General features: G+C 37.4%; 4 protein-coding genes across 19 annotated transcripts; 1 reads left to right on the top strand and 3 right to left on the bottom strand.

Annotated features, from left to right (window-relative positions):
* Window positions 1-55,855: 55,855 nt before the first annotated feature.
* On the bottom strand, window positions 55,856-64,116 carry MACIR (macrophage immunometabolism regulator). Of its 2 annotated transcripts, none has more exons than XM_032206482.1 (2): window positions 64,031-64,116; window positions 55,856-56,782 (listed from the first exon to the last, which is right to left on the bottom strand). In XM_032206482.1, exon 2 carries the CDS (start codon window positions 56,759-56,761, stop codon window positions 56,138-56,140), a length of 624 nt encoding a protein of 207 aa, XP_032062373.1. In that variant the 5' UTR covers window positions 56,762-56,782; window positions 64,031-64,116; the 3' UTR covers window positions 55,856-56,137. The 2 variants fall into 2 exon arrangements, with proteins under 2 accessions (XP_032062373.1, XP_032062374.1); XM_032206483.1 differs by lacking the exon at window positions 64,031-64,116 and adding an exon at window positions 59,433-59,447.
* Window positions 64,117-68,387: 4,271 nt separating this feature from the next.
* Window positions 68,388-119,871, bottom strand: PPIP5K2 (diphosphoinositol pentakisphosphate kinase 2). Of its 11 annotated transcripts, none has more exons than XM_032206730.1 (31): window positions 119,812-119,871; window positions 111,112-111,510; window positions 109,662-109,857; window positions 108,852-108,942; window positions 107,866-107,951; window positions 103,638-103,792; window positions 103,045-103,146; window positions 100,524-100,685; window positions 99,279-99,400; window positions 98,098-98,199; window positions 97,457-97,543; window positions 96,490-96,565; window positions 96,294-96,403; window positions 95,165-95,250; window positions 94,364-94,489; window positions 94,141-94,262; window positions 90,949-91,131; window positions 88,890-89,031; window positions 87,692-87,915; window positions 86,734-86,861; window positions 86,423-86,537; window positions 85,019-85,126; window positions 84,818-84,934; window positions 83,949-84,122; window positions 81,384-81,557; window positions 80,065-80,134; window positions 77,944-78,063; window positions 77,008-77,070; window positions 73,263-73,394; window positions 71,578-71,706; window positions 68,388-70,174 (listed from the first exon to the last, which is right to left on the bottom strand). In XM_032206730.1, the coding sequence occupies exons 2-31, from the start codon at window positions 111,253-111,255 to the stop codon at window positions 70,077-70,079; spliced, it is 3,744 nt and encodes a 1,247-aa protein (XP_032062621.1). In that variant the 5' UTR covers window positions 111,256-111,510; window positions 119,812-119,871; the 3' UTR covers window positions 68,388-70,076. The 11 variants fall into 11 exon arrangements, with proteins under 11 accessions (XP_032062621.1, XP_032062620.1, XP_032062622.1 ...); XM_032206729.1 differs by lacking the exon at window positions 119,812-119,871 and adding an exon at window positions 119,540-119,596; XM_032206731.1 differs by lacking the exon at window positions 119,812-119,871 and adding an exon at window positions 119,288-119,349.
* GIN1 (gypsy retrotransposon integrase 1) lies at window positions 119,741-131,991 on the top strand. 2 transcript variants are annotated; one of them, XM_032206741.1, is made up of 8 exons: window positions 119,741-119,825; window positions 122,938-123,083; window positions 124,019-124,212; window positions 125,311-125,616; window positions 126,293-126,481; window positions 126,578-126,742; window positions 127,180-127,468; window positions 129,941-131,991. In XM_032206741.1, exons 2-8 carry the CDS (start codon window positions 122,945-122,947, stop codon window positions 130,237-130,239), a joined length of 1,581 nt encoding a protein of 526 aa, XP_032062632.1. In that variant the 5' UTR covers window positions 119,741-119,825; window positions 122,938-122,944; the 3' UTR covers window positions 130,240-131,991. The 2 variants fall into 2 exon arrangements, with proteins under 2 accessions (XP_032062632.1, XP_032062633.1); XM_032206742.1 differs by lacking the exons at window positions 119,741-119,825; window positions 122,938-123,083 and having other exon boundaries at window positions 124,090-124,138.
* Window positions 131,992-140,423: 8,432 nt separating this feature from the next.
* PAM (peptidylglycine alpha-amidating monooxygenase) lies at window positions 140,424-284,040 on the bottom strand. Of its 4 annotated transcripts, none has more exons than XM_032205407.1 (26): window positions 283,942-284,040; window positions 225,949-226,460; window positions 224,780-224,900; window positions 215,110-215,167; window positions 207,697-207,784; window positions 201,126-201,211; window positions 199,647-199,730; window positions 188,298-188,346; window positions 187,752-187,819; window positions 186,047-186,127; window positions 185,854-185,930; window positions 185,450-185,553; window positions 179,612-179,799; window positions 178,330-178,398; window positions 166,024-166,329; window positions 160,701-160,830; window positions 152,408-152,524; window positions 151,816-151,888; window positions 151,037-151,244; window positions 150,205-150,399; window positions 149,044-149,162; window positions 146,442-146,541; window positions 145,036-145,089; window positions 143,100-143,303; window positions 141,610-141,666; window positions 140,424-141,082 (listed from the first exon to the last, which is right to left on the bottom strand). In XM_032205407.1, the coding sequence occupies exons 2-26, from the start codon at window positions 226,038-226,040 to the stop codon at window positions 140,901-140,903; spliced, it is 2,910 nt and encodes a 969-aa protein (XP_032061298.1). In that variant the 5' UTR covers window positions 226,041-226,460; window positions 283,942-284,040; the 3' UTR covers window positions 140,424-140,900. The 4 variants fall into 4 exon arrangements, with proteins under 4 accessions (XP_032061298.1, XP_032061297.1, XP_032061299.1 ...); XM_032205406.1 differs by having other exon boundaries at window positions 283,954-284,040; XM_032205408.1 differs by lacking the exon at window positions 145,036-145,089 and having other exon boundaries at window positions 283,954-284,040.
* Window positions 284,041-288,358: the final 4,318 nt, after the last annotated feature.

Genomic DNA, 288,358 nt, shown 5'->3' with positions numbered 1-288,358 from the left:
AGGAAGGAAGGAAGGAAGGAAGGAAGGAAGGAAGGAAGGAAGGAAGGAAGGAAGGAAGGAAGGAAGGAAGGAAGGAAGGAAGGAAGGAAGGAAGGAAGGAAGGAAGGAAGGAAGGAAGGAAGAGCACAGAGAAAGAGAAAGAGAGAAAGAGAGAGAAAGAGAGAAGAGTGAGAGTGAAGTAAGGAAGGAAGATAAATGCAAAAGAAAAGCTCTGTGGAAACATTCAGGATGCTATTGATACTGCACACATTCTCCCCCTAAATTTCAAATAACAATGGTACTGTTTGATGCATAATTTTAAATATCTGTTGCAGACAAGCAAAAAAATGTAGAATTTGCTGGAGAGACTGAGTTCCTAGCATCTTTCAGATTTAAAGTAACAGAAGAAATATTGCAATCTCACATTAGGCAGCTTGCTCTTATGTAGCAACAGACTTTTTTCTTTTTTTTCTGACTCTTTTTCTGGATTCATATAAATAAACTATATAATGTCTGTATTTTATGGATGGGGTTTTTTCACCCCAGAAATGACAATGAGATCATATTAGTAATGGAGAAGACCCTGCTACCAAGAAAGGGCTGGAAAAGCCGTCCGTAAGCACTCAGTTTGTGGTAATGCTGCCATCCAAGTCTGAGTGCTGTATTCTGACCTCAGACACCACCACACTTCCTCTGTAATGCAGAGGTTAGGAGGTGTACTTTATCTTGCCAGATTACGTAAAATAAAGACTGCTGAATTCAAGCAAAAATTTTCTCAATGCAGATTTGAAATATGCCTGTTTCTACTGGCAAAAATCTCTACTAAAAAAAAAAAAAAAAAAAAAAGAAAAAGAAAAAGAATAGATACAGAAAAGACAAGTAATTATTTTAACAGAGAAGAAGAAGTGAATCACTATTTGACATCAAATACAGGCTTTTCAATTACGTATTCAGAGTTGACTTCACAAATTGTTTTCACAACTAAAGCTTATTTCCTAAAAGAGGACCAGAGACAGTGTCTTTTCATACTAGCAGGCCTTCCTTAATTTCTTACCACAACTGTTAATGTCATGCTTTCTTTACAGAACCATGTGTGGGTAGATGTCACACTGCATAACACTACACTGCCACCCTTGGCCATCAAAAACCCAGAGTGCCTGGGGCTCCTCCACCAGCTGGACAGAAGCAAAGATGTCTGGATTCAGCACTACTGCATTCTGAAGGATGGCTGCTTGTACTTCTATGCCACTCTCCGGTCCACACCCGCCCAAGGTAGGGGTAACCCTGAGAGATTTCAAATAATCCTGAAAGCAGAGATGTTTCATTGCATCTTTCCAAGCAGAACTTTAACCATTATTGAAAGTTTCCTAACAGCAAACTGACACTGTTCTATGAAGACAAGCATAGGAAAACTAAACTCAACTTCTCTTCAATAAAACAGTCTCCTCATTCCCCCCCATCTTTTCTTTTTGTCCAAAGATCTGAAGTTTTCTTTCTGGAACAGAGCTGACCAAGATCTGTGTATATTTCAGTGACAAGCAGAACTTCCCTCCTGCAGCAGAGGCTGGTGCTGCAGGGTTTGGCATGTCTCTTTGCAGCTAAGCCGAAAAGCTGTGGAGCTGTCTAGCAGCTCTCATAACAGAGGAGGAAGGTGTCTGGCCACTCCATGAAAGCAGCAACATGACGAGATTACCACGCATCAGTCACGAGCAGCCCTGAACCTGATTTTCAGGCAGCTGAGTTTCAGGCACTCAAGAGAGCCTGCAGGCACAACATTGTGAAAATGTATTAAAATAAAATAAAATAAAATAAAATAAAATAAAATAAAATAAAATAAAATAAAATAAAATAAAATAAAATAAAATAAAATAAAATAAAATAAAATAAAATAAAATAAAATAAAATATAAAAACTTTCCAACAGAAAAGGATATTAGTCAGGACCTGTAAATGCACTCTCTGTGTCCTAAGGAAGCTGGCAGACAAAGAATCGGAAAGGAAATGCTGTTGTACTTTTGCTTACTAGACAGCTACAGGGAAATTTTTTATTGGGGTTTATGCTCTTCTCCAAACAATCAAACATGAGGCTTTTGACTTTATATCACTTACATAGCACCTTTCATCTGCAAAAGGCCATACATGTGAAAGGACCAGTAATTTCCACAGGACACTGATGCTATGCCCAGAGCTAAGCAATGAATTAGTGGAATGGCAAAAATTAAGGATTACGTATTTATGACATCCAAGCCTATGCTCCTACTGCTAACTGTGTCATTTTGGTGTTTAAATATTCTACAACATATAATTTCTTCTGTACAGTAGTGTTTTCTGTCTTGTTATTGCCACTCTTGTTTTTTTCTAATTTCACTGCAGATTCTCACTCCTCCATACCATTTTCAATGCTGTAGCATTAATTTGTTGCTCTTGTCATTAAATGTGAGAACTTAAAAAAAAAAAAAACAAAAAACAAAAAACTGACCTTGAAGTCAGGAGCAGGAACTGCAGGTAATCAGCTCCATGTATCTTTTGGCTATTCACCATACGTGGACAAAGGGAATATATGCACCATTGTGCATATATTTTAGGCATTGGAATTTAGGCATTTAGGTATTGGAATGGGCTGCCCAGGGAAGTGGTTGAGTCACCATCCCTGGAGGCCTTTAAAAGACATTTCGATGTAGAGCTTAGTGATATGGCTTAGTATTAGTGACTGGTCAGTGTTAAGTCAGAGGTTGGACTAGGTGATCTTGGAGGTCTCTTCCAGCCTAGACAATTCTGTGATTCTGTGATTGTTGTTGAGTGACATCTGAAAAACAAAGTAGCAGCTAAAATGAAAATGTGTCAAATTCTGTATAACGCCTTTCCTTCACAGCTGGCTAGCGTGGCCTATAATGGCATTCCAGCTACTCAGGTTAAATAAGGGGAACCAGTGCTGACTCCAGGATTCTTTTAAATTTTGAAATTTATATCCTTTTAATTTTTAAAGAAAGAGAAAAGCCCATCAAAAGCTAGAAGAAATATATTGCCACTTCATAATCAAAGACAAGCTAAATAAAACTATACTGCTGATTGTATGCTGGACAAAATGGATGACTGCAAGTTAGGAAGATTGTACTAAATACAGTCACTGTGCTGGAATTACACACGGAAACAAAATTATACTATACTGACAGAAAGTATACAGACATCATTCTATGATGTTAATACTGCTTCTATTTATGTCTTTAGCTCACATTTCACTGATTTCAATGAACTAAAATATAGATCATTTTAATTTCAGTGTGTATAAAATGTCTAAAGTACCTGACAGATAAAACAAAATTTTCAAGTTTAACTTGAAACAGTTGCTGTAATTAACCAACACAAATCAAACCTCTGAATCTTGGGTGTTCATACAGTTCTGAGGACAAGAGTTTAGCACAGAAGAAACTCAGTGCAGCACAAATGTAACTATTCTCAAAATTCACATCCATAATCCTTTTCAGTCTTAACTTTTAGTATGAAATAACTTCACTACAACTGAAGTATGTCCATACTTCAGAACAGGTCACTTTCTCACTAAACCAACATCCTTTTTTTGTAGTCATATTCATACTTGCTGATTTTAGGGATGTGAATGGACTTTTATGGCTTTATCTCTCAAGTTGGCACTGGCAAAACAGAACAAGGTGGAGTAAGTTTTCATAATGCAGAATTGTTTCTTAAGTTCCAGTAACTAGACAGACACATTTGTGCCAAAACATCTGGGAGCAGAAGTATTAACCAAGAGAAAATTCAGTATGCAATAACAAAAACGTTTACCTCTGTACTCCGCTTTTATCATCCAAGGAAGTGTAGACCTTTCCTGATGCAGACCAGGGACAGAACTGAAAACTGAACTTACTGAACTCCCATTAAATTCTACACCAAGCAGCTGAGGGGGGAAAAAAAAAAAAAAAAAAAAAAAAAAAAAAAAAAAAAAAAAAAAAAAACCCACATATATATATATATATAGAGAGAGAGAGAGGTACGTTTAAAAAAGGGGTTCTGATTTTGAACAGGAATTTGGTCTTGTAGAAAGATCAAGCATGGAGCTCCATAGTATTTACAAATCAATTTTCAGAATAAAACCAAACAGTTGTATTTTTCATATTTTACTTGTAAATTCTACATAATTCCATGGAAACACCCAATACAATTCTTCTGAAAATTAATTTTTCAAAAATCATCAGTATGCATGTAATGGGCAGCAGTTTCATTAATGGTATGTTTAATATATATGATGCATATTATTTTTTTCTGACCAGGTGGCCTCTACCTCCAGGGATATATTGTGAGTGAACAGTCTCTAGGCTCCAAAAGATCTGTAATTGAACTCAAACCTCCATCTGAAGAGTTTAAAACTTTCTACTTATGTGCAGAGAACGTTAATGAAAACAAAAGGTAAACCAAGTTTTTTGTTTGTTTGTTTGTTTGTTGTTTGTTGTTGTTGTTGTTGTTTTTTGCCAGACTGCAGGAAAGCGAGAACACTGTAGCCTGGGAAGATCTGTTGACAACTTTTAATTCTGTTTTCACTTTTTCCCTCAGATTTCCCTTTAATTCTAGCTTTAGTCACACTGCAGTACAACATGCTGGCACATGTGAGTCATCGGTTCTGTTACTGTCAATGCTGAAACTACAGCAGAGCTGGATTGCAGAGGTTCAGAAAGAAATCTGAATAAGGTGCCTTTCACAATGTTGTGGGGGTGATTACACTAAACAGAAAAGCTATGGCACCTTCTCATTAGAGAAGCTCAAACTAATGGAATGTATATTCTCTTCATTCCCAAGGATGATTTACTTCCAACAATGATCATTAGAATTAAAACTGAAAATTGGCCTGTGAAATCATGTTCTGAAGGTGAATACTGTCATCACAATACAGCCAAATTCTGCAGCTGTCAGTGGGAGTTCTGCTTGTGTAAAGCCTTCTAATTACAGGATTGGAGTTTAATTTAATGAACAGAGGACAAAGCTATTCAGTATGCTGGAAACTGGTGTTAAGATGCACTGCTGTTATAGTCAACTCCTTTGTCTCCTGCTTCTCTACAATCAATATGCACAGTAACGTCTGCACAAACAATTTATAAAGACATGTTTCACAGGATATAAAAGTGAGTGCATAACACTGATCACAGACAATTGATCTTTCCTTTCTTCTAGGTGGATTACAGCTTTGAAAGCATCTATTAATAAATGGTTACCCCTACACCAGGCAATCCAAGATTTCATGAACAGACCACTGGAGGAGACAAGGATGTGAGAAGAAAGCTCATTTTCCCCCTCAATTTCTGTCTTCTGTTAAAAACTTCATGTTATGTCTTTTGTCCCATCTCAAAAGATGTTCTAGCAGCAGGTAATCTTTAGCATTGCTATACATTCATATATTTTGCAAGCTTTAGTAAATAAAATCAAAGCAATATTGCCTTCTTTGTGGCTATCTTTATTTTGTGCTTCTTTTCAGTTTTAGGGTTCATAAGTCATGCATAACACTACTTTGGCTTTGAAGCCATGAAGTGACATTGAATTTATCTGATTCAACCAAAAGAGAAAGCACTATATTTCAATTATTCCATATTAGCTGATGTCTTGTATCTGCATCACTTTTTAATTGCAAATGCATCCTTTGCAAAGACTTCTGCTTTTTCCATCCCAAAGCTTCATATGTGGGTTTGCCTTTAGGTTTATAGATGCTGTGAGGCCCAAGGTTGGAATAGGACAGGCTGACTGATTTGTTAAGAATTACATACCACTACAGTATGCCTGGAGGAATGGAATAAATTTTTATGATATGGATGAATACCTTTGTTCTTGTGCATTCTATATTAACATAAATTTTAATTTAAAAGTGGTTTGGATTTGGCCATCTGGCAGCACAGCGCTGCAAATTTATGGAGAGAAATCAAGAATCAAAGACACTGTTTCCTCTAGAATTATCAGAAAGAAACAGTAGCATAAATCTTACAAGGATATCGGAGTTAGACATATATGGTCATTACAGCTGGTCATATACACTGTGTTCTACATTATTTTCTAACATTAAAATAATTCTTCCCATGAAAAAAATCTGTGTGTTGTTTCCAAGCTTTCCAAAATACTAACTCAAATAAAATAGTAAAAGGTTAGTTCAATTTATTTGTTGAAACTATGTACAAAATAAATATCTCATCCTAAGAAATTTGCTATTTAATGCTGCAGCAAAGTACAGAAAGGAAAAAAGTATGTACAAAATACAGACAAAATAATAATAACACTAATTAATAATAATAGTAATAGCAACAACGGCGACAATACCAGTTAATGAGATTTTATTACAAAGGCTTATGCTTAGTTTTCTTGTGAGAGTCCTTAGACCCTGAGATCACCAGAACACACCAAACCTTGAACACAGCAGTACTTCAGCTACGTGCTAGCCCTTGTTGTCTTTCTGTGAAATACCAATTGCCGTGCTATAAAAAGTGAAAAAGTGAGTGATGCTCCCTCACCTACCACAAGTGTATTTTTTCAGGCCTCTTCACATTTAAGCTTATCTTAAGGAGACCTCAGAGCTTTACATGCTTTAGATACTTAAAGATGCCACTTCAAAGAAAGCACTTACACAGTCAAAATGGCTTTCTAGTGATTTCAGTGAATTAATAAATAAATAAATAAAGTAAAGTAATAGAAACAATTTTCTGAAAACAGGCAGCCAACCCCAAATAGATCTGAGATAAAAATGTATAACTATATTTGAAAGAGAACAAGTCTGGTCAACATGATCACATCCTACACTTACTGCTAGCATTTTGAAATTTTCATGTTCAGAAGTCAAACGCACATTTCCACTACAACTGTGAGAACAAGTAATGAAGTAGGTATTAGTGATTTATTTTTCTTATTCTTTTTGACATTGGAGAAGGCAACATACAGATCAAGTACAAATGCTGTTAATTTGAAACTAATAACTGTTAACATTTCCTAAGTAGCAGTTATCAAATCTAAAGTGGCTGTTCACAGATAGGAAGAAGAAAAGAATCAGTAGGTAAAATTCTTGCATGCAAAAAGAAACAGAACCAATGCGCTTCCCTTCCCTTTAAAAAATAAAAATAAAATAAAAATAAAAAGCTTAAACAAAGAAGCTGAGAGGATTGGTTACCCTACGATAATCTTCTTATGTGAGCTCTGAACTGATATTCCTCTTCAAATGTTGCTAGCTTACTAAGCCTGTTTTTCCCCTTTAACAAGTGTTACTTGCAGCCAACCTCAGTCACAGCATAGCAAAGTGTCTTTGTTTGTATAAAGTTTTGAAGACATATATTATAATTTATGTGGTGCAAAGAATGAGTGTTGATGAAAGATTTAGTAACCACAATGGCAAGTTGCAAAAAGAAATGAGCTCTTCAGTCTGAATGAATGTTACAGCAAAGGGTCTTTTTTTCTTAATATCTCACCAAATTTTCATCATTATAAAGTGCTCTATAAATTAAAGTGCTTTCCCCCGTAATTTCAATAATTTTCACAAACAGAGAGGGACTGGTATAAGGTGTGGTGGTTGGGTGTCTTGGGCAGAGTGACCACGACACGGTAGAGTTCTCTATTCTTGGTGAAGTCAGGAGAGGGGTCAGTAAAACTGTTGTCTTGGACTTCTGGAAGGCAGACTTTGAACTGTTCAGGACACTGGTAGGGATGGTTTCTTGGGAGTCAGTCCTGAAGAGCAGAGGGGTCCAGGAAGGCTTGGATGCTCCTCAAGAAGGAAATCTTAAATGCACAGGAGCAGACTGTCCCCATAGTCAGCAGGACCAGGGAGATGAATATCCCCCTGTACTCTGCTCTGGTGAGGCCGCACCTCAAATAATGTGCCCCTCTATAGTGGGTTTACGTGGCCAGGTTTTGGTAGCAGGGGGCCATAGGGGTGGTTTCTGTGAGAAGGATCTAGAAGCTGCCCCATGTTTGGTAAGAGCCCCACTGTTTTCCAGAGCTGAGCCAATAAGCGATGTTGTTTTGTGCCTCTGTGAGAGCATATTTAAGACAGGGAAAGAAAGCGCTGCACCACACAGCAGCTGGGAGAGAGAGAGGAGTGAGGAACAGCCTTGCAGGTGCCAAGGTCAGTGTAGAAGGAGGGGGAGAGGTGCTCCAGGCGCCGGAGCAAAAGTCCCCTGCGGCCTGTGGTGAGGACCATGGTGAAGCAGGATGTCCCCCTGCAGCCCATGGAGTACCACGGTGGAACAGGGTTCCACGCTGCAGCCCGTGGAGGAGACCACGGTAGAGCAGGTGGCCCTGCACCGATGGAAGCTGCCGCCTGTGGAAGACCCCTGCCGGAGCAGATTCCAGGCCAGACCTGTAGCCCGTGGAGAGGAGCCCACGCAGGAGCAGGTGACCTGGCAGGAGCTGCTGCCCGTGGAGCAGTTTTCTCCTGAGGGATGGACTCCATGGTACAGACCCATATCTGGAGCAGTTCTGGAAGAACTGCTGCCTGTGGGAAGCCCATGCCGGATCAGTTCATCAAGGGCTGTATCCAGTGGGTGGGACCCCACAGCACAGGGGATGAGAGTGACCGAGAAGGAGCGGCAGAGAAGAAGTGCTGTAGACTGACCATAACCTCCATTCCCCCATTCACCTGCGCTGCTCGGGGGGAGGAGGTGTAAGAGGGTGGATGGGGGGGAAGGTGCTTTTGTTTTTTTTTTTTCTTTGTTTTCTCACTTCTCTCGCTTGTTAGTAATAGGCAATAAATCTTACTATCTCCTTATGCTGAGTCTGTTTTCCCCATTACAATAATTACTGCATGATCTTCTCGTCCTTATCTCAACCCTTGAGCCCTTTTCATTGTATTTTCTCCCCATTCCTCTTTGAGGAGGGGAAGTGAGAGAGCGCCTGTGGTGGAGCTCAGCTGCCCACTCGAGCAGAACCACAACACCCTCACTACAAGAAGGACATCAAGGCCCTGGAGCATGTCCAGAGACAGGCTACGGAGGTGGTGAATGACATAGAACACAAGTTCTGTGAGAAGTGGCTGAGGGAACTGGGGTTGTTTAGTATGGGGAAAAGGAGGCTCAGGGGAGACAATATGCTCTCTATAACTACCTGAAAGGAGGTTGAGACAAGGTGAAGCTCAGCCTGTTCTTGCAGTTAACAAGTGATATGACTGGAGGGAATGGCTTCAAGCTGCACCAGGGGAGGTTCAGGTTGGAAATTAGTAGACATTTCTTCTCAGAAAGAGTGGTTAAGTATTGGAAAGTGTTGCTCAGGGAAGTGTTGGATTCACTGTCCAGGAGGTGTTTAAGGAAAGGTTGGAGGTAGACATGGTTTAGTGGATGATATTGATGGTAGGGTGATAGTTGGACCAGATGATCTTGGAGGTCTTTTCCAACTCTAATTATTCTATGATTCTGTGAATTTGTGCTTTATCTGGTGCCATTTGCAACAAATCTGAAAACTTAAAATGAATTTCTTTACATTGGTGCATATCAAAAAAGTCTGAAAAACAACTCTGGTGAAGTCAGTACAATTTCAGTGCAATATAACTCTACAAAAGAGAACCATCTTACTTGTATTGAAAAGCTATCCATTCACACAGTAGATTTCTTGGAGCTGTTTAATTAAATGTAAAGTAAATCAGCAATTTATTGGAAGTTTTCCATTTGAAGGAGTTAAGGTTTATATCTCTCCTCTATGATTTTAGACTTCCAAAATCTAATAAAATGCCAAGCTATATAGTAAGCTTACCATTTCACAAATGACCATAAATTCTGGAAAAAAGAAAGAAAGAAAGAAAGAAAGAAAGAAAGAAAGAAAGAAAGAAAGAAAGAAAGAAAGAAAGAAAGAAAGAAAGAAAGAAAGAAAGAAAGAAAGAAAGAAAGAAAGAAAGAAAGAAAGAAAGAAAGAAAGAAAGAAACTCTGTATATTATTTATAAATAATAATAAAAAAAAAACTACCTATAATTTCATATTTGTTTGTTTTTGTTTAACCTATCTATTTTTAACCCAGGAAAACTGAGGAGGAACCAAGCAAAAGCCTGTTAAATTTCTGAATTAAGGTGCATTTCTCTGTACGACTGAGAACAGATAAGTGTAGTCTATGGGCTGTTCTCCTTTATGAAGTAACCATGGTCCTGAGAAAGAATCTATGTATTTATGTTACTTAAGGAAGTAAGCTGCCATCCATAAGCTGCCATTTTCATAAAACACTCTCCCAATCTCTTCCCATTATTACCAGCACCAAAAACATTCTGAAAAATATACAGAGTTTTTTGTTCCATATATATCAATAGCATGAAAATTGTCAGTGGAGGGATTAGTAATGTCCTAGTTACTTCAGCTGATTTTGTTTTTATTCTTACCAGCATTAACACTGCTTGTCTGGCAATGTTTTTTCTCCTGCTTTGTCCTGGGATTTCTTCTGATCCAAATGCATTATCAGAAGAATTTTTCTGAAGATTTCCAATGATTTTTTTCCCCTGTGCTGTTTTGCTCTCCTATGCAGTTTTGATTACATATGAGATTTTTTTTTTTTTTCACATTGTTGTCAGCTTCGAAGTTTTCATTACATTTGAACATTATTGGCAGTTTGGGAAAAAAAAAAAAATCCATTTCAAGACTATGAGCTTTCTCTGGGTATTCAGTACTTTCAGTACTACTGCAGCTCAAATGATTTAACTTCCATTTAGTTACCACAGGATTTGCCATGCTATGTCAGATCTTCACTTCTCAAATTGAGAACTCCACATCCTGAGATGTGCCAAAGGCAAAACAAAGAAGAAAGAAGGTAATAAACAAACAATTAAATAAATAAAGCTATGCACAGCAAATTGTCCATTCCAACACACACAAGATAAAAATCCTCTATGAAACCTATAGCAATCAGCTTATACCTTCCAGAACGAGATATAGTACTTAGCTTGACATTTGGCTACAGAACAAATGCTAGTCATGGTCATCAAGTCAGGCAGGCCTTTTTTTTAAAAAAAAAAAAATAAATCAAAATGGGGTTGTTAACACCACACGTCCTTTCCATAAAACAGAGAGATATATGTTTTTTGTTATAGGTGTTTGTTTTGTTGTGTTTTATAATGAAGTACTATAGAGATAGTACTCTATTTATAATGAAGTATTATAGAGAAATATAATGAATATTTCTCTTTTTTCTAGTGCATGGCCATTTCTTTACTCACACAATAATGTCTCCTCATAGTAGAAGAAAGAATAACATAGTAGGAAAGAGAGAGACAGATTAGTCGCTTCATCCTTCACTATCCTGAACAACTAATCCAATTACCTGCTTTTACCCTTTATACCAGAGGAAACATAATTAACATGCACTAAGTACAGAGAAAGGCAATGAAGATGTTTTAGGTAAGGCTTTGGTAGAAAAAAAATACATAAAGAACAGAAAGAAAAAAAATAATAATCTCCTGAGAAGGGAAAGAATAAGGCACTTGGTAAGGTGAAAAATACAGAAAGATTACAGGTGTCCAATATTAATAATAACGATGATAATGATAGGAAAACTTTCATTTATCCTAAGGAAAACTTGGCATCCGCAATGTGTGCTTATGGAATAGTAGATAGTGTCAAGTGCAGTTAAAAATTGAAGAAATTTTCCAATTTTTCTGACAGGTAGAAATTTTTGGTACATGTAACCTTACACTATGCACTATTTTAGGTGCATGTGGATATTCAAATAGTGATCTTTAAGCAGGCATGTTTTTAAGGCCAAATAGATAAATAAAATATCTTGACAAGGTAGGGTAAAACCATAAGTATAGTTGTTCTTCCTGGGTGACTGCACCACCACAAAAAGCACAATGGAATGTCAAATTCTTACATATGTTCTTCAATTTTCTTAATATATTGCATAATGTGGTCTGCAGGATGAAATGTGAAATCTGCAGAATGCTCCAAATCCAATACCACTAAATAAATGCTCACTCTTCTCTGTGTTTAAACATATGATTAGAAATTAGGATTATGCCTATTATTCTTAGCACTTTGCAGACTCATATTTGCAACAGGAGTGTAATCCGATTGATTACATTTGTAATTTTGAGACACAAAGCAAGAGGATGCTTTTCAAGATAGACTGGAGTACATGTAAGGAAAAAAAAAATCAAAAAGTTCCAGGTTTAAAATGTTTTAGAATGGAGTCTGGCTGCAAAGTAATGAAGGAACACAGCTTTCTCAATATCATCTGTAGTTTATAAAAGAAATATCTCAAAAAACTTCATGTTATGTAATTTTTCATTATAGACATATGACAGTTAAACTGTGGTATGTATATATAATATATATCTTATAAATTGTGTCTGTAACAGTAGAAGCATAAATAAAGATGCTTATTTGTTTTAATAATAGTAATAATAACAACAACATCTAAAATGACAACTACTTGGTGATACTCAAGGCATTGATAGAAAACATATAAACTTAAGGAGCCTTGATGTTAAGCTTGCTTTTTTTTTTAAAAAAAAAAAAAAAAAAAAAAAAAAAGTGTCTAAGGACACTTGCATCTCAGTATTGTAATTTACTATTAAAGCATCCTGCTTCCAGTTGCAGTGAAAAGCTGGAAAAAAAAAAATGTGGCAAAACTGTGGCAGCTTATCTGTTTTTACCTTCAGGTGTTTGTTGTCAACCTCACTTCAGGAGTAGACATATGTTAAACTGCAACGTTTTATGAGCCGAGAGAATAGACTGTGTGATAATTCCTCATTTTCTCTAATGCAAAACCAGTTGGCATAGTTTAAGTGACTGCTGACAGCTTTGCTTTTATCTTCATATGAAAAATATGTTGGGAGAACAGTGAGAAAAATATGAGCATAGGGAAAGCACTACCTCCATCCTGAGACACGCAGGTCTTTCTTGTTCTTCCCTTGGGACTAAAGAACGGCACTTCTGGCTTTAAAAAACAATAGGTAAAACACTATTCTTTTAAGTCTTCAAGTTACTCCAGTAATGCCAATCAAATGCTATTATCTTTATACTTACAACAATTCAAATGGGAATTCAGAAAGTAGTCTGAAAATATTACTGAAGAATCATGAGAAGAAAGTCCCCACAAATTAGACAAATCTTAGACAATATATATATATACATGAAAACAGAAGTACATACATGTATTTTGCTGTGAAATTGGACAGCATTTTTATTTAGACACCAAAGAAATCATATCCAAATGGACACCAAAGCAATGGCATCTGAAAATTCAGATTTCTCCAAAGGCTGAGGGAGTTCAGATTTTAAACTTTAGATGAAGTTCCCCTTCAGCATCTAACTTTTGTCCCATTTTATCTTTCGTTGCAATTTCTTCAAAGGAAAACACAGAAAGTGAAGCTGGGGTAACCTAGTTCGTTGCTGTCTCATGTCAGCAAGGGATTGGCACAGCTGTGCAATCTCTGTATATCTAGTATCTCACCATGGGTCATTTGTTTGCATTCAAGGCTCTATATTTATTGCTAGATACACCCGCATTCAAGGCTTTCCTTTCACTGCCAGGAAAAAGATAGCTATATTGAAACCAGAACACTTCCATTAGCAGAGTATGATATTCTGCTGAGAAGAAATGGGGTCATGTACTTGAAGCATGATTTATTCAGATGGTTAGCTGCACTCCAAATGGAGCTCGTTTTCTGTCCTGTTCAGCAGAAAATACACACAAAATTCTACAGAGGGAAAGCCACAGAAGGTCACCAACGCATTTTCCACAGAGGGCTGAGTTATTTAGCAGGAAACACTTTGGGGCCACGAAAATATTTTTGCGAAGTGCATAATTCCCTTTTGTAATGTGTTTCTGAAGGACACGGGTGTGTGGGTCTGTCTTGTTTTTTTCCCCTTTCTTTTTCCCAGACCCTCAAATCTCATTTACCAGAAACTGAAAGTCATTTTAGTGGAAAATATTTCTGAATTTTCCAGAGTTAACCCACCTTTCATCTACAGTAAGGATGAAATACACTTTAGCAAAAGCTGAAACACTGCAGCACTCTAGGACAGAAATCTGACTGCCTAACATCCAGACTTTTCTGACATGTGAGCATTTATGCCCATTCCCTCTGTTGGCATTATGCCCATTCACAAGATGACATACTAATTTTATCTGAGTGGAGGGGAAGGATTTCAGCAGTGAGTGGAATTTGACATTTTTATTCAGGATTATATTCTCTCGGGTGGTTTATGCCAGCCAAGCCAGATAGTGCACAACAAAAAAAATTCTGTGGTGTCAGAAGAAATGTTTTCTTTTTTGTGGAAAAAGAGAAATGTGGTTTTGACCTAAAGGCTTCACCATTTAAGAGAAAGCCTCATATTAACGGAAAAAAATAAATCAAAATGATTTCTTAATACTTTAGGACATCTAGAGGTTTTCTATTTGGTGGTTTCTTTTGTTTTGTTTTTGTTTTTGTTTTGTTTTGTTTTGTTTCATATTATTTTATATGATGTCAGCTGTAGCAATGTATAATGTCAAATCTATTTTCATACTTTACATTAGTAATTTACTAATTTTACATTGCTGATAACAGCTGTTATTTAGCATCAGCTGAAATTTGTCATTTTCATTACAACAGACTGGAGGTACTGTAATTTAGAAGAAATATTTGAAAACTTGATGTAGAAGAAAAGATTTTTCAATAACAAAATCAGTGGCACTCGTCCTTACTCTTAAAAAGAAAAAAAAAAAAAAAGTCATCTCTAAACTAAATTCTACATTTCTAAATGTGCTGAATGTGAATTATCTGAAACCAACATTTCAAAGAAGATATTATGTAAGAAATTTTAGATATATTTGTTCTTTTTAAAAATGGGAAAGAAAAACGAAATTTTAAATGTGAGCACTGAGAAGTAAGTTTCTGGATTTTGAATAGATACAGAAAGGATATGCAATCAATTATTGTTATTTTTAGTCTTGTGTTGGAATTAGGCTGGTTTGTTTTTGTTTGGTTTGCTTTGTTTTTTTCTATATAGTCTCATTGCTCCACATTCTGAAATAGGAAGACAGGAGATTTTTAAAGCAACATTTTGATGTTTTAGCTAAGTATTATTTCTTTAAAAGGTAAGCTCAAAAATATAAATTACAAAACCTGATAAGCCACTCTAATTCCACAAATAGAGGATAGCTGCTGGATTCATGGCTGCAGGTGTACTATTTAGATTCAACAAATTCAGTTCACTTCTCTGTTCACAGGTTTCATGGATAAAAAGTGAGTTCTCCTAGTGCAGTAAATGAACACATATTCACTGTTCTCCAGTTGCCACAGAAACGGGTTTTCTAAAGTAATATGAGGACAGATCATTGTAGTTAGGCCCAGGCTAACCAGATAGCTTACCACTTGTCAGTTGCCATGGGACCGTTCTTACAATTAAAATATTTTTCTCCATACTGACAGAAATAAGAAAATGAGCTGCTGGGGAGGACAATTTCGGAGGGAAGCCACCAAAGACTGCCAGTGATGTTCCCAGGAGTACACCCACCTGTCACCAAGGCGTGATCCCCCTCTGCACATAACCAGAGCCCTTCTGCAGACAGGCTGGTGGATGCTCCACACTGGAGGTCTCTGCCCTGAGATTCCTCACCAGACCAAGAGGCCAGGAGACACAAAATGCAATACAGGGAGAACAGCTGCTCAGCCTGCTCTAGGCTCTCTGCTGACACACAACAAATTAATTCTTTCCAATGGGAAGAAGTTATAACAACTGAGGCTCTGGGCCCTTCACTCTAGGCCCCATATCAAGTCAGAAGCCAGGTCTCCAATGCCTCTATACAACCAGCACTTTATAATGCAAACATTATTTGCCAGTGATCAGCAAACACAAGTAATGACATTTCTGTAAGGAAATTTAGCATCATACTTGTGTTAGTCTAATCAGGCAGAGCAAAAAGATGTAGGGAAAACTTGCTGGTGGCCCACTGAACTGGACAGTGGAAAACATACTCTTAAGTAAAATAATTAAATAAATGTCCTGAAGTTTCATCTCTAAATTAGCAATTGCCATTACTGCTGCAAAGATGGTTTTGACACACAACTGGAACCATTAATTGGAGATAAAGTAGAACATCCTTGAGAGGAAGAGCATGGCTCAGGGAGGGAATGTCTCTCAGTGAGTATCGATAGCACTCAAGGGAGCAAGCATCAGAGCCAATATCTCACTGCTGAAAAGCTAGTACAAGTCAGCTTCTACTCTGTGTTTCTGTGTAGGATACAAGTTGTGGTTCATAAACAAGTTGGGAAAACAGCCTAGATTTTGCTAGTGAAACAGATCTCACTCTAGGGAAATAGTAACACAACCTGATGAGGGAAAAGACCAAAGCAGTAAGAGTATCTGGAAGACTGCAAGCATCTAAGATCAGTCTGACCCCAAGGAGCTTCCCCAGCTGAAGCAGCATTCAACATAATCCAGTGTCAAGGAGACTGCATGAAAGTTGTAATTAAAAATATCTTGTCTACAAACTAAAGAGCAAAAGTATAAGAAAAAAAAATGTAGTCACCACTATCGCACTATCTAAATAAAGAGCAGCAGTACACATCGTTATGGTGGACATCCAACCAGAATGAGTATTCTCACAGTACAATTTTAACAGGTGTAGGAAAATCTGTCCTAGTTCAACTATAGGTATTGCCAGATACAAAACTAACTGGCATCCATCCCTGCACAGGCTGGAAATCAAAACAGATACTCATAATCCCTGCAAAATAGAATTCTAGCTGGATACTCCTCCATGGCTGTAAATACCTGTGCTAGGAACACTAAAGTTTACTTATGTATGCAACAGTCACTGTTTGCCATGCATTCAGAGTATGTTCACTGCTGCAAAGACTGTTTATTTGCAATTGCTCTATTAGATCAGCAAATGATTTTAACTGGTCTGCAAAGCCAAGGACAGCATAATCTCAACATTATTGACAACTAGTAATAACAGAGCAGAGAAATATGACCAGATGCTTTTAAAAAATCATTCTAGAGGCCATCTGTGGGAAGAAATGTAGGCTCTAAATAAAATGGGAAAGTGAAAGGAAACACTGTGGCTTTGAGCTGATGGCAATGGGTGGATGTGTAGGAGTTCCACCCACAACAGGGCAGTGCAAGCAAGGTAATACCACAGAACACATTAAATGGGGAAGAAGAGAGAGCAATCACCTCTCTCTGCCAAACAGAAAAAGGATTCAGATCGAGGATTTGGTCACAAAGAGAACAAGATGGAGCTAGTGACAGAGACCTTTACGTGCTGCTCACATAACAGAAACAAAAGCAAAACAACAACCAAGAAGAAATAATAATAATAACCAGGATCTCCAGAAAAGTCATTACATGCAAAGAAGTCTTGCAGAGAGCTTTCCAAGGATAGGGGATCATGGACCCTGGCTGGGGTGGATGAGCAGCTCACTCAGGGTGAGAGTCTGATAAAATGCAGATGCACACTGACCGAGCAACCCAAAGCAGAAGAGCCATTATTCACTGCAAATGGCTGGCAATGCACACCCATTTTATCAGAGGGAAAATGACTCATTGTTTCTGTTATTAAGAAAGGTCCTGATCTTTTGAGCTAGATAAACCAGTGCTGGCAGGGCTGCTGGGAACCAGCAGTGGTGTTGGAGCCTCACTACAGCCCCTGAGGGCTCTCTGATGCAACCCTCCAGTGGGAAAAGCACTAAGTAGCAAGCAACACATATCAGACCATAAAGACAAGCGTTTACTGCTGAACAGACTTTATGCAAAGCTGAGGAGAGCAGAATTCCTTATATTTAATGCACACTAGCTCTTGTGGGACTCCAGTGAGACCCTGAAAGCAGTTAAGCAAATAATCAAACCCAAGGTCATTAAAGGATCTCAGCAATTTATGGGGATAGCTGAGCATCTTTCTGGACTCTGTGTATTCCTATTGAAAACCTTGGTAGAATTCATATTCCACAATACAGAAATGGCTTCAGCAGAGCACTTTGAAAGTGAAGTAAATAAATCTGGTGCTGTCCCAACACCCTTACAAGCTGGAAAAGCAGTTAAACCGTTAAACCTGGTGTTAGAAGTACAGTTCTGGTAAATACAAGAAGCAGGACACAGCCAGTGGCTCATCCTTGAATAAAAAGTGCACAGGCAGCCATCAGTAAACAATGTGCAAAAGCCATCAAACAATATGTTCAGCGCATACAGCAATAGGGTGAAAATTCACTGATGGTATCAAATGCATGGGTCTCATATATTCTCCATTGTGCAAAATGAGACAGAGTTTCACAGCTACAGTTTACAAAAGCTTCCCATCCCTATGGAAGCCAAAAAATTTGGCAACAAGGAAAAACAACAAGTTATGAAAAAAGCAGGATGCCAAGACAGGGAAAAATCCACAATTGGACGCATGACAATAAAATAAATAAATAAATAAATAAATCTATAAAAGTTATTTCCTAGTAACAACAGATGAAGAACTGTACCAAAGGCAAGATTTTGCATAAAGAGGAACAAGAAATTCTCCTGGTACATTAAGAGCAGACATCTCAAGACATCTGTGCTTCCCACCAGGATACTGAATCCTGCTTACAGCAAGCAGAGGAGCATATCTACTAACCAAATCTGAAAGACCAGCTGAGAGTATGTAAATGTAGAGCATGTACAATGCACGGGTATTAGAAAGACTACAATAACTGGGGACAAAGTGTGTCAATCCAAGGAAATTTCAGGAAAAGTACAGGTATTCCCTCTTTTCCATCTTTCAAGCAGAGATAATTCCACCTTTCTTCTGTCTAATCTGTTTCTATTTTATGCTATTTGGAGCACTGAATCTACTTATTATTCATACAAAGAATCTATCACGAAAGATGGTATTACCACAACAAAAATATAGAAGGCAACAATGAGAAAAAGAGATAAATTGAAAATTAATATTTGTTAATATCACAGATAGCATCTCCACAAATTGACAATTATAACAACAACAAACAACAACAACAATAATAATAATAATAACAACAACAGTAGATTAAAGTATAATTAATGAAAATAGGTATTAATTCTGTCCATGGATCAAAAATGACCTATTTCCAATGATCTGGAACACAATGAGTAGCAAAAATAAAGGTTTCACACATTTGATAATCTAAATAGCCTACACTTTCAGGAAAATAAATAAATAAATAAATAAATAAATAAATAAATAAATAAATAAAAATACTCCACGTTCTCTTTTGATGAGATGGTGATTAGTAGCCAGAAGCAGTGAGGACAAAGGTTGTCTCCTGACTACATTTAAAAATACATTCTGTCATTCAGATAACAGCACTGTACTAATGAATAGCAGCTGTATTTCCTTTGTTACAGGATGCTAAGAAACCTCTATAAAAAACTTACTTTGACATCAGGTTAGGATGTGAGATTTCAACATTTGTTAATTTGTTGCCAGCTACTGAAATCTGCCAGGAGCACAGTTTTATAGACTTCAGGTCAGAGGTAAAGGACTGAAAACTGGAATTTAAAAAGTCATGTTTCCATTTGTTTAACTTTTTTTTTTTTCTGATTTTTTTTTTTTTCATCTGGTAGAATAAAAGTGCTTTTTATAAAATGAGTTTTATCCAGAATAACTGATCTTCAAGTACACATAACAACAACATAATATATTTTCCTATTGTCATCTGCCAGTTATTCTTGAGTTGTGAAGGATTTTTTTTTATTATATACTGTTACATGTATGTTACTACTAACTACAACACACTAATTCATTTCCAGCAATATAACAGCCTACAATTCCTACTCACAGTTGCCTCCACAGAGGTAAATGGACCATGATCCACGAGGAACATCCATGTAACAGCTCAGATACCCATAATATAGGTAGCTCAGATACCCAGAGTAGCACAGCCATGTTAGTGCAGTGCAGTGGGAGGGCTACTATATCGCAAACTCACTCACATACTTCTTAATGGTGTTGTGCAATATGTGGAGGCTTGCACCCAGTAAAAGTCTGAAACCTCTAATCCTTTGTTACAAACCTTTAAAGAGGATGCGCAAAAGAAAGATACAGAAACACCCACTGTTGAAAATCACTGTAAAGATTGAGAGAGAAATTAAGAGACAAGGGTTAAAATAAAATGAATATTTGCAAAAAAAAACTTTTTCCATGGGCAATAGACTACAGCCCACTGTAAACAGATGCAAATCATGCTTATTTTTATCAAAGAGAAAGGTGGTCTATTTTAGAAGAGATTTGAGATGCTGCATTTGGAAATGAAAAGAGAGAGAGAGATTCTTTCAAAAGAGAAAAATTGACATAACAAAAGTAGTAAACCTATTTCAGAAAGTTACAGCGATAAGTGATAGTAAAATGAGAACTTCTCAGTAAAAACAAATTGTTCATCAATCAAGAGGCAAATTAGCATAAGGCCACCCTAGGAAAAAGCAAGAGGGAGAGTAGATTGAACCGTAAATTCATACAATATAGGCAAAACCGTCCCCTTATCTGGCTCATAGGAGGAAGGAGAGATGAAGAACAACAGGCAACAGTGTATGTAAATGGAGAATTTAATCCTGGATACATAAAGCTATCTCATCACATTCATCATGGCAACACTGAGGCGATAACTGATCAGCTCTGTCCTGAATGAAATGGGTTAGCTGAAAATCCGGTGTCTATAAGTGTCTACACACACTGAGAGAACAGGCGAAGAGAATAAGTGGCATAAAAGCTTGGAATGAGTGATAAGGACATACTCTGACACACTGTAACATCATTTATTATTTTGCACAGACAAAAGTAAATGTTATCAAAAACATCCTGAATTTCATTGTCTTGTAAGTTGTTTTTCTTGAGGTTTGACCAAGGCTATTTAAAATATTCATGGTCAAAATTACACATGCACATGTGCACAGACAATCCACAAGCGTTGTACTGCTGTCACTACCTTTAGCTTGAACCTTATTCAGGTCAGCCTAGACCCTGTGGGACTGTGCTGTTGTTTACTGTCTGGTATCTCAGACATGATTTTCTCTGGAGATGGCTGCCCAGAAACAGCCTTTCAACAGAATGGAAACTCTCTACCAAGAAACCCCCAAGGGAACAGCTTGAAGATCTCTGCACTAGCTTCTGGGAGGATAAAAACGTTTAATAATAGAACACCAGACCTTTCCTAATTGAAAGTGTGAATTTGTTTGGTTTCAGTTTATTTGCTCATTTGTTTGCTTAGAATGCCAAACTAGCATTCTTACAAAAGCAGTGAACCCAGAAATTTCAGTTCAGAGATGTGCAGCTTGATAGAGGGAATTGCAGAGGGAGAGCTTTTCTTCTGCTTCTTTGCAGCCTCAGTCTAATTGCTGTATCGGAGGGGGGGAGGGGGTGGGGGTGGGGGGGAAGAACAAAGGCTCACCAGAAATATCTATACATATCCACAGTGTGCAGCTGCTTGCCCTTGACATCTTGTAAATGGTGCTGCAATGAAACATAAAGCTCTAGCATCGTAGGAGATAAGATTGCAATGTAAAATAAGGAAAGGTATTGCCTTTGGTCACTGAAGGAGTATTCAGTTGTGGTAAGTGATGTCGTATAATTAGCAAAGATCAGAGAAAATAAAATGTGAAAGCATTTTACATCAGGAAGAACCTGATGCTGCAACTTTGTATACACACTAGTGCTTATCTCGCCAAGTAACAAAAGCTGTCCTAAAAGCTGACTCCTAAACTGCAGTTACAGGCTGTCTTGGGGAGTCTTTTCTTTTCTAAACCTATTTGTTGCTGCTATTCATGATCAATAGAATTTATAATAATTTAAGCGTTTATTCAAGATTTGAAAGCTTTCAAAAATCTTTTTTTGCTAAGCACATTTAGAGTGGGAGCACACAATGTCATTTTACTTACTAGCTGTGAAACAATCTTACTGAAAGCCTGTGCTTGCAGGGATCTTTTTCTCAGGATCACCATTCACAACAGTGGTAACGAATATCTGATCCCATAATATTGAAAACATACCTTTTGTCTCCACTAGCATCTGGGCTAGATTTTTGTTTTTGCTGTGCAAAGAAACCTGCTATTTTTGCTGTTTCTTTCTCCTCCACATGACTGTGGACTTTTCTTCTTAGTTTCCCTCCTTCCTAGTATTCAAAGTGGTAACAACTACAAGGGAAAATCAGGATGTGTTAAGCACTAAATCACACCTCAAAATAATTTATTCCTATGCAAATAAGAGCATTCATGAGAATTTGTACAGGATTTTCTAACCAGTAGCAATTTAGCACTCTTCACTTAAGCATGCAGGAAAAGGATTCATGTTAGAGACTTTGAACTCAAATGTAGGGCACGTACAACAAATGTCAGAGAGAGCAAGTAGTTCATGAAAATGCTTATGCATTAGTAACCTGAACACATTCAGACTGCAGAACAGGAGCAAAGAACTAGATACAGCTAAAGTAGCTAAATTCAACTACATGCTTTCAGGAAAAGGAAGGAAGGAAGGAAGGAAGGAAGGAAGGAAGGAAGGAAGGAAGGAAGGAAGGAAGGAAGGAAGGAAGGAAGGAAGGAAGGAAGGAAGGAAGGAAGGAAGGAAGGAAGGAAGGAAGGAAGGAAGATAAGGTTTCTGCAGATTGAAGAGCTCTCAAGTGCCAGTCTAAAAAGGATCATTTATTGACTGAAAATATACTGTACATACATAGGACCTCACATACAGTTTTGACTGTGAAATCTAAAGGTAATATAAAGGCATCCTCACCATTAAGACAGACCATTGTATGTCAACTCCAAAGAGCACAAAGTACTTGCTAGGGGGTATGCAAAGAAGCAAGAGCACCTTACAGAATGGTAAGAAGCTCTTTAAGGAGTCACCCTCAGGTTTTTGGCCTTCTGGTCCCAGCACCACCCTGCAACCGCAACACTGTAGTGCAGGAACAGCAACCTGCTCAGTTAAATGCAGGTGTGGAGTGAGAGGAACTGCATGGAGCCTGTGCCAGACAGGCAGCCATGGCCCAGGGAGAGGGCCCCAGCCTGGCCATCAGAAATGTGTGGCTGCTAGGCCATGGAGAAACGCTGAGGAGCCTGGCCCTACAGACAGATGATGCTTTTCTCACCAATAATAGGCCCAGTATCAAATCCAGAGAAGGGCAAGCTTGAAAATAAAAATTAACAAACATACAGAAAAGCAGTCAATAGTGGGCTTTATGTAACAGCTCTTTTCAGAGCCAAGTTTAGACCTGTGAATTTCTCCCTGATCTCTTTATAAACAAATAGCTGCTGGTAACAGTGGAAGGTGTGCTGTAAATATTTGAGTGGCAGATGATGAGTTGGCCAAGTGTCTAAACACATAAGTGTCAGAATTAAAAGCCTGAAATATGGACTGGAGCTATAATGGCCCTGTGTCTGTGGTTGATCAAGGACAGAAAGTACTAACCTGCAACAAGAAGGAGACAAAGATGAAAGCAAAATGGAAGGAGCATTGGGAGCAGAAACAGAACAGGGAGGAGAAGCAAACTACATGTCAAGGGAGGATTGGGGGTACAAGGAAATGCAGTGCAAATGAAGAACAAGGTGGCCAGATCAGACAGCCAAGGAGGTGGTGAGGCCTCTAAGTCCTCTAGTAAAGCTGCAGTTTCGTGTGGACAGAGGCAGCAAGGCTGACAGTAATGCAACATGAGCAAATAACACAGGAAAATCATTACATTCATAACAGGGATAACTTTAAGAGTTCCATGCAGAGGTGGGAGAAGGGAACATTCTGTTTTGGCAGGTTCTCCTGGTTTGAGACACATTGTCATCTTTGTATAATGGTGGATGCCACAGGAACCTGAGGAAACTGGTAACCTAGAAAATCTCTTCAGACCTCCCCCTGCACAGCAGCTCCTGAAAACTAGCCATTGGAACTGTAACCTATTTAACTTAAGTAGGTTAACTTACTTAAATAGTGTGTCACAGAATAAATGCTTGAATTCTTATTTCAGCTTCAAGATGACCTTGGCATGTCAGCGTGAATATGTGCGGATGACAGCAGACTCCAGGCTGCAGAATGAACTGTTTTCTGCAGTGAGATGCTTATGAACAAGCCTAGCAAAATCAGATGACCTGCTCTTACAACATTATTCCTAGTCATTCATATCATTCAATCATGTCTGTGTATACTCTTCATTTCTTCATTTGCCTTCATTGCCATTAGTGATCATCAGGAAACACTTATCTGCTTTACCTCAGATCTACAGATCATCTCTGCTATTACATCATTCCCTTGAGGTCTCTCTGAAAACAAAGCATGTGTGTTTTGCAGCACTGAAGCTCTGTCCTTGAAGGTGAAACACAAGATTAATCTACTTTAAAAGAACAACGAGAAAGAGGTGAGAAATAGTAAAGGATTTATATATCTCTTAAGTCATAAGAAAGCTTTTCGTGCCCCCTGTAGAATTTTATACTAAATGCATTTTGGTAAAGAAGCAATGCAGTTGCTATACCAGATGCCTATTCTTAAAAGTAGCAGAAAGTGGTATTTCTGAACTTCTCCAGCGAGCCAAAAACAAGCTAGCAAAATTCAGAAAGAATGCTGTGCTATGTGCTGTAGTGATAGACAACATTTCACTTTCCATCTTGTAACCAGAAAAACTAGACTGCAATTAGGCACGACTCCTTACTCAACCTTCTTCAAAAGAAATCAGAGATAAAATCCTGAACTTCAAAAGGTGAAGACCTTGATGGGAGTTCTGCAGAGGTACCGTCAGAGACAAGAGAAGAGAAAAATAAAACTACATTGAAAGCCACCTGTTGTACATGTATGATTTAAAATACATTAGTATTCCTTAGATACTGCAAAAGTTTCTCCAACTTCATAACTCTTGCAGCTGATCTACATAATACAGGGCTGCACTGTCCTGTATGCTTTGCTGCAAGAAACTTGAGTGCAGATTTCACACTCTGGTTTGTCAACCAAGGTAGAGAACAATGGGAAACTCAAAAAAATCTATAATTACAGACCAGATGCACAAGGCAATGGGCCTCTTCTGCAGTCTGTTGAACTCATCCTTTTTTAATGTGCCCATTTCTAAAGCAACCCTCCTTCCCTGCAAAGTCTGACATTTAATGAGACAAAACTAGTTTAGCTGAAGTGTCTCACCTAAAATTTGAATTTATAACCATTACTAGAGATACCAGAGTCTACAGATTTTCCCGTTAATTTTTTTCTAATAGCAAAACCAAAGACTTCCTTTCTGCTGAAGCAAAGGGCAATTGAGTATATTTCAGGTAAGTTTACCTTGTATATATGATCCAGAAATATGTAATAGCTATTAATGGTCTTTAAAACAGACCCAATATAGATTTACACTGACGTGATTTTAATACATTTTTGATTAAAATTTTAAGACAATATTTCCTTTCAAACTTTCTTTTCCTTCCAATGATTTAAACGAGTTTATCATTTTCATTATTTTCATGTTAGATGCTTTTTCTTGGTGGGTGAGGTAAGCAGCATGGAAGGAAACAAAATTGAGAATGGGAGAAATTGAACACCTCTAGTGCTTAAAAAAGATATTTAATTTACATAGCTCCTTATCACACAAAAACACATTTGTGCAACAGAGTCATCAGTGATATCAGCATGGGTCTGGAAAGAACAGTGTTTGTTTATTAACAGTTCCTGCAGAATTATAGGAGGCGAATGCATAAAAAGTTGTGTTTTTTTTTTTTCTTTTCTTTTATTTGTTTGTTTTGTTTTGTTTTGTTGTTTTCTGAGAGCTATCAAGCTGATGGCCAATGCTTTTCTCATATTCATTCTCTAGTCAAATGAGCAACAGCTATTTTAAAAGATATCAATGAGAGACACTTATAGCCAGATTTTCAGAACTGCTGAATACCCATCCCAGCAGGAATCAATAGGAGCTGCAGGCACTTGGCCTCTAAAAATCAGAGCTATAAATTTCACTAGACTTTCTCAATGTGCTATTGTAATGAGCTAAAGTAGGTCAAAATTTCCACCTACATTGTCAGTGACCTTTTATTATGCATTTTTTCCAACCTTGACATAACATGCTTTTTTTTTTCCTAACAAGCTGAGTTTACTGCAATGGAAAATATATATACATATAGCACATTTGTATATCTATTTAATATATACATAAATACCTGAAAAAGAACGATGAATGTTAGCAATCCTTGCTAGAGTATAAATGTGCCTCACAGAAAGCTTAATTATCATATACCAAAGTTTTATTTTGTCTCAGGGAATACAGGAAACTGATACTGAAACTGATAATGATACCCTGACTGATGTTCACAAAGGACAGTGCTAGTTCTGGTAGTGGGAATTCTGAATAGTGACTGAGATATTGTATTGTTAGACAGTAGAGTCTGTTCATGAGAGCACTTAGAGTTGTGAAATGTTGCTATGTATAGTATGATATCAGTAAAAATGCCATGAACAAAATAAATCAAATGGTGCCACACTCATGACAGAGGAATCATAAATATTAAAACGCAATATGAATTTCTCATAAACATTGTCAATTCTTAGTACATTAGATGGATATCAGCTGCTTGTGCAGACAACAAGCAGCAGAATCTAAGCCAGAACCCTGAAGGTGGAAGAAGAGATTACATCCAATGTTAAATCTTCCTTCCATTTTTGGCCTACGGATAAAAGACTTCAGTTATGAAGACCACAATTTTGCACTAAGTAGCGCCTGACACTTACCTATTTGTCACATATTTGTGACAAACATATTGTAGAATAGACAAATTACATATTGTAGAATAGACAAAGCTCCATTCCTCTCTGTAGAAGCTGTTATTTTGTCCTTCCTTTTATGTTTAGCACTGTGATTAAAGGAGGAAAAATCCTGGTACGTGCAAGAGCATATGTTTGTGTGAAATATATCTAATTAATTGCTTGAATAGCTGTAGGCAGAATTGATGAGCACTGGTAGAATAGATAGGAATTAAATCCAGGGTAGAAGGGATTATGTTCTGAGGAAATCAATGTTTCGTATAGATATATCCTTAGGCTTCTCAGCTATTATTTGTGGAATGCATTTAAAATACATCATTCACAATATGTTCACACTCAATTCTCAAATAATTCATAAATGTATTCAAGTCAGAAGACTGGACATATTGTAAGTGTCCTCTATGTAGCTACTGTTTTTTATTTGACCTAAAAAGACAGTGACCTTTGCCAAAGCCTTCACTGTTGTTAGATCTTCCAACATCAAAGTTAAGTGAAATTGGTTTTTCAAATGGATGGTGTTCTCCTTTTCTTTCATGGCTTCTTTTGAAGATGCTTGTGGAATAGTGTGTAAAAAGACAGGCTGAATAGTACTGGCCCTAAAGGATTAGCATCTCCAGAATAAGGAGTTTTGAAATGAATATTGCTTTCTCAGACATATGTGGAGAAGAAAGAGATTATGTTAGTTTGTGGCTGGCCCATCCCAGCAGTAAATTAAAATTGTTTCTGTTCATCTGGTCAGCAATTGAGGAATGAAGCCCAGAATTTTCATGTTCCCAAAGCACATAATACAGAGGTCATGGTATGCCTGGCACTTCACAAAGGTAAACAAAAGTGTTCCTCTACTCCTTTAATATGACAACATGCAATACAAGAGCAGACTTGCACAGGCTGGGTACAAGTCTAATAGTTTCAACCAGGGAGTGTGACTTTTTCCTGATGAACAAAATTTTTCTTCCAATACCTTTATCTCACTGACCTGAACACATTATGTTGTGGGCAAATAAAGCAAAATATTTTAAGATTTTAATATCCATCTATTAGAAATACACATTTCAGAAAAAAATGTTTTGCCATGTGCTGCTTCTGTTTCTTTTATCTATGATGATTTATGAATTTCCTGTTAAAATTGACAATAATGCTACATTCTGAAATGGAGGGAATATACTACAAGTATTCTAGTAAATGCTCTGTATCAAATATGTATTTTTAAATATTATGGGGAATATTTTAAATTAAGAATCATAAGTGCTATACACAGCTCTCTAGGAGAGGTCATATCTCCAAATAGCTTCTCAGATACAGAAACGAAAAAGTCTTTAAAAATGCTAATAGTCTACTATGTTACAACTTTTAGTTAGATTTAGAATTAATTTGGCAGTGAAACAATACATGTAAGTGCTAGGGTTTTATGGACAATAATTTATTATTTAATGGTAGATCTTCCCATCCTGACAGTAAGAGTAACATCAAATAGACAAAGAACTCTAAAATGTCAATCAACACAGTAGAAAAAGAAAAATTCCAGAGATAGAGTTCTACATTTTTGGGGAAAAGAGCTCAATCTCCATCTTGCTACAACCTCCATTAATGTAACTGTAAAGTACAATCATACTCCCTGCCTCCCGAGAGCATCCTTTCCTCCAAGCTAAACAACCCCAGCTCCCTCAACCACTCCTCATAAGACCTGTTTTCTAGACTCTTCACCAGCTTCATTGTCCTTCTTTGGACCATACTTCAGCACTTCCATTCTTTTCTTGAAGTGAGGGGCCCAAAAATGAACACAGTATTTGAGGTCTGGCCTCACCAGAGCCAAGTACGGAGGGACAATCACTTAGTCCTAGTCCCTAGTCCTGCTGGCCACATCATTTCTGATATAAGTTAGGATGCTGTTGGCGTTCCTGGCCACCTGAACACACTGCTGTCTTATATTCAGTCAGTGATCAACCAATACCCCAAGGTCCCTTTCCTCACGGCAGCTTTCCAACCACTCATCTCCCAGCCTGTAGTTCTGCTTGGGTTTGTTGTGCCCCAGGTGCAGGACCCAGCACCTGGCTTTGCTGAACGTCATACAGTTGGCCTCCACCCATCGATCCAGCCTAGCCAGATACCCCTGCATAGCCCTCCTACGCCAGAGCAGATCAACACTTGTGCCTAACTTGGTGCTGTCTGTGAACTTTCTGAGTGTGCCACTCAATCCCCTTGTCCAGATCACTGATAAAGACATTGAAGAGAAGTGGCTGGCCACAGTATTGAGCCCTGGGGGACACCGCTCATGCCAGGCCTCCATCTGGATTTGACATGACTCTTTCAGCCCAGCCACTCAGCCAGTTTTTACCAAGTGAGGCATACACCCAACCAAGCCATGAGCAGTTTCTCCAGAATAATGCTGTGGGAAACAATGTCAAAGTCTTGTCTAAAGTCTAGGTAGACAACATCCACAGCCTTTCTCTCATCCACTAAGTGTGTCACCTAGCCACAGAAGGGGATCAGGTTTGTCAAGTAGGAGGTTATGTTTTTTTTATTGTCATACATTTAGAGACTTTTAGACGTAGTTTCACAATTATAAATAGGGAACTTATCAAAATAGAAAGAATAAGCCACCTAATTGCTTTAAAAGCATAAAGGAGATCAGTTTTTCTTTGATAAGGAGATCAGACATCTTTTTATATCATTGCTTATAAACCTAATAGAGAATTAAATGTCTTCTGATCATTTAGTTATATTTCAAGTCCATTTCTCCAAACATATAAACTGCAAGGTGTCTTCAGAGAGGATCCATGAATTTTGCACAGCATAAATTTCATGTTATATTCTACATCTATGTTATGAAATTTAGGGGAGGAAACAAGGTACCTTTATCCTTTTTTTATTATTTATTTGTTTATTCTCTCTTCAGAAGGAAAAGAATACTGTAATTTGTCCATCCAACATCAGACCACAAGATTTTAATGCATGTTATGAACTTGAACAAACCTCCAAAAGAAGTTGCCTGTAGGGCATCAGTATTTCCAACATTATCAGTATAAGGAAGGAGCTGTTCAGTACTTTCATCTATTACCTGGAAGTGAAAAACATACTGGGTGTGCATGTAATACAAAGACTGGCAGAGAGAAATGTACTCATGTACACAAACAATAGAAATTCAGAACAGCCAAATCTAGGGTAAACCAGAACTGTGACAACACCACTAGGATCACAGTGGACAAGAAATAGGACATGTACTTTCAGGCAGGAAAAAAAAAATAAAATTAAATTAAATTAAAAAATTGAATAGTTTAGAGAAAGGAAGACAAAGGCTTTTCCCTTTCCACAGTGCTTTGGTGATATCAATAACAGAGTAATGCATGCAGTCCTGGTCCTACTTAAAATTAAATATCACAAATTGAAGAGCTTGCAAAAATTGAGGCAGTACATGGGAAAATTGATGCCTTTGTAAGAGACTTCACTTGATCAAAAAATATGTTAGGAAAACATGTTGAAAAATGACTTGCTCCTTAATAATTGACCTGGAGAATGCGGTGGACAGCAGGATACCCCCAGTTCTTGGGGGTCTGGTCTGTGGGAGATACTGAATTCTTTGCAGTCAAATGTCATGCTGATGGTAACATAGTCCAGAAGGACTTTACAAAGTTAAATAAGCAAAAAGGTGAAATAAGAACTTCAGCAGAGATAAATTTACAGTGATGCCTGTAGGGAAAAATAATCTAGATCTTGCCTGAGAGATTCTGAGTTTTAATTTGACAGTTACAACTCAGGAATAGGATCTTGGAGCTGTCGTTGAGAGCTTTCTGAAAGCTTTGGCTCCATGTCCAGTGGCAAATAAGAAACTCAGGAAAGTGTTGGTCATCATCACAAGGGGCAAAAAGAGACATGTGGTTCTATCAATTCTGCTGCTGTCTAAGACTTTGGCATATTTGCATCTTGGGTACTATGGGCTGTTCTGGTCTCTGCATCTTAATAAGGTGCTAGTGTAGTCAGAAACAAGGTACTGAGGAATGTGACCTAGGGGATCAATGAAATGGAGCAACCACCCCCAAGAGTAGTTGTTTTGCCAGGGAAGGAGGTGGAAGAGTTTGAAACAATCAAAGTTTACAAAACAATAAAGGCAATAGATAAGGTGAATTCATAATAATTACTCAGCAAATCTGACAAACCCCAAATAGGGGACACCCAGTGAAACTGGGAGATCATAGAATCATAGAATGGATTGGAAGAGACCTTAAAGATCACCTATTTCAAATCCCCCTGCCATAGTCAGGGACACTACCACTAGATCAGGTTGCTCAGGGCCTCCTCCAACCTTGTCTTGAACACCTCCAGGGATGGGTCATCCACAACTTCTCTGGGCAACCTGTTCTAGTGTCTCACCACACTCTGAGTGAAGAATTTCCTCCTAACCTCTGATCTAAACTCTTTTAGTTTAAAACCATTTCCCATTTTCCTGTCATTATCTGATTGAGCAAAAATTCACTGTCCATCTTTTTTATAAGCCCCCTTTGAGTACTGAAAAGCCTCAATGAGGTCACCCTGGAGCCTTCTCTTCTTTATGCTGAACATCCCCAGCTCTCTCAACCTTTCTTCGTAGGAGAAGTTCTCCAGCCCCTCATGTATTCATCTTCACGGCCTTCTTCTGGACCCATCGTAACAGATCTATATCCTTGTGCTGGGGGCCCCACACAGTACTCCAAGTGGGGCCTCACAAGGGCAGAGTAGAGGGGGCCAATCACATCCCTTGACCTGCCAGCCACTGCAGCAATTTAATGCACAAATAAGTTATTTATTTATTTATTTATTTATTTATTTATTTATTTATTTATAAAAGGGGTAGTGAATATCTGGAACTTGTTTGCTGCAGATGGTCAGGGAGGTGAACAGCTTTTTTTCTATACTCTCAAAAGTTTCATATAATCACCAATAATAAAAACTCAGTCTGATATCTGTATGAAGCTGCCAAAATCAAAAATGAAAAACAAACAAACAAAACAAAACAAAATCATACCAAACAGAGAAAAAAAATAATCTTCAACATATACAGTAGCACTGAAAAAAGAGATCAAGGGATTTCTGCCTCCCACTGAGACTCCATATTTTATTCTCTACCAAATATGAAAGTAACACAACATTTAAAACATATGCTTATGATGATTTTCAGAGAACCTCAGAACTACTCAGAATTACTCTGATGTACTCTGATGATTCTTAACAGAATTACTCAGAGAATAGATGGCATGATATAGCTGGCCATACATAAAACCTGAAACATAATAATTCCAAACCCGGTGATAAAATTTTATAGCTGTAAAATTTTTTATCTATATACAGAAATATAGTAAGGCAGCATTAATGCCCATTTATCCACCTCCTTTACTTTTGTGGTCTGTTTCTTTAATTTAATCTCTGTAATTAGCAGCACCAAATATCTGGATGATACCAATCAGGTAGTACATTTCAGATAAAAGGCAGAAATCAACTTCCACACAATGACTCATTAAATCATGACTTAGTGGAAAGTCAAATAAAGGCAAATATCATTTGAAAAATAGTTTTAAAACTACTATAAGACATGTGCCACAAATGCAGAGATACATATGCTACTCCTTTTGTCAGTGTCAGCTCTATTAATCTTCTACATCAAGGAGATACTTTCATGAATATTCATGTTAATATACACAACATGTAAGTGCATTTTATCAGGCTGAGAGAGAAACCTATGGGCAATAGGGTTTACTTCTTCTGTGCACTGCTATCGTGATGTTAACTAAAAACCCAGTTTAACCAATTATAATACCAAACCAGAAACAAATATTTTCATATAGTGATTGAAATATATTTTCAAATGGTTCAGTAATGATTAACTTTCTAATATACTTTGAAAATGAACCTTTTTTTTTATATACACAATTGCAAAAGTCTTCTTTTAAAATATCAACAGTAGCTTTATTTGGTAATATATGATCTGTTCTGTGTTATAAGATGTTCCCACGTGGATGTAAGTTACAGTAAGGTAATGGATGTAAGTACAGTAATGGTACTTAGGCCCCAGTTTATATCTTCATGCTAGTCTTTCTCATTTAGAATGTTTCAGGGTACTTTGGCCTACTCTTTTTTTAAGAGAGAGGTGCTTACTCCTTTACATTTTCTATCTTAAATTCAATTGACAAAATTCATGTCACCTTTGTATGGATTCTTATATGACTGCATGCTGTCATGATTGATATCCCTCCTCTCAGCCATCAGGAGAGGTCTGTTTGTATGCCACATCTACATCCACTGTTGTTAATGTTGGTATGCTCCAGATCTCATGCCCTGGACTAGGTGACTAGATGGGTGATAATAAATTGCCTCAGGGATGATCCAGATTATCAGGCCAGGAAGGCACCATTTGGCAATAGCACAGCAATAAATTTCACACCCATTCACAATGAATCAATTGCTGAGCACAAGACAAAAGTCCTAGCTCTCCATCATGCTACACATGTAAAAGAGTGATAAAAGGATGGATACAACCTTCTGTGGTTTCCATGCTCTCATAAACTCTTCATGGAGGCATATCCCAGATGTTTTAACCTGGCTAATGGTTTGTTTGTGCATTTCTGTGTCAACAGGAAAAATAAACACATTTAAGGCAAAAGTAAATATACTTACATATTTTGATTTTCTAATTCTTTTTTACTTTTTTATTTTTAATATGTGTAACAGAAATAACACATGAAACAGTGATAATCTGAACACAGACAGGTTTATGGCATGATCACTTTGTTAGCAGATTAGTGAAGAGAATCCCATTTTGGGGATTTTTTTTTAATATATAATTGAACCAGAAAAGATTTTTCAACCTAACTTTTTATTTCCAAAGTATGTGGACCTAATGACTTAAGCACTGCAAAAATTAATGTGGATATCTGTTGTTTTATTCAAAAAAGACATTGAAAAGAATAAAACATTTTCATTTTTCAGTTTCAAAGAGATTTCCTTATGATAACTATTTCATTTATTTCACTTATACGTTATTAAAATTTTTAACCCAAATTGTCTGATGGGAACATTTAATTCAACCAAGACTTTTTTTTTTTTTTTTCCAGCCTGCAAATGGTAAAGAAAAATAAAATACAGCCATCTACTTTAATGCTAGAGGATGTGATTAATATCTAGAGAATTCAGTGCTCTTTGAACCTCATACTCATCTTTCTGTTTACTAAAATATGAAAACATGCCCTTAAGATTATACTTTAGCTCTTAATCTCATTAATTATTCCACTGGATTTTGATTTAAATCAGATAGAGAAACCTCTCTTCCAGGAATCCTCATGGAAATGGCAATCTCTACCTAAATACTTTCAGGCATGAAAAGAGTTTCTAATGAAAATCTCTCTGCTTTCTGTCCCTAGAGACATCTCTTTCTGATGTCTTTAACATCTAACTCCTAATTGTAAGACAAGTTTGAGTGTTTCTTTTTTTTTTTTTTAAACAACCATATAAACTTTCTGAAGATACAATTTTAAGCAACGTCTGGATCCTCCTGTAAATCCACTATATATCTTGCCCTAAACACACACAGTTTATCATTTATTTGCTATGTTCTGGCCACAGACCCCTACTTGCATGTACCACTTCTCCAGCAAGGTCATGAAAAAAGGACCTGAGCACTCTCTGCATGATGAAAGCTCAGGTCACTGCACATCTCCAAGGGATCTTTGTTTTTCTTTTCTCTTCCTCTCTTCTGGAATCTCCAGGCATGTCCTTCTGGTTTTGGAAATTTGCATTTCCCATGTTTCTAATTTTGTGCCAGGTTTCAGACTCAGGGCTCAAGATGCTCACTTGTCTCACTTTCTGCCATAAAATCGACGTAAGTCCTCTCTCAAAACCTTGCCTCCCTCCACCCCTACCTCCACCCCAATGCTCATGGGCCCTATACAGTTCTTCTTTATATTAAATATCATTTATTTTGGACCTGCTCACTTTTTATCCTGCTGTCAGGACTATACTAGCCACTCTCTTTCTAACTGTTCTAAATTGTGTTCATCTGGAAGTTCTCTGAGTGCTTGCATTATGTATTTGTTCCCATGCAAATGTACCATTTCCCATCTTGCCTCCCCTCTCACTGTTGCTACCTGTGTGGTTCCTGCCCCACCAAGTATTCCCTTGACACATGGGAAACACACTTTTTTCCTGTGACAGGTTTACCACATCCTGTTTTACACCTTATCTTTCTACTTGGAAAAAAAAAATTAAAATAAATCTTTGTGGTGACATTTCAGAATGATGTCAGCCACTATCTTCTGAGATACGGAGAACCGGAATAGGGAGAAGGTGTGCCATCCAGACACAGTCTTTCTCCCCAGTTTCATTTTCTGATTCCTGACAAAATTGACAGGATCACCCATTTTGCTACCACTTTGCACATACACAGAAACAGCCAAAAACTATTAGACTGCATTGCAGGTCCTCAGTCCTTGACTACTAAGGAGAACCCGGCAGTTAATATACAGTAACATATATTCTCAGCTAGTAGAGAAAGTAATCTAAATATCTTAATTGAGCATCTTAATAAGATGCTTTGCTATTATGATATTGGCCTGACTAATATTTTTTTTTTTTTTTTTTTTTTCAAATTGAACTCTTTCCTGTTTATCAGCAACAGTTACATCCTGAGCTAAAAACAAAATTGAGGCTGAGTCCTAAGGTGTTTTTTACCCAGGGATCATGCAATTATTAACAAGTTAACAGGAAATTCAAGTTATAATTATACAGAGAAGTCTAGTAATTACATCTTTGGAGGCATAATTGGCCTAAAAAATAATAGTGACGTTTTAGCTGTAAAAAAAAAAAAAAAAAGCTAAATGGAAGTGGTTAAATTAATTGTGGACCTACAGAAGATTAGTTGGGATCAAAGGACTCAATTTTAATGTACCATATAAAAGTACCCATAAAGCCACTGTAAAGCTGTGAGTGAATAATTTCACAGCAGTCTTAAACAATAATTGATTGGTGAGATCACATAAAAACTGACTGTGCCATGGAAAAAAAGACTGGCATCTTTTACAGTACAGTCATTCCTTTTGACTATTTTTATTTTAACTCACTTAATTTTTACTACAGAGAGGATATTAATTTTGTTCTTGCATGTTTCTTTTATTAGTTAAAAAGAGATCAAAGAGAAGTGTCACAACTGAAATGAGAAACCATTATTATGAAGTTGTGGAAAACAAAATTTCTTATTACTGAAATCCAAATCAAAATACATGTACTTTAGGTCTTTCTAGGGAGACATCTTCTGTTTGCATATAATCAACTGAAATAATCTTGATCTTATTATTGCAACACTTATATGATCACTTAATGCTACTGATATCTAGATAAAACAGGTGAAGGAGAAAGGTGGGTATCCACCTGTGATCATCCAGTTCAGGACAGCCAACTTCCTACTGGGCCACTGCTTTTCCAACCCCCTGCCCACCTCCCCACCAAAAAAAATATATATATAAATAAATAAAAAATCCATACATAGAATTCTCCAACCTTCAGCAAATAGGCTGTATTTAACCCCAGTTCCCAGAAAAACATTTCAACAAATGACTAGTCATTAACATAACTGTAAAGTAGAAAGAAAAGAAAAAAAAAAGCATATTCTGGATGATAATTTGTCAAGTAACTAAGAACAGTGTTTACATTCCAGGTTTCATTTTTAGGCTTTCATCAAGCAATTTTTCAGCAGGGTTCATAGGATTTTCCTCTGAAAAATTACTTTTTTTTTTTTTTTTTAATTTACATTTTAAAATCTCACTGTTTCACTGGCTTGAAAGAAAAGGTATTTCAATAACCTGAAAATTGACTGAAGTAGGTTGGAATTTTAGTTTGCTGAAGCACATAAGACATTCTGTTCTTCCTAGTGTCAATGTGTTCCTGCATACACCTGAGGCCTCACAGATGAAGGGGAAATGAGGCAGTTCAGCTAACCATGCCAGGAGGCACTGAGACATTCAGCTATGTGCACACACACACAAAATGTACAACCAAATCAACACCAGAGGTGCTTCCTGCTGTGTAGCACCTCCACACCATGAGGCAAGAGTGTCAGACTGGAGCATCTGTGCTCATTTCACCTCAAAGGTTCCTTCTCCTAAAAACACATTTCAGCTTTTGGTTCCAAACACAGGTGAAAAGTAAATATCCAAGAACAGAAACACTGATCTGTTTATTCCAGTTAATGTTTAAAAATGCTTCTCAGCAGTATTGAAACTAATAGATTATGCATGGGAGAACACAGGCCAGCCATAGAAAACTGATATTTGGTTATTAAAAATTAATAGGTATCAGTTCCCTTCCTCTTGCTTTATTTCAATTTTAGTGCAAGCAGTTTCCCCTTCTTACCTACCAAGCAAAAGAGCAACAGTAATAATTAGCATAAACTATATAAACTCACAGATCACATTAAGTAATTTACCTAGTTTATGGACTCATTTTCAGTCAACATCCTTACAAAACCATAGTGCTTATTTGATGAGGCAAATGACAACTGTATCAGCTTATTTCATTATATTAAAGTACCAAAAGGAAAATGTAATAATCATTATTGTTGCACTGTTTTAAGTTTCCACTGTAATCCTGATTGCCTAAGTCATAGGCTCATATACCAAGCTATTTTTCAATGTTTGCAAAAACCTAGTATCAGTTATTTGTTACTCATTATTGTTTGTGTTATCATAACATGATGAAGCAGTAGTAAGGCATCAGGACTGCACTGCTCCTCTCCAGATACTCTTAAGCTGAGATAAACATAACTTGCATCAATAACCTTTATTCATAAATTAGTGGTTCATTTTTTAAGTATTTTATTCTTAAACTTCTAACAGTAACAGTAACTCATGCAAAACCCAAGACAAAGATTATTTTGTTATCAGGATCACATCACATTCTTTTAACTAAACTATTAAGAAATAACTACTTTTTTTTTTTTTTTTTTTTTTTTTCCCCCCTGATAAACTCATATATTTGAATATGTAAGTTTGGTATTGTCCTGGCTTCAGCTAGGCTAATTTTCCTCCTAGTAGCTGATGTGGTTCTGTGTTTTGGATTTAAGATGAGAATAATGCTGATAGCGCACCGATGTTTCAGTTACTGAAGAGAAGTGCTCACACAGAGCCCTGAACTTTCTAGCTTCTGGTGCTGCCCTGCCACTAAGGAGGCTGGGAGGAGATGGAACCAAGACAGCTGGCACAGACTGGCCAGAGGGATGTCCCATGGCATATGGTGTCATGCTGAACAATTAATATTGGGTGGCTGGCTGAAGGAGGGTGGGAGGAGTGGAGAAGGGACAGGATGGGCATCAGGTAGTAATCAATTGCATTGTGAATCACTTGTTTCGTACACATTATTAGTATTACTATTATCATTATTATTATTTTCTCTCCTATTAAACTGTCTTAATCTCAACCCACAAGCTTTTGCCTTTTTTTTTTTTTTTCCTGATTCTCTCCATGATGCCGCTGTGAAGGGAAGTAAACTACTGTGTGGTACTTAGCTCCTGACTGCGTTAAACCACAACAAATATACAACCCATTTTTCTTCTTAAATGTGATTTCTGTGAAGGTCATTCCCCGAAGAGAGTCAACATGCACTGTTAGTAGAGTTTGAGAATGCAGAAGAGGACAGAGCCAGGCTCTTTTCAGTGGTGTTTGGTGACAGGACAAAAAGTAATAGAAACACACTGGAGCACAGGAGGCTCTCTCTGAACATCAGAAAGAATTTATTTGCTCTGCAGGTGACAGAGCACTGGCACAGGCTACCCGGAGTGGTTATGGGGTATCCCTTCTTGGAGATCTCCAAAAACTATCTGGACAAGGACCTGTGCAACCTGCTCTGCATGGCCCTGCTGGAGCAGGGGGTTGGACAAGATGACCTCCATAGGTCCCTGCCAATTCCTCAGCCATTCTGTGAGTCTGCAGAAGTAGACATCCACTGCAGTGGACGTTTCTGAGTTGTTTGTAGGCATAGATTCTGACCATTACCTTTTATTATTGTATTTAGATGTTGGATTTTTGAGCCCAAATACACAAGCCAAAATCCCTTTCCTACAGCAAATGTAGATGTGGAAAGTTGGGCCTTACCATAATTTTATGCCACCTCACTGTTATTGTAAGTGTGCTAATGATGCCTAAAACTGTTAATAGCTGCTCAATGAGAAATTGCTGGAGTGGAAAACCCAGCAATAATTTACTTTGGAAACATAAAGTTCATTTTTAAGGGGAAAGAGATTTTCTTATAAAGTTCTCTGAATTCTGTTTAAAAAATGATTACTCCTGGCATTAAAGCAATGAAACCTAAAAGTTGTTTTTTGTTTCTTTTTCTCCCTCTCCCTCCCCCTCTTCTCAACTGCTATAATTTCCTTCAAGTTGGTTTCACCATTGCACATGTCCTGTTTATAATTATTCTGCACTCTATCTTCATGAAATACTGTAGAGTTCAGGAATAAGTAGTAATCTTTCCATGTAAGTATTAAGTTATGTGAAAGAATGTTATTGAGGTGGAAAACAGGAGGCATGTAGGGAAAAAAAAAAAAAAAAAAAAAAAAAAGCTAGAATGAACACTGTGAGAACAGACCCTATAATTTTTGCCAAGTGAGTATAAAACAAATAATACAGATCAACTTTAGAGAATCTGGTCTTGCTGAAACATACATGAAACTCACACTGGCCAATAATCTTATAAAGCTCATTTATACTATTTTTGTCCTCAACAAACAGCAAATATTTTATAAGGAAGTCTAGTTTTGTGTAAAACCCCTAAGAGGTCAAAAGAACACTGAATTACCAAGATTTCTCCTGTATACTGCATGGTTTAGGTAATATTAAATAGATATAAAATAAAATAATAATTATCCTATTAAGAAAAAAAAAATCAGTTCTCTGTCCTCCAGACAAGAACCTTATTTCCTTCTACTAAAGAAAGAACAGCAATCAATTCTTCAGTGTGCATTCTGAGTTCAGTTCTGCTAGAAATTTCAAAGAAGGAATGATTTTACTTAATCCATTAGGCATAGGCTTTCTATACAAGTGAGATACTTCTTCCTCAGAAGTATATTCTCACCATCAAAAACGGGACTATACTTCTTACATAGAAAGAATGTTAAACGTTTCATGCAGATTAAGGGCAGGACATATATTACTGGATCTAGAGACAAGTTTATTACCCCTTGAGCTTAAAAACAACTAAATAATCACAGCCTAGTCATACCTTAGTCAAGCTGATCAAGAAATTACACCAGATAATAGAAGAAATGGTATAAAGCACAATTGTAATTACATTAACTGGGATGATATATTTTTACTGCTATTTAACTGCTATAAGGGCCACGATGTGTTGAAGCCTGGAACAGAAGAAATGCTGCACAAACATGTCAAAAGAGATGAGTCAAAAAAGAGCTTACAACCCAAGTGTAAAAAAAAAAAAAAACAAGTAAAGAGCAATACAGACATGACAAGAGATGTGAATTGTATCTCCCTACCCTTACGTGTACTAGATCTCTAAGAAATAATTAACTACATGTGAACCCACTCAAACCCAGAAAAACAGTTTAGCTGTGTTAACTGGTGATCTTAGCAGGACTTGTTATTTCAAGCACATGTTTAGGTTGCCCATACATTCAGTGCAGATGCCATATCAATCTCCCCATCATGCTTCAGTTTCACACCTCTTCTGTAAAGAAACAATATGATTTCTGCAAGACTACACAGGGGACAGGGCATAGATAGAAAAGAATGCAGCTCTGCAGGATGCCTTCCAAAGACATCACTGGTTAGCTCTAGAGATTCAGACACACATTTAAGCTGAGTGTACGTCTTTGGTAAAGTAAAAATGAGAAGCTGCGGTTACCTTTCTTCATTGTGAGTCTCTTTATCTCCTGTACTGACCCCTAACTTCTCTACATACACGATTTTGAAAATCATCTCAGCTTTCACAGTGATTTAAGACACATACAGAAATAACATGTAAGAGCAATACTTTTTGTTTGTTTGTTTTGTTTTGTTTTCTGCTAGAATGAACTTAAAAAATATTTTCAGTACTCTGATAAAGCAAAAGGAACTTTCACAGCAAGGTGTGCTTTGTCCTGCTTTACTGCACGCATCAGGGAGGGATGACAGCATCTAGCAGAAGCTGGGTTTTGTACTGCCAAAGCAGGTGAATTGTCCAAAAAAAAAAATAATAATAATCCAATAAACTAAAATCTTGCACACTTAGACCTGTATTTTTTGTAGTTACATGGAGGCATGACTTGTTCTTAATACCAACTTACTCTACAAATTTACTAGAACATCTGACACACAGTCTAAGATACAAAATGTAACATCACTTTGCCTCCCCATAAACTCTCTCATGCAAAAAAACCCTACGGTGCTTTATGTTAGTCATGATTCATTTCTGCTGGGTGCTGCATTAAGCATGGCAAGAGTTATTAAATTTATTTATTTTTTAGGATTACAAGTATCACTGAAATATGGCACTGTGAATCAATTTCCATCATGAAGGATGAAAATAAAAGGAAAGCAGTTATTTCACTAATTATTTAAAGAAACTGTTGTGACATTTACTTTTCACATAAGCAGAACTAATTGCAATATCTTCTGAAACCAAGTAGGTTGGTTGCTAAGGCTGCACTTAAAATAGTAGGCTTTTTCAAGTTCCCTCCAAATTTCTTTTCATCAAATGGCAAAAGAATGTTGCTCTGGCAATAAAATCATATCAAATCATTACTTCCACCAGTTTCACCATAAAAAATTTGTTATTATTCACAAAAATGCATCCTTTGCACAATTTTTGTGAAAAGGATCAGAAACAGATGTGCAATTTTAAACCAGAAGACTTAGGCAAATGTTTTTGAAAACTGGCAGTAACCTGCTTTCAGTAGAAGAAAGAAAACAAAGAAACTCATTGCATTGACCACGAGTCCCTTCTTACATCTCTGCTATGAGGTGAAATACTGTATTTTTTTTCCACAGCTGCTAATGTAAAAACCTATGAAAAGGTTACATTTTATTCTCTTTTTGTGCAAAGACTGTTCTTTTAGATTTGGATTACTCTGAAATCACACTGTGAATTATAGTAAGAAACAAGATGACAGAGCCCAACATTTTCCAGCCAATTTTATTCTGCTTAAGGCATTTCTGCTGTCAGGAGGAGTAAAATTTACTGCCACAGAAAAAGAATGGAAAATCAAATATGCTCTTCAAAAATTCAACACAACTTGCATATAAATGAGACCACACCCCAGAAGACATTTCTCTCTCTGTTTGTTGAAGTAGAGGTCAAACACCTGTCATACATCACCACAAAAAAAATGGGTGGCAAAGAGAGCTCCACTTATCATCCCTTTGCACAGCTAGGAAAAAAAAAAAAAAAAAAAAAAAGAGAGAGAGAGAAGAAAGAGAGGAGAAGAAAAACCCTCTGTCTTGATAAACAGAAATTGTTCCACTCAGCATCAGGAATAAAGCCAGTTACCCTGGCAACTGCCACATCACATGGGACTCCTTTTGCCTCCAGGCTCCGCATCCTGTTACAGAAACTTACCAGCTTCTGATCTTGAGAAATGGCTTACACTCACACAACACAGACACATGGATACACCAGAAGATGAATGTCTATGCAAGGAGCCCATTTATATTTCTGATTAATGTTTTGTGTGCTTTCCAGTGTTCCTACTTGGTTCTGATGGCCTGTTTGAAAGCTGACTGCAACATTTGTTAACTCTGAATTTGAGATGAAGTTAGTGCTATGTTGACGCAGAGAAAAACAGTACTAATTGAGACCATTAGGGTAATGGGAAAGCAAGAATGCAAAAGAATTACAGGAATAACACATGCAGAGATGCTTCAGAGTACAAGAACTACAGGAGTGTGCCACTCAGTCTAAAATAATTTGTCTCTAAACCCTTTTTCCCTGAGACAGCTCATTTTAATTACTGTAAGTAATAAAGAATTTGTGGTATAAAAATCAATGATAGGTTTTCCACTAAATTTTAAAAGCCACTCCCATTTTATTTACAATTTGGCTGCCATTAAATTTACTGTACAGTATCCTTCATTTATTTATGTAGCAACAGCTAAGGCTAGATAGATGTAACTTTATTGCTATTTCTTCCACCCCTGCCCAATAAAGCAAAATTTTTAAGATACTTAACTATATAAAACAAGTCATCTTGAAAAACCTGCCCTTAATAATTTCCTTTCAACCATTTCTACATTTCTCTGTTTTCATTTGCTAAAAATGTATTGAAAGTGATTTTTAAAAGTAACTTACATGTCATGTGATCCACCCAACAGCTTCTTAGCAGCCAGACATATGCCGTAAAAGTATTAAGAATCAGTCTCTCCCTTCATCTAGATATAATTTGCAAAATTAATGGAACCAAAACCAGAGCAATTAAAGAACCTCCAAAATTATCTTGCAGTTGTCACTAGACTTGAAACACTTATAAAATCTGCTAACAGTTTAATAGGGTACATCGCATGTCTAGAATCTACACAGAAACTAAAAGAAATGTAGACAAGCTTAGTTGAAATCACTTGTACAAAGTTTATAAAACAATAAATACTTAATGTAAATATCAGTTTGAACATATACAAAATCTATCTCAATTACATTTAGCTTTTTATTCAGTGCAATTACTTGTTTCTGCATTAATGCAATTTTTAATTTATGTGTTAATGCAAATTTTATGTGTGTGTTAAGGATAACAATTAATTTATTTCATGATACATTAAAAATGTACTGATTAATATTTACCAGTAGTCAAACTATTTACTAACAAAAATTCATTAACATCTTTGTTGTATGCTATGTGCTCTTTTTTTCACCTGCATCTGTTTTACATCATTCTAGCAAGATAAACCAGCACATAAGCAACTGAGCAGTGTGACAGCTAACACGAAGTGAGTAGCGGCAACATGTGACCAAGAGACTGAAGGGGCAGTGAGTTAAAGCCTGAATTTATGTGGCATACTGGCCCACAGTATTGACCTGCAAAATGGCAAAATGCAGCATTGTCATGGTTTTGGCAGCATAGAATACCACAACTTTTGTGACGTAACAACAATATTAAAACAGATTTATCATAAAAAATAAATAACTTTTTTTTTTTTTAATTATTACATTCAGTAAATCAGGTGTTGGCATTCACTTACAGGAGGTGTTCAGTCTGAACTTAAATTATTTAAGAATACACTACGAAACAATATCTCACACATGAAATATTCTTTATAATAAAGCTGCTTCCCACAGCAAGCAGAATGCAAGTCAGTGTGTAAGTATTACATAAGAATTAGCCAGAAGAGAGAATCTTGCATCAAACTTCATCCTTAGCTCTGTGATGTTGATGCAGTATTTAATAGGCACAGGGAGTTTTCATACATTTATGAGAGGGAAGCATGTTTCTAACTATGTAGTACGCAGACTGCACCACCATGTAGAAAGCTTTTTGCTACATCTTGCACTACTGAATGCCAGCACAACAATTGGAAGAAAACTATCTAAGTAAAACAAACTATGTTTAATCCTGTGTTCAGTCTATGGCTGCAGCTTGGCTCTTGAAAAGACAGGATACTTAAATATTGTCATACGTCTTGCTTAGGAAAAGCTAAACCCTAAAACTACACAATACCGTCTAAGTAAACCCTGGCAATTGTGTGTTTTAAAATTTTGGTTATAAAAAGCACATTCCCATTTTAATCAATAAAAACAGAGCTTCCAATTTAAAAAACAAAAAAGAAAAAGAAAAAGAAAAACTGATTTCAATATTATGTTTTAATATTGTTAGTGGCAGTGTAATGAAATGAAGGAGCAATGGCTGATGATGCAAGTTCATCTGAAAATGCCATTCAGTGAGAATTTATGAATTTCACACAAATATTACTGGATTATGTCCTAAAATTGGACTGGACACTATAGTGGTATCTCACAGCCTATAATCTTTCAGCCTTAGAACTGGGAAATGGCAAATGTGTTCCTGAGAGTGGGCTTCCTGGATTTTCTCAGAACAAGCCACTGTAATACCAGACTTCAATCTCACATCATTATATCACTCACATCACTTCATTCTCACATCATTATAAAAGCCTTCTTTTTAGGACGACCCAACCAATTTATATGTTTTGCTTATTCTTAACATATTGAGACAATCCGAAACAAAAAAATGACAACAAACAATATTAACTTTCCAAAACATAGCTATAACCTTTGCTTTCCATCAGATCTGGAAAAAGTTTATGTTTACACTTAGAAGCCAAGTCACATACTTCCTTCATGGACAGCTACCGAAAATGAAAGTTTTGTTTCTAATAAGTATACCTCATAATCATCAAATTTAGTTCAAATTTTCCAATCATATTTACCTCTGGACTGATAACAAAACAAAACAAATTGCAGTTCAAGAAAGATACAATCTGATTGGGAAAGCAAGAAAAAGAGAATGAATATAGAAATTCAATCTTCTATAAGGAAGTTTTACCAGCTCAAGGTTTTGGCCAATTAAAAATATATTTTGATCTGTAGACAAATCTTTAAAACAAGCAAGAATAATATAAACTATTTTAAATCATATATATATATATATATATATACATATATATATATATACACACACACTTTCAAGATGGCTGCTTGAGCTGCTTAATTTAATCCCATGTGTGTAATTACTAATTGCTTACTCTAAAATATTTCCTACACCTTCATCCATTATCAGTCAAGGCAGTAAGTCCAAATCAAACCTTAGGATGTTCAAAATACCTTGAGCTATTATGTTTGATATGCGGCAAATGGTACACAGTAAGGAATTTTATTTGCTATTTTCCACATCCAAGAGATTGCAGCTGACATTAATAATTTCTTCTTTTTCATAAATTGCCATCATGTTATCACAAACATACATAAGGGTAACCACCAGTTTCCTTGGTATTTGAGAACTAGACAAATCTTCTCTCACTGGTTACTTAAAGATGTCCTATACCTAAGCTTATGTTCAGTTTTAAAAATCTTCAAACAAATCAATATTTTTCTCACGTTTCACTATTAAGAAAAAAAGACTCTGTTTTTTCCTTTTTTTCTTTCATGAGGGCTCTCCCCAAAAAACAACAGACTTCCAAAACATTCCTCACTTTCCAAGATCCAGTTCTGCCTCCTGTACTGTGACCATCCAGCCCTGTGGCAACACATAGGCTTTAGTAACCTCAGCTGCACGTTCTCACAAAAGGCTTTCTGAAATCCCAGTGGACTGGATTATTGTATGCTTTCTGACCCACTCAGGGAACAATAAGATGGGATTTTCCTTCAGAGAGACCACCCTGTCCCAACTGACCACACTAAGACGTGTGCTCAAGACTCTCAAGCAAATCCACACAGTCCTGGTGGCTTATTTGTACTGCATTTCTGTGCAGTTCAGCATTTGAATGGGTTTCCTCCAAACAAAGCCAGCTCCGCTGACCTTGCCACTAAGAGGATGCTAGAAGTGGGGATGGCTTAGTCAAATGACAGTCAGGAGCCAGCTCCGCAAGGGAATGTTGCCTGGTATTACCTTAGCAGCTGCCCGTCCACAAATACTTGTTCTGACTACAGTAACTTATGAGTGGCTAGAACACTTTTCGAGAAGGGATTTTATCCCCACTTGAAAATGGGATAACTCCCTTCAGTAACCTGGTGTTTCAACCAATTAATTGATTCAGCAATTTAAAAATAAAAACCAGACTTTCAATCAAATTTCCTTGGGGTTAGCTTTCACGAAGTTTTGTCTCATGTTCCTAAATTAAAGACCCTGAATTCTCTAACATTTATAAGCAAATTATTCTTCAATGTTATGATAACTTTTTTTTTTTTTTTAATGACCTCTCTGCTACAAAAAACTTATTGTTTGTATGTGAGAATTTCCCCAATATCTCCAGCTGTAAAAACTGACACAAAGAGTTCATGAAGTTTGTCTGTCACGGTCTCATCACCAAAGTGACCTTTTGACACATTTCCTCATGTGGTTTCACTGATCCCACAGACAACATTCTACTGTTGATGTATTTACAGAACCTTCCACTACCAGTCTTTTTCCTTGGCAAAGCAGTTTTAAAATCTTATGCTCCTGTTTACATTTGACCAGTTTGTCATACATTGCCTTGTTCTTTGCCTTTAAGCTTTTCATTCCATATGCATCAGTCTTTCCCCTACAATCCACATGGAGTCTTCTAATGAGTTTTATTGGATCATGTTAGATCACTTTGTTTTCTTTTGAAATGTGGCACAGTTTATGTGGGCCAATAAACTCTTCTTAGTGATCTCCAGGTTGTTTGTAGGTTCTTGCTTGTTGGGTACATTACTTTTACACAATTAGAACATATGTTGGATTTATCTCATCTCTCTCCTATTACAATTGTAAACCTAATTAAATTTGTGTGTGTTGCTACAAAGTCTCCCTGTAGTATATCTTGAGGTAAGGTCCAAGCAGCACTGAAGGCTAAGTGCAGAAGCGTATCCTCGCTAAAATGGTCCAAGAACAGTTCTTGTACTAAATAGCTCATGTACTAAGTCTAAAAAAAAAAAAAATTTTTTTAATCACTATATTTAATGCACCCTCGAATAAAAGAATTTTCCTTCAGCTACAGTGTTTAGTTTAGCTATGGTTCATGTTAGTGGTGATCACAGAATTAAAAAAAGGTAGCCTTTTGTTTTTCCAACTTCAGGATTAAATTCACATCTGATAGTGGGCATTAATCTTTTCAACAGTTTATACCACCCTGGTGATGTCATTTTATCTGTGTGATTAAGGTCAGATTTAGCCTTCTAATCAGACAAAAAATTCAGTCTCAACAGGAGCTTTAATCAGAATGATTATTTGCTGTGTTGAAATTGCCCCAGTGAACAGTATTGCTGACCTTCTTTCTGCCGGAAATTTAAGCTTCTGTCAATTGACCAGTCAGGATTACTGCCATTTCACCCTGGATCAGGATTAAATATGGACTTCCCAGATCAGAGATACTAGGAAAGAAAATCAAACAAACAAAACCACACAGAATAGGAAGGGACATACAAAGATCTTTAAGTCCAACTGCCTGACCATCTCAGGGCTAACCAAAAATCTTATTTGTACAAGATTTTTACAAGAAATGTAAACTGAAGTATTTGGAATATTGCTGATACCTACTTCTTTTGGTTTGTTTTCCTAAGTAGTCTTCAAAAACCACATTGGATATGGCTCTGGTTATCATCTGAAGTCATCACTTTCTATCCTATGATTAATGACATATGTAATTACTGCTTTTTTTTTTTTTTTTTTTTTTTTTCCTTCTCCCCTGGCAGGACTATTCTCTAAATTACTAATAAACATTAACTGATATCATTCTAAGATTTCTGCCACCTTCCCATAGCTCACTGTCAAATAAAAATGAAAAGCTACCAAGTCTCAAAGAACAAATTTTCCTGAGATAGGCAAATATCAGCTAAGAACATTTTTCAAACAGGTAAGGCAAGCAATATTTTTCTTTCTGAAAATTGCCCACTTGAGAGAATCTCTGTTCCAAAAATATCCTGCCTTCTGGCTGAAGTTCTTCTAAATTAATCAGTGAAACCTCCACAAAACAGGAAATACTAAAACCAAAGCCAAAGCTTTGGTTTTCAAAGTCTAGATTCTGCATCATTAATGCCAGTGGTCACTTTCCTATTGGCTTAAATGTGTAAAGCTAAGTAATACAAGTAGGCAACATGATAACATTTAAAAAAATTTCTCTTTTTGAGACCAAATAAAGGTGTTACTGACAACTGCAATTACAGTTTTCATACCAGTTAACATCCTCGATTCAAGGCTACTTTAGAAGTATCAGTGTATTAATAACAACTTTGTATTTCTGAAGTCCACCATTTCCTTTAAATAAAAGGTGCTGTTGCAGTTTAAACAGCAAGACAAGCGGTACCAAACAAAAATGAAAAGAGCAACTTCATAAATACATTTAAATGTCAGATCTTATAATTTTATCAAAACTCTTGCATTACTCTGCAATTCATTATATTTAATATAAGAATATTGTATTTCAGAAATATATAAGAATATGGAAGATTTCTATGATTTTGAAAATATAAAGATGTAAGGTGACAGCAAAAAGAAGTGTATCAAGGGTATCATTGAGCTTCTAAAACTAGAAGATACCATTCAAATATAGTAAAATAAGACTTTTAAAAATGGGTTGAGCTGAATGCTCAGGTTTTTCCTCAGTTTCTAACTTAGCTAAATAATCAAACACAACATACATCATCTTGAAAAATACAGTACAATGACCTTATTGAACTAATTCCTTTAATTTATAGGTGTAGCTGATCTTAATACAAACAGCTCCTTAATTCACTATCAACACTTAAAAGACTGAGGCCTTCTCTAGAAGCCCAGACTGGAACAGGAGAATTTGGTTAAAATTATAACATAAGGAAGAAATTCAGGCCTTTGTCTTTTTTTCTTTTTTCTATCCCAAAACAATTTTAAGTATATATTCTGCAAAGTCACTTTCCAAGACCCTAAAATTCATACCTCTAAGCAGTTCTTATAAATCCTATAATTCACCATGAAAAATTCTCACTTGTTATGCTCTTTTCCTTTCATAGCCAGCCATTTATTCTTTGAAGATGCTTTAAAGAGGATTATTTTTAGTTCAGGCTTATGGCTGCTGCAATGCCAGACTACCCTGAGATGTTAGTGTGTGGAAATTGATCTAGTTGATGAGAACTGAGTAATCTGAACTTCTAAAAACCCTTATGAATGGTGAAGATCTGATTTTATGAAGCACTTGATCAACTCTAAAACATGACCATGTCTCTCAGAATTCATAAGTCACACTAGTCTCTTTCTTGAGGTGAAAAAAATATTTTTTGTACGTTCAGTTCTACTTCAGAATGAAGTCATCAGTGAGACTGCCACCATTTACTTGAAGTTTTTTGTATCATTTTAACTGACACCATCAGCATTTCTAATATCAAACAGCTTCTTTATAGTTATCTCTTTACTGAAACTAATTCCGAAATAGCATAAGCAGAATGTCAATATGCTGAAAAAAAAATTAAGAGAATTAAATTCCACTGAAGATGGAATATAATATGTACAGATAGGTAGAAATCTTGCATACAGTCAGATGCATGGAGCTGTAGCTGTTCTTGATACCTTTCAGTTCTCCTTCATTAAAAAAAAAAAAAAAAAAAAAAAAAAAAGGAAAAAACTATTAATAAAAAAAGTCCTAGTTAGAATCAAAACCATCATGGAACTAAGGCAGAAAAGAAATTGTACATTTACTTCTTTCTTCTCCCCACCCCATCGCATTCTCTCATTCATCTAGCTGAAAATCTTGGTGTTCTGCCAGTAAATATTCTAGCGCTCTGTGACATTCCCTCTCCCTCTGTTTACCCATTTGAAGACTGTAGTTCACACAGCAAAGCTCTGTACTGCAATGTTTCTGGCCTTAAATAGAATTCTAAATGTATCTCAGTACCTAACACATTTCTTGAACATTTTTTGAGTTTCTGAAAAATAGGTTAATGTAAAGCACTACAGAGAATCATGCCTTGCTCAGTTTTTCATAGAGTTCAAGCTGTTAACGCTGTTCTGAAAGTTCTTGCATATTTTAGCACTCAGGTCTCCTTCACCTTCACAGAAATAACAGGTCATCAAGAGTTTGAGGAGGCAAGAGTCTAGCAAAAAGGAAATAGGGCAATAATCCTACCAGACTTCATAGTTGGTACACAAAACCATAGTTGGTACTGGAATACAAAAAGAACCTTGAAGCCTTTTTTTGTTGTTGTTTACTGAAAATAATAACAAATAAACATTACAGATAAAACTTTTTTTTTTTTTCTTGCTCTGACAGCTTTCTACACTTAGCTTTGTCAAAGAACAGTGTGAAGTTGCCTATTGTCTCCATGTACAGCTGCAGGATACCATAGACACAGTGCATTTGAATTCAGATCATATCTGGATGGCCTAAAGTATTCAGCTTATTGTTTTATTCCTCCAGAAAACTAAACAAATCCTGTGAAGGTTCCTCTAAATTTCATCTAAGCATATGAGTATGACAGTTTACATGAAAGCTGCACAGCCCCAAGCTCCTCCTTTCAACCTTCACTGCAGCACAGCTCTGAACAACAGAATTTTGCTAAGATGTCCCATGCTGCTCCTCAATTCTCCAGATGCTTTCTACACTAAAAATGCCATCCAGACAGATTCGAGACCAGCACACTGCAACCCCTCTCCTTCCATATCTTTACTTGTTTTGACACTGAAACCATAAATTATTTCACTCTTCTTTTCTTGCAGTACTGCCCTAAGGTTTTGTTTTCACTTCTTCCTCCTCATATATTTTGATGAATTCTTTCTGCCCCTCCACTCGTTACAGAAACAAAAGCACGACAGAAAGCTCCATCCTTTCTCCTTCCCCTTTTTACTCCAGACTATTTCTTCGATAAAATAAAGCATTTATAAATTTAGACAGCTATTTCCTAAGAATCGATGAAATTGGATCAGTAGATATCTTCACCATTTGTTGTATCCTTTTGTTTTCAGTACAAGTAAGGTGATTTTGGATTTTTTCCTCCAGACTGACAGCTGTCTTCCCTCATCTCCTCGAATGCAATCTAGTTATTTCCTCTGTGGGTTTGCCTTGATGCCACTCTACCATCAAGCTATTAGAGCTTAAGGAGAAAACAACCAAGTTAAGGAGATGTAAAACAGACTGATTTTTGAAATATTAGGGCAATGTTCCCCTCCTTGAGCTATCCCACAAAAAATGCACAGAATTAGGTTTAGCACTTTCACTATCAGAGCAGCAGCTCTGAATCTTATCTATTGTCACTTGGAAGCAGCCAAACTCAGCGATCAAAGGCAGCTTCTGAGGAAGTAATGTCAAAGACCGATCCTTGCACTCCGGACAAAGGAAATAATGTTGCTTCTGATTGATTTAAGTCATCAGTCTGAAAAGGAAAAATTGACAAAGAATTGCGTATAGTGATTCCTGAGACACAAGATAGTTTGGGTTGCTTTGTAGGTGGGTTATCTGCATCTCATAACTCAGCCTACACTCCATGGTTAAAGTCAAACATCTATAAAAGCTCACAGAAAGATTTCTGCACAGAAGTACTTAAGTATTTAGCAACACCTAGATTTTGAGATAAGAAGCAGGTTCTGCATACAACTCAGGATTCCCCCTGCTGCTTCCCCTCCCTTCCCCCTCCCCCCCCCAAAAAAAAAATAAAAATAATATATAAATAACATATATATATATATATATATATATATATATATATATATATATATTTTTTTTTTTTTTTCCATATTCTAGTCCTGAAGATAGAGCTGGATCTTCCCTGGGTGTTTTTATGATGGACTAAAGAGGGAAAATGGGGAAAAAAAAAAAAAAAAAAAAAAAAAAAAAACCATTATAATCTAGGGGAAGCATATCTGAATGTTCTCAGTTACTCAGAAAATTGGAGTTAACTTCCAGATAAGAACTGCGATGTGATACAGACCTAAAAAAAAAAAAAAAAAAAGTTACAAATACATTCTTCTGACACTCGCTCAATCAGGCATGTTTTTGTTGCTCTATTGGAGTGTTCAGTGAACCACCCATCATGGAAACTGATGTCCCAGTTAACAGACCAAATCGCTGAAAACCACTCATGCAAATAATCCCCAGAAAAGATCATCAATAAAACTGTATTGGCCAACTCAGTCAACATACAAACATTGTGCACTTGTTCTGTTGGCTGCCAAGTTTTTTTTTTTGTTTTTCTTCTTTAAAGATATCATCATTGTAGCAGTTCTACTTTTCCTTCATTTTTAGATCTGCATTTTTTCCTACAGCTGAACTGAAGTACTTTGTTACACCTCTGCAATGTAGCTCCACTTTAAGATTAGTCTTCCTCCTAAACCAATTTTTTTTCTTGTAGGTTTATCGAAGCAAATTTTTGATATTCTTTCTTCTTAGCACACATCTCCTTAAAATGCAGTTTAACATTAATAATTGACTTCAGCTTGACCAAGCTCCCAAGCATCCATAATGTCAAGTTTTGTACAACTTCTGTTTTGTATTATTTGGTACCATTGAAAAGAGTTGGAAAACAATAATTATGTCATGTATCAACAATTATTTGCTTAGTCAATATTGTAGATAATTTTTCCCTTCCTATCACTACAAATATACAGTTGGTCCATAACACTTAATATTAGCTCAACTCAACATTAGCTTAAGTGACCTTAACACTTTAAAAACAAACAAACACCACTGAGTCCTCTGTTTTGCCAAATGAAATAACATTTTGAAACGCATTTAGAGATTTTACGCCCAGTTTTGTGCTCTGAATAGCTTTCTTATCTCTTCAGAAACAAATTATACAGTTTGACACCAAATAGCTTCTCCAATTAGATAATAATCCTGCAGATATTATGGATTTTTTTTTTTTTATGTATCTTTTTATTCAGCTTATGGACTTTCTACTCTTCTAATTCTTCTTAAAAATTATATTGGCCTCTTCTCTTCTATATTTCCCCCTCTAAATAATCATTTACACTCCAACCCCTGAACTACTCAGAATCTTTCTCCACATCCAGACACCAACATCTGCATTTTGAGCAGTGTAAAACACCTCTCTCCATAACTTTGGCCTTCCAAGAACTCCCTGCAGTAGAGCAGCTTTGGAAGGCTCTAAACCCTGTCTGCTACCCACTCTGCCATACAGCCCAGTAGCCCTATTCAGCAGTTAACTGTCCCCACTTACAGTAAATAAGCTCAGCAAGAAAATAGTCTCCCAGGAACACCGATGATAAGTCAGAGCATAATAGATGGATCAAGAGAAGGTAAGTTAACACTGCATTTCCTCTAAGTGTTGTGTACAGCTGTAAATATGAACCATAACACAGCAGGAGTACCTACAATTTTTTCTCCCTGAAAAGGGAGAAAACACTAAAAAAAAAAAAAAAAGGATTTCCTGCCAATCCTTCATAGTACAGTTAATAAAAATAACAGTGATGTGCCAGAACTTTAGATCTGACTCAACATCCCAGCTTATACATCTGTACTTGATACCAAATCTGCTTTGGTGATAATGGATGATTTGTGTTAGTATCCTGTATTGTTTCTGCCATCAGAATTTTGATCCTCTGAAAGATACCTTAAACTGACGATGAAATATTGTTTCTTTGAGTCTTTTTTTTTTTTTTTTTCTCTCTTAATTTGAAGAATACTGACAACTCTGTGCTCCTGACAGGTAGTGAAGATCTCACTTTGAAAAAGTCACGTTCATATTGTTCATATTAATTTTAATAGCCAGAAACAATCTAATCTATGATTTTAACAGACTAGTGGAAGATACTAGAAACAGCAAAATAAGACCAAGACTTGAGGCTCTCAAATGCTAACACCCTATGAAAACTGCACACATGTATCAGTCAAGCAAACAATATTTCCACGCGTGAGCACTCCGACAAACAAGTCATAGAGCAGATAAAAAAAATTACATTTTTTATGCTTGAACTTGGCAAAACAGACCAGCCACCATCCTATTAATTCAGCCAAACAATTATGACATAGGACTTCATTAGAAACATGATCAAATAATTAATAACTGCACGTCTTATTTCCTGAAACATAATACTAAAAATTAATTTCACAGAAATCCAAGCTTCCTGCTTTATACTTGTGTTTGCAAATTATTTGACTGAAGTTGTGTTTTTAAATGCCCTAATTCTCCTATACAGCAAAAGACTCCACAACAATAGGTATTTATTACACTTTTTATTTTTTTTCAGCCAGAAATACAGTTTTATATGGTATTTCAATAAATAGTGGTGTTTATTTCTTAAACAATATCCCCATCTCTTTGGCATCTGACCATATTCTGTTTTTCAAACTAAAGACTATATAGGAAGAGACCATTATTCAATACATTAAATTTGCAGAAGCATAGTTAATTTTTAAAAATACACATGAGTTGTTGCAAAAATTCTAGGAAGTCTAAAAAAGAAAACCCAAACTAGTAAAATGCAGATAACCAGGCTGCCTTCATTTACAGCCATGGAGTTAACTGTCAGAATGAGAAGAACTCCTCATTTTCCACAGCACATGCACCAACTAGTGCTTCCTATTCATTCTGAACAACAAACAAATTTTTTTTTAAAAAAAGGCATTGTATCAGAAAGAAGCGATCAAATAAGTTATGTTTCAAAATAACGTGATCTTAATTTTAATTTCTACAGAGGTAATCAACCAAAACCAAGTTACACACTGCTTCAGTAATAGACTGCACCTAAAAAAAGCCTAAAGACCATTTTCCATCTTCAAACATAAGTTACTAAAATGTTTTAAATACATCTAGGAATACAGCTGTCAAAACTGCTTTTGATGTCATGTTTGGATAAAAATTTCCTAAGCAACGAAGTAAGCCAGTGTATTCAATCTACTCTGAATAATCCAGGATCATCTCTTCAAGGCTGACATAGAAATACTTTACTTGCACTCCATCAGAAAAAAATAATCTGCTTTAAAAATCTCAGTAGAAGAGTTCAGTTCTTCAAATCAACTAAATTTTCAAAGCAATGACAGTCATTTCGCACCTTCCATTAACATACGTTATAGAAATCATGATTTAAAATTAAAACATTACTGACACACCAACGCAGACATTACAGTGTATCTACCGGAATCTAAAGTGAATCCTTCATTAGGTGTCCAGATGATGTAAAAAATAAGTTCCACTAACAAAAACTCCTCATCCCCAAAAAGATTTTTTTTTTTAAATATCCCACATATGTAACCTGAAAAATTTTATAGAACAGGGGAGGCAAAGCACTTACTTCCATGCAGGAACTAAAAAAATAATTTAATAGGATTAAAGTAGCAAATTAACTAAGGTTTATTTTATGAGTAGATCTCCCCCTCATTAGCAGTGCAAGCCCAGTTTCTAAACTAGACTGTTTAAATAACAAGTGATCCAATTTATCATATTCCTCTCAACGATGAAAAACCTAAATCATACCTACATTTTACTGTAGAATACAGTAACAAAAAGTAGAAACCAAAATGCCCCCAAAATTTCAGTACTTATCCAAGAGAAGTTTCTAACATCAAGCCAAAATTAGCAACAACCAAGCAGACATCACCAATTTTTCAGTGTTAAATTACTGTAAACACTAGATCTAACTGCACAAAAAAAAAATCCAAAAGCAAAAAAAAAAAAAAAAGCCTTTTTAAAATTTTTTGTTGTTAAAAGATGTCTAGAGAAATATCCAGCAGTTGCACTCAAGTTTGCATTAGAAGCTGCTTTCTCAGGAAAGATTTCTCCCTCCAAGTACTTCTAACACATTGCATTGTCAAGATTGCATTCAAATAAATCTTTCTGTTAACATTTAGCTGACACAACCACCTATAATATGGACAGTCGTGTACACAGTACAACAGTGGATTTTTGCAGCAACAGATCAATGATCAGAAATTGGCTCGAAGTTTGAGACAACAGCTCATGTGTTGTTTCTCGCAAACATACGGTCCCCTCTAAGGGTAAGGTGTTGGAGCTGGTATTGTAGCACTTCTGTGTCAGCAGGTTCCTTAATGCTCATTTTGTCTAAATTGAGGTAGTCCAGAGATTTTGAGTGAGCCCTTTTACCTTTTAAAAGGCAAAGAGGCAGAGGACCATGAAGTGCCTTGTAGGGTTCACACGGTAAAGCCTTAGTGCATTTATCCCCTGAGCTGGGCATCCGCCTCCTCCTCCTCCCGTTGACGGCTGGGATCTCGTATGGCTGATAGTACCTACTTCTGGCTTTGTACAAGCGGGAGGAACGCGTGAGTCCCGAATCAAGCTGTTTGGAGCGCAAGTTAGGCCCAGCTTCCCCTTTATTCTCTTCGTTTCCCGTACGCTTCTGGGCTAATTTCAGCAGCTCCTCTCCAGTGGTGAAGCCAACCAGGTAGTTTGAATCCATGTGGAGGATCTGGTACCCCGAAACCGTCCGTCGCATGGGTGAGCAGGGCGTACTGGAGCACCGGGGCTTCTCGGCTTCCATCCTGCCCGCAGCGCTCACCTCTGCCAGCGGCACCGGGAGGGCGGATATGGCACTTCTGGACTCTCCGTTTACGTCCACTTCCATTTTAAACGCAGTGCTACCCTCCTAAAAACGAAACAGAGCTTGATCAGAAACAGAGCCTTTAACAGTTCGAGGGGCTACGGGAGAACTGCAGAAATGAAATTTCACAGAGGCCAGGAGTCACGACCAGCACTTCTCCACTCAGTCGTCTTACACACTGAGGGTGGCCTTGTAATCAAGCTATCAACCAGCATCTGTCTGCCTTTTAAAGTTATCTCAGGAGTTTTTTCAATAACACATACCATAAATATATCCCTAAATATGTTACAGACATTCGTGAGCAGTGTTGTACACAAAACAGATATCTTTTCAATCATTTTAGTCCACTTGATTCCTTACATCCCCCTCCTTTTGGGCCACCTACACCATTAGCATGTCCACAGTAGCTTCTCCCATCCTCAGCTGCATATTTTTCCCATTTACAATAGCCTCAGCAAACAAAGCTTTCAAGAAGTCTGTCTGACAGCTATGACCTCAGGCACGACCATGAAACAGACCTCATCTCCAGGGCACTGCAACATTTCCTTCTTCCAGATGTGGAAACAGCTTGTCTTAGGTGGAAAGGATGGCATCCTGATGGTTCAACAGCTGTCTTTACAGGCTCTCAGGAATTCCCCTCCAAAAAACTGTCACCTTATCCACAGCTAACCAACACCACATTGTTTACTCTGACATATTTCTGACAAAGGAAATGGTATCCTAGTGTTTAATAAATACAGCATGAGAGTCTTAAAAGTATCTTAAGAACAAACGGTGTTCTGATTTCTACAGTACCTGGTTTTTCTATTTGCTTTGGAGATAAACTGTTTTGCCCTACTTCTCCCTTCACAGCTATTCCAAATACACAGCTTGGTGCCTTTCCAGCGCAACAACTTTCTGCCACAAGCCATTACCATCTTTAACTTGGAAAGGTAAGGTTGATATCACAGCAAGTACATGCATCAGATGCCCAAGCACAGAGAAAGCTCAACTCTTCTTTGTTTTCAATGTCATTCACACAATCTCTATGCCACAGCCGTCTTCACAAAATATAAAGGTCCCACATTTCTAAATCCATGCTTCCTTCATTGTCAGCTTCACCTTTACTCTCAGTGGTAGCTTAGTGACTCCCTCACCAATGGGTTTCAGAAAAAAAACACAACAGCATAAAAAAACACAACAGCATAGCTTTGTAGTGTTTATAGGCAATGAGACTCGAAGAAAAAAAAAATCCAGTATGCAAGTGTCAAGCAGAAACAAAATTCTAAGCTGCACTATACATGACTGTTAGCACAGTAAGGTTTTCACAAATGAGACTGACTTGTAAAGTGTGCCATCACAAGTAGCAGCTTTAAAAGTTCACAAACTAGTTGCCATACTGAGGGACTTAGGCCAAAGGCAAGTGAACAAGGGTGCAAGAAGCAAGGAAGAAAAGTATCCCCACTATCTGCACACTTTGTTGAACCTTTTGGAGATAGACACAGAAAATCCCATCAAGATAACTCTCCATTCACTTCTGTTAATATAGCAGGTGAAAGTTGCGTGCAAATCAAACTCACAAAAACAAAATATCTGTCCTCATGCAAAATGTAAGCCTTTTTCCTATTTGGGTACCAGAATACAGCCTAGTCTCAAATCAACCTGCTGCTCCAGTCCTCTTGCAATAAATGAGTAAAATTACTACAGTCTTTTTTCAGCGCTTCTTATAATCATGGCTTTACTTAGGATTCTTCACTACATGCTTTACACAGCATTGCTTTTACAGATACATACACACACTTCATCCAATAAGGGTATCCGATTTAAAAATACATGTACATGTATCACAGCAGAAGATAAATGAAAATTGAAAATATCGTCATAAACCAAACACCCGATATTTTTTACTACTATATAAAAAAATCAAGAATAGGGTCCATTGTCTCTAGCGGACATTCTGAAATATATTTATGTAGTCATAAAAACTCTCAGAATAGCAGAGGCAGTTGTTTGTCTCCTGCTGTAGTAGTGTACCTGCCAGAGAGACAATAACATGGTGAGATTTCGGCCATGGCGTTATATTCATGAGAATTCCTCACGCAGCAATAACATCAGGAACCAAGGTTACTAGAAGCAATAGCATAGAAAAGTCTTGCACTGAAACTTTTGGCTACCCCATGCTCTAGCCAAGAAACATAAATATTTCTTTTAATTCCTAATTTTTACCCTGCAGATCAAAAATCTTCCCAATAAACTTTAGAAACAAACAAAAACTGTTCTGTTAAAAAATACAAACAATACTAGAAAAAGTACAACTAAATTCTAGAAGTAGAACAGTCATACAGCAAAGTTAGAAATGCATAATTATCAAGACACTTGTAAACAGCAATAACCAAGAAAAAAAAGTAAACACCTGCAACAATAATGCAAGCCCAAAGGAATGAGAGAGAGGGAAGGATGCCCCCATGGATTTCTTGAGATGAAAAAAAAACACAAAAACAACTTGAGAACTGGAGATCCCTTTCCTAAGTACAGCTTTAAACATTAATTTGTGTCAGCCTGAAAGATGGGTGTGTGCCCGGTAACAAAAAGCAATCAACTTCAAAGAGCAACCAGAAGGTGGGGGAAGAACAACGAGCCTTTACTGGCCAAAAACAGCACAAGGGAGAACCCAGAGGAGAAAAAGCCTTCAAGTCAGCAAGCTTCAGCTTGGTACCTCAGTCTGAAACTGCAGAGCTTCCACGTGCAAGCAGAACAGAAATCCGACAGACATTTGACAACAAGAGTGGCATCAGCAGCCAAATTGCAGGATTTGCTGCCATCAACATCAGAAGCTTACGGGAACAGCACTGCTCGCTGGTGCGAGGCATGACTGGCCAGCTCCACAGGCAGAGGTCCAAAACCCAGCGTGTATGTGTTCAGCTGTTCTTCCCCAAGATTTAATGTGACTTACTCGAGCTGCCATATGGCTTCAATATGCTTTGCTTCCTTATCTGGTAAAAAAGATAGAGCAACATTACTTAGGACTTCTATAAAAGAAAATCATCTGAGAGATTCACAGTGTCTTGTGAATGTAGACACCAGTACCTACAAATGTTTTTAACACTTTCTGATTCAATTTTAGGCCATTTCCATGGTTATACGACCACTACTAAGGAGACGACTACTACCAGGTTTGTTGTTTTACAATAGTGTGAGCTCGTCAGTAATTTTCTGCATCAGTTACAACACTGAAAAACAGTCCTTCAGCTTAAAAAAGGATTGGGTTTTCAGATCACAGTTGCCTTTTCTTCTCGTTTCTCAGAGAATGACAAGAGCGATGCCATTTCAATATAATTTATAATTAAAGACTTAGTGTAGAATCAAAACAAGGGGAAGATGAACAAGATGGCACGCGCTTTTCTTTGCTGCTGCTTCAAATATTTGGGAAATGTGGGAAACAACTAAAAGTAACAGCCAAGAGGGCACACTTGACCAATTTCACCAAAAGTGCTTCCAGAATACACTTCACTCCAGTAAGGTTCTACAGAATGGTAATGATTCTCTTCAAACTACAAAGCAGGCTCTGCACATAAAGTAATCTGACCCAATCCAGCCGAAGAAAGCTGGCTAAACCAAAGAAAAATGAATAGAAATACTAGCTTAACTCTTATAAATCATTTTATTTCCTCAAAGAATGTATTTGCATGTTTAGGATAGAACTTTGAGGGCAAAAACATAAAAATAAATTAAAAAAAAAAAAAAAAAACATTAAAAAAACACACACACACACATTTTACATATATTGAAGCTTTCTGATTTTTGAGTATTTCACAAAGGTATCGGATGCCACTCAAGGATTAGCATGTTGCAAATAAAAACAAACAAATAAACGTGTATTGCTTACTAGCATCACACCACACTAGTTGATTGTTTGTTGTCTTGGATTAGAGCTCTGAAATGACTTGTAGCCATGTGCTCTTTCTGTACCCAAGGACACCTTTTGCCTTTTTTTCTGATCATGTTATTTTTTCTGTGAGATGTGTTACTTATATTTGTCTCCTCCTCGAAGAGACAGCGGCTCAAAAACAGAACAGCTTTAATTATTCAGTATCTAAGGAAAACAAAGAAAGAAGTGGGGTTTCCCCTGACAGTCCTAATCTTTATAAAAGCTTGCGTTATTTTGAAACCTCTACAATAAGTTGCTCTCAGAAAATGAGTCATTTCTCTGCAAGTTCCATTATTACCTATCCTCTCAACTAGAAGATGAACTAATTTGAGAAGATGCCTCGAGGACGCATTTTATTTGTTATTAGATGAGCATTAGATTTCTTCCCATCCAACTAGATTTAAAATATGAAATATATATATATATATATATTTTTTTTTCCTTTTTCTCTAGATGGCAAGCCTGCAGGTAATTCCATTTATTAAGAACCACAAAGATCTGTCTTACCGATAAAATACTCTTAACATGCAGTAAGCGAGCAGCAAAAGGGGAAGTGGCAATAAATGCAGCACATCCCAACCGTGTACAGGCATCAAACACACAGGACAGAGATGTCAACTAAAGTAGTATCATTTTCGATGTCTCCCCTTCTCTGTGCTTCTGTTACTTTTAAAATACACAAAGCAATTGAAAGATACTATGATCGTCTATCAAACATCGGGAAATAACACAGCAAGTAATGTCATCCATCGTGTGTGAAGCCAACACATTGTTGATCAAGTACTTCAATCATCTCTGTTTGTGAAGGAGGGAAGTAAAAGGTCTACAGCTTTGCCCTTACAGCCTGAAAGGAAAAAAAAATCCATATACACACAGTACGTATACCTTGGAATCCCATCTTGTTTTGCTGTCATTGATGGACATGCTGATGGAATTAGGTGCTTGTTGAGCAAAGGTTTCTGGAAATAGTTATTTCAAATCTGCAATTAAAACACCTGAACTATTTACTGGAGAGGGAAATGTCGAGCTAAAATGCATCTCTAGAAAAGTAACCACAAAAGTGCCAGGTTTTGGTACACAGAGCAGGGGCAGGCAGCCCACAGACTGAGCTGTGTGCAGCTTGCAGCCCCTCCAGTGCAAGCTGGTGATACCGCTGCAGGCAGGCACTGCTGCTGCTGGCCCACGGCTGCTCTTAAACTGGCTCTTAACCCTTCAGTGGAAGGCACTTAGAAAAACATTGCTTCACCTTGCTCTTCAAGGCTCCCTGAAAAACCTGCGGTGTATCTTACAGACCAATACCTTGTTTTGTAGAGACAGGAAAAGGGTGTGGGGGAAAAGAAATCTCAGAACAAGCCCATGAAAGGTATTGGTAAACTGTTCACATTCTTTGTCAACACTTTTTCATTCCTTAAGAAATACCAAACTTTTCTAAGCCAAAGAAAAAGCGACCGAAGCAACATTAAATTGCCGCATCCCATAAGACAACATTCAGACAGAGAATGAAAAAAATAATCTGTTAAGCTGTGTTCTAATATAAACATATGAAAATGAAATTATGCACGGGATGTATGTCACAACCCCACAAGCCTCAGGAAACTCAGAGGATCGGATACAACTGCAGCAGCAGAGCCAGCGTGGTGACTTCAGGATGAGATGCAGGACAGTCCCCTCTGCAGCTGCAAGAACAACGTGAGGGCAGCACCTGGCAGGCTGGTGGGAAGGAAGGGCGCTGCCCTGGTGGGCAGGCAATGGAGAAACCCCTGAGCCAGGTGGTACAACCATCGGGTACACCACGTGCTGTGAGCAGGACAACGGGCTGCTACGTGCTCTGCAAAAGAAGGTTGCTTCCACCTGCCTCCTGCAAGAGCCAGTTATCTATTTTGTTAGCTCTTGTTATTAATTCAGCCCTAAACAGACAACAAGTATGGCCATCCTTACAAGCACCCTTACAGACAGCAGAGGATGGTGAATGAGTTACTGAGGAAGGACGAGCGACTGGCTTGCCGTGACAGCCCACAGGCCAGGCCAGCCTGACACAGCTCGCGCCTGCACAGATGGGATTTCAGGAGCAGGTCCAGGCTGATGAATTTTGTATAAGCAGACTGAGCAAGCAGGAAAAGTAAATGAAACTGGAGGGAAAGAAGGCCATGTAATCCCTCCTCGCCAAGTAATACCAGATGAAGGTGTTTAACAGAGAGTGATGTTTCTTAAACTGGTACGGCCCTTGCAGCTGGCAATGCCCCTTCCTTGCTGGTTGGAGCCACAGACGAGTGCTGCCCCCTGACCCACCCTCGTTACAGGGATGCTCCCATCCAGCACGAAATGGCCGCTCCCTACCGCTGCTCAGCTAAAGCCTGAGCCCTGTGACACCTGTAAGGAAGCTGACACACGGTGTGACACAGATCACTTTGCTCTTCAGCTAGTAAGAACTGAAGTTAAGTTTAAGTACAACACTGCAATAACAAAGGCTATGTTTCCCTGTACCTTTGATTTTCACCTTCTCGCTAGCCAAAAATTCATTTTCAAAAAGTCATCTTCTCTCAAGTTTCAGGTGAGCTGACTTGGGGGTATAAAACAAAAAAAAAAGGCTCATCTAAAAATTAAACTGCCTTTTAAATAAGAAAAACAGACAACTTTTATTTATTTATTTATTTATTAATTAATTTTAAAGACAAGTTTTAGAAGCATGATGGATTTCGTCGAAGAGGCACCGACTTTTGCCTTTAAAAACCCCGAGCTGCTGGCGGCAGCGGGGTGCCCGCTGCTCCTCCGTCAGAGCGGGGCGGCAGCACCGCGCTGCCGTGCTGGGAGCGGGGCTCTGCATGCAGCGCCCTGGAGCCGCCGCCGTACACAAACACAGCGCGGTGCGTCCAGGTCCGAGTAGGCAAGGCAAAGCGATCTCTGCAGATCTCTGCGACTGCATTTGCCGGCCGGCGGTCAAACAACACGGCGCGCTCCGCAAGTTACGGGGGAAACGCCACGCGTAATCCACGCGGTGCGCTCTGTCGGATCTGCCCTGCGTGTGTGCTCAGCCCAAGCTCTGCCAGCGCCGGGCTCTTTGTCCCGAGGGGACACAGCCCGCAGCGGGCACCCAGGCGCCTGCAGGAGAGGTGCCATCCACCACCCCCGTACCCCGCAGGTCGCTTCCCCGCCCGCAGCCCCTCACCGGGCTCCTTGCAGCCGCACGACCCCGCGGGCCTCGCCTCCCTCCATCCCAACCCCTCCTCCATCTTCAGCGCCCTTCCCCGAGGAAGAGGAAAATCAGAAACAAAACCCGAGCGCCCCGCAAGCAGCGCGCTCCCGAGGGGCGGCAGGGGCACAGCCAGCGCGGCGGGGCCGCCCCCAGCCCCCAGCCCGCCGCCCCCCGGCCCGCGGCCGCCTCCTACCTGAGCTCCAGGGCGGCGCCAAGGCTGGCGGCGGAGCAGCCGGGGCCCCGCTCGGCTCCGCTCCGCTCCCTTCGGCTCGGCTCGGCCCGGCCCGGCCCGGCCCGGCGCGGCCCTGCCCCGCCCCGCTCTCGGCGCCGGGGGCGGGACGCGGCGGCAGCGTCGGGCCCGGCCCCCCCCCTAGCGGCCGCCCGCGCCCCGCCTCGCCTCGGACCCTGCCCGCGCCGCTCGCCCCTGAGGGAGCCGCGGGGCTCCGCGGGGCCGTCCCGGACAGGCGCAGGGCGGAGGGGGCCGTGGGGACCCCCCCGGCCGTGGCAGAGACGGGGGGAGCGGGAGGAAGCGCGGCGGCAGGGCCTGAGCGCCCCGGTGCGGGTTCCCCCTGCGGGTGACCCTGCGGAGCTGCAGGGCTGGGGCGGGAGCCGCCGGGGGAGCTCTGCTTACAGTCATCGAATGGTTGGGGTTGGAAAAGCCCTCCAGGATCATCTGGTACAACCACCACCCTACCACCAGGGTCACCCAGTAAACCATGTCCCCAAGCACCGCGTCCAACCTTTCCTTGAACATCCCCAGGGACGGTGACTCCACCACCGCCCTGGGCAACCCGTCCCAGTGCCTGACTGCTCTTTCTGAGAAGAAGTGTCTCCCCATTTCCAACCTGAACATCCAACGGCATGACTTGAGGTCATCCCCACTTATCCTATCACTAGTTATGTGCAAGAAGAGGTCGACCCCCAGCTCTCCACACCTTCCTTTCAGGTAGCTGTAGAGAGCAATGAGGTCTCCCCTGAGCCTCCTCCAGACTAAACACACCCAGCTCCCTCAGCCGCTCCTCACAGGACTTGTGCTCCAGGCCCTTCACCAGCTTTGTAGCCCTGCTCTGGACACACTCCAGGGCCTCAATGTCCATCTTTGTTGCAGGTGTCCCCAGGAGCAACCTAGCAGGCATTGCTCCTTGGGACACAGAACCAGAGTGGTGGACAGACTGACAGACAGGTTTGCAGGACCCCAGCACAATCCTGCCTCATCATGGACACCCACAGGGTGCAGGCTAGTGTAGGACAGTGTCAAATGCTTTAAACAAGTCCAGGGTACCTCCGCTATGTTGGAACTTTACCCCTGAACAAATGCAGAACCCTGAAAAACTGGTAAAATGTTTGAAAGACTTGTGCCATCACCCTGGCAATTCCAAAGAGTCGCGAATCACTGCAGCGTGCTGGGGCCTGGCCCATGCCTACTGAGCTGCACCCAAAACTGCTCCAATACCCGCAGTGGGCTCTGTGGCCACTCCAAACCCTGCAGCAAACAATGCAGCCACTCTCTTGGTACTGAAGCACAGCTCCTCCTAGCACCCTGACTACCAGGGCTGGGCTGGATGTTCAAAGGGAGGGTCCCCTCTAAACATTGTGCAACTGCTGCTACGTGGAGTAACTGGGTCAAACTGATCACACAGCGGGCTTGATTAGGAAACTCCAGTCACCCAGGAGTCTTGGAAGTGGTTGTGGACTGGCCAGAAGGCAAAGATTTCAGAATATCGCCACAGAAAGAGGTGAGGTACTGAAGAAGCCCCACTGCATAACAAGCTACCAGAAAATGAGAAGCAATGTGCTCTGTTCACTGATGGGTCCTGACATATTGTGGGAAAGCATTGCAGGCAGAAGGCTGCTGTATGGAGTCCTACAGGGTAAGTCACAGAAACTGCTGAAGGAGAAGGTGAATTGAGACAATTTGAAGAAATGAAGTACATCCAGCTGGCTTTAGATATTGCTGAACAAGAAAAGCGGCCCATGCTCATCTCTATACTGACTCATGGGTGGTAGCTGGTATGGTGCCGTGTTTTAGATTTAGGATGAGAATAATGCTGATAACATACTGATGTTTCAGTTGTTGCAGAGCAGTGCTCACACAGTGCCCAGGACTGTTCAGCTTCTGGTGCTGCCCTACCAGCGAGAGGCTGGGGGTGCACCAGGAGCTGGAGAGGGCAGAACCAGGACAGCTGGCCCAGACTGGCCAGAGGGATGTCCCATGCCATGTGGTGTCATGCTGAACAATAAAAATAGGGGAGTTGACTGGGGAGGGCATGTGGCTGTTTCTTGGGAATCAGCTGAGCATTGGTCAGTGATGATAAGTAATTGCATTGTGCATCACTTGCTTTGTATATACTTTTATCATTATTCTCCCTTTCTTTTCTATGCTATTAAAATGTCTTTATGTCAACCATGAGTTTTAGATCACAGACTCTACACAAAACCTCTGCCATCAGGTAATGTACAGATAGATGCATGGTGAAAACTCAAATTGTAGTATGTTTGCCGTTTACTGTGCAACAAAACAATGTTATTTTTACATGATCTGCATAGGTATCAAATAACCGTTCGAAGAATGTTTCCATGTTACTTGGACATCAGATTATACAGATCTAGAATGTTGCATTTCTCAAAAGTGTGTTGAATAAAAGATACATTCAGGCCCCCAAAAATCTAGTATACATTCCTTTCAGGCTAATGTTAACCTAATTTTGTAAAATACACCTGTCCTGCACTTCTCATTCACCACTTGATTAAAAACAGAGAATTTCTCACTAGAATCCATCAACCACATAATTATGTTTGGATCAGAGCAAAACTGACTCTTTTTGAAAGTAAATATTATCAGTAGACTTAACGTAACTCCCACAGGAGTTCCTCTTTTCCAGCAATTTTATAATAGAAAAACATACAAAGGTCTCAGTATAGTTTGAAGACTAGAACATGATGTCTAGTCATGTTCAGTGTTATTTCAGAAAACTGATTCTTCCCTTTCTAGCAGATCATATGAAAATTTAACATTCTTAAAAGTTTGGACTGGAGAGCTGTTACTGCATATTATGTTAGGTGGTGTGGGAGATGAGAAATTACTATTTGAAAATACTCACTGAGATTTGTCCTCTCCATGAAAACAGACAATATTAAAGCCATTATTTGAAAAGAAAAAAAGAAACATAAGTAGCTACTAGCCTTCATTTCTTGCACCACCTAGCAATTCCTTCAGAAATGACTTTTTAGGAGTCTCCATTGTTTTTTTCTTCAATTTACTTATGGGTCTACCAACAATACAACTGCTGTAAACCAATAAAGAAAACTGAAATAATAGATCGTTGTTAAATCCCTGTTCTGCCACTTACATTGAAATGTCTCTTAGAAGTTTTAGTTACGGCTCCTCTGCTATATTCCTTTGAACTCTACTGATTTAGATGCTATTGATCTGATTGCATGATGAGTTTGATCATATGATTTTTTGTATGCCTCCCTAGCTATGCCTCTCTCTAGGCCTGTATCTATGGATTCCTACAAATTGTGCTAAGAAAGCACATCTGATTTCTCTCAGCAAAATTCACTTGCTATAAGTAGAACTCAAATATATGTCTTTATTATAACAAAGAAGCACTAAAAAAAAAAATAAAAAAAAAATTGTGCAAGTTTTAGCAAGGATTTTTGGGTTTTGTGCTGTTTGGTATAGATGCTTGCTTGATGTCTGAAGGAAACAACTGCTCACTTAAACTACGTATCAGTGTGGTAGCATTTCAGGAGTTACAGCTGTATTCAACCATTGATTTTCTGTGAATCTTTCAGACCTCTGTCATATCTGGTTGAAATAGGACATGTAGTTCAAAAAGTGTAATGGAAGAGAGAATCTAATTGCATAAAGAATCTGGAATAAAAATAGGTTCTGAAGGTCAGAACATACAGAAAATCAGCTTAGCACAGTCCACATTGTGCCTTATTGCCAGTGTAGTAAGCAGAAACAGAAAAACAGTGGTTTTATGTTTAATGTAATCAGTCAGAGAGGCAGGCACCAAGATCTTCTCGCTGGTGACCAGCAACAGGACCCAAAGGAACATCATGGAATGAGAAGGTAGGGTCAGGCTGAGTGTTAGGGAAAGATTCTTTACCCAGAGGTGGTCGGGCACTGGGACAAGCTCCCCAGGGCAGCAGTCATACCACTGAATCTGCCTAAGTTCAGTAAGTGTTTGGGCAATGCTGTCAGACACATGGTCTGATTTTGGGGAGTCCTGTGGGGACCCAGGAGTTGGACTCAATCCTTGTGGGGACCTTCCAACGTACATTCTATGAATCACTCTGGAACATTAGGAAACACAGCAGAATGTGTGACTACTTGACTGTTTACCTTTTTGAGGAGTGTTTTCAGCATAAAATGCTAAACTCCTATTTCTTCTAAGTTACGTTGCCTACCATCAGAAGTAATTTTGATGTATTTGTATATTAGCAGCATATTTGTAATGTTTTTTTCACTGAGACTACTGATTCAACTACTCACTGCATTTCAAATACACTCTTAAAAGAGAAAATTCAATGAACAAAAGTTGCCAGTGATCTTGTTTTTATTTAGGAGCACATAAAAAAAAAGTTATGCCACAGCTTTGGTTGACTGGAATGATATGCATACTTATATTCAAACAGTATTTTTTAAATGGTAAACAATGTGTACATTCAGTTGTGTGCAAGACAAACACTGTCAATAACAATTACACTACGAAAAAATGAAATGTTTTAAGTATATAGCTGTGAAACCCTTCATATTTTTGGTATTTAACCAGCATTTTTTAGAATTAGTGTGCCAAAGCTATTTCATGTGTGGTATACACTGAAAACAGATCCTGTGGCAAAGTGAATAGAATTATAGTTGCAATGGCTCTGGAAACAAGTGAGAGCCCTACTTAAAAATATTACTCAGAAGCTACCTCTTCTGCAACTTAAACGTGAAAAGAATCATTAACCTGTAGTTTATTAAGTCATTAATTAATAGTCAGCCACTTGAATTTACAAAAGTGGACAATACTTTCATATATTTGGGATAATTAATCATTAAATGATTTGTCATGCCACGGAAAATCTCAAGAACTGTTGAGACCAGATCATTACTCTACATAACCCAGTAACTCAGGGTTCCACTGAGATAATAATGCTTCTCACAGCTCTTATAAAATCTTCATTGTTCTTTTTCTTTAATGAGAGCTGTTGTTCACCCTATAGATTGAAAGGACAGAAGGATGAAAATTCCCATGCTATAATGAAGCCTGAGTATTTTGCACCATTAACCACTGAGTTCTGGTAGAGCAGACTCTCTCTACTCTGAAGGGATGGGAATAAAGTATAGATGGAATATTTACAATTTTTATGATAAACCTACTAGCAGACCAGCTGTAACCGTTTCTCTTTTTATAAATCCTGCTTTTTAATATCACCTTATTGTAGAAACATATGGCAAAGCAAATAAAGCTGTCTTTTTAGTAAACAAAAGAATTTTTTGATAAAAACATATAAAAGACAGTTTTATCTGCTGGATGATATACAGGTACCCGTATACAGCATGTATACTAAACAACAGAAGAGAAGGTATATTTGAATGTTACAGGTCTGATGTAAACACAGAGTAAAAATAAGGAGACTCAAAAGTGAAAATACATTGACTCACTCCATCATGCCTAATTATTGCAGCATATATGATATAAAATTATTCAAATGCAGAAAACACCTGCTTATCTTTAAAAACAGGCAAAAGAGATCTCTTTGGAAATGTAGTTAAATTAAAAAAAGAAAAAGCTTCTATCCAAGATGTGTGTTAAAATTTCAGCCAACAAAATAAGTTCACAGGCAAATTATAAACTCCTGAAAATAGAAGTTTATAATGACAACAGACAATGCTTCATTATAGTGACATCAGCAGAGCCACTGTAACACATACCACTGGATTGGGATTTTCTCTTTTGTACAAGTTTACAGTAGATATATGAAGACACTGAAAAGGTTCATGTGCAGCTTTTCCATTGAAAGTGTGCAGTTCAAATGAATAAATATATTTCCTGAAGTTTTTTTTAGAAAATAAGACATTTGACCTAAATACACAGAATGCACATTAGTTAACCTTGTATAAACAAAAGATTAAGCGAACTATAAACTGCAGACAAGAATGGGTTCTGCATGATTAATAATTTAGTTAAAAGCACACTAAAAATTGTTCAGGAAGTTGTTTCCAGTTTTGTCTATCAATTTCATTTCTTTACAGAAAGAGTGTCGCCACTAAGTTCTACATCTTGTGAGGCCTCTTCAAGCTTAACATTAGATACACAAACAGAAGATCCACTGGAAGCTGTACAGGTAAAGAAAAAAATCTATTAGATTTTACACTTAAGAATATCCATGCTAAAACACCAAAAGCAAGAAAATATAAGGAAAGTGTTACTTTACATGAAATGGAATACTGCCTTGACATTGGCACTGAGATACAGAAAGAACTAAGAGAATTACTGTTGATCTCAGCATGTCACTTTTTCAACAAAACATTCCTGCCTCCAGTACCACCAAGGGAAGGTGAACTTCCTCACAGAGGCCTGGAAGATCCTAGAAGACGTACTCTGCATTTTCAAACAGCACCTTCGAGAAAATCTTTGATCTAGTATTTCACATTTGTTTAAATAAATGCTTTTCATATTATAATATTAAATTTTAAAGACCCATTAGCACATCTGAAAAAACTAGTACTGAGCCAAAAAAAAATAAAATATATATGTGTGTGTATGAACATATATATATATATATATATCATAAACATACTCCTAAAGCAAATACAAACAGGCTTCAACATAAAACTGTTTTTCAGATAAAGCACTATTAGATGAAAGTATGCAAAGCCAAGGATATTAAAAATAAACTGTATCCATAAATAGCGTAAGTGAAAATAAGAGAAAAATGCAACATGGTGATGTTTTAGTTTTAGGTGAAAAAGGTGTAATTTTTTTTCTTTTTTGCAAGTATGGTTGCAAATTCCAGGACTGTGTATGCCAAGCAGCAGCAAAATAAATAAATAAATAAATAAAAACACAAACATTTTAAAAAAGAAAGCTTTTTACTGTAATGACACACATACTGTGTGTGTGTGTGATTTTAATTAGTACGGGAAAAATTTCTTGCACGCAGCAAGCTACTGTTATTAACAAAGCATTAACAATATTTTCAGCTCATTTTTATATATTTTCAATTTCTGCATCTACAAGTTTTGTGGGGAAGTTTCTCTTTTTTCTCTTTCAGCTATCAAAGCCCACATACAGTCTCTGTTTAAATTATCCAGGATGTTTTTCTTACTTCCCCAGTTTTGTCAATAGCAGATCTTCATTTAGGAATGGTTAACAGTTTTTGTCAGTTCATTATTATGCTTCATGGTGGATAATTTTTCTCCACTTGTCTCTCTTGGGAATAGCTAGAAATACTGTCATACTTGAAAACGAAACAAACTCCCATGAATTTAGATGCCACAGAAATACTTTCAAACACTTAGAAGATAAAAGAAAGTAACTATTAGTACAGTTTAACTGCTAAAACAATTTGTGCAATGCTGCTGAGTTCTAGTTGACTTGTAAAATGATCCCACCTACACAGACAAGTAAAGTTAAGAAATAGCTGCCCTAGGAAACAATGAAAAAAAATTTAAAAATCCCTACTGCTGGAAATAATTTTGTGAAGTTAGTCATTCTGCCTCTGAAAGAAGTTACTTACATGGGCTTGGTTTCTCTATTGCTAGCCTTTCAGGCAAGGTTTCAAGTGGTGTTGGTTGAATTTTTGCAGGCGTGTATGTATTTAAAGAAATTTTTTTTCCTGACAGGGGACTCATATAAGTTGGAGAAGCTAAAAAGCAAAACAAAAATAAAAGAATACACATGCATTAATAATAAAAATACATTAACCTTAGCAAAATGCTAAAAATAGCAGCCACAGAACTGTTATCTGTCCACAGTTACACAACCTGCAACTCAGTTACAAATTACTGACTGTAATTGTAACTTTAATGCATGAAAGACAAATACCTCCCTTTCACCTCAGTAAATTGACATAACTTCCAAGTGGCCCAGAAGGTTAAGCCAAATTTCAGTAATAAATGCTTTGCCAGAAGACTGGCAACATCATTAGTGCTTCTTCTCATAGGTTATGAAGATCGCATTGGAATAATTGCTTTTAATTCAAAACTTCTATTAAATGTGCATACAATAGACTACCGTAGACAACTGCAAATGTTAAAAGAAAGCAGAGGGGGAACAAAGTGCCTATGGCCTCAATTCTATCAAGTCAGATTTACAGCTACTCCTTTATACAGATTATATGGAAGTATTTTAAAAATACTGTCTTGCGTACTGTAAATTCTGAACTGATCTTGAAGTAATGCTATCTTCCTAACCAGCATAACAAGGCATTTTAAATAGCTGAAAACTTTGAAATGCCTATGAGACTCTGAATTCTTCCAGTGACATCAATTTTCTTAAATTGCTTATCTTCCTTCTCAGATATAGAAGCTCTACCCTATCAAATTAGCTACTGATTCAAATCTAAGATGTAGAAGCCTAAATAAAGCAACAGTAAAAAAAAAAAAAAAAAAAAAAAAGAAAAATCCTTAACATCCACATCACATTTGAATCAATGTTATGCACAAACTTTCTTACTAACAAGTATAATTTTTTCTCACCAGAGAATGAGTCTTTAAGCATTTCTTCAAGACTGTTTTCCAGTCACCGGTCGTACAAATTGTAACAGATCTAGTAAGTGGTAAATCTAACCTAACTGAAACTGTTTCCAAAGAAAGAGCAGCACACTAAACACTGGTAAACCATCTTCCTGGACACATACCCGTGTATAGAATTCAGTTTGGATTTAATTTCAAGATAACTTAAATATTAAACATACAGCATAAACTATTATAAACTAAGTAACTGCAACTCTACAGTGAAACACTAAGTAATATTGAAAGAAACAGGGTATAACACAGTTTTAAGATATAAAAGGCAACACTCCTCTGCTGAGGTAAAACTATAAAATGCAAAGCCGGAAACACTGCATGCTCATTAAAAAGAACTCCTCGTCATCTAACTAACAATGTGGACCGTACAGTTGAGTCCTTAATGTGCTATTTGTGTGTAAAATAAACAAATTATATTTTCAGGAAGTCCTTAACCTACTATACCAGTATATATACTACTATAGCAGAGGCATTACTTTAATTGACTATAACAGTGTCCTTACAGCAAGATGATACTGCAGAAATTAAAGTTATAGTTTACCTAAATTATTTCTTCCTTTTTTTTTAAACAAAATTCTTAGGTTACTTGTTATCTGTAGTATATTTGAAAGATTAACTAGACATAAGTTATTTAATAACTTAAAATGAACATAATTACAAACAAAATCAGTACATGTCTCCTGTAGACTTTCCCTTGATGGAGCAGCAACAGAGGCGAGAAATTCATCCACCTGCTTCAGAGACAGGGAGTTGTGTAGAGTTTCCAAAGGGCAAATAGAAGGCACCATGGAATACAGTTCAAAACCTACATGAAAAATAATAAAAAAAAAGAGATTTCGAGACTTAAGACAGGATTTAAGCTATTGCATTGACAATTATTAATTCATGACAAAAAGTACTTATTTTAAATCAGGACGTGCAGACATAGTACTCTTGAAATCATGGTAGTAAAGGTTACAGGAGTTGGAACAAAATGTGCCAATTTCCAGGATCTATTAAATTCAAGGTACCATGTAGCATACTATGGGATGCTACACGTGCACAAAAAGCACCCTCCAAACTTTACAAATGTATTTTGGCAGAACACTAAACAGGTAAATCAATTGACAGCTACATTATCAACTGTTAGCAAAGACAAGAACTAAAAATGCTAGAACTTCCAAGAAGAATTATATTTGCAGAATTCACATTCTATCATCTTCATTATTCTGTGAAAAACTGTTGCCTTAAATATGAAAGGAAAACCACTATTACCACCTTTGTACCTTGCGGTTACACGTTTTATCTTTGTAAGACAGTTTTACACCCACCTTTTGGCATTTAAAAACAGTATTTAAATAGTGTAAGTTTCATACATTTTAACAGGTAAGTACACCAAACCAAAATCTAAAAACTTACTGGACTTCTCTATTAGTAATGATTATAAAGCAACCATACATATCCATACTACTAGTATACTCAAAAGCATTTAAATACATCTTGGAAAGAAAGACACCCTGCAGTTCTGTAAATTGATGCACATTTGAAAACTCAGTGAACAGCTCTTCATCCAATTGCATTTCAAAAGAGGAAAATACATCCATTAGTGTTTTCAACATACAGCTGTAACATTACAACTTTGCAATTCAATATTTTAAATTTACAGTTGCTACATTTTTATTTTTCAATATTTAAATGAAGAGACAAGAGTGAATGAAGTCATGTTTAGTTTCAGTTCAAGGTACATTTATTAGAGATACCATTAAAACTATGACCTGCTCCCTCCCCCAAAACAATAAGCATCAATATTCTTCTGGTATGCCGTGTTAATTACCCACTCCCCATTTAGTGCTTTGGATAGAGAAGTAACCAAAATTTCCCCCTGAAAATATCTGTATTTATATTCGGATCCATCTTGGCCATAAAATTCAAGGGACGGTCACTCCCAATATACAATCATCTGAAGTATATTTATGTCAGCTTCACTTATACTACAAATAAAACAGTGCCTTTCATGGAAACTTTGTTTTCATGTATAAAAGAAACACCACCACATACTTCATTTCTATTTTCATGTAAACACAACAGCTACACTTCAGAGTAAGCACTAAAATATGTTTGGCATACATGTTAACATCCTAAATAACAATGCATGCATGCAAAGCGCAAACCCTTTCTTTGCATTACAGTAAGGTAAGACTTAGCTCTTTATGCTGACAGAAGAGTCAGAGTCATTTGGATGGTATATTTTTAAAAAATTTTATATTGAATGCAGTGGGACAATGTCAGGTTAACTTTTTAATAACTAGTACTGTTATACTGCAGTTTTACAGAAATCCAGAAAGGAATTTCAAAATACACCCACACCCTTTTCTTTCAGGAATTTGACCTTCTACATGTTTTTTTTTTTTTTGGTTTTAACAATTCTTTTATCTGATAGCCATATTCCAGCATGTTGTTGCAACATTTTTGCCTCCGATATGACTGAAAAGTTATCCTGGAAATCTATCTGAGCTGTTTTACAATAAAGTATACATTTATAATAAATATTTTTTAATTTTAATGATGAAGAACCCTGACAGTATCCCTTTAAAAAGACAATTTCCTGTAAACTACCAGCCTTTTATAGTTTTGTTTATATTGACTCATAAAGCGCCGTCCCCATCAAAATGCAAGACAATGAAAGGGTACACGCGGCATTTCAAAAAGCCTCCCTGCTGTCTTACATTTAAAAGCAATAGAGACATACCACTGGAGCCTAGCAATTCCACAGAGGAAATGGACCAGCACCTAAAGAGGTGTCGGTGTTCTGCACAAGAGGCCCAGAAAGTAATGTAAAGCACTGTCAGAAGATACTTGTTTCACCATGTTCCTTGAACTAAAGATGGCAGGGAAGGGGGGAGTCTGAAATGAGTTAGAAGGTATGATAGTAACATAAAAGTGAGAAAGAAACAGAGTGAAAGGGACAAGGAGAATCAAAATGATAGTCCATAGGACAGACAAAACAACACCAATATGTCCTCATGTTAGTAGAGAAACCTCAGAAACCTGCTATGTATTTAGGTTCCATAGGAGCTCAAAGAGCATGCATTAATCTTGTAAAAGATGTGTGGTAAAACATCTGTATTAAATGAATCAGAACAATCGATGCATTCATTAAAAGCAATTTAGATCCATTTTTAAAGAATGCAGCCACAAAAAGAGAGCGCTAAACGGAGCAGAAAATAATCAATTATTAGACACTGGTATTCAAGTGCAGCTCTTACTTTCTGACCTTGACTGTTTGGGAAATATTACTTGATCTGATTCTAAAGATAAAAAACAGGTTCCTATCTTTCCTACTGTATCAGTTTTCCTTCAACAAGCACCGCAGTGCAGAAAACTGACTATGGATTCCAAATTAATATCATAAAGGACCCATTTGCTTCTCAAGAAATCAAAACAAAAATCGCTCTTTTTCTTTAACCTTGTCTCTAAAGAAACACGTTTTGAATCTAACAGTAAAACGCTGGTGGTTTCCACTGCAGTTTCGATGACATCATCATCACTGTACTCGGCCAGCTGTCATGCATATTTTAAAAATGCAATTAAGAAATCTGAAAAAACTACATTAAGATTGGGTGGATTCAGAAGACCGAGTTTGGTTTTCGTGAACAGGATATATTTTGGGCATCTTTAATCAAGTAGAAAATTATGTTTTGCTGAAAAAGAGAAAGATGGACCTCTGTCACGTGTTAAACCAGACTTTTTTTGTAAATATGGTAGCCTGAAGACAAATTAACTCTCAAGTTAAAAGGCAACTCTCTCGCTGTGACTTTTTAGTGCAATATTTAAGTAATTTGCACAACCGATGAACAGAGAAGCATGATAAGGTAAAATAAATTTTTGTCTGATGTTAAATATAGTGATTTTGCAGGTAGGTTAAGTGAAGTGTCTGCTTTGCTTTTTTAATTTAGTATCACTTCAAGAAGATAATCATAAACTCCAGTTGTCAATTTAGTGATTTATTATAGAATCAGAAGGACCAGGGAAACAGTTCAGCAGGAGAAAGGTGAAGAAGAAGCAGTAGTAGCTATCAAGATGTGTATACCCAATAAAGATCAGATTTAATTCTGTTTTTATGTTGTATTCATACAGTCTGATCACATGAGTAATTGGGGAGAATAATTTGTTACAGGAATCATGATTAACAGTAAGTACCACTTCAATTTGTTTCAAGGATTTTTCTGAGGAATGAATTTTGATGTTATATTCAGACTAATGAATGGTAAAGAAGGGATTCAGGATATCTAATGATTACAAATATATTTGGAATTGTGCTTGAAGTTAGGAATGACAGACGGCTGGATGATATTGTACACCCCGTATTTGAAATAAAAATAAAAGGGATGAAGCAAGGAACCTTTCGTTTTTGTTTTTAAAATAAAAGCAAAACGTACCATTGGTTGGGTGTCGAGCAAATGAGATAGAAAACCTTTTAACAGCAGAACCGCGTGTGGTGTCTAAGAAAGAGAAAAACAGGTACCTGAAATTTGTAACAGCTACCAAAAGAGGGACATTTTTAAAAAGGAAAAGAGGAGGTAAGAAAAAAAGAAAAGATGAGAAGGTATTAGAACTGAGTGGCATGCAGAAGGGACCAAGAAAAGGGGCTAAAATCTAAATAGAGGTTAAAAAGAAGAAAATTTGAATTGCTGGTAGCTACAAGATGTGTAATGAAGTGTATGAAAACAAGCAGAATGAGCTGGTGATTCTGGCATACAACATTATATCAGGTTAGAGTTGAACATTGAGTAATGAATTGGAGGGGAAACAGCATGAATACTGTTTCACCTAGGAGTTATAAAAGGTGTGCTTTTTTACATTCTGAAATCTAGTGAAAGACTTTGTTCTCTACCCCAGATTATTCAAAACTGAAAATCTCCTGCTCTTTTGTATTCCAATCCCCAGTGAAAAAAGGTCAGGAATCCTAAAATTTTCACCATAAGTATTTAAATTACTAGTTTGTCATTTCTTTCATTCCTTGTATATGCTCCAAGATCAATAATGAATGATAAAACCTGACATTTAAAGAACAGAGAAAAGAATTTCAAAACTAAAATTTTATTTTACTTTATAAATGCATTTTCTGAAATATCCTGACATGTATAACAAGTTTGTGAGCTAATGTTCAATTCAAGACAGACACAAGAATTAACTATGCTATTAAGTTAAACATAAGCAAGCTGTGGGCAATAAGGAAGGAATAGAAACTCATACAATTAATACTAAGGCAAAGGATTCTAGGATTCCATTAAAATCAGTAACCTACGACTTATCTTTAGAAGTTTAATGTGGCACATGGATTTGTGCGTGCATGTGCGAGAGTGTGCACATACCATCTATGAAGCCAGAAGAAGTCAGCTTTTTACGATGAGTACGAGCATAATCCTGTAGGTTAGGTGCACTTGAAGAACCCCCGAGCACTGAGGTGCTAAACAGGCCCGCACAGTGAGACCCTGATGGGAGTTAGAGAAAATACATACAACAACCAGGTGTTCGTCCATTCACATTGGGGATGCATGCAGCATGCAAGCACATGGCTCTTACCACACAAAAGGCAGCTTTTGGCAGTGCCTTGGACAGGTTCACAATATGCTTGTAATGTCAGAGTGGTACTTGTAGGCTGAAACTATCATAATTTATTGTGCTTCTACTCATGACACACCACTCTCTGCCATATGTGCAAAGAGAGGACTGACTTTAACAAAGTGACTTCTTATCCTGTTTTCACATTTGGTAAAGAAAAGTTACCAGTTAGCATTAACGTAAACATAACCAAAACAACAAAACAAAAGCAAGATGATGATGTGAACGTTGTGTGTTTTAAAACCGCAGTTCTCAAACAAATATAAACTGGGAAAATACTACTCATTGCTTTCATCCAAATAAAATTTTGAGATGACAGGCTGCAATGAAGTATGCATGCATTTCCACAGACATGGAAACACCTCCCCTTTAACCCCAACAAAATGTTAACCAAGTTTGAAATACTCTAGTCATATTTCAGCTACCATCATTATTAGAAATTGAAAATATCTAAAAGTTTCATAGAGTTTAGCTTAACTTCATTTCCAAAGATGACTTTTGTATATCTCCATGCAAGTAAGAGTACTTTTGTTACAGTTTATATGATCTTGCCACTGGGATGGGAGTGTTAACAAATCACTGAAAGCTACATAAAGAAAGATGAAAATAACTTTTATAATCCACCATAAATTAAATTTACATAGAACAGTGAAAAAAATGGAAAAAAATGCTGCAAATTTTTCCCTTGATTCTTCATTACTAGTTGAAAGGAAAAATGGTTTCACTCATAACTTATCTTTTCCATTTTAGACAGATCATTTTTGAAGACCAACTATCTATCCAGTGATACTTCCTTTCATTACTTTTGATGACCTAATGAGAGGAAACATTACTAGCACATGTGACCAATCACAGCCAAAATAAATTGGTGCCTGGTCTGTGGCAAAAGCCTTTGACATCAAATGTAATATCTTCACCTATGCACAGAAATAAACTTCCACAAGCCACATCGTGTCATACTGACAAAAGAAAAGTTGTTTAACTTTAGCAAGCACACAATAAAAAAAAATTACTTTAATAAACAAGAGCACCTGATGTATGCATTTTACTAATGGAAAAATATAATAAGGAGAAAAGTATCACAGGAAGATTAGACATGCAAAAAAATACAGATCTTTGCAGAGAGTTGAAAAGCTACTTCTCAGTTTATGCATGTACCTTATGCATTTTCTACACTTCATTTTTCCCATAAAAAGACACACTTACAGAAAAAAAAATCAATATTAATTTATAGTAGTGCAAGATTTCATGTTTTTACGTATCAGGCATGTGAATGTCAGTTCCAAAGAAGCAACAGAAAAGCACCACTTGAATTAAAAGAATTTGAAACAAGTCATTGAATTATAGCATGATTCATTCAAATGCTGAAAAGAAGAAATTAATTTTTGGAGAGGGAATATGTGCAAAAACCCTAATATATCAAGATACTTGAGGTTTGTTCCCCCTTCTCCTTGGTAAGACACCTTCAATTCCATCAATTGCCCACAGTAGGAAATGCTAGTTTTTCAAGAAACATGTTTTAACTGTTTCCATTGTAGGCTATTTCAATCCAAAAGATTCTTGCAAAAACCCCAGTCAACTCAGTCATGAACTACATTTTTTTTTTTAAATCTACTTTACATTAAAAATAATCCTGTTTCAGTCAGTACAGTGTCAGTAGTGTGAACAGCCTCAAACAATTTGTGATTTATTTAGAAATTTTTGTTGTAGAAAATTGACCAGTTCAATAGGCACACTCATCATATTATTGATAGGAAATGCTACCAGGTCCTGTTCACATCAAAGTTTTTTAAAGAAAGTACAACTGTGCAGAACAACAGGCAGATGAAAAGCTACTAACGTGGAACAAAATTTCAACTGTATGCACATACCTAGACCACTCTGCTTTTGTTCCAGAATAGTTCTCGGTGTTCGTAAGTTACTATTGCTTTCTGATAGGACCTGGATATATAAAAAAAAAAACAACAGAAAAATAAGGTAAAGTAGGACAGTGGCATGAAAAGTCCATTTAACTTGATACAGCAGCCTGCTTCAGACAGACAAGTGTTAATAAGCTATATGATAAGTGTTAGTAAAAATATGTAAAGGAAACATGAAAGATCATGCAATATCCCCTTCTGAAGGGAGTCCATTTCACATATGAGTTCCTTGCAATGAAGTGGTGCAAAGCAAGCATTCAGAATGAGAAGGGACACAGACCAAGACAGATATGAGAACAGACATTTGAGACATTTTGTTTTATTTTACCAAATGCACTCTCCTAAACTGCGCCTGTATTGAAAAAAAGGAGGGGAGGGAAGGAAAGACAGACAAACTATTGAGGACACCATACAATCACTGATCCATGCACGGGCTCAATCAGTGTAATCTTCAGATGCTCACAGCCTTTACTGATATAAACTTTTCCTATGCAAATAGTTTTATAATCTTCCACAACAAAAAGAAATTATGAAAAATTTCAAAGAAAAAGGATATGATTAACAGAACACCATCCATTGTCAAACCGGTAAACAATATCTTGAAATACAAAGAAACTTTTATCTTCACTGGTACGTTAAAAAATTTACTGTTTTTTTTTTCCTGCTTCCTCCCCCACATATTTAGGAAAATCTTCAAAATATTGTCAATGGATACAGTCAATGGATGATGTACTGTGTTGGGAGTTTTAGATACCTCCAGATACAGAACGCAAGAATTATTAGTGCTAGAGTTTGTTCCCTGCAATAGTTAATACCAGGCCACTGAAAATATGATATATGCAAAACAAGTTTTGAATAGCAATATGAAGTTCCAAATAAATTATTTTAAATGGTATTGGTTGCAATTATTAAAAAAAAAAATTAAATTTAAATTTACCTACCACCAAATTAAGCAATGCCGTTTTTAAAGTCTTAAAGGACAACTAAGCCAAAGCAGAAATCTGTTTTATTATGCAGTAGACTATGTCTTTTCTACTGTGGTAACATTTGTAATTCCTATAAGGAAACCAATTTTTCAAGACAGTGTGTAACACATTCAGTGGAAAAACATGCACTTGCTCTTTTTCCCCCAAACATTCTCGGGAAGTAATTTTAAAAAGTGGAAGAATTTGCTTCAAATGTAATCCATAACAAGGGATTAGATGTCCTTAAAGACAGTTGGTTGTTGCTTGGAATGCATAATAATGTTTAATGAAGTAAAGTTTAAAAACCTGTTGCCATGAGCCAAAAATACTGGATGTGAAAGCCAATGATTTAGGGGAGACAGGGGAAGAAGTGATTTGTTCCCCTGATCTGCGTCTTCGACGCCCAGTACCCACACCACTGGTGTAATGCAGCCAGGTACCAATACACTCTGGGCTAGACACACTCAGGGGGCTCTCTTCCTGGAAGTGAGAAAGGGGGCAAAAAACAGCAAAGCATGCAAAGTTAGATTCAACAGAGCCAAATGAACAGAAAAGAAAAAAAAAATACCCAGTCTGCTTGCACCCTTTTAATATACTGCTTCTAAAACTATTAAACAGTGAGTAGGGAAGGGAAGTATTACAATATGAGGAAGTTATCACTTCCACTCAATCAATTATATTTTAATACATTCTAATCACATTTCTGGTATATTAATTATTAAATAACGGCATGAAAGAAAAATAATGGGCATCAATAATTGGTTCATAATTTTTAGAATTCCTCATGTTGGAAACGGAATATCTTTTTATCCTTGACATACTGTTTAATAGTTTTCCCCCTCTAAGTACATTAAATTTTCCTATTTAGTACTTAATAATTTTCATTGATAAGTCTATAGCCTGATCTAAGAGACTCTGATTTTTAGAATCACCTTTGACTTTACAACTGACTGACTGTTAAGTGACACCAATCTGACTGATAGTAGTTTTCCAACCTTAAAAACACCCTAACGATTATCTGAAGCTGGACAGCTACAAGACTTCAAGGGAAGACAGTGTCAGGCTGAGTCCTGCATGCCCTATATTACTACGTAGCATTAGTAAACAACATTTTTTGCAATAAAGAATTTGATTTCCAATGCTAATGAGCCTTACTTTCTCATTTTACTCTTCAAAATCTTTTTTTTTTTTTTTTTTTTTTTTCATGACTCAGTTACAGTAGCAATGTTTCTCTAAATATTGCTAACTATACCCCAAATGTAAACTTCCATCTAATCTCACACTTGACAGTGTCCCTTCAAATTAATGGATGTAAGGGAAAAGAATTGCCTTACAGGAAAAAAATAAAATAAAATAAAAAGGTTCAAGGCAGTTGCAGTTTAAGTTGCAGTAAAAGGACTTTTTTTTAAAAACACTTGAAAATACTATTTGGTATAAATATTCCAAATACTGGTTTTGCAGATTTCAGTGGGCCAGATGAATCTCTCAATTTTCCTTTTGGACAAAAAAAAAATTAAAAAAAAATCATAGTGTATGTTTTCTTTAAATATTCCAGCAAATAAACAGTCACTGAATGCTGGAACCAATTCTATTAGGAGCCATATTATACGCACAGTTAAAATTTAGTAATTGGTGTTACTGATACCTTTTGAAAGTAATTCCCACACAATTTATGAAAATGAAAAAGGTTAAAAGTTTGAAGTAAAAGTCTATTAAGCTGTGTGTATATGAACTCATAACTAGGAGGGGAGCTTGCATGATCGTACTGAAAAGAGCATTTAAAAATCCAAAATATTGATGTTGTGAGCATTTGTTTATGATAAAACTTGGAAATAGAAAATGTCAGACATTCACATTTATTACCTATGTTAATTTATGAAAGTCACGTGAAGTTATACAGATATCCTTATAGAAGGAAACCATGCATCTTTTTCTCTCCATACTACCAATAACCAAATAACTTGCAAATCTTACTTCTGTGATACTTGCATTGCATACAAACAGTCCATTGCCAACACAAACATGAAAGGAAAAGCTTTTGGTGTGAATCTTAAGTTCTGATGGTTTTAAGCAACTGAAAATGAGGCAATAAGAAGCTGTTAGTCTGCTTCTAGCATTAACGTCATAGAAGTGCCACTATGCACCAACTGAAGCTTTGCCAATCAACTGTACAAATGGTATCAGTGACAATGCTCTGCATCCCCCACCTCTGTGACATTAAAGCTGTATCTGTGAAGCACACCTAGACGTCATGGCCTTCAAGACAGGAGACTAGACTGTTCAAGCTGTTATCTAGAGACTTAATGAAAACACAAACCCCACCCATTTAAAAAAACACAACTTACAGTCTATTGTCTTACCTTCAAATGCTGAATGAGTGGAGTCACTTCCACTCCACATGAAAACAAATACAGATGAAGACATTTATCTCACCTCCTGCATCTCCCCTATAACCCCGCAAATCCCCATCCCCTCTCAGTATGATGACCCTGAAGGTTGGCTTACTTTCCAACACGGGCTGTCTTGTAAGGATGGATACAAAAGCAATGTATGTTAGCTGGAAGATGTAGGTTTAGATTGAAAAAGTCTTCATTTTCAATTTTTTTTTCAATTTTTTTTTCTCTAATATGGTTTTATAAAACAACAAGGAAATAAATCTTTTACGGGAAAGTGATCATGCATTTTAAAAAATTCATTCAGACAAATTATTGCCATGGAGGACGTCCCACAAAATAAGAGGAACCCTTCTGTGAGACTTAACACCATACTGGTTCTGTGTAATCGAAAGCAGAATTACCTTTGCTATTGCTTTGTTAAAATAAACAGAAGTTAATTTCTGTGAAAGACATTCTCTGAAACATAAACACTTACTTCAACAGAACCAATCTTCCTGGATCGTGGAAGGGGTGACTTTCTGTGTATGTGAATTGGATCTGATACCATTGGCTTGAACATCACTACTGACCGATCTGTTTCATCCCTTCTAGAAGCATGTGCCTCTTCATCACTATCATTTCTGTGGGAGGTTTTCTTCGAGCCTTCATTCTACAAACAATATAATTCCTTTTCAGTTTAGATTCACACCTTGCAACACATATAGAGAAGTGTCTACTAAATGAATCTTCTGCATAAACACAAAGCAACAAAGATATCAGTAAATTATATACTATTGAACAACTAGTTATAAAATACATATTGATTTAGACTTAATAAACCATGTGTATTTGCTCCTACCATGCCACTGCACATGACTGTATGGTCTTAATTAGCCAGACTGTTCAGTCTACATATCTTATTCCAACTTCCTGCTGACACAGTAGTAAAATTCTAGCCCTGCAAGTCAAAATTCCCACCAAGTTTTGCAGGATTCATTTCTCAAAAAGCATGTGACAGACCTACACAGACCTACAAATACAGTTAGAGTCCTCAACAATCTGTTGAGCCATCAAACCAATAAGCATGACAAACTATCTTATTTTCTTAAATATTTATTTCAGTTGCCAGCATGTCATTAGAGTGACACTGGTGTTGCTACCACTTTCTTACAAAGAATAGTTTGTACTTGTAGTAAAAACTCTAGCAAAGCCATAGGAGACCCACATTATCTATGTACATTCCAAATGGACCCCCCCAAAAATTACACTTGTATTTTTTAACCTAGTAATTCCCACTGTTTATTTTAGGTATGTCTGTATCCAGAAAAAAATAACTTTTGCTTTAAAGAAAGATATAATTATTACCTCTCGGGAGGCAGGCCTGTATCCATAACCAGCTGGTAAATTTTTATCTTCCTCACAGCCTTTTGCTCCTGGACTAAAGTGCAACTCTACATGGAAACGTTCTTCTGAAGAAAGTTCCTAAAGAAAATAGTAAATAGATTTACACTTTAATACATAGCTTAGCATTACTCATTTCTGAAGACATTCGTCCATTTTAAATACCTTGTTTGGATCCTCATAAAGCATGATAACAATCTGTGTCATGTAATTGAGTTCATTGACAACATTTAAATAATCCATAGCTCGTTTCCATTGTTCATCTTTTGATTCCTTATGAAGAGAAAAAAAAATTAGCATCTCGACAAATAAAAGCTAGCAATTTTCTTTAGAAAGACTGATGATTTCAATTTTCTCCCATTTATATGGCTTTTACTTTCACAGAAGCAGTATGAAGCTCTTTATAGCTAACGAAAAACCTGAGACACAACTAGAAAAAAGTGAAGCAAAATTACTCATCAAATGAACGGGAAGTGGAGATCAGAACTTTTCACAATTTATTTCAGTATATCTTTTATGTTATTTTGTTAATAATGACATATACACTGTAGACAGAAGCACCATTTTATATTCTCCTTATGAGAATCTTGGACTCTGCAATAAACTTGCATCAAATAGTATATTGTGGGAAATGTTTCTAGGTATCTTTATAGCAGTTAAACAGACACGGGGTACTTCTAAAGTATAGCAGAAGAGTAAGCATCATATTCTGAGTTACTTAAAGTGAATATTCACCTTTTTCATGCTCTAAAACAAAGGTTCACTAATTATGAAAAAAAAACAAACTATGGGTGTATCTGCTGTAGCATGTCACAGAGGTCAAGGATTAAAAATGCTTATTGCACCAAAGAGTTTACTCATCTGTCACCAGAAGCAAGTATATATATGTAGCTATTTCAAAAAATATTACTTTAATCACAATGTCTCAGAAACATCTACGTAGACTCTGTGGTGCTACACTGTCCTCTGTCCATGAGCTCAGCTGGTTAACTGCTGAATCTGAAGAGCTTGTTGTTTTGGTCTTAGGTTGCAAAGCTGATCAGATGGAGAATAAAGCAGCACCTTCAAAGTATTCTACACCAGTATGGGAAAGAAAGACAGTCCACTGAACAGCAGGAACTTTGCCCTACAAGAGCATTCTTGAAGCCAAGTAGAAAGTTCTTGACAATATTCCAGTAACCAAAAATAAGCCAATCCAAAAGTCAATTCAGAGAAGCCCGAATAAGATAATTTGATCAGAAAAAAGTTGGTAATAATAACAGGTGGCAACAGAAGACAAAAAAATATATATATCTTTCCTTTGCAACCCCCTTTGAGACCATAACATATATAGCTGAACACACCAATGGAACTCATTTTAAAGGAGCATGCTGTTTTCCAATGATCACCCTATGAGTTTGAAATATGTCTCTGCATATTAAACAAGAAACCAAATGTTTAAAAAAGTGTGATAATTTCCAAAGCCATTTTAGAAAATTAAGCTTTCAATTAATACATCTTCAGTAAAAATTGATCTTTTTGGTTCCTCATAAAATACCACAGCTTTCACAGAAAAAGTGTTCAACTTACATCACATAAGGCACCATAACGAAGGGTGGACAAGAGGGAATGGACATGACTTTCACTGGTGAAATATAGTCGTGTACGAACATGGCGTTCAGGGGACATAACACCCCTAGAGTAACTTAAAAGAAAAAGAAATCTAATTAGACCATAATGAGATGTATCCCTATTTTAGAAATAGCTGTCGACTAATAAATGAGTCATATGTTTTAAATTATTCTGAACTAGTAAGATGTCTCAAGTATGAAAGCTATGGAGTATCTCCAGTAAGTCTAACAGAAATTAACATAACCATATAAAAAAAAATAAAGACTTACAGAGGGTGAAGCTTATTTACAGTATCGTCGTCTTGAGTTCTCTGAAGGTCAGAACGTATTTTTCTAACTAGAGGAGTGCAGTAACCTTTGGCAATCTCTAGTTTTTCAGCCTTAGAAATACCATATTCCTGCATAAGAAGGAATTGACTTTTAAAAATCAGTTAAAGATCAAAACATCTTCTAATTCAAGGCTTGTATATTAAATATAATTAGCCATCTATTACTTTTCTCTGGCTGCAAATTGTTTTGTTTAATGTTATTATAATCAAATACTGACCTCTCCCTTCAAGTAAAAAGGGGTTTGCCTTTTTCCTGTTTGAGATAACACAGAAAATCACTTCTTCATGCACAGGATATTACAATACAATTTCATATCCTGTAGCCTACATCATTTAGAGATAATCTGAATTACAGTACATGCAGTACATGGAAATTTAACTTGTCTACACCTGGCCTTAAATTCTGTGAAACTTAAGGTGTTTTTATCAGGGAGTGTTAGCACTTTGAAGCAGTAGAAAAGTCCTTTAAAATTTCAGTTGCTTAAGACAAGGTAAGTTAGATAGACCAGGATTCAGCATCAATTGCAGAGAGCCTGAAAATGAAGTTGTTAAAAGCAGCAAGAATGAAATTACATGTGATTTAAGAATATACAGTTGATCACACGGTCTCCACTTAAATCTGTAAATAATGGCTGTGATGAGACAATTCACCTTAATACACTGCAGTAGGAAAAGCAGACATGTTCACAGTATCAACTGCCAGAAAAAAACCACTGTGAACACACTTCAATGAATTCTGAAATAAAATCTTTCTAAAACAAAACAATCTGCTTCCTACCAGAAAATAAGATGTGAAGTTAAAATGACCTTCAATAGAAAATACAAAGTAGACATCTTTCACACAGTTTGGTAAAGCATTAATTCTGCAAGTAATCCATTTAATAACTGAAAATATTTACCTGAGGGATCACAATGTCAGCTAAAGCCTTTGAAAGCCTGTATAACTCCATTGTGTTTTCCAATTTTAAGGAGCCATTGTGCTGTACATCATACTTTATACAGTCATAAATATCAGGAATTTTGCTAATATCGTATCTTCCATTCTTTGTTTTGAAGTCTTTTTCCAGCTTGGCCCATCTGCGCAGCATCAGTTCTAGTGTTTCACTGTGGTACAGCTGAATATCTGGATAAATACATATCTCATGTAAGTAATTAGCAGCATCCAAATAACAAGAGAAAAAAAGTAATTGCATGGTAGTAACTGCTGAAAACAATTTTAAAATATATTAAAGAGATAAAATAAATTAACTCTACTACTTCCAATAAGAGGGAATACATGTGCATATGGTTAATTTTACTGGTAAAAACATCTAGCCACATCAAGACAGCAGAAAGTTTCCCTGTAGAACTGCACCCCTTACACTTAGACAAAGCTACAGCACCAAGAATAAAGTGTCCTACAGCACTGGTCATGTAATAAAGTTGTCAAAAGCAAAAGCCAAGAGACTGGTAGACAGGTTGGATTATCTCATTCATAAGACAGCAGACTAGACCAAACAAAGAACAGTGATACTACTTATGCATGACACTTTTATGCCTCAACCTCAAAACAACAGATGCTTGCATTGCAACACACTGCAAAGAAGATTGATACCAAATATTCCAGTATTTAGTTAGTACCAAAAAAGCATTGTGGCCAGTTCCAGCTCTAGTTTTCCTGTATTGTTGGTTCACCACCATTAATACAAAGTATCTTTCTATACAATATTATTATGCATCAAATAACAAACAACAGATATTCAGCAAAGACACTTAAATACAAATATGTACCTGTGTTAAATAGTTTTATTGGAATCTGTTTTGCCTTTCTTTCCATGGACTGCTGCATTTCAAATAATTATGCCAAGAATTTCTGTAAATGTTTGAGAACTAACCTGAACTTCCGAACACCACAAAGAGCCCTTACCTGCAATATGACCATGTGTTTCTCCTGTTTTTTACTGTAATATTATGCACAGTGAATCAGATTGTAAAAATCCATATGCCATTGTTGAATGAAGTTCAGCTAAAAGCCAGTTTACTATAGAAGGGCTACATTATAACGCTCTCAAATGCAAACAAGAGAAACTAAATACAGCTACAAACATGTTTAAGTACCTGCAGACTTTGGATCTTCCATTCTTTGCCTAATCTGAGAAGTCAAGCTCTGGATCAAAGAGTAGACCTTGTCACATGTCTTTACAGGATTTTTAATAAACTGCATTGATTTTATCAATGAGATGCTTCCAGATGGAGTAAGCTGCAATTTGAGATAAACACAAACTGATTAGATTCAAAAGAATGATAGAAATAAGATGGAACGTACTAAAGATTCCAAGAATCATGTGAAAGGTATTCAAGTAGGCTGTTAGTGATTTTTGAAACAATTTCTTAATGATTTACACCCTCTGAGGAATTAAGAAATAAAAATATATTGAAAGGTAATACAATTTACTAGAAATTCAAAGGTGATAAATTCATAAAATAACTACTTCCGTGTAATAAACATGAGCAGTTTCAGGAGTTCCTAAAACTCTTCTTTGTTCTAAGACATGAAAATTCCAAGGATATTTAAGATCTGTATATGCTTAGCAATTTTCCATAACTTTCGTTCAAGTAACTGTTGCATTTAAACACTTACCAAAACTTTCATAAGAAACATTATAGTTAGGCTACATGTCTCACAAAATACATCTTTCTCTATAGAGTACCCTTCTTAACATAACTGGAAGGACGAAGCAGGTATCTGGAAAAAAAAATTGATTCTTTCTGGTTTAGGTTTTTGTTCTACGGGACTGCAGCACATGAACACAGACAAAAAAAATATTTAAGTGCACATATATTACAAGATGTCCTTCAGACCTGACTGAAGGAAACTACATAGAAACTGTAGAAATTACACATTATCTCCATTAAGCTGGTGTCAGTAAAGTAGTTTATGTCCATGTACAGAAGCTTTAGCCTTATTTTTTCAGAAAAGGTCTACATAAACTGAAGTATGAAAAAAACGATATTAAAAATAATTTAGCTATATAATATACATACATATTTGCACTCTCTCCACAGTTTCCTCAAATGCATAGGATAATCTGGAAATAGAAAGCTTCTACTTGCTACCTAATAGTAAGCAGTCCCTACCTCCCTATCATGACAAACTACATCAATAAGAACAGTGCTCTGGCACAGGGAAAGAAAAGACATTGTTTTTTCAAATTGCAGGTAAGTGGGGAAAAAAAAAGCCAAACAAACAACAGAAAAGATGATATCACTTTTTAATTTCAAAGGTTAGTTACTTTCAGTGACTATTTTAGAAGAGAATGTTATATAGTTTCAGTCACTTTTCAAATTCCCACTTTTAGCAAAAATAAAGGTGCTAATGAAGAAAAAGAAATCTTTGAAACCTCGAACCCTCTCTTTCCTCAGAGTACTGCTGAATCCATTTTATGCAGTGGTTTGGATGATTCTTTCAATCCACATAGAGCAAACATGTAATTAGTAAAATTATTTTTCAATAATTTGCTCTCCTTTAGAAAGCATCACCTTTTAAAAAACATCAGTTTTAAACTTAAGGGACAACATTTGAGGACTTGTTTTTTTACCTGTTATACCAGACAGGGTAAAGGCAATTGAAAGAGAAAAAAAAAAAAAAAAAAAGAAAAGTTTCTTAACTATAACAAATAGTACTTAAATTTAAAACCATGAACAATTATGTGTGTTTTTGTACTACATCAGCATTTTCTTTCACTGATTAGGAACTATTCTACCGTTTTTCTGCATTTTAGTATTCTTATAGTCAGTAAAAAGGCCTTGTAGGATGTAGGTAGTACATTTTGTAATATTAAATACAGTCAAAGTTACAATTAGAAAAAAAAGTATAATCTTTTGAATAATCAAAAAAAAAATTAATTGAAGTGAAGATGATTTACTAATGTGGTCCCTACCAACAAGTACATGTATATTCCTATTTCAAAGTTTGTAACTATTCTTATTACTTAAATTACAAGACAGATCGAAATACCTGATACCACAATTGCTACAGCTACCTTTTTAGTTCAAGACTATTTGCAAACACAAATGATTTTTCAAAATAGATACATAAAATTACTGTTTGTTAACTTAATGCAAATATTTTGTTGTCTATTTATTCCATTTCATTGAAAACTAATCATATTCTAACCTTATCATAGTCGTCAGCTGTAAATTCTCTGTCTCTCTGGAGAATTTCATGGAGCGTTGCTTTAACACGATGCTGACAGCTGCTTAAAGAATCACTGTCACTGTCCAACAGACCATTCATGTTAGCACTTTTTACCATCTGGACAAGAATAGGAGTCAGTTCACCCTCTAAGGCCAGTAGACCCTGAAGCAAATAATATAATTAATCAGACAAGCATGAGAAAGTAACAGTATCTTAAAAACAAACAATCAAAAACCCACTCAAAATACTAATTTAAATTCAAGATTATATCAGTTGCTTATGTACAAGACTTGGCCCTGCCATGCAGCATGATCCCCATCATGAGCTCAGGTAATACTGGCATCTCAGAAGCGCCACAGCCATTCAGGTCTTGGGTTGCAGGGAGTGCATGGTGCCTCTCCCTCAGGCTGGAAAGCAATAGTGTCCTGACTTAGGGGGGGGAACATGGTCAGGGTCAGGTGCTGAGTTACCAGAGGAAGGTACTATGGGAAGAGATGGAATAGCATCGGGGAAGACAGACTGGACACACACAATCTCTTTGCAGAGACCCTACAAAGCCCAAACCCTGTGTGGCATGGCACAACATTCAAAGAGTATTGTATGAGAGTATTGTATAGAGTATATGTAGTTGAACTACAGGTGGATGGAGACTTCCAAAATGGAAGTGGCTAGAAACTTTTGTAACTCTTCTGGCTACTGAAGGGTTCTGGGATAAGAAAGGAAATGGAGTGATGTTTCTTCAATCCTGCTAATGGAAGAGAAAGCAGGACAGATGGATGAAACAACAGAACCATAGAAGAGTCTAGGTTGGAAGCGACCTTAAAACTCGTCTAGTTCCAACTGCCTTGATATGGACAGGGATACCTTCCACTAAAATCAAGCTGCTCAACACCCCATCCAGTCTGGCCTTGGTTGGATGGGGCATCCACAACTTCTCTGGTCAACCTGTTCCAGTGCCTGTACAACAACACATGTAGGACAGAAACAAACAGGAAAAGAAATTCTGAACACTTGCAAAGGTTTAATTTTGCAAAGGTAATAGCGATATGGCAGAACAGCTCGCATGAATGGATCTCTGCTATAGCTACAGGCCAGGAAGGCAAGGAGGAAGAGTTGGGTTATATTTAAAGGAGTGGCTTGACCACTGAGAGCTTTACTTTGGAACCTGTAACAAGAAAGCTGAGACGTTATGGGTAAAGATCAAAAGATCACGTAAGAACACGGCGAGCCTCTGCTACAGACCACCCAACTAAAAGCAGAAAATAGATGAAGCCTTATTAAGAAAAGTGAAGAATGTCTCCTGATTGCAGGTCCTGTTTTATACTGGGACCCTTAATCCTGAATACCTCAATGCATGGGCAATATTGCAGGGGACAGGTGCTCCAGATTCTGGAGATATTCAGGACAATTCTGTGACACAGGATACTGATAAAATATCTATCTAGCTGAGGCACTCTCCTCAATCTATTTCTCAGATGTATCAGGAACGTGAAAGTCAGTGGCAGCTCTGGTAACAGAAACCATGATATTGTGACAGATCCTTAGAGAATAAACAATTTTACCAGAAAGCCCTTCTGATGAGGAGATTTAAGCTTGTTCATGCACTCCCATGGAAGAGTGTCCTGAATGGCAAAGGTGCCCAGGACAGCTGTCTCTAAGGACAACCTCCTCAAAGCACAAAAGCAGTGCATTCTGACATGTGGAAAGTCATACAGAAGGTTATCATGGATTAAAAGGGAACACACTGAAGGTGAAGAAGTTAGGGATGTGTTACTGTTTGTTTTTTTTTGTGAAAAAAAGAGATTACCTGACAATGAAGGAGTGGGATTAAAAACCTGGAGAGGCCATGGAATTTCCATCTTTGGAAATATTCAGAACTTGACTAGATACAATGATGAGCAACATCATTCAAGCTGACGCTGTTTTGTGTGCAGTTGGACTACATTACCTACACAGGCTTCTTCTAACTCAAACCACTCTAACACTCCGTATTATTGCTGAAAATCATTCACCTAAGGAAGTCTTTCTGTAAAGATTGCACTGTCCAAGTTCTCTTACACAATTCAAAATCCTTATCACTGCCAGAAGGAAGTGAATAAATTACTAAGAAGTATTATAAATGCAAAAGGCTATTTGGAAGGAGCAGCAAGAGAGAAATTTGCCTAGCATAAGGAGGGGTAAAGGAACATTTTAGCAAACATTATAGGTGTAGAAAGTTTTTCTAAATTGTTTTCAATTAATATAAGTTTTTCTAAAGTGTTTTTTTTTTTTCCTAAACAAGAAGTTTTTCTATTATAGAAGTTTATCTAAAAATGTTTTCTATTAATAATTATTTTAAAGTCATGTTTTTACTCAAAAAAAAGTCCTTATTTCTTAAATCCCACCACAAAATGTTTATTTCACAGCAAAAATAATAAAAAATAATTACCTACAATACATCAAGATGTGGTATTGCCACTACATATTATTTACTGAGAAGCTGTTTTGACAGGCTAAAAATTAAAAAATATCCTTGTAACAACTTTTAAAGGAATTATTTCTATTAATACAAAAAAAAAACACATTTTAAAAAAAAAAATCCCATTTAAAAATTTTCAAAGTAGTTTATTAAGTCTACATTTCTGATAGGTTTCAAACTCTCTCATTTCCTCTGTAAAGTTACAAATCAGTAAGAGAAAGATGGTCTCAATGTAAATATTGCTTTTTGAACTCCAGATCTTTTGATCCAAATCACTGAAGTGACTGAAAATTGCAATTTATGCTCATGGAAAATGAATACATTACCTCAAATCAGTTATAACACCTGTGCTTTTACTCATCACACACAAAATTTGTCAGGAAATTCTGACAAAATTCTTGGATAATTTCAGAAAATAAGTACTAAACAAATAAGCAAGGTGCAAAGTAAAAATGTTTCTCTATTATGGAGGTGATTACTGAAAAGGACTAAAGCATATTGCTACAGCTCTATAATGAAACTATGTCTGCAATGTCTGGCACATTAAGTGAAAACTTTTCCACCTATCACTAAACAATCTTTGAGAGCAAGTTTCTTTGGAAACACAGCCTCTGTAAACTACAAATCTCCATCAATTTTTAGAAGAAAAAAGTTTGAGACTATCAGCTTTTTTTTTTTTTTTTTAACTGGAAACACACAATTTGACATAGTACCTTTGCAAAAGCTGCTGCAGTCATCTGAACTCGTCCCTCATCAGAGGCGTAGATTTTGAGATCGTGTCGGTAAGTGCTATGTAATCTAAGTAAACCACATCCAGGAAATCCAGCATAATCTCCTACCAAACAAACAGATTGCTCAAATTCTCATTTTACATTTTATTATACTCAAAAGGGATCTATGCCATTCAACACTTTTTTTTTTCTGTTTTCTTTTTACCTTGTCCACCTGGATACATACACCTGAAAGCCCTTCCAAGCTCCTCTGCTTGAACCCTGCCTGCAGGGGTCAGTTCTCCTCCCCATTTTAGAACCAGAAGCAGGGATGGCTCATTTCTTCTATTATCTAATTGTACACAAAGAGAGGAGTTTAGTAGCAAAGTATATTATAATTCCTTTTTTTTTTTTTTCCATATAAACAAAAATACTGTGACTACAAAGGGCTGCAGTAAATGACCTCTTCTGTATTAGGAACCTTTAATAGTTTTCTAACATTAAAAAAATACTGAACTAGAGGACTAAACAGGTACTTAAACAGTAAAACCTAAAGTAGTTGAATTAGACAGAAAACATTAGTGAATAAATATTAAATAAGAAATCTGAAACAAATATGAAATCAAGTCAGAAAATTAGAACAGATTGGTTGTTAAATGATGAGAGCTATTGCAGTCAATGAATACAGATCGAGGACCAGAAAACGCTTAGAAACATTTTAAAATCATCAGTAAACGATGAGTGGGAATTCCCCATCTTTCCCCCCAAGATACCATGGTTGATGAATTACTGAATCTTCTTAACCTCTACTTTCCCGTCACAGAAAAACAACGTTGGAATACAAATTTAACGCATTAATTTGTGTGCAATTCAGTAGATTAAGAGACTGGTAAGTGTTTACCATCAATAAAAACATCCATTTAAATCAACATATTGATTCTTAACATCAAGACATACTATAACACTAGTCATTTACTAGGTAAATACACATGATATTAAGTTAACATTCATAAAAGTAATACTACACCTTCCTCTTCACTGGAAGTCTTTGGGCAACCATGAGGAAGATATGTTAACTGAACTTTGCGATTTATGCCTGAAAAATGCCCATACCTGAAGAAGGAACAAGAAGTGAGAGAGGAAAACAAAGAGGGAAAACAAACAAACAACATTTAAAATATTTTCTTGTACAAATCTAAATCTGCCATGCTCCTGTAAACAGGATATCATAAAACCACACTGGTCATTGATTTAAGTGTTTAACCACCTTTTAGCAAAGCAGTCTTAAAACAAACTGTATTCAACAAGCACAGAATGACTACAGAAATATCAAGCACTCTGTGATGAAACACTTCCAAATATGATTATACAATACTTGTTCTCACCACTTTGAACATAAAACTGAAAAAAACAACACAATGCCTATGCATTTGCAGGTTGCATGAATAGTTAATCTGTTTAATTGTTTTTCAGATTCATAAATACATGGGCTACCAGTATCTAGAATCTGATCTGGCAATGCAGATGGCCACTGCTTTACTAGCCAAGGAAGTTCTCAAACAGAACTCAGTATCTTCATAAATTTCAAGAACAATTGCATTTGCCCCAATTTCTAAAAAATTTCTGCTACCATTTAGAGTTCTGAGATCCCAACTCCTTATCAATCCTTGAAGACTTTTTTTCTTCTGTTAAATATTTCAGACTTCATATACAAAATCATATAGAGAATCCTCCAAGTTTGCTATAAGGAGACAGTACACACAGTGAAAGCTGCTACAGGTTCTAGACTTCACACAACTGCTAAGAGGCAGACCCTATACCCAGGTACTTATGCAAAAAAAAAATAAAATTTGAGAGCACAGAAACTAGTCCTTTCAAGTAGGTAGCACACTGAGACACTAGGAAGATAGATAAACTGATTGTTTAATCAATTCCATTAAAAATTCCATTAAAAATATAAGGAGAAAACAGGAGCTCTGGTCTCCCTCAAGATGTCTGGTCTCCTAATCCATGACATTCTTTCTAGTCCTTTCATGACATCCCAAGTGCTTCAATTAATATATCATAACATATTTGATAACCATTGCAAATGAAGCAGTAATTGTCAAACAGGACAAACAGCAACACACATAGCATTTTGCAAATTAGACACTTACATTTCTAACACAGTTTTCAGCTGTTCAAGCTTTGCTTTACTTTCTTCAATTTCAGAATCATTGTTTTGCCCAAGTTCTACAAGGAGTTGCCTTGCTATGTCAAGCACTTCCTAAAGAAAACAAATACAGAACTAACTTAAAATAAATAATTTTCTAGTTATGAAACACCAAAGCAAGAAAATAAAGACATACTTACCTGTAACTGTTTTGGTTTTTTCAGTTTTAGTTTTCCAGATTTATATCCATCACATTTTTCAAAAAGATCAAAAAATCTTTAGGAGAAAGAATATTGATTAAAAAACACAATGAGTTAAAATATTACTTGAACAAGTGGCTTTTAAACTTAAAGTAGCCTGAAATTAACAACTTTATTGGAAAAGCATGTTAAAATCCGAAGTCCAGAGCTCAAGTCAACCTTTATTCGAAACCCATTTCTCAAGAATATCTTCAACATAGTAGAGAAAGTTGAGTACAAAACATTTTCTTATTCACTTACTAATTGATAAGAAGGGAAGAAATTCTATGTGTCAAATGACATAATATTGGAATATACAGCTACATGTATTCTTAGCCTTCAAGAATAATCCTCAACAGAAGCATACAATATAAAAAAATGAGCAGTATCATGCAACCTTTTCTGCAAGTATCTGTGAACACGACTCTACTCCCAACACAAATAAGTGCGTTTTATCAAAACTGCACTTTATGAATGCTAATTTAAATTATCAACCAGAAATACACAGTAATAAAACTTAGACAAAAGACAAAAAGGTGGTGCAGTAAGATGACAGCTGACTGGAGAACAGTAAGATAAAAAGAAGGCCAGAATTCCTAGTCAAATGGTGAAATAGAAATATTCTATTCTGATTATGAATAAGGACATTTATAGAGATAAATGCATTTTCATTAAAATCACACAGGAATGTTTACAAGGCACATAATGTGATGAAGGAAGTCTGCACAACTCGTTTGGCAGTCTTGTTAGGAAGAGATGCATGATTGTTAATTAGCTGGAAAGACATCAGTTACATTAAAAGAGAAAAAAGTGAACAACAAATAACTCATGATGCAATTTCTGCTTAAATTCATTGCTTGCACATCCCCAAGAAATGAGCTTTACTCTAAATTCAAACTCTTTTTTTAAAAATCAAAATTCAACTTACTTCTGATGTTTTACTTCCATTTTCATTTTTTGTTTTGGTGTTCGGTCCCCATGACGTATTACGGCAATAACACATCTAAGCTCCATCCTAAAATTTTAAAGGAGTTATATTTCACAATTCTATATGCGAGGAGTTTTTATTTATTATTAAAACCACCATGAATCAAAACAAAATTGTCATTATCTTGCATAACTACAGGAGTGACAGAAGGATATGCAAGCATATAAGGTTAACTGAAAATGACGTGAGGTATAAAATTGAAATATTGATTTTAAGACTTGAGTAACTACTTGGGTAATATTTATTTTAAGTAGTTTTTAAAATGATATTGAGGTTCATTAAATGAGAGAGCATGTTTATTAGAAGCGCATATTAAGTTGGTGCTGGAACAATGATTAGCAGTGAAGGAGGCTATGCACAGAAGACGCTACACTTGAAAAATCTGCTGTTCTATACTCAGCTTGACTAAGGATCAGAAACTCTGATTGCTGGCATAGCAATTGTGATTTCTTCCTTGTTTTCATCACACAAAACAAGCGTTCATAGGCCAAAGTGGGAAAACCTTGTGAAGAGAAAAAAAAATTCACACAAAAGTTACATTAGGGTTTTACAAAATTCAGGCATAGCTACTATTCTCTTACATTGTTCCAGAGGTGGTTGGCACAATAGGGATGTCTTCTGCTTCCAAAGGAATTGACCAAGGTATCTGAAACTGGGGAGCAAGTTCTCTCATTATGATATTTCTAAAAAGGGGTTAAAAAGAAAACAACACTAAGTTTAAAGAAAAGCTTGTAAATGTAAACAAGATCCAAAACAAATATATTTATATACATTTACTTTCCTAGATGTGGTTTTAGAGTACTATCAACCATAAGTCTCTAAATACATATTTTTCTTTTAGTTGTATTTAAAAAAAAATAAATCACTGAACAATGTAAAGCTACTATAACTGCTATAGAGACAACACTAACCTAACAGCCCAGGATACCTCAGAAACTTCAGTCTTTCAACTCCAATTCCTAGAAGAATTACTTGGATATGACTTGGTCTGGTTCATTTAAATATTCAGATATCTGGCTATTATCTAAATAAAAGTCCCTGAAAATCAGAAAGCCATTCTAACCCAAGAGTTACTAGTAGCTTTAGTGGTAATTTCATTTCTCAAAAATTCACTGGTAAAACTGGAAAAACCTATAAAGATGATAACTACAAAATGGTAACACTGCATATAGAAGGTTATTAAATCTTGATAATGTTCTATTGCCCAAGTGTTTTGTCAAAATATAGTGAACCTCAAACTGATATCTACATTAAAAAGCAGCAACACCACAAGAAAAAAGTGCACCTTGAATTAGCATAATCTGAGATTTTATTTTAAAAAGTGAGGAAAAAAATCTGCCATTTACTTCTCACTGTATCATATTACAATTCCCTGCATGAACAAGGAAAAAACTCTAAGATAACTTCTTTTTTCAGAGAATTCAACATCTATAGCAACTTGAAATTGTTACACCTTCTTTCGCTCCCAGTGCAACACATAAATGCTTCTCTCCTTTAAAAAAAGTCTCAAATACTTTTAGAACTTTAATCCTGTTTTTGAAATACTTAGCTTCCAGGGTTTGCAAAACACCCAGACTCAGGTGTTTCAGATGATTTTAGAAATAAGGAATTAATTGAGGGCTTATTTAGAGATTTAATAAATATTTTACTTATTTAATTTAACATTTAATTTTAAATAATTTAGGAATAAGGAGTAAGTAGTACATAGGCTATAGTTACATACAATAGGCAAAACTCCTGAAGTAAATCAATAAACTCTTACCCCAGGATCTTAGCACAATCATCATAATATTTCATGGAGTTTTTCACAAAACTGAAGCCATTCACATCACAGACATATGACTGTCCATTAGCACGCAGTAAATCAAAGCCACAAACTGTTTGCTGTTTTTAAGGAAAAAAAATTCAAGTCATTGATCATCTTCCTTAGGTTTTAATATTCTAAATACATTTTAATATGTTATTCACCTAGAAGCATGCCAAAAATTATATTGATTTTTCTAAGGATATGTAGGAAGGCTAAAGTCGAGAGTATAAATTTAATAAGTAGGAAGATGTTTGCATATCATGAGTGAACCTAACATGGAACTCGCAAAAGATATGAGAAATAAATTCTGTTATTTTTGTCAAGTTCACATATGTACTATATTAACTTTCAAGACCTACAGCTTAGATAACAATGGCAAATTCCCCTTCTGACCACAGACCTTCCCGCTATGCGCTGTTTTTATGGATGGCACACAAGAAATAGTAATGCATCAATGAAAATATTATTGTCCAAATTTGAATTTGACAGGATAGTTTTGATACAGACACAGTACTGACACTGTAAGCACAGGACGTTAAACAGTATTTCAACAGAGCTCAAAGCCCTTTTGCAAGGTGACAGCTGTTCACACACCCTCCAGAGTACTATCATAGTTACATGTTATGACAAAGACTGAAAGACCACCTTTTAATAAGAAGGCTGAAGTGAGAGTAAGAGACTGAATGAATGATGTTTTAACAAAATAAACTTAAAATTACTCAAAAATAGAACATATCGAACACTTAAAGAAAAACTATGTCCATGCCAAATTAGCATTTATTTGGACCCAGTGTAAACACTAGGTAAATAAGAGTTACAAAAATTTGATTAGTGAAGTTGCATTTCCCTAATTAGAAACATTAACAAAATGTGGGACCATATTATGCATAGAACAGATACAATGTGAACTAGCAAAGCACAAGAGTAACGTGAGGGAATATATACAAAGCTCATGCAACATAAGTAGCCCTCCAAACTTGTTAATGCATTAAAAGAATTTTTATACACAAAAAAACGTGAATGTGGAAGTTCAACTTCTCACCTTCTGCACAAAGTCTACAATATACCCTATTATGGATGCAGAGCCTACAATACATGTATCACCGCTGACTCTGCACATTTAAAGTCTACATAAGTTTCAAGTAGTAAACAATTAATTAGCACTAAATGTTTGATCAGATAGGAAAGTAATCGGCTTACCTTAAAGGCAAGGCATACTTTCCAAGCAATTAACTTCTCTCTTGCGTTGAGGATGACTGGATACCTCACTTCTTTTCCTTCACTATCTCGTTCTACCTTGCCATCCAGAGCCGGAGATTTCCGGGCTTCAGCATGAGCGTAGTCTGGACCTACCGTGTACACCTTTATTGAAAAACAGGAACTTTTGATTTATTGTAATTAAGTTACACTACTGCATGTATCCATGCATCTTGCTAAATTTATCTCGAATGTGATAATCACTGCAATCACACTGTTGCTGCTTGAGTAGGGGGTTGGACCAGATGACCTTCAGAGGTTCCTTCCAACCTTAGCCATTCTGTGATTCTATGAAGACACTAGCAGCTGTCATCACTAATAATTTTGCTCTCAAGTGCCTTCCTCAACAGCATAGCATTCACTGAGCATCTGTTATTTACTGACCTCCTAGGATGAAGTTGAAGCACAAGTGAAGAAAATAAACCATGACATTTGAAGAGTAAAAATGAATTCCATAATTATGGCAATACAGAGGCAAAGAAGAACATTTTCCTCTCCAAAACATCTGTGGGACTTTGAGAGCAGATTAATTCAAGGATGATTTGAGTTTAGATGACTGTGGAAACCTGGCTACAGGACTAAGTGATTCTCTTTATTAAAAAATATTTTCATATTTTAGGCAAGACTGAACAAAGCAATATTCTTCCCGGTTCTAGCATTACAAGACAGGTGTTTTCAAGAATGAGTGCGCTAACTACTGTTACAATTTTAATGCTCACTGCAAGCAAGTACTGGGTCCTGTACTAGAACAGACTTGTCAACAGATCTCCGTAAATGGGACAGTCACGTGACTTGAAAACAAGACTGTTCTGTTTCAGTTGAGTTTTTTGTTTTTTTTTTTTTTTTTGGTCAAAGCTTATGATAGCAAATACTGCTGAGCATTATAACCGATTTTGAACAGAACTGAAGAAAACTGTTATAAGAACTCTCATACTATCTTGACCATTCTTAGTTCTTATGAAATAGAATAATGCCTGGTTTAATCAAAGAAACTACACTAGCTGTGACTTTCCTCTTGCATGAAGGCTAGAAATCTACACTGACATACCTGTTCCATGCACCTTTTGATGATTTGGGATTGTAAAGTGATATTGAAAGTATGCTAGACATGGCTAGTCTGTAGTGGGTTTTCGCTTCTCTTTAAATTTAAGGGGGCATCTGCAGGCTTCCTTAGATAGCTTTCAGATGCAGTTGTGCAGGACATCATTTGAAAAAGAGAAGGTAACAAATACGTCTTAGATAACTATTGTAAGACATGGCTTATTATCAACATACTCTACAATCTGAATGTGCATCTCTTGCATGAACAATGAATGTAATACTTCAGCTACTAGAAAACTGAGATTAGAATACAGATGACAGGAATATCAGATATAAGGTCAATACAGGTAAGTGGCTGAGTTGGGTAAAACTGCTTAATGTAAGGTTAACAGTCTTGTTAGTTGAAGAAAATCCATTATTTATACAGAGCATTTAAGTCCACAGATGCTGTTTGATGCCTCCAGTATAATAACAGTCAAAACAGTCCCCGCCCCTCAAGTCATATGCATCTCTTCAGGTTGCTAGAAACTTTTATTTTTAAAAACACGTTGCAGAAGTCTCTTACACAGAATTCTGTAAACCCAGATTAACCTCCTGCACAGTGTTGCACCATATGAAGAATCTATCTCATGAAAGTAGAAAAGATTAAAAAAAGAATTGGGGGAATTTGCTTGTATCTCCAAGTGGAAGAAGTTGACTGCAATTGATAAAAAGGCCTCTTTGGCCTAAGACTGGATTAGATCTTACACTCTAACTTCCACTATTTGTCTAAATATGTTGATCTCATGCATACGAGAAAGTATTTGTTTTATGTGCTCAGTGATGGTCTTAAAAAAGCCTGAATTAACACAAAGCAAGCAATCTCCATAGACTTTCAATGTCCATAGATAACATTTATTCCATTAGTGCTTTCTATTCTATCACTCTTTTATGGTGCCTAATCTTTGTATCTGTTAAGAAAATAAATGAAGAGTAAAAAAAATAATTACAGGTGAGATCAATGCATTACTTTATATAATTTTAGTAAGTTACTTTTTATAAATTAGAGGATTTCCTTATTCGGTAAAAATATATTTCAGCTACAAATTTATTATTATTTTTACATATTCAGACAAAAAATCTAGGTAACATCTATTGGTTTACACTGGGAAGTACATACTGTTCTAACATTAACACAAAAAGCAAAGACAATGTGCCTGGTAATAAGCTTCCTGCACTTGATTCTAACAACATATGCTAAACTTCTCTATATCACAACTACTGTGTTTAGATAGAAAAAAATGGCATTCTTTTCTTATGAACTGTATTAACACTTTATTAAAATTAATCCTCAACATGATGATATACTTTCATCTTTAAAACTGACAAAATCTTGAAGCACTTGATTGTTCTATATATAAATCAGAACACGCCGTTGTCATACCTTCACATCAGTGCCATCTGTAGGCATAAATTCCTCATAAATATAGGAGCCTGTTTTTCTCACACTGCTTTCAGGGGAATAAACACTGCTTCGGCTGCCAATCTGAAATGAATATTTTTCTATTAATAAACTCACATGCTACTACTTGAGAAACAGTAAAAAGCCTTAAAATACCATACCTCTATTGATAAAACATTTCCTGTAACAAACAAAGCAAGTAGATTTTGATCATTCCGAATGCACTGACAGTGTATGCTTCTTTTATCCTTACGAATTGGCAATTACTGACAATCTACTGAATGGAGCATTCATTCTTAAAGTTTTCCTGAAATATACTTCTCTGATCTGCCACTACTCTTATGCAGGCAGGTCATAACAAAACAAGTCTATAGGCCAGAAGAGAACTACTCTGCAATTCTGTTGGACATCTACAGCTTAAAAAAGAACAACAAAAGGGGGGGGGGAGGGTCTATATTTTTGCTTTCACGTTCTACATGAATTAAGTTTGTCTTTTATATAGTCATTAAAATACAACTAAGCATAGAGTCACTTAGCAAGATGCAATTTCCGTAGTCTTATCATACTATCCTCACCTTTCGAAAAAGCCTTTGGCTTCCACCCCCAGCAGATGTTGGATAATAAATGTAAACATTGTGGTCCTCAGCACTAACTGGCTTTTCTACAAAAGGCTTTTGGAAAATTTCCCCATTCACTTCCACATGATCTTCTCCTTCAATCAAGTTGCATTCTGAAGAAACAATGCAAACAACAGATGTAATAATATTTTCATGGAACTAAATTATTAGAGATTTGGAGTAATTTTGGAGGTTAAAATAAAAAGACTACTATGAATCTTTGGTTCACTGATTTGTTATTGATGCACGAAGAATTAATCATAATTTGTTGAATGTCTGCTGTATCAAATCTATATTGTGTTACATTAATAATGTGTTCCAGGCTTTCTGCAGATTTCTGCATCGGACAGGAAAATGTCTCCTGCAGAACTTGAATGTGATGTATTTTTTGAAAATGGTTTTAAGACAGGGGGTAGGGCTACGAGTTGGGCTTACTTAGCAAGGTTTTGGTAGCAAGGTGAGGCTGTGGGGGTGACCTCTGCAAGAAGAGCCCAGCAGCTGGCTCACGTTAGATCAGCACCAGCTCCGGTCAGCTCCAAAAGGGACCTGCCACTGGCCAGAGCTGAATCAACAAGTAACACTAGTTGCACCTCTGTGAAAGCTGATTTAAGAAAGGAAAACTGCTGTGAGACAGCAGCTGGGAAAGAGGAGTGAGTAAACATTAGAGAACCAGCCCAGTACACCGCAAGATGAGTGCAGAAGGAGGGCAAGAGGTGCTTCAGGCACAGAGCAGAGGTTCCCCTGTGGCCTGTGCAGGGAGAGGCTGGAGCTGGGTGGAGCAGGCTGTCCCCTGCAGCCCATGGGTCCCACAGGGAGCAGATCTCCACGCTGCAGCCCCCCCATGGGTGGAGGAGCCCCCGGTGGAGCAGGCCCCGGGCCGGAGCTGCAGCCCGTGGAGAGGAGCCCACACAGGAGCAGGGGGTCTGGGGGGAGCTGCCGCCCACCCGTGGGGGACCCGTACTGGAGCAGTTTGCTCCTGGGGGATGGATGGACCCTGTGGTACGGAGCCGTGTGGGAGCAGTGCTTGAAGAGCTGCTGCCTGTGGGCAGCCCCTGCAGGCTTACTTTGGGAAGGACCCCACATGGAGCAGGGGCAGAGAGTGACCATGAGGCAGTGGCGAAGACAAAGCATCAGGGGCTGACTGCAGCCCCCTGTGCCGCCTGGGGTAGGAGGTAGAAGAGGGTGGATGGGAAGAAGATGTTTTTGGTTTGCTTTTAGTTTCTCAGTGCTCTGGTCTGCTTGTGATAGGCAATAAATTATATTAATCTCCATGTCCATAGTTTGTTTTGCCTATGCCTGTATTTGACAAGTGATCTCCCCATACTTAGGTCAAATCATGAGCCTTTTTTACATCATATTTTCTCTGCCTATTCTTACAAGGAGGAGGAGTGAGAAAACAGCATGGTGGATCTTGGCTGCACATCAGCGTGAAAACACAACATGCTGTTTGTCTCTTTCTGCAGTGACCTTCTTTGAAACATCAGAGGTAGGGTAGTTGGACAGTGAACACTGTGTGGTATCAAGTGCAATACTAGTTTTAATAGGCTAAGAACCGTCTCAGTGTCTGACTGAAGCACCTTTCACAGATGACTAAGATCTCTGAAACGAGGGTTTGGGAATCCTTCCACAAGTGGGTGTCTGCATGCAACAGCTTTGACAGCACAAGTCCTTTTCCCCCGTGATTAAGCAGAGATTTTCGTCAAAATTTCTCAATCCCTTAAAAGTTACACCATGGGAACGCCTCAGTTGTCTCTATTGTTAATTTGTTAAGTTTATGTCTTGACCTGTTATTGTAATCTCTACTTTTGCTGGAAGTTTTCCTTTTAGGAGAAAAAGCTACTGAATTTGTTTTCAAGTGCAGAAAAAAAAAAAAAAGAAAAGAAAAAAAAAGAAAAAAAAACACATTGCAATTGATATTCTGAGCAGATTATCTGCAGATCTACCTAGACTACATTCCTTTTATATGGTTGCTTGTACTTTATATGGATTCAAAGGGAATTCCTGACTTAGCATTCTGATCTCCTTCTATGATAAGGTGACCTGCTCGGTAGATGAAGGGAAGGCAAGAGATGTAATCTTTCTAGATTTCGTCCCTCACAGCATCCTTCTGGACAAGTTGTTCACGTGATGCTGGCTGATGAACTGGCTCAGTGGTAGGGCTCAGCAGGTTGTAGTGAATGGAACCTGGCTGATTGCAGGTCACCAGAGGTGTTCTCTGTGGCTCAGTTTTAGGGCCTGTCCTATTTAACATTTTTATCAACGACATAGATGCAGGAGTAGAATGTATCCTCATTAAGTTTGCTGATGACATGAAAATGGGAGATGCTGCTTAGTCCCTGGAGAGACAGGAGGCCTTGCAGAGGGTTCTACATAAACGGGAGCTCTGCATGATTAGCAAAGGCATGAAGTTCAATAAAGGAACAAGCCAGGTTACACACAGGTACAGACTGGGCGATGAGTGGCTGGAGTGCATCTCAGCAGAAAGGCACCTGGGGGTGCTTGAAATGACAGGCTTAACATAGACCAGAAGCATGCTCTGGCAGCCAAGAGAAAAAAAAATGTATTGTGGGGTATAGTACACACAGCATTGCCGGCTGGCTGAAAGAGGTGATGCTCCCACTACATTTAGTGTTGCTGCAGCCTCAGCTTGAATACTGTGCACAGTTCTGGACTTCAAAATATGAAAAGGATGTTAAGATAATATGAAAAGGATGTCAAGATAGGATGTTAAGAGGTGCTTGAGCGGGTCCAGAGAAGGGTGACGAAGCTGGTGAGGGGCCTGGAGAACAAGTCCTACGAGGAGCGACTGAGGGAGCTGGGCTTGTTCAGCCTGGAGAAGAGGAGGCTCAGGGGCGACCTTATCACTCTCTACAGGTACCTCAAGGGAGGCTGTAGTGAGGTGGGGGTTGGTCTGTTCTCCCACGTGCCTGGTGACAGGACGAGGGGGAATGGGCTTAAGTTGCGCCAGGGCAGTTTTAGGTTGGATGTTAGGAAGAACTTCTTTACCGAAAGGGTTGTGAGGCATTGGAACAGGCTGCCCAGGGAAGTGGTGGAGTCACCATCCCTGGAAGTCTTTAAAAGACGTTTAGATGTAGAGCTTAGGGATATGGTTTAGTGGGGACTGCTAGCGTTAGGTCAGAGGTTGGACTCGATGATCTTGAGGTCTCTTCCAACCTAGAAATTCTGTGATTCTGTGATCTTTGAAATCAAACAGAGGAGGGCAACAAATGTGGTAAAAGGGCTGGAAGGCATCTCCAATGAGAAGAGGACAAGGACACTTGGGTTGTCTAGTCTGGAGAAAAGGAGGCCAAGAGGTGACCTCATGTCTCTCTGCAACTTCCTGAGGAAGGGAAGTGGACAGGGAGGTGCCAGTCACTGCTCCCTGGGAACCAAAGACAGGCGCATGGGAACAACACAAAACTGAGCCAGGTGGTTCAGACTGGACATTATGAAAAATATATTTACTGTAAGGGTGGTCAAACACTGAAACAGGCTTTCTAGAGAGGTGGTTGATATCCCTGTCGGTCAGTGTTCAAGAGGCATTCGGACAAAGCTGTCAATAAAATGCTTTAGCAGTTGAAGTTTAGCCTTGAAGTGGTCAGGCAGTTGGACTAGATGATCTATTCTAGTAAGGGAAAGATTCAACAGCCTGAGTTGCTTCTGTCAACATCACTTTTCTGAAAAGTGAAATTACTGCTCATTGTAGTAATGTAAGTTCATGAATGCTGCTCTCCTTGGTGACATATTTGTGTCTCAGTGTGAGTTTGAAGGCCCTCATGTTCTAGTTGGTCTATACAGGCTCTGAGAGGACTGTGAGCCCAGAATTCAGAACCATGCTTCTCAGATGCATACTTGTACAACTTTTGGCAGGGATGGAAGTAATATTCTTCATGGAAGCTCATATGAGGCTACGTTTTGGATTTCTATTCAAAATCAAAACAACATTGCTAAGACATATATGTTTGAGATACTGCTGAACAGTGTTTGCACAGTGGGTTGCACAGTTAACCCACAACAAACTTAACTAAATACCACATGAGAAACCAACCCCTGAGCCAATGAATATTAATTCTGTAGGAAGTGAAACTCAGCTTTCTGCTATGTATCTACTGCTGTCCAGTGGAAACAAAGACATCAATGGTTAATATTTTTGTCATCAGTTGTTTTTTTTTTTTTTTTTTTTTACCTTGTGGGTTGTTTGGATCACGGTTCAGAACTGCATAACGAGGAAGTAAAATGCCTTCAGATTTAAGAATACCATACACTTCCCTCCTAGAAGAACAAAAGTTCCGTAGTAAGACAGCAAATCCTGATACGATTTGTATTTTACAGTACACAAGTAAGAAAGGAGGAAAAATTATATATTTTCCTACAAAAAATACAACATAAGATTACACATATTATTATACATTAACATGCATGTTCTCTACTTATGAATATAATATTTTAAAGCTCACTGACACAGTGGTACCTTTGCAGTGCTTGCATCTGTATCAACAAAAGTGTCATTTGCTATATCAATTCTGTCCTCTCCTCTCTGGTAGGGTAAAAACAATTTGGGCAGAACAATTTTCTTGTTAAATGATTTTAACAGTGAAGAAGGACTGCAAAATTTATACTTGACAGAAACGAAAGGAATCCAAAATAGCAAGTCTGCACACTGTTCAGAGGCTCCAATGCTTATGTATTTTGTTCATTATTGTTAATATTTGCTATACATGATTGCAGCCACACAAAAAAAATCACTTTGAATTACCACATGATCTTTGGATACCAGCAACTCCCAGAAGTTTCCACTGAACAGAAAAAATAACCCTTAAGTAAGCTACATGAATTCTACAGTTATGGAAAGCCATGTGATTGCTATACATACCTCTGCTATACTTATTTTCTAGAGCTTAAGCTGTTTATTTGCTAGCTGTTATAGAAATGTATTACCCAATTACTACTTCGGTACATCTTCAGAGCTATCAATATAAAATCAGTAAAATGAAAAACACACCTAAACACATACCACAGAAAAATATTAAGACATTAATAAAACAAAATTCACTGTCATTTTATTTAGACTACTGTACAATGAATTGGAACTGCTGCTATACAATGCTAACAGATCCTCACTGTCTGGCTGAAAAGTAATTTGCTCTTTAAAAGTAGTTAATCATTACTTACCTGTCTTGTATTTGATACTGCATATTCAAGTCATTGATTATGAATGGATTCCTGAGTTTTGCATAGGCAACTGCTTTGTCCAGTGGAAATCCTAAAATGTTTGTTTAAAGAAAAATAAATTAAAACTGTAAGACACAACATCAGTAAGCAGTTTGGAATGTTCTTTTTCAAACTTTAGATACAAACAGCCATGGCTTAAGTGAGAGGATGTTCCCTCCCTCTCCTACAGACACATAATATCTGCTTAAGACAATCTTAAAACTGTAGCCTGATTTCAGTGTACATTGTCAAACGTAGCAGTCATCTCCTGTTCCATCTCCACACTCTACATTCCCTCCACTTCCTTAGAGCCAGAACTAAGGTTTCTATCATTTCTGCCTGAAAATATGTTTTTTAACTTTAGTCCAGTCACTGAACAGTCCCACAAAACCCCCCTAGACGTTAGAGATACACAAACACATGGCAAGAGATCCAACAGTCCCATTGGGAAAGGAGCATGACTTCACAGTTATTGGACCAAGTAAGCATTAGTTCAACGCTTACCATTTCTACTGGCTCCACAAATATTTGCCAATGGAGTAGTTATTTTAAATACCATGTGAGACAGGACTTTCTCAAGCTATTAAAACAGTATCATTTTAAAAGCTTGTATTTTTAAAGTCAGTTGTATTACATTAAACGAGACAAAGGAGTAGCTTCCTAGGGCAATCCAGTGAAACAAAAAGCAAGGCAGAAAAAAACTTAATAAATACTCAAATTGGAGAAAGTATTTAGATGTCAAAATATTTCTGGTATTATTAAAAGATTTACCTTTAGAATGAAAAGAAATGAGACAGTCACATAAAGGCCAGTTTTCTACTGGCTCATTCAAAATTACATCCTCTTCAAATATTACAACAGTTATGTACTTAAACATGGAGAGGCGTTCAAGAATTTCTTTCATTGGTTTGGATTTAGATTTCTTAGCCATTGAACATATCCCAACTGCAATTTGTCTTTCTGGTGGCTGAAGAGGGGGGGAAAAACAATTATTTTAAATCTTCTCAGAATGTAATAGGTGTTTTAGCAGCATAATATCACAGCAGACATTTTCTGTTAAAATTAGTTTGCTAACTCTAATTCAGTTTCAGTCACGTAAATATCTAGCAGGCACCAAATTGCAGCATGCCACTGCACTTATGAAATTAAACTGTTTAACAGCACTACACTACTTTTTGTGAGTATTGTATCAGGAGCAAATACACAGAAGAAAAATTAAGTCATAAATGTCTGAAATCTTGCTTACAACTTTCTGTGAAATTAATCAGCGATTAATTTTTAAACTGTATAATTTTTCAAAATCTAGTAATCACAAGGCTTCTCACCTTGTTACCTAATATTAGAAGTGAATTACACTAAGAAAAATTAGCCAAACAAAATGTTACTCTAGATTTCTGAATGAAACTGTCTATGCACAAAATACGTTTTCTTGTGTATAGTCTATATTTTCGTTTATGTAATGAGCCTTTACAAATTTTATTTCCCACTAAACAGTCATTTCCTTGCATTTAAATTTCCTAGGCACACTAGCAGTCAGTTAAAATATAACATAATTCCCTAAAGTGGAATGTTGCAGTGTAAAAAGAAAAAATACTACCAAAAAAAAAGGTATGACATGGTAACTCATACACGATAACATTAGGAGTTTGTCAAAAGAAATGGTAATACTATCCAGTACACTCTGCAAGTATATTAAACTAAATTATAATGTAAGATTAATTTAGCATGCACTTTCTATACACCAAGGTAAAGAATAAGAATAAAAACATGTTGGATCTTAATGAAAACAACAGTAAGATGAAAAAAGAAATGTGATTTTCAGTTTGAACAGACTCTTCAAGGGTAACTCTACAGCAGTTGACAACATACACAAAATAAAAACTGTCCATCTATTTTTGCTATGAATTATACAAATAAAAATAACAAAGGCTTAGGCTATCAAGTTCAGTCCCAGAACCAAATCAAGCCTGCAGAGCTTGGCTGCCCTGAAACTCTGTATTAAGGTACAGCACATCCACTTCCAAACCCAAGGTAGACCTATTTTTCAAGTTTGCTGCAATTCTAAACATAACCAATAGATCATTGTCTGGATATGAACAGGTGTTTTTTTAATTTCAGAACACCATTTCAATATAACACTTTCCTGATTCAACATCACTTCAAAATAAAATAATGCTAGAGAACATACAGTATAGTACATGCATGCCCCTACAGTACATACAGAATCATATTCTTCTTCCTCTTCTTCCCCATGGTCATAAAAGTGTTCATAGTCCGTAGATCTGGCTGAATCCAACAATTCTTCTCCATCTTCTCCACCCACGAAGAATCTAGGAGGATCATTCTCTGTTGCGCTAACAGACATGATTACAAGATCTACAGAGAATTATGTAGAGAATGCAGCCACTTTGGCAGCTGAGATATTGGGCATGTTTCCCAGTGAGCTGGGAGCACAGAAGTCCTGTACTTGTTGATACTGCTTGAGCAGTGCTGCCACTGTGATGACGTCCGCCAGACACTGTTTAACTGGTATCACCTGCTCATTACTCGTTTGTGCTGTTGCTCCAAGAGACCCACAATTGGCTACTGCTTCCCTGAGATGACAGAACAGTTTTTTAACCTACAAAAAATATTAAAAAAATCCAAATAAGCATCAACAAGAAACAAAAAAAACAAAACCCACACTAGAGACAGGCACATAAAAATAGAAAATGCATTTGAACATCTATATACCTCTGAGAAAAGCATCAGAAATAAAGCACTACAGAGTACACAGTACTTATATATGTATGTTTAGTGCAAGGATAATACTTTCAAGGTATTTTCAAACGACTGACTCACATTTTAAAACGAGACAATATAACTCAGGAAAGTAAAACCGTCAAACACATTTTTTCTACCTTAAGAACAGTAAAGTACAGCCCATATATTTTATACAACAGATGAAAGAAAAAAGTCTCCAGTATTTCTGCTACTTAGCTCCCATTCCTGTCATCAGCTGATCTTCCTCAACGTTTCCTGATCAAATGTGTAATAGCAAGCAGATGAAAATGCTAATGAAAAATATGAAGCCACCATTAGAACTATTCTTAAACATAATCCTATTCTTCCAAAAACAAAGTGACCCTTCCGTTTGAAAGCAGAACGTATGCGCCAACTTGATGTTATGTGCTTATTTATTTGCAACAAAGTGTTGCTTTATTTTCACATGGAAAAATTAATATTTACAGAGGTATATACTACCACTGCCTTCTATCAAAAGTACCTCAACGCAGTAATGTACCAGTGAAATGAGCACACATTGTGCCCTTTTAACCAGTCATGTGAAAATAAGATCTTGGCCAAGTAAGTTGGCTGCAGAAACAAAGACTTAGCACTCAGCCTTCTGTCATATTAATTAGTAATTGTTCTTGCTGTATGTTGTCCATGGCTTTATACCATTAATTACAATCCATTACAATTATTTAGAAAGTTAATAAGCAGCTAGTTGTTCAGAAGATCATCTGATCAAGTGCTTTAGGTTAAGTTGTCTATTAGTCAGGTCATTACGTAAGTGCCATTCAAAAACAATGCCTCAGCAGAACTCAATTTGACTTTAAATATCCGCCAAAATGACTGTTCTATGAACCAAGTGAAGCAATAGTAAATTTCCAACTGTGATCAGCCATTCAGCTTCCTCAGAAAGAGGGTGGTAAATGGAGCAAAAGTTACCTAGAAAGGATCTGTCATAAGTCAGAGAGCAATAGGTTAAGCATTGGTAAACAATATAGTTGCCTCTATCTCTGAGGCTGAGGTCTGAGCAACAGACACACATGGATCCAGGAGTGACAAAAGGCAATTAAAAACCCCTGTATCAAACATATTTCTTACACATCTGTTCTCCTCCAGTTTCATTAATAAAGTTACTTTCACATATCATATAAAATTGCAGCCATTTGTCCTTCAAGCAACAAGAGCATAATGAAACTTCAAACACCTAATTCACCTTACTCCCAAGAGAGTTAGAAATTAGATTTTATGAGAAATCAATTCTGTTTACAAAAGTGTGAAGAAAGCAAGTTTTACAGGTCCTATTTCTAGAAAGCTTCAGAAAGGTGAAGGTTACTTTGCCAACATATACTGGCAACTAATACAAATTTAGAAATTGTATTAAAGATTAAAAATAATAATAATAATAAAAAAAAGGTAGTGTGAAAAAGAAGTTTAGCAGTTCTCTTGGAACAGCTTCTTCTGCTCCTTTCTCCCTATCCAAAGTCTACAAACATAAAACATACATCTTAAGAACTTTTTAAAACTTAAGGTTTCCTTAAAGAGAAAGAAAATCAACCCCTTGAAGGAGATAAAGAGAAGGTCATCTAAAGGATTTGTGTTTTTTTTAAGCTTTCTTTTCCCTACATATTCATACAGTGCACTCTGTGACAACAGTAGAGGTTGTGGAGTTAAGCAATTGATGACTAGTTACTTCATGAGAACTTCCAGCAGTAGTTGAATCTTTAATTGGACGTGATTACTTCTCAGAGCAAGTTGTTAAGAAACCATACAACTAAAGACTGAAAGAAAAGCACATCTGTGTCTACAAATTACAAAAAAGATAAACTGACATGTTTAACTCCCTCACAAACCTATCTGAAATTTACTGGTTTTCTACCTTCCTAACTTAGAGTCTGGAGAGCGTTCTTGTTGTTGGTGGTAAGTAAACCCATTAAGCGGAGCTTCGCTTGTGAAAAACAGACTTTGGAAAATCACCTACTCTGCTTGAAGTTAATACATCATTTCCTGCAAGGTTAATCATGTTGTTCACCCCTCTGAAGGCAGTCTGGTCTCTATTCCACTACTGTCTTTTAACAAGTAGCTTGCAAAGCACAAGCTTATCTCAACATTAGAGCTATGCGTCATATGTGTCACTCTTGAGCCAGTTTACAGGACTTCCAAGATACTAGTTTCAAGTAGAGAACTCTTTGTCATCACATAGTTTTCAACTGCAAACTCCTCCAGTTGTCATGGAGGAATGTACACTCAGCATTATTGCTGGAAGACTGTTCAGAGTATCCACTTATAAACCTAGAGGAACACAACTGCGAATTTGAAACACACATTCTTATATCATCTTTGGAATAGATGTCTGTCTACTCCAGACCCATGTGATACGCAACTTGGTAAAATACATTAGGAAGGTATATGACACCATGAAACCTGGCAGAGCTCCAGCTGCTGTTTTGGATTCTTCAGGATTAGAGAGACAATGCAGGCAGGCATTTTCCGCATAGCCACTCAAATGCCAGCTCAAAATACAAATTACTTCTCAGCTGAACCAATACAGGATGAAGGATAGGATGCAATTCACTCTCTCCTATGGAGAGAAAATAAGTAGAAGTACTGCAGATGGAGTGAAAGAAATCTTGTGACTGATTTCTGCACTAGCTGTGCAGGTAGATAAGTTACTCGATTGTCATTTCCTAGTATTGCTACTGGGTCCCAGGGTTTCCAGACAATTTGTAAAAATACGACCAAAGACATAGGATCAAGAAAAGATACACTGACACACTTACAAATTACTGCATGGAATCATTGAATTACATATAAATTGGCATTCTAATTGCTGGTGGTTACCAGCTTATCTTCCACATAGCAGATGCTGCAAGCTACTGTCATTAGCATAAATTTGAGTCAGGATATAAATGAATACATTATTTATTTTCAGAATAAATGCTTTCAGAAATAGGAATTAAAGCTCTTTCCCTCCAAGTGTTTTGCTGCAGCAAAACCAAAGGAATCCACTTCTTTCTTGTGGCATGTGAAATAACAAGTGTCCAAGAAAATTGACATGGAAAGAGAAATCTGAGCGTAAGAAGCTGTGACTACAGCAAATAATTTACAGAAGTCTCCCAAAACTTCTACTGTAACCTGAGGTCAAAAAGGCAGTTATCACTACATGGTAACTAGATGACAGCTGGATTAAAACTTGTTTCTCAAGTTGTTTATCAAGGAGAAACAGCAAACTGCAGAGTACAGAGATGCAGAGCTCTCTCCTGAAACACAGTCACAACTCCCTCAGGAGGACTGTTAGCGAGATGCTTCAGCACTGTTGGGAGAAACTCCTACCACTGTTTACTAAGGAGGCCCCAATCTTGATGCCGCGGGCAGCAGGGATGATTCTTTTCAGCTACTATTTTCCTGTATTAATGAGTGTCCTGGTTTTGGCCAGGACTGGGTTAATTTTCATCCTACTAGCTGGTATGGTGCTGTGTTTTGGATTTAGGATGAGAATAATACTGGTAACACATCAATGTTTTAGTTGCTGCTGAGCAGTGCCTGCACAGAGCCAGACTGTTTCCTGCTTCTGGTGCTGCCCTGCCAGCGAGGAGGCTGGGGGCGCACCAGGAGCTGGGAGGGGACAGCCAGGACAGCTGGCCCACACCAACCAGAGGGATGTCCCACGCCATAAGGCATTGTCCAGTAGCAGCAGTGCAAGAGCAGAGATGCTCTGTGCTAGATCCTCTCCTACCTGGTGCATGAGCATACATGTAAGTCTCAGACAGTGAAGACTAGATGATTACATGGATGCCCCAAACAGAGAAGATTGCAATCTAAGCAAGACAAAATGCTAGACTTCCTCTTGGAATACACGCTGACACATTCCTAGAGAGATTAAAGCAAGAGAATTCAGGCAATGATCTCCTCCTGTGCAATGACCTTTCCAGGTAAAATTAATTAGACTATGTTGCCTTTCAACCTCAGCTGTCACACAAGGGTTTTCTTTTACAATTCACAGATTGAAAATCTGTTATTTTTGAAAAACTCGATTAAACTGAGTGTTGTTTCTTAAGAGGACTTTCAACTAAATGTACAACCAGTTCATTCTGCCACTGTTGAAGCTTCTTATTCATGAACACTGCATGAGATATTGTGGGAAAAACAAACAAACAAACAAACAAAAACTAACCACACACACAAAACCAAAAAACACCATACCAAAGAATAAGAAAACAGTAAATTTGCTTATTTTAAATTCTCACCTTAAAATAAATTAATCTTAGGTTTTACCTGGCTAGCTAGGTAGCATTAAAATAGTACACTGCAAAGGAGAAGTAACTCTAAGTTTTACTACTATTAGTATCACTTACTAATAAAAGGTATATAAGAACATTCAAATTAGATAAAGTGATACACAGCCAAATATAACATTAACATACAAATAGGGCTGTATCTGAACCACACATTTTGACAGCCACTAGGCACTCAAAATCTAGAGTTCACTCCAGTAGCACACTATATTCTTTTTCCTGACAGAACAGTTCCACAGCTATATTCCAACACAGGAATTCAAGAACAAAAAGTAATCTGTTAACACTTAGTAAGGACATTTCCACAAAGAGTTTCCTGTCCCCACTGCTACATGTTTCAACAGCTCAGGAATCCAGCCCTGGTATTTCCATATTTACTTAGACCATAAAGATTAGCATTCCAGTAACTGTCAGCAACAAATCAGCTCAGCATAGCAGCAGTGGTGTGAACAGGCATGCACAACGGGCTCAAAGTTTTAACAGCTATGTTATGAATACTTATAAAAACATACTCAACTCCTGTAAAACTGAAGGCAAAGCATTTCACCAGATTTTCTTTTGTGTAGTGACCACTACCAGAAGAACAAACACTGCCTCTACTGCACTCTAATGGAAGTAATGGAAAAAAACAGCGTAAGAAACATTTCTCATCTGTTATCTCACAGGAAAAAAAAAAAAAAAAAAAAAACAAAGAACAAAAAAAAAAAAACAAAGACCACATCATATACTAAGTAGCTATACAACATTTCTAAATCAGGAAACTCTGTAGAAAACTACTTTTGGAAACATAACAAAACTACAAAAGACTTTGCAACATTTGTATGTTCACAGTCAACTGTAAAAGCAGTGTAACTGTTACTCATCTGTTACAGCATTCTATACATGAAACATACAAAGATACACAAAACAAGTCCTTTCCTTGGCCTGCCCCCTATACTGCTCTTTTTAACAATTCAGCTCTTACTGCTGTAGGCATATTCAAACCACTAGGAGACAAATACCAGTTCCTTCCAATTCAAATTAAGCAGTGAAAATATGACTGTTTTAATAGCAATTTTTCAGGTTGTCTCAGAAAGATGTTAGTTATAGCAGCTCTAACAGGAAGATGTCAAAAAAGCTGCTATAACTAACATTTTCCTCACCTGCACAAATAACAGCAAAAACGATTGCCTCACTACCGCTAAAAGATATCTGATCTGTTTTGTAACTCCAATTCTGCAACCCAATTTAAGGTGCAAACAAACCACAAAAGAAGGTTTGTTCGTTGGGTTGTCGGTGGCGTAGGAAGTACATGCAGGAGGGAGCAGAAGAGACACAGAAAGAAGGACAAATTGACAGAGTTTGAAAACTGGGAGCTAACGGCATACTCACATATGCGACTGTCAAGTGTAAGAACACAAGTGCTCCAAAATCAGACAGAGGTGACACTATGAGAATTACACAACAGAGAAGCTGAGGAGTAGTCTTCATTTGTTGCTTTTAGTAAGCCACTCGGCTGTACCCAAAGGCCTACCACAGCTCCCACACTGTCAGATGAAAAGCCATGGCCTATGTTAAAGACAACTGCAAACAGGCCAAATTCCTTCCGTTTACAGGAATGCCACAAATATTTTGTACACTGTTCCAAAACCATTCTCATGTAGTACTTCACGTATTACTCAACCAGAAAAATTAACAGCTCCCTTTCCACAACTGAGAGTGACCAATCTTTCAGTTTCACTTCACTACTCTACTAAAACCTGAAGAAGCATTCTGAACAACCAACAAGAGCCAGTAGTCTTCCTTGACAGTTATTTGCTCCAAATGTTTTCCCTGTCCTGTTAATTATTGCACTGTTACCTGCACTCCATCTTCAGCTCTTAAGTGCACAGGTGCTTTTACTCACGCTTTTTTTTTTTTTTCCCCTGCTTGGTAACCACAAAGACATTTTTCTGATAAACCCCTTGAAACCACTGAGACAGGAGGGAACAGAAACAGCGTTTGCCCTGCTCCACTCAAATGCTCTGACCATTAGGCTGCCATAATCCAACTGCATGATCCCCATTCACCAACAGTTTTCTTTAAAGCTGTGGGTTTCTTCTAACAAGAGAGAGCTCCCTGCTCCAGGTTCCAAGTGGAAAGTACCTACTGTGCCAAAACTTAACAGCATGATGCCTATGCTCCAGACCAACAGGAGTCCACCTTACTGGCATTTTCTACCAGAAACAACTGTGGCTGGTGCTACTTGCAGAGGGGCTTATATTTCTTGAAATAACATAGTTGGACTAGCCAACGAACTACAGTTGCCCAAATCTGCCAGATACATGGATGTTTTTACCCAAGAACCGTACTACCTACATGCTTGTGCCTAATGTGGGGTTTCAACCTGACCCTCCGTATCAACGCAGCATAGCCCTGCCGACTAAAACTTTACAGCTGCTCACAACCATATGAACCAGGGTTCTGTTAAAAAGCCAGCTTACAGACAGCAAAGACATGCGCTTTAGGTTGTTGAGGAATGAGGTTTCTAGTCTTAAAACACAATGGCCATAGTTTTCAGACAGTAACCTGTTGGCTGACTTACCCGTGTTTGATTTCATTCCTAGTGATTCTGCAGTTAAGCAAAATATTTCTAGACATTTTGTGTTAACAAAGTGAAATATCTTTTCAACGCAAATATCTTTCCCTCATCAAATTATTCACTTGCAGAATCGTTTTTTTCCTAACATCTCATTGTTTAAAAGTACTACTCTTCTGCATGTGTATGGAGGTCTGCTGAAACCTACTCAGAGTTTTAAATTGAGGCACCCCGAATACTGCATTTACCACAGCCTTCAACCCCTTAGCAGTCAGAGAGTGGAAATGGGAAAATCAACCAGTAAAATAATTCAACACAAGAGTCAGAACTACCTTAAGAGAAAAAAAAAAAAAAAAAAAAAAAAAAGCATTCTGCTGAACATCACTGTCCTCCCTTCAAGACAGAAAAGGATAACTTTTTAAAACAGGCAAACAAACCGAGGTTTGGCATGCACGGCCAGCGCTCCCGCACAGCCACGGCGCAGAAAACCTCCGTGCCACGAACCGCCCAGTCCATTCCCCAGCCGAACCTGGCCGAACACACCGCACGCAGCCACCGATGCTCGCAGCGACTCCGGGCGTTCGGAGGGAAGGGCGCCTTTTGGCGGAGACCCGCTTCGGGAACGCGAAAGCAGCCCCTCCTCCGCCTTCTCGCGGGCAGAGGCGCCTCTTTCTCCGACTTTCGACTTGCAGAGATGCGACAGCCCAGCCCAGCCCAGCCCAGCCCAGCCCAGCCCCACGGCCCCGGCAGCCCCTGCAGGCCCGCTCCCCTCTCACCGCAGCGGCCCGGAGCACCGCCCAGGCAGCGCACGGGAGCCGCCCCCCCGGCCCCACGCTCCTCACACGGTCGCGCCCCGCCAGCACCGGCTGCACCCCCGCGCGGCTTTGTTACGGCCCGAGCCTTGGGCACTGCGGCGCTGGGGGGGACCGGGACGAGGGGGGCGGGCGCTCCGAGGGCCACCCAACCGCCGCCAACGGCCCCCAACGGTCCCCAACCGCCGCCGCCAGCCTCGCCTCGCCTCGCCTCACCTGCGCGTGGCGCCGGCACCGCCCCCGCCCCCCTCCCATGGAGGAGCCGCCGCCGCCCCGTGCTCGTGCCCGTGCCCGTGCCCGTGCCCGTGCACGAGCGCCCGCGCTCTTTCCCGCGCCCCGCCCCCCGCGGCTTGGGCCCCGCCCCCGCCCCTCCCCGCCCCATACTGGCCGCCGCCGCCGCCGCTGCGCTTCCGGGAGCGCCACATAAGTCCCGCCTGAGGGGCAGCGGCCGCCGCGGGGAGCAGGGCGGAGGGGAGCGGCCGCGGTACCTCGGCTGCAGCCGGTGAGTGCGCGGCGGCGGCGCCCCGCGGCCGGTTGGGGGCCCGGGGGCGCGGCGCGCAGGGCGGGGAGAGGTGGGAGGGGGGAAGGAAAAAAAGATCGCATCGGCGCCGCTCTGCGCATGCGCGGGTCTTGCCGCGCTGAGGTGCCCGCACCCGGCGTGGGCGGCGCGGTGGCTGAGGGCGGCGCGGTGCATGATGGGGGTTGTAGTCTGGAGGGCGTGGCGGGAGGGGGGCGGCGGGGGTCTCTTCCCGCCCGGTGGGCTGCCATGGCCGCGGGCAGGCGGCGCCATCTTGGCAGCCCCCCGTGGCGCCCTGGTGCCGAAAGGTGCGGCCGGGGGTGCTGGCTGCGGGGCTGGAAACCGCCTCGCAGTTACTGTGGTGTTCGTGGGGGAAAGTGGGCGTTAAAAAGCGAATTAGCCGAGTGTTGGGAGCCACAACTGCTTTGGCTAAGATGCTGAAACAAAGAGTTATAGGGAACTTCCACCTTCTGCTTTCTTCTCCTCCTCCTTAAAAGGTGTTGAGAACTGATTAGCACCTGTATAATTATGCCATTTTTATAGAGTCCCATATACAAGTAATGGCAGAGGTAGCACGTGAATTACCTGTAGCAATGATTTTTTCTAAAATAAAACTGGAAGATCACGTAACTTGTTGTCTTCAGATTTACTTTTTTTCCTAGGATAGAGCAAAACAAACTATAAAGACCTTAGCACAGGGGGGAAAAATGAGCAGGGACACAGGAAACCAAATATACAGGCAGGAAGCACTCTTAATGTCTCCCTTCTGGGCAGTGATCCAGCAATCTGCTCCAGTACTTAAATCAGTTGCTTTAGGTTCCTGCTCGGTACACTAAATGCATGTGGATGCTACATAATGTGTTCTTTCTTCCCTGGTTTATGTGCACTCCACCCAGTTTTTATAGCAGAAACTGGCACAGCAGGAATGAAGACAGTTTCTCCTCAGCTGAAAAGAGGTCCTGCTCAGGTGTATCTTCTGGATGTGCAACATTGTTAATTTTTTTAGAGCCCACAGCCATGTGCTGCACAGGAAACATTCACTGTCTCAAACAAGACATGCACAATAAGCAAAAACTACAGGAAGAATACAGGCTGTTCTGGAATGTGTTTTCTTGCCATGTGTGAAAATCTGTCAAACCAAAATGGTCCATTATCCCAATGTTTCAGTGAGGAATTATACCTAGCTACTTTTGACTTCCAGATGTGCTTGGGTAACTGCTGATTCACATTCAGGAGAAGCCCTGAGCGAAGCTTAAGTGCGTATCCCTTGTAGATAGAGTGCTGGTAAAGAACAGTTAAAATAATCTTTTCTTATCAGATATACTAGTTAATCAACTGCTTTAAAACAACAAAAATAATACTTTTATCATGGTAGCCTCACCTTCCTTCCTGCTCTTATCCAATTTACCAACTCTGTCAAGTGTTTTGGCTTGTACTATCAGCTCTAAGTTTCCAAGAAACTGCTCTGCCAGCCAAGATTGCTAGAAACAGTGCCATGTTCTGGCTTCACTCCTTCCTATTCTGAAACACCCTCTTTCCTGGTAGAGAGGGTTGTACTGCTAAGCATTTTATCTGTACGAGTTCTCTCAATTAGGAGAATTTTGCTTTAAAATTGTAATGTTGAATGACAAGAGACTTGGCTGTTTTCGAAAGCCAGGTCTTGGTTATGTAAAACAAAGTATTCAGTGGGGCAAAGGTCTTGTCATTACTTGAATGTGAAGTTCCTGGCATTCATTTGGCGTTGATAACACAGCCCAGCTATATACGAGGAATATGATATTCTATAAATAACATACAGCATTTTACTTTCTGGGAGAAACAGTGTGACTAAAAGCAGACATAATCACAGTAGAGCTCTTTACCTCTTTCCAATTCCCGGTGTAGTAAAGGCAGGTGAGAATCTCAAAATTGGAAAATAAATATCCCGACTTACACATTAATCTTTCAAATAGCATCACTGCATGATGAAATTGCATGGATGCTGGAGTGACTGGATATTGTCATTATCCCTACAGTCATGTGCCACTTAGCAGATAGGGCAGACAGCCTGATTATTGCTTTTAGCAGGCTATGCATTGCCATGCTGTGTAGTCTTGGGACACTGCAAAGATAAGAAATTTGGCGAATGCTCTGGATAACCAGCATTCATTAAAAAATTATGACATGGCAGACTCCGAGTCTGATCGTGCTCTTGTAGGAGGCAATTAGAGCAGGATCAAAGAGCTGCTTCATCTACTAGTTTATTAATGCAGGAGCAGACCTTAAAAAACAACAACAACAAAAAACAACCCTGAAATCACACAGTGTCTACATGAATATGTCTGCCTATCATTAATTGATAATTATTTTGAGGCTACTCATGGTAGACCTAAACTTTTCCTGTGCCAATGACGCATTTTCCTAATGATATTTTAGTTTATTAATATGATCAGAACAGTCAGCCCATGTCAGGGAATTAACTGCCTACTTATGTGCAGAATCACGTTTGGGACTTCAGAATCCAGTTGTCAGACGAATTAATGATGAAAATAAATTTGTCAGTCTCTGTCTGGGGAGTTGGTTTCTCCTATTTGTCTGTTTTCTCATCAGGGTGTCTATTTGGACACATTTAATCCCCAGCACAACTGTATGGGGAAACTATCCAAATGTTTAAGAAAAGTTATTTCTTTCTGGTTTCATTTTTCTCCCCACTCTGCAATGAATACAGTGGAAGACTCCATCATTCAGAAGTTTTAAAATATACATTGACAAAACTAACCTTGTATACAACAAAGTAGTGTGCTCAATAGTGTTCCTTATCCTTATCTCTCATGTTGATGACAGCATGGGTTATCAAAAGCAGTGCAGTGCATGGTGTGATATGCTCTCAGGGGCACAAAGCTTGAAAGATATGAAGCAATTCATAGGATTAAAATACAGCTGCCCTAAGCTTTCTGGAGAGAGAGCTCAATTGGATCAGTCAACATGCTGCATTATCAGGATACCTCTGTCTAACTACAGTAATCCAGTAAATTAAACGAGCCTAAACAAGGAGAAACTTGAAGATATGCTGCTGTGGCAGTTGCTCAATCTGACAAGTATTGTGCATTTTGTGCAGGTTAGCAATGGTACGCAGTGGAAAAAATGGTGGCCTCCACCTGAAGCAGATTGAATACTACAAAAGAACGGGGGAATATCATCCCACCACGTTATCAAGTGAAAGAAGTGGAATCAGGAGAGCAGCCAAAAAATTTGTTTTCAAAGGTAAACATATTATTTCAAACTAATTGGAAATTTTAATTTTTTAGGTGAAGATGTACTGATACAAGAATTGAAAGTGCTATCTTGCTCTGCAGAATGCTATGATGTTAATATACATCCTTCATGAAACACACAGGCTGCCTATCCCACGTTAATATATAACAGAATGTTTGCAGAAACACTACCTGCTTGAGTCCTTACTGGAAAGGTTTTATGTATCTGTCTGAAAGCCAAGCCTTGTTTTAGATACTAGATTTGTATCCATTGCAACCCACGATTCATAGAACTGCAGGAGGACAAGCCCTGGTCTGCAGCTATTGACAGGGAACATTTGACCCTGGGCTGGAGCACCCTGGATGTGGGCAGCAATGCAAGCATGGGTTTTCTGTCTGTCACCTTGGAGCCTCCACACCCACCCTAGCTTTGTTGTATCCTCAGGAAGAAATCTGCAGGTATTGAGCCTTGGTGGTTTGCTTTGTGCTCTCAATCCCATCAAACCTGCCCAGCCTTTGCAGAGAAAAAAAGCAGGAAGGAGTTAAAGCTGCGGATCACAACGTACAGTTACTTGGCAGGGAGGCAATATGTCTCATAACACATCCTGCATTCCCTTCTCACTCCCAGCACTAGGTTTAGTTTCTGATGGACTTCCCATGAGACCATAATCTGCAGTCTGACTTGACCTTGTAACACCTCATGTCCAGGTTAATAAATACTGGTGAATGCTTGGCTCTTGGGAGAAAATAGTTAAAAAGAAAATTCAAACAAACACACAGACAAAAACAAACAAAACACCAAAAACAAAACAAAACCTACTTTCACACAAAGGTAAAATGAAGATGGCTTATTAAATTCTATACTGGGTCATGCCCAGTAGTTTACTAAACTAAACAACTGCAGAAGGCAAAGCACTCATGTACTTCCTGGTATTTTTCTTCCAGAAAATAAATTGTTCTATGTTGGAAAAGACAGAAAACAAATGCGCCTGGTAATTGTTTCAGATGAAGAGAAGAAAAAAGTGCTTGCGAAATGCCATGAAAATGCTGCAGGCACACATCACGGTATATCAAGGACACTGACTTTAGTGGAATCTAATTACTACTGGACCTCTATAACAAATGATGTCAAACAGTGGGTATGGTTTCATAGCTACAGGATATTTTTTTAATGTAGTCTGTGTTGCAAGGATTTTGTAATCATACGACTTTGATACAGTAATCACCCATACTGCTTCATGATGAGGAAACATAAGCTAACAATCAAACTGTAAATTGACTGTATGCCGAAGCACAGTGCTTTCTTTTTCTTTTTCTTTTTTCTTTTATTATTGACCTTGTAGTTTGCAATATGTTAGCCAATGGTAGGGAGCCATACTGCATTTCAGTATGCGGGTCACATGGGGTCTTTTGGAGGGATTTCTTTGGCAAGCTGTATTGCCTATCTTCATTAAGATGCGGTGTACAGCTGGCCAGAGTGGCTGCTGGCGGATGAAAATTGGCTTCTGCCTTCAAACTAGGTGTGTTTGGGAAGCAGGTAAGCAAATTGATGCTTAGGACTGTTCCTTCTCCTCCTTCACCCAAATATATGTTCACATAATCCCTAGGCAGAACATGATCCATGAGCAAACCCTATGTAAAAATGTTCTTTGTGGCAAAATTATTGCTGCTATCAGCTTGCTGTATCACCTAAGTATTTAGAGTCCATGTGCAACTGTAACATGAACTGAAAATGAGTCTTTGCTTTCGCTTCAGACTTAGAAAAGTCTGGTTCTGTCCTGTAGCTAAAGCTGACCCGTGTTCTGTATCGCTGATGGTGCTTACTGCCAACGTTTGACAGCCACAGCATACTCAAAAGAACCAAAAGGGAAATGATTGGGATTTTTTTCCTTTCAATCCAGATGTTCCATACTTCCTTTAGCATTTACAGATTATCGTTTTAAAGTTTATACTATGGACCTGAAAGAGCGCAGTGCTCTCAGGATGAGCACAGTTCATCCTGAACTGCTGTGCATTTCCTTTCCCTGGCCTTCACTATTTGGTTTTGTTTTGTTTTTATCCTGGGGCTGAAAAACCTAATGACAAAAAATCATAGGAAAAGATAAAAACGAGTTCATCTGACATTGCCTGGGTCTGACCTGACCTAGAGAGGAATAATGGAGATTTATGATATTTTGTTGTTGTAAACCTTCTGTATCACTTTTTATTGATAGCATCTCCCCTGGTTTCTGCACTAGGTATATGCATGCCAGCATTGCCAAGTGGCAAAGAATACAACCACCACCACGCCCAAACCACACCCTATCAAAGCAGAGGACCCCTGGACAGCAGTCACTGTAGCCCTAATGGGACCTTTTAATGTTACCAACAGAAGCCACAAGTATATCATAATCATGATAGATTTGTTCACAAAATGGGCTGTTATTTTGCCTCTGCGTGACACTTCAGCAGCTGAAATTGCTAAGGCAATCATCAATGTATTTTTCTTATATGGACCACCTCAAAAAATGCCTATTGATCAAGGGAAGGAGCTTGCTCATCAGGTATGTCTTTACATAGGTTTTGTTTGTTTGTTTTTGAGAAAAATACTTTTTTTTTTTTTTCCCCATAATAATTTTAGGCCATTCTTGTGGGGAAAAAAAATACATAAATCCGATACCCGAATGTTTATTTTCTTTAATCAAAAAAAGTAGGTTCAGAAATTGACAAACTGATTATTTGCAATTGTAATTGCAAAATATTAATTGTAATAATTGTAATTGTAATGCAGCATTTCCCAGGGTTGTTTTCTTTTGGTAAAGAGCAAAAAATGCATAATGTGTATCTTGCCACTTAATTGGAGTGGCTCAAGCTTTCACATACCAACATGTTGCTGTATTTCGTCTGTCAAGTATTTCATATTGCTCAGTATAGCAGATAGGCCAATGTCAAAAATATCCTTAGATACAGTGATAAAGAAGAATTACTCACTCTTTGATCCCTTCAGAGATCATGAAATCATGAGGCTATGATATGGAAAAAATGACAAATTGTGTTAGTGGCAGAAGTGCTTTTAGAAACCATCTATTACTGGCTCCAGAGCTATACTGATTCCTTTAGCTCTCATTCCTAAGTCTGGACTGTTACGTGGGAATATGTATAGAGGAGTTTTGCTTGGCCATCATCTTACCAACAAAGTAGGTAGAAACTTTCAATAATTGTCGTCTTTTTCTTTTTAAGATAAACAAAGAACTATTTGCGCTGTTTGGAATGAAACAAATAGTATTGTCTTATCCTCAGACTGATGAAGTAAATGAAAGAACGTGCAAGACAATCAAAGCTTTCCTTAACAAATACTGCACAGACCATCCAAATGATTGGGATGAACATTTGTCTGCTATTGCCTATGCATTCAATTTGACTAATTTGGTAAGTCAAAGTTCTTCCTTTTTTGACTGAAGTCCTCCAAAATGCCTGCAAAATGGTATGTTAAATTTGCTTGCTTTTTGCTCCCCACTTAAACAGGAGCCAGATCAAACCACTCCCTATTTCCAAATGTTTAATCGTAACCCATATGTTGTTGAACCAATGAATGTATGTATGGAAGAAGACAATATGTTTGCCAAAATATTTGAAGCAACCAAAAGAGCCAGTCAAGCACTGGAAGAAGAGAAAACCTCAGACTGTCAGGTAAATGGTATAATTTCAAATTTTCCTAGGATGGGGACAGAAGAGAGAAAAGATGGAAAGACTTGAGGTTCAAAGTATAACCTTTAGCAATACATATTTTTTTCTTCTCTTTGGCCTGGGATCTCTAGATTCCAGCGTACATATGCTTGTATGCATATGGAAGGAGTAAACTTGAGAGGAGACCTTTTTCCAGGAGATTCATGTTTGACTTTGAGGGCTAAGTATGCATGGAAGCTGAAAAACATTGCCTATGGACTATTGACTTAGAACATGAAGATAAAATCCCCTTCTACAGAACTCTCCAGCTTTACACATTATGAATTACACACATCTAAAGACATCTAATATTTTTGATATTGCATTATTAACCAATGTTATGAAAATACATGATTACTTCTGGAAAAAGGAAATGTACTTCATATCTATATCTTTTGCAGGTGGAGAAAACCTCTTCAGATGAACAGAAAACCAGAAACAAAATCACTGTCAAAAAGAAGACAAAGCAATTAAATACCCTTCAACTTAAAGTTGGTCATGAAGTTCTCAGACAAAGAAAAAACTGGTGGAAAGATGGTCGTTTCCAGTCAGAATGGGTTGGTCCATGTATTATAGATTATATCACAGATAATGGCTGTGCAATTTTAAGAGATGCTACAGGATCCAGGTTGAAAAGACCCATCAAGATGTCTCACCTCAAGCCATACATAAGAGGGTCCAATGAAAAAGGTATTTACGTGTGTATTTTATGTGCATGTATATATGTTTGTATGTATTTTTGTTAAGTTTTCCTGTCATGTCTTGGTGTTAGGTGAGGTAGTGAGCCAGTATCATTCACTCACTAGTGTGAATTAAACCACTGGGTAGTAATTACTGTAATCAATTTTCAGTAATGAGAGCAGTGAGTGTGAGTGGCTTTAAACCTATGCAGAGCATGGAACAGAGCTAATGAATCATGTTTAAAGCCTGTGTAAAAATAGTTTCCATTACAGTTGCTTTTAATATGTGGTTTGGCCCTGTTAATGCTGGCTGGCCAAAACATGTGAGAAGTATAATTCAGCTGAACTATATTCAAAGAGCATTTTTTAACTCCTATGTTCCTGTTTTGATATAGACAGGATTCACATTAATTTTCCTCATGCAATGGGAATGTAATTTCTTTTGCCTTATCTGACTAGTATATATGGTACCAGTTTAGGGCTTATTTTTGAGCAACCAAAACAGCCTATTTGCTAAAACCTTAAAAAACAAAGACTACCTCAGAGAGCTGATTTTTGAAGAGTTAGTTTTAAGTTTCAGTACTGAAGAGGTAAACAGATTTCTTGTCCCAGAGCAATAAAATGTCATGCTCAAAAGTAGAATTTGCGGAAATTCCCAAACACTTGGGAAATCAACTGACAATGTTACTCTTACACATTCAGTGTACTCTTTTGCAATGGTGCTGCTTTAATCAAACAACAGCAGCTGTTTCTTTTCTGCTGATGCTATCTTTGGGTCACTTCAGGCATTTGGAATAAAACAAGTACTCAGTGTTCGGAAGACTTTTGTCTCAGAACTGCTTTGTTCAGGGTTCTTGAAATGAAATTCCTACCCTCTTGGCATGTGTGGTTAAGTCCTGATTCTTCAAAATGCATAAACTGCATTGAGACAGCCACCTCTTCCATCACCTCCTAAAACTGAGGAGCTTGCAAAGCTGAAACTAATTCTGTAATTTCACATAGGAAGCTGGTATTGAGGCCACTTGTCAGCCTCCATTGCAGTTTGAGTAAACAAGAACAGCAGTGTCACATTGCTTCTCCTGGACACTGCTCTGCGTCTCATTCTGCATCTTCCAGCTCTTTGCTGAATTACTGAGCTGTATGGAGGAAGTCACATACGTGTCCTGCAGGCAGGTCCTCTCCAGCTGCTGCAATGACTTTGGAATGTGGAAAAAGTGCATCTTAGGTGAGGTATCTGTGGTCTGTAGGTGTTATTAAGTATTTTGCTTACACTTCAGATTTTGGAGCAGCGTATCTTCTCTGTATAACACTAGAAGCATGGATTTAGACTCTTTAAGCAGGAAAGACAAGTCCTGGAAATGGAGTGCTTATTTTTTTTACATGATTTGAAAATCTTCTGCAGGTAAGAAAGGGCAAATAGAAGCAAGGTATTTTTCAAACCTTTTGTAACAATCTTGACCTAAAGATTACTCTTGAGTCAGTGCATTGATATATGCTCTTGGTATAGGCATTACAGATTAAAAGTCTGTGTGGACCTGGGTTGTTGCTTGCTACCCAGATGTTTGTATAGCCTAGTAGAGGTTGCAGGACACCATGCAGATGTACGTAAGTACATCTGTGTGTCTGAAGCAATACTTTTTCTTGTTTGAGTGTTGTTTATTTTAAATATTAATCTCAATAGAATCCCAGTGGCTCCAGTGCTCAGACAATTCAGAAGTGCAAATACTTTGCACTTCAGATTGAGGACACATCTGTCAAGAAATATAACTTGCGAAGGAATTTGTAGCCCCTAAAATACTTGATTTGATGTAAGGGTCCTCATCTGAGTAAGAAAGTTGGCCCTAAGTCATCTTCCAAAACAAAAGTATAAACCCCATGAGGACAGTTACACATTTAATTTGGCTGGTCAGACTATTTTTATTTTATTTGAACTCACTTGGAAAAATCAAACATAGCAAGCATATGCTAGATAGAAGAGAAGTTCAATAGTACCGTACAGAAGCAATCAACATTATGGCCTTTACATTCTATAAAACTGTTTTATTTCTTTATTTCTTAAAGTCTATTGTTTTGAATTGTGATTTCCCAGCAATAGTTAGGAGATGACACATTACTTTGTGAGTTGGTGTACAACATGGAAGAATCTGCATGCCTGTTCTTGTTTGGTATTATTAGTTCAGTAGCTGACTATGACAGGCCTCAAGCTAGTCCACTGACGTAGCAAAAAAAGAAGAAAAAAAAAAGGCAACCTTTCCTTCTTAACATGAAGTACTGCAAGCATTATTTTATGGATATATGAGATGCAACCAAATATTTGGTGCTTAGTGAAATTAGCACCATGTAATCAGATTCCTGCCACTCAAACTTTCTTGTCATCTTACAAAAATAGTTTTGAAAAGTAAGTTGGCAACTCACTATCATTTTAAGTATGGCTTTCAGTAAACTAGGACCATCTACTTTAATGGGTACTTTTATTTTGCAGACAACCACTACTTCTTACAAGGTGCAGTAGTTGTTGACCATGACTACATTGGTGTATCTGAAAGATCATATACTCCAAGCCAGCAAGACCCTATTGCTGAAGGGGAAATAAACACCTATGCAAGAGGTGTCATGTCTGTGGCGCAAATGCCACCTTCAGCCTGCAAAGACCAAGATCCAACAGATGGCAAACATCAGTCTGAGGCAACAGAAGATCATTGCATTGAACCAAACAATGCAAAGCCAGAGCAATGGCCTTCACCTTGCTGGACACTTCCGACCAAGATAGAAGACACTTAAGCAAGCTGTCTCCTGTCATAGTTCAGTGGCAGTTTGGAGCACCTGTGGCAGACTGAACAGTTATAAATTCCACAGCCAAATCCACTTTACTCTATGAATTTAAGAATACTGCAGGTATTCAGTGGTTAATTTATATGGGCATTAAGAAGCAATCACTCTGTTAACAAAATGTAGGCACAACCTAGTAAAAGCACATGTTCTACTACTGTTTGAATTTAAGAACACTATAAGTGTTCTTAAGTGTAAGTGGTTAATTTACGTGGGCATTGAGAAGTAATCACTGGGGTACCAGAAATACTGTCCCAACCTAGTGAAAGTGTAAGTAGTTTTCATTGTGCATTTGAATTCCAATTTTTGCTGGTAAAATGGCAATATGGCCCAACCCTACTGTCACCCTCTCAGGACACAGCACATCCTTTCACAGTAATGACATTTTCATTAATCCTTACCTGACTCATTGCTAATATGTAGACGTATTGTGGGATAAATATGAACTAAGCAACTTAATATATTTTTTTTCTCCCCTGTACAAATATAAAGAAGATTATGTTGTCATTTTCTTGTTAAAGAACTGTTTCTCATTCTTTCTGAGAAGCTGCAAGCTTGGACTTTCACAGGTTTTAATTTGTAGTCTAACTCACCGCTCTAAGATCTCACAAAACAGTAAAGCCATCAAAATCAAATACAGCGAGTATTTTGCATATGAAACAGTGCGGCTTTCGCTGCTCCCTGCTCATCAAAGCTCTGCTAAGGAGAGCAATTTCAGTTCCTCACATGTGGCAGAATCTTAGCAGTGGTCAGCATTCATTTGTGCTTTCCTCACAAACATCTGGTTTCCCTGACTTCTTCCCAGATCTAGCGTGGGTTTGGAGATTTCCGCTGACAGTTCTCTAGGAAAGGTGAGGACCAGCATTACTTATTCTCTGAATTCCTTGAGTAAGTTATTACAGGCTTCCTGCAAGGAAGACTCTATTTCATGGTAAGATGAAAACATATCTACTGCTAAAGTTACGTGAACAGGAACTCTTTCACGTGTAAAACTGATGAGGGCAAGCTGGTTCTATTTATAGGGGAGTGACAGGAAGAGGAAGAATGCTAGTAGAGAGCTGAATTTAGAAATGCAGCAACTTATGTCACTTGCTGAGGAGGACTTGCTTATCTTGCTCTCTGAATAGCTGTATTCTGTCATCTTTGCTGCTGGATGTCATGTGACATAATACAGGTGGCTTTTAGTTAGCTTAAATGGCTGGATGCATTGCTATTGTCTCTTGTCAAAATCTAGAAGAAGAAAGTATTGTTTATTAAAGGTTTTCAGCTAATCTTAGGTAAAAAGACTTTGTCCTCAAGGCTAATGAGATATCTAGCTTATGCAGAAATTCACACCCATTGTGCAGTATGCCCACAGTGTCATGGGCCTGAGCTGTGTAAAAGAACAGCGCAGCACAATGGTGGTATTCCAGCATCTGATCTTAAAACCCCTCTGAAAGTGCTTAATTCTCAGTACTTTTTCCCCACTGAGACTGAGAAGGCAGTTGCGGGGAGGCAACTGGGGATGTGGGCTGTACAGAATGGCGTGCAGCCCACAGTATTTGCGGTGGGTGTGGACAGCAGCAAAACATATTTATTAACTGCTGCTACCTGCAGGCTGTGCCGCCCTCTGGGGACTGCTGCTCTTCGGATCTCTGCTCTAGTGCAGTCAAGGTACGGTTGGGGAAATATGCCTGTTGTCTTTTTTGTTGTTGTTGTTTGTTTGTTTATTTTTATTTGTTTATTTTTTATTTTTTTTAAGAAAAAAGCTAGGGAATTCTGTGAAATTACATTGAAATATTTGAACATTGAATAGAAAAAAAAAAAAAAAAGCTTGCAAAGGGGATGTAACTGGAGCATTGGCCTTACTTGGATTTTATTTTTTCCACCAGTAGTGAGCGCTGTGGTCACACAGTATTTTTTTTTTTTCTCCAGAACAGCAATTTAAAGAGAACAGCCAGTTCAGGTGCTGTGCCCAGTTTCATGGGCAGCGGCAATTCAAGTCCTGAACCTTCCCGAGCAACCAGAACGGTGGCTACCAGATCCTTTAACAGAGACCCAGGTTATTTAAACCAATCCCTCCTCCTTCATATCTGCCTTTATTTCTTCCACTACCCAGAGTGATCACTACCCAGAATAACATCTGCTAGGATGGCTTTATATTGTTAGATGCATTGTGTGTGTGAAATATATATATAATTATATATTATATATATTTTTGCTTTACCTTCCCTGTTCCTTATTCAGACGCAGTTCAGTGGAGCCCTTTTCTGTGGTAGGTGTGCAGGGGAGCTCTAGGGTAACGAGTGCTGTGTACTTGTTATAGCTACATTGGAGAGAAATAAAATGCTAAACTGGTAGTGGATAGGAAAAACAGCAACTATTTAACAAACTGTGTAATGCTGATCATTCAGGTTTCCTAGTAATTGCGATATACTGTGTTAACAGGCAGCCATTAGTGCCTCTTGGATGCTCCCAAATGAGACCTTCTCTGCACATGGGAGGTTTATTGAAATAAAATACAGGAGTTTCAAGCTAGCAACTCAAAAAGCAATCACTGGAAACTGAAAAAAGATGCCACCAGGAAAACTGAGACATAGCAAGCAGCATGCTGTGCTTGGTAAGCTGAGGGAAACCTCACACCTTGGCCTAGTGAAGCATTCCTCAGTATGTCCCTATGCCCACAGTGAGTTGTCAGCACCAGCTTCTGGCTCATGTTTTGACCAACCTGTATAAAATTACTAATGCCCATCTGTAATCGTCTTCTCCACTGGCACACAGGTCTGATTTACGATGGGATAGTAGTGGAAGACTACTATTGCTGTAAAAGCGTTCATGGAAATTCTGTTTTCACATAGAGTTTGTGCCCCCTCATGGCCTCTTTCTCAGAGAAGAGAAATAGAAGGGAGCACAGCATGAAGGAACTGACAATTCCCTTGTTTCTTCCAGAGCAGAAATATGAGCGTTTTTCCTTTGGGTTTGCTACTACCACTAATTACCCCCTCCTGTTTGTACTGGGTCTGGCTGGGATGTTAACTTTCCCTGCAGCAGCCCATACTGTGCTGTGCTCTGCACTTGTAGTTGGAACAGCAGTGTTATCCACACCAGTATTGTGTCTACTGCTGAGCAGCAGTGGCACAGCATTGGGCCTCTCTCTAACCCTCCTAGGGGGTGGGCAAAAAGTGAGAAGAGAAACATCACTAGGGCAGCTGACCTAAACCAACCAAAGGGATATTCCATATCATGTGGTGTCACACTCAGCAATAAAAGGTGGAAACAGGAAGAAGAGGGGAGGGGTGGGCTCTCGTGTTGAAAATGTTGGTCCTCCTCCCAAACACCAGCTACGTGCGTTGAGGCCCTGCTTCAAGGATGTGGTCAATCATCGCTCATTTGTGGGAAGTAGAGAGTAATTTCTTTCCTCTGCACTTCCACGTAGCCTTCATTTGTTTTATTTGTTTGTTTTCCTACTTTTTTTTTTTTTATTTCCCCTTTCCCTTTTTATTTCCCTTTAGTTAAATTGTTTAGTTCATAATAATCTTTTTTTATTATTATTATTTCCCTTTAATTAAATTATCCATATCTCAACCTGTGAGTTGTTCTTTGCTTTACTTCTAAAAAAGATTTTCATCTAAAAAGAGGGGGGAGTGAGAGAGTGGTTGTGGGGTTTTGCTGCCCAGTATGGTAAAACAACCACACCGTTTTATTAAATTTAAAACATCCCAGAAAACAACAATCTTTCACTAAAAGTATTCTATGCAAGCACTCACAGTGTTTCAGTATGAAATAAAAACGTATCTCTCTTATATGTATCTCTCTTATTTGAATACTGCCTGAACTTTTGTGTAGCATTTGCCCATTTTTTGCTGAAGTGCTCTTCCATTCCAGCTTCAGACAATACTTGACATTTTAAAGTTTTTTCCCTCCATCTCCCTAGAACTGAATGTTCCCTGCTGGAGGACGGATGAGTCATGATTTGTTTTTCACAATAAGCAGTTAAATCTTCTGGAAATACTGCTTTTGAGATATAGATAAGTTTCCTTTATGCATTTGGGTACAACATCTGTCTGTCTCAATGACCTTTAGTAGCTGTATCATTTCTGTAATGACCTAACATCAAAATCTGTTTGCACAGTAACCTTGGTATTTTCAAAATAAGTAATGGAATATTTTATTTTTATTCTCATGGCAGTTGAGTGGATGCTTTCAATTAACTTATTGGAGTACCTGAAAATAAAACATGCAAGCACCCCCAATGCCAGAAACTCAGCACAGCGGCAGCTGTCCATCATGGCCTGAGAGCGTGCTGCTTGCCTGTGAATTCCACGGAAGAAAATGACACCTTAGAAGTCTGTAAGACAGGACACTTCAATTAGAAGGCTGAATAAACGAGGGGGAAATAGCAGTGTCTCCAGGAGATAATGGGTTTTACCTCTTCTACGCATACTGGAGGACCTATGGGCCTGGTGCTAGGCCTGCTATATAGGCCTGCAGGAACTGTTAATCCTGACAGGTGCATTCCCCTGCCACTTCTCCTTTCCTCCTGTGCTTTTACACTTGCAAACACAGTATGGGGCTGTGTAAGTTTGCAAACCACTGTATGTGAGTTGTTTGAGCTGCCTGTGAATTTGTCCCATGTATTGCTGCAGGCTCTGAGGGTCTGGGTGTCTAAACCACAGGGCTCCTGGCTGTGGTCTGTGCAGTGCTTCTTGCCCTGGTGCTGTGCAGAGCGTGATGGTGAGGAAAGGACCTGCAGCAGCTTCAGTAGCAGAAATTGCTGTGCTGTGAGCAGGGCAGGTCATAGGAAGTGCAGCAATCTCCGTCTGCAAGGCAGTGCTGCCCTGCTGCAGATTGCCAGTGCAGTGGCCCACAAATCACATGGATAAAACTTTCCATAATTTACAGGTTGTAATGTATGTGGTCCTTTTCTGGTGCTTGGTAAGAATTGCTTAGCTTTGATCAGAAGGAAGGGAGTACCCAGAACTGCAGCTGACAGCAAGAAGCAGTGCCTTGAATGTATAAAGTGATATGCAAGTGGGTTAAAAAGGAACAAATCAGATTTCACAAACTCAGTACTTCAAAGTATTTGACATTTTTTGACAATTTATGCCTTAAATCTCTCTACGCCTCACTGCCGCCTTCTGTACAAAATGAATAGCACCATGTCAGTTCTCAGGCATACTAAAAAAAAAAATAATCATAACTTCACAAAGCTGGCAGGCACAGCAGTGAAAACCTCCTAGAAAAAAAAAAAAAAAAAAAAAAAAGTCCACAGAAAAATTAGTTCTGTATTTTGCGCAGAATTTCAGTGATAGGTGGTTAATAATGCACGGGGTTCCCCATCAGAGGGATTAACTTGACTTTGAATGTTTGTCTTGTCAGATGCCATCCATCATTTCCACAGATTAAAGACCTAGAAAAAGAGCAGGAACTGTTCCTGTAGCAACAGGACAGGATTCGGCAAACTTTCAGCGGTATTTTAGTTTAGTTTTTCCATTTAGTTTAACTTCCATGCTCTGCGGGCCCAGGTACCTGGTGTGGTTGTGGGGTGGTCGCCTGTCCTGGAGGCCTTCACACCCTGCGCCCGGCACTGCCTCAGCCTCTGAGGCACTGAGAAAGTGGGGCAGCTACCAAAACTGTTTCTCCAGGAAGGCATTTCCTTCCCAGACTATGCTCTCATAAAAGGCTGCACATCGGTGTTTTGGCACTGCCTCTGTAGTTACACAACAGTTTTAGCATGTCAACTGAAAAAGAATTAACAATTTAACGCTTACTTCAAATGTAACTGTAGCCATACACACAGGCTTAGCATTTGGCTGAGTCAACACATTTCTGATTTTGTCAGTGGGCTGTAGTTCATTGCAGGTAGGGAAGGGAAATCCTTTGGAAACAACGATGGGAGGAAGGTTCTGGAAGCCACCAGGTTAAACGCAACCTGGAGCATGCTGCCTCCTGCTGGCACATTGGTTTGGGGGCACTGGCAGCCACTAACTCAAGGACTAGTTAAAAGACATCTGTGTGTGGAGGGGCAGGGAGAAATAAAGTATGATTGAATAGGTAGAAATGTTCCTGGGGAAATAGCACAGGCATCTGCCTGCCATTTTTGTGTCACTGGCTCTTTGCTTCTTCATGCAGAGGGAGTCAGCAAAACCTTAGGCAGGTAATGGAGTGGGAAACATCAGAATGTTAACTGGAGCCAGATAATTATGGAGATATAGATGTATTTCTGGGAGCAATGCAACCAGCGTTGTTTGAATGCTGCATGCCTGACCTTTCATGTAAGATATGTATCAAAATAGTCTGCTGGAGCACTAGGTAGCTCACACCATAACTGCCACTGGTGACAAATATTCAGTATAGCTTTGCAGTTTCCTGAGATCCAGCCTTCTTTAAGTACCCATTGAACTTTGGTGGCTGTGATCATGATCTTACAGAGAAGTGCCTGGAAAAAGCCACCCTTGCAGTTCAATGTGAGTGGTGCAGGGTGGGACCTAAGAGACACAACTTAAAAAGAAATCGCAACATTGTGGGATCCAGTCCTTTTTGCATTAAGACTTTTTTTTAAGCAAACAAGTCTCTCCTGAGCTGCAGCTTTAGGACATGCCAAGAAAGCAATAACAAATGTTGTGGCAGTTGTGGTTATCAAAGCACTGTGGGCTGGACCTGCAGTGGCTGGGACAGGGTTCTGCTCTTAACACCCATGTATTTAGAAAACAGATTCAACCTGCTATTGCTTGTGATGGCTAGGAACATGGGTTGCCATACCCCATTCTTACTTTTTTGTTTTGTTTTCTTTTCTTTTCTTTTTCTTTTACATTCTAATAATAATACTAAAAAGATTTTAGTTTCTCATATTTGTCAGTTTGAAAACTAACTGTAGTCAGCAATTAATAATTGTTTACCAAGTTTGCTTAACTGTTACGCCTATTTGCTAGGAACAAATTGTTCCATGGCGTTGTTAAAATGATACTTTTGGCGTAGGTCCCTAAAAAAAATTTGCATCTACGTCTTTTATGGTTTTTTTTCGTTTGTTTGTTTGTTTTTTTGTTCAATGAAATCACTCAAAGGATCACTTGCAGAATCTGTTGCTTCACATGCAACAAATTAATGGAAACACTAGCAGAAAGGACCTGAAGAAAAGATCAGTTTAGTATTTAGAAACATCTAGAGCAACTTGCAAGTTGTGTCTGATATAGCTCTTCCATGCACCTCTCCAAATACTTGTGTAGCAAAGCCAGGTAAGTGCTTCTTTTTGTTTTGAAAGCCCAATGTCCAGAAACAGCAAGAAGTTTGCAGGTTTTGCTTGGTTATGCAGATGAATCTCAGTATTTCACAGGAACTGAGGAGGAATTTGAGAGCAGTTACAACATAACATAAATTTTGCTTACAATTTTTGGTAATTTGCAATGACGAAAAAATATTTTCACTTTTAAGAATTAAAAACAAACAAACAAACAAAAACCAGGCTTGCTTATACATAAAGGAAAACCAGGGTGCTAAAACTTTAGGGTTTACTACCATCTATTTTACATAGAAAGTGCACTAGCATAATTTCAGCTCTTAACTGACATGAACTTTTTTTTTCTTTCAGTACATGGTTTCTGTACTGTGACCAACACTTAATCCTAACCCACTGTAACATGACAGATATTACTGACCTAAAAGTTCTGATAAGACATAAATAAATCTTTGCCGAGAAAGAAGCTGCTGCCATTTATTGTATTGATCTATAAATCCTCATTAACTACTACAGTGCACAGCATAATTAGAAAACCCTACTTAATCAAGATGCTTCCCAAGGAATCAATTAGCACCTAATGATACTTGTGGCAAGGATAGCCGCTTAACTGGGGTGGTAATTCCATGAATTCCATTTAACTGGGACACCTCCAGGTGACTTGGTGTTACCTGCCCGCTACAATCCAGTTCTCCCCATGACTGCTTGCAGTTACCTCCATGTGCCCCACGTGCAGCTGGCACACAGATGGCTCGCAGCTGGCTGCTGAATCACCCTGCACTGGTAGCCCGCTCCGCGCAGCCTCTGCCTTTCCTACCACTCCCAAGGGCCCCTGTTCAAAACAGGGAGATACGCTTGGTACTGCACCACCACAGAGAACAGTGCCTTGCTGGCTCATCAGCCTAAGTTGAATGGCAATATTCAGCCCCCAAAACAGCCAAGATTCTTCCATCTCAAAGCCATCAGCAGCTCTTGAAAGTTAGCATCATGTCTTTGGAGTTTTAAGATGGGCAAGTCTGTGTTTATTAAAAAATATGGTCTTACCAGAGACAATTGCTGTAATTTAATTAATCACAGGCATTCCAAATCCACTAGCTGAGACCAGATAACCAGCATTCAACACTTAATATATAAATAACAGTATTAGCAGCTATAACCTGCTAGGCTAGAGGATGGTCCATTCATTTATTAAAATCCTAGCGATGATTAAAGTCTTCCTTTATTGTATTCTTAAGATGCATCTTACTAAGAGTAACAGAGAAAGAACATCCAGCACCTTTAAGCAGGTTCAGATTTTCTGCCACCGTACCTGCACAAATTTAGAGGTGCACCCTTCCCTCAGAGGTACTCGCTGCTGGGAGGCAGTAGCTTGCCTGCCAACCCAGCTGTCTGCCCATGGCTTCTTTTAGAAACCAGCCTCTGAATTCTGGCGAGCAGGGACTGTGGCTGGTGTTGAATTACTCTGCCCTCACTCATACTTGTCATTGAACTGTGTTCAGCTACTCTTCTCTCAATATTTTTTTTGTTTTCAATTGGCGATAAAGATAAAATAAATGTCAGGAGGAAGGAGGTAGCTATATATAATCTTCAATAATCTAAAACCTGGAAGCAAAGAACACCCAATATCAGATTGGCATAATGTGAGCTATTCACGTGATAGAAAAACACATCCTCACTGATCACGTCTGATAAAAAGCTGATGATCTTTTAGATTTGATGACACATATACCACCTATGTTAGCAGTGCCACCACAGCTTTAATAGCTCTCATCAGAAACGTCCTGTAAACTAGTAATTACTTTTTTTTTTTTTTTCCAGAAAATTTAAAAAAGATCCTTCCTACCTTACGTCTTTATCCTTATATAAGATGACCAAAAGCCACAGCTAAAATAACATTGCCTTGCTTCCAAAAGCAAGACAGAAAAACTCTGTTTTCAGTGTAACATTAGGAAAATATAAAATAGTTGGAGAGGAAGCAACACTGAATACAGGCTATGAAATGGAGTTCTTTTCATCGCCAGCACTAGTCCGTTACAACACCTGCAATGACGATAATGAAGCAGTTTCATAAAACCCTGTGGCAATTACAGCTGTGTACACTCTGCTCATAATACAGTTTTTAAAAGAAGATTAATCATGCTCTGATCCTCAAACTAGACTGATAAATCGTGACAGCGTCACACAATGATTCACACCTAATTATCCTGGCTGTGTGAGTCATCTATCTAGCAGCTCTTCCAGAAGTCTTCTATTCAAAGAGGGAGTACATTACTGGAATCGGGACTACTCTTGTGTGAATGAAAAAGGAAGAGAGGAGAAACAAGAAAATCAGTACTACAAATCAGGTAGCACTGATGCCTACCCTGACTAATTTTCGTATGTAATTTGAGACACGGGTTTCCTCTTAGCTGTGACCATGTTTTATTAAAGTAAATACCCTGCAGTTTTATAATACAAGTATATTTCCTCTTTAAATCTTTAAGCTTGACTTTGTACATGTATATTAGTTATTAGTCTTAAAAAAAAAAAAAAAAAAAAAAAACAACCCCCCCCAATAAAGCAAACCTTGTGACATAGCAAAATATTTTCCAGCTTCCATACAAAATAGCACGTTTTATCTGCTAGTAGAAGACATTAAATCTTTTACTGTATTAAGTGGTCTGTGTAACTTTTACAAAAGTTGTATACAAAAAACTTAGAAAGTATGCAAAAATTCCAAAGTACACTCTGACAGCTAATGCTCTGCGAACACTTTATTACACAAATTACATTCAGCTTCTGAAAATAGTGTTCTAACAGTGGTACCATCTAAAAATAAGACATCCCAGAAACACATCAAGTCAAGAAGAAGAAAAAACAATTAAATAGATACTTTTTTTTTTTTTTCTTCAATGCAATATAATGCTAGTGATTTTAAAAAAATAGAAGAAGATTTAGCAGCTTCATTTTCTTGTGGCACTGTATTTTCTCTGTACTGCAACAGGTTAAGGACATTGAAGAGGAAAGGCACAAAAAAGAAATTGGCAACTGAATATTTATAGGAAAAATACTTTGTTGAAGCAGGTAATACGACTTATTTACAAATACAGAAAAGATCCCCAAGTTGATATGAGAAAATACTACTGCTTTAAATCAGTGCTGCAATTAGAAGAAGACTGTTTGTTTTATTAAGATGTTCACATAAAAAAAAACAACGGCACTGATATGAAACTTCCATACACTCCTCCACTTAAAAAACAGAACGAAAACCAAACAAAAATTAAAGAAACCAGTGTACAGCCCCACACAGACTAGTACAGTTTACAATTAAATACACAAAAATCTTAAACGTGCTTAAGGGAAATGGAATCTGACATTCTGGATTGAATCATATAATGGAGAACGCAAAGGTTGTCTTCATTCAGGATGATGAAGGTGCTGGTGGGGGTGGAGGTGCCGAGTACTCTTCTTCTGAATCTGTGCCATCATCTTCATCCTTCTCTTGGTCACTTCCTTCCGTGCTGAGTCGGTCAAACCCTTTTCGGCTGTAGCCTTTATGACTTGCAAAGAAGTTCCCCAGGTTAAGGCCACCACCACCTTTCCCTGTGGAAAAGAAACCCCTGTCAGAAGCTTTGCTTTCTTGTATGGGGGAATAAATATCTACGCAGTCAGCACTTCTTTTAAGTATCCTTCCAGAAAGTTTTTTTTAAAGGTCAGTAAAAGGCAAAAGAACTAATTATATACATTATGGAAGAGAAGGAAATTCGTCTTTAAAATAAAAGTTTCAAATGACTTTTTTTCCAGCATACATTGTTCCATTAAGAAGAGTCTTTATGCAGGTATCTGTGTTCCTACCACCTTGTCATTTTGACCATAATCTCAGAGCACTTCATCCCATTCACCAGATACGCTATGAGCACCACTCATCTTCCAGTGGTAGTGACACATCCTTTTCAGCAGGCAGATACTGACAGATGAGGAGTTTTAAAAGATACTTCCACAGAACACCTGTGGTTTGCCCCCGAGTCCTTGTTCTGAGAAAGTTCCGTCAAATCTCTTGTTCGCAAAAAGTGAACAAACGAAAAAGCCTTCATTTACTGAGTGCTTATAAGATCTTAACTGTTTCTTACCTCTAAGTCTGCCTAAAACTCTGCTCGAATTTGAGTCAAGTTTGTGTTCCCCATCAGCTGAAAAATAAGGTAGATTTAAAAAATGAGCTTAAAAATCATACCCTATGTTTAAGTAATTTTCTCTATTTTCTGACACAGAGCACAGACATTCATAAAAATTGATCAACAGCACTAAGAACACTGAATTTTCAGCTTCTTGATTAAGGTGAAGTTATAATTCCTAACAGAACAATCATGCAACAAATGCTTATTTTATGCCATTCAGCCATTAAGAAGATTCACATGTAAGTTATTTCTGAGAATTTCATTACTTCAGCTGTAACTTATAACATGCACTACATTCTGGCACACTGAAAAACACGGTGTGACATTTGAAGGTGGTATATATTCCATTCAGGCATGACTGGCTTTCTTGAAAGACAGCGATCTGTAAATTTCTTCAGATATGTTGGAGGATATATACTCTTGTTCAGCAGAGTATACTCTTCCCTGATTAATATTGCTATCCTTGATTTGAAGAAAAATAAAATGCCACCAAACTGTTTTTCTGTATATAGTACTCAGTTTCCATAAATTTGTGCAAGTTTATTTTACCAGTGTCACTCTTCGACACTGTAAATTTAGACACAGCTTCAATCAGAATCCAATGCGAAGATGCTGCTGTAGATCACAACCATTAATGACAGTACTGTAACAGTCTAGAGCATTAGCACACTAAGTGCTTGAACACTGAAAACAGTCTGAAGCAGATTTTAACACAGCAAATAAACATCCAGCTCAGTTACACTGTTGCACTATCAGACTGCTTAATTACCTAGTCTTTTACAGTATGTCCTAGCCAATGACAGTACTGTTATTTGCCAAAATATATATATTTTTGTTGTTTATCTTGATAAAGCTGTTTATGGCATACAGAAAAAAAAAGAAGAAAAAGAAGTGTAATGATCAAACTCGACTACAGTCTGTCAGTGTCTCAGAAACAATGCTATTATATAATATGAATTAAGAACAAATTTACATAACATTGTAATTATCAAGCAAAGATCTCATAGCAATGGAGAAAGGTGCATCATGGAAACATCTCAAAATTCATAAGATGGTAGGGAATAAGAATATACCATCTCAGAAATTTTATCTGTTTGCATTTTTTATGCCTCTCTAATACCCACAGAGTCCTCTGTTGTCAAGAATTTAAAGATCCCAAGCTGAATAATCAATTCTGAACTGAGTATTAAAATTAATGCATTCTAGACAATAACATGAATGTATTTTTGATGCCAATTAAAGGAAAGCATTTGACACGTTGTGAAAAAATGGTGGCTTAAGGTGAAAGGCATTGTTGTGTGCATGCTGATGGTTAGTTTGCATGCAGCATCACCACAACTGTGTACAAGGGAAAAGGGACAGCAGGCCTGTTTCTTCATACTGTTGTCCCTCAATATTCAGCGATGTGTTTAAATGAACAATAAAAGACTGTTAGTCATGGTTACCTCCATAGACTATTGTCTTCCTCCAACGAATAAATACTAAAATTGCCAGCAGGACAACAACAGGGATAATTAGAAGAGTCGTAATAAGAACAAAGGAAACTCCAGTGCTGGCCTGTCGGACCAGATGTTGTTTTTCCTGCTTCTTTAGAGGGTCTGTTGGTTCTGGGTTGTTTTTCAGTCTGGCTTCTACAACTGTCTCCGATTCTTTAAAAAGAAGACAATTTAAACAGGCAATCCATATGCATCAAGCAACAAAGAACAAGGAGCTAAAGAAAAAAACAAGCTAGAATATCTAAAGAAAAAAACAAGCTAGAAGTGATGAACAACAAGGAAACAAAAGGCAAACATTTATGGAACCAGTTTTAGCTCTTGCTGATGTTATCCCAAATATAAGACAGAGTCTGAGCGATACCACTCCAGCAAGAATGCCCTCTCCTTTTCTCAGATGGGGAAAGGAGAAGTGTCACGGAGATTTTTGCCTTAAAAAACATCTACCATTTAAAATATGGGCAAATCCTGCAAAAAGGCGTATTGGCAAATAGTGATCTAACGATAGTGATCTACTATCATTTAAATATCTCCTTTTGGTATTAACATTTCCACAATAAATACAGAAATCCAGTGTGTGTTGTATTATCACGGACAAAAAGGAAAACATTTATATTTATTTTCAATAAGTTTGTGACAGAGAGTCAAATTCTCCTAACAGCTAAATCCCATGAAAGGCCTTTGGCTCTGAAAGTCTGTAGAGCTTTAGAAGACTGCATCCACTCACTCCTGGATATTTTGTTATCACTCCATCTACCGCAAGAAAAATAATTTCAGTAAAATCCTCTACACAGTGTTGTGATTGTGTATAAAAGATCACATTCTTCATGCTAACTTTTAATGAATAAAACTGTCCTGCTATGTATTTTAACATTTGATCTAACAGCAGATCTTAGCTGCATTGGAGACACTGAATACAATTGTTAACTCTGTAACAAGTTTTAAATGACGTTCTGTTCTGGATGAACAGTAGAGGCTTCAATTTTCATATAACACTACTACAAAGATAACCTGCTGTCTGTTCAAGTAGTAGTAACACACTTTTTTTCCACTAGCACCTTGCCCAGATCTGAGGAGTGGTTCAGTTCTCCACATTTTCCCTTTAGAGCTTCTTACTTAAAAACTGTTTCTTACCCATGTGATACTATTTCGTGATTCCCTGTAGCATTAGAAATGTCAGCCAGCATGGTATCTTCCTAAAGAAAGCTGAAATGCATTGACATATCCCTAGATTAGCTATACTGTGGATGCTGTGCTGTCCACACTTGCCCTTTTGAGTGCTTCAGGAGGACTGATGTACCAATAGGGATAAAACAGAAGGACAACAGTTCTCACAGTAAGAATTTCACTGTTTTATAAGGCCAGCCTAGTTTATTCTACTATATGTTGTAATTGGCAGGTGGAATCTTTGGTATATTGCATGAAGCAAACCACAGAAACACTGAATTCAACCAAAGAAAACCACTTAAGAACTTCTGAACATTTTTTTTGGTGTCTGAGAACTGTGGAGCAAGGGAAAGGTTGCTGGGGAGTAACACTCACATTTCAGAGCTTTCTCTGCATCTAAGGGGGCTAACACACATACCAGATGGTAATGTGGAGTTAATCTACTAGTTAAATTTTCATCTTAGTGTCTGTGAAGCACATCACCACTGAAAAAAAAAATGTTGCTTGGTTGTAAATTAGTGTCTACTAGGTACAATGGTTACAAGCTGCTTTGTCTTACTACCTGTGGCAGCTTGGTTTATGTACAGTAACTGTATGAAACAGTGGCGAAAAACAAAACAACAATCAAACTAGTTAGCATTTTTTCCTCCAGGGTGGCAGAAACAGTCATAGCCTATGTGAAAATACCAGTTCCTTCATTTCTATTCAGAATCAGACTAACCTTTTATTTCCTGTACCTCAATACCAGCCTTTTTAACTGACCGATGTTCCATTTCTGTAAAACAAAATTATTCTTCAGGACAACTGACATTTTGAAGACACTCAGTGACATTTTCCTGCTAGCTCTGTCAAATGTACAGTACAATCCTACAGTAAACAATCCTATTAGCATCTGAACTTCACCAAGCAGAGCCAATGTAAACTATTCAATAGCTTACAATACCACGAAAAAAAAAAGAGAGATGTTGATTCATAAAAGCTGTTTGCAATAATTAACTCTTAATGCCACAGAGACACTTTATGGGCATGTGTAAGGGTTCAGGGAGTCCCATAAAAATATCACTATTAATTACAATCAAAATCATGACGGATTAAAGACTGGTTGAATCAGGACTCTTTAGCTACTGCAATGTTATACTGCAGTTTCAGTCAAAAAGAAAATAAGATACATGGACTTTTCTCATCTAACCTCTAAGTGATGAAGAAATAAATTATTTTTTTGTTTTTATGTTTCTTTGAATAGAAGTCTAGAAATGCTCTTTTTCAGGTTAATACATTCAGAAACAAGCCACATCCAGTCAGACTTACAATTTATCTGGTCCAGTGTCCTGTTACTAACAGCATCTGATACCAGATGACCCATAAGAAAATCAATAAAATATAAACAGACAAATGTGGAATAACTGGCTTAGTCAGAAGTTTATTTATAATAGCAGATTGTTACTGGTTGGCTAACACCGTGAAGCCTGAGGCTTTCTCCCTCATACATTTTTTATCTGATATAATGTAACAGTAGATTATATTTTTATTCCTTTAAAGTATATTTGTAAATCCTTACATACTCTTGTTTCTTTTATTCCTCTCTCTGAATCCTACTAAACTGATGCCTGATTCATCGGGTTCCTCTCCCTGATGTCAGGCTGTTTGGCTTGGGGGTTAGTGGATTAAAACTGGGAAGTGTTTCCCCTTGATTGGAATAGGGTTTCAAATTATACTAGATTAATTTTCTAATGATAAATATTCCCAAAGAAGTTTAAAATTGACGTCTGTTTTTATTTCAGCCCCTGAGAGTTTCTGATATAACTTCAAAGAAAGCAGTGAACTTGTCAGCAAATGACACATTAAGAGACCTAAAATGCAAAAAACCTCATACTTTTAAGCATATACTGATATGATAAGGTACAAATCTACCGTAAGGCAAATGCATTTGGATTTCTCCTCCTGTGAAAAATCAGCTCACACATCCTGGACTCTTCTTTGGCAGAGTAATGCTGAAGAACAATCACTTTACACAACTTCTGCAGTTGTTCTGTACTTAAATCATTGTCATTAAACCAGTACCAGATAAGTGACACTGATCTCAAGATACAAAATGTGAAGTTGTGGCATTAAGAACAAAAAACATACTTTCTGTGGATGCAAACTTCCACACTGTTCTGGCATGAACATCTCCAATGAATACTGTTTTGTCTTCTGAAGCAACTACATCATGTGGCATCTCAAAGCTCTGTGAAGAAAAGGAGTGACAGATTACTTTTAGCTATCTACACATTGTCATATCCAGTCCTGGAAAAAACAGCAGGTCTAATGTGAGTGAAGGGAAGAGGAATTACATTTCCATTATATGTTTGCCTTCTCAAGGGATAATATCTTAGAGATTATCAGATACATTCATGCTAAACAATTCACATTTATGTTCTTGCATTTAGTTTTATCCTGTGAAATATAATATGCATAGTGCACATACACAGTGGTAAGTAAGTTATTATGTTGAGAAAATTGAAATATCAAAAAAGGTGGACTTTTTGAGATACTACATAGTGATGTACAGTGTATGTACTCCAAGAGCAGCTGTAAGCATTGACACTAGACCATTCATTCTCCACCAAATCTAGCAAAGGTCTGAGCTAACTTGTTTTTTTTTTTTTTTTTTTTTTTTTTTTAAATCAAGGAAGCATATTGGAATGCTATGCCAGTTTATTATTGTTTACAGATATAACATTTGGAACAGGTGAACAGAGGATCCTATTTTGCTATCTAGGAGTGTAATGAATGAAACACCAGAATTTAACAAAAAATACATTGCAATTTTTGTAGGGCAGATCAGGAGAAAAAGATAGTAAGTTTGGCCATGTTGCTTTTAGTTTATCCAGAATGGTCTTCTCATGTCTTTAGAATTCACATTTATTCCCTGACCTGAGTTATTGTCCTTGATACCTACAGACTAATTAAGTGAGAAACTTCAATGAGAAGCAATAAGCTGCCACATGACAAGCACATTCCAAAGCAGCACCTAACCCATCTTCAACTTAAAATTAGTAAAACTACGAGAAGAACAAAAAAATCATCTGACTCTGTTTTGAATAAATGTCTCTTCCCTATTTTTTACTCTTTTTACTATTTTTACTGTTCCCAGAAAAAGGTTTCAAGAGTAAGGGGCAGTTCACTTTCCTACCACTGAGAAACCAAAGAACCTGGAATAAAAACCTGGGATAAGGCAGTATCTTTGTAGTTAACATGTGTTGTTCTGGCCTAAATACCTTTCCTGAGGATGTACTATTTTAGTCTAGATTCCTTCCTAAAACAAGATTCTCAACACTTCCAGATCTATTTCAGCAACTATGGCTGTCATATTAAGAATTTTTCCTTTTCGTGAGTAGACTGGAAAACTGAGTATTGTGAACTACCTTACCAGGGTAAGTTCTGGTAAGTGGTCTATTTCAGATCTCAGGACTAAATAGTGCATCCTGTATACACCATTATCACAAAGAATTGCTTACTGAAAAAAAAACAAAAATCAAATACAAACCACCAAACCAAAAAAAACCAAACAACATCAAAACAAAAAAAAAATAATAATTAAAGAAAATAATCCCTGTAATCCAAACTATATTTCTTTATGTGAGAAATTGTTTGTGAACCAAATAGGATGGAAGTGATGTATATAACAGATGTTATGTATTAGCTGAAGATTTCAGTACTCATCCTTCCAAAACATTAATAAATGAGACAGACTTTCATCACTTAAATTTTGTTTTTCATTATCTTTCTTATAAGTTTTTTTTTTTCCCAAATCAAGGAAAAAAAGTGAATATTTTACTTGTATGTATAATATTCCATAAATACATGAAAAACAATTCAGAAGTAAGAAGTTTGAACTTGGAGTATTTTCGTTTGTCTTGTGCCAAGCTATTCCTGGTTTAAAGACTGATCTTGGATCACCTTATGAAAGCTGTACACCTGCTCTACTGTCTGAAGTCAACATTTAATACAGTAATTTTCTACAGTGACCTGTAACTGTGCACAGACAGTTAACATTATCTAATCCCCACTGAATCTCAAAACAATGATAAATCCACTCTCAGTTTTTGTCAGTTTGTAGACAGTACAGCTATTTGCTATACTTAAAAAGAAATATCTTTCTGTAGCATCCCTTAAAACTGGGCTGCAAATCATTGAGCATATGTGCTACCCAGAAATGGGAGTCATTCTTTAATCTAAGACAATCTATATATTTTTTAAGAAACATTTTAAAACTTTATTTTGCACAACACTTTATAAATAACATCTAGCCCTCAAACTAATCTTCTACAAAGAACAGATGTAACCATACAACTCAGTTTTATTCCTGCATAGAAATACACTTTTTTGGACATGTAATGGACATTAGTATCTAATTCTATAAATATTTCTGGACCTTTATTCTTCTTTTAAATTAGCTTTTAATAACTATCTGCCAACAATAAAGTGAACTTATCTTAACTAAAGGTATTATCTGTACGGATCATCTCAAAGGTGGTGTAATTTTTGAGCATTTAATACATGTAGAAACTAAGATCTGAAATTCTAGCATCTCCACTAAGTTTGGATTATGAGGAATTCCTTTGAATACTATACATTTTAAAACACCTGATTTCCTGTAATAGTTGTATAAAAGTTAGAGAAGTAGGATGTTACCAACAATCTCCTGTACATAATTACATACACCAGGCACTCTGCAATACTCTACCTTTCTAAGCGGAACGAAAGTATCAATTATTTCTCCAGTAGAGAAGTTCATCACAAATCCTTGCACTGGTTCTGCTTCTCCAGGGTAAGGCATTCCATTAACAGCGAAGAGGAGACCACCTGCAACAATATTGGATTTTCTTTAACAACCCACACCTTGCAAACTACAGTGCAGGTCAATAGTAATTGTATTGATGTAAAAAGCTGTCTGAGAAAATTGGAATGACTGACAGAGACAGAGGTAACTCAACAGGAAACTAAATCACAACAGAAAAGTTAAGTAAGGTATCACAGGGAAAAACTGTGGACAACCAGTCTATAGAGAGATGCTATAAAGAAGTGGTCAGAAGCTACTTCCTAACAGTCTTAAATAAACTGGTTGTGGGTGCATGGGAAGCAGGAGAGGAGTGGACTACAAAATGGAGTCAGACTTGCTCACTCTCCCTACAATGCATCTCCTGCTGTCAGAGACAGCAATGGGCTACAAATACTGAGTATCCTAACTTGTACATCATTTCTTAAATTCTAGGCAAACGCATCAGAGATTACCTTGATATTAAATTTGATATCAACTACAGAGTCAGGAGACTGACATTCCAAAATTCCTTGTCCAGCTGTTGACATTCCCACCACCTTCAGTACTGGTATTAAAAATCTGACTACAACCTTTAATACAGCTATTGTATTAATCATCAGATTTTGATAATAAACTACATAACTTCTAAATAAAAACTGTTTGTTTTCAGATTTTATATTTTAAAAAACTCAACTCTTGATGGCTTGGAAGCTCGTTAAGTTTGCTCTCTTCGATGGAGTTTGAAATGAATATTTTAAAACATCATTACTAACTAATTATGGACTGTGCCATCACTAGGAAGCAAACAATATAATCTGCTTGTTGACAGTACATTTAGAGAGTCTAATCAGTCATTTCTCAGGAGTAGAAATTATATGAAAGCTTCTTTCATCCCCCCCCCCCCACTGCAAACAGGAAAATAGGATAGTTCTAAAATTTTCCATTACATCAGCACTACTTTGAAAAAGAATGAATACCTGGCTAAAGATACATGATAGCAATCTTTATGAAATGACATTGTACACAGTGACATACTGGCATTAAAGAACTACTTGAAATCTGAAGAATGGGGAAAAAAAATATTACCTGGAACATAGGAAACTGCAAACAACTCTCTTCCAAATGATTTGTGCTTGATCTCTCTTATGAACTCCCCAGTTCCTAATCTGAAACACTGAATTCGACCATTTTCCCTGTCTGCAACACAGAGCTGACTGAAGTCAGAGATCAGGGCTAAGCTGTGGGGGATATGAAACTGTCCAGGTCTGCCTGAAGAAGTCTCTGCAACACAAAATATACACATTTGTGTTGTATTTTAACACGTTCTGCTTAGAAATAGCAATATTTCACATAATGCAGCATAACATTAGGAAAAGTTTTTTGTTCTCCTAACAGTTTTACTCATTTAGGTAAACTCTTGTAGACTTTTGCATTATCTTTGTAAAACCTGAATTTGTAAATTAGCTATTTCTCTATAATAGCATAATCCCCGATGCATAAATCTGAGTTGGACAGAAATATAATTATTCACAAAACTTAAAATAGATGGGATCATGGCATAAATCTTAGAAAAAATGGTAAAGGCTTACCATTTGACCACACTTTTAGAAAAAGATATTATTACTTTTGAAAGTTTAAATATTTTATTGCTAAGAAAGGACGTGCTGATACTTGGGTTGAATGCATGCTAACAGACTCTTATTTTTTATTTTTTTAGAGAATATATAAATACCCACTACAACTAGCTGTATAAACATTAGAGAAAAAACTGGAATTTGATAAGAAGGGCAAAATTGAACTGGGACCTTGATAGTATTACTATAATAGACGTTTATAAATGACACTAATAATAGTATCAACAATCTCACAGCTGATGATAACATGAATTCATGATAGCAGAGTATCAGTGAGCTCTGACCTCCTCCCCACTGCATGATGTACAATCCATTTGGAGAGAACTGGATGATTCGGCTGTTACAGTAGCCGTCAGATACATAAACGCTGCCGGAGATCGGATCCACAGCCACATCAGTTGGTTGACAGAAATGATTTTTGTCAGTGCCTGGTTGCAAAGCTACTCCTAGGGTCAGTAATGGCTCTTTCGCATCTGCTCCCAGTTTGAAAACCTTTTAAATCAATAGAGGAAGATAAGAGGTTTCAATTATGGAGGGTGAAATACAAGACGGATGTCTGCCTATGAAAAGGATATCTATTCACTCTGTATAAAATAAATGTATATACTGAACACAACCTTAATATCTTGACTACGACATCTATTATCAGTTTTATAACCATTCTGATTGTGGGAAATTTATGCATAAAATATAATTTCCTGTGATTACAGCAAACAAATTAGTTTCATATTCTGAGCTTGAATGCATAGGAAAATTGATAAGCAAAGACGTAGCAGAAAAATCTGTTCTCTTTCAAACGAATTGCTGTTTTAAAACAGGTACTTTTAGTTCTAAATACTTTGCTCAAATTATTCTACACAACTATTTTCCAAGAAGGCTATAGGCATATAAAGCTATAGGCATATAGGCATATATTTCCATACGCATATTCTTAATGTTTGTCTTAACAAGCCTACATAAACAGTTTACATCATAATCGTAAGTTTATGTAAATCTCTAGGAGAACAAACAAACAAAAATGGCAAAACACTAAGTCCCTTGTGTTAAAGGTTCAAAAACATACCTGATGGAGAGCTACATCAGTGACCCAGTAGTTACCATTCTTATCTATACTCAAACCATGTGGTAAGTAAAACCTGCAAACACAAATGCAGAAGAATCAAGTTAAAGACATCTTTCAGGAAGAATGATATAAAGTAGATTTTAAGATTTCCTTTTTTATCTACAGATCAAGAAATGCTCTAAAAATAACAACCTGTTAGTATTTCACAAAAAATATACACTATAACTATAGAATTTTCTTGACAAGAGTGTCTCAAATCTGGAATTCACTTGATCTCTACTTTCTCAGTCTGACTAACATTTGGTATCTTTAAAGAAAATATACAATACTCTTCAGCTCTGCATTTCTGTTAATCTGGCTGGTAGATGAAATTATACGAATTACTAGATAACAGATGTAGTGAAGATAGCAAATGATTGTTATTATTGTTTGCAGAGCTTTTTTAGTTGTTCAAATAAACACAAAATCATATAATGTAATACAAAACAGATATGTGAAAATGGCTTGGTGACTTTTGAGGCAAAATATGTAGAAATTGTAATAGTTCTATTAATAAAAACAACAACAACAAAAAGAAAAACAAAAAACTTACAGACTTTTGCCTGTGGAATGCAGCAATTTTGCAGTACTTGGATTCAGGACAAGAATTGTGTTCTGTTCAATTGGTCCAAGTCCTCTTTGTTGATAAACAAATTTGCTGTCAAAAGAACTACACAAAAATATGTAACACAAAGACAGCATTAGAGAACAGTCCAATGATGACCACTACACATGCAACTTCAAGTTAGGTTTTGTAGTTTAATTCCAGTGTGGGTTACTAGCACCTTTTGTTTTGTTTTTAAATAAGCATTGTAACATTGTATGATCATAAGGGTTCTAATGTTGGGATGTCTGCATTTCCTACTGAAGTTATGACTTCCTAACTAAAGGAGTACCAAATCATCTCAGCAATAATTAAGACAATCCCAAAGCAAGCAAGCAAACAAAAAAAAAATCAATTTTTTTTAAGTTGTTAGTTTGCTTTTTTATTTACTGTGGCAAGTTAGAGGTGGGAAATAAAACAATTTAGTAAGAACATAGCAAGAACATAGCTATAGAACATAGCTAATCAGCAGGGCAAAATTACCTGTATGAACTTGTATACTTTGTACTAAGGTAGGCTGTGTTCATGCTTTTTTTGTTTTTTGTTTTCTTTGCAAACATAATTTGTTATTTTGCCAGAACCTGCTACAGTAACATTCAGATCTTAAGGTTCTAATCCTTAAGAACCTGTGCCCTTGCAAGAAACTAAAGGACATGAGATGTGTTTCTCTTAACCCCACAACTCCACATGTAATTTTCAAGGTACATGGAATGTATTAATAGAAACATTTAAACATGCTGCTATATAATTCAGACATAAAGAATGAGCATTGCTTAACCTTCTAGAATGCACTGGCCAGGTGTAAAATTATCATGCACTTAACAAAGAATAGTTTAGTCATCTGTACCCGTACAGAGAAGCTGGCTATTACAGTAGCCTGTTGAAATGTGTTCAGCCTTCAGTGAAGGTAAATAGAGCACGTAAAACATTTTGAAAAACAATTAAGCCTAAATGTTGGAAAAGGATATTTGATTATGGATAAAAAACACGTGAATGCATGACACACTCTTCCCTCCTGTCTTATATTTTTAAAGCTGTTTATTAATCCCCCCAAGATAAATCCAGCTATGACTGATGCAACTTGGTAAACAGGAACACGATTTTTAGTCACAGACCAGACTATGAATAAAGCTATTAAAACTTTATATGGTACAGTACTGGTAGCCCAGCCTCTCCATAACATTAAATATTTACATGTCTAGAATTTTCAATGCGGAAAGGCAATACTGGTTTCATATATAACCAGAAAAAATCTGACAGAATGTGTTCTAATTCTTCCATAGGCTACAATTAGAAATAGTGTTTAGGTATTATCTTTATCTATGGTAACTATCTGTGCCTATTTCTTCAGCCTCTGACAGGAATCAATATACCCTTGTCACTGTGACTGGTTACAAACAAGGCATTACTAAATCTCTCTACTGCACTGTCCTGAACACTCTGCCGTGATGCTGCGATGAGACACACAGAATGGCTGAGGTTGGCAAAGACCTCTGGAGGTCATCTGGTGATAACCCCTGCTCCCACAGGACCAGCAGGTTGACCAGGACCATGTCCAGATGGCTTCTGAAGATCTCCAGGGAGGGAGACTGCCCCAGGCTTTCTGGGCAGCTTGTGTCACCCATACAGCGAGGCAGCACTCCTGGTGTTCAGAGGGAACCTGTGCTCCTGTCTGTGCCCACTGCCTCTTGTCATGGCACAGGGCACCACTAAAACGAGCCTGTCTCCATCCTCTCTGCACCATACCTTCATATATTTCTACACATCAACAGCTGAACCTCCTCCAGGCTGAACTGTTGCAGCCCTCTCAGCCTCTCCTCACAGGAGAGGTGCTCCAGCCCCTTCGTCACTGTCATGCACTGTACACCAGGTGTGGCTTCACCAGCACTGTGTAGAGGAGAAAGGCCACCTCACCCTGTTGATCTGCAGGCAGTACTCTGCCTAGTGCAGCCAGGAACAATGTTAGCTTTCTTGGTGACACGGACACATTGATGGCATGTAGCTAACAAGGGTACTACATTGTGTGCTACTGATACACAATGCCATACTGATATTTATTTGCTTATTTAATGACGGCCCAGTAGATTTTGGTTTTTATCATTATTGAAAGTTATATTCTAAGGCAAGTTATTTTGTTTTCAAGCGTTGTTTTTATTTATTTATTTTTTTAAAACAAAAACAAACAAAAGATCCAGTAACAAAAGCTCCCACAAAATTAAAAATAAAAAAGCCCCAACCCACAATGCTTTTCAGTAAATGACAGGGGCCCAGGAATCTAACACTCCTAAGGTACAGATGACCACAACTGTAAGACCAACACTGGACAGATTGAACGAATGTTTGGCAGCAGAACAGAAGCTTCTGAGGTGCTTGGCTTATGTTATACCTTTATGTATGCATGCAAATAACTGGGCTTAGGGTCAAATATTTTACTCCAACACATGGATGATTTTTCTCCTTTCCACAGCTGCATGATGAATGCTTGCTTGCTAGCTATTTACCTTTGCTAAAATGTTTTAGTTTATCTTACGTTAATGGATATGGATGAAAACAACCTTTTTAGGCTCAAGCTCTGTGAAGACTATTATTATTAATCAGCACAGCTAATCACAGATGAGAATCTTAGCGAGGGTAGGTATTGTACAGAAACAGCAACAGCAATAACAAGAAGGAAACAAGATTCTACCTCTTTGCAGAACTGACTAGGTAGACAGTTTAAAAACTGATTGTTTTTCCTTATTATTATTCCTGATCCTAGTAACGGTCCTGTCCAGACTTCTAAGCATTTCCTGTTAACAACTACCCAGCTCTGCTGGGAACCGAGTGCTTTCAGCATAAGCATGAGATTGCATGGTATTTTCAGCAAAGGAAGCTTAGTGAACTTTGAAATGAGGTTATGGGACTGATCTTTTGTGTGTATTCTCCCTGACAAATATCTTTTTCTAGCAGTAAGACTGGTATGCTAGAGAGTCACTCTTTCCTTTCCAGGGCTTATGAACATTTTCCAAGCTATTCTGTGCTTCTTTGTTTTATTTGATAAATGAGGACCCAGACTACACTGACTCTTTCTAGCTTAAAAGAAGCAAAAGCAGACCAAGAAAAGAATTAAAACCTTACTGTTGTATGTCATATTACTCTGCTCTCAGCATGGCTTTCTAATAGGTTCTAAAGTTTCATGTTAACGGACAACTGAAACATGCTGCATCTGTCACAACTTCTAATTTCAAGCTCCAATACAATTTCATAGCATGTTTTCTACTTCAGCTGGCCACTTCACACTAATGCAAACAATTTATTGCTACATCTGCTTTTCTTCTGGTGTGCTACATATTAAAATCTAGATGGACCACCTGATCTCATAAACCTTGAAAGTACAAGCCTGAGCTCTACTCTTAATCAATAATCCATCACCACTGTGGCATCGTGCTCAGCCTAAATTAACCTACCTAGCTTGTTAAGAATGCAGCAGCAGATGTTCAAGAATGCATTATATATTCTGTATTATGTCTTTTATAAGTTGCACACATGGTCAATCATTTCTCATCACAAATTCCAGAAGAATTCTCAGCTGATTCATTGCTCAGCCTGTTGAATAGTTCATATATATATATATATAATAGTTTATATTTATATATAAACATTTACATTTTGAATAGCACACACTGAATATGGTACGAAAGACATAAAACCGAGGACAGCGTGTGGTAAAAGAAGATGACTCATTAAAGGAGTATTTTTTATTATTTTTTTTTTAACCATGCCCAGAAGGAATGTTAGAGCCGCTGAAAAGCTGATACTATATTACAGAGCTTGTCATTTTGTAACTGTTTTTGCTCTCTAAAGCAGACTGAAGTTGCCTTACAGGATCACAGACCATTCATCCAGCTATATTTAGTTGAATGAGGATCCAGCTTTTATGGCATATATTAATAATGCATTGGAAACATTTGCACAGTGCCTAACAGCACAGATTATTTTATTTTATTTTATTTTTAATTTGTTTCTGTACTGTGACAGAAGCACTGAAACAGAGAAAATATATTCTGGGCTTTCAGGCTCAACTCATGTTTATGTTTTGCCGAGGAATATTATACTTTGTTACTTGTGTATTTGCTGCTAATGATAAACATTAACTTACAAGCCTGATAACTTCTTATCCCTCTTCTACATATAAAAGCCATGATAATTCCCTTTCAAAATAATCTTTTTCTATTCCTTCTTAATGAAAAATAAGAACAGATACGTTACTTTTTTTTTTTTTTTTTTTTTCAGCACAGCCCATGAAACCGTCCCCAAACTATTTCATATGCGCATGAAATAAATGAAAATAGAAAGGGAGGCTCACTGGCTGAGCACACAAAAGTATGCATATTTCCTATGCAGCAAGATTTGGAACAAATATTTAGCTTCAGTCATGTTTTCAACATACATTGTTTTAAAATCACTCTAAATATAGGCCCACAGAATTTTTAGTTTATCTATTTTAAGGGCTCCTAACAGCACTAGGCTTCACAGAATCGCAGAATGGCTCAGGTTGGAAGGAACCTGAAAGACCATCCAGCTCCAACCCCCTGCCATGGGCAGGGATGCCACCCACAATATTGGGTTGTTCAGGGCCCCATCTGGGTTGGGCTTGAACACCTCCAGGGATGGGGCATCCACAGCTTCTCTGGACAACCTGTGCCAGTGCCTCACTTCCCTCTGAGTGAAGAATTTCTTCCTAACTTTTAATCAAAATCTCCCCTCTTTTAGTTTAAAACCATTCCCCCTTGTCCTGTCATTATCTGACTGAGCAAAAAGTCACTCTCCGTCTTTTTTATAAGCCCCCTTTAAGTATTGAAGTGTTGCCATAAGGTCATTCCAGAGCCTTCTCTTCTTTGGGCTGAACAGCCCCAGCTCTCTCAGTCTTTCTTCATAGAAAAGAAATAAATTTCATATGAACTATTCAGCTATGCTCCACAAGAGGAAGAATAAAACAACACTTGAGAACAAAACAAGTGAATCCTTAAGTGAATCAGGATTCTACACATAGATATCTTCAGTCAGGAAGTTTTACTTTTTTCCAACTCCAGTCCGTGCATGATGGCAAATAGGTGAGCCTCCACACTAAACTCACGTGCAGATTAACACGTGATATTTTACAATTACTACGTGGAAACATTTAGCACATTTCATAAAATAACCAGGTTAATTAACAATTGACAGAAAGAAGCTGTCAGCTGTTAGCTCTAAGGTGCTAGCTCAAGGCTGACTACTCAGTGGCAGACAAACGAGTGAATACAATGTTATACATTATTCAGAAAGAACAAAGAATGGAAGAGAGAAGGTGCTTTAAACCTATAACCCTGAAGCATACCTCCTTTCCCCCATTTCAGGAAGTAAGAACTAGAAGAAGATATAGAGATGACAGTAATAATGATGAATTATTTTGATATAAAGGGGACCAAATGCACTGGGACTCTCATGGAAATACCTCACTGGAAATGAGGGAACTGATAGGGATATTAAAGAAGCTCAAAGAAATTATGAGTGTCAGGAGAAGATAAACTGGAAATGATTGTGTATTGTTGGCAGAAGCAAAATGATGAACATAAAATGAGTGATGAGGTAGCAGGTGCAATACTTTTAAGACAAGGTCTTTTTCACACTTAGTGCAACAGTCAAAATGCAGAACTCACTGGTAAGGGTGTAAAGGTTTTATACAAGTTCCAAAACCATAAATAACCTGGCACATTTATTGATGGGGAAACTCCCTAGAGATTATAAACATAAGTAGTTTTTTGTTTTGTTTTGCTTTCTTCCCCTCCTAGGAAGTCCCTTAGTCAAGCTTCTAATACTCAGAATATGGGCATCTGCTGTTGTCCAGGACTTGACTGGAATAAGTCAATCTTTAGTGTGACCCAGCACAGGTATTGGGTACATCAATTTCTAGATTTCAGACCACAACTCTGATCCTCTGCACCCGCACCATAAGAAGTTTTTGTTTTATTTAGAATCACAGACTCATAGATTGGTTTGGAGGGGACCTTAAAGACCATCTAGTTCCAACCCCCCTGCCATGGGCAGGGACACCTCCCTCCAGACCAGGCTGCCCAAAGCCCCATCCAGCCTGGCCTTGAGCACCTCCAGGGATGGGGCATCCACAGCTTCTCTGGGCAGCCTGGGCCAGTGCCTCACCGCCCTCAGAGTAAGAAATATTTCTACCTAATATCTGATCTAAACCTACCTTCTTTCAGCTTAAAACTACTTCCCCTGGCTCTGTGACTACAGGCTCTGGTTAAAAGCCTTTCTCCTTTTTATAAGCTGCTTTTATACACTGGAAGATGGTTATATTGTCTCACCAGAGCATTCTCTTCTCCAGGCTGAACAACCCCAACTCTCTAAGCCTCTGTGCACAGGAGAGGTGCTTCAGCCCTCTGAACATTCCTGTGGCTTCCTATGGACCTGCTCTAACAGGCCCATGTCCTTCTTGTGCTGGGGCCCCCAGAGCTGGCCACGATCCTTTCGATGCAGCCCATCAGGATACAGCTGGCTTTCTGGGCTGCAAGTGTACATTGCCAGCTCGCATCCAATTTTCCATCTACCAGTATTCCAAGGTCCTTCTCTGCAGGGCTGCACTCAACCACTTCATCACCCAGACTATATTGATTGTCCTGACCCAGATGCAGCATCCTGCACTTGGCCATGTTGAACCTCATGAGGTTCACCTGGGCCTACCTCTCAAATCTGTCCAGGTACCTCTGGATGGCATCCCTTCCCCAGTAAAGTGTTAACTGCACCACTCAGTTTGGTGTCAACCGCAAACTTGCTGAGGGTACCTGTGTCATTAATTAAGATAATAAATACTATTGGTCTCAGTATGGACCGTTGAGGGACACCACTGATTACTGGTTTCAATTTGGACATTGAGCCATGGACTAACTCTTTGGATGAGGTCATCCAGCCAATTCTTTATCCATCAAATAGCTCTTCCACCAAATTTAAAGTTTAAGTTTAACCTCTGTAGACTTCCTAAAGACTGCTTGGTCCCAAACTCCAGTTTTGTGCTCTGGGCTGTGGGTATACCTCAGTTGTCAGAATCCCCCAAAATATACATTTCAGAAGTGAGAAATGAACAAAACTGCCAGATTATTTTCAAATGTTTTTTCAATACTTTCTTCAATGACGCAAAGAAGAAAATTTATATTCATCTGTAGGAGGATGAGAAAAAACAAATCAATACCAGCTTTTAGTTGAAGATTGAGTAATACAAGTTGCAGCATGCATCATCCTTTCAAGTTTGACAGTCTACACTTGCATACTCTTGAGCTGGAGAGATCACCGATACCATGCACAAGAAACTTAAATGATTGCCTTACCTTCTACATTACATTACTTAGCCAAAAAACAACTGATTTTTCTCCACAGAAGAGTATTCTAAGCATCATTTTACTATAACACTGAGAAAGCTGCCTCCTCTAATTTTCAGAAAATATCTTCTCTTAAAATATATTCATCAAGAGTTGGAAAAAAAACACCATACTGTTTAGCCTTGTAAGTATCAAGAACAGATACTTAGAAGAAAGATTTAAAAAGCACACTTACAAAGAGTACTATATAGTATTCTGTTATAAACTAGCATTAATTACTCCCAGTGTTCTGTTGCAGTTTCACGAAGTGGTTTTTTTTTTTGGCAACTAAATGGTTAGATATACTGTTTAAAAGCTGAAAGACATAATGAGATATATTCCAGGACTCTGGAATGTTCTGCTTTTAAAATAATAAATAGCCAACATAAAATCCTGATTTTGTGATGACACTAGTTTTTAATGATGAAAGTCTGTTTTGAATGAATGCTCTACATGCCCCCCATCCCTCCCATTTGTTTTTTTCAGCACTGAAGCTAGCTTTGCATGTCTTAAACCCAAGTATTAATAGTAGTGTACCTTACTAAAACAGCATTCTCCCCAACCTATTGTTCCAGCCGAAGACATGGACAAGCAGGGATAAGTTTTGGGACATAATGTACAATATTTTTTTTTCTCTGGAGACATATTCTTACTGTCTAAAGATCTAGCAACCCTATAGCCCTGACGACGTCAGTCAACACTTAAATTCTGAGTCTCCTGAAGGCACTTTCAGCCAAAGAGCTGAATCTTAAACAGAAAGGAACTGCAATCTATTTTGTTTCTTTGAGAAGATGCACAAGATATATACACTAAATTGACCTTTTAACAAGCCATTCTGCAAAATGTCTACTTACTTTTCATCCCAAACATGATCACCTCTGTGGAAGACAACTAAGTTATTTTCAAGGTCCAGAGCCAAGCCAGAAACTTGGCCCAGCTTGAGGTCTAACCCAGGCCACTCCACAGCCTCTTCTATGTGGAAATCTGACCAAAGAAACGAACAACGACAAAAAAAGGCAGACATTAATGTAGCACATTTATACTAATAAAACACACACGCACACACATACAAAAGAAAGAATATAAATCTGGTTAACTGGCATTTTGCATGTATGGACATACTCTTGCATGCAGAATTTCCATGAATGCATTGCAATTTAATTCCAAGCATAGCTTTATGCTTTTTAAGTAAAGCATGCACAAACATTGGTATCCTGCTAGTAGTCTGGAAGGACGATAGAAACTTCACAGCTTTGTTAATCCTTTCTAATATTGGTTGATTGGTTGATTACAGAAACATACAAATACTATCCAAAATAAGCAAGCAAATTTAAATAATAACCTATCAGTATTTTATTTAAAAAGCATAATGGAAGAATAGGAATCACTAGTCTATCTATAAATCTGAAGTGGCTGATTCACAACTTTTTTCAAAAAAGTTTTTAACACAAAGAAAAAAAAAACACAATGCAGAGAAGCAAGATAAACAGCAAGATAAACAGCAAAGAGAAACAAATAAAATAGTACTTTTGTGAAGTTTCTTCTCCTATGACATTTCTTAAAACAAACATATGCATTAATTAGCTGTAGTTAGTGTTTGTATCCTAATGCAAAGATTACAGGCATGAATAGGAAATAGATGTCTAAACCTGATGAAAGAAATGAAGGAGGGTATCTGTCACTGTTTATGTATTAGGGCACTTTTTAAGAACATATGCTAGAAGTTTTTGAATAACACAAATGTGATTTTCACACTAAGCCAAAAATACAGGATTTAGCAAGGGAACCACTACTAAAAAAAATGGATACTTTCTGTTTTTGTCTTAAGTAGTAAAACTCCTCAATGAAGGGAGAAAAATATAGCTGCAAATTAAGATTAAAAAAAGACTGAAATCAGACTTTTAAAAAAAAAGTTTGCTTCAAGCTAAGTATGCTTTATATAAAAGTAGACTTACAATGATTAAATGTGTGAACAGAGATGTCCAAAACTTGGAAAAGCAGCAGAATGTTGGCTGCAAGGATTAATTTCTTACAAATAGACTGCTTAATATGCAATTTGAAAGAGGTTGGTCTGGATTGCTCTTGCATTATTGACAGATAATTGAACTGTATTCCCCAAAATAAAAAATACAACCACAAGAAAAATGTTACTAAAACTGATAAAACAAGAAAGAAAACAAAATCTGTTAAGAAGCTTTCTATATGTTAGAAAATCCATCACTCCTTTCTTTTGGATGTGAATTTATTCAACGTAATTCAGATATTTCTAAGGTACAGGCTTTGTATGTAGGTACACACTGACAAATTGAAGGTGAATAGAAAAGAGTTTTTTTGCAGTTATCTGAAACTGGAGTTGTTCCAGTAGTATTCAAACTGTCTGCTAGCATCTTTTTTGCTATTTTCAGTTTTGCAAATTTTAGCTCAACCTGAAGTTTGTGTATTTTGCTGTGATCCTCAAAACCAATCATTGGGGTACAACCTAGCCACATGTAATACTACATACAATCTCCATTCACAGAGTGCTGAAAGATCAGTGTTTTGAAACAAGTTCTCAACACAAATTACCCAAGGAATACAAGAGGCTTCACTTGGAAGTGTTATTCTCATGAAAGGAAAAATAAAAAGGGACAATATCCCCAAAATCTTAATTGCAACCTCTGCAACCTGGCTTTCTGGTAAGTGTAATTCCCACTTCCTTTTTACTTGGAAGAGATGCAGTCTGAGGAGAAAAAGCAAACGTGGTGGAGGGAAAAGTATTTTCTACAATCTACACAGGGAAAAGAGAAAAACAGTGCTGAAAACTTAGCACAGACTAGGAGATATTTTACCTTTGTAGTTCTAGATACCTAGCTGTGAGTAGCTAACAGAGAAATTCTGTTGGCTAAAGCAAACCTAAGACAAATCTAAGATAGTCACCACCAGTGAATATAAAAAAGCAATCAGAAAATTCAAAACCAAGAATCCTAATGCAGCAGTTTTAGGTGAAAAAAAGTTCCAAACTAAGAGAGGATAAAAATAAAATTAAACATATTCATAAAAACCACAGTACTTTGGTACTGTTGAGTTGGTAGCAGCAGGTGCAATACCAGGTATGTTCACCTGTACCAGGACACCAGGATTTTGTAAGCAATAAAAGGACAGAAAGCCAGTGTCTGCTTCATCAGTTGCTAAAAGTTAGCCTGCATGAAACTTACATACATTTAATGTTTCAGTGCCCCGTGGTCATTGAGACTTTTCCCAAAAACACAGAAAAACTAAAGTCTCAATACAGAAAGCCTGTACTTTGTCCTTTGTAAAATTCAGTTTCCAAAAAGGCATGCAGAATACACAATTTTTATAGTTACTTTTAAAGGACAAAAATATTTCTCATAGATGAAAACATTAAAATCATAGAATCATTTAGATTGGAAACACCCTTCAGAATGAAGTCCGAACATCAAACAGTGTAATATAGTCTAATTACAAGAACTCAAGCTACACAACCTTTGGATTTTCTCAGTTTTTCAGAACTGGTTTACTGTTATTTTTTCTTGTTCATGTACAGGTTTCATATTGAAAGTCCTTCCATGAAGGGAATTAACTTTTTACATAAGCTTACTTACTAAATGTATGTATCATATATTCATATATCTAAGACTGGTTGTTAATTCCCTGCAGAACTAAGTAGTCCATAGACCTTAGTTCTATACATACGAAACCAAACACAATTACATTTCCCTATTAAAACAAATTAAAGTTACTTTTTCAAGTATATAGATACACAATCATTGCTTTTGTTGTAAATGAGATTTCTAAACTAAAAGATCAGATCTTCTATACTGTAATTTAGAGTAATTCATTTGGTTCAATAAAACTCTTAAGAATTAAATAGCATTAAAACACGCAAGTCAGATTTTAATCTCCCTACAAGTGAAAGTCTAAAGCCCCTATTTATTAGTAAAATTGCAACTTACTGTCCGTAAATCCCTAGCAGCTATTTTTTGTTCTTATCTACAAGTTTTATTCATTTACTCCCTGCCATCAGAGTAGTCATTTATATTTTGACAAATGTAAATAAGCACTGTAAAAGGAGTTTTAAAACTTGGAAAATTATACTTCTTGCTGTAATTAGAAGGTGTAATTGTACCAGTTGCAGTGATGTTGAACAACTCGCTTGACTAGTGTTCACTCACAGGGTGGTAATATAGCAGCAGTACAGGAAGGTTATAAGTAGTATAAAGTTATACACATAATATTTATAACAATCTTAATTAATGTATTGTTTGCTTGCTATTTCAGGTCTGTTACATGTTAGAAAAATGAGGATTTCTAAGACTAAAAATGTTAAACTTTTGGAATTCTGGTAATTACTAAATAGTTAAATGAAGTTAATACTATAATTTAACACAAGCCAGTCTTCCTTTTTTTTTTTTTTTAATTCAATTTAACAAATAATTTTATGAAGGGTGCAATTATTTTTTTTAAAATTAAATCAAGACAACATAAAACCACTTCACATTCCACTCTTTCCTCCTTTAAATGAAAATCTGTTAGAGAAGCAGGTTTGTATTCTTCTAATATGTAAAATTCCAAAACAGAATTTAAACGTATGCTTGAAGATTTTTTGCAATAAAAGTTCTTTTGCCAAAAGATGGCGCTGATAGCTTCTGAAGTTCAGAATTTCTGTAGTTAGTATCAGAAACATTGGAAAAGAATGCTAAGATCATTTCAGTTTTGCTTTTTGCTGTATCTCATTTCAGAGTCATTTCAAAGTCCATTTATTAGCACTCCACCAACAAATTCCCCCACCAGATGAATATATAACTACTAAAGTAGCAGAGCAAACAATTTCTACAGTCAGAATTCATGCCATATGGTGTTGCAACTTAGGTATTTATTCAGTTCACTGACACTCCCTCTTCTGAATCAGTTAAAACAAAGAATTTTCTTAGCTTTTTTCCTCTCTACACATCACATATGATTATTTTGAGGTTAACAAACTTTTTTTTTTTTTTTTTTTTTTTTCCCAGAAACATACACATTACTCTTCCAATCATTTAATTCCAGCATTGCCTATGGAATTTTTTATGATTATCACTTGTCAAGGCACATGATAACATTGCGCTGGTTTTTTTGCTTCTATGCCAATACTTTGATAGGTTCTCATTTAACCAACTAAAACAATACAATGTTGGAAAGTCCTCATTTTTGGCCTTCTGTTAAATACAAGCCCAGAATTAAACTGAATTTGAATACTGTGACAGAATCTCATGTAAACAGAGATACTACATATTCACATTTTGAACAGAAATAAAAATCAAATGGATGACATATGATGTGTATTTGTATACAACAGTACTTGGAAACATCAAGCTGGTTGGTTGCAACATAAAAGCAAGCATGTGTTGCTACAGCTTATGCATACAGATGACTTGCATGCATACGTATTTTTTTTATGAGATACTTATCACATACTGTATTATCTGGCTTTCCACATTAGCAAGACTAAGCACAATCAATATCACACAGACGAAAATGCAAGTAAAACAAACACAACACTTCCACGGTTTCTGCTGTCATAGAAACCTGAAGGGAATGAATTATAATCCTAGTATAATAAAACAGCCAGCCCAAGAATATTAGGATAGCCAAAGCCAATTTGAAATGAATATGCACCATGTTTTTCTTCTGAAGAATTTTTCATGACTCTTCTGAATGAGAGAAAAACAGCCGATAGGATTACAGCAATAAACCTCATAAAATCTTGTGTCTGACAAACCAAGGTAAATCAGAAAGCTCATAAAATACATAGGTTATCCCAGTGATCATTCCACAATCATTAATCGTATTAAAAAAATCCATGGTCCCTGACTTTTATATTCTCTTGTGTTTTGCTTGTTTTATAATTGATATGTTTTATAATTGATACCAAATAATTAAGTGCAAGTCTTGAGAGTGGAAAAAATACTCTATATTCCAAACAGTACTGGCATTCTGCTATTGGTATACGTTCCTTCTTCACATAGAGAAAAGAAGCCACTGAAACAGCTATAAAAGAAAGGCAGAGTATTTCCATAATTAGAAAAGCCATTATGTAAAATACTTCCAAGCATCAATTGATATTCCCTTCAGATTTTGCTAATGTGGATCACAGCTCTTACATTGCATTTCACTGTATAAAATTAACCCCTAACCCACCTCCTGTATGTTCTTTATCCCAGCTTCCCTCACCATGCTTAGGATGCTGTAAAGAGAAATGTCTGCTTTCTGGTGGCCTCAGAGTAGACTCTAATCTGTGAAATTTGTGAATTCTGTCTCTTACAAGAATAGCATTGTCCCTCTCATCATGATTTGTGATTTCTCTGGCAAGGTCCTTCTTTTGGACTACATTAGCAATCTCAGCTACAAGATCTGTTTCTGCCTTTTCTGTAGGGTTTTGCTTATGCACACGAGCAACATCTTCCCTTTCTCCTAGCAGCTTGGAAAGAAGTGAATAGAAATCACCTGTACAGAAAAGAGAAAAGATAAGAGGAAAGGAAGGAAAAAAAAACAAAACAAAACAAAACAAAAAAAAAAAAAACACAAAACAATTATAACAGATCAAATTGTTTTAGAAAACTTCAGCAAAGCACATGTAACATAACTAGTCAAACAATCGTCAGTCGTAGCATTAGAGTGAACTGTGTCTTAGGAATTGAATGAGCCAAGTCTGTGGTATAAAAAGATAATGTCAAATCATTATAATCTTCATTTACATAGAACAGTCCACTTTTACCTGACATTTTGCCATCAAAAAATCATTACCTCTGTGCAGATGTTCTTGAGGAAGAAAAAAAAAGGGTGAGCATAATTTCAGAAAATAATATTTATGACACAATTATCTAGATTTGCCAGGTTACTGCTGCATTATTCTATTTTTATATAACAGAGATGCAAAAACTCCACAGTTTTATCAATTTACTCACTCATAAAGACAATCATATACTTAGATGCATGTCAAACTATATTCCTTTGAAATCTGTCATCAAATAAGGAGCTTAGGCTGAAAGAAAACAAACCTTTACAGATCTTATACAGCATACTGCTGAAAAAAGACTGCCTAGTGAAACTCTGAGTGGTCCACTACATTTTTGATGCACCAATTTGGTCTGGGTTCTGCCCCTCCTCTCCCCACAAACAGTAACAGCCACCAGCCATGATATCAGCTGGCAATGCAGGGAACAGTACTTTGTCAAGTTGCTTAACATGGTCATCACTATAGATTTCTTAGAAACTAATAAGCATTTCAGTAAATTCCAGAACAGCAGCTAAAAGGATACAACCTGAAATGCAATAAATACAACTTGCCTCATAAAATATACAAGTCATCTGAACTGTTTTTGAAGTCCATTCTCAATTCATGACATGCCTACTAACCAGCAGGTTAACAGTATAAACCCTACTAACAAGCAGGTACCCAACTTGTTTGAATTTACTAACCAAGAATCTTGGCTGTCTGAAACTATTACAAACTGCAGTTACACCATTGGAGTAGAATGAGTCATTCAACTCACATTTAGATTGAATTCAAATAAGTGCACTTCTATTTCATTTTAAGTACAAATCACTCATTATTAAAAATCTGTATTATCTTATACCGATTTCAGGATATATTAAGCACTATTTAGACAAGCAAACTATAAATAATAAAATTTTCATGCAAAAAATCACACAGAATCAGAAACTATGATCTGCAGCCCAGAAATGTTGTCTTTTGGAAATGTCCTTAAGGGGGTCTGTCATGTTTATAAACAGTTTGAGTAGCCTTCTATTCCTTGCCCATGCAAATGGAATATTCCAGGTGAAAATGTCTGTCAGAAAATAATTATTGAAGTAACAGGGCCAATTTTAATGAAATTAAATGACCAAAGCAAATTAGGTAAGAGAAAAAAATGTTAAGCTATATTAAAAAAAAAAGGCAATATTTGCTTCAAATATAATTATGAAGCTAGTATGCCTCAAAACCCTCATAGCGTCATTCAGCTAGTTCAACAACTGATTGAACTAGTTCAAGAAGTATGACATAATAGAAGCTTTGGATACAAAACATACATATTCTGATAAAGTTTTATAACTCTGTTAATCAAGTTTTATAGTCACTAAAAGCATCCAGGAATTGGTGCTGATATAGGAACACCTTTGGAATCTTTACTTAAGGAACAACTTTTGGTATTAAAATAGTTTTCATTGTCTTTAACTATTTTTTTTGCACCATTTTAGAAATTAAACAAAATTTGTAAGTACAAGAGTTTTTGGTTTTATCCATGGATTGAGATCTGCAGATAAGAAAACTTTTTTTATATGCAGTCATTTCTAAAGGTGAGGTTTGAATGGTAAAAGCAGTGTTCGTAATGTAACTATGACATGTCTCCCCACAGCAAGCAAGCCTGGTGGTGTTTTAAACTTCGGACCTTTTTAAGGCACCTTTAGTGCTCTTTGACCAGTTCACTCTTTCCTAGTTGCATATCAACAGTCAATTCAACAGATTAATTTGCTTGTAATTCTTTGTCACAATGAGAAAATGTGACAGTTTGTATAAAGGTTTCAGCTTCCTAACTCATAATTCATATGCTCATTCATTTTAAACAAGTTTTCCAGCTCCTTGCTTTTGCCAAAGACACCACATTCTACGTCTGATGTGTACTGTTTGACTTAGAACTATTAATTCACCCTCTAAGATTTATAGCACTTGCTGCTTTTTCTTTCTTAAAAAAAAAAAAAAAAAAGAAAAAAGCTTTAATTTACAAAAAAGTTTCAGTTTACCTGTCCAAAACTAGCTTTAATTACTACAAAGAATGCTGTGAAATAGGACTCAGTGGATTACGAGAACTAAGAAGAAAAGAGGAATCTAACTTAGAAACAACAAAAGTCAAGGGAAAACTGTCAGAACAAGGTGCTTTCAGGGAGAATTCCTGTGGACTTCTCAGGAACTACTAATCAGGGACTCAACTTCCAACAGGTTGATCAGATTTGGTTTACTCCCAGGACCAATCATAAGAGGTGTTAGGTATTTTCAAGCACTTTTCAAGTACTGGTGTACTAAGTAAGGAAGGTTGGACAGGTCACTATCAGTGGCTGTAGACCAGGTATTTTCCAAATTTCCTGAAAGGCTTTCAGTAAGGAGCAGGGTTGTAACCACAATAGATATGAATATTCAAGAACTGCCTGCAAGTATGGAAAAGGGCATGACTCACAGAGTGAAGGTGGTGTGAAGTGCAGCTGCTCTGAAACTGTGAACTTTAGCCTAAGTAAATGTGTTTCTTTGACAAAATAAATATGAAATCCCTATACCTAAAATTCCAAAAGACATCCACGAGGCTTACAATGTATTTGCCCAACATCTCTATATGCTTGGCACAAACAGCAGGCTGAAGTCTTCTGTCAGTTTCTTGGCAACTTTACACTGCTCACAGTATTTACAAAGCAGAAAAGATGTGTGTAGATACCAAAGATTCCTAATTACTCAATGTAACCAACCGATTCCTGAACTCCATACATTTGAATTCCAGTCCCATATAATCTGGAACCAGGCTTTCTCAGCTTTGGTTATGAACCACAGGCAGACTCCAATAAACTTGTGAGCAGCATCATTTTAAGAAGTTATTCAGAATCCACTACAGATAACTTACAAAGAGTAGGCTCATGTTGTCTCTGATTAACTGTTGGCTCTCTGCAAAGTCGTATCCAGCAAATGTCAAAGCAAGAGCTCATGCTGCAGCTTTACATGTTTTGTAATAGCTGGAACAGCTGAAGGATGCTGCTTACCTGAAGATATTCAGTGTGAAAGGCACACCAGCAAGATGTACTGTGTTACTTGTTTGGTTTTGTTTGAGATGAGACAACCTGACCTTTAGAATGACTTGAAGACAACATGGTTGAATGAATCACTTGCTTTTGTTGAAATAACTGAAATCTAGCATGAATAATTTATTTTCTTCCAGTACTCAGTCCAGTCTCAGGGATGCTGGCTGATTAGGTGAGTTTCAGAGAGGATACTTACATGTACTTATTCTTAAGCTATCAGGACACTTCCTTCTATGTAATACAGTATAAGACGATTGGCTACAAATAGCTGGAGTTAATTCTGTTCTGGAGGAATCAAAGCTGTTAAGACCAACAACTCCAGAATTAAAAAACACAAAAGCTGTTAGTTAGTTTAACCTTAAGTTCTATGGCACTTCTATGCTAGTCAAATTCTTTTACAGAACCTGACTTGACCTTGGTGTAGAGCTGGATTAGTTGAAGACAATACAACGGTTTAGTATGTTGACCACAACGGTCTGGGTAGAATCCTGAAAGAGTTGAACTGCCCATGAATAAAACCAGACTTCTTTTTTTTCACCTCTATGTTGTAATCTTCCAGACTTTCAGAGAACAGTCTCTGTCCATGGTTCTTAAGCTTCACACCATCATGCAGTTGGAAGTACCAACTTCTTGTCTGTAGGAAGTATCTGGCCATGGTGCTGCAAGATCGAGCTAAGGGATGGATAGAAAATTCAACCTTTCAAACACCAAGACTTTTGGCAGAATGATATCTTGCCAGGAAATAAACAGAATTGAAAGAATTGAGAGCAAAAGCCTGTCTATGGCTTATCTACATAGACAACGTACTGCTACTGCAAAGTTGATTTGTGTGATGCTGCAGTTAGTTTTAACTGAAGTGTGAACACTTGCATTGAAAGTCATCTCTTTTTGAACACGTCTGATCTGATATAGAATCAGTATGACGGTCCTTCTAAACTCCAGTGTTTCAGCCTATTATGATTGCAATAAGAGACAAAACTTCATGGTTAGCTTTGGTTTTCCAAATTATATCTGGATAAAATCTAGTGTATTCTGAAAATACATCTCTGTCTTATCAGAAAATGTTTCTTTTTATCCTGTTGGTCTGGCAAAAATAGTGACTGATTTTTATTTATTTTTTTTATTTGTTATTTTTTTGGGAAAGTCATGAAATCAGGGTCCAAATGGTATGAACTCCAACTACGACATAGCCTCATTGTAAATTTCAGCCTAATAATACCTAAGTGCTATATCAATAGTTGTATCAGAGAAATGCACCCTTTAGATGACTAACTATCCTATCAATGAAGAAATCAAAATCTGTCTGTCAATATCACCTTCATGACTGTGCCCTCATGACTGAACGCCTTCCAAATATTTATCAGTATTTGTTAAAGCAAAAGTTCCATTTTCTGTATCTGTTTAACCATGCCTTCTTTGACTTCCACATGAAGCTAGTGAGCGTGCTTGAACAGACATACATGAGATAACACTGCTGGTAGAAAAGAGAGAAGAAAAGCAGGGAAAGACAGTGCAGAAGTGTGCAAAATCCAATGTCTGTTTATTTATAGTAAGTTATATTAGACACAGTTTGACGTAACGACCCAAATCAATTTTCAAAATGTTTTCTAGTCTAATATTTTTCACAAATCCTACCGTTCTGATTTAATCTGCTGTTTTGATGAAAGCATTGGAAAGATTCCTCAGAACTAAAAACTATTAAATAAGAGTGTTTCTTTATGAAGGAATATGAAGGGGCGGAGGACAGAGGTATAACTAAGGAGGAAATGAAAACTGTTAAGTTACTCTAAAGGTTGTTGGTCCCCATCATTGTGCCCTAGGTGATGTACACTTAAAGCACAAACTGACATGTTTGAAGAAATGGAATTGCCTCTGTTCTCAACCCATTTTAAAGCAGATTAGAGAAGAAAAATGGTGGAAGCAAAGGTTGCAAAATAGTATCATTAGCTTTGGTTGACAGTAACACAATTTTCTGTTTTGTTCTATGTCTGCATGTTCCTAAGAAGGGCTTTTACTACTATTCCAATGTAAATCTGGCTTCCTTTGTTTTTAATTCAACCATCAAAATATTTTAATATACAGATGAATACAGTTTATAAAGTCACTAGGTCGAAGGATTTTGTAACTGCAAAGACAGAGATAAGTGTTAGAGAAAACATAAAAGAACTTCCACTTAATAACCACTCTTTGGTACAGATGGGGGTTTCTTCCCCAGCAAGTTGGAACTTGACATTCAAACCCCAAGCTGGTCACAATTTATTCTCCAGACAAAACAGTACTTCCTCAACTTCATGAGCGTATCAACATAGCAAAGTAAACTTCTGCCTGTTATTACCAGGACATATATATTTATAAATTACGGATACCTAAGTATCCTTGTTTTTGGTCATTTTTATTTAAGATCTATCATCATCATTCTTCAAGATATGCAAATTATAAGAAAGAAACATTTTGCACAGAATAAAAAAAAAAAGTATTCTGTTTAATGAGTTTTATATTTGTGCTACAGTTTTATTTGAACAACTATGAAAACAGCTCAGAATTCTCTGAACTCTTCCTAGACTAACACAATGCCTATTTTCAATTCTTCAGACACGTTGATATTATAACCAGGTTTTGCAGCTGTTCAGTGTTAAATAAATATATATATTTTTGGCATTACATAAAATACCTAAGTGAAGCCCCTCTGTAATTCAAGAACTTAAACCATGTGTCAAACAGTGAAGACTGAAACACACAATTTAAAATAGTTTCTTTTCATGCTTGTTATATTCTTCTCCTGCTTAGGTAGCCAACCCATACCAATTGCCATGTTTTGCTTAGATCTGATGCTCCCTTTTCTCCTGTGCTGAAAATGTTTTTGTAAAGATTATGAATAATCCTATTCTAACCTAATTTGAGCCTCATCTTTTATTTACAGCTTCCAGCAGAGTCTTTTAGTGCTAAAACAATAAACAGATTTTTAATCTTTGTAATTCTACTTCTCTAACTGTAAATATTGCTCTTAGTACTTCTTAGTAGCATTGTCTTCCAAGTTTTAATGCAGATACTTTTATTGTTGCACCCTATTTAAGGAACCTCATCCAATCTCTGTGCACCAAAGAAACATTCCAGGGCTAAAATATGTGGAATTTCTCTAATACTTGGCCTTAATCTAAAACACATCCATTCTATTCCATTCCACATCAATACTGGAAAATAAATTTGTCTTCTCTTTCAAACCTCATATTTTCTCCATCAACCTCAAGAATTTTAGCCATCTACCATACTGAACTCCTCCCTTTTCTTAAGAACAGCACACAAGCTAGAAAAAGTAAACTTTTAAGGTAAACTATGACAACTTTATTTTAGAAAGGAATGTAACTTATGAGTACATGTGTTGGCATAAACATACATCAGGTCTCACAGTTTGACACTATCATTACGTAATATCACAGAAACATGCTACTTCATGACTTGAAAAAATCAAGTATCTGCTTGCATGCTGATTCTGCTTTGTTTCTCCTTTCACCCCACCTCTGCTTGGAAATCATAGACATTTTCTGCTTTGTTTCTCCTTTCACCCCACCTCTGCTTGGAAATACTAGACATTTCCTCCCTTTTTCATTCTTATAAGAAGGAAACAAAACAGAGATAAGACAGAAAGAGGAAAACTGTAAGCTCTCGTTTCACTTAAATCATTAATTTCTATCCCAGGTATTAAGAGACTTGTTTAGTATATTTTTATTGTATAAAATTTCATAGAGATGCACAAGTAAACAGAAGAATACTACACAGTAAACAGACATTTCAGCTTCTCAACTCACAGATCCTGCTACAACCTAGCAAAATATTTCTAGCAGTGTCACAAAAATGTTGGGGAAAAATATTTATCCATGTGTGGATGTGCACACATGCATGTGCGATTATAGCTTACAACAACTGAAAATGATTTAAAGATCAGGTAGGCATCCAACAGGTAATAAATACCAGAATTATATGTAACCTTAATTCACCTCCCATTTTGTATGGATTATGGTGTCACTTTTTCTTACTTGGATGCATACTATTTTTCCAAAGAATTGCTGTTTTACAATCAATGGGCAGTCCCTATTCACTGTATTTAACCTCATCCAAAGAATACTCCAAGCACCCCTGAAAAAATGTTTAACTGAACAGATAGACTTCTCCTTAACATTTCTGTTAAAAAATAAATAGAAACTTTTATGAAACACACTAAATTACTTCATTACCATAGCATGTCCCATAAAATTAGGATCCATAATTACTACTATTTTGCTAGAGATTCCAGCCAGAATTGCCATTTAGTATCCATTAATTTTGGGTGTTCACCTAGAAACGTCTCAAAAAACGATTTTACAGGATACTTAACATTGTATTTCACATCATATATTCAAACCATAACTACACTGAGTTTCAGCAGGAGCTGTCTATATGAAAGAGAGATTTAATTGTTTCTGTACAACCGATCTTACCACCAGGTCTGCAACCATGATCACAGACTTAAAGCTCTCCTTTATAAAAACTAAAATCTGTTTGTTTGTTTGCTTGTTTGTTTGTTTGTTTTTGACATCATTTTAAATATTAGTTTAAATGTAGGAGGTTTTAATAGGATTTCAGTTAACACATTCAACCGTGCAAAGGGGATAGTCTGGCTGGGACATTCAAAAAGAGATTTTGAATTCTCTTGTATTGAACTTCACCATTCAAGCTCCCGGAATAGCCTGTGTTCATAGTAATCATGAAATAATGGGGGATGAGAAAAAAAATATCCAAATGTATTGCCAATACAATTCACCAATTCTGAAGGCAAATGAATGACTTCCATGACTTCCACTTCAGATTCCAACACAACAGGCAAAATGATAGGAGCTATTTTTTGGTACTAATTTCTGAATTCCCTAAGCCAGACACAATAAAAACATGTAGATTTTTATTTTTTACAGTATCACAGTAAACATTAATATAATAAGAAATAAGATGAAAACCGCTTCCTTTTTGTCAGCTGTACATGTGCAAGTAACACATACATGTGTATGCAACAAACCCTTCTGAAACAAAAAATCAACTTTGAATTTTGTTTTATAGGCTGCAAATGAATTTTCAGTTCAAGCCAGCCTTGAAATATACAAACTGTTTATGCATAATTATATTGGCTTTACTAGAAAAAATATTTGCCTTTTCTGCTTCAAAGGAAAGTTTATTACCACATCTAATGCATACAAAGTGCACTATCAAATCACGAGCCACAAGCCAACAGTTTAAATAATGCACATTTGATTTACCATCACCTGTATATTCCCTCTTGTTATTGAGAAACAACTCCTGCTGTTGTGTCTACACAGCTTTCAGGTATAGCAGCAACTGACTGTCTTGATAGTAAGGCAGCTTTACTGCTTGCATATCAAAACAAACCTACGCTGCATTATACCATACCACAGTCTATGGCAGGGATAATGTTGAGCAAACAATGAAAAACATTTAAGCCTTTTTTCTACAAGGAAAGATGAGACATCTAAAGATGTGGGAAATATTATGAAAAGATAATAGTTTTTTCAGTACTGTATCTGTTGAATCTAATTTAATTAAACTTCTCTTGATGAAAAAAAAATAATGTTTTTGTGCTGGAGAGTTTGTGCTTCAGCAGGAACAGAAAACACTCAAATATGCACAAGTGTTTAAATCAACTGCATTTCCTGCAGTAAGTAACTTTTTATGAACAGTTTATCCTTACCAGGCAATGACACTGTTGCTTCAGAAACAATATAATGAGGTCAGCTTCATTAATGCAAGTTCATTTTAATTTTGACATCAGAGGGATTTAGCTTTGTCTTCATGCTGAGTGATGATTCACTGTGTGATGAATACTACTTATTTCAGTATATTTACAGTATTTCTTAACATGCTTCTCATTGAAGATGTTGGAATCAAGAACTTAGAGTAAAAGCAATGGTAACTCCAGGAGGTATCAGTAATATAAACCAGCTACATGTAGAAGTAAATCTGCTAAAACTATGTCCAGGTAATCATGTAAATTATTAGCAAGCTGATATTATTAAACAGCATACATTTATTCTTTTTCCCTTTTGAGGCAAACACTTAAATTTAATACTAGCCACACCAAAATTTGTCCCCATCATCATCATGCATCTATCTCCCTGGATTTGCTAATATTTCCAGGGCAATGTAATTACTATTTGAATTTTAGTGAAGTAACAATGTTTATTTCAATTACCTGAAAATAAGAAGAGTAAAATGAAGTTGCTCCAGCATGAGTGATGAAGAAAAAAGTAAAATGCAAGGGTAAAACACAGTTGTGGAAAAATCACTGAAGTATTATCTTCAGAGTGAGTGAAAGGCTGAATTTAATAAGCAACAGCTCAGCAGCAACAGAACTAATCAAAACCTAACTCTTGGTGGATCTGTGTCTTGAAGATAAGTTTATCATACAGAGTATTTCACATCACACCATAAATAAATTTTAAAAAGCTATAAACTTTACCTCAGTATTTATTTGCTTCTGTGTGGGTTGGGGATCCACCACCCCACGCTGTGCTGTAGAACTTTCATTCTGTCACCTATAAGACTTTGTTCCAATTTGGTTGATACTGGCTAACTCACTAAGGTTATTGCAGAAGATAGACAAGACCACTTTCAGGTCATGATTTTCCCAGTGTGTTTTACCAAACAATCATGTAGACCCAGAAAGCATTTCTAAAAAAAGCCTTACAACTTCCTCTCTTTGTAGACAAAAATAAAACCAAAGTCTTTTAATTATTGCTTTTGCTTTTTTTTTTTTTGGCTTACATACATATAATTGAACTGAAGTTTCAGGTGCCTCAATGCAAAATTGAAGCCAGGGTCCTGTAAATGACGGAAGAATTTATCTTAAGCTAACAGCTAAGAACATGAAACAAAATTTGCTCATTGGAACTACTGTGTTTTGATATTTCACATCACGAACCTACCTAACTTCAAACAGACAGCGCAATGAAGTCTGTTTCCATAGAAACGTGTTAGATGAGGATGTATACCAACTAGTGGTCTAAGCAAACAAAACTGCACTACAGAAATGTTGCTTTGAAACACATCTCAAACACAACTGAAAAGTATTTTAGAAAGAGCATCTTGTTTCAAACATTAATGAATTCAATAAAGCACATGGGTAACATCCTCAACCAAGGCTAATACACTTTCTAGTAACATAAGGGTGAAGCTGCTTATCAGCATAAACTTTCATATATATATTTGTAAGCAGCTAGCTCATACTGGTCTGGAATAGGCTTAAGAGTCAAATATTTTTTGAGTTGTATTTATTTGTAAAAAAAAAAAAAAATCTGTTTTAAATTTTTTAAGGTAAGTTTCAAATTTGCAATTGTAAATATTGCCTATAGTAATTTACAATACCTTAAGTAAAGATGCTCTTACACTCCAGAAGCTAGTTTTTAATGTAACTGTAACTTAATTATTTGAGTTAACTTCACAAAATAGCAGTGCATATAGAAAGCTTAACCCCTTTGGGAGATGTTAGTAAATTTCCTTCCACCTTTAATGAAAACAAAGATTAGCAAGTGCACAGATTAACATCTCCCAAATATTCAGACTATTCCCTTAATACCACAAGAGTACAGCTAATACTGAGTACATTAAAAAAAAAATAAAATTGTATTTGATATATATTTTATGAATTCATTCTTCCTTAGCAGTCCAGTTTCATCATAGGCATCTGACTTTAATTTTACATTTTATACTAGAATCATAGAATCACTACAGTTGGAAAAGACCTCCAAGATCTTCTGGTTCAACCGTCCCCCTACCACCAACTAGGTAGGTACTAACAATACTAAGCTTAAGGCCCATTCAGCATGAAAATGGGTGAGAATAGTCAACATACACAGAAGCTTATCCAAAGTCCTACAAGCCTCAGCAATGTTCAATTAAAAGAGAATGAAAGTATACCTGAAAAGGATTTCTCCTTCTGAAAAAAAACCTCTTGATACTAACCTAGTGTCAGATAATATACTATCCATAAGAACTTCAACGTACAGCCATATTTTAATAACTCTGAAACCTAAGTAACAATCAGCATATTTCTAGACACATTAGTCATGCTTTTTGCTACAACTAAATATTGTACACATCCATGCATGAGTTGTTACGCGTATATGAAGACATACATATTTCGTGAAAAAGATTTAGCATTAAACATTAATAGCACTCAATCCACAGCATGTACTACCAATATTGAAGCGTAGTAACATACATACGCACAGCAATACAAACCAAGGAATAGGAGGAGAGCTAATAGCACATTACATAAATCACCACATTAAAGAGTGAATGAATTCTCTTTCTATTGGACTGCTACAACTTCTTCGTGTCCATTCTCCAATATTGCATTTACAGATAAATTACAACCTTCTTTAACAAAGTAAAACAAAATCAGAAAAATCTAATGAGATTATAATGCACTAATAAATTTTACCTACAATGTCTTATATAACTTCCAATATTATTATCTGAATAGAACATTACATACTGCATCAGATAAAGGAAAAAAAGATTTAAAACTTCATTATCATCTACAATCAGGAGTTTTAATTTATCACAATTTAACATTAATGAGTTCCTTACTTGAAAACGAAATAAACAAGTACATACCCTGATCCAGAATCTCTCCCTCTTCTCCTTTTGACAGTTGCAAAGAACTTTTATCAGTATCCTTGGTTTCTAAAAAAAGGAAATTTAGAATATGTTATTCATTTCTGCATGCTAATGGGACTAAACATCATCTACTAATGGAAATAGTCCTTCTGAACCGAATACTTGTTGTTTTTTTTTTCTTCCCCTCCATCATCTATAGTAGGTACACCAACCAGTGTAGCAGTAAACCAACTAGAATAAATAATTAATATTTTCATAAGTAACAGGATATAAGGAAGGTTTAGATAGAAATTTAGAACACTACATCCACCTCTCTATCCATCATAATCTAGGCAGACACATTACACAGTTGTAGTAAAATCTAGGGTGTTTTTTTTTTTGAAATTCTTAAATTAAAAACAATATAGGTAACTGATATGAAATTTTGTGCTACGCAAGTTTCATAAAAACTTTGTGAAAGAGTAGCATAAACCTGCTTGATCAATGGGTCAAAGCTTAATTTATATAGCAGTCCCAAGTCAATGAAGTCAGCAGAAAAAAAAATAAATTATTACTCAGTAACTAGGATGAAATACATTCCAACTTTTATGACTTGTAGTGCCTAAGGATTGCCCAACAAAAATGCAACAAATGATTCCAAGAGAACTAACTACAGAATGAGAAATGATCTAGTCCTGTCTGGGCAGTATTTTGCCATAACTAGTTATTAGCTTTCCAAGCGCTTGTTAAAGCATTCTGCCTCTAATATCTGCTGCCCTGCATGGAACTGTACTTTACTACACTGACATACGTGCCATATTGCTTCTGAATAATACTGCTGTGCCAACATATATGCACAGCAGTGTTTAACAGACATTTGATTCCTTCCATATCAAGGTACTAGGACCTAGAAAACTGGGATCTGGAAATGCTATGCTTCAACTTCACAGCAAATAGAAGCTAAAGCAACTATTAAAAAAATGTTAATGTTAAGTGCTGATATTTACCATAGCAAAGAGGTCAATCTTTGGGGTATATAGCTCAGTTAGCTATAAAAGTATGTAGGAAATTGAAAGATGACAATAGGAGAAAATAGGCAAAAGTCTTAGAGACATTTTTCACCAAAATCAAGAGTAGAATCTCATAATTCTCTATAATAAACACTTTGGATTTTATTCAAAATTGCATTTCTTTTCTATGAAAGTTTATCATAATAAAGCAACGCAGACAAACATATCAGTCAGCAAAAAAAAAAAAAAAAAGGCCTAAAATAAAATGGATTGCAAGTTTTGTTTTTCACCTTCATGATGTCCATGAGTCATCTTTAGCATATCAGGCTTGACTGGAATAGGGATATTTGCTTCCTGTGGTATGTTTCTGAACATCTCAGGGTTTGCATTCTGTGTGCAGGTCATATATGAGACAGCATGTTTGGCTTCCATATAGTACATAATGTAAAAATTGCACATTTCATCATTGGCTGTTCCCCTATACAATACAGAAAAGATGCAGCAGTTAGAAGAGGAAAATTAGCTCGATATAGAAATTATCTAATTAATCTAAAATGCTTAACAGAATATTAAAAAAGTTGCAATTAAATGTTTAGAAGTCCCACACTAAAACACTTCATGGCTTCACCAGTATCAGAAGTTTCTCTAGAAGAGAATGAGTCTCATTAGGAACTACCAGCTTGCACAAGCTCCTCAGTATCTCAGGAATTCCTGAGAACTAAGTTTTGACTCTAGAGAAAATGGCATCAGTCATTTAAACTGCTCTTCCTTCTCCTCTTTTGTACAGTACACTCTTCATATTCCCCAATGTGTCATCAACTATGTACATGTTCTGATGAAAAAGACAGAACTGTAACATTCATTATAACATATATTTTTGACTACCTGGGGTAAACGTGATTTAAAGTCACTTGATTTAAAATCATTGGAAATAACTTCTATGTTTAATTTCAGCAGCTATCATTTAAGACAGTTGTTTTCCTCCACATTCAAGTACATGCATTCAATAGCCAGTAACAGTGGTTCCAAAACAGCAAAACTTGATTACATATTAAGATACCATAAATAACTCTTAAAGAAAATATATCATTGCCATCTTGAGAATAACTCGATCACAAGCTTCTGTACGAAGAAACATGACTAAACAGTAGGCAAAATCTAGTTCTTTGACAGCTGTTATGCATGTACTTGAAACAGAAGAGGCTCTTCTGTATTGCTATATAATCCTGCCTTCAATAAAAGTTCAGCTGGTATGAGAAAGAATTTTCTCTGAAAAACTTTACTTTATGCAGCAGACAATACCGGGGCTGTTTGGAGCTGTGATCTGTTTCTGTTTATTTATGCCATATGTGCTGACGCCTTTTATGATAGAGATATAGCCCTGACAATGGAATAAGCTATAACTTAAAAAGAAAGGTTCACAAAGTAAAGGGTTTTATGTTAAGACTTTTTAATCAGCTTTCACAATTAACCAGTGAGCCCACACTCATAAAATGACACGGGGGTGGCCTATTAGCTGTTCGCAAAAGACGTCAGTGCTGACTTTTCCAGCAGCATACTGCAGCATTCATTTATTCACCATAGCAACAATAATGACACCAGCCAGGGGGGGGGACAGAAGGAACATGGGAGAAGAGACTGTTTCAAAAGGGGAATTGGTATTTTTCCGTGGATTGAAAATTTACTGTCCCTTGGAGACCACAAAAATCAGACTCTGACTTGGCAAGCTCTGCCTAAGCTTTTAGAAAGCATTCACTTCACTGTTGTACTCCAACTATGATGGTTGCTATTACAAAAAGGGAATGGGGAAGTTGCATGAACTCTGGTTCACCTGACATATAACTGTAAAAAATTTTAAATTATAAACCCTGAAATGCATAGACACAGTAAAAAACAAACAAAAAACACTATCAACAACAGTTTTAGTAAATTCATAGAAAACACAGAATCCTTCCATTAAATGCTTGAACTACTAAGAAATCCCGTTTTGTGAATGAGTTTAATGAGTAGAAATGCTAATGTACAAATTAAAATTAAAATCACATAAACCACCTTCATATCACAGCCACAGATATCTAGAAGTATGTCTAAAAGTGTATTCACATCTTGGTATATGATCAATACACAGTGAAGTGAAACTAAAACAGGATGTAGCATCAAAAAGCAAGATAATACAGTTAAAGAGTCTTTAATACTGAATATGGAACATTTTGCTACAGGCACATGAACCTTCTCTGGAATGGTGCAATGCTTGTTTATTTTTGAAAATTATAATTTCTGAAATTTATATTGATGAAAATAAAAATGTTTATTTTTGAAAGGGAAAGATACAGCTTATATGGTTTTCCATCCATTAAGAGTTCCGTGCAATACACTGAATTACAACTGGATAAAAAATGGTCAGTGGCACTTTCCTCTACAAAGACATGAACCTTACATTGACTGGGCTCCAATTCTTTGAAGTTCTTTAGACTACCAAATTATATATTGCTTGACACAACATCAACTCTAATTTTTACTCTGAAACATCATTATGTTATCTGTTATAAAACTGTAGTGGGTCTTTGCATGGAGTACTTACTGGTTTCTAGGAAAAAAAAAAAAAAAGAAAAAAATCCTTTGTAAATTAGTAATTATTCTTATAGTTGTTGATCATACTTGACAGAGGATAATTCAATCCTCTGTTATGAAGTTTGAGTTTGAGGAGAAATACAGATAAATGAAACTGTTAAAGAGATGACTCCTGCCTCACCTATCTACAACGGAGACTTTAAGTCTGTGATCTTGCAATTACCTTGAAAATATACACTGTCAACAGCACAAGCAAAATCAGGTTTCATTTCTAAAACTTTTTTAGTCAGAGATACATACGTATACGCATGCCTCAATACCACATTTGATTTTTTCAGACTAGGAGAAGAGAAGGCTAAAAAAGGCTAATGCGAGCAATGGACGTCATGAAATAACAGAACAAGATAACAGACATGAGCTAGTGTAACTAAATGAAATCATGGAAAAAAAATCTAACGTGCAAAGAAACAGACAACACAGCTATGAAGGGTCTAAATACAAAACAAGAACATCTAATACTACTTCATATGTAAGTAGAAGAGGAAGGAAAGACTTGGGCAAAAATGGCAATTTCAATCTTAATTGGATAAAAATGCAAAGAAATTGAGGTAAAAATAAACTAAGCGAGCATTGCATTACAAAAAAGACAATCACTCAGCATTTTGAATGACAGTGCACTTGGACGTTATTATAGACAAAATGTTAAAACAGTAAGTGCACAACAGCCATTGAGAAAGGCAGCAAGAAAGAATATCAAAGACCTATCGTGGACACAGTATTCATCAAGATAATTTGAGTGAAGCATAGAATACAATAATGTGATAAGGTGTCCACTCCTTCAGAAATTCAGAATATAATGAAAGTAACATAAAGTAACTCAAAAAATGTCAAGCAAAAGAACGAGTGCATTCATATGCAAGGCACTAGTTGGCTATTGCAGAAATTACAACACTATTAAGGAACTATAACACTGAAAACATGATTTAATGACAGGCAGAAAGCATATACTAGGAATAGTTAAGCTTTTTTAATAAGTTAAGCTTTGAAAGGGGAAACAGACAAAGCAAATCTGTAAGTTTGTTTTAGCCCAGCTTTCTATGTATATTAAAGATAAATCACATAAGGAATTTAAGATCTTTTTCAGATAGTTCAATAGTTCAAAGATAAACAAAATAGTTCAAAGAAAAACAAAAAATTCAAGCAGAAAATTACAGACCGGGAAAGTGAACATGCAGACTTGATCTGATCCTTTTCAGGTATGTATTACTTCAGTTTTCCTTTCACACTTGCATTTACTGTTTATTTTCCAGTGTACATTTGAAGCTTAAAGGATGGAACTCAAAAAAAATTTTTTTTTGTGGGGGAGGGAGTGGGCGGATGTGTCATTCCAAACAGAAGTAAGACAACGGCAATATAAGGAAAACACTTTCTAAGATTTAAACAACGCTCATACATTTTAACTGTTACATATACCCATTATTGTTGGGAACACATTCCTTTTTATCCTTCCATTTCATATTTATGGTGATAGTTATTTCCCCATGTTTTTATACATAGTTCCAAATTTTGCATTACTTTTTGTGTATTATTTTAATTTTTGCTTAAAATGTTTGTGTATTTTTTCCTCAAAATTTACAAGCAAAAATTACATAATAAAAGTTCCTATCACTTCTTTCTCATTGGAAGGTTATCAGCACATTGAAAATGAAGATCATAATTCTCCTGGGACTGTTTCTTATTCAACAAACAGAAAGTACTTTGCACGATGTTATAGAAACATGACAGAATTTTAGAACTTCAAAAGGTCTACTGTTGAATGTTACATAAAGGTTTTGGATATTACTGTTACGACCTTTGTAAAAACCACTTCTCAAACAATTCATTTTAGTTCAGCATTTTAACTGCCAATGAAAAAGAGTTAAATTTGTGTTGAGCTCTTAAACCTACACTGAGATGTAATCTTAGCATGCGTAGAGTGTGAAACAAGTCATCCCTTGAGGTGCTGGTGCATTTACTTCCACTAAAGAAAGACTTCTGCAAGGTATGTTCATATCTCTACATATCCAGTAAATTATAGTTTAGAGAACTGGTGCCAGTTAAGAGAATATTAATATTGCATGTATTTTTAAGGATGAATTTGTCAGCTTGACCTTATAGGGCCCTCTCTGTCATCTTTGGCTAAGCAGCATCACTAACAGTTCAGATTTTTCTATTTGTTATTAGTCACTTAATTGTTTTTCATAAAAACATGTAATTTTTTTATATTGAGAAAAAGGCAACTGGAACATTATTCTGAGCTTTAAGATTTGATTTCATGATGGGTCAGAATTTATCGCTGTTTTATAAACTTACAGAAATCTTGTTTCTGAAATAGTGAAAAGAAATTGCAAAGCTTTATTATTTTATTTTAAATGGTCAATAACTTCAATTTATTAAAAATACTGTTTTTATAACTGACATTCTGATCATTGCTCTAAGCGCAGAACCACCCAACATCTGAGCAAGACCTTTGGTAGCATAGCTTCAGCTGAGAGATGTTCTGAACATTTCAGAAAAGTTATTATTCAAAAAAGAAAGGCTATGAACATACTGTAGAGTTAAATCCAGCAAACCAGACAGCAAAACAGATCGCTCCAGTGGAATTTAAGTTTCACAGAATCACAGAATCATCTAGGTTGGAATAGACCTCCAAGATCACCAAGTCCAACCTCTGACCAAACACTAACAAGTCTGCCACTAAACCGTATCACTAACCGTATCATCTAAACGTCTTTTAAAGACCTCCAGGGATGGTGACTCACCCACTTCCCTGGGCAGCCCATTCCAATGCCTCACAACCCTCTCAGTAAAGAAGTTCTTCCTAAGATCCAACCTAAACCTCCCCTGGTGCAACTTTAGCCCATTCCCCCTTGTCCTGTCACCAGGCACGTGGGAGAATCCAACCTGGCTACTGCCTGCTTTATGATACCTGTAGAGTGCAATAAGGTCACCCCTGAGTCTTCTCTTCCCCAGGCTGAACAAACCCAGCCCCCTCAGCTGCTCCTCGTAACACTTGTTCTCCAGGCCCCTCACCAGCTTCATTGCCCTTCTCTGGACTTTCTCAAGCACCTCGATGTCCTTCTTATAGTGAGGGGCCCAAAACTGAACACAGTACATGACGTGCAGCCTCACCAGAGCCAAGTACAGGGGGACAATTACTTCCCTAGCCCTGCTGGCCACACTGTTGCTGATACAAGCCAGGATGCTGTTGGCCTTCTTGGCCACCTGAGCACACTGCTGACTCATATTCAGCCAACTATCAAGCAATACTGGTTGAGTATCAACCACGTCCTTCTCCACCAGGCAGCTTTCTAACCACTCATCTCCCAGCGTGTAGCATTGCTTGGGGTTGTTGTGCCCCAAGTGCAGGACCTGGTACTTGGCCATGTTGAACTTCATACAGTTGAGTTTGTTAGAACTATGTTACAAGAAGACAAAAAAAAATTATTTCTGCACATAACCAATACCTTGGATAAAAAAGTAGTTATAGGAGAATCGGCAAAATAGAGAAGATTTACCCTATATGTGTTTCTGTAGTTCTGCCTTCACCACTGAACACACATCTAGCTGCCAGGATATCATCATAGCTAACATCAACAGGATGTTCTACTGGATAAAATGCCTGAAAGAGAGGATGATTCACTCTAATTAGTAAAAGTGTCTCATTGACGTCAGTTTGCACACAAGAAGGACAGTACTACATGTCTGAAAAGTAATTTCAGAAAGGTTTTTACATCATAATGTAATCACAATAATACTTGTCAGTATTCATGCTTAGTGGCACATTAGTGCGCACCAGTGGAAACGTTATGATGCAGACCTATGGGCACATGACTGTTAGATAAATTTCTTAGTTTTAAATAGAGACAATTAAAAATTTAAAGCTATAATGACAAATAAATAAAACACAACAACAACCAACCTGCGGTAGCTGTGGACTCTGTCTACCAATTAATGTCCATTGACCATTTCTCACTCTGTATCCACTCACTACTTTTCCTGTAATATACAAATGTGCACAGGGATATCAGATACACTTCTAGAAAAACATGTTTCAGGCTCAGTATTTTTCTATTAAATACTTTAAAATCCTAATGTTGCAATAAAATTCTTACCTAGTCTGTGTGTATGAACTCTGTAGGCAAAAAGGTGCATTGGAAACCTTTTGTAATGGCAGGCAATGTCTGCATCAACCACTGTTAAAATATAATGGCAATAAACACATATAAACATATTATTTACTAAACAGAGGAAAGCTACACTACTGTATTTCATTCAGCATGAAACTAGTTTACAAAAAGCACACCTACACTGGACAGACAATTTTAAAAGAGGATGGATAATATCTTTTATTTCTGTAGTATCTATCTCAAGACATCTTAAAATAAAAACAAGTAAAATGTATTACATATACTTACTTTCTGTGATGATCCAAAAGTTGCACTTTTTACTGTGTACACTACCACTATTTAATGAAGTATAATGCATTTTCTTACAGAGTGCATTCAGGGACATTTAAGATATGCTATGATAAACAAATAGTCTACTCTGGGAGAAATTAAAATAAACTATACTGTTTTAGAATTATGTTTATAATGAAAGCCTGATTTTAAGATCATATAGTTATAGACCCACTCTTACAGATTTAGATACAGACATTGTCAAAGAGGTGTGGTACAGACAACACCTGCAAGCTAGTAGTTAGGTGCAGGAACAGTAGCTAAGGGGTAGTCTACAGAGAAATTCCTCTGCAGACGCCTCATAGAGAAGTACAAGGGGACTGGCTGATGTTATCCTGTGTGTATCAAACTTGACGCCTTACTTAAGGACAGCAAATTTGAAGGAACATGAAAAGGCAGTAACTACTTGTTACTAACAGGTATAGAACTGGTTTTGTTCTCCCTTCTCTAATCCTATACAACTGAAAAATTCATTTCTACGCTAATGAAGTATTTCAGTAGAGGGGAAAAAATAGTGGGATGTTTTTAGATTAAACAGCAAAATAGCTAATTTTCAGTTCAAACTAAAAAGAGATTTCAAGTTGCTCAATTCATTGAATAGATGGGAGTCAGTTAACCACATCATCCTATTTGGGCAGCTAAGTTGTAACTGGGAAAAGTGGCATCTTCAGATATCCAATTTGAAACTCAAGCATAGCAAAAGAAAATGCAACTTCTATGTTCAACTTAGAACATTCCAGGCTAGCTTGAAAAAAATGATATTAGGACTATTTAATCTGAGTTTTAGATACATTCTACCAAGCATGATTCTGAATAGGAACTGATCAGAAATTTCATTTTGCAGTTTTTTTTTTTTTCAACATTTTGGCCCTTTAACCAACAAGGAATATAGGAATAAAATTTTTAAAGAGCAGATCCTTCCTGATAGAAATTCATTTATTGAAAACGACCTTTTAAAAAAAATCACAAATGTATAGCATGAATGATAAATGTAGATAAAAGAGTCCAAATTTTACGGATTTATGGGAGAGGGGAGAAAATAGGTAGGACCTTTTTGGTAAAATATTGCTTAGGAGGACAATAAATCAAGTAAATACTTTTAAGAATCCTAGTAACGTCAATGCTGCATGGATCATTGTTGTTTTGTACAGTATTACTTTCTACAATATTGACTGCCTCTGCAGATATAGATGACTAGGAAATAGTGATAATTGTAAAATTATATCCTATTTTTAATTATTTTTTTATTTTAACAATTAACTCTTCCATCAGCTAGTCTCCAAAAATATTTTCTTTCACAATCAGCAGAAAATAAAAATCATAATGAAATTACATGGCATTCTGTAGAATTACATCTTACCTTTCTCGCCTGGTGGTATTACAGTGTTCACAGACATCATGAGATACATTCCAGCAATCAAAGGCTGCCTGCAATTCAAAACCCAAGCTCTTCTAACCAATCTTTTTGTAAAACCAGACTGCAAGTGACATGATATGTTCAATACCATTAATTTCTAAATGTTGGATTACTTTCAAAACTGGTCTACAGGAAAAGAAGCCATTACACAACACTTACTCTTCCCTCCTTTTATATTCTGACCTACAGTTTTTAAAGCATCTACTACAAAGTGTATGAAATAGGGCAAAATGATTATCTACATAATTGCTATCCTCTTCCCACATTTCTAAATGTGAACCTCTTCAACTCTGTCCTTATAGCAACCTATAACCAGATCTCATAGCAGGAATAAAACTTTTGCCAGCAGATGACACATGGCTTCATATTGTAAGTACGTAATATTTTTATTTCTTTTTTTTTTTTTCCAAGAAATCTAAAGGTTTCAAAGTCTTCTCTATTGATGAAAAAAAAAAGTTGTAATAGGTATATATTTTTAAATGTACTTACTTTTGATGTGTCAGATGTAAAGTTACACCAGAGCAATCCTTGTGCTTATCTGTACAAATTACAAAACAGTTTAATCATCGGAAATGAACGCATGAAAAAGTACTGCACATAGATAATATTCTTCTGGTGTATAACAAACAGCAGACAAAATAAGTTTTAACCTTACTGTTTTCAGTAAAACATTCATGCTGCATTAATATTACTCAAATTTGCACAAACCTGAACATCACAGGGCTGTATTTATAGCAAAGTCTGTACAGTTATTGTGGATGAAAAACTAAACTTGTTTTTTGACACTAGAAACTGCAGATCTTTGTGAACTAGCATCTGGGAAATGAAACCATGATGTTTTTACAATAGCAAGAAAAACTACTTTGCATCAAAAAAATGTATTTTGACAAAAATTAGAAAAAAGATTTGGGGATAATTTTTATTTTAGCCATTTATATATGCTAGCCAACAATGAACAAAACAGAAAACCTTGTAATAAAATTGGCATGTGAACTTGAAATATCTGTACATACAACTTCATTTAATGTTGGATAGCCTACAAAGGCAGTAAAAAACCCCCTCACAGATATTAGACTTTACTTTCAATACATTCACAAAATAGACAGTCACTATTTCTACGTAATATAAAATTCAGTATATGTATTATGAGAGTGAAAAAGCTGCTGATCCAATCTCACTAGATTTCCATAATGTCCATTCTCATGTGTCCTGAGAATTCTTACTTTCTCCAGTTTTGTGTCTCTCAACAAACACTTCTTTATCTAATAATATGAACCAATAAGCGACAGCAGTGATACCTTTAAAAATAGCAATGAAAAGAAAAATCCAGTCTTTGTTTGTATGGTAGCTCTTTCATTTAAACTACTTAATCCTGTAGCTGCATTGAATGAATTAGGAAGGCATGCCTAATTAGAATTTTTGAAACTAGGTGCAACAAAGCAGAAGGAAAACTGCTGGAAATTCAAGTGGCACTGCAGAAAGAAAAGAGGATCAATGCAATGCAGACGGAATAGAGTAACAGTCAGGGGACACGAAATCTGCATGGATGAGCAAGTAGCTCCTGGCAAGACACAAACAGAAGAAGGAAGTATATGGAATGTGGAAAAAGGGACAGGCCACTTGAGGGAAATATAGGAACAATGTCAAAGTATGCAAGGGTGTGATGAGGAAGGCCAGGGTCCATTTGGAATTAAATCTGACAAGGAATGTCAAGGACAAGAAGAAGAATTTCTTCAAATACATCAGTAGAAAAAGGAAGATGGGAAATGTCAGCCCGCTTCTGAATGGGTGCCCTGGTGAGAAAGGATACGGAGCAGGCAGAGTTGCTGAACTCGTTTTTAAATTCAGTCTTTATTGCTAAGATCAATGCTCAGGAATCTCAGACCCCGGAGACAAGAGAGGAAGTCCAGAGAAAGGAGGACTTTCTCTTAGTCAAAGAAGATTGGGTCAGAGATCATTTAAGCAAGCCTGACATCCACAAATCTATGGGCCCTGATGGAATGCACTCACAGGTGCTGAGTGAAATAGTTAATGTTATTGCTAGGCCACTCTCCATCACCTTTGAAAGGCTATGAAGCACAGAAGAGGTGCCTGAGGACTGGAAGAAAGCCAATGTCTCACCAGTCTTCAAAAAGGGCGAGAAGAAGGATACAGGCAACTACAGGCCAGTCAGCCTTACCTCCATCCCTGAAAAAGTGATGGAACAGCTCATCCTGGAGGTCATCTCCAAGAATGTGGAGGAAGAGAAGGTGATCTAGAATAGTCAGCATGGATTCACTGGGAGTCAGTCATGGTTAACCGATTTGATAACCTTCTATAATGAAACTGACCGGCTGTGTAGATGGGGTAGAACAGTGGCTTGAGTTTGGCAAGGCTTTTGACACTGTCTCCCAGAACATCCTCATAGACAAGCTCAGGGAAGTGCTGCCTAGATGAGTGGACAGTGAGGTGGATTGATAATTGGCTGGATGGAAGAGCTCAGAAGGTTGTGCTTAGTGGTACGGAGTCTAGATGGAGGCCTGTAGCTAGTGGTGTCCCCCAGGGGTCAGTACTGGGTCCAGTCTTGTTTAACTTACTCATCAACAACCTGGACAATGGAACAGAGTGCACCCTCTACGAGTTTGCTGATGGCACAAAGCTGGGAGGAGTGGCTGATACTGCAGTGTGTCTCCACTGGTCACAAACCAAGGCGACAGAGCCATCAATACCTTAACAAGCTAGTGGAAATCCATAAACTAGAGAGGTGAGACCCCAAATTATGTTCAGTTTTTGTACAGAGTGAATCCACTGTGATGTTTATGCTGCTTGTGTCACATGTGTGTCTAGAGTCCTTCGGCAAATGCCATCCGTAGGATAATCCTGTAATTATTTTTTAATTAGGGGATTGTTTCCTTTGGTTCCTTTTTTTTTTTTTTTTTTTTTTTTTTTTGCTTGCATGTGTGAACAGTAAACCACAGCAAGGAGTTCAGAGATCTGATCTGCATATTGAAGAAGTGGGAATTACTGCAAAGGTTTATTTCCTCTCTTTTAGCATGCTTGTTCAACCCACTTCATGGTAAATCAAGGTGAAAAAAAATAAAGAAAAAAGACAAACAAATCAAAACACCAGCCTAACCCAACAGTCTTTGTAACATCTGGGGTAAGTTGCTACAGGCCCTGTGGGGCAGATGGCCCATGGTGATGTCACTGAGTGAGGGGCTGTGACCCTATAGCCCTCACTGCTTATCTTGCGGCACCAGCAGAGGCCACGTCAGCCTGGCTCATAACTGGCCTCCAGCTGAGCATGTGCCTGAGTCTTGGAGCGTTGAGCAAGGGAGTGGTGGAGCTGTGCTGTGGGGCTGCTGGCAGCCTCTCACAGTGCCCATCCCTGCAGCCATTCGCGTGTTTCCCTGGCCCTGCCTCGCTCAGGGGTGGCTGGTGGGGGGCACAGGACAGCGAAGGTGCAGGGCCAGGGGGTTGTCTGCTGAGGGGCTGGGTATTGTGCTGGGGTGGGCAGCAGCAATGAGTGCCTCTGGCCTCTCTCCGTTGTGCAGCTTGGGGCAAACCTTCAACAGCTGCAGTGCTGAGGCAGGCGAGCAGCTCCTTGACCTCAGCTCTCCCCAGCCCACGAAAGAGTCTGATGGTCATGGATGTACCATTAGACTGGACCTGCCCAGGCTGTGGGCACAGTCGGGACGATGTTGCCTATGTGACCCCCGTCTCCACCAGCTTTGCTATGGCTGTGCACTGCGGTAGGCAAAGAAAAATCCAAGTTACCCCCTCTGCAGGAAGACAATTAACAGGACGAAAGAGTTGTTAGGCATTCGAACGCGCTGCCCAGGGTAGTGGTTGAGTTACCATCCCTGGAGGTATTTAGAAAACGTTTAGATGCAGAGCTTAGTGATATGGTTTAGTGGAGGACTGGTTAGTTTAGGTCAGAGGTTGGACTAGGTGATCTTGGAAGTCTCTTCCAACCTAGATAATTCTGTGATTCTGTAAAATACATCAGTAGCAAGAGGAAGATTTGGGAGAATGTGGGTCCACTACTGAATGGTGCAGGTGCTCTTCTGATAATGGATGCAGAGAAGAAAGTTACTGAAGCCCTCTTTGCTTCACTCTTTACTGCAGATCTCAGGAATCCCAAACCCTAGAGACAAGACAAACTATGGAGAAAGGAAGATTTTCCCTTGTTTGAGTAGTACTGGGTTAGAGATCATTTAGGCAAGCCTGATAGCTTGCCAGGTTGCATGGGGCTTTGAGCAACCTGGCCTAGTGGGAGGTGTCCCTGTCCATGGCAGGGGAGTTAGAATTAGATGGTCTGTAAGTGTGGAGGGAGCTGATGGATGTTACAACTAAGCAACTCTCCATCATCTTTGAAAAGTGATGGAGAACAGGGGAGGTACCTGAGATCTGGAAGAAAGTCAATGTCATTTCAATATTCAAAAAGGGCAAGAAGGAGGACATGGGAAATGACAAGCCAGTTGGCCTCACCTTCATCCCTGGAAAGGTGATGGAACAGCTCATTCCTGGAAGTCATCTCCAAGCATATGGAGGAAAAGAAGGTGATCAGGAGTAGTCAGCACGCATTCACCAAGGAATGCATGCTGACGCTTAACGAATGACGCTTAATGAATCTGATAGCTTTCTATGATGGGATGACTGGCTGGGTAGATGAGAGACTGTCTGGGAGAGCAGTGGATGTTGTCCACCTTGACTTCAGCAAGGCTTTTGACACTGTCTCCCAGAACATCCTCAAACAAGCTTGAAAAGTGTGGGTTAGATGAGTGGACAGTGAGGTGGATTGAGAACTGGCTGGATAGAAGAGCTCAGAGGGTTGTGTTGAGTGGAACGGAATCTATTTGGAGGCCTAGAGCTAGCGGTGCCCCCTCAGGGGTCAGTACTGCGTCCAGTCTCGTTCAACTTATCCATCAATTACTTGGATGAAGGATCAGAGAGCACCCTCAGGAAGTTTGCTGATGATACAAAACTGTGAAGGAGCGGCTGACAAACTAAAATGCTGTGCTGCCAGAGAGACCTGGACAGGCTGGAGAGTAGGCTGGAAAAGAACCTCATGAAGTTCAACAAAGGAAACTGCAGGGTCCTGCACATGGGACGGAAAAAACAGGAGAGGTTAAATGTTGACCTGTTGGAAAGCAGCTGTGTGGAGAAGGACCTGTGAGTCCTGGTGGACAACAAATTAAGCATGAACCAGCAATGTTCCGTTATGGACAAGAAGGCCAGTGGTATCCTGGGGTTCATTACGGAGTGTTTCCAGCAGGTCAAGAAATGTTATCTTCCCTCTCTACTCAGCCCTAGTGAGGCCACATCTGGAGTACTGTGTCCAGTTCTGGGCTCCTCAGTACAAGAAAGGCATGGAGTTTCTGGAGACAGTCCAGTAGAGTTATATGATGATGATGATTAGGGGACTGCAGCATATCTCTTAGGAGGAAAGGCTGAGAGACCTGGGCTTCTTCAGCCTGGAGAAGAGAAAGCTGAGAGTGGATCTTAATGAGGAATACAAATATTTTAAGGAAGGATGTCAAGATGATGGGGCCAGACTTTTTGGTGGAGCCCAGCAGCAGATGTTCCATCTGAATGTAAGGAAAGACTTCATTACTGTGAGACTGAGAGCGCACTGGAAAAGGCTGAACAGAGAGGCTGTGGAGTCTCCTCCTTGGAGATCTTCAAAGCTTCCCTGGATGTGGTGCTGTGCAACATGCTCTAGGTGACCCTGCATGAGCAGGGGAGTTGAACTAGATGACCTCCGGATGTCCCTACCAACTTCAACCATTCTGGCATTCCATGAATTTCTGACTGTCCTTCCTAAGGTACATGTAATATTGCCTCAGATACAGAGATTTAGGTACCTATATTTCATACAATGGAGTGAGTATTGGTTTGGTAGAGCACTGACAAATGCACAAGTTCACTTGCAATTACGCTACAAGTATTTTAACTACTAACACACACACAAAGCTAGCCAGCCAGTTATTGTCACTGTATTGACCATGTTTTAGCTGTTTTATAAAAACAGCCAAATGAACAATGCACTGTATAAAATAGAATTTTTCAGTAAAATACAACACAGTCTTGTATACAGCATTTCTGTGCAATTATGTGCAGAAAAATATTAGACACTAATAAATTAATTTGAACTTTAAGATAAAAATACTCTTATTTAAAATAGTCTTTAAAACACATTTGAAATACAGTCTTTGAGCACTTCAAGTTACTTTTTAAAACCAAGAACAAGTTTGTTTTTTTTAGAAAAACTCTGCTCTGCTGGGGGTGGCAGAGAGAGAGGAAGAGAAGAAGATGATGAGGATGAAGTAGAGAAGGGACTGGACCAAATAAAAGACTAAGTTACAGCAGATAACAGCAGGTGACAAGAATTAATGTATTGTCAGAACTGGCTTTAAACAATGAAACAGGTTACAAAGATAGCAAATGATGGAATGTGATTAACCTGTTTTAACTGGTTCTGAAAGTTATTGATAACTACTTTGATTCTAGAGAATAAGGTCTATATTCTCACATCTGCTGGGAACTACTAAAGTAATAGTACGACAGGTTAGAAACAACATTAGTCTTTGTTACAAGGGCAGGAAAAAAATCTAGGGATTGGAAGAAAAAGTATTTTTTAAATCAGATTTGAAATCACTTATACAGAAGAATGAATCATGAATAGTGTGACAACTTCACTTTATATCACTAAAACCCAAATTTTAAATTTTGATAGCAGAGCATAAAATGCATACCTAAACATGGATATTTAAATGTGGATTATAGCTAAGAGAAAAGTAAAGCATAATTAGCTTAATAACTGGTGAATGAAATGAAGAAATATCCTTTTTACAAATAATTGAAAATGAGTGTTGATAAATTTTAACTATATTTTTCTCCCCAAAGTGGATAGGAGGTAGAATTGGGTGCTAATACATAAACAATTACTATTTCAAGCCAAATATTTTATATTTGCAATGATTTACAGGTCAGAAAATTAAACTCTGAACAATGCTTCTGAATTCTTGATACACTACTGGAAGCATAATAAGGTAACTGAGTATATTTCATCATTTGTCATCTATTATGAACTGCAACAACTGTGCAATGATTATGCAAAGTGTAATGACTATATTCTTACATTTTGAAAAGCCACATTTATCAACAGACATCTCATTCCACACAAAAATAGTTTCAGATAATTCCTGAAGTTTAAAAGTATCTCTAAAAGTAGTCTAAGGTTCTGTATTATATATTCTTCAACACAACAGTCAAGGTTTAGGGGACTTTAAATTACTAGGACTTCAATTACTTAAATTATATTTTCTCCTCTGGAATTTTCACAGGCAGAATAAATTAGAAGTATCTTCTCACAAAAACAGTAAAAGAAATGTAATTACTTTTCACTTAAACACAGTATCAGACTACCAAATAAAACAGCGAAAGCACCAAAACTAAAGCAGAGTACATCCTGTCATACTCCTCATCTGCTGAAACAGTACACGACACTAGTACTGTCTCATAAACTATATCCTTCTTAGCAGCTCACACTTCTTAAACTTCCATCTTTCTGCAGGTTTGTATCCCTGACATCAATTCACAGTAAAAAAAAAAAGGAAAGATGCGCCATGCTAGCACACCATTTTTTATTTCCAGTTTTAACTTATTTCACTACTTTCTCTCTTTGAGCAAGAGGATTTTTTGACTATAAAATTTCAGAACTACATTGATTTATTAATAAAAAAATTCTAACACATCCTGAACTAATGCACAAGTTATTCTTCTAATTTACTTCATTTTTTTAAAATAACAACATAGACATAAATTATACTTACGAGTGAATATAAACATTGAGAACTCTCACAGTCCACAGGCAATAATGAAGACAAGGTTCTCAACTAACATGTTTTCTTCAGAGGTTTGTAACTTTAATTATTTGTGATTTTAGCAGGCAAAGAATTGCACAGGATGTACAAGTCCATGAAAATAAATACTTTCAACTTCTGGTCATGCACTTTTGCACATGTGCTCCATTTAAAAGGTCTGGCACACTCAGTTCCTTCCTCTTTGTCCTTGCCCAATAGCATTACTGCCATTAAACCACAATACATCTTCGTATCATGAAGTAAACTGTACCATCAACCTCAGACAAGTAATAAAGACAATAGGACATTGTTACCAAAAAATCTAGATGAGTATTGCTCAAACTTGGCAGCGAAGAGGTGTACCTAAGAAGCTGCATTGCACAGGGAAGCCGCTAGCTAGCGGCTAACAGGGTTACTTCTCTCTTCAAAACCAAATACAGGTGCAAACATACAACCTGTACCAACGTACAGGTTTTTTACCAAGGTACCACAGAAGGATTCAGAAGCCATGAGCATAGCTCAGGAACTACCAGTGTAATGCATATTCCTCGCTGTTCCTTCTACAGCTGTAACTTTTGTTTTGTGCTTCTGGTTTATGGTGTTTTTTTTTGAAGTGACTTTTATATTATCCTCTCATTATTAGGTAATCAGTCTCACAGGTAATGGTACTGAAACCAAGACAGATTTTTGAAGTATATTTCTTGCTATGCATACTTTTAAAAAGGCTATAACTTTTCCTTTTTTGTGTGGTATTATTCAGTTTACTTTCCCTTTCTTAAGTCCAACATTTTTATTATCAGTTAGTCTATGAGAACCTGTACATCCTAGTCTAAATTCTACACAGTAATGTATTACAGGAGAGCTCCCAGAGAAAGAAGATCCACAGGTTTCTTCGTTCTTCAATGCAACAGAAGCCCTTATGAAAGATTCGACTCAGAATGTGATTCACATAAATAAAAACAAGAATTTATGCCTATCAAAAGTGTCAGAATAAGGCACTTGATGTTTAAAGAACATACTGCAGCATGAAATAAATAATAAAAAAAGTTTAATAATCTTTTTCCAAAACACTCAAGTCAGACAGAGAGGAGCAGCCTCATGTTCACAAGCTGTGTCCGTCATGGGCAACTTCAGCCACCTTGATATCCGGTAGGAGGTTAGCAAGACAGGTAATAAGCAATCCAGGGGTTCCTGGAGCACACGGATTTAGAGAAGTTAGAGAAGGAGCCAACATGGAGAGCTGCTATGCTGGATTTTGTTCTCACCAACAGGGAAGGATGTGTGGGGACTGTGAAGCTCAAGAGCAGCCTTGTCTATAGTGACTCTGAAATGGTGTAACAGTGCCCTAGATCCCTAGGGCAATAAGGAGGGCACACGGCAAGCTCACAGCCCAGGACTTCAGGACAGTGGAATTAGGCCTCTTCAGGGTTCTGCTCGTTAGAGTACCACGGGATAAAGCCCTGGAAGAGGAAGCTCACTAGTATTCAAGGATAACCTACTCCAAGCTCAAAGGCGATGCATTCCAATGAAGAGGAAGTCAGGCAAAAATGCCAGGAGGCATGCATGGATGGACAAGGAACACCTGGCCAAACTCAAACACAAAGAAGCAGCCAAGGTGGCTTCTGCAAAACAGAAGGCAGAAAGAAGAGGTAGCCTGGGATGGATATAGAGAAATTGTTCAAGTAGCCAGGGATCAGGTTAGGAAAGCTAATGCCCTGACAGAATTAGATCTGGACAGGAATGTCAAGGGCAACAAGTAAAGCTTCTCTAAGTAATCAAAGGAAAAATAGGGAAACTGTGGGCACTATATCTAGAAGGAAATGGGAGACCTGGTTAGAAGTCGAGGCAGAGAAGGTCGAGGTACTCAGTGACTTTTTTGCCTCAATCTTCAATGGCCAAGTGCACTAAACATACCACCCAAATCACAAAAGACAAAGGCAGGGGCAGGAATAATGAAGCACCAACCACTGTAGGAGAAGGCCAAGTTCAAGACCATCTAAGGAACCTGAATGTGCCTTCAGGTGCATACCATGGGACCTGGTAAGGTACGGCTAAGGGTCCTGAGGGAACTGGCAGATGAAGCTGCTAAGCAAATATCCATCATATCTCAAAAGTTGCAGCAGCCCAGTGAAGTTCCCACTGACTGGAAGAGGGGAAACATAACCCCCAGTTTTAAAAATGGAAAAAAGGAGGAAAAAAGGAACTACAGGTCAATCAGTCTCAACTCTGTGCCTGGCAAGATCACAGAGCAGATCCTCCTGGAAACTGCACTAAGGCACATGGGAAATAAGGAGGTGATTGGTGATGGCCAACATGGCTTCACTAAGGGCAGCTCTTGCCTGACATATCTGGTGGCCTTCTGTGATGGGGTTACAGCAGGATAAGGGAAGAGCAACTGACATAATCTACCTGGACTTGTGCAAAGCATTTGTCAATGACTCCCTTGATATCCTTGTCTCTGAATTGGAAGGACGTGCATTTGACAGATGGACCTTTCAATATGTAAGGAACTGGCTGGATGGTTGCACTCAAAGAGTTGCGGTTAACTGTTACATGTCCAAGTGGAGATCAGTGATAAGTGGTGTTCCTCAGGGGTCAGTACTGGGACCAGTGCTGTTTCACATCTTTGTTGGTGCCATGGACATGGACAGTGAAATGGACTGTACCCTTAGCAAGTTTGCTGATGACACCAAGCAGTGTGGCGTGGCCAACATACTGGAGGGAAGTGATGACATCTAGAGGGACCTGGATAGGCTTGAGAGGTGGGCCTGTGCCAACCTCACAAGGCCAAGTACAAGGTCCTGCACCTGGGTCAAGGCAATGCCAAGCACAGATGCAGGCTGGGAAGAGAATGGGTTGATAGCAGCCCTCAGGAGAAGGATTTGGGGGCACTTGTTGATGAGAAGCTCAACATGAGCCAGCAATGTGTGCTTGTAGCCTAGAGAGCCAACAGTATCCTGGGCTAGATCAAAAGATTAATGGCCAGTGGGTCAAGGGAGGTGATTCTCCCCCTCTGCGCTGCTCTTGTGAGACTCTACCTGGGGCACTATATTCAGCTCTGGGGCCTCAAGCACAAGAAGGACATGGATGTGTTAGAATGACTTCGGAGGAGGGCCACGAGATGATCAGAGGGCTGGAGGCACCTTTCCTGTGAATACAGGCTGAGGGAGTTGCAGCTGTTCAGCCTGGAGAAGAGAAGGCTACCTTATAGAAGACTTCCAGTACTCAAAGGGGACCTACGGGAAAGCTGGGGAGGGACTCTTTGTCAAGGACAAGAAGTAATGGCTTTGAACTAAAAGGGGGTAGACGAAGAAATTCTTTACTTAGAGGGTGGTGAGGCACTGGAACAGGTTGTTCAGAGAAGCTGTAGATGCCCCATCCCTGGAAGTCTTCAAGGCCAGGCTGGATGGGGCTTTGAGGAACCTGGCCTAGTGCCCACGGCTGGTGTGTTGGAACCAGGTCTTTAACGTCCCTTCCAATCCGAGCCATTTCATGAGTCTACAATCCTATGACTTTTGGAATGTGCATTAATGAAAGCCAAATGCCCTCTCACAATAATAAGCATGATTTACGACTTTTAGAATTGCAAACACAGATACTGTATTTGACTGGCATACATACTGTATGTCATCTTCCCCACCAGCTATTCAAGTGTGGTTAGCCGTTTTCATGTGTGTTTGTTCCAACTTCCTTAAATACAATGCTGAATTATACAGTCACAAAGGCATTTCTCACTAAACTTAAGATTATTCATCTATTTAATTCACCTGATCTCGATCTTTAAAACAAATCTGTTCACCAGAAATAAAGCAAGTTTATAAAGAAATCAAATTAATATACAACCTTAATTACAAATATGCCAGATGATGTTTATCTTTGTGGATGGTACTAACAGAAAAAATACTTTGTGCAGATTATGTAAATATAAAGACATTTATATTCTGAATTTTTCTAACTGATACAGCAATGAACGAAACTCAAAAATACCTACCTCTAAATGCACTGATATCACCATAATGTACCTGGAGTACAAAAAACTTGCCACCTGTTTCTCCCCCAACTCTGAATCCAACACCTAAGGGAAGGAAAACACATTAAATAAAAGGCAGGTTTTGCCATCCCTGTAGGATTTGGTAGAACTTTCATCTTCGAATCTCTTACAGCTTGTAGCCTTCACAGTAACACTTATTGTGAATATATGAAAATTAAAAGGAAACAAAAATTCAAAGTAAAATATTTTTAGTTGAAAATTAACATTGTACACTAAGAAAAATCTTGTGGAATTTATGAAGCTCTGTTGCTTGCTGAGAGAAATAACAATAGGCACAAAAAATGGAGGAATTTGAAATAAGTTCAGTAATTGCAAAATATCACCATCACCAAAGAGATTTTTCTAAACTGGTCCTACAATTAAAATTCCTGGAAAGAAGCAGTGAAAGCAATTTCTACTTAGAAAAATACTGAGTCCCACTAGATTAAAAACTGCCAGTGGCAAAAGTGGTAAAGTGGACTGCAGCCTCTCTGTGCACAAAGGAATATCGTTATGATAAAAAAAAAACACTCCATACATGATATTTACGAGCAGCTTAAAGACAAGAAAATTATTACTAGCTGAGGTTTAACAGCAGAGCAAACACCAGGTTTTCACAGAATCCTTGAAGTGTCAATTTTTTTAATTGACATTTTAATAACCAGATCAATCAATATTTCTGGTGTAAAAATTGATTATTTAAAATTAACTGCTTCATGATACTGCTCCCAATTATGAAATTAGGCAATAAAATATAAGAGAAACAGAATTTCAAATTCCAGGTATTTTACATGTATATACATACATTTATTTATATATAAACTAATAGATGCTGGATGTTTCTAATACTACTGGAGGTAATTAGAAAAAAAGCACTTCTCCCTGTCTTCCTAGTAGCCTACAGAATTTTTATTTTGAATCAGCAAAGTGATTCATTAATTCATCAAACAAAAGTGAAAATAAACATGTTCAGCTACATGAAAACATCAAGAAATGAAAAAAAAAAAAAAAAAACCCACAAAATTATTCAGTATATTTAACACAGAAAAAAAATAAATCAATATTTAGATTGAATTTGTTTGTGCTTTCTCAAACACACAAAAACATTGTTATGCAATTTCAGAGAGATGGCATAAACTGTGCCATTGACAGGTATATAAATAGTACCTTTCAAATAACATACAGTTCAAGATTAATGCAATATATATTATGCTATTAATTCCTCATCACCTTTTCTCCCCATAATGATAGTGCAATTTTAGCACTATTCCCAATTATATTTCCAACTATATTCCCAATTTATGAAGTTAAAGTTTATACAGTTTCCATCAGCTAAACACAGTTTTATATAAAGTTCCCAGATATGCCAGCTGCTTATTTCCACATCCTCTTTTCTCCCCTGCACCTGCACAAGAAGACTTCACATTAAAGGCACGATACCTTTGGGCAGCCTGGTGGGTGGAGCATTTCTTGCCCAAGCATACAAAATGTTTGATTTGTCTTTGCATGTTCCTTCATCACAGTCCCTACAAACATGAAAAAAGGATTATTATTTTTTTTTTAGTTCTGAAATCAGAAAACAGCAAGTGAATTACATGGAAGACACTAATTTTAAGATCTATGAAGATGTTTTTGGTTCTATTTTGAGTAAATACAGTTCTTCTAATGAAGTCTGCTTTCCTGGCTATCATTCCTGGTGGATCCTACACCTTCTTCACTTTTTTCCTTCCTCTGCTTTAAGATAATATTAGGCAAACAGACTCAAAACCACAAAATTCTTACAGCCTCTTGCCAGTCTAGTAGCCACTATTAAGAAATAAGGAACCTTTTTGTGAGAAAGACCCATCTGGAAATTTCTAGCATTATTAGCTCAAGTGCCACAAAATGGCAACAGATGCCATACTTACACAGAGGGACAGAGTTATAAAATACACAAAAATGCAAGACACGGAAGTTTTAAGTCAAAACTGATATTTAAAATTCATCTAAAGATTGTTGGCAAAAAAGAAGTATGCTACAGGCGGTTGTATGTGAAGCAAGTAGAAGGTATTCATGCTCCTCCCTTTCACAGAAGGAAAAATATGATATCATATAAGATATGCTATCATCTAAGATATGATTTTCTAAGATTTCCAATAGCCTTAGCTATTATGTTTTCTTCTAACTGCCATAAATACGAGGCTTCCATCAGCGAAGGGCACAGGATACTTCTTTCCCTTTGCTAATTTTGCTCATAACACATATTTCTAGACCTTCACGATTACTAATTTGGAGATCACTTCACTACACCCTCCACCCCCTGGCTCCCCAGTGAAACATATCTAAAGAGGAACTTCATTTCTAGACAAGACAAACAGATTCAAGTGTAAGTGAATCGTCTCATCACTAATGGTTCATACAGCTGCAGATAAAATCTGCGCAGCTTTCAAATGCTAAAAGCTAAAAATACAAAAGACTCCAGGGATCTAACCAGCCACTGGGCTGCACAGGTCAGAAATACATTAATGATATTGGCTAGGAGGATCAACAGCAGAAACCACAAGCACAGTCACAATTCCACCACCACAAAGCGGGCCAGCTAGCCTTCATTTATATCACAGTATTTAAGACCCTAGCAAAAAAAAATATTCTATCACATTAACTAGGTAAACCAAAACAAAACAAAAGGGTAGGCTGTTCCAAATTTTCCTCCTGAGGCACCAGGAAAGGAAAGAATGGAACATTCATGCTGTTCTTTCATTACATTTTAAAAATGGTCAACTTTAATTTAGGCGTAATTGCTGGTCTTGAAACTTCAAGTTTTCATTTTTTAACCAAAGTCAAAGGAAATTCAAAAAAAAAGATAGTTGAGGAACAAATTTAAAAGCAGCAAAAAGCACTAGCACTAACAGTAGCTGGTAAAAGCTAGTAAAAATATGTTTACAAGCACAAATAAAACGACCTGTCACTTGGGAACAGGGCTTCTTGTCCATTTCCTCCTATCTTCTCTACTTTTTCTAAATTCTTATGGACTTTCCAAATGCATTCTCCTGAGCCTTGAGTAAGCTTAGGAGCTGGAGTTTTTAATGTCACTTTGATTGAAATATGAAATGATGAGTCTGAAAGCAAAATATTTAACTGTCAACAAGACTAGTATTTTGCCATCTTTTTAGAATACCTACATTGTTTAAAACAGCAAAGATCTTTTTCCATTTCTTTCTCTATTATTTGAGGTTATTGAGTAAGAAAAATTATCACATCTAGTTCTCAAGCTGAATAGTGCAGAACATTCTCCATTCACCACTAAGCAGTGACGGTACTAGTAAACTATGCTTGGACATATAAATCTTTATACTGTTCTCCCTCTCACCTAAGCAGTGAAATACTTAGCTTACGGAACCAGTCTTGACATCTGTTGCAACCTTTTGCTGGAACTATTGATGCAGTTCTTCTAGTCAAAAGCTGCCAAAGCCATGCTCTGTTGCCAACAGAAGCACCTAATCTGATAGAGGAATTTTTGGGTGGTGATCTATGGCCTGTTCTTTTACATTCGTTTAGATTAGATGAGCTATATAAAGTTGCCCTGCCTGATCTCAATAAAGACTATGCCTATGAATCATCTGAAATGGGAGCTCATTTCAGTGTTCAGTTTGATACAGCATGAGGCTTGTCTTGCCAGGAGGGTCTGAAGTTCCAAATAATTCAACAATTTCTTTAAGCCATCCAAGTGTATTCTTGATTACCCATGAATTTTAAATGAATCAGCTCAACCATGCATCTTCAATATCAGTAGTTTATCAGCTCAGATAAAACTGGTGAGAGCAGCTGAACTGTTTTAAGGCTGACTACAATCAAGGAGCAGAAGCTGCTACCTGTTGATTTTTTGTTGTTGTTTTTGTTTGTTTGTTTTATGTGCTGGGCAACAGCAGAGCACATGAGCCCTGTGAATCTACTTTATTTCTGAGGAAATTTTAACAGCCTGTACTGTTTCTGTTGAAATACCAAGCCCTAAGGTAGGGAAAAACAGCTGTGCATCTCTTCAGCATTTGTTCAAAGACTCTCCCACGCTGCAGTAAACATGTCACTCTCTGAAGAGCCAGTGCAGGTCCAACACTGTAACGCAGCCTTACACAGTCTATACACATACATACTACATTATTCATATGCATACACAGATGTATACCAGCTATTTACACAACATTACCTAAGTGTGCCAAAAAGGTATGAATGCAGAACTCTAAAGCCTATTTTCTGTAGAACTGAGTGATCACCTTTCTTTCTAGCCTTGCAGATTACCACGGGCAGAGCGAAATGAAATGGTACAACATTTTGCAACAATAGTAATATGAAATGATGAGACAATGAACGAAGAGTTTTTAAGAATATAAAACAAATATTAAGCTTCAGAAGCTACATACAGAAAAAAGTAGTAAGATTTAATCAAAATCCGGATGTGAAAAAATCAGAAAGATCACAAAAATACAACACTAATTATGTGTTTCATCATTTGACAATCCGCTTTTTAAGTACAGCAGCCAAGAACAAATTCAGTATCAACTGTTATGCAGCACACACTGCCACTGCTGAGTCCCTCTCTGCTGGGCAATCACTCTCCTCCAAGAAAATGATGATATAGTCAGGAAACAAAAAATACCTCAACCCTAGTCTCAAGCCTGATTTGTGTCTGATTCAGCTCTGAAGAACTTTAAGACTTTCAAGCTTTTGATCCATCTGATCTTGTACAAGCTCAGGAAGTAACCATTTAAGTTAAATCTTCAGAACATCAGCTAGATGTGAGTTTAGCACAAACAGAACAATTTCCAGACACTTTAAAACAAAACACACTACAAGCAAAGTTTAGATGGTTTTAAGTAACACACTCAAGATGTAAACTGGTTTTCAAAGAACACACAGTCTTATGTTGGTATAATTTTGACATAAATTTCAACTCTTTAAAAAACACATTCTACTATATAACATAAGCCTCAATAAAAAGAATTAAAAAGTCTGTTTGCTGAGAAAATAAATCAACAGAAAGTAATGTTTTCATAGCGTATTTTTTACCTGAACATTTTTAGCACCTACTTTTCTTGCAAGACAAGATTGTAACATTTGTAATCAGTAACAGAAATGTTAGTTAATAAGTAGAAGGTAAATATAACTTTTGATGAATGTTTGTTATATGTTCAAAATATCAAATTATCTCCCCAAATCATGTAGAACGGCTACATTATTTTTAAAGAATAAAATATACTATACTACTAAAATCCATCTCTATTTATCTTTTTGATAACCTCAAATTTTCTCTTAAATGCTTACAGAGCTCTGTCAGAAATGTTTTAAAACTGCTACACAGATAACAGTAAATTGTACGAATTTTGTAGTGTCAAACTATCCCACCTGCTCTTCCCTGAAAACTTGGAAAAATTGTGGGAAATTTCTGATAGACTAGTGATTTCCCCAGATAGCCCCGCCTTTACCTTCTCAGCTGTTTGGCTCCTACATCAGTTTTAGAAGCACTCAGAGCTTGGCTCTCATAGGTTAGGCATTTTGAAAGGTAAGTCAACTACCACATTACTTGACATAGAGTACCTTCTTTAGCTTACTTTTTGCTTAGTTTCCTTCTGTACACCTGATACTATAATTTTCCATACTCAGAAGAGAAGCAACCTACACATAAAGATGGATCTCTGATCTTAAACTACCACTAGCATTTCTCCTGTAATACACTGAAAAATGATGAAGATAAGAACAATGAGGAATGCATAAAATTATACTTGCGCAGAAAACTATAATGTAGGAAAAATTCTACATGGATCTTTATTTATTTATTTATTTAAAGTAAAAAGTGGATACAACCCCACTTTTAGAGAAATTAAGGCATGAGGTTTGGTTATTGACTGCTGATGCTAACAATTTGAAAGTTGACTACAAAAGTCAAAAATAACACAAATAAAAAATAAAATAAAAGTCAAAAAAAAACAAAAATAATGGGGGAAAAAAAGAGAAGGCTTTGTCATATGCCTATTTAACTCAAACTGACAATTCATATACATGTGGTAACTTCAATTTGGCTTTTGGTTCACAGGATCTGTCAAGAATTAGGATTACAGAACATCTTTTGAAGTCTTCATGACCAATCTCTCCAAGGTACAGAACCTTCTCAAATTCTTATTTGAGAAGAAAATTCTTATCTTCAAGAATTAAATCACATTCATCTTGCTAGGAACTTTAAGCACAACTTTACATCTGTTCCAGTCCACAAAATCTTTTTTATGTAAAAAGGTTTCTCATGATTCAGGGGAGGAGGCAACGTTATCCTGAAACCAAAAAAAAACTTATTTCAAGAATGCTTTCTAAGCTCATAAGAGAGAACCCCTTAGATACAGATTTACTAATTATTTGCAGTAACTTCATCTAGATACTGTAAGTGGCATGTTTGTCATAACAAAAAAGTAAACGCTGAAATTTTGACAAAAAGCTACATATATTTTTGTAAATTTTATTTAGCAAATTTGTCTCTTAGCACAAGAACTCTTTACATACACATATATCTTTGTACACATAGCTTCATATATATATCAATTATATTAATAGTACACTATCTCATTAAAATATTTAAATATATGTAATTTTATATATGCAGGTGTGTGTATAAATATTAATTAACTAGAGAGACTACAGCTACATTAAAGTCCACTGTCAACTTATAATAAACAAACAAAAAGCTTAAAATTTTTATCCTGACCAGGATAAACCATCAACACAGAAATCTTTTGGAGAAGAAACTATAGTCTGCTTAACAGTTGCCATCAATAAGGTCATTTCCTTAGTGACTCCTGATATGCCTCACAGGATTTGTTTCTTTTGAAGAGCAGGTTACTGAAAAACAGGTTACTGATTTAGTCTTCTAAATACAAATTAGCAGCCTAGATTTCTTGGTATCCAGTGGCGCCCTGCCACTATAGCTCCTGTCTCCTTCTCAGAGATAGGGAATTAGTCATAACGAATCAGAAAATCTTTTATCCGCCTTACAAAGGAGTCAGCTAAAAAAAAAAAAAGATAGGTGTAGAAAGACAGGAACATCATGAATTTCTTCTTCCTTCTAAGTTTTTCTACTTTTCAAAAAACTGTGACACTGGAAAAGGTTTTTGTGGAAACAAGCAACACAAGAACAAAAGAACAATGTGGTGATTTTACACAGCTGGGCAGCTGAGCTGCACCACATCCACTCTCTCACTCCTCCTCCTCAAGAAAACAAGGGAGAAAATACAATGGGTCAGGGTTTGAGATAAGGACAGGGAGATCACTCAACAATTATTGTCATGGGCAAAGGAGACTTAGCATAGGGAGATTAATATAATTTATTGCTTATCACTCGTATACTAGCACAGTGAAAAACTAAAAGTAAACTAAAAGCTGCTCCAGCACAGGTCCCCCACGGGTGGGCGGCAGCTCCCCCCAGAGCCCCTGCTCCTGCATGGGCTCCTCTCCACGGGCTGCAGCTCCGGCCCGGGGCCTGCTCCTGCGGGGGCTCTCCATGGGCCGCAGCCTCCTCCAGGCCACATCCACCTGCTCCACCGGGGGCTCCTCCACCCATGGGGGGGCTGCAGCGTGGAGATCTGCTCCATGTGGGACCCATGGGCTGCAGGGGGACAGCCTGCTCCACCAGGGGCCTCTCCCTGCACAGGCTGCAGGGGAACTGCTGCTGCCTGCCTGCAGCACCTCCTGCTGCACTGACCTGGGGGGCTGCCGGGCTGCTTCTCACTCCCCCTGCTGCTGTTGTGCAGCTTCCCCCCTCTTTTTTAAATCTGCTCTCACAGAGGCGCAAGCAACACCATTTATTGGTTTGATTCTGGGCAGCAGCAGGTCTCTTTGCAGCTGACTGAAACTGCCTCTTATCTATCATGTGGCAGCTGCTACATTCTTCTCACAAAGGCCACCCCTGCAGCCCCCTGCTATAAAAACCTTTCCTCAAAAACGCACTACAAACAATTAGATACAATAACAAAAGCAAGTCTGCATCTCTTACCAGTAATTTTCGGTAGAAGAGGGTTCATTACATCCAAAGAGTAACATGTGATGGACAGTGTCCATGCTGGCATGAGGTTTAAAGTCAACTGAAAAACAAAATAAAAAAATATCCTTACTCTCACGATGATTTACATAAGGAAGAGCATTTCATGCTATTATTTCTCTGTAATACTGAAAAAATTGGAAATATCCCAAACCACAATTTTTGTTGTAACCAGCCTAGTACAAATCTTAGCTTCAAAATCTGCATTTCTGCATTCGTGATTTAACAGAATTGTGTTTTTTTTTGTTTGTTTGTTTGTTTTTGACTTCTTCAAAGATACAAACATTAAATTACAGTTAAGAGCAAGTAGTACCTTGTGCATTGGTTGGAGCAATATCTTCATGATGTATTTCATTTTGTTTACGCTTTTACTGCACATTTCTTGGGACAATAGCTCTAAGAATAGAATTATGATTTATTCCCACTAATGTGACAACCCTTTTGGAAAGGAAAACAACGTCCGCTTAAAGTCAACACACTCGTTGCCCAAATATTTCTCATTATTAGAAACTTAGATGAAGGTGAATGTATGTCAGCACTCCAATGTCTCTGTTCTTTATCCAATGCCACAAAACCACTATTTTTGTTTCTCAAATATTTCAGTTCTGTTCAGTACTGAAAAAAGTTTACTAGATCACACTGTAGTAATATTGATCATAAATGTACAATACACAGCATTTCTAAAAATAAAACAAGATACATTGTGCAACTTCCTCTGTTATTACTGTGCCTGCCAGATGCAGGGAATGTGAAGGAATTTTTCTTCAGGCGAGACAAAGAAGAGGGTTGGAGGTTTTTAACCTTATTTTACAGCAGAAATTCCAAAACTGAGTCACTCCTTGCACTACATGTACATAAGCATTTAGGAGCCTCCAAGTAAGTGTCTTTTAGCTCTACGAGTGTTAGTATAGGCATATCAAGAAGCTGTAAACCACAGAAATGATTTCTACTTCAGAATTTTGCAGATTTACTTGCACTCTGAACTCAATATGTTAACAGCAGCTAATGCAGAGCTCCTGAAGTGAATGATGATGTGGATTATTGTCCTAGATTTTGAGAGGGGGAAAAAGAAAACAAAACAACAAAAATGGACAGCTTTCAACCCCTACTTTTTGGAGCTGAGATTTACAGTAAGAAATGAAGTAAAACAGCCACATGTTAAAGCATGGAAGTCGAAAGCTAGCTTGAATACATAAGGCTAACAGGTAGATTGTAAGAAATGAGCTTGTGGGGGGCCTGGTCTGGGAAATAAGAGATGCATCCACATGACCAGGGAAAAGAGGAAGCCAAAGTTACTCTAAGTGCTACATATTTTTAGGAATGAGTTTGCAGAAGTGATAAAGTCAGCAGCATGAAAGTCCAAAGATTGTGTAACATCTTTCTTCCTACTAGCAAATGTTACTCATTCCTTAGCCGTAAAACTAATCTGTGTTACATAATGATCTTATGTTTTGGTATTTTTATGACTAACAATTAGTAGTGAAACCATGATTTACTCTTGCATGGGGCAGATAATGCATTATGTTATATGGACTTCCTATCTTAGTTTTCAGGTGTTTTAAGCTACTATTGCCAATGCAAGCAAGAGAGGAAATTTCTGAAGGCATTCATCAGGAGTTTGTTCACAGATGTGAAATTTAATGATCTTTATTGCAGAACTCAATACCTGTACAAAAGGTACTGCAGCAACACCTTGAAAAACAGCCTTCAATAAAGGTTAAATTAAAGATTGGGCTTCTCATCTGCTGGAGACACTACCTCTTCTACTGTCTTAATGTTTCTCTTTAATCTCCTGCCACTCTCTCATTCTCTATAATTACTGTAATGAGTGAGTCAAGAGGTCTCTTATTCTTTACACAGTGTCCACCTACAATGACATTCTGGTGCACGAATGGGACCTTCAAGCACTATTATAAAACTTACTCTTAATAGCATAACAAATACTACTAGTATAAATAGAAAATAGAGCACTACAATTAACAAATTAAAACCAGATTTCTATGTGAACCACTTACACACATTACTCAAGCTTACATTTCATCATTCCTTCTGAAAGAATAATAAAAATGCTCGTGAGCTAAAGAAAGCTTTGCAAGAGTCAGCTACTCTTTTCTGGTATAGATATTTTCTTGGCAACACTGCCAGGTTTATACCAGTTTTCCAAAAAAAAAAAAAAAGATATAAAAAACTGATATAAAAAAACTGATATTTTGACCCTGGGGGGTCAAAACTAACCACACAAAAACCATCAACCCAAAACAATAACAAATAAAAAATGGTTAAAGCCATAAAAATTAGTGTCAGTTTCAAACCAAATACAATACCTGTTACAAACAAAGGCTTAAGAAATATCAAACAAAAGCCTCTAGTTACATTTCAAGCCTATACATTTTGTAAAAAAATGAATACAACACAAATCAATATGTAAAAGATTTGATTTCCTGTAGAAGAAAAAATCATAGTTTTGGAAAAACACAGTATCAACACCTGAGAATGGTATAAGTGGTATAGTTGGACAGCACTTCATACTTGAGAGTTATACACAAGATTGAGAAGAAAGCCTGAAAAGACTTTTACAGTTCAAAATTAGAGAAATAATAAACTCTGTATCAGTGATATTTACCTATTGTAATATGTGACTGGAATTGTACTGTTTGCTTACATGACTACAAACTGACCCAAGAGATTGGTACTTTTCTTACTAAAGCACTCAAAATGAGATATGAATTCAGCATTTTTAAATAAAAAAAAAAAACTTCTAAAAAATCTGAATTATTACTGTTTCTCTTTATTTATTTATTTATTTATTTTTTACTAACTGGTTATATTAGTTAATAATACTCTATTTAAAACCAAATGTTTGAAAAACAAAAAACAGGAAAAAACACAATACCACTTCTGATTTAGTTTCTTTTCAGGTATAGCCATCAAATAAATTTTAACTTTTTTATTATTATTTTTTAATGCACAGAGAAGCACTACAAAGTGATTAGTGAAATATGAGGAAGAGTTTCAGTATATAAACTAAATCCGAATCAAGTTTTACTTACTTTCCTGACAAAATACTACTATGAATTATGAACTCTAGAAGAAACAGGATAGAAATGAACAGACAGGACATTAATTAAAACATAACAGTATCTAGCTGAGGTATGGTCATAAAAAATAGATTTCTATGAAGTTTATCTTTACAAACAGCAATCCAATGATTGTTGATATTCTTTAAAAAAAACTAGCTCTTTCAGTATAATTGAGTTTAATCATATCAACACATCAATGTCCACAGTTTGACAGATTAGAGGTCTTCAATACAGTCAAGTCCCTATATAAACTTTGCTATTGCCAAGTAATATGCCACACTAGAGAAATAAACTTGCAGCATCTGAGAAGCATATACAGAAGGAAAATAATAAATCATCTATTTCCTTTTGTGTTGTTGAGTGTAATAGGTTTCATCTCATTTCTACAGCACATTCTGACAGATAGGGACTTACCATGAGTCTCCAAGAAAAAGACACGTTTATTTACTGGTCACCCATGTGAATGCACGTCAGAAGGTGATGATGACAGTCAAATTTCTTGGCTGAGTGACTCGCTGTCAGACTCGATTCTTAACAGTGTCTGTAGAACACCCTTTAGCTATCACTACAGCTCAGTAGTCAAAAGTTGATATTTATCGACGCCTGCGCCATTAAAGACTCAATCTGTTTTTCTGGTTTGTCTGTTTATCCATAAACATTAATCGGAAAGGAAGTGTAAAGACAAAACCATTATGTGATTTTCAGATGTGATCGGAATAATACTTTCTTGTAGCCCTTCTCTGGACATGCTCCAGGGCCTCAATGTACTTAGGGGCCCAAAACTGAACACAGTGCTCAAGGTGCAGCCTCACCAGAGCAGAGTGCAAGGGGATGATCACCTCCCTGGTCCTGCTGGCTACACTGTTCCTGATAGAAGCCAGGATGCCAATGGCCTTCTTGGCCACCTGGGCACACTACTAGTTCATGGTCAGGCAAGCATTAGTCAACGCCTCCAGCTCCTTTTCCTCTGCACAGCTTTCCAGCCATTCTGCCCTGAACCTGTAGCGTAGCGCTGCATGGGGTTGCTGTGGCCGAAGTGCAAGACCCAGCGCTTAGCCATGTTGAACCTCATCCCATTGGCCTCTGCCCATTGACCCATCCTGTCCAGGTCCCTTCTACCCTCCAGCAGATCAACACTTCCACCCAACTTGGTGTTGTCTGCAAACTTACTGAGGGTGCTCTCAATTTCCTCATTCAAATCATCAATAAAGATATTAAAGAGTATGGGCCCTAGCACCAACCCATGGGGAACACAACTGGTGACCTGCTGCCAGCTGGATTTCACTCTGTTCACCACCACTCTCTGGGCCTGGTCATCCAGCCAGTTTTTAACCCAGCAAAGAGTGTACCTGTCCAAGCCATGGGATGCCAGTTTCTCCAGGAGAATACTCTGGGAGACCATGTCAAAGTCTCTGTTGAAGCCTATATAGGCTACATCAACAGCCTACCACCTCATCCATCATGCAGAAGGACATGTTGGGTGAGTTAGGGCTGTTCAGCCTGGAGAAGAGAAGGCTCTAGAGAGACCTTATAGCAGACTTCCAGTTCCTAAAGGTGGCCTACAGAAAAGCTAGGGAGGGACTCTTTGTCAGTGGATGTAGTGACAGGACAATGAGTAATGGCTTTGAACTAAAAGAGGGTAGGTTTAGATTAGATGAGGGTGGTGAGGCACTGAAACAGGTTGCCAACTAGTAGCTGTGGATGCCCCATCCCTGAGGTAATTTATGCAGCTAAAACAACAAGTCCTCTCTTCCAAAGCCCTTATATTTCATCAATATACAACAAAACAGTGCTGCTGCAGGTTCTTTTAACAGAACCTGCTCTTCCATGCTCTGTTGGAAGGAGGAGGAGAGAGGCCAAAACCAGGAAAATAAAGGAAAGCATAAAAATATACACCAAAGAGAAGAGAAAACATTTACTTAGTGGTATTGAGTGTAAATAAATTGAATTGGAGGCAGAACACAGATTCTGGTCTTAGATTTATCACTATACTGTCTCAGAAACTCATTTTGTTTTCATTATGCATATTCACACCTATTGAGAGAACATATTGTCTTTTCAATACATTACTGAAAAAACAGCCAGTATGTCAAATCATCTTTTATTTTTTTTAATGCTGTCACAAAGATAAACAGGAATTAATGAGGGTTAATTATGTCATCTATTTGCAATGCAATGAATGCAGATTTTGCTTAAACCATTTAAAAATATAGACAAGATCCTATTAGAAAGATATATTTAATTTTCTATGTCAATATAATGATTATTAAAACAACACAAAATACTTGCATGCAAGTAAGTAAATACTAGGTTTTGTAGCACTTGAAGATATTAAGTTAAATTTCTTGGATGACGCCTATTGTAAAAATCTCTTTCCTGAGAAGAAGTTGAAATTTCTATTTATGTATTTTGTAAGATAGGTCAGTTTGTGTTCTTTGTATTTGCTACAGTCAGATATGTTTGAGTCTGGTCCTTCCAGTAATTAGGCAACTTGCATTGGTTGTGAAGACTCTAATCTGACAAACCTTTTCAACGTGAAGTCAATGAAAAGTGATTTCACTGAAGTCAGATGGAACTGATCACATGCTTAAGACTGACCCCAAGCTAATAATACATATTGGTGGAAGTGACCAAAGAGGAAAAAAATAATTTAAATTTATTTTCAAAATATCCAAATATAAGATGTTGTAAGCAATACTCTTGAGGGAAATCTTCATGTTCACAGAACTGGATTTTCTTTCTAATTTGCTGATCATGTTCCTATTGCTCTCCAAAGCTTCATATAACAACTAGAATGGTTTTGTTGCCCAGACCTTGTATTGCTTTGTATTATGTGTATTCAAGCACAGTGATCATTGGAAAGATGATTAAATCTGGTCAAAATCTGATTAAAAAAAGGAAACATGAAAACAAGAAGTTTCTCAGTTGTCAGAGAAAAAATTGGTTTTCTGGCTGAATCACATTGAGATTTTACACAAATTCCATTTTTAATTATTTTAGTAGGTCTTTCTAAACGTATACACCACTAGAAGTATTTTGTATGGATTTAATACATGTAAACACCAAATGACAGAAATAAATGTGCAGCAATCTAATAAATAATTAAACTATGCAATTTTGCAACTCAATGAAGCACTAAAAAATAAACTGCTTAAACAGCAGGTTAGTGGTATGCCTTTCTATGAATTACTTGAAAGCAGAAGAGTCAATCGCATGCATTGCATGGTAAGCTGCAAAGTTTATCAGAGAATGAACATTCAATTCCTTTCATTATTTATTTTTTTTTCCTGGGGTCAGACTCACACATAAAACGTAATTTCATGGTCAGGGGCCAACTTCTTTGCTAAGCAGAAATACAGGGAAAGCATTGAAGAAAAAATAACTTTTTTTTTTTTTTTTCAGTTACCAAAATGTAACATGAAAGACTGAAAACAAGACTCCATATCCTAAAGGATTTCCACATAGAAATCTACATGGAACAATAGTCTCATAATACTCTAAAACAAAAATACAGAATTTCTATCATATTTACTATAAATGCAGATATTCTGAAAGACAACAAGGGATAATAATATAGACATTTTCAGTTTAAAGAACATACTGATAGTGAAACTATCTAAAGAAAAATCATCATGCTTTCTCTCTACTTGAACAACTGCAGGTTCACAAGCAAGGAAAACAAAATTGAAAGTACCCTCAAAAACCTTCTGAACAGATGGTATTGCTTTGCAGATCTGTATGATCTCTGTGCTGGTACACTATTTCCCACTGTTTGTCTGCCACCTTTTTCAAGCTACAAAATTAAAAAAAAATGGAGGGGAGAAGTTTTTTTTTTTCCTCTTTTCTTTCCTTTTTTTTTTTTTTTTTCTTCTTCTTCTCTTCCCTGGATAAGTAAAATCTTACTGCAGCCAATGTAGACTGTAAGTGCAAAGGATTTACAGCCTCCACCAGTAGGTAAATAAACAGTGTGTTCAGTGGAGCAGAATTAAGTATCCGGCCAGAAGACAGGAAACCAATACTTTACAAATGAGGCTGTTTGATATTGACTGCCAGAGGCATCTGCATGCAGCTCCTTAACTACTATTACTCATGAATCTCTCCAGATACAGTTTGTTACCTTGACTCTAAGTAGCGCTCTCTAGTTTGTTTCTGCATTAGTCATGATGAATGCATTTTAGAAACTTTGACAGCCAAAGATTAAGTCAATATCAGTCAATGAAAAAAAAAAGAAAATTCTGACCTTCTTCAAAATGGTTCGCTTAAGTTCTTATAGTAAACCAATACTTACCTACATAAGCTTCATCATCCACTGGCAGGGGTACTGACATGCAGAGGTAGGTATCAGACTGTTCAAAGAGAAAAGAAGAGAAATTTTCATTTTAAAATGAAAAGATGAAATCAACTTTAGGTCCTACAGAAGTGCCATCAAGGAAAAACACCACTTGCTTTACCAAGATATTTGTCCAGCAATTATGTAGGATGTCTAGATTACTGTAAGAAATTAATTCATTGCTATATTTATATGTAACAGAGATTACTCTATAAGGTCATGGATATGGTTTGTAGGTTGACAGTTATGCTACCATCTAATTTAAATTTTATTTTTCATACTTAAGGCTGTTTAAGAAAGAAAAGATCATCAAATACTGGCATTTGTCTACAACTATGAACTCCAAATCTGACAGGACTTTCTCTTTCATGAGGACTGGGCAAAGCAGACAAAGAAAAAATTCCTCCTACAAGAAGCTTCAAATTAATTAAAGATACTAAAGATAGGCTTAAACATTTTGGAAGCCACTGAGAAGGAAAGACAGGTACAATGGTGATAACAATAAGTGATTACACAGGGCAACAACGTGCACAGATAAGAAACTGACTTTGGTGTTTTTGATAGATGATGGGAAGTATGAACAAAGGTCAGCTTATGCAACTGATATGAATGCCTTTGTGAACTCTAGGTATATGCATCTACACAGTGAACATTGAACATGCAAACTGAAAAGGAAATAGTCTTTTTTTCTATTTTGCCTGGATTTTGAAGTAATTAAATATATATATATATATTTTAAACTTCATTTGAACCTTATACCCAAACTTTGAAAGTCAACAGCAGAAATGCTTCACAGCGTGAAAGAAATAAAAACCAAAGAATCTGCTGTTTATTTGTAACGCAAACTTGAGTTTAGTCACGCAAACTGCCTGGACCAAAAATAAAGACAAAATGCACTTTTTTGAAAGCATTGTTTACCCAATTGCAAATTAAATTAGTTAAGGACAGAGTATTACGAGTGAACAGAGACATAATGGAATGAGATTTTATAACTTGTGACTTAATGTCTACACAGATTATTAGAAGTTTAAATGAATCCATATTTTTGTCTTTCTTATCGTAATCAAAGATTGTCATCTGGAAGTTGCAAATGTATTAAAAATGGTATTGTGCTACTTATTTACGTGAGCTGTTGCAGAACTGTTACGTCTCTTTGGCTTGCTGTTCTAACACATCTACAAGTAGCAACTGTCTCAACTGAACATCTTTCATGCTCTCTGTTATCTCTCTTCAATGCTTATAATCTCTCTTACATAGTATATATATAGTGTAGTTTAGACAGTCTTTGTTAATCTGATCTGCATTTAGGAAGGCTCATGTATTAATCCAATGGATGAGTGAAAAAACAGCAACAAAAAGACTTCCTGCTTTGCAAAAAAAAAATTAAAGAAGGAATATTCAAAGTCTTTTACTTCCATCTATCTGTTATCATTTATATTGCTGTAGGATAGCCACTTTCAGATTGTTCTCCAAGGTAATCCAAAGCAAATTCCTCCAAACAATGAGTTTTTAATGGTTCTTTTAACACGCTGAGCCTAGAGATCATCAGTACAGGCAAAGCCATGAATTGTTCCCAACCCATTCTATACAAGGCATAGTTTCATATCCCTTACCCCTGTCCTTAAAGTAGTTCCATTCCACAACCCCATATTATTTTCAGTTTGTCCCCCTCTTCTTTCCTAAAAGCAGAGAAACTAAGAAACAAACCTGCTAAATTACCCTAAACACAACCTCCGCTTAAAATATTTCCAATAGCTGTAAAATAAAAAGCACTGAAGCACATTTGAAGAAAAAATATGCCAAGATAATAGATGAATTAAAAGTAGTATTACAAATTAATAACATAGAACTATCATTATCTGTTAAACATAACAATCTGGACTAAAACTCCAAGCCAATAGACCAGGTTGCCCAGGGCCCTGCCCAGCCTGCCCTTGAACACTTCCAGGGATGGGGCATCCACAGCTTCTGGCTGGCAACTTGTTCTAGTGCCTCACCACCCTCCAAGTGCAGAATTTCCTCGTAACACCTAGTCTAAATCTCCCCTCTTTTAGTTTATAGAGTCACAGAACATCAATAGTTGTAAGGGACCCATGAGGATCATCAAGTCTCATGGCTCCACACAGGACCACATGTCTGAGAACATTGTCCAAATGTTTCTTGAACTCCGACAGACTCAGTGCTGTGACCACTTCCTTGGGGAGCCTGTTCCATTGTGTGACCACCTTCTCGATGGAGAACCTCTTCCTAATATCCACCCTGATGCAGTCTCATGCCATTCATATTCTTGGGTCCTATCACTGGTCCCCAGAGAGCGGAGCTCAGAGCCCGCCCCTCCACTCCCCTTATGAGGAAGCTGTAGGCCACAATGAGGCCTCCCCTCAGTCTCCTCTTTTCTAGACTAAGCAAACCAAGTGACCTCAGTCACCCCTCATGTATCTTGAAATGCATGCTTCAAGTATAAAACTGTTCTCCCTTGTCCTATCACTATCTGCCTGAGTAAAAAGTCACTCTCCATCTTTTTTACAAGCCCCCTTTTAAGTACTGAAAGGCCACAATGAGACTGCAGGGAAACTTGAAGCTGTCTTTTCTCCAAGCCGCACATGTCCAGTTCTCTCTGCCTTTCTTCATAGTAAAGTAACTTCAGACCTCTGATCATCTTCTTATGCTCCTTTTATATGCATCTGCTGTTAAACGTAGTTAGAGAAAAGATGACTTGTTCAAATAGATCATGCAGTCAATTAATGCAATCATTCTGAAGTCTTTGTCATTACTGGTGTGAAAACTCATGCTGGCATAGTTGGAGGGATTTTCCATGTAATTTATTTTATTTTATTTTATTTTTTACATACAAGTCAGGTTTTATTTAGATTATAAAGAAAACAAATGAAAAATCAGCTAGTGTATTCACAAAAGAATTTCTGGTAGTTTATCTTGAATTATCAGCACCACAGTTTTTCCCCTTCCATCTCCTGCCCTCCTTCCCCTCTTCTATTCATTAAAGGAAGAACCCTTGTCATTAACATCCATTATTGACTCATAATTGCATTATTTCTCATAAAGCTCTGGTATTGACATTCACTGTGCCAGGGTCCAGATTGATATTTAACAGAATTTTACTTTTTGCGGAATTTCACCATAAGAAATAATCAAGTCATTCACACAATTTTCTCCAGAGTCAGAGTCAGTCTTGGGATCTTTGGATGAGGTCTCAACTTGACTGTCTTAGATAAACTAAAGAGGTGCCAGTAATTTATGGGTATCTGACATAGGACATTTACTCCCTGTTTTATGTATTGTTATCTGATACAGTATACCCACACAAACTGGAGATGAGAAATTATAACCAAGGATGTCAAACTTACTTAGTTCTTAGAAATAAAACTACAAACTTGGGTATACAGGTATTACAAGTCACCATACTGGCAGAAGTTCGAGATAAGCAAAACGTACAAAAGATGCTCAAGATCACAAAATCACAGAATCACAGAATTTCTAGGTTGGAAGAGACCTCTAGATCATCGAGTCCAACCTCTGACCTAACGCTAGCAGTCCCCACTAAACCATATCCCTAAGCTCTACATCTAAACGTCTTTTGAAGACTTCCAGGGATGGTGACTCCACCACTTCCCTGGGCAGCCTGTTCCAATGCCTCACAACCCTTTCAGTGAAGAAGTTCTTCCTAACATCTAACCTAAAACTCCCCTGGCTCAACTTTAGCCCATTCCCCCTTGTCCTGCCACCAGGCATGTGGGAGAACAGACCAACCCCCACCTCGCTACAGCCTCCCTTGAGGTACCTATAGAGAGCAATAAGGTCGCCCCTGAGCCTCCTCTTCTCCAGGCTGAACAAGCCCAGCTCCCTCAGTCGCTCCTCGTAGGACTTGTTCTCCAGGCCCCTCACCAGCTTCAATGCCCTTCTCTAGACCCGCTCAAGCACCTCGATGTCCTTCTTGTAGCGAGGGGCTCAAAACTGAACACAGTACTCGAGGTGCGGCCTCACCAGAGCTGAGTACAGAGGGACAATCACCTCCCTAGCCCTGCTGGTCACACTGTTCCTGATACAAGCCAGGATGCCATTGGCCTTCTTGGCCACCTGAGCACACTGCTGGCTCATATTCAGCCGACTATCCACCATCACTCCCAGGTCCTTCTCTGCCTGGCAGCTCTCCAACCATTCCTCTCCCAGCCTGTAGCTCTGCTTGGGGTTATTGTGCCCCAGGTGCAGGACCCGGCACTTGGCCTTGTTAAACTTCATGCAGTTGACCTCAGCCCATCGGTGCAGCCTATCCAGATCCTCCTGCAGAGCTTTCCTACCCTCAAGCAGATCGACACATGCACCTAACTTGGTGTCATCTGCAAACTTACTGAGGGTGCACTCAATGCCCTCGTCCAGATCATCGATGAAGATATTAAAGAGGACCGGCCCCAGCACCGAGCCCTGGGGGAAAGATATATATAAAAAAATCACAAAAGAAAGCAAAAAACTTGTAGAATCCATTAAACAAGAGAAACTCTACACACAGCCTTTCCACACCAACAGTATCTCACTAAATTACATCTTTTATCACTTTTTGCACTTTTAGCAGTGCAAAGTTTCAAATGATTATTTAAGAACTCAACCAATACTGTACCAAACTAATGTAGAAAAGAAGAGTTTGTCCAGACTCAAATACAGTAGTGATAAATTAAAAAAAATCCCTATTTTTAATCACACAGAATGACTTGAGATACAGTGTTAATTGAACTGCAATATATTATCAGTATTTCTTACTTGCTTTGCAGCAAACACAGGTATTCACAACAGCAAAAATGTATTACTGGCAGAGTAAATATGTTTACCTGCATTCTCAATAACGCTTTCACAAAATAGCCTTCACTTTGCTTAACAATACTGGTTTTGTATTGTGTTTGCTCAAATTTAGCTGATCCCATCCCTTTTTAGAAGATAAAACGTGCTGCTTCACATTTAAATAATCAGTCCTTGAGTAGTATTAATTTACTGTGAAGAACAATAATTTTTATACCATTCTCAAGTATAAGGAATGATTATAGAATGTTTCCCTCAGATCTGCAAAAGCACCACAGCCGTCCTCTCCACAGCTCCTAAATTTCTTCCATCCTTCAGCACCACACCAAAATTATTCTTCACATGACATATTAGCGGCAATTTTTTCTTACTGTGCAATTAGAATAAGCATTAAGAAAAAAAAAAACAAAACAAAAACAGAATATTTATGTACTGCAGGTATTTTTACCCCACATCTAAGAAGTGGTAGCATTTGAAAGCACCAAGAAATATAAAATATTTATTAACCAAGTCAGAAAACTATTCTACTTCACTGGTTTTCCGATTTGTATTGCTTGAATATACACTTCAGTGATGTTGTTCACAAAGGCTGCTTGGAACATTTTCACAGGCATGTTTGTGTTTGACATTTATGCCAAAAGAATGCACAACCCAGGGGCAGATTCTCACAGTTAGCAAACTTCCAACCCATGTAAAGTAGATGGTTCTCTCTGATTCACTCACAGGGCAGCAGGGCAGCCAGAGCTACAGAACATAAGGCAAAAAAGAACTACAACAAAAAACAACAACACAAAGTCACTGAGTATAGGTAATCATTAGAATAAAATGCATGTTTTTCATAGCAACCTTTCCACTGCCTAGACAGCATAAGATACATTCTCTTAATGCAGGGGCACACAGATAACCTAACAATACAAGGACAGACTTGGTTCCAGACATGTTCAAATCTTTCCACCAAGAATTACACCACCTTCATCATAATATGGAGCTACCTGTGCAGACCATACAAATGGTCGGAGTTTCTTTCTCCTCCACCACCTCCTGCCATTTGGAAGTGTGTACCTATTGCTCTGTGAGCCACCTGTGTATTTTATATGTTAGCTGTAAGCTCCTGCATTAAGAGAATTCAATGATTCCTACAAAAAAGGCATTCCAGAACAACTATGTGAATATTCATAATCCACAAAGACTCTTCATGGTATTATCAAAAATTCACGTCAATTTCAGAGAATACATACAGATGGTTAGACTTTCCAGAATCCAAAAAGTTTGTTTCATTTTTAGCATCTGTTTTCAATGAGAATTACTGAGAAATACAATGGACTTTGGAAAATAAAACTAAATGTAACTGCCTACAGAGACACTATGGAAGACCTCACTTCAGCGGCAGAATTATTTCAGTAGTTCCCATTCCTTTTCAGGCCTGGGGATATTTTTGACTAAACAAGCAATAACTCAGGCCCTTCTAGAACAATTCTTATGTTACACAAACCTTCTGATTGCAGGTCTATCACAGGTCACACAAGTCCACTGGTCATGAATTATAAACAAAGCACTAATTAGTTCCATTAGACACCTTTCTGCTCACTATGATTCTAGACAGAAATATGACTGTCACATTTGTGAACCACCAACACAGAAGGAGGACAGAATTATGTTTGTGACATCTACTCAAGGTATCAATCTGTGTCCAAGCAGGGAATTCAGCAAGTTGTAATCCTACATGTTGCTGGGAAAAAGAGAAAGCTGGCATTGAAACTTTCAGTTTACCTGAGTTTAGAGTAGTCACAAAAATTAGCACTTTACAGTTTTAAGTCATGCAAGTAAATTTAAAAAACAGATAATCTGAAGACACAGCAAACACAATACAGTTTTCTGAACAGTTACTAGTGCCATCATAGTTAGCTAAAGTTGTGCTGTCTAGTCTCCAGCTGCCTTACTCTTTTGAAAGCACTAGCTTCCAGTATGAGTTGAATCCTATTTGTCAACCTCTCACAAACGTAGTTGTTTCAGAAAATTTGAAATGGTGTGTGGTACCTACGTTTATTTAGCTAAATACATATATTTTTGTGAGGCTGTGTTTTAATCATTCAGAAAACTGAACTCAAGCTTACTTAAATTACTCGACATGCATGTTCAAAATAAGACAGTTGATTTACTGAGAAATGGTGAAATGAGAAACAGAACTTATAAGATAAAGCATATCTCAGAAATTTAGGATAAAATCTCTTAACATAACCTTTCCAGCATTTTTTTGTGAGCAGAACATACTGACAGAAACTCTTACTAAGAAACTTGCAAAGCTGCCCAGTATCAGGTTTCTCACCTTTAGAAGGTCCTAATGCTATCTAGTTATTTAAATTAAAAAATAGTATGCAAGAAGCAATTCAAAGAGTTTTGTAGAAACATGTATTTCAAATGTCAAAGAAAATGCTTAAGAGCAATAATGAAGTTAATTGGTGGCAGAAGGAGGCGGAAGAGCTGAAGTTGTTTCGTGATACAATTCATGGCTTACAGAAAATATCTTAAAATTGTAAAAATTCAGCCACTAAGTTTGTAGAAACAAGTGGCAACTGGGCATTTAAATGTGATTTACAAATACCTTTTTCAAGAAGAAGCAAACAGCCCAACCCCCCCCTTTTTTTTTTTTTGGCTATTAGGCAACTACTGAACAGCCACAGTGCCTTTTTCCATACACACTATTATTTTTATGTTCTTTGTGAAGGACATGATGTAAAAGAAGAAGTCTTTCACACCACAAAAAAAGATATCGCTCAGTTTGTCAGATTAACCATTTGCTTATCTAAATAAAAGTTCCACTTCTTTGCATTAAATCACAGCTTAATGATCTAGCTGAAGTGTAAGACATGATGAAGAACAGACCATATGGAACGTACTCGTGTTACTCTACAGATACTATTTTTTTCTCTAGAATTTAACTCATTCACAACTTCTCTAATAATTTCTGTTCATCCTCCTTTTTATGTTTTTTTTTTTTTTTTTTTCATTTTTACCATAAAAATTGTTAAGATTCAGAACTCAGGAACTGAATTTAGTCACAACCAAAATAACAATACATCTCCAGAAATCTGTTACGAAAGCATTTTAAAAATTGCACTTGTCCCCTTGCTCATTGGCATCTTTCATGAATAAAGATAAACTTACAGATAGGCCCTGGAATTACAAACCTGTATATGCTTCTATGTAACTGTTAGTATGGACAACTTGCAGATCTGCAGTCACTGACCACATAAATCTGCCAACAATTAGGGCCAAAAGACACATGAAGAAGATAGCAAGGTAGTAAACTGCTACTACAGAAGAATTTCCTCTCTAAAGATGATTATTCACGATTAGCCACAAGTGAACTAACTGCACTGAAACTAAAAAGCTGTTGGTTAATTCCTTTTGTGAACCACAAGAAAATAAGCAACAATGACCGGAAAGGCAATCTTTGCTGTGGATATAAGAGTTTAAGCTGCCTAAATAGCAACCAGGTTTCCTGTTCAGCTACTGTGGGGCAGTGTGGAAGGAGGAGGGGAAATAGAGGGGGCAAGGGGAAAGAGTTGGTGAAACAAAGAAAGGAAAGTATGAGCTGGACAGTGGCATATAAGGCTAGGAATTATTATTACCTTTTAAAGAATTAGTTTGGAAAGTTGCTTTCTATTGCTGTCTGTCTTCTCCATCCCTCCCCCAAATCTATACTACAGCGTAACATTTAAGTTCATGTAAAAGCTGTTGGATATAAGCATACAGGCATGTGAAGAGAATTATTTCCCAACAACTATTATTATAGCCTTAACTAAAACTTATGTAATTACAAATGTTCACCTTGAAGAATTCAAAGTACTTTTCACTCTCTCAGAAAGGAATGTTTAATGTTTTGTTGCAGGCAAGTTAGATAAAATAGAAGAGCAATACTCCTGTTTGCAATTACTGGAATGACATCACTTGCTCTAAATTATATGTTCCAAAGGGGTGGTCCCCAATAACTGAAAACCTCATTTTCCCTTTAGTATTTTTTGAAACTGCTATCTGCAACAATGAGTCATCAGCTACTGCAGCACAACATCCTGCTCTTTCCAAGCATCTGCAGCCCTTTAAAAGGGACGTGGTCTTTTAATGAAATATATAGTTCCCTGCATTGCCTCACTGAAAATTAAAAAAACAAGAAGCCACGCATTGTTTATCTTCCTTAATGAAACTACACGATAGTAAAAACACAGACTTTTAAGTGAATCTTAAAAATGTTGATGTTAGAACTCCTAACTAGTTTCTTTAACTGACTTGGCTCAATAGATAAGCAACTTCAAGCTCAAAAGAGTATGGAAATATAACTGATTTACAGTAGCTGTTCTTGAATATTTTAAGGCTTAACATACTATGTCAAAAGTATTAAGCTTGTGAAATGCTTTCTGTTTTTTCTCTCAGTTTGTCAAAGTTGCAGCAATGTTCAATTTCATGGAACTAAATCCACTGAGGCCCTATCTGAGATTTGGTTTAAGCTCAAATTCTAAATTTTTGTCTCAATAGCACAGCTGCATATGTTTCACTTTAATAAAACTCATTCTTTTAATAAGCTTCAGCAATTCAGCTTATGAAACCAACGTGTTACAAACAACACTAGTCAGATGAAAATTTTTCAATCATTTGAAATTACTTTTCAGATTCCTACTTTCCTCTGGACATACGCTGATCTACTAAAGTTACTGTTTTCTTTGTTCAGTTTATATCAGTGATATTTTAGGCAAGGATGCATTTTTCTGGCCTACAAGGAAAAACAGTAAGTGGCAAAAAGAAAAAAAATCATTTTTCTCACCTGCTTAGGCGTCACTCCAGGCATGCGAATGTCCAATGCAAAATCTGACAGTCCAAGTGAAATCACTGGCCTGTCACTTCCAAGGCATTCACTGGAAAGAGATCTAGTAGCATCTTTATACCTAAAAAGGAGAACACATTTCAAAAATACTGATTTTTATTCTACCTTTCTGGAAGAATAGGCCTTAAGAACTAGAAAAGAAGTTTGACAACATGGGAGTAAAACTGGCAATTTCACTTCTTCATGTGCTCTGGAAAACATTTTAATGAACCATCAGATGGACTAGTCTGGAAAACATTAGCTGAAAATGTAATCTGTCATTTCATCTAGGTAACTGTCTGAGGTAGATGGATGTACAGACAGAATTATTTCACTAGAATAGGTTAAGTAGCATTAGTCACTCAAGACAGAAGTATTTTTGGTTGTTTTTGTTTTAAGACTATGTATCTGTTGCATAATTCAATACAAATTAAATTTAAATAATGTGTAAAGGGGAAATTTTTTAACTCTAACAGCATTACATATATAGCAATCCCCATTACAAGCAGAAAAGCAAAACAGCAGGTTTTGCCAATTCACATGAATATCAGTATCTATATTGACTGCAACATATAAACAAATTAAAAAAACAATATAGTAAAATACTTCCAGGAGAGAAAAAAGGCTATTTCTCTTGTGCACCCTACATTCAAGTTTGCCTATGCAATTTTACATTCAACCTCCTCCTTTAAAGTTTCCCAGATTTCCCAAAGTAAATTTGTTAACACTTTTTTGATAAAAAACATCATTTTAGAGTGCTAGCTATCTAGGGTAGGTAAAATGTATTTACTCACCATGTAAAGTCTGAAATATACCCGTAGCATTACGTAAAATGTTACTAATTAATTATAATTAGTTATAATTATCATTAACAATATTGTTTTTATCATCCTGATGATAAGCATCCTAAACTCCCATTTTAGAACTACCTGTGGAAAAAAACAGTTTCTGTCATTAATGACGAGAGTGCCATTTAAATTTTTGCAAATAAAACTCAGAACAGATGATCAAAACCAAACAAATAGCATATACTTTTTTGTCTAGGACATGCTTTTTCATACTTTCATTATATAATAAGTGATCGCAGCCCTAAGAAGCATGCATTCAACACGTCTTCTTGCATAACCCACCTCTTGAAAACAGAAAGTGGGCTTCTGAAACCCAAGCAGTTGTTTTGAAAAACAAGAAACAGTATTAGCAAGTTGTTAACGAGGCCAGCCATGTCCACCCTGCTGTTCCTGGCCCGATTAAGGGAGCAGAAAAAGGGCAGTGCAGCTCGATCAGCTGTGATCCTGACAATTAGACAGCAGCAGCAGCATCAATTCACTACTTCATTATTATGTGCTCTGCAGGCATCCTCCAGCTTCTGACAGACCATCTGTCTTGGAAGGTGATGAACTGTAAATCAGGAAACTAGATGACGCTATGTTGTCTTTATTATTAGCTGTAAAAATCTGTTGAAGGATCTTCCCTTGGAGATCGATGACACTGTGCCTTCGTTCACTTAAGGTGCTGAAACGAAGTAGCACTCCTGTTCTTTCTCCCCAGGTTGTGCAGTTAAATCTGCATGTTCTTTATCAGTCCACGGTGCCAGAGACTCCCAGTGGCATCACAGAGACCAGCGTCAGTCATCTTTCAGAACCTGTAAAAATAGAAGCAGATAAAGGATGACTAACAGATGACAGCATTAGTTCTTAGCAAATCCCCATTGAGGATTTTTGACACATTGGGAAGTACTTTCACCAGACAGCCCAACCCAGTGAAGAATGCTCCACGTCTATCGATTCCTCCCCCCTCCTCCACACAGAATCCAGAACTGATATGCAGAACTCACTCTGGAACACATTTTACATCTTCGGAAAAATCCCCAACAAAACATTAACAGGTAAAAGGCAAAATTTGGAGCATTTTGTGTATATTCTATAAGCAGTTAAAAAAGCCAAACACTGATACAGCAAGAACCAAGGTCTGCAAATGTTATCAACTATCACTAAATGATTCTGCATTTATAGCAGGCTGGGATAATGTTTTATTTTTAATACAACCTGTAATATACCATTATGTCATTAATGTATCTGCTCCTTGTGTACTGTAGTTATTATTGTTATCCATTTCAGATAATTGATACTAACAAATCATTTTCAGAAATACTAAAACAAGAACTACTGAGATCAGACTGCTTTATGTTACTTGAATACTTATTTCTATATTTTTCTCTTACGGTTATTTCAGCTTCAGCCATTACTCTCCTCATTGCTTTAATTAACTTCAACTTTAACTGCCTTTATCTCCCTACTTTAGCTGATTACACACTCAATTTCAAAAATTTAAAAGGTTTTTATAAGTATGTTAGAAAGTAATAGTGTGTGTTACTGAAAATATATACAAATGGTTGGGGGTTCTTTTTGAGCATTACTACTCCAGCAAAGAAAAATTTCAAGTCACTAATAAAACCGATCTTTAAAATGTATTATTTAGTAATTCTTTAAAAATTAATATTAAATACAAAACCAATGTAAATAAGAAGAAAACTACCTTCCAGCCCCTGAAAAACATGGACAAAATATTGCTATAAGGATGAAGAAGCAAAAAACTGTTCTGAAATGAATTCCCATTTCAAGAAAAATCACTTCCATTTCAAGGCATACTCACTGAAAAGGTTTCAAAAAGTGCTTATGGATAGACTAAAATCCATGCTGGCAACTTGCCTGATGTTTAGCAGATATGCTGCTTTTGCACTGAACAATTTTTAAGAGATAACAATTTAAAAACTTTATTAAATTAAACATTATTAAAGATTCTATTCTTTATTATTAAAGAATCTATTCTTCACTGAAGGATGACACAAAAGATTCCATCACAACTAGAAATAGACTTAGATTTCAGCTTGCCAAAAACATGCCAAATCTGTCTAAAATTCATGCAAGCGTTGAAACGAGACTAATTCTTTTTGTTTATGTAAATTCTCATGTCTTCCTTTCTGTGATCTTTATCTTGACTAGTGAACTATGGAAAACTGCAGAACATGTCAAGGATTGCACTACGATGAAAACTGAACATTATTTTAAAAAAAGAGTGAGATACACTTCACAAAAAGTAGACAACTATAAAGATGGAGGACTTAATTACTTTTACTCTTGAGGGCCTAATTATACAACAGTAACTGAGTAGCATCTTCGCAAGTTATTTGAAGTTCTAGCATAGCTTCAGTACATATGCAAGAAAGGAAAACTGGTCATCACAGACAGAAAAAAACCACATACTTACGACCTTTTCATAGACATGCACACATACAAAATTATTTCTTATCAAAACTGAAAATTACATTACACTGACACACCTAACTGTGAGATTCAAATCCAAAACAGAGCTGGGGGCACTTTGCAGAATACTGATTCAACTTGATACATTTTTTCTAGTAAGTTAAAAAATGAATATTGATGTACTACAAACAAACATTCTTTGATTGTTTTGTTCCCATGTGGCAGTTCTTTTTGTGTAGATTTTCATCAATATATTCAATATTGTTTTTTTTTTTTTCTGTATTACTTGTGAGCACAAAATTGTTAAAAAATTATTAATATTTACCTAGATATACCTACCTTTCAGTTAACTTTTCAGTTATTTAACTTACTGTGTCGTTATAAAATTTGAAAAGTTGAATGACTGAATAAACCTGAAGGTTTAAAAGTCTACTTAACACATTTGCTAAAGACTAATAGAGTAGATAGTGCTTGTGTTTTTGTTTGTTTGTTTGTTTTGTTTGTTTTGTTTTTTAATCATATTACTCAAGAAACTATGTCTTCATTCTAAAAACTTGCTTGTCACTTGACAAGCAAGATCTGTGAAGAAAATAGGCAGAAGGAATACACTGGACTTTAACATACAGTTACAATGTTCTAACTTAATTTTCTGGAACGTGAAAAGATACTTTCTAGTGACTAGAAATAAAAAAAAACAAAACAACTGTTTCTTCAGCTTTAATAACTCTGATATTATTTATACCAAGTCTGTTATAAACATCTACCTGCTACATGAATTAATAAAAGGAAGCTATTGTGAAACCTCATCAATTATAGTCCTCCCTCATCCCAAATATGAGTTTCTTTACAGCAGCTTTCAATTCTCCCCATAGAGTTAAACACGGTAATAGTGAAAATGACTAGAATACGTCTTAATATTGCAGCGAACTGCCTGATGACTCGTGTAGCTTTTACAACACTGATCACTGACAAAAAAAAAAAAAAAAAGGAATAATACTCTGGAATTATCCAACAAAGCAAAGAAATCTCTAGTGAGATGAATATATATATACTTAATATCTGTATATTCTTGTTAAAAAAATGGGCCAACTTATTCTACAAGCTTTGTTATCACCTACACTTTCATCAGCTATATGGATATGGACGTGGTTAAAAATTTAATGCATCTGGTACTTAACATTAGGCTCTTGCACAACTTTATTTAACATCTAGGGACATGATGAAGAAAAAAAAAAAAAAAAAAAGGAAATTAACCTGAAGAGATCTCAATCTAATTTTAGATATGATGCAATAAGCAAGAATGCCAAACAACAAAGGAAAAACTGAAGATGAGAGATTCAATAATAAGATTACATGGTTACTTAGGTTCATTACGTGGACATCCTGATGCCACAGTTCTGCTTTCAATTTGGAGTAAGAGAACCCAAAGGAACAGGAAAAAAGTGAAGTAAAAAAGATGTAATTAATTACAAAGACTGTAGTAAAAGGAGAGAAAGGTAGATGAAAATTAGCTTGAGCAACATAAGCATGATATTCTAACCCTGACACCCCCATCAGATACTATAGAGGACAGATATATATATTAAAAAAAAAAAAAAAGGAATGTAGAAAAAACAAGGTAGACAACAGCAACTAGCAGCAAGACATCTTACTGAACAAGCTGTGAAAAATCAGAAAAAGAAGGGGTCAAGAAGATGCAATTAAAAATACAACTGAAAATAGCATGAAAAAATAAAAGTAGTAATTTTTCAGTGTGATTGCATAAAAACTAAACAGTGAAATTTCTAAAAGAGTACTAATTAAATGACCAATTTCCAAAAGGAACTACTGATAGAGAAAGCTTTGCATTAATCACAGTTTCACAAAGCATGCTGTAATAATTTTTTGTTTGCAGTTTCATAATTAGAACATTTTACACAAAGTAGAAAGTGAGCATGCCACAAGCAAAAGTCTCATCTTCAACCACCACTACCTCCAAAGGAAAAAAAAATAAAAAAAAACGTTCAACACTAAAAAGTCTTGATCCAAAGGTTCATCAAGGGCATTAATTTCTCACAGATGAATCTTGTTTCGTGTTTCTCATTTACTGAGATCATGGAACTGAGAATGGACAACATGATTTCTGTCTTCAGCTATAGCACGGAGTCAGTGTTTTATCTTTGACTAAGTGTCAAGCTTAAACAACTCAGCTTTGCCATCTTTAGATCACAATTAGATCACAAACAAGTATATTTTGCAACCTCTGTTGTCAAAAATGAGGTTAAAATTAATGTTTACGAAGTAATTTTTGAATGCCTGTCTGAAAATGCAGACTATTTGATGAGGAGTATCCATTTGCTGACATCCTCATAAAAGAGGATTTTATTTATTTATTAAATTTTGGAACTTTTAGCATGTGTTGTTGTAGAGCTGGGATAACTCTGACAGTAGACAATTTTGATTCTCCAAAACTCAAGAGTGTGACACTGAGACATTCATATATTGCCTACTTTTGTCAAGGGGACATCCTAGCTCTTCATGAAATAATTACAGAGAACACTGAGAAGGTATCTGATAGTTGGATATACAGGCATGCTGCTGTACCTCAGGTATACAAACAAGAGCGCCAGTTCAACATACTGAGGCATGTTATTTCTTTCTTTGTTATTTCCTTCTTTCTTTCTTTGCTATTACACTGCAACATCAGCATGTTGTGGGATCAGCTTTGGTCACATTCATTACTGCACTGACTGCCACCACTCACAACACTTTGGTCAGAGATGCATACAAAAAGTGTTTGGCACAAGACCATCGAATTAACCCTTCTCAACAGAACCTAAAACACCCAGGAAAACAGTCAGATACAGAGGAGATGGGAGAGCTGTTGTCAGGAACATGCACATATATGCAGATGACCCAAAAGTACCTGAGGGCTGTGGTGCCCTGAGGGGCCTGGACAGGCTGTGAAATGGACTGACAAACCTCAGGATTCAGCAAGGGGACATGCAAAGTCCTGAAAAGTTGCTTTACGCTCATTTCCAGCTGCAGTACAGGTCCCAGGGGTCACACTTGTGGACACCAAGTTGAGTATGTCCAATAAATGTGGTAGATTCATCTGTCTCAGTGACCTCTGCAGTAAGATTTGAGAGAAATACATGGCAGGTGAAGGGTCTTCCCTATGAGTTTTAGGGATTAAAGTTCTAGCATTCTCTTTGATACAAAGATAAAGGCACCAAGAATAGATGGTACCAAGGATTTTCTCTGTGGATTTTGGCAGGTAAAAGTGAAAACTTTCTCTTCCAAACTGAGGTCTCTTGGTCACTTTTACAACCCCAATGTCTTTACAGGGGAATGAAACAGTAAGATGATGGCCAGAAGCACAGAAAAGTCTTCCCCAGATAAGCTGGTTTTATAGTTTATATAATTCTTTGGAAAACAATGAATTCATGATTACAGAAAATTACAGGAAACACATATCTTTTAATGTTATTAAGGTCAGATAAATGTAGCCCTGCATTTAGAGATTTAAAGAAAAATACATACAAAACCAAAAAAAAAAATATATTGACTTCTATGTCATATTTTACTAAACTTTTAGAATAAGTAACACACCAGCTTAAAAAAAACAAAACACTTTTTTTTTTTTTTTTTTTAATGTTTTGAGATGTTGTTTTTGTGCAGAAATTTCACTCTCATTGAAACAACTCACCTTTAAATAGTTTTACAGGAAAATATTTAGAGCATGATTATAAATAATTCAAAAAACCTAAGGAGCTTCCTATAGTAGAAGCTGCTGCTGCAGCAAACTAGACTTCATTGGTCTGTTCCTCCAAAAAAATTAAGATGAACTTCCATCATAACCTAAACACTATTGTACTTGTAGGCTGTCTTATGTTTGCTTCCTCTTCTTGCTCTGGAGTTGTTCATCAAGCTGATGCCCTCCTCATCCCACCCCAGCAGAGTGCTACTTTTCCATCCAACCGATCAGCCAACGTGCCAGTCTGCACTGCTCTACGTCTGTCTGTCAGTAAAGAAATGGTGCGAGAACACAGCTGGAAAGTATCCCATTTCAGCAGCAGTCCAAACCGGATTAGGAGTAATATAATACTCATTTTAAAATCATTTATCTTCATGAGTCGTCTCATATAGTTGGCCTCTTGGTTAATTTAGATTTTGCAAAATTTTACCTTCTGCTACCAAAAACTTTTGCAGATATGGATATCCAAGAAAAAACAAACAAAAACCCTACTATTGTTTTTATGAACAACTTTTTCTACGGTTTGATCAGCTGAGCATAAGTATGGTGTGCATTTTTAAAATAAATGTTTGTGATGACAAGCAATCTACTGTTCGTTCTATGGAAAGAAATACAGCATTTATACTTTGAATGAAGAACTGTGACTTGATTTTTCTTCTATATATTACAGCAGTTTAATTGGATGCTTTCTAAATGGATTTACTCTGCATGCTTTCAGAATATATTGAATGTGGAAAAGAAGTTTTTTCTGTCTTTTTAACTGTAAGTATTAAATTCACACAAAGAAGTGCAAAAGAAAAAAAAAAAAAAAGAGAGAGAGAGACTGCCTGAATACTTAAATTCATTTTGAGGGATTTTGCTGATCTGTTAGCATTTTTGTTGGTATCCTATTGAGAAACGAGTTCCATATATACATATATGAAAACAACCTATCTATACCAAGAAAAATCCTTGCAATTTCAGTAGGTATTGAGAGTTTTACCTACTGGACAGCTTTCTTTTGAGATTAATTGAAGCTTTCTACAGCAAAGGGATAGGGGATTAGAAACTGTCATTTACACTCTGCCTTTCATTTTTGGAGATCAACAGGTTGACAATACAATTTGTAGGTTCTTAACCACTGTAAAGAGCGAGAATCTCAAATATCATAAACCTTATCATCCAAGCCGTAAGTACACCCTTCTTAGTGAACAATAAAGGAAATGTTTAAATTATACTTAGTAGGCTACATGTGCAGCAAAAGAGGTTACAGAAATTAAAAATAAAAGGAGGTATAAAAAACAATAAGAGATCACAGAATCACAGAATTGTCTAGGTTGGAAAAGACCTCAAGATCATCGAGTCCAACCTCTAACCTAACACTAACAAGTCTGCCACTAAACCATATCACTAAGTTCAACATCTAAACGTCTTTTAAAGACCTCCAGGGATGGTGACTCCACCACTTCCCTGGGCAGCCCATTCCAATGCCTAACAACCCTCTCAGTTGTAATACACAATAAATGTTTGTTCATTGTCTTTTTTATTATAAAACAAGGAGTTCCGTTTGAGGAGCAGGAGTCGCAAAAGCTTCCTGCTGAAGTAAGGAGATGTATAATACTTGGCTAGACACTATGAAAATTCTTTTGCTTAATGTAACAAATGAGAACCCCCTCCCCTTCTCTCCTTCTGCATCTCAGTTGCCTGACACTGCTGCAAAGTTCATGTAACCATCTCCTGATAAGTTGCTAAACTAGTGTATCAACATCCTGCCTTCCTATCTCATGCTGGGCCAACATGACCAAATAAAAAAAGAAGTTGAACCACAACGCTGAGGAAGACTACAGCCTTTATCTTCACGACCACCAGAGGGACAGAGACGACGCCCTAGCAACAGTGCGCGCAGTCGCAGAATATACCAGGATGTGCTGCGTAATCCCGGAATTACCAAGATATAAAAAGGGACCCTGGCAGGGGTGAGGTGCGCACCGTTGGAGGAGCCGAGACTCCCCGGCCACCCAGCGCTGTTTTGCTTGCTGTTGCTTACTCAATAAATTCCTTTCTATTATTAATGCAATGCTCTCTGAAAATTAATTAAGGGGGCAATTTATAACATCAGTAAAGAGGTTCTTCCTAATATCCAACCTAAACCTCGCCTGGCACAACTTTAGCCCATTCCCCCTCGTCCTATCACCAGGCACATGAGAGAATAGACCAACCCCCAACTTGCTACAGCCTCCTTTAATCTTTAATAAAGAGCGACAAGGTTGCCCCTGAGCCTCCTTTTCTCCAGGCTGAACAAACCCAGCTCCCTCAGCCGCTCCTCATAAGAATTGTTCTCCAGACCCCTCATCAGATATACTTATGCAAAGAAAGAATATGGACATTAATTCCAGGAGGGTTAGGTTTATTATTGTCTGCTAATTTACAAAATATGATGACATTAGAAACAGGCTCAGAACTCTCCTGCAAGCATCAAGAGATGCTTGCAGAAGCATCCATGAGGAAAAACAGACAAACCAAGAGAAGCGAAAATTTAATTTACTGTCTAACATTTCTTCCCTCATTACTTTAAGATTCATGCAGCACATTTAAATCAATAGTTAAATGATGTTCGCAAGCACAGATGTTTAAACTACATTCCTGTTTCATCCTTGACATGGATGGACAGCATCTGCGTGCATAACTAAGACGGAACAGAAGCTTTTTGGAAAAGGAGTCACAGTGACAAAGTCAAAAACACACATACTGAAAGTGTCAAAAAAAAGTTTAATTTCTTATTTATAAAAAATGATTTATCACAAGTGTTTTTTACATAGTAGAAGATAAGAAAACAAGGAATTTTGTAATGAGACAAATGCGACTAAGGTGTTTGATGACAGCCAGTAACTCTCAAGAGGAGAATGCTGAGAGACTGTGAAAGCTGAGCAAGCTGGACACTGAAATTACAATTCTGTACCAATTGTTTTGGGATGCAAACTGTCAGAATGGCTGCCACCAGAGGCTCTGAGGTCTGCCCACAGCTGCTGTCACAAGCTCCTAGAGGACAACTGAAAGGGGCAGACTTCAAAGTCCAGACATCTCTGATTTTGTCAGAACAACTTCTAAAATAGTTAATTTCATAAAGAGTGAAAATTAATAGAAAATGCATATTAAAGAGAAAGCAAAAAATATTTACCTGCCGTTTCACAGAGATCTTACAGAGCAGCCCTTGCTTAGCTGCCAACAAGTAGATCTGTCTCACCAACCATATTTTCCCCTTTCCCAAAGTTTGGGACATATGCATTGTTACCACGTCCTTTTCTCCAAACAAGATTTAACCTATGTTAGAAACTTGCTATAGAAAAACCAAGAAAAGATACAAATTACAAATGCTACTTCTCAAAATGATGGAAAAAGTTAATTATGATATCACTCAGATGTGAGACAAATTTCTGAAAAGAAGGAAACATAACATTATGTATCCTACAGATATACATTGGTATGTTTCAGGCCAAAATAAAACTAACTTTCTTGGAATTTATTCATTTTCTCCGTCATCACACCGTGAACTATTGGGTATAAACTTGTTTAAGAATGCAAGATTGTACTTTTGCTACAGAGATAAGCAAAAAAAAAAAAAAAAAAAAAAATCATTTCCTGCTCACATTAATGTATAAATATTCTAGCATTACTAATGTGTGAGAAGATTTCAAAAGCAGGAGTTCATTTTTATAACCTGATTTTTCGTTCTTCCACATCCACAGACAGAAAACACCATAGTAAAACATCAGGCAAATTGCACATCTTTATTGCACATCTTTTCAGAAATTCTTATAATGAAAGGCTTCTTTTTTATTTTTTCCTTATCTTATAGAACTAATTAGCAATTATCCAGTTTCTAAGTCAATAGTCCTTAATAAATTGATACTAAAATCTTACATAATTCTCAAATATCTGCTGGTGAAACTGCTTGAAACACTCTAATATGAGATGCAAGAAGTCTTTCCCTTCTTGTGGGAGTCATGCCTTCTCAGAAGCTTGAAGACCAAAGAGATTACATTTAAAATGGCCATTCTGCATTTCCATGGCATTTGAAATGCATTTTATTTCAAAATAAACCACGTTGTAATCCTTCTGCTTTGACCAACCATCAAAATAAGAAAAGTTCTCTTGTCAAGGAAGATCAATGCTTTTAACTGAAAGATGACACCTTCGCTAAATACTAATTTCACACTCTGAAAAAATGAACAAGTTGGATGGTACTAATTACTTGCTTAAAAAGGGAAACACTTGAGAAGCTTCCTGTTTCATTTTAATATTTAGATCACTATCAGTAGCAAACGAAATAACGATAAAGGTTCACTGAAGTGTCCTTTGTTTTCCCTTTGCTGTGGAAAAAAAAAGAAGAGAAATTTACTAAAGGCAGAATGTTTAACAGAATTTGGATTAGCCTCCAAGGATAAAGCAAATGAGAGATCATGAGGAATATTTAAGTTGAATTATGCTTTACAGAAGGATGAATTAAATTAATCGCATGTTCCTTCACTAAAAAGGACTTCAAAACATGCTCACTGAGTTCCTTATACATATATATATATATATATATATATATGCACTTGTACAGGAACAAAAGCAACATTTTTTTTCAGTCACAACGTGCAGAATTTTTTCATCATAGCTATTTGGTGTTTTTCAAAGGGCCTCGTTCCAAACACTTGTGGGGTGGCTGTACAAGCAGGCAGCAGGCCCTGGGAGCATCTCCTAGCAGAGTATTTCATTTGAGAGACACCAAGGACAGAAGGCTGATGGTATTCTACCCCCAGCCCAACCAAACATTTTTTTTTTCTTGTGCTGTAGCAGGACACTCTTGACTGTGTCCTACTGCAGATTAGAACCTGGAAAGTGCCAAAGTGACACAGTCAAACTGCAATTTGTAGCATTTTTGCTTCATTAAAATCACAAGCTACTTTAGATTTGCAATACACTCACACAAACTTCTTTAAGTTATATTCATTAATTAATCTGGTAGTCGTTCCTTGTTCCAAAAAGCTCAAATAGTAACACCTCTTAATGAAAGAAGTGATAACGAAAAGAGTGAAAGTCATTGTATCTAATTCAATTTATCATTAGTTAACTGAACAAGATAAGATGCAAACAAAAAACAGGTAAATGAATTCTCTTACAGTTCCTATTTTATGGCACAAACTTTTTCCTAATGTGTGTGTATGTGTATATATTTATTTACAACTAGCATCAATGGAAGTGAAAATGATTCTGCAATCATCAAAAATGGTTGGAAATCTGGTAATGGGAAGTAACTTCAGATTTTCAGTATCAAAAAAATCTAATAGAACTAATTAGCAAGGTTGTTTTATTGAACACAATAAAATAGACCAGTATTTCAACTGAACACAATATTAAGTGGAATTTTTAAAGAGCAAAAAGAAAAGTAAAAAGACGAATTGCCTGTGATTACACAAGCAGCAGGCTTTTCTATGAACTGTCTACATAGATGGGAGTTGTATAGGATATAAATGGATAATCAAGTAGCCCAAGTTTCTTTTGTAGAAGTCACCACTACATACAGAAAAGCAAAAGAAGATCACATGAGAAGACAGAAGAAAAACAGAGCAGAAGGAGAAAGGAAGAGTAAAGAAAAAAAGCAGAAACCAAAACCAATGTGAGAAACAAATACTGAGAACATACTAGGCTCAGTTACGCTGGAAGAATCAGTATCTATTCTTTTCAAGCAAAGAGCAAGTCAGATGAAATAATTATCTCCTGTTAAAGCCTAATCAAATTTAACAGAACGAATTCGTGCTCAGAAAAGGTCAAGCCTTCCACAGAAAAATAAGTTTGTGTAATAGGTATCTGTTGTTAAGAATGATGTCTGAAACCATGCACTCGAAATTGCAATAATAGTGCTTTCAAAAGGCATCCATAATACAACAAACCTGCCACCATAATGGGGAAATGCATTTACTATAGAACAAAAGTCTCATGAAAATTATTCAATACCGGAAAACAGTAGCTATCAGTTACATGGAAAACATACAGGTTGATCCAAAGATTTTAAGCTTAGAATTAGTAAAATGCAAAAAGATTGTACAAATCTTGGCATATATACATAGAGCTTACACTAAAAATTTTGCTGCCTTAACTGTGAGCAGGATCAGTATGAACAGTACCACGTAGGAAAGAGAAGGCATTAGGCAATACTGTATTGCCTAATGAGAAGAGGAGAAGGCAATACTGTATGCTACCTGAAAAAAAATAAAGGAGGAAAGAAAAATGCATATCAAAATAAAGCTCCCCTTTACATCTGTGCAAATGTTGGGCAATATTCCAACTGTCAGCCAACTTGATAACTTAATGGGTAATATTAGCAAAAGCTACTCTCAATAACATGTATTTTGTCTTTGTATGAAATGTTGTAAGAAGCAAAAGGAAATTAGCTGCAATTTGCCTTGAGAGAAGAGTATAAATGGTGATGAAGTTTATGACTGATACTTTTTTTCTGTGTTTGGTGTCTCAGTCAAGCAAAATAAGGCAAAACAGATATAAGCTTTGGGGAAAGGTGCGGGGGGTGCAGGAAACAAATCATTTTCAGTGTCTAAAATTTCCCTGCAAACACATGCCTTACACAACTACTGGTCTAAGGGGAGGAGATTGCAGGGTGTGAATGTATAGAACTTTTACTTCACTCAAGCCTGTTCATTGAGTCCAGTGCTCCTGGTTGGGAAATGCTATTCAGCTGTACACCAGTAGGACTAGGAAAGGCAATACAGGAAAAATAATATGGTGTTTTGTTTTCTTCAAACTACATTTTAATTTAAGACTCAATACCTAAATAAATGGAATCACTGCCAAATAAATAATTAAAAAGGAAATATTTCTAGGAGCACAGGATATGAAATTAAATCTATGCAGGATTGGAAAAAATAGCTTAGTTTTTCTGTGATTTTAAAAAAACATGTTTTAAAATGTATTAATGTAGAAGATGTTTTCAAAATGTAGGATTTTTCCATAATTCTGCTAAATGGCAGTTCAAATTATTCTTAATCTTTTTGTTTGTTTTTGTTTTTGGCAGAGGCAGAAAACCCATTTTAGTCCAAGATATTCCAGTAACTCTATTGTCTGCCTTAGCTCATGCAGCAGTCAATTTGACTTAGGAGGATGGGCATTTTTAATTCACATTTCTTTTTCTTCCTTTATTTGTTCAGACAAAAGCATATATAGGCATCAGGGAAGACTCATGTACCTTTCCTCTCCACTTAATAAGCTATTCAAACAATTACTTATTACATACCTGAGATCAACGGTACATGCAATTTTAAAAGCTTACTGACGTACTGGTTATTCCAAATTGTGAGTAGCATTAGCTTACATTTATTCTCAAAATCATGGCTGGCATTTAAAACAATATTCTAATTATACTCTATGCTAACAGCCATGGGTCATACCAATTTTTTCTCTTCCAGAGTCTGCTCACTAATTTCATAGGCAACAAGTTACCTTAAGGATAAACAAAACTAATTCATTATTGCTAGTGTACTTGCAGCATGCAATTAAAAAGCAAACCTGTTCTTGATCAAATGAACAGAAATCAGATACCACTGAACACACAAGAAGGAGGAAGAGGCTACTACTGAAGTAAAGTCTTTCATGTATCAAGAGGTCCTTGTGAGTGCCAAAATTAAAGATATGCTCTCTTTTTTTAAAGATCTGGCCTCCCCTGTCTGATACAGCAAGCAAATGCTCTGAACCTGAAAAAAATATATTAGCTTCCTTATTAGAGAAATAAAGAGAACATTTTAATAACAAATCTGTGAATACACACACATTCTTTTAGTTAAATTCTGAACTGTGAAAAAAAATCATGACTATCTAATGTCACAATATATCATAATATTTCTAATGAATGAGTGTTAACAGACGAGCTCTTGCTGTAAAGGGCAGACAACTGCACACTGCTGGAAGTAGAGAACTGCTGTCCAGGGGAGAACAAATCCAGAAAGTACATACGAAGCTGTACTGTGCAATTCTGCTCAACAACGTTCAAGAGCAACTTAATTTCTCACATAATTGAAATTCAGGTTTAGTAGATACACACAGATGTACAGTGCTAATATCAAAATCCTCAAGCTTTGTGTTTTCTGATTCCAGCAGGATGGCTGTGATTTAAGAATGATCCACTCTAATAAAAAGGAAAACAAAGGACAGAAGACTTAGCTTGTCCTTACTAATTTTAACAAATTAATTGAGAAGCACTTCTGCTTGTACAGAATCTAAGAACTCAAGGCCAGCTGTAAGGAAATTTCTTCAGCTTTAAAAAAAGGACTTAGTTCTTCGACTCAGTAAAAGTCTCATTGTTTATGGCCACTCTTACAGGCCTTATATTGGTATAGCAAGGAATTTCCCCTCACCTCTCATTCAATACAACACTGGCAAAAGCTGCAATTTGGTAGGTAAATGCAAAGTTTAACCTACTTTCATATAAAGATTACCTGAGAATCACTGCATGTATGTATTTTATGCTGATTGCCTTTTTCTTCAGAACTCAATCTCTCCCCTATCCTATTCCATTTGTCAGGTGATAATTTTGATTCTTGGAGAGCAGAAATTAAAGCAGCTGTGACTTATCATGTCAAAACACTGTCTTTTATTAAGTATGATGTAATTGATTTATGCCAGCAGACCATTCTGATGCTTGTTAAGTAACAGCAGCTGTGAAAGGAGGTAGTGAACCAGAAAGGACTCAGGACCCCAGAAGTTATCAGGAAATGATCAGTTACTGGTAGCACAGCTTGATAAACCAATGGCAACAGATAAAACATCACAGAAAGCAAGAGTTTAAACACCTTTCAGTAATTTTAATAACCTATGACTTCTCTATTCTCATTCTACTTGGAGATTTCTTATTATGAAAGAGAACTAAGATAAACTCAACAATACTATAACTTAACAGCCTACAAAAAAAAATTATGGTACTTTCTTATTTGTCCAGTTTACCTTTCCCCTGATTAGTCCACACTTCTACTTGAGTATAGCTTAGTGTCCTTTGTCAGTAAACAAATATAGAATAAAAGTAGCCAGGCAGAAACTTAAACATTTATCCCATTTTTACCGATCTACTTTTTTTTTTATTTTAAATAATCTGATTTTACTTTCAGAGTGTGAAAGCTAGAGGGCTGGAGATAGAAGAAATAAATACAAGTCACTCATATTCCGGATAAAAATAGCAGTGGAAAAGCTAGAACAACAACAACAACAACAGAGAACAATGTTGAATATTCTGTTCAAAAATCCCAATTTTATCTTGCAGCATTTTGTTGTTGTTGTTTTTGTTTGTTTGTTTTACATGTAAAATATGAAAATGTCATTTTGTTTTCCTGCCTAAAGTCCTCATGGGGCACGAATATGCATTTATGCAGGAAAAGAAAAAATAAAAATCAGTATAGGGTTTTCCGCAATACTCATTTAAAAATATATTTATAAAGTACTACATATTGGGCTAGTATACAGCCAGAAACATCTACCTCTCAAGTGCTAAGCAGAACATTATAGCAATTTTTAGCATAAACATTATTTCTACTTTCAGACGTACTTTCAGAAGTAAATTATTCAAGCTGAATCCCCAAAACTGAAACCCAAAAGACTTCAAAAGTGCAGTACTTGAAAGTATTCAGATTGAAATTTTGGTACTTTGCTTACAAGTCTAAGATTGAAGTTTTTAGGTCAGCATTAAAAATTGTTTACAGAAATATTTCATTGTCCTGTTTTAAGTCCTCCTTAACCATTGATTAAAAAAAAAAAGTGAAAAGAAATGAGACCTTGTTATGTATCTTGGTATGAAGTATGACAATTTATAACAAAAAAAAAAAGTGCTCAGCTCACAACAGGAAAAGCAGACTTGAGCACACTACCAGAATATATAGGTAATATATATTACCTATATAATATATAGGTAATCTGTACCTATATCACTTGTTGGGAACAGCTAACATTTTCAACACCATTACTATCTTAAGTGAGGAAGCATTTTTGTCCAATGGGTTACTTTAGCTGACAGCTTAATATAACACAGATTATTTCACAGACTAATAAAATAAATAGGTGTAAAGTAAAAATTAGCTTGCAATCCCAGTAAAGTGTTCTCAAAAATCTGACCACATCAGGTAGCCCATAGAAACTGGACAGCATAAACAGTGGTCACGGATAGAGTAGAAAGGTTTTAGCATTACATATTCATATTCATTCATTACATATTCCTTCCATTTCTGAAATTCGTAACGCCCATATGGAGGTATACAGCTTAGCAGAGAACGTGCATTACTCCAAACTCAACTTGGAATATACAGCTTTCCTGCATTTACCATTTGAAACTAACCTTATAATTTCCAAGTTTGTCATAAATCTGTTGGTTCTACCTGAACAACCTTGTGGCACTTCACACTTGAAATCAAGGTACTGAAGAATCTATTGTAACAAGGCAAAGATTAACTTCCAAGCCAATGATGGAAGCTAGGTGACAAAATAACAAAGATAGACAGTAATTCTGGAATTTCATAATTGACGTGGCTTTTTTCAGATGAAATCTTCAGACATCCTAAGCGTTAGAAACAGGAGCAGAACTCATACAACTGAACCTTCACACCAGCAGGACATCTTTTTCCTGTGGTTCAAATCAAATCCTACACTTTTTTACAAAATACAGACGTACAAGAGATGCTAGCAGGCACCTGGTCCTTGAGTCTCACAGACAGGTATAATGACATTAGAAACTGAAACATGGGAAACGTCACGTCTGAGAGAAAGACACTCCATGGGCTAAACTGCACTTTGTACCCAGAGACTAGGACATTGTAAACTGATTGTGAACTAAAAACAAGGAGTATTGATTTTAGATACAAACATCCTTCTGAAAATTAGGCCTCAAAACTCAATGTCAATTTTCTCTACTCAAAGCTGGATTACTGTAGCAACTACTCATGCCAGTCCACTGAGCAGTTGCAATTTTCTTTGGTAAAATATTTTTACAACCCTCCTTGTATGGCTGTTTAATGGATTATATAAAGTCTCATTGTTTATGAGCAATGAGGAATTATCACACAGTGCTGTTTCTCTGCAGTGAATGAACGTCATTTCTAACTAAAGCTTTCAAGAGGTAAATCTGTGTTCTGTATCAGCAAAGACCTCACATCTTCCACTTATGTGAGAATTAATCACAGCACTTTATCAGATCTTTATAAATCATATTAATGGTGTTTTTTCATACAATACTTGAAAGCAGAGGTGACTCAAATGCCAAGCAATTGGCTAGCATCTCATCAAAAAATTACACAGTAGACTTCTTTGTGCACTTGTGTAATAAAAGTTTAAGAAATGCTTATGTATGATTCTTATGAGATTACCATATAAAAATAATCACAGTATTTATTATTAAGGTAAGACTGACAAAGTGAGGATAGCTGGTCAAAACATTGAAGAGAATGAGGGAAAAATGGCTATTACCTTGTAAAGGTCCTTGTAACTCCCTCCTGCATTACACCTTCTCACACTCTGAATTATGCCATGCCTGTCCCTGAGCCACCAGCATCTCCCTGCAGGTGCTCAAATGCACAAAAATTCTATGACATATTTTAGAGTTAACTTTTAAATATCGTATCATTTAACCCTTAACTATAGATACAGATTTACAACAGAGAGAGATGTACAGAGAGGGGGAGATGCAGAGAGGTACCAGGGGGTGGGAAGGGTCAGCTAGGTAAGCAATAAGGAAACTTGTTACATTCTTTATCCAACTGTTACCTGATGAAACCTGCTGGGAATTTTTCAGTTTTCCCACACATTGCAACTGAGTGTTCTCACCTTGCTAATGAATAACCTACACTGTTATTTTGTACAGTGCTCTCCTTAAACCTTCCCTGCATTCTGCAACCACTGCATGTCACTATTAAAAAGACTAAGGAAGATTTTAGTAAGGTTTATGTAGATGGAGCCTGCTGTTACGAAGGTAAAAGCCATGTTAAGAATATGAAGCTGACACTGCCTGTTTAAAAACATTAAATAAAAGCAAATTAAAACAACAACAAGGAAAAAACAAACAAACAAACAAAACAACACAGACATGTTTTGGTATCTAAACTTGCAAACAGGAAAGCTGAAGGTCTTTTAAGTTCTATTTATATGGTATTTAAGAAAATATGAAGTAAATAGACATCAGTTGGGACACTGCTTAGCACAGAGTAAGATAACGCATGCTACGTGTATTGGGAGGGGGCCACCCTACACAGAGATGTGTCAGTTCCAAAGCCTCCTTCCTCTCCAGAGCAACAGAAACAACGGTTTTAACACCAACACTGAATGCTACTCTTTTGTTGAAGACAGGTAATGAATGAAACAGAAGTTCGTACTGGAAAAATAACTGCCTTTCAGTTTGCACACCTGATTTATTCCTTGCAGAACTCTACAGAAACAGTGTAAGAAATTAATACTCACTCTTGGAGAAACATAACCCTCCTTACTCTCCATTTCCAAAGTTATGGTTTCAGTCTACTGAAACCATACTCATATATCTGGAAGCACAGCTCCCCATCTAGGTTTGTATGCAGTTTGCTACTTTCTCAACGCAAGCTACCTGAAACAAACAGTAGAGATGGCCACCTCTTTGGAGCTGCGCCGCAACTTGTGTACAAGCACCATGAGACAAACTGTGGCAGACTGCCAAAAGCCTGAGCCCCACGGTTGAGGTAGGTTTACACAGGATTTCAATCACAGATAAAAGCTTTATTTATTAGTGCTGTAATGGCAGAAAATACATCAGAGTCACACAATGCGTCACGTAGCTATAGCTTCCTAACAGGCAGCCTTCGGAGGTGTAACAAACCCTATGGGCCACGCAGAAATAAGCCCCTTTGAAATACCAGGCAGCCAGGTCACTACTCCACCTGCACCCAGATGTCTCTCAGAGGACCTAGACAGCACCATTTGTGCTCCATGCTCCCTGTGAGGGTGCGCAGCCGTGCACAGAGCTGGGCTGGAGGTAAGATGACAGAGGCAGAACAACCGTAGTGTTGCCATGAGGAAGCCCAGTGCCACTCAGATGCAGGCACTCACTCCTTACACACCCATAGTTACTTACATAACTACTAGAAGGTCAGCTTCCTCCTTACCATGCAACCGCCACGTGGAGGAACTTTCCAGTAACATACAACTAGCAGTGGAGTTACCTCCCACCGGCTTTCACTCTGTTTTAACAGATTTTAATGCTGGCTAAGGAACTGAGCTTGAGGTTTTAAAGGGAGATGCTGCAATCATTCTCCAGTAAGAATATATAAAGTTGGTTCTAACATTGCTTCTTGTTTTCCCTATATGCTTGATTTTTTTTTCCTTTTCATCCCTTTCTGAAAGGAGGTAATTCAACTTAATTTGTAATTACTTATCTAGATTATGTTTTCTTTGGTGTTTTGTATCAAATGACAAAACAGCTGCATCATTTACAAGTCTTGTCACTCTGCTTTGACTCAAGAGAATCAATTCAGACCCTGCATTAAGCTGCAAAGAAAAACGTGTTCTCAAGTTGTTTACCAGGTAGAGAGGCTTGATACAATAATTTGAAGATCACTGTGATGTTTTGGGAGGAAAAAAAAAAAAAAAAAAAAAAAAAAAAAGGCAAGAAACACCAAATAAATTTTTATACAAACATTTCATAGGTCTAAGCTTAACTTAGAATTTTCTCAAATCCTGGAATAGTTCTCCTATGTAGACAAAATTTTAAAATATGTGATCTCCAAAACAAAATGTAATAATAAAAATTAAGAGTCTACATAAACCAGTCCATGGTATTGCCTAAGATTGGAAACATTCTTGCTTTGATTTTATTGTGCTACTAACTAATTATTAGACGTATCAGCAGGCACAAATATTCAAAAAATTTACTGACCAATGTTTTAACTAAAATAATCACTTTTTCCATCTCATCCAACAGTGGAGATCTGTTTTCCAATTATATTTAATATCTTTGGGCAGGAGACAGATATCTTGCTAAGTAGGAAAGTTAAAATTACCTCATAATAATCACAAGAAATTCTCCTGAGACCACCCTTTGCAATCAGGCTGAAGACAGATGGTGCCCATGTTCAGCACCAAGTAACACTGACCACAATATCTGCCACTCAAAAACACTTGAAGGATGAGCTCCATCTGCGTCTTAATTACTGCTATAGTAAAATCATCCACTGTAACGGCAACAGCTCCACGATTTTGTAACATTAAAAGATAAAGCATTTTATAGCTAAAGGATGTTACACAGGACTAGCTATTATGAACTATTTACAGTGAAAGAGGTTAAAATCTTGAAATATGAACAAAGTTGAATAGCTTCCTAAAAAAAAAAAATAAAGAGAGAAAGCAATACATCTTCTGTGAAAGCATATGTTTTAAATACATCCTTAAATAAACTCTCATTCACTCACTAAAATAAAAAAGCAAATTTTAGGCTTATATTTTGCATGGAAGTATTGCGAATAATATCATGTTTAGAAAAATGTAACAATACTGTATTTGTTTTCATTTTTGAAGTGTTCCGTAATATGAAGCATAAAGCTTTTAGGCATACAGTAACACACCAGAATTTCATATTCTGTTGTCACACAAACTTGACAAATAGAAGTAAAAGATAAGAGATATAACCTACCTCCGTTATATTCAACATAACACAAAGAGCAGTGTCAAATCATACTTGTAAAGCACACACATTATGGAGCTCTGAAATAGCAAACAAAGCTATGGAAAAAAAGTACTACTGGTGAGTTACAAAATCGTTCCTTAAGAATACTTACGATGAAGAATACAAAACATACATAAAACAACTGTCTGGGTACTTCTGTAATACATGGGTATTTATCTCAACAGCTAGTTATATCTAAACAGATCAATTCACAAGCATCACTAAATTCTTTTCCTAGAGCTTCCATGACGTTAGGAGGTAGCTAATTCACCATACAGACTGGAAACTGAAACACATGACCCTTCACGGCATCTTGGGACCAAGCCAAGAACTAAATCAAGTCCACCGGCACCAAAGTGCTGTTCACAACCCATCCTCATAACTGATTCTCATAAAGTCACAATGTCCTCCATAAAACTCGGAGCTAGAATAGCCCATAATTTGACTGGACATTTCTAAAAGCTTACATTAGAGCTATGAGTGACAGATGTGTATTTTCCTATTATGATATTAAATTCTAATTACAGGAGGACAGAAATACAATATTTATCATTCATAATTTTTACATGGTAGCTCTTCTTATTGTCGGGCTACTGTAACTAACAGGTAAAATAACACGGACATTGTGTACTTCATTCCTAGGTATCATGACCAGAACTGTTTCAAGATCTCTTTCTTCTTTTTTTTTTTTTTTTTTTTTTTTTTTTTTTTTAAGCTGATGAATTGAAAAGGTTTTGTATTAAAACAAACTTGAGACTTTCTCAAACAAATAAAAGAAATTGCCTACTGTTGTCTTCTCAGGAGGAGAGAAACAGGTTCAACCCCTTTTACTGACACAAATGCAGTGGCCCTTCACCTCTCACCTCCCAGAATAGAAGCAAACTTTGTACTGTCACGTTCATAGTTTTTGAATATAAATCCCAGTTTAAACTCCAAGTCACTGCCATACTGATGTTCTACCCTACTTTTCTGAAGAAGATGGCATGCTCCTTTCTTGCCCTTCAAAACTAGTCTCACTTCCCTTTGACTAACCACAGAGTAAACTACAACCCTCTTTTCATGGATGCCTTACTGATAATGTAAAAGCATTAAATTTACACTGAATTTATTATTTTTTTTTAATAAATAAAGTCAACGTAGCTAAAAGGTAGAAATCAAATCTTTCTCCTTCACTAACCCTACAGTGGCATTTCTCTGTGGCTGAAGCACTTAAGGAACACAGTGACTGATCTTCCACCGCTCAATTCTTTGTGCACTGAAGCTTCTTTCAGGTATGTTTTAAGGACACAAGCAGGTGGCAAGAGACCCCTTACACACTATTAAGCGAATTTAATTAATCAGGCTGATCAATCTTTTAACTATTGGACTTGCTCAGAAAGTATCAGAAGTCAGACACTGATATCTTGCACAGGTACACAACTGCTTTATTTCTGTAGAAGTCTAGGTTTAGTTCTGGAATTAAAGCACCCTTCTGACTCCCACTTCTTTCCACTGTTAGTCACTTACAGACTTACATTCTGACAATCTCAAATTAATTTCATCCCTAGTTTAAACTGTGCAGCTTTCACTAAAGTCAACATGATTTTTCAAGCATGATTCTTGCAGCACCCCCAGAAGACCACCATTTCCTTTTATATAAATTTTAGTGCACTAAAAAGAATGGTACTGTTTTCAAAAGAGAAAAGAAAAAAAAAAGAGAGAGAAAAGAAAAAAAGAAAAAAGAACAAAGAATACATCCCTCACCTACAACCTCTCTGAGGTAATACATGATGGTACTACAGAAACAAAGGTACTTAATTGAATCATAAATTAATGTCTCTGTTAGAACCACAGCACTGCTTCTGTTCTGAGGTTAAATAGTCAAAAGACAGAGAGAGAGCAAGAAAGCAAAATAATTGTGTGGCTTCACCATTTTGACTTCTATTCAGGTCACAAACTAACACCACCACAAATTGAGAGGTGAAGAGGAGGAGGTTTGAAGACCAAAACATAAACAAAAACCACATAAACCCCAAATGAAATCCTATAAAAAATACTGCAGTCCTACTTCTCCCCTCATGCAGAACATGCCTAATAGGAATTATTTTGATTTTTAAAGAAGTTCTCCAGAATTAGGTGCTGCAGTTAGACACTGGAGACACAAAATACCCAGCTCAGGATAACACAAGCTCTACTGAATGCTAAAACATTTTTCTCAGTACACTATTACTTATATTTTCTACTTGCCTTTATACACTTCAAAGAATGATCACCTAAATTACCCACCAGTGCAGAGTAATCATATATACAGGATATCATAATAATCCCCAAACCGGGAAGTCATAGTTTTAGAACAGAAGAATATCAATTTGAAAATCAGAACACCACTGGAGCAAAAACAGGTTAGTAGTCAATATGTACTGAAAGTATGTGTAAACCCCCAGAACTTCAAGAATCCCTTTAAAAGAACAGAAGTTCTAACTACTATTTCTACCTCTTTTATCATCATTTTGTTAAACACGTTTAGTCACAAATGTTTACATGGTTTCAGGCAAAAGAAAGGCATACTGAACTTGAAAGACAGACAGTTAAAATAATTTTATGCAGATTGTTTTTCATTTTCATATGGCTACAGAGGGAAAATGCTACATCTTCAGGACAGAGCAGAAAAGTTTTCAGGCAGATTTTTGGAATAATGCAGAAAAAGACACACAAGTGTTGCACATGGATTTTTCTACCTTTGTAGTCCTCCTGACTGAAGGATCCAAGCTTCTAAAAATCATACATGCTTATCTCTAAGTCATTAGAGATAGAGTCATTTATTAAGACTAAAATACTACACACATCCTGTCAGTAAATCTTAGCCAGACTGGGACACAATTTGTCCCATATTGACTTAAATGCAAGCTGCATAGCCTTCATCTCTGCATTCCACATACATCTGTACAAATAAAGCCATAACAGACAGGATGCAGTTGAGTAAACACCAGTGATTGATTCTCAAAGACTACACATTTCCTCCATTATAATTAACTTCTGTGGAAAAAAAAAGGGCAGATGCACCATCCCATGGAGACAAAAATACGCAAAAGAGCTTAAAAACTTTGTGTTAAGGGGGAAAGTCTGGCCAGAGATAGAAGGCTGAGAAAGCTGAGGCAGCTATGGCTCCTCATCCACAGGAGTGGCCAGAAGTGAGATCAGGTGTGTCTTCTCAGGAGGCACACCACCCTGTGGCCTCGCCACCAGCCAGCTGGCCTCTCCTGGTCTTTTAACCAGCCATTTCCTCCCATGGCCTGAACCTCACAGGTACTTATACATCTGCTTCCATGGGCACCTCAACCACCCACCAGCCAGCCTGGCTTCACCTATGGTGGGTCACCACAGGTGGTCCCATGGCCCCACACCCCACTCCAGCTGCCAGCCCTTAAACCCACCCACACATGGGCACCAAAAAGGGAGGGTCCCTCCATCCTGTGGTCGGACCCCCGTGGTGGTGCCCTGGCCCCCTGCGTGCACAGATCAGAGTCCTCGCCAGGGAAAGGGCCTGAAGGGAATCTGACAAGATGGCAGGAAGCAAGGTGCTTCGAGACCATGGTGCCAACCTGCATGCTATCTATAAACAGCTGGCCCTTTTTAACTCCTTCCACCCTGTCTTTGCTTGAAAGATTGTTTTTTTTTTGTTTTGTTTTGTTTTGTTTTGTTTTTTTTAATTATTTTTTTTATTTTTTATTTTTTTATTTTGGTCATCATTTAAGAACATCATGCTCCTTGTGTCAGATCTTGAAATGGATTCTCTTGTTCAAACAAGGTCAGAAAATTACCTGTGATTTCTATCTGAATAGTAACTTTACAAAATCTTAGTGAAAATATTCAGAAATTTGCAATTCAAATTAAGTAAAAATCAATTCACTAAAATCACTTGTACCAGCTCTTGTCTTTAACAGCTGTCTCAAACAGAGAGATTTTAAAAGCCACAAAACCCCACCAAAATGCTAGGGTGTGGTTTCACTTTACAACTAAGCCAAAACACAAAACAAAACAAACAGGGCATGCTCAGGTGCCTAAGCTCTGTGTGCCAGTTTGTTGTGTCTTCTTGACTATGACAGAATTTGTGATTCCACAGATTAAAGTGGAATAGGTTCATCTTGCTAATTTGGTGGAAAACCTACTTGTTTTGTTACAGATTATGTTTCTGTTGTATCATCCAGACAGTCAAATTTACCCTATGACTGATAGTGAGAGAACGGTACCAGGAGAGTGAGTCCAAGGAAAGCAAGAGCAAGACCGCTCTTTTCTGCAGCAGCCAGACAATGAATTTTGATGTTAAGTAAATTTAATATGTCATTATGTTTATTATGTAACCTTGTTTTCTTGTTATATAATAGAAACAGAAAGGGCTCCTAATTTACCCTGCTCAAGTCTTTTTTGCTTAATAACTTCTTCTTCAGTCCATTTTTAAGGTATGTATCTCCATCGCTTCATTCTCAGTATTGTTTTAAAACTCCCCATAATTCCGCAATGTCCTCAAGCTGTATGGCCTGTATTAAACTTTTTCTTAAAAATAAAAAAATAAAAAAAATAAAGTGTACTATTTTTCCTTTCCCTTATTCCCCCTATTATCTTACTTGTTTTCTACTCAGAATACTGAGAATGGAGAAAACATGCCAGTGATTAATGATGCCACTCTAATAGAGGATCTCAAGTACTTTTACAAGTATTACAACACAGAGTCCACCCAAACGTGAACCCCTATAAACGACCTTACAGGATTATAGTGGAAGAACAAACACAAAGCTTGTTTTCATTAAGAATTGTTTGACTGTGACATGTGAACAGAGTCTGGAGCTCTGGTGGGAAAGAAAGGAAAGGAACAAAGAAAGGGAGAAAAAAGTAAGAAGCTCACAAGCCCAATCTACTGCTATCTCCTTAGCTGGGGACATTAAACAAACAGTTGTGCATTGGACAATCACCACTCCCTTGCTACATGGGTTATGTACTGGACGGTTGCATCTAATCTACCAAAGCAAAATTTTTTCTTACAACTGCTCCTCAAAAGCAATACTAAATAATTTATGTTGGGTGCATAAATTCATGCTGCCTCCTATGCCAAGGATACAAAGCAGGAAGAACTCCTGAATAGGGATAAAAAAATAAAGTCAGGTTTCCACCCATGTTGTAGCTGCCAGGTATCTGCCACTAACCAGACACAGCTTAGTTTTCCTTCCTTTCTAAAACCACTTGAGTAACTATTCAAGATGCCATTACCCAGAATTAAAATGAAATAGGACTGGAATTTAATCTCCATCTATGTATGTGATCATCAACAAACTGCTGATGTGAGCTGTGGTCAGATCATTAATCTTTACTACAGCATCATATGACAAAATTTTCCCCAATGACTTTAAAAAATAAAACAAAAACCAACAAAAAATTGTTTTCTTTCAGTGATAACCACGTAACATTGTTTGCATCCAGAAGACAATACAACCAAAGCAGTTTAAAAGCAAATTTAGGCAGTAACAATTGATAGCTAATTGTCATTTCAACCCCTTTAAGACATGTTTAAAAGCATGTTGCTTTTAATTGGGACTGTAGTTAAGAGCAAACGCATATGCTGGAGAGAAACGACAATGATACAGAAGGTAATTAATACAATGCTGTCTTTTGGGACAAGAAATACTGTTCTAAAGATTAGAAAAATTGCTATGTCATTGTAGCCCATACTACAAAAAGTAACACTTGAAACTACTAATTCCCTTTCAGAGGTTAAATATGCTACAAGAGTATTTGTTAGTATCTAGATTAATTGTTAGTATCTGGCTTAACTAGTAGGGTAGAATTATAAACTCAATATATATATAATATATAATTATATCAATGTATAATAATATATATATAATAATTATAATCAATATATAATTCAATGTCATGATCTGAAAAAGACATTTTGAGTAAATAATGCGCTATAACAATTTTCCCATTCCCCTCCCTCCTCCATACCCAATCAACTTGTGGCCAAAACGGGGCTTATATACATATAAGTGTAGTAGGAACTCCAAATTAGAGTGTAACTGGACTGGCAAAGTATTTATGTTTGTATGCAATTTTTTAAAATTTATTTTGTCACATTCAAAATGCTTATTCAAAAAAGCTAAGCAAGTTAGAACTTCTAAAATTAAATTAATATCGTAATCACTTTTACCTTAAAAATTACAATTACAAATTAACTTCATGCCCAGTGGAGAGTATTATTTTTTTTTCTTTAAGAATCTTTCCTTTTTCTTTCTTTTTTATAAAACATTTGATATGTTCTTTAATATATATAATAACCTAATATATATTATATATGTGTATGTATATATATATATATAGATAGATAGATAGATATAGATATAGATATATATAAAAACCTAACTTGCAAATCACCTTTTTATGTATAGATTCAAATTGGCCCACTGAAAAGTATACAGAAACCTGTTCAATTAAAAGAACTTACAAACTACAAGTACAGTCTACTACAGAAACTACAGTCTACTGCTCTCATATGTACTTCAGATATTCATTCTTTTTTTTTTTGTTCTGATTGAAATCTGTTTTCTAATACAGTTTCTGGTTAAAAAAGTGTTCCCAGTATTTTTATTTTATTTTATTTTTTAATATTCCTAGTGTTTGCATCCTAATCTTGTTTGCAGTTAGGCCCACCATTAACGTTCTTAGTTTCATGAGAAACTGCAATAGGTAACAAAATACATGCAACTTAAAATATGTTTCCTTATTTCCATAATACGGAACTGCTCACATTGAATTCAATTGAAAAAACACAAAATCCTCATAATCAGCTCTTTTCCCATCACTTTTAGAAGGGAAAATTATGAGTCAATCTTTAATCTCAATTGCATGTGTCCAAACAATATAAATCTTTTGACATTTAATACAAGTAGTGTCAAAACTTTGACTACGGAAACTTTGAGTGTATTTTTTTTTCCAAAACAGAGCACCTAAAACTGATAAATAATAGAGTATACTGTGATCAATACAAGATTGCTTTTAGAACACACATAGATAAACAATTTTTTGTAAGTACCAAACTTAAAAAGTTAAAAGACATCAACACTGGAAGGGAAAGTAGCTTCTTCAGTTTAACTGAAATAATCTTTATTACAGTAGGCAATATTTAGTCAGTCAAGTAGAAGAAAAAATAGCACATTTATCTTTGTATTAGAAAGGAAAATCCTTAGTCTACATGAGCTTAAAAAAAATCCAAGAAAAGACATGATCATCACTAGACAGTCTAATTTTTCTAGTGCATCTTGCCTACAATGATTAATAAGTTTCCAGTGATCTTACACACAGCATTAGACTGCCTAAGTGCCTTATTTAATAGCCAGTGCATACTAAGTACTTTCAGGACCCCACTCCCAGACAATTTAGTATCTAAATAAAACAATGGACATTACCGTCAAAACATCCAGAATAAAACAAGAAGAGAGGGAAAAATATATGTAAGTATTTTTAAAGTACGCATGCTGTATAGTTAACCAGAAAAAAAGGTAAATTGACTTGTACAAAATTCACTTCATGTGCATTAATGTATGTTCTCCTGCAACACCAAAATCTCTTTTTACAAACTTGTTTTCACTTGTACTAATAGTTATTTCCTCACTGCCCACCCCAAACATTTTTTGTTTTAATTTTAAGTATTAAATACACAGATTTTTATTTTTAAACAGATAAAATCCCATAGAATTTTCAGGGTGGAGAAATCAAAGAACAATAAACCCAAAATGAAGTTATACGACATTATATGAAGACACAAAAAGAAGACATTATTTATTATAATTCTGCAGCTCAGCTCCTCCTGTTGTTTTTTTGTTTTGTTTTGTTTTGATAGAAGACTGAATTAAAAACTAAACACTGGGCATAGCCAGTTGCAACAATGTAGATGTAAAGCAATGCAGAAAGTGGACTGGAAAAAAAAAAAAATCCACCTGTGAAACCAAATAGTTCATGGCTTTTCATCTTGGGCTTACTAATAAACTTAGCTTGTAAGACCAAAATGTACAAGAGCCTTGTCAGTTTCTCATAAAAATCAGTGTGTTCAGTGTTTTATTACACTTTTCCACTACTCAATATAAAAACCAGAACCTCTGCTTTGCTGAAGAGTGACAACATAATTTCAATAAGAATTCAAAATTCTTGCTATAACCGAAATTGCATACAGAACAATTGCATGTGTACTCTGTTTATCCACTGCTCCATTATCCACATAACTAACCCACAATTCAAATTACTTTTTTTCCCCTATTTTCTTTATCTTTATTTTTTTCTTATTAAAAGCTTCATCTTGTTTCTCTTAGGTAATGCTCCCATTACATATTTTGTGTTCTCTTCTGTTGATTAGAAATAAGAGCTCAGGGAATTTAAATTGGTAAATAGAAAAAAAAAAAAAAAAAGACAAAACAAAACAAAAAAAACCAACTAATTACTTAGTAAAGCAGTTTTTAACTTAAAGAATTTTTAGTTTCTATTCTTCATATTGTTGAAGATTATTTAGACTTTGCCAAGTTTAAATTACACAAGCTATGCAATTAGTTTACATAAAACACACTTTATGTATTTTGTGGACGACTGCAACAGAGGATAAAAAAAGCAATGCCTCACAGCATTAGGATATAAAAAAAATAAATAAATTATTAAATATGAAGCAAAAGCCTCATGAATTTCTAAAATGATGCTATACAATAGAACATATGGAGGGGCGCTTATGATCTTTAGCAAGGGCTGAATCATCTTTATGTAGATGCTCTGAATAGCCCCTGTATGCATACTGACATCATCAGTAAAGACTTGTAGGCAGAGGATACTATGGTAACCATGCAATGTGCTGCAAGAGAGAAGCCTTTAATTGCTTTAACAACTTCCTGAGGCTCTTGCTACCAGGCTTCGATTTGCTAAGTAGGAAATGAAGGCTGTCACAGAGGCAACGAGTGTGACACTGTGCAGGAAAAAACCCTCACTGAATCCTGAATCTCTTAATTGCGATGTGACTTTTTAAGTGACAAATGTCATAGCCTGAATCCATTACTGACATTTTCTGACACCTGCAAACTCTGCCAGAAGCCATAGGTCAAGAAATAATACTGTCAGGTAGCAATTTTATAAGCATTTGTATTTTGCTTTCTTATTTGCACATGTTGATACCGATGCATCGAGATGTTATTTTCTCCAAGTAATGTCACAGCATTCAGTACAGGATGCTCTTCGCTAACAGGGGGTCAACGGACCAGTCACAACAAAATCTGAAGTCCAGATACTGCGGCTCAGGTACAGCATTGACTGGCATGCTGTAAAATCTTAAGGCCACCACATATTTACCCCACTGTCTCTCAATTTCAGTAACTGTCTGTCACTATATCACATATGAAGCACAAAGCTCACATAAATATTAGCAGCAGTAACATGATATAACCAACAAATAGCTGTATATGAGGTTTTGGCAAAACTTTCAAAAGAGCTGTAGTATTTTCTCTTAATTTTGCATATAAATAGCTCAGCTCTTTTTTTTTTTTTTTTTTTTTTTCCTTTTTTTTCCCCCCCTATTTTAAAAATTAAAAGCTAACAACTTGAATAGCAAGAATTACACAAAACCAAAAAGCAAGCCTTGGAGCAGGAATGGGATCCTACCCAGTCACATTGTTTTTTGTTTTCAGTTCCAACCAGTTTGGGGTTTTTGTTTCTTAAGGGGCATGATGGATGGGGGAAAGAATCATTGTCTGTAGGTTTGACTTAAGCATGACAGTGTTATCCTGAAATCAATTTCACTTCTTTAACACAAATATGACACACATTGCAAAACAACAATACCAACACTGCAGTTTTGAATCCCCCAGGAACTCAGCCTCCCCTTCTTGATCTTCTCCCAAGCTAATGCTGCGCTTGAGCACTGAGATCAATTAAGAATTATTCTAGATGAAGCGTGATAGTTACCCAGAAACGACAGAATCAATCATTTACATCTATTGCTTTTGGCTCAAAACTGCAAGATAGAATTTTATTTTTTCTTCCCTTAAAAATGCAACTATTGGGAAATCTTTAACAACTTCTGTTTCAGTCTAGTCCTCAACTCCCATTTGCCACAAGTATTAGATATTTAAAAAAATAAACAGTAAAAAATGCTTTCTTAATGTATAAATACATTATACATTGGAAGAGTAATGCTACCAAAATGTCATTGCTTCTGTGAATACTTGGAAGTCTAAACCTATACATTGATTATAGATGATTATAGAAGTACTTCAACACCACAGCTGAGGTGGTCAGTTCATACTCTGTACCTGTGGAAAAAGAACAGCATACCATGCTGAACTGTAAGGCCGGCAGTCTGATCTCCACACACACCATTATCATATGGTATCAAGCACAATTGCCAATTAAAATGTTCAGGTTTATGTTTAGATTCCAGTCTGCCAATGCAGAAACATTTCTTTCTTTCTAGAGAAATCAAAACTACTTCCTGTGCAGGAGGCTGATGTCAGCTTCCCACAAACACACGGAGATCCTAGGCACGCTTTATCGTTAGGATTCCCCCTGATATCTGAAACAAATGTCTAGAAGAGCTGCTGAAATGGGTTGTTTAATAAGTGCCATAGTTTCAATTCTAACATTAATCAAATCCTTGCAAGGAAGCTGTGCTTCCCACAGGTAGGTAGAAAATTCTGACATGGTAGATTAAGAAGGCTTTTAAGGCCTCATATGCCATCCACTTCCACAATTAGCTGTCATTCAACAGATCAAATTTTGTACTTTTTAAAAAACAACCAACCAAAGAAAAGCTTGCTGGTCTTTTTTCAAGTACAAGCACAGAACACATCTATTTTACACACACAGACTGCTTTTCACAGCAAACTTTCTGTATGCACGCCTGGTTTAAAAACTACTGAACCACGGTACAAAGAAGCATATTGCTCTCCATCACAGCCTTTGCTACTTCATACATTTAATGTTATGTAATTGGTAGGAAAAATGTATGGAACAGTTGGAGAACTGTCATTATCAAGAAGTTAAATATACAGCACTCAAACAAGTTCCCGCTAACTGCAGCGAGGCAGAAAGCCATAGCTAGTTATTTTCCTTATTTCTCTGCTGAGGCAGGATTAGGACCCTAATGGACACTAACAGCCCTTATCTTCGTAGGTGAGCGGGTTCAGAGACAAAAAGCAGCTCAAAACAGAAGCAGAAAATGGCACAGACACTCTGCCCCCTCTGGCTCTGCCATCAGACTGGCACAACAAGCTGGTTAGCGCAGGTGAAGGTGCCCGATCAGAAGTCAAAAGGGCCAGAGGAGTGTCAGGAGTGAAGCTCCTTCTAAAGCCAGGGTGTGAAAGGTGCATGCCATTTCCAACTGGTTCTGGAATGACTACAGAGAAGGAGGAAAAAAAAAAAAAAAGGCAGACAAGTATGCAACCAAATATAAAAGGCCTGTTCTAGAATGGAAGAATGAAGTGCTAGTATCTTGACCGTGTAGTTGAAAATGTAGTTGCACAGGACAAAAATGAAAACCTACGCAACCTTAAACTGCTAAATGACACATATGGCATTTCAAGTGACATTCATCTACAAAACTTTTCCCACAACACCCTTTCAGTTTTGGGATGAGGAGCGACAGGCAGTATCTGGCACCTCGAAGAAATTAAATCCATCCCCTCAGAAGATGTAAAAATAAATAAATCCAAAAAATCCATTACCTCAGAGTCTTGATTTAGTAACTAAGTGACTGTGTCAGTTTCTTCAGTTAGAATATCTTATGAAAAGTATTTTTCTGGGAAAATTCTACAATCTCCTCTTCCATCTCAAGCTAACCCACCTACAACTCATTTAAAAAAAAATAAAAATAAAGGGTAGTCATCTGTTCCTTGAGCATTCTTGTAGCTTAATTTGATATGGAAAGTTGATACTGTCAGCCATAAAGCTTTGTCTGTATAATGTTACGTTTTTTAATCTCCACCACAAAAAAAAAAATAGGCCAAGAAAGTACAAATATCAATTACAAGGAAACAACAAAAAAAAAGAAATAGAAAAAGAACAAAATTCCAAGTAACAGTTTGGCATGCTTGTTCAGCTCAAATCAAGCCTCTAAGAAAGTGTGGGTTCTAAGAGGAAAAACAATAAGCAATCACGTTATTTTGGACTAAGACTGTAGACAGGCACAAGGTTAGGGCATCGGCATATGTTAGAATGGGATTGCAAATTACAATGAGAGACAAGCACACAAATTTCTTCTTAAGGTCAAAAAGCCAAGTACTGAAATATTAAGGTTGGTGTATATAAAACAGCAATCTTGACTTCATTTTTGCAGACACATGCAATTGTTTCCTCATATGTGTAAGCTTCTAAGACTCCATAATCATCCAAAAATCTCATTTCAACAGCAATAGAAAGGATGGAGGAAAAAAAATCTGTTTGCATTCTTTAGCAATCATGACAGCATATTCTGAAGTACTGTTCTTATTAAAAGGCATTCCAAACTGCTTACATCTGTATATTTCACTAACCTCTTCCCCCACACCCAATCTCTCTTGAAAGAAACCAAAAACATGCACACAAAATTTACCCAGAACATAGTGTTACATACCCAGTGTTTACCCCTATTCCTACTGAAACCTGTGCATAAGCCACGTAAGTCAGTAGGTGTTGAACAGGTGGGTATAGGACATGCTATAAGAGGTACCACCTCTTATAGGTGCTATAAGGGTACCACCTCTTATAGCATGTCCTGTATAAGCTATAAGAAGTGCTGAATATTCAACGCATTAACACCTAGCAATAGATCAAAAATAGCTGAAAATAAGCAGATGGATTTAAGTTTAAAATATGTGAAAAATATTATGATGCAATATAAAGGATTATGAATAGAAAATTCAATTAGAAAACTTTTGAATTAGAAGATTACTGTGTTTACTTCATATATATACATATATGTGTGTGTATATATATGTAAATATAAATGAATATATATATATACACACACACCTCCAAATTTAGGAGTTGTCTATTCCTCTATAGTCATTAACACATTGAAATAGAGTAGCAATTCTTATCACCACTAACACTAGTGCTAAAAAGGAAGGCAAAGAACCTCAGGCAGGATCTCCTTACTCTATCACATGGATTCCTGAACCTAGCCACATCACTGAGTGTACGAAGGGTAAATAACACACACAGCCACTTCAGGCCAAGCAAAATATTTTTAAATGCTTCACCTGGTTCTACCACCAAACCTACTCAAATCTAGCTCTTACTTGGCACCAGCCCCACTTAAAGTCTATTATGGACTGCATAGTCCTAGAAGGCTCTCACAGAAGCAGGGTAGTATCAAACTGCTATCATAGCTTTCTCTTTATAGACTGTGCCTGGATGTTTGTTCTTGCACTCAACTCCATAACAAACATCTTTCCTGATACTGGGAAGGGACCAACACGTGCACATGCTTCAGGAATGACCACCACCACTGCTGCCCATCTCTTCAATGGTCTCAGAGCTGCCAAAAGGCACTCAACCATCCTGCTACCTGTTACAAAACACCCAGTAAAAACAAAAGCTATGATCACATTACAGCTGGGAGCAGTGGGGAGTGGGTGTGGGGAAAGGAAGATAAAAATGAAAAAAAAAAAAAAAAAAAAAAGAAAAGATGCACAGCTATTCTCAACAAGTGACTTTGTCTCCAGATACCCAACTCTTTCTCATTTAACCACCTAAAAAATGTCCTATTTTTCTCAGTCTGTGCATCCCTTCAGTTAGGGTCTGCTGCTTGGGCGGGCTTGCTTTATGCAATACCCAGGGATTAGCTACAAAAATAAAACTCAGAATCAGGACTAGGCATTTCTGAAATAGTTATGGCACAACATATTTACAAACAGCATGCACCCGGGCACTTGTAGTGATAGATTCGTATTTGAAAAACTGTAGTAAAAGATGCCCCACAGATTATTCCTACAGTTCAAAGCTTAGCTTTGAAGATTAACATCTAAATACAAACACTGTACTACAATACTGATTGACACTCAATTAATGCTTGTAAATACTGACACATATGAGCAGTTTTCTTGTAGAAGGCAAAAACTTCTCACATCTGATACATTTCCTTAAAAGGAACATCAATGCACACAATGATATCTACTTACATTTGTAAGGGTGGAATAGTTCACCTTGAGAGCGAAGAATGAGGTATATAGCAAGACTAGTCCTACCGTTCATTTCATTTTACATTTCTGCATTTCAGACAAAAATTCCAAACTAAACCACAACTTTCCATCATCTAAAAATACCCTAGTGTCGCTCTGTCCAAATGCTCCTCACAGACACAGAAAAAAAAAAAAACATTTTAATTTCCTTCCACTCCCTTAGCTTCGTGTATTCATGGTTGTCAGGTAGATTTTGCAGCTCTGCCAATGGAATGTCAGCACAGCTTTTTGTTCAATCCACAGAAAGTTTCCTGCTTTGCCCTAAAATAGTGTTATCCTTCAGTCACTGTATGCCACCATTTCTTTACTGTGTTACTGCCCTAAGAGCTAATTAAGCAAATCGAAGGCCAGCTAAACGCTAGACAGAAACAAATATATATAGAATCATAGAATCATAGAATATCCTGAGTTGGAAGGGACCCTTAAGGATCATCAAGTCCAACTCTTGACACCGCACAGGTCTACCCAAAAGTTCAGACCATATTCCTCAATCCATTCCACTGTTGTCCAGTAATTTTAACACTTCCACTTCAGGGGACATACCCAGTTTATGCCATTTGCAAATCTCAAAAATGTCTTGGTGATAAGTGCAGACTTTGTTTTCCAAAGTTGGCAACTTGGCTCTAGAAGAATGACTTTGCCAGATTAACCACATTTTGAGATGCACACTTTTAGGACCTAAAGGGGGTCCCTAGAAGAAAGGTAGGAACTCTTTGTCAGGGTGTGTAGTGATAAGACAAGGGATAATAGCTTTAAACTAAAAGAGGGTAGGTTTAGGTTAGATAATGGGAAGAAATCCTTCACTCAGACAGTGTAGTGAGGCCAGGTTGCCCAGAGAAGCTGTGGATGCCCCATCCCTGAAGTGTCTAAGTCCAGGTTGGATGGGGCTTTGAGCAGCCTGGTCTGGTGGGAGCTGTTCCTTCTGTCCATGGCAGGGGGGTGGAACTGGGTGTTCGTGAAGGCCCCTTACAACCCAAACCATTCCACAATTCTATGCTTCCAGCTTTTATTATAGCAAACTGGGTTATGGTATGATCTCAAACTGCTTATGGAACAAGAGTTGTGTATTTGCCATAGATGTTCCCAGCCTCAAACACTGTCACTGTTACACAAATAGAGTCACTGTCCTGAACTAAATGGGTCACTTTTCCAGGTAAGAAAATCCCAGCTGAAGGGAAAGATGAGGAAACTTAACACGGTAATTACAACCTATTTCCTGTTTCATGCTGAAACACGATTTACTGTTCATGATTTACTGTTTCATAGCACTATAAAACTTTCAAATTTCAGCACCGAATACTTCACAGCAGAAGTGTACTACATCTGTGATACCCACTAGCTCCTGTCAAGCTTTTAGACAGAAACACAGAAGGTAAATTTTGATCAAGAAAATTTTAGTATCTGCTTAGGACAAGATAATGCTTTATAGAACATCTGGCAAGCAAGCTTAGCAAGGCAAGCACTCCCTAAATGAGCTCAGCAGAGACTTCACAGTGAAATCTTACACCTTACACTGCCATTTGTTTTTCCATGTTGGCCTTACAGGTGAGCAAACAGATTATGTTGACAAGTTTATTTTTATTTAAAGATGACTCAAAGCATCCAGCTTTATTACAAGTCAGAGACATGCTTGAATTAGTCAACTAAAATAAAGGATTTGAATCATTTCATTAATAGTGAAACAAAAACACAAAATCATAGCAAAATCTACACAAAACACTTAAAAGGCCAGTATCCAGAGCTGTAACATTTTCCTCAAGAAGAGTTCACATATTAAGAAGCATAGATAGAAGAAGAAAACAGAAACCATTGCAAATGCATCACGTTTCGTTATTGATTCATTTATTTGCCCTACGCATAAAGTACCCAGGTAGGCATAAAGAACACAGATTTATAATTCTATGTCAGAGCACAAAATGAATAGGAAATTGCTTCTGGTGGGGATTTGTCATTTTCGTGGAACCTCCTATAGCAGTGTGCAAAAGAAGTAAATAGTATCAGTGAAAAGATTTTCTTAAAAGTATATTGAAAAGACAGAGCATGCTAAGTGAAGCAGTTTAACAAGCCTTTAAGCAAAGCACTTTTTGCTTATCTACATGTAAATCCAATTTCTTAGCTCTCCTTTGAAAATAAACAACAGCAGCAGCAACAAGCACACACAGAGTTATAATCCTAAACCCATATCTACTGGTAAAACATGCAACACTTGTCCTTAACAGCAGTTTAAATAAAAACAAACCACTCCATTGTAACAGTCAGTTTGAGTTTCACCATGAAATAGCAAACAGTTCTAACAAAACAATAAACAACGGATATGATGCTACCACTCTTGATAATTATCCCAAGTCATAGACTGCTTGGAAGGCAAAACAACAAGCTACTGTAGTAACCAACTAACTGTACAATACGGTTAGCATATCTAATATATCTAATCCAGTCAATCATATTTTGGTGTGGTTTGAGAGGAGAATGATGTTGTATCAGGTAGCACCATACAGAGATACTGCTGAAAACTTGCCCTAATGCCTCAGCGGAGGCAGAAGTTCACAGCAAATGCTCTCATTATCTCCCAACAACAAAAAGGCTTGAGGCATTCCTCCGGCAGCAGGCACCATACCAACACCCGAATATCTCACCCCCAGAAAGTTTCAGTGTTTCTTTCTAAGAGCTGATGCTGCCATGTCAACACAGCACTTAAGGGAGGACTAAAAGCATGGGGTACTTTCTATGTCTGTGCATAGTCTACAAAATGAACACCAAGAAAATGCTATGGAGATGTGCATTAAGATTTTAGCAAAATCGAAGATACTAAAGAAAAGGCAGTTTGACATAGCTCATAAGAACTTACAGATGACAAACCGACTTAGATTTTGATACAAATGAAGGATGTATGACAGAGATCAGTGTACAGATAACAGGTGCATCACATTCTTCATGTCCACGGTGCGACATGACTGCTTTGTATTTTACTTAACTGTAAAATACAGTTATGAATATATAATTACTTGTATAAGCATAAAACGGGAACATAGAATAAACGTAACTATTCATTACATTGCCAACTTTTAGTTACTTTTCTCAGTCTGAGAACATGACAGCCCCCACTGTTAAAGTTCTGGCTTGCAAATGAGTCAGAAATAACAGTCGCAAAGTTGAATATCCTGGGCCTAATCCTATCTGATTGTGTGTGATTAAGATGAAACAATGTGATTTTCCTTAATCCTCCTTTGAAAGAAAGAAATAACTCAGGGTATAGTTCGTGGAAATTTAGTACTGTAATCACTTAAGACCTGCTATGGACACCTCAGAGTTTAAGAAAATTAAAAAATAAACAACCCAACAGCTTATGTACAGCAAAGAGAAAAGGCCTCAGAGAATTCATATATGCAAGATGCTAGAATTGTATATAGATGAGAAACGGTTTGCTCCTTTACAAAGCCTGTGTTACTGTCCTTTTTCCAGAAGCTTTGTTAAATCAGGGACAAAAATACAGGCTATAATAATATTTGCTTTATTGGGTTCAGAGTGCATTCTTTGAGCAAACACTAACAATGTTTAAGTTTGAAATTGGAGGATAGGTAAGAAGCAAGACAGTTTTCTGTGTAAAAGTGCAGCTGACAAGAGCTGCAGGGGCTGAAATAACTGCCCACCGATGTGCCTAGGATGTGTGTCCTAGCCTAAATATCACATTTAATTTAAAAGTATATCCGTCTACCATCAGATCAACATCAGTGTGACAGGCAGAAGAGAGCTCCAAGGCAGACAGCTGGCCACAGCTCTACTCTCTCATGTACTAGAAAAACGCTAACCCAGAGCAGAGCAGGAGCTGATGTGGCTAACAGCAGCACCCACCACAATCAAAATAAATAAAACCTATTTAATCACTACAGAATAAGTTTTGTGCCCACATAGAAGCAAATAATTAAGCTTATTCAAACCAATCTGTTGGCCTCTTTCTACATTAGAAAACGTGAGGAGACATCATATTAAACATAACCACCTCACAGGCATGGATGCCAGTACAAAGTCTGAAGCAAGGAAAATGCATCCTTGGTGGAAGAGGACTGGGTCAGGGAATACTCAAGCAAACTGAACAGACATAAGCCCATGGGCCTTACGGGATCCACAAAAGTGCTGAGGGAGATGGTAGATGTCATTTTAAGGCCACACTCGATAACGTTTGAAAAATCCTGGTGACCCAAGTAGGTATACAAGGTCAGGAGGACAGCAAATGGTCACTCAAATCCTCAAAAAGGGTAGGAAGGAGGACCCAGGGAATTACTGGCTGGTCAACCTCATCTCAACCCCTGGGAATATTAGGCAGCAAATTATGGAAACCATTTCCAGGCAAAAGAAGAAGAAAACCATCAGAAGGATTCAGCACAGATTCACCAAGTAGAAGTCATACTCAGCCAGCTTCAAAAGCTTCTACAGTGAAATGAAAGGCCTGGTACATAAGGGGAGAGCAGTGGGTATCATCTACTTTGCCTTACTTCAGTAAGGTTTTTGAAACTGTCCTCAGCAAGATTGTCATAGACAAGCTGTTGAGATGGATAAGCAGACAGTGAGGTGGACTGAGGGCTGGATGTAAGGATAGGCTCATAGGGTGGTTATCAGTGACATGATGTCTAGTTGGAGGCCAGCAACTAGTGGCATACCCAAAGGGTCAATACTATGTCAGTCCTGTTTAACATCTTCATTAATGAACTGGATCATGGAGCAGTGTGCCCTCAGAAGCTTTGCTGATGACACAAAACTCGAAGCAATGCTTCATACACCAGCGGGTCATGCTACCATCCAGAGGGACCTCAACATGCTGGAAAAATGTTCTGAGAGGAACCTCATGAAGTTCAGCTAAGGAAAATGTGAAGTCCTGCACCAAAGGAGGAAAGAAGCTTGGCAGAAAAGAACCTGTGGTGCATCCATATGGACACCAAGTTGAACATGAGCTCTCAATGTGCCTTTGCAGCAAAGAAGGCCAGATGTGACTGCACAAGGAACAGTGTCATCAGCTCACCAAGGGAGGTGGTCCTTCCCCTCTCCTCAGCACTCGTGAGGCCACATATGGAGTATAGTGCCCCATTCCAGGCTCCTCAATACAAGAAAGACATGGGCATACCAGAGGGAGTCCAACGAAGGGCCACAAAGTTGAGTCCAGAGAAGAGATGTCTTGGGGAGTGGTTCTTAAAAACTTCGATAAATACCTGAAGGGAAGGTGCAAAGAGGGTGGAGCCAGACACTTTTCAGTTGTGTCCAGTGACAGGACAAGAGGCAAGGGGCACAAAATGAAACACACAAGGCTTCTTCTGAACATTAGGAAGCATTCCTCTACTGCGCGCGTGACCAAGTACTTCTAGATTTTGTCTTTGTTTCTCAACAACTACTCTATTTTTAAGTGGCAATTATCTTAATTTTCCAAGCCTAGTCTGTTTTGCTTGTAATAGTGACTGGTAGGCCATTCACTTGTCTTTATATGGACCCACAAGTTTTCCCGCCTTATTCTCTCTCCACTGTTGAGGAGGCGGAGAAAGAGAGTGGCTTGGTGGGGGTCTGGTAGACATTGAAGTGAAGTGGTTATGCAACTCTAAAACAAAGTAGGCCAGTTTTAGATGCAAGTATACCATCGTAACTCCAAGAGTAACATCAGTTTGCAGTGCGTAAAAAGGTCAGCATGTGAAAATTCCTGCCCTTGAGTACTACCATCCATTCATTTTAAAGATTAAAAAAAATGAAAATAAAAAACAACCCTCCCCAACAACTTCAAATAAAATGAATATCCCAAATACCATACCGCTTGATAAAGATCTTACCTCAAAGATTGATTTTATAGATATTATCTCAGTGTCAGTTCTGAGGTAATAACTAAATATATACTACTTTGATTGAAAAGAAATTATATATTCAATTCATATCTCTCTCACACACACACACATAGAGTAACTCAAAAATTTTTCCTACGCCAACTGACATAATTGTATGTAGGTCAAGTTGTCCTGACAGTGATGAAAAAGATGAAATAAGACAGAGATAGAGATCTTCATAATTTAAAAATCCTCCAAAAGAAAAAGCCCTGGTGCTTACCAAAACCAACCACAGACACAGTCCTGTTGTGAACATACAGTTTCTTCATCACTGTGTGACGGAATATATCTTGCATATTAATGGAAAATATATTCAAAAAAATTTTTTTGAAATACTTACTCCTAGCACAAACTTGAGAGTTCAGGTCAGTCTGTATAAAGAGGGCATACAGTTTTTGGCAGTGGTCTTCCAAGTTTCAGTAAAGCATTGATTTCCCTAACTCAACTGCTTAAAGAGAAAAGTACTCTGTATTAAATGAAAATACTACCTGACAAAAATTAATCAAGTGCAAAAGAGGGCAAAAAGCTAATTAATTATAAACAGAGAAGAAAAATGAAGCAAAAACTGTATAAAGACAGTCCAACTTAGAAAAGCCAATTATAGATAAACAACTGTTTTAAATAAGTATTTTGAAGATGTAGTTACAAAGCTGAGAGTTATTTTGTCTCAAAAACAGAAAAAGTTTGTCTTGAAGTGACAAACCAATGAGATAATCCACTAATATTTAATGATAAACAGTTGTTATAAATAGGAATGTTTAATAAATTAATATTAATTAAATTAAATTAATAAATTAAAACAAACCAAAAAGCATACAAGTGTCAAACACGACAGCTTTAGTACTCTCTTCTTGTGAGTTAGGATAGTATTGTCAAAATAGCACACTTCCCCTCCCCAAAATATTCAACTTGATAGACATAAAGGTTTTAAAGAGACCTTTAGAGAGACTGGTCTGGTTCCACGTTCTGTTATCTGACCTAGCAGTAGGAAAATACTTCCTGCCCCCCACATTTTTTTTAAATTTTTTTTTAATTTTTTTTTTTGCAACTCCCTTACCATCATAACAGAAAAGAAATGCCCCAGTCTCAGATCAGGTGGGACAGATGCCTGGGTATTGCAAAGGAAGACATAACCAGAAGAACAACGTTCAGAAAAAATGGTCTACAATGAAATTTGATATGTTGAAGAAATGAAAAATGGAGACTGGCTAAACAGTGAGACAGGAAAAAACAGATAAAAGGTTCAGGCTGGCTAAGACCTAGTGCGAAGATGGGTTTCCTGTGTCTTAGGGTCAAGAATCAAGAGGCAGGAGTGGCAGTCAGCTCTGCCCACAGCCGGAAAGGTCCATTATATTTCATCTTGGCAGCATTAAGAAATTCAATGACGTGGCTTTATGCCACAGTTAGCTGCCTTCTGGCACACTTTTTTCCATCAAGTTTGTATCAACAAACCTTAGTAACTACAGACAGTACCTTATAGGTGAAGCTGCCAACACTGTAAGAAATTAACCGTGAGAAACTTTCGTATTGTATTTCACAGTGAATAGAAATTCTTCAAAAAGCACTCAAGTGTAACAAGATAATTATTTATAGTCTATTTTGCAGGCATATTTAGTACAAACATGTCCACTAAATGGATAGTCAGAACAGAGTATGAATAAAAGAGGTCAAACAGAATAACTAAATAACAAGAATGCTATTTATAGCTGCAAAAAACTGCAAATTGCCTGAAGATGACAGGAAACTGCACTTATGCAAATGAAGAGAGTTGAGCTTGAGATTCATTAAATCATTAATCCTTTTTGTTTGCAACTCATTTTCAGAAAACATTTCAGCTTGACATTAGGAAAGTACTGTATGTGCAATAGCTTATACAAGTCATCTTGAACATTTTGACATTGCTTCTGTATTCATAAGAAAAAATCCTTAGTTTGCAGTTTCTGAAGCTTTTTTCTACCTTCTTTTTGTTGTTTAAGCCTGTTTTCCAGAGCAAATTCATTCTGAAATCTCCTTGAGACCACCTTATTTGTTTACTTCTTGCTGTCATATAGGATCCTGAAAAAGCAAGGTGCTACACGATGAAGCACTAGGCAATAGGTCTACCAAAAATTAAAAAAAAATAGTGAAATACAATTCACCAAGGCAAGGTGGTTCTGATTCACTTTTCTAGGCTTTACCATTAGATATTACAGAATACACCTAACCTCACCCAGAGGGACCTTCCTCCTGCAAAAACAAAACTTCCAGCTCTAAGTAGGAAATGTATCATAACAATTCTAAAAGCCTCAGTACAGGTATTCTAAGATGTCTAAGCACTAATATACACCCAAGAGCATTGCTTAACATTGCTACACTGTGCTGAAGCTCTATTTCACTCTTTTTTTTTTGACACACAATACCAGTGTCACTCTTTTTAACCTTGTAATGTTTGTTTTTTTTTTTCAATTTTAATTTTAAACAGTTGAAATATCAGAAATGGCAGTAAAGGAACTGTTTGTAATGAAAAGTTGAATTCTTTTCCCTAAAGACACAGAGAAGCATTGGGTTTGTTTCCTACCTGCACAAAGCTTCTGGATCTACAGCACAGCCATTTCAAAAATAAATGAAACCATTTCAATTTAACTGATAACTAACTAAAGGTAACTACCCTGGATTAAGTAAAAAGTAGCAAACAACAACAACAAAATCTATATTCTACACAATTATTTAGTTTAATTTCTGTAATGAAATACATTTTTAAAAGAATTTACAGACTGAATGATACTGAATGATACAGGTCTCATAAGGTGCACTTCTTTTAAAGCCTTGATAATAATTTAAATCCCATATGAACTTAAAAGCTCAATCTTGAATACATATCCCCTCAAAACATGCCACTGGAATGTATGCCTCCTGAAAATATGCCCTTGAATCTCCCACCTACAATGTACTGTAATTTGACTGCAACTGTAGACTCATCTCTGTAACTGTTGCATAGCTAAAAAGTTTTATATCAAATAAGTTTGAAGAAATCCACTGTTAAAGTATGAAGATATTTCAAGTAAAGACAAAGATTAGTAACAGAGGAACACCTCTGTTTATATTCTCTATAAAAGCAACAAATAAAATGTAATTTTTTAGGCATTCTCTTGAAGCTCAAGGCTGTAAAACACAGTAGTAAGAATAAAAGGTTTCCATAACATATCCACTGAGAATACTAGCTACATTTCTAGTACTTACCTAAAACTTCCAGTACTTAACTGGAAAGTGAGAGAATTGGTGCTAAAATCTAATTATTTACTCCTAAGCAGCAAGAACAAGATAAAGACAAACCTCAGAGTGAGCCAGAGGATAGCTTTGGGATGACCAAATGACAAAAGAACCAAATGTTTCCACAGATCAGATACTCTTTCACAATCAAGTGGTGGTCTGATACTAAGCACAGACATCTGAAGAAATCTACATCACTTCAAAGTGAATTTTTCAAAATAAATTGATTTTAATTCTTCTGTAGTGATAGTTTGTCAAAATTGTATTTGCAATTAATTCCTGAATCAGCAGTTATTGCAAGTTATAACAGCAGGTAATTAAACGAACAGGTAATATCCTTGATACATTAGATAACAATAGAATACTTTCACAACAGGTCAGAAGATGTCACAGAAGCAACACGGCCTCAACATGAATAATTCCTACTATGGATGAACAATCCCACAATGCTGTCGTAGTGGTAGAAGTACATCTAACAAATTGGTCTGACTTTTGCATGTGGCCAAAACAACTTTCTCAAATCCTTAACTTGGTGCTACCTCTGATCATGCCCCCTTTCTCCTTCCACCCCCCCAGCCAAAATAAAAAACAAAAAACAATTCTGCTTCCCCTCTGATTAGATTCAAATGCCAACTATGGCAAGAAAGACTGAATTTATCTTCAGTTCAATACAAGTGACCCAAATCTCCACGGAAATATATCATGAGTGCAATGGCAATTCCCTGATACAATAACACAGATAATGTAGCATTGCTACCTGTATTATCCTCACTAACTCTTAAGAAAAAAGGCTAAGCAGCACATGACAATGAAATCACTTTTAGAATACCAACCTGCAAATCACAGCCAGTCTTTTGAAGACGTTTATTGAAAAAAAAAAATAAAGACGTCTATTTGCCAAAAGCAAAACGTCTATTTGCCAAAAAAAAAAAAAAAAAAAAAAGAGAAGATTTTGTAGGTATTCACTTCATTCAATTCAATTTGCTCTGAAGATGAAATGGACCACGTTAGATAAAAAGCAGTGAAAATGAAGAAATGGGTATTTCATAAATCCCATGGGATGTGGTAGGGAACCAAAACAGTACTATAATATGGACCAAAACAAAGGCAGACGAATACAATGTCCTTTTGTTTGATCTTTTCACAAAGAAGGGTAAAAAAGCTTCACTCTTTTTCATGGTATCTGGCTCTCCTCATTTTGTTTCAAGACATGTATAGTTCTAACTGTAAGAGTTTTTTGACCGTACAGCATCAACACATGAATATGCTTCATGGGCATTTCTGCTTTCACAAGTTTTGTGACTATGAGCCTAAAAAAGAGACCTATTTTTTTAAAACAAACAAACAAAAAAAAATATGAAAAGAAGCCTGCTCTGAAAAGTTTAATTCCCTACCTCTTCTTTAAACTTTGGGCCAATCATTCCAAAAACACCACACCATGATGTTGTGTGCCACGCAGCAGACATTTTGTCCAAGATCACCAACTCCTCAAACAAGCCACACCTGCCCTACTGGGCCTTGTACTCAAGGCATGGGAAGTCTGAACACCAGCATGAGCAGCTGCTGTAAGGGAACATGATGGAGTGCCCCAGGGTGGCCTGTGCTGCACACTGGTGGACTAGATGAAAGAGATAGCATTACAGCATGTTAGGCAATGATATGTCATTATATATAAATTCTGTAGATTAGCCTCAAAAGTGCTAACCAAAAAAAGATACTTTTAGCTTTACTTCAATCTGAAGTCCCAAATGACAAAACTGTTGGAACTCTACTTTATTTATGGGAAAAGTATAAGCAAGTGAAAGGGAAAAAGAGACCACAGGACAGTGGATAGACCGATGGTGCCCTCTGCTTCCACACTCAGCTGAGAAAAGGAGAACACACTAGAAGCAATTAATTACCCCTACCTTTTGCAGTGATTTTACCCTTCCGGGCAACTGAACTCCACCACAACCACTCCCTCACTCCCCTTCCTCAAAGGGAAAGAGGGAAAAAATATGATGAAAAGGGATAAAGGGGTGAGATAAGGACAGGAAAGTCACTCTACAACTATCATAACGGGCAAAAACAGAGTCAGCACAAGGAGATGAATAAAATCTATTACCTATCACTAGCAGACTAGAGCAGTGAGAAATTAAACTAAAACCCCCTTCTCCCTATCTACTCTCTTCTACTTTCTCCCCCCGAGCAGCACAGGGAAATGGGCAATGGGGGCTGCAGTCAGTGCCTAATGCTTCGTCTCCGCCGCTCCCCCACAGTCCCTCTCTGCTCATGCTCCCCATGGGGGCCCTCCCACGGGATACCGTCCTTCCCAAACTGAGCCTGCGGGGGCTGCACACAGGCAGCAGCTCTTCAAGCCCTGCTCCCACATGGCTCCGTCCCACAGGGTCCATCCATCCATCCCCCAGGAGCAAACTGCTCCAGCATGGGTCCCCCATGGGTGGGCGGCAGCTCCCCCTAGACCCCCTGCTCCTGCATGGGCTCCTCTCCACAGGCTGCAGCTCCAGCCCGGGGCCTGCTCCTGCAGGGGCTCTCCATGGGCCGCAGCCTCCTCCAGGCCACATCCACCTGCTCCACCGGGGGCTTCTCCACAGGCTGCAGCGTTTTTGTTATCACTGTGCAAAAGGTGGTTATGGGTCCTGGTGGTTTGGGCCCTCTCCCAAACAGACTGCATCGAAACAGTACAGACTGCCCTGAGATCACTCGGATGACCACACATCCACCATTAGAGGCTGGAACAACTGGAGAGTTCAGCCTGCTCCTCTCTCATTTGCCCCAGTTGGTCAACAAAAACACCTGGCAGCTTCTGACAAAACAACAACAGGTTATTGATTATCATATCAGGTTCCCACACCCCCACAGCTGTAGCACCCAGCATTGCCATTCTCCTTGAGTTAGTTGAGTCTGAAGCCGTGGCACCATCCAGACAGAAAAATCCTTGGCAGTCCAGCTGCTAAGGAACTGCAGGAGCAACCGATGCACTCCTGGCATGCTGCTGCCCTGAGCTATTGACACAGCCCCATCATTCACAATGGGTTGGCAGCCCCACATTTGGAAGATTTCAATGTTTCTCTCATGCAGTAAATCACTCAACTGTGTGGATTCTGTTATGCACATCGCTCGTCTCACAGAGGGAGAAGTGGGAGAAGCACTGAGTGATACTATGGAGACTATGCAAAATCATGGCTGGGGAACTGACAACCAAAATATTCAGAAATATAACAAAGAAGTAAAATTTGGAAGGATAATTTGGCAGGGCCATTGTAGAAAGATACCCAAACCAGCTACACAAAACATTCTATAGAGCAGAAATGCAGAGCAGAGTAGAAGTACAAATTTATTAGTCTTTGGGGTCTTGGAGGCAATGTATGCCATATTCAGTCCAGACATTAATACCATTATAAACAAGGAAAAAAAAAAAATACCCTTTCAGGAAAAAATGGAAGCAACCACCTCTGATCAAGAAAAACAACTGCTTAATAAGCAGTGTTAGCCCAAAAGCTAGCCAATAAGCCTTTCAAGCTCCAAGCACTGGATGAGGCTCATTGGAGCCTGTGACAGCAAAGAAACAGGCTACATACACAGTTGGTATTTTGTTCATAGAGGTTGCCCCCATCGGTGCAAAACTAAAAACTTGAGCTGTTTTTTCAGCCCTGGATGAAACAAAGAACCACCCAGTTGGCCAAGGTAACTAATAGTGGGGCTTCTGGCTTTGCAGTGGGTACCACCAAATGATTGTATTCAATAAATTGGGAAGACATAACAGACTACTACTGTGAAATGGAAATGGTGAATTTCTGTGTGGCCTATACCAGTCCAACTACAGTGAGTGCTTTACAGGAGAAAATAGGACAAATTGGCTTGGGTAATGACATTTTCTATCCAGTCTGGTCTGCCTCCATCTTGGCTGCAGTAGGCTTCACCATATGAGCAATTAACCCAAGAGCAGAAGCAAAATGCATGGTTCACTGATCAGTCAACAAGATAATGCTAAAGAGAAACAGCAATGGAAAGCAGCAGCTTTTATAATGGCTCAACAAGCCTTCCTAAACTACCAAGAGAACAGGAGGAGCAGCCAATATGTCAAACTGATAGTCGTGGCTATGGTGCTGGAAGAGCTGACAGCCTCAGAAATCTTTATACTGGCTCTTGGGCAGTATATAAAGGTCTCACACTGTAGTCTAGTGATGATAAGCAGATGACTGGATGATATGCAGCGAACCTCTCTGGAGTCAGAATTTGGAGAACACCCAGCCACACCCAGAAGACAAATCATACTGGGCTACTGCCAGAGTCAAAATTTATAGTCAGGTGATGGTAGCAAACAACTAGCTGTATTTCCTCCTGTACATGCTGACCAGAAGGCCACTATCAAAGGTCTTTGCTTATTAAGCCAATGGTGAGGTATTTCCACTTGTATTCAAACAGTTAATGGCTCGCAAGACAAACAGTCCAGAAGAGTGGTGAAAACCACATAAAATGAGTTTATCACACACTCCATCATCCTTGGGGAACCAGTTTAGTAGAGCATAATAATATCTTACTAAAAGAACATTTGTGAATTCTTCCACCTACGCACACCTTGTAGAACCAGCCAGCAGTGCTGGCACAAGCAGTTCTAAGTCTGATTAGAGGGGGGAGAGTCCAAGGCTACACCACTTACCAACTATTGTTAGGTCACCACCACACAAATGTCTACTGGGTTTGTGTCTGAAACAGGAGACAAATTTAATCTCAGCACAGGACAGATGATAATATTTAGAGAGGACTCTGTCAGGCAAACTTCTCTCTTCCAAAATGCTGGTCCAAGGGCAGGAGGCTATATTCTTAATCTTGGAATGCTCAGCCAATACTCTTTAATATGCTCCACAGACGTGATTTCAATCTATTTTGCACAAAGTGGATATGGGTAGTCTCCTTGAGAAGTCTCAGTATTGCACAAATCCACAGCGACATCTGTCGGCAACCTTTGGATTACACTGATGCTCCAAGTCTTACCAGACCAGAATATTTTGGGGGGTCAATGAGTACTATGGTTGGAGCTGAAATACCCACGTTTAAGCAGATGCCTATGCTGGTTGACATCTCAGGGTGTCGGGAATGGGAACCTCAGAAAAGTGTGTGTATGTTGGGGGTAGAGGAGGCCCAACGTGGGAAGGACCTCCATGTTTTGACCCTTGCAGATTGCTATATATTGCTGACCACTTAGAGATGGAAAAACAGATTATATTCATCAGTAACAGTTTCACAGAATCACAGAATGGCTGAGGTTGGAAGGGACCTCTGAAGATCATCAAGTCTAACCCCCCTACTGAGCAGGATCACCTAGAGCATATTGCACAGGACGGCATCCAGGCAAGTTTGAATATCTCCAGAAAATGGGACTTCACGACCTCTTTAGGCAACCTGCTCTAGGTTCACTCATCTAGGCTGCACTTCTCAAGCTTGTTTATGAGGATGTTACAGGAGACAGTGTCAAAAGTCTTTCTGAAGTCAAGGTAGACCACATCCACCGCTCTCCCCTCATCTACCCAGCTAGATTTATATGAAAGAAAGCTAATAACTAACTTTAAAATATCTTTAGTACAATAGAGTTATTAATTGAGTTATTGTCATTCGACAATGGAAAGACTGTAATAACTCACTGCTACTACCATCACAGCTTGTGACTTATAGAAGATACAAAAGATAACTGTCTTCCCTGAGTGAATTATATGGGCAATTTCTTATGGGAGTTACATGGTGTTATCATATAATGCACTGTCTTAAAAATTTAAACAAACTTTAAGTGTTGAGACCTTACTCTAAACAAACACATTTTCAGGCCTGCAAAGCTACTGCGAGCAAAGAACAACCTCAAACTGTTGCTGGAGTTGGACCTTTACCATGCAGCAGCAGATTCACTCAGAACCCCCATATAAGCACTATCATTCTCCATGAAGTTCCAGAACAGCACACTGTTTCAAAGAACTGTTATTTTAAGTACACAGTCTAAATCACCCAACCATGTACATTTTGCACAGTTTTTCATAATATCCTCATAGACAAAGTGATGAAAAACAGTCTAGAGGAATAGACAGTGAAGAGGACTGACTGAGCTGCCAGGCTCATATGTGATCAACAAAGACCAGCCATAAGCTGATCACCAACATTATACCCCAGGAATAAATACTGGGTCCAATCCTGCTCAACATCTTCCTTAATGATCTGGGTGGTGGGGAATACTGTACCCTCAGCACATTTGCAGATAACACAAAACTGGGGGGAGTGGCTGACAGGGAAAGTCCTGCACCAGGGGAAGAACAACTCTGTGCATTGGTATAGGCTGAGGACTCACCAGGTGGAAAGTAGTTTTGCAAGAAAGACCCCGACGGTTCTGAAGGACAATGTAGAAACAAGACAGCAACTCATTGCACTTGTGGCAAAGCCAGCCTGGGACATCCTGGTCTGCATGAAGAACAGAATGACCAGGTCAAAGGAGGTGATCCTTCACTTCTAGTCAGCCCTAGTGAGGCCACACCTTGAGTACTGTGTCCAGTTCTGGACTCCCTAGAAGCATGAACATACTGGACAGGGTTCAGGAACAGGCTAAAGAAATTATGATACTGGGACTGGAACATCAGTCATGTGAGGAGTGGTAGGACTGTTTAGCCTGGGGGTGAGGAGAATCAAGGGGGGAGAGGGTGGAATCTTATCAGTATATATATAATTATCAGATTGATGCAGATACGGGCAAAGACAACAGTGCTAGGTTCTTCTCAGCAGCACCCACTGACCAGGCAAGAGGCATGAACTGAAACACAAGCAGACACCTCCTTATGAGGGTGGCCAAAAATGGCCACACCCTGCCCAGAGAAGCTGTGGAGTACGCATCCGTGAAGGTATTCAAAAGCCAGAGGGACACAGTCCTGGTCAATTTGGTCTAGCTGAACTTGCTTAAGTGGGGTGGGGGATTACATGTATTAAATTACTTCCAAAGGCTCCTTCCAACTTCAGCCATTCTGTGATTTTGTATTGATTTCTCTGGGAAAAAGGCATTCCTCTAAGCGGTAAGACAAGGAAAAAAAAAAAAAAAAAAGCACTAAAGCATATTTTCGCTGTCAAAAAAGAAACGAGAAAAACAAAAATAGACATCACTTTAATTAACAGTTTCATCAACTGTCAGGAGTAATAAAAGCTATGTAACATTATAAACTGTTTTTTAAATGTATGTATCACAGAAAGATCTTCTGAAAGGACTACTCTGAATTAACAAACTTTAGAAAACTAATAATTTTGTGATCAAAATATATTAACAGTGTTCCAGCAAAAACATCAGTAAGCAAGTAAAAAGCAAAAGGTATTTTGTTTAAACCACCATAAAGATTTATTAAAATCCACCACAGAAATCCTAATCTCTACCATAATGAGATTGGAATTCTTAGTACCATGCAATCCAGCTCCTTAACTGAGTTCAGAGTACAACACACATAGAAAAGAATTAAAATCCAACCACTCTAAATATAAATAATCCACAGAAAACCAAGTAATATAACATGGAAGTCTGAAATAGAGCACTGGTGTTTTAAAATAAAGTATAGCTTTTCTCTCTCTCCATCCATCCCCCTTCCCTTTTAAATGCACTGTTTAGGCATGAGAACTGATCAAGTCAGCTTTGCAATTTTCTTCTCTCTACTCCTTAAAACATCTAGCTTTAGGACCCATGAACGACGCCTAAGGAGAAAATAACTCTATTATAGCTGACTTGTAAAGCAAAATAATCACTGGGATTCCAGAATCAAAACCAATCCCCAAGCAATAAGTAAGCACTGTTGTTGTGGATGAAACACTGGGCTATAACTGACTTCAATACCTGAACAGATGTAAAGGTGTAGTTTCACACTGAGTAGACTCAACTGAGGAGGGGACAGGGAGGAATCTGCTTCCAAGAGAAAGTTCTGTGGCTTCCTGGAACAACGCAGACGGTAGTATAACAGTGCATCACTGATGTTGGATTGTGAATGCATACTAATGAACATCACAGAGCAAAGCATCCAGTTACACCCAATAATTATTGATGTCATCCACAAGTACAGAAGTTGGGAATGTTTTAAGCACCTGTTAATGAAGACATGAGAAGTAACACATTTGCTGCAATACAAGTTAGATACATGAGCCTGTTCTTGACTGCCTCCTGTCTTCTACCCCACTTCACATCAGCTTCCTCTTCACTCTTCCAGTGACACCACATTTCTCTGTACACTGGCTTGCTTCAGGGCACTTACCTTCATCTCAGCTTCTCTACTTCTCAGTTCCCCTACCTCTATTCTCTTCAGAGCAAAGCCACACCTCAACCCCAACATGGAATGGCTCACCACCAACACTTAAATTTGTCCATACTAAAAGCTACTGACCTCTGAAACTTACTGTGGGAAGCACCAGACAGACAACTTTTTGGTTGACATCATCCTGTAGCTTAGAAATATACTTTGGAACTACTTCTATTTACTATCTACATACCTGCATGTAAGTTCACTTTAGTTTCACTGAAGGTACATTTAATAAAACAGAATCAAATAGAAGGGGAAACCAAACAGATTCTTAAGTAAGGAATAATTAGAGACAGAAGGAAGTGAGTAATGGAGTGCCAGAAGAAATTAAATATTAAATTATTTATGTTGCATTGGCAGATTATGCTGTTGTTCTTTGATGAAATAAAAGATCCTCCCTCCAGACAAAATAAAACACAGAAGAGTTGGTCTAGTGGGAACTGTGTATATTTTCAGACATACTATAGCATGAAAGATTATTAGTTAAGCTAGAATACACTGCATTGGAAGATAGATTAAAAAAAAAAAAAAAAAGTATGAAACTCATCAAGGAAGGACAACCACAACCTTCATTCAAATAAGGATGATGTGACAGAGTTCCATTAATTTGGACTAAATCAAAAAAATATTCACATAAATATTCTAATATTCACATAAAGGAGACAGAAACAAAATACAAAGTTCTTCAACACTGCATCAGCAAATTCCATAGACGCAGAGGAATCTGTAGAGGAATCTCATTCACTGTAAGTTCAGAATATGATAAAAAAGAAATGGACAATTTTGTGAATCCAAACAAGTATTTTTAAAGTTTTGTTCTTAAGTCAAACATGTAGGGATTTTCTGTTCTTATCTACCATTTTATCAGCTGTAAAGAGGAGATGTAACTAGTGAGCATACAATCGAAGCTACTATTATGTATTCATAACAACAAATAATAATAAAAAACAATTTTATGGGTTATCCATTCCAATTTATCTCCATTACCTATCTGTTATACTAGCGTCATTGTGTTTGTCTGGAAGATCAGGTACAGTCCCAGTCGTTGTGTACAAGAAAGATACATTCAAGCTGTAGCCAGCAGGAAAAAGGGCAACTAGGATCACAACAAGCTCTTAATTTTCCTGGTATAAAACAAGTGAAAGCCTGAATCATTCAACCTAGCAGTAAAAAGACAAAACATGATTGTTCTTTATAAAGAAACCAGAGTAAATACTACAGGGAAAGAAGTAAGAATTAAACTACTGCATCATATTAAACAAGAACAGGTGAGTATATGAAGACCATGAACAATTATATGCTGGAAACTAGATGGACATTTTTGAAACAATCCAGAAAACAAAGACAATCCACAGTATGCCCTAACATGAGTAAGTGTCTTATTGTAAAGATTGGAAGACGTGATTTACAGGCCTACAACACAAAGCAAATGCATAGCTAAACAAAAACTCTCTTGTGTCCTTGGAGGATAAAAGCAAACCAAACATTTATAGTTTTACAGTGGTCCTCTAGGTTTAATCTAGTACCACAGCTTTAAAAGTCAAAAACCTTTAATCTGAAAACGAATAGGCCACTTCCTACACCCAATGGGAGTGTCAGAAGCAAATACACATATTCACTTTTAAGTTAAGCTTCGATTAACCCATCACACTAAGGATCATGACAGAATGATAGATGATTTTAAAAGGGAGCACAAACAAATGTTCAGATTCATAAAATATTCCTTAAACCAACCTTCTGAGATACCCTTCTTTTATAAAAATTTATATAGTAAACATTATACTGGCATACCAGGAGCATGAATGCAAAACAGCACAGACTAAAAAATCAGAGCAAGAGGAAGAGGAACGGCATGCACGCTGCAAATAAAGAAATCAAGAACAGCCATAAAATCCAAGAAAGAGTATTGATAACAAAAGGAACTGTCAGGCTCCGATGGAACATGCAGTAGTATACCAGGTTATGTGGAACCACAAGTATGTGGCATGACTCATCCTCTTCCTTCTTTGTCAAAAGCGAACATAAATGCAGCAAAGATCATGCAACATCATTACCAGTCACAAATAACCCGAACAACATGATAAGGACTTGGCAGGCAGCATCCCTTATCCCTGGCCAGACCGACAGGATACCTCCATCTGCCCTGGTATTCATGAACATAGGAGCGTGAAAGAATGAGTACAAAAGGATGAAAAAGACCTATGAGAAAATAAATGCAAGTGACTGAAGTGGGTTTTGTTCAAAGTAAAAGCTTTATGTCTCTGTATGCAGTATTGCCTGTGAACTGCTTTCACCTGTTTGACTTGCTCTGATTACAAACTCTGTTTGGCTGTTACAGAACCACAGCATCTTAAAACAGACTGTTTTTGTTGAGATGGCCGTTGTGTCAAATGTAGTAAGTTCAACTCTGCAGCCAGAATAACCTGGGTTATCATTTGTTGCCTTTCAGTTTCTGCAAAGCACAGATTTTTTTTCTTCTTTGTGTTGAATGGTGGGATTCCAAAGATTTGAATAAAGATAATAAAATACATGGGTAGATAGAGGGAGAGAGAGAGAGAGAGACATCTTTCACTGCAAAAACTATGGTTTGTGCTCAAGATACATGGAGTGCTGCTGAGACAGAGCACTTCAAACTCATTACTGCCAAGCCTCTCCCTTAGACATAAGTCAGTCAGCTTGATTCAATTAACTAAATCAGAAAAGCTTCCTTCCCATTGGCATCTCTTCATGCATAATCTCCACACATCCTCTAAACACTATTTCTACATTTCATTCACTTTCTCACATACAGATGAAAAAGATGCCCTCTGCACAATCTGATGCAAACAAACACACAAAAAAAAAAAATAAAACAAACAACAGTACCATCAAGATTTCTATCCAAAGAATGGTGAGTTTCAAAAGCCAGTACTGCACATGAATTGTTTCTTATTTATACCCGTGTTACCTTTCTTTGTCAGTACTTTTCTCATGTGGTCACAACCTACATCTCAATCCACACATTTATTCCCACATAATTCTAGTAGCAAATTTGCAAAAGCTGGTTTTAACACAAGTTACAAAGTAACCCATAGTCATTATGAAATACTCAATTGAAATATTTTTCAATAACACCTTTACATCTTTCCATAGCAATACACTGAATCACTATTTAAAAAAATAGTAATTCAGAACATTAGGAAGGATTCCTCCATTATCACAGAGAAACAAAGAGGATTAAGGAGAAAACCTCACTGCCTTTCAGCAGCCCAGTGTATGTCCATTTTATATATTCTCATTTACTGCCTTAAAAAAAAAAAAAAAAAAAAAAAAAAAAAAAGGAAAGCAGAAAAAAAAAAGCTTAGAAGCAGAGAGAAGGGAAGGCTACTGTTGGACAGATCTTAAACCTACAAATATTAAGAGTCTCAATGGTTACACCACTTTCCAATTTGCAGTTTTCTGTAATCGGAAAATACTTAGTTGTGCCTTGGGAAAACACTCTGCATTTACTTGATGAAACCAAATTCTGCAGCATGAGAAAAAAAAAAAAAAACAGAACTTCAACAATACTATGTAGTTACAGTACATCCAGTGTTTCTTTCTGTCTCTTTAGCATTACACTGAACTATGATGCTTTAACTGTTTGTTTTCCTTTTTTTTTTTTTTTTTTTTTTTAAATTGCTTGAAATACTTTGACATGAAGAATACAAAGTGTTATTCTAGACCAGACTTGTAAGCCAGTCTAGCAACAATTCAGCTGCATGGCCAATTCCAGATATCCTTCTGAAGACACAAGAACAGAGTAATACGGTATAACCTGCTGTACGGAACATGGAAGGTACAGTATAATCTATAATCTTGTCCATGAAGTGTTTAACCGTAATTGTTAGAAGTTATTTTCACATGCAAGTCAGACAATTTCTCTAGCTTGTTTGGCTCAATTTGTGATCATTTACAAATCTTTGTTTGTTTGCACTTGCAACTCTAAGTTTAGATATAATTACACACATAAGTATCCCAGGAGCTCTACTAAATTCTTCATCTCAAATATCATCAGTGACAGTCAGATCAAACTGTTATGTGGAAAACTGGCAAGTTACACAGTGACTTTTAAAAACAGTCTTCGTTTCACTGCACACGCCATTGTTCTTGAGCACGCAACATGGGTACTTCCCTCAACCTGTCAGAGGAGGACTGCAGCAGAAATCCTGAGCCATGACTACTTGTAAAACCAGGCAACATGCCAGGAACAAGATTGTCTGTAGTACGTATGCCTTTATCACCACAGTTCCTTAGGATCTACACACAAGGAATCAAGAAGAAAATTTCTCTCAAACTTAACATTTTCCTGAAATCAACCACATGCAGGGAAATAATATCTGAAAAAGCAGATTAGTTCGTATGCTATTCTATTCGACACACAGTGCGTTGGAGGGCATCTCACTTGACTAGAAAACCGACAAAGCAACGCAGAGGTGGACCTGTACTCTGGGTCAGATCTCTCTGCCTCCACGAGCCTGAGGGAGAAAGGTATGCGTGATCCCCACATGCTCTTGGCTGCACCCGTGGGCCTCTCCTTTCTACCTGCACCCGCACTGGGACCAGCACAGAAACTAGACAAGTTCAGGACTCAGAGTTCAAACCAAATTCAACATGCTTTCTATTTTTTCTGCAAGCATGAGCTGGCACATGCTCACCAGCCTCTGTCAGAATTATTTTTAATCTCCTGATGTTGAGGTGCTGCCACAGGTTGCCCAGAGAAGCTGTGGGTGCCCCATCCCTGGAGGTGCTCAAGGCCAGGCTGGATGGGGCTTTGGGCAACCTGGTCTGGTGGGAGGTGGCCCTGCCCATGGCAGGGGGGTGGAACTGGGTGGGCTTTCAGGTCCCTTCCAACCCGAGCTGTTCTGTGACAACAGGCACTGAGTGAAAACAATAACATTCTACAGAAAAAAATCGGTTAAGAAAATGATATTTGGGGACTGAGCTGTAGCTGCCTGAACGCAGGATTTGTCACCAACCCTGTTAACACGAAGATGCAGAAGGGCCCCCCCCCACGCCCGGGAGGCAGCACAGGGGACGGAGAGCGCCGGGCTCCCGCAGCCACAACTTGCGGTCCCCGCGCCTGCACCCTGCCCACACCGCTGCCTGCCGGCGGGGGCTGCCCGCTGCTGCCCTCGTTTTTCCCTTTTCTCCTCCCGAGGAGCCCGGGGCCGGCGCCGGTGTCACCGGGGCCCCTCCGGCAGCCGCCGCCGCCACCAAGTTGGGGAGAGGCCAACAAACCCCGGACGGGTGCGTGCGGCACAAAATAAGAGACTTATAAAAATAAATAAATAAATAAATAAATAAATAAAGGAAAGAACAAGAAAGAAAGAAGGAAAGCGGCAGCCGCCGCCGCTCGCAGGGCGGTGGGAGCCATAACACCGCGGCTCTACACACCCGCCTCGGGGCGGCAGCGAGCGGAGACCCCCCTCGGTGTTTTGGGGGTCCCCCGGGGGCTCAGCGCCGCCGTCTGCGGCGTCCCCACGGCCCCGCAGGAAACTTCGCCGGCTGGGGAGCGGCGCCGCCGGGCAGCCGGGACGAGGCACAGCCCCGGACCCGGTCCTGATCCCGGCCCCGGTCCCTCTGGCAGCTCCAGCCTCGCCGGCCGGGACACCACCCTCCCGGGAAAGGCGGCCCCGTCCCGCCCGGTCCCGTCCCGTCCCGTCCCGTCCCGTCCCGTCCCGCCCGGCGGTGCGCAGCGCCCGGGGCCCCTCCGCCCGCAGCCACCAGCCGCCTCCTCCTGCTCCTGGCCGCCCGTCCCCACTCACTTACTCACTCGCTCACTCACCGCGGCGGCCGCACTCCGCTGGCGGCGGCAGCGACACCCAGGGCTGCCGCGCTCCGCCGCCGCCGCCGCGACCCCTTCCTGCCGCCGCCCCGCACCGCCCCGGGGCGGAGACAGCCCCGCCACCGCCCCCCGCCCCGCACCGCCCGCCCCGCACCGCCCCGACCGGGACGCGGCGCCGCGCACGTCGCCCTCTGCCGAGCGGTGCCCGGCGGCGGGGCCGGGCTGCCCCGGGGCGCTTCGCTGCCCGGCGGCGGCACGACCGCATCGCCCGGCGGCGCTTCTCCCTGTCGGCAGCGCCTGACTTGGTGCCCGGCTGCTCGCCTCCCGGCCGGGAAGCTGAAGGCCCGGCCGAAGGGCTGCGGGCCTTACCCTGGGCCATAAGCTCGCGATGGGTTTGGGGAAGGAGCCCCAAACAGTCCCGGCGACGCAAACCTTCCCTGGGGCTGTCTTCAGGGAATAGCGGGGTCCTCCAAAGCCGGCACTCCTTGTGAGAGCAGCAGCTCTGACCTGAAGGTATTAACACACGGAGCCAAAGCCTCTGAAAAGGGAAATTAAAAAAAGCACTGAAGAATTAACGCTGTCGCCTTTTTGAAAAGGAAGGGGGAAGTTTGAGGAGGATTTTCTTTAAGACGTTGCTTCGGATTTTTCAAAGCGCTGTCTTCAAAGTTGGAGGAAATGAACATTTCAGCTTTTTGTGAATACCTTTATATAGAGGAGGTCACTAATTTAACTCCAATAGTAAACATCATGCAATCTACCTTAGACTTCATGTTTAATGGCCCTCTAAATAATTCTGCTGTACTTACTTCCATTTGCCTATATCGCTTTCATTACTTTGAGTGTTGTTTGATTTTTTTTTTAACTTTAATCTCACTTATGTTACTTGTCTCTTTGCCAAGTGAATCCATACTGATTCACAAAGGCCATAAAATGGATACATTAAAACATGCTGTTTAACTTCTGCCTCCTCATCTTCTGAACCCTGAGATTAGACTTTCCATGTCCTTTTCTTTGAATATGATATATCCTGGCATAGAAAAATAAAACAGCTTTTTTTATTTTGCAACTTAAACTGTAGCCTCCTAGCATGAAGTGCGGAAAAATAAATTTACTACACATTAGTCCCTCTAATTTCCTGTAAGGAAATTAAACCGAGTTTTAAAAATATTTGTCATCATATGTGATTGGGTATATACTCTAACATCTTTTTAATAAAGTCAAAGTATCCCAAATGTTCTTTTTCATAAAAGATAATTTATTATAAGGCTTTTGTGGGAAATAAAACTGTGTGTATGGTTTGGGGGGTAGGGAGTCCTTTAAATCTATAGACTCCTGCATTAGGTCCTAATTCAACAAATGCTTCAAATATTTGGAAGGTAGATACATGCTTAAGTAACAAAATTTGAGGTGAAATTTATATCACATTGTAGAATGATTTCTTTGGTCTGTGGATACAATGTCATAGTAATGCAATTGGACTTCTTAGTATGCAGGAATGGACTGAATTTTATGTCCTAAACTTTGTGGCAAGTATACTCATTCATCTGTCAGAGATGTTCATTATGAATGCCAAGTGTGGAGTTGCCACATGCCAGTTATAGACGTATGAGAAAGTATTATTTGAATGTGTCCAAAAAGCTTCTGAGTCATGCAGTCCTCTCGTGTGCACTTCCAAAACACAGTAGTATTGGCACCGACAAACAGCTATAGTAAATGTTAAATCATAAAGGCTGCTAGCATATATCTTGATGAAATATTTTAGCTGGATGAATAAACACATAGATACATAGATAGATTGAATGACTGAAAGCTGTTTTGTTCTTTGTTTTGAGTATCATCTCCTCTGTTTCTGGCAGAGAAGCTCATTTCCTTTTCCTCCTCCCTTTTAGGCAGAACAAAATGCCACCCTTCCCTTTTTTATCTAGCATATATAAAAGCGTAGACAGCATATACACTGGAGAGCAGCGTGGAGATTTTACTTTGCAAATGGAGCAGCATGCTGGCAGCATAAAGGATGAAAGTCTTTGAAGAGCTCTTTTGAGGATAGAAATCAGCCCATGAACTCCTTCAGGCTGCAGTCTTATTCATCGTTATTTCCAAGATTTTTTCAAGATCTATCTTTTTCAAGATAAATTCCAATTTTTAAAAAAAGAGAACCACTGAGCTGGATATGTATTATATAGATATATAACACAGACATACTTAGTGTACTTCTCATACCTCAACATAATGCAAAAATACCACAAAACAAATACCTTTCCATTGGAGATTTAATTTTGTCTGGGTAAACAGGGAAATATTCCACAAATTCAATTACCTCTGCTAGCACCCTTAACTTTGCTAAGGTTAACACCTTTGTGCAATAAATGGTCTCTGTGGATTGCAGAGGATGTAAGCTTTTTGTGGCACTGCTGTCTTTCCTATGAACAGAAGATATTAATCTTTAGCTCTGCCAGGCCAATAGCTAAAAAACTGTAAATAAAAATCATTCATAACTATTGTATAGAATGATGCCATATTTTACATACAGCAGAAATTATTGTTGGATCTCTCTGATCTATTTGGGGTTTTGCTAGCCCACATATACACTAGTCTTTGATCATAAGGCATATGAGAAATCTGACATGACTGAATGTGTGTGCCAGTGATTACTGGTGCCCCAGTGCTAGCAATTCAGTTGTTGTCATTAATCTGAATGTGCCAACACAAATAACCATCCTTGAAAATTATCCTGAGGCCTATGATGTGTCTTTAAATAACCTTACTCTTGCCCATTTGCCTCTGGTCTCACTAAAAATGTATTTGAGACCTACAAAGGTCTCACTAAAATGTATTTATTTGTTTATTTATTACATGTATATATACATTACATGTATATATATATATACTCAGTTGTTTTTTTCTCTTTTCTTTTCTTTTTTTTTTCTCTTTTTTCTCAAAACAATTGGATGTCTGTGATAATAATGAAGGGAGACTTGCCAAAGTGTTAAGTAGATGTGAACCAGACCTTAGACTCCATCTTAGACTTTGTCTAAGTATTTGGTGTAAAGAAAACAGTAGTTCAACATTCATGGCTGGTACTTGACTGTGTTAAGCTGTGACTGATGCCAGATACCAGCTCACCACTTATTTCTGCCGTACATACCTGATGACTAAGGTGTCTAGTGTCAGTGAGAGTGAGTGATTAGTGATTCTAAAGGTTATCTAACGTCATTCGAAAAGGTTACATCTTCCTAATGTAACAATGCTTGTTTATAAAAAGGGAAGTAACAGTAAATTTTTAAAGTGTTTTGAGCAAATCTGGCCGTAGTCCTCTATGCTTGACGGGGAATTGTGCTGCTGCTACATTGCAAGGATTTAAGAAGTCTTACCATTACTCAGTTTTAAGATGAGATTCCAAAATAGTGACAGATTTCATAAAACTTACCATAGGCCCACTAATAAGGAGGGAGGCCCGGTACTGTTATGAAACCTTGAAAGAATAGCTGTGGACAGAGGATTTGAAGGAAGATAAAGAGAGAAGACTAGTGATGCCAAATTGTCCTCTGCATATACTTCCGTAATTGACTGTACCTATAAATGTTTGTTTGCATAGAACAAGACAAAATCTGCCAGCAAAGTCCACTGAACAAACAACAATTGTTTAACTTTTAGAGGCAATTTGTTCTATGCTAACATCATTTTTTTAAAGGTAACTGCAGCCAGGGGCACATGAACAGAGCAGCAGTTCTTGAGGCCAGAGCAAATCATACAGTGGCAGCTATGTATAAATAAGTAGATTTATGGTTTAAAGTGTGAGAAACAAGTACTGCAAAACAAACAATTGAAAAAAAAAAAAAGTCAATGTTTAGCCACAATTCATCCAGGGGAAAATTTACCAGTGTTGGGCTGGAATTAAAGCACTTTTCGATGGGTTGAGTCATGCATCCACACCCTTTTAAAATCTAAATAGCTGGAGTTGTCATGGGCTAACTGATGGTAGGTTCATTGCAAGCTAATTATTACGCACAAACAATGTAAAATGTCACCAAAGTTACCGGTCTGGACAAGGATGTAGCTTCAGAATGAGTGCTGGGCAGATCATTCAATCACAAATACAGATCATGGCCAAGTCTGTATGTGCTATGACAAGCAGTAGGATGCTGGATGGGTGCCAGCTCTTACTTTGCTTCAGTTACTCAGTAAAATCAATAATATCCTGTTCAAAATTAATGCGAAAGAATGATGTTATGACACTGGTAAGAGAAAGAGTGAAATAATTTAATATTTACTTACTACTTTAGGTTTATTATAGAGTATTTAAATGCTAACTAACTGAGCTTTGCAACAACAATGTAAAGAAGATAAGGCATTTCCCCCCATTTCTACCATGTTCCACAGAATCTGGTCAACTATTCAGTTTTCT

Source organism: Aythya fuligula, chromosome Z, assembly GCF_009819795.1.
Source record: "Aythya fuligula isolate bAytFul2 chromosome Z, bAytFul2.pri, whole genome shotgun sequence".
Lineage (NCBI taxonomy): Eukaryota > Metazoa > Chordata > Aves > Anseriformes > Anatidae > Aythya > Aythya fuligula.
The sequence above is the reverse complement of the archived record's forward strand: the minus strand, read 5'-3'. Positions and strand labels throughout refer to the sequence as shown.

Bases quoted from the DNA above. Each gene is read 5' to 3' on its own strand.
- MACIR (XM_032206482.1), bottom strand. From the start codon at position 56,761: ATGGAAGTGGACGTAAACGGAGAGTCCAGAAGTGCCATATCCGCCCTC.
- PPIP5K2 (XM_032206730.1), bottom strand. From the start codon at position 111,255: ATGTCTGTTAGCGCAACAGAGAATGATCCTCCTAGATTCTTCGTGGGT. The intron at 97,544-98,097 runs GTAAGAGAATAG...TTAAAATTTTAG, and splicing joins CCAACCACCTCTGGAACAAT to GATGGAGCTTAGATGTGTTA. The intron at 94,263-94,363 runs GTAAAAAGAAAA...TTTGTTTGGTAG, and splicing joins TATGTATCCAGGTGGACAAG to GAGATTATGCTGGATTTCCT.
- GIN1 (XM_032206741.1), top strand. From the start codon at position 122,945: ATGGTACGCAGTGGAAAAAATGGTGGCCTCCACCTGAAGCAGATTGAA. The intron at 125,617-126,292 runs GTATGTCTTTAC...TTTCTTTTTAAG, and splicing joins GGAAGGAGCTTGCTCATCAG to ATAAACAAAGAACTATTTGC. The intron at 126,743-127,179 runs GTAAATGGTATA...TATCTTTTGCAG, and splicing joins AGAAAACCTCAGACTGTCAG to GTGGAGAAAACCTCTTCAGA.
- PAM (XM_032205407.1), bottom strand. From the start codon at position 226,040: ATGGCTGGCCTCGTTAACAACTTGCTAATACTGTTTCTTGTTTTTCAA. The intron at 224,901-225,948 runs GTGGGTTATGCA...TCTCCTTTTTAG, and splicing joins CCACTTTCTGTTTTCAAGAG to GTATAAAGATGCTACTAGAT. The intron at 146,542-149,043 runs GTAGAGTATTGC...TTTTCTTCACAG, and splicing joins CTTTCGTTCCGCTTAGAAAG to AGCTTTGAGATGCCACATGA.